The sequence below is a fragment of the Argentina anserina genome, chromosome 7, assembly GCF_933775445.1.
Source record: "Argentina anserina chromosome 7, drPotAnse1.1, whole genome shotgun sequence".
NCBI lineage: Eukaryota > Viridiplantae > Streptophyta > Magnoliopsida > Rosales > Rosaceae > Argentina > Argentina anserina.
The window spans coordinates 23,686,138-23,952,161 of record NC_065878.1 but is presented as its reverse complement, the minus strand read 5'-3'; the positions used below and the strand labels follow the sequence as shown (position 1 = coordinate 23,952,161).

Here is a 266,024-nt window from a genome sequence, read left to right as displayed (position 1 = left end):
TTTTGGCCAGATTGAATTTTTCATTTTTGACATGCATCAATAATGTAGCACTTAGATCTCCTGCCTTTTTCAAGTTTGTGTTGATTTGTCAACTGATGTGAAATTGTCAATACATACAAATATAAGAATAAACAAATATCTCAACTATATATTTGATTTCTTAATTTTGTTCTTACAGTAATAATTTCAAACGTACTCTTCCTTCATCTAGCTAAATTATGATATTATCATTTTCAATAATTCACATGCATCATAACAAAAATATTGTTCTCACTTTGTAAACGTTTATTTTTTTAGTTTTTATCTTTTTATTCTTCTAATTTATTGTGATCCACCCGTTTGAATGTCTTTTGTGTTATTATGAATTGTAGATAATTTTTATTTTACTGTGACTCTATTCAAGTTTGAGAGGTCCGATACAGTTATAATATGTTTGAATCAACTGAATTATAATGGGTTTGAATTAATTGAACTGATTTTTAAAGTAAAACAAAGTTTTATTGATTTTATTGGACTATATATGGGCATTTTGAGAAATTGGGGAGGTCTAAGTAGCATTTGAGTTGTTTGTTGAAGTAAATTGGAGGTCTATTGACCAAGGAAAGCTAAATACCATTTTGAATGTATGAATATAAGCTTCCAATTGAATTTTTCATTTTGGACAAAAACTAGCGTAAATTTCCTGACCAAATTGAATTTTTTATTTTGGATATATATTAACGCGTAATTTTTTGGCCAAATTGAATTTGTCATTTTGGACAAAAACGAACGCGTAACTTTTTGACCAAATTGAATTTTTCATTTTGGTTATATACTAACGTGATAGTTTCTGCACAACTTGAACATGAGTTTTTATATGACTGGTGACTTGAACTATTTATAAAGTCCTACTATAATTAGTAGATCCCTATTTATAAGAAAATAAATGAATTATCACACCCAGTGAGTGTGTGTCGTCTCTACTTCTATAAAGCGAGCAGCCAGAGTTTCACCAAATTTTGAACTTCCAAAGTAGCCCCTCTATAATTTTATCCTCACACATAAACAAAAGTGCAATTATGTAAAAATATAAATATTTCACCAAAACTATCATTCGTAGGAAACAAAATTACATAAAATGATTGTCTTTCAAATAAAATTTTGTAAACCTATGGAATCAGAACACGTGCATCGCACGAGTACGGGGCCAATTACGAGTAGTTACTAAATTGTAAGAACAGTACATGACATTTGGTCCACTAATAATCAAGGTTTCTTTACTTTCAAAACTATCATATAAGTACATAAACTACATAATTCGATCTACTTTTGATACATATTATTATTCACTCGGTTAGTTGATGGTTACTGATATACTTTCAGGGGTAAGTTGATCTTCTTAGTAGTGATGAAGAAGGAAAATCTATTCTTACTCGTTTTACATTGTTTCTCTCTCACTTCTTTGTCTGCGTAATGGAAAGCTTCCTCAAAATTATGTTGTAAGTGTAATCAATGAAATTATTGGTCTTGGGGTTATTAACAATTTTACTATGAATATTTGGGTTATAAATAATTTATTCTCCCCCGTCTCCCTCATCTTGCTCTAAACCACAGTTCTCGTCAAAGCTTGGTCTTTTCATTGCATTTTGCTTCTTTTCTCATCGTCGTCCTCCTCGTCCTCCTCCTCTTACACAACCCCAATTATTAGTTAAATCAACATATTATGAAGGAGGACGAGAAACCCATAAAATTCAAAGAAGGAGGAGAGGGGGGGGATTATTTATAACCTTAAGACCCATATACACAGAGCAAAATTATTAATAATCCCAAGACCAATAATCTCATTAATTATACTTACATCATAATTTTGAGGAAGCTTTCCATTACGCAGACAAAAAAGTGATAGAGAAACAATGTAAAATGAGATAATAGATTTCTCTTCTTCATTACTACTAAGAAGATCAACTTACTTCTGAAAGTATATCGGTAACTATATCAATTAACCGAGTGAATAACAATATGTATCAAAAGTAGATCGAATTATGTAATTTATGTACTTATATGATAATTTTAAAAGTAAAATAACCTTGATTATTAATGACGCAAATGTAATGCATCGTTTTTAAAATTTAGCCATGGAGTAATTATGAAACCTATTAACAGTGGGCTGATGCATATGAAATTTTCCAGGGCCCAAACCGCCCAGTCCAACGAGAAATACAACCTCCTTATAAAAGCATGAAACCCTACGTGAAACCATACTCTGCTGCAGCCGCGAGAGCAAAAGCTTTATTCGTCACCACCATCTTCTCCGTAGCTCATTCAGGTATCACTCTCTCTCTCTCCTCTGCTTGGTTCTGTACAAACTCAACGACTATTCTCATTGTCTCAATTCAGTTTTAGCATTTCGTTAATCCAAAACTCAAATGAATCCCGTAGCTGAACCCTAGGCCCTTAATCACGTTCATATTTCTTGTGTTTCTGTGTGTTCGTAATCGGAGATTTCTGTTATTTAAACTGGATTTAGCTCAGATCTGTAAGAGTTTAGTCTAATAGGGCGTGTTTGTTCTTCGTTGTTGTTAGCTTTTGTACTTAGTATTTGATAATTGCTTGATGAACTTTGTGAATTACATATCAAGATTGTTATATATTTGGGTGCGTGTGTTCGCCGATGACGATTCAATCCGGTTTCTTGAGGTGTAGTGGAGCCGAGACCCTGCAAAGGGAGAACCCCTCAGTGAAGCTGCATTTCACATGACTTCAATGGATTTAACTGAGGCTTTTGACTTATTAGAATTACTCTGTTACTTTAAAATCGTGTAATTTGCAAATCGATTGTAACTGACTAACTGAGAATGTGTGCAGAAGTTCAAGCTGTTATTTTGTTGTGTTGTTGCGGATTGAATTGAACTGCTTATTCTAAAAGTGAATTATATACTCATTTGTTTACGATACAGGTAAGTCATGGTGAAGCATAATAATGTTATCCCTGGGGAGCACTTCAGGAAGAACTGGCAGGAGCGTGTCAGGACATGGTTTAACCAACCAGCAAGGAAGACCAGGAGGAGAAATGGTGAGTGGCTGGCCTCATTATATTGTGCTTCATTCATGTATGCATATAATATTTGGCTGAATTTGATTTGTGATTATTGTGATATTACCAGCTCGCCAGGCAAAGGCTGTGAAAATCTTTCCAAGGCCTACTGCTGGACCTCTTCGTCCAGTTGTTCGTGGACAAACATTGAAGTATAACATGAAAGTCAGGGCTGGTCGGGGCTTCACTCTGGAAGAGTTGAAGGTTAGACTCTATATTTTGTTAAGAATTTTTCGGAGAATGGTATATGTTTTGATTATCTTTGATGGAATGCTGCATTATTTCCTCTTTGGTTTGCTTGCTTATCTTGTGCTTGCAACTTCTAATATTATCAAAGCATTTTCACCAAACTACATAAAATGGTTCTTGTGTTTTGTGATGTGTTGTGCACTTCCATTTCTGGAGATTGTTTTGTTGCATAACTTGTCTTTAGGAGTATTGATAATAAGCCGCCTGAAAATTATGTTCTTCCTATGCCTTTCAATTCCCACTTTGGAAAAACGATGAGTCTGATCTCTCTTTAATTGTGAAAGATTTTGGTTCAATAATTTTTCCCAAAACATTTCCAGTTTGATTGTTGGAACAACTGCATAAACTCTGTTCTTAGGAACTCAACATTATATGGTTTCTGATGGTTGGCAAATGATTCATATTTCAGGCTGCTGGAATTCCAAGGAAACTTGCACCAACCATCGGTATCTCAGTTGACCATCGCAGGAAGAACCGTTCTCTTGAGGGGTTTCAAACCAATGTTCTCCGCTTGAAGACATACAAGCAGAAGTTGGTTGTCTTCCCAAGGCGTGCTGGCAAATTTAAGGTAAACTTAAATTTATTTTGAATGGATTATGAGTAGTGATTGTTTGGAAGTCATCTTAATTGTATTTCCACGCTTTGTTTCAGGCTGGTGATTCTGCAGCTGAGGAGCTAGCAAATGCAACCCAGCTCCAAGGTCCTCTCTTGGCAATTCAACAAGAGAAGCCAGTCACCGAACTCGTTAAGGTCACTGCAGATATGAAGAAAGTCAATGCATATGACAAGCTTCGTATTGAGCGGGTCAATGTCCGTCATGTTGGTGCCAGGGCAAAGAGGGCAGCTGAGGCTGAGAAGGAAGAAAAGAAGTAAAATGCTTGTTCTCCATGAGTCAAATGTTTTACAAGGATTTGTTGAGTCTTGCCAGATTTTGCTAATCAGCTTTGAAGTATTTTCCTGGACATCTTCTGGATCAAGAATATTAGATTTTGTAATTTCACTCGAGTATGCGGAGTTAAGAATTTAATGCCTTTTTGTTAGTCTTTCATATTGATGAGAACTGCACTCCTCATCTGTTGCTCTGCAATATCAGCCTGAGAGGCTTTAATGTTCCTTAAATTAACCTACCATCACGGTTCCCTCTTCCGTTCAACATAAAATTGTAGTACAAAAGGCACTTTCCAAAAACCAAGTTCTAAATCCTCGCCGGAAATATGCAAATTATGATTCCCTGTCCTAAGAGGAACTTCTTCCTGTCTCATTAGCCAGGTAGTCAATATTAATATGACTAAAATTCTCCAGCCTCGGTCTTAAAAATCTTGATCTGTATACAAAAGAGTCATAGCCTAGCCTACTTAAGTTACATACGACCCGATAGCCTATACTACAGTCAATCCTCAGTCTAATGTTTTGCTGTTTCAATAGCTGGTTTGAACCGATAGCCTCCACATGGAATAGAGAACTCTCCGCGATACTTCACTGCTTTAGTGCCTGGCAAAGATCTCTAATAGGTTACGCTGAAATGGAACCTAACCGCTCGAAAGAAACAGATATTCTGAATTGCATTGATAAAGAGGTATTTGGACTTTATACCTGAGAAGCCAGAATCCAAATTCGATCTATCCAAAGTTGGCGTGGCCTTAAATCGGAGTGGTCAAACACCATTGTATCATCAGTACCCTCGAAGTAAACTCTGTACCTTCCCCCTTTTTAGCACCTTCTGTATCCTACCTTCCCACCATCCTTCATTCCAGTAAGCATCAACCTCGTCATTCAGACATTAACAATCGACCATAACAGTTTCAGGCGGACAAGGCCTCAAGTGCCCTGCATCAATTTCTTCTGTCAAGAACATTTTACCATCATCTGTTTTTAAGCTCTTATACTGAACAAGAAATTTGTCCTTCTCCACTACTTGGACAACAGTGGCCGCAAACCATGAGCCTTGAAATCCATCTTCATCATTGGAAACCTCAACTTCTGTCCCTACTCCAATTTCTTCCTTCACCTGTGCCTTTTTGTCCTTGGTATTTGGCACATCCTGCATTTGAAATTAGAAGTTTTTAATTACGCTAACATGAGGGCAAATTCACAAAATATGGGATAAAGCTAAATATTGAAGAAGTCAACAGTCAACACACCAAGAATGTCATGCTTTACTAATAAACAAAACATGAATTACTAACTTCCTTTATTTCACCTACTTCAAACACAAGTTATTGAAACAAATGATAGAAGCTGTCAAGCTGACAAGAAAAGGAAAAAGAAACTCATTTCTTAATTCAGATGATAACCTATCAAGGAAAAATGGAGCACAAACAAAACTCACATACTCCCAGAATCAACCAATCCACTCTCCTCACAGCCAACACATGCAGCAATACAGTTTTAGAGATTCAGTCCTGAACCACCTCTCACTCTTTGTTCTCACTCACTCACTCTCACAAAACACAACCAGATCAACACCCTCCCTAATCAACATTATAGACTTGAGCTTTTCCATATAAAAAAACAAACTCCTACTCAAAACTAGCAGTATAAACAACATACCCACTGTCAATTCCCTCATTGTCCTCACTCTTCCCCCAAAACTCACAATAAAGCTTCAACCTTTAAACCATAAACTCAGCCACAGTAAATTCAAATCAAACCAACGATAAAGGAGCCCCAAAATTTACTGACAGTTACCTTCAGAGGACGAAGCCAAGCCCCTCGGACCCACTCCCTATGAAGCCAAGCCTCAGCTCCTCCGCCTCAAACTCAAACTTCTGCTTCACACTCTGAAAGAACACCTCGAAACGCGCGTCGTCCGACACCTCCATCACCACCCCCTCCCACCAACCGCCGGCCAGGATGGCGTCGACTCTGTCGCCGAGCCTGAATGCGTAGCCCTCCTCCCGCGGCGACCTCGTCGCGCACGGACTTGTGTCCGGTGACCTTGCGGTAGAGCTTGGTCTTGACCCTGTCGTACTCGACGGTGAATTTGGTGCGGCCATGGGTTTGAAACTCTGAACTGTGAGAGATGGAGAGAGAGAGAGAGAGAGAGAGAGAGAGATAGAGAGGTTTAATTGATGTTAAAGAAGGAATGGCGGGAGACGTCACAAAGGGAAAGAGGGGTCTCTCTTATTTATTCCATGGACGAATATAACCTCGCTGCTACAGTAGTTTGATCCAATACGTTTTGGTTGCAGATAGAGTAGGGTTGTTTCGCCTTGTCAGAGCAGGAAAGCTTTGATCTACGATGACAAGAATAAGAGCTTTTTTTTTTCACGCTTACAAAAGCATCACAATATGTCTACTTTTTTTATCATACGTATCTCACAACTGTCTGTCAATGCTACAAGTTTTATCCCGTCATTTAATTAATGGTTTCTTGGCTGAGTGTTTGCTATTTGCTAAGATTTTTTTATCTATAATTTTACACAGGTGAGTGTACACATGCCGGATTGAGCTTTTGTTTATCCTCTTTGTTGGAGATTATCAGACATATGAGGTCGGGTTCTTTTGTCCCACTCTTTTGTTAATTTGATTTCAATAAATTAAAGACAATTTGCTCTATTAAAAAAAACATTTATATAATGTTCTATAAAAAGTTTATAAAGCTAGTACAAAGGATGTCTGCTTACAATCCAACAAACACAAGTCTTAAATCAGCATTTCTAATATAACTGACATAAGATGCTAGGTATCACTTCACATTTTTCACATATGGGTGTAATTCTTTAGGGAAAATGGGGAAAAGAAAAGGCTAGCTAGCTACCCAGCCTCAAGTATGAATTAAATCTCTGAAAGCAATTGCTTAAAGACTAACATATTAGATACCTCAGAATCTTAGATCCAAAGGTATCGTCAGGCACAGGAACAGATAGAAGTTGCAACAAGAAAATGAAACTGTTGATTGAAGTTGAATATGCATGCACAAGCACAAGAATTGAATGTGATACAGGCCCCTCATGGATACCAACAGAACTGGAACTCCTGCAGAACCTGTGTCAATCAAACAAGATCCAGTCACTGAACTCGTGAAGGTCACCGCAGATATGAAGAAAGTTAATGCATATGACAAGCTTCGTCATGTTGGGGCCAGGGCAAAGAGGGCAGCTGAGGCTGAGAAGGAATAAAAGAAGTAGAATATATGCTTGTTCTTGTTCTCCATGGGTGTAAATGTTTTGCAAGGATTTCTCGAGTCTTGCCAGAATTTGAAAATTAGCTTTGAACTATTTTCCTGGACATCTCTAAATCAAAAATATTAGATTATGTAATTTCACTCAGAGTATGTGGAGCTTAAGAATCTACTGCCCTTTTGTTATATTGTCTTTCATATTCGTGAAGAACCGCACTTATTTAATGTGGCTCGTCCATGTTGAACTTCACTCCTTAATATTGGTATGATAGGCTTTAATTTTGCTTTAATTAACATATCAACAAGGGTCCCTTTTGCCTCTTAACATAAGATTGGGTACTAAGAAGTAAGTAATGACCGGAATATGCAGACTGGGAGGAAATTCCTTCAGTCAAATAGTCGTTAATATAACAGTAAAACTTTCCAGTCTCAGATCTTAAAATCATGATCTGTATACACAAAAGGCATAGCCTACGCAAGTTAAATATGACCAGATAGCCTCTACATTACTGTCAATCCTCAGCTGAATGTAATGCTGTTTCAATAGCTGGTTTGGACCGATAACCTTCTCATGCCTAACCTTCGAACAATTAGCATTTACAATTGCACACGATTGAGGAGAGTTCCGGAAGGGCTGAGATATATTACTACCCTCTAAGAATATAAGATCCAACATGTACCTGCCGTTATATTCCCTCCTTTTTCTTATGGCAGGAAGGTCCATCTCCTAATACAGCGTCCCCCGAATTACTTGGTCACATACGTTTGCTTTGCTTACATGGCAAGTCTGATGAGAGTATTGTATCAGTTGCTAATTAAGGGGATTTGCTTCTACGTTTGTATCCTTGCCAAAGTCATAAAACTCCATCAATAATGCAATGGCTTGAGAAGGATATGTTTTAGGTTCTCTTCAATATTCATTTTACAATTCAAGTACATGGCATCGTGTTAGGTTCCTCCATTCATTCGGTTTGGGCACATTTCTGCATTCGAAATTTCGAATTGTGTTCATTTAATGGGAGCATCCTAAACCTGATACACGTCGAACTTGATAAAATACTCTTCTAGCATAGATAGCACATAGCAGCAGCAAAATATACTAAATCAAGAAAAGTCGCAACATCTAGCTTTCACTTTCAAATACAAAACGTTTTGGCTAACCGACACCCACGCTTTACGATCACCAACTCATTTATTTGAGGTAATTATCCCCATTGCAATCACTGGCGCTTCATCATAGACAGAGCAGGGTGCTCAGAAGCTTCATTGAAGTCTTTCGTCATGCACCCTCCTGCCAAGGTAAATGCAATGCAGCCATATACAATCACATCTCAAATTAACACGAGTGACATTTTAATTAGTATTTTACTATTAGCCAATGTAAGTTTACTTACAAATAACTTGTGCTTCTAGTCTGCAAGCCATCTTCATAAAGCCTTCTTCATATGTGGTTAGCAAGACCTTGCACATGGTCAATTCTAAAGCATCCTAAATTAAGAACTATGAGAATGTGCAGTCTCAGACTAACAGTCACTCTTCCGATGACACACTTTCAAGAGCTGGAGCCCTGCGAAAACGTGCAAAGTATCGGGGATATGACACCTCACTTTTATTTGATACTACTGATCTCTTCTGCCTTGCCGAAAAACCTTTTCCACAAAGCGAATCATACAAATCACCCAGCTCCATCTCTTTCCTGACTGCACCACTTTCTTGTAGAAAACTGGAAGTTGGTACAAAAAGAGAAAACAAACAAGAAAGTTAAAAAATAATCGGTATCTGAATGAAAGAAGAAAAAACAATACAAATGTGAACAAATGGAAACCAATAAATGGAGAAAACGTGAGAATGAATTATAATTGAGCAAAAACACATACCGCTGCCGAATAACTTTAAAAGCTTCTTTTGTTGCATATGGTAGCCCTGTCTTTGGATCACGGTACCTACAGCATCAAACAAAATTTTTAAGCAAATATAACATATCTTCCCCAGATAATGTTGCATACTTGATACTAAACGTGACAAGTTGTAATTGCACACAATTATTTTAAAAGCCATACATTCAATGAAAACTACTTACTTAGCAGGTAAGCCGGTAACAGCACAGACAGCTTTCTCAGGATCTGGGATAGAAGAGCAAAAATACATGCATTAAAAGCATTGTTCTGGGAACATCGCTTAATAAAGCCATGGGTAACACCTTAATCTGAACTATTACTTACATGGAGAAGATGTTGTAGAGAGTTGGGACTGGAATGATAACCCTCTACTGAATTCCAGATATGAGTTACCTAATAGAAATCAAATGGTAATATCTTTAGCCGAAAACAATAATGTCACAGTGATCAAAATCCCAGTAAAATTGCAATATTTGAAAGAAAGAAAAAATTATATTGGAAGAAAGCAGTAGCATGAAGGTACCATCTTTTGAGAAATAACTTAGTTGTGGACCAGTATAGACAGCCTTATGCACGATTGCTCTCTTCTTAACTTCTTCCTCCCTGGCTAAAACACGCTCCAAGTTCCTCAAGTTGATAATTTCTGAAGATTCAGGAGGTATACAGTTAAAGTTGTAATTCCAAATAATCACTTTAGGAGCCATAGTCCACATTTAAAAGTAACTATCAAGACTGAGACTTATTAATCAAACCTGTTTGAGCTGCTTCCAAAAGCATATCTTCCTGGCTCATCCTCTTCTCTTCGCCTTCCTTTTTTCTTTTAATCGGCTAATGTAACAGAAAACCGATATTCATTAGTTCATTACAAACACACTCACAACTTGGAGAATAGCCAACACAAAAGACTATCAATACTTACCCTCATCGTTGCTTGCAAAGCAGCACGATTCGCCTCTCTCTCAGCTTGCCTAACAACCACTGCCGTTCTTGTAGATTTCCTCACACTTCTCTCGCCTTCTCCATCCTCAGCAGCATCAAGATGATGCTGTTCATGTTTAGAAGAAGATTTCGGCTTCTCTTTGTTGGAGCTGTCTTCTATCTTCGAAAGCACTTTTATCTTCTTCTTCTTACTCGATTGCTTCCCTGGAAATATCAACCGCTTCTTCGTCCGTCTGCAAATCAAACTCCAGTAAAATTCCAACTTCAAACAACTCCAAAAATCACTTTGAGCAAGTACAAAAACACTAACCTTTCCTCTCCCTCATTGTTCTCTGCACCTTCATCCGGCTCAGGCTCCTACAACCAGTTCAACCAACTCTAATCGATACAGAAATGCTAGAGAACTCGAAAATAAACTAAACAAGCTTAAGCATTGGTATAACAGAACTCACATCTTCATCGAAATCGCTATCAAACACATCAGCAACTTCAGGCTCTGCTTCATAATTATCATCTTGTTCCTCCTACCACAATTTACAACTATCAAAGTAAATCACAAACACTGTTCACCACTATAAATTATTCAAAAATAAAAATTTGCACAAAAAAAGAAAAAAAAACTAACATCTTTAAGCGCCTCTTGATTCCAGAACGTCTCATCCTCTTCGATTTCTTCATCCAGCAACTTCGTCATCCTGAAAATCACCGTAGAAAGTTGCATTCTGCTCCAAAACCAAATTGAGCTCAAACTCTCAGGGTTCGGTTATCACTTACCTCTTCCCTCTGGTGGCGCGTGAGGTACGATCCAGAAACACCGGCGGGTCATCCTTCGGTTCGTCCATGGCTAAAACCAAACCCTAGACTCCTGCAGAGCTTCAATTTCAGCCTCTCAGTGATTTAAACCCAGAAAGCCCCAAGCTTTATGAATTATGAACCTATTTGTCAGTGATAAAACGACACGTCGTGAATGACTTGTAAATAAATATACGACGCGCCGTATAACGCGGACTTATCGTCTTGTATAAGCAGCAAAGAAGCATTTTGATTGATCAAGTTTGCAGCTTTTGCTCAGCTCTGAGCTGAAGAATAAGAATGGCGACCACGAATCTCCGATGCCCGCAACTAGCGGCGCCGATTCCGCTGGGCCGGGCCAGGAGGAGGCCCAGAAGCAGCGGTTTCAGAGTCCCAGTCCCAACCGGGGCGCGCCAGGTGTCGAAAATCCAGGCCTTTCAGCGCAGCGACATCGACGGCTTCGCCAAGCGGATAGCCTCCGGCGAGGCCTGGCAGGACGCGTGGCGGTCGGCCAACGACGGATTCGAAGGGTTCTTGTTTGAGGCCAAGAAAACCGCCGAGCGGCTGGACCGGCAGTACTCGATTTCGCGCCGGGTCGACTCGCTCGCTCAGTCCGCCGTGATTCGCGCGCGCGAAATTGATAGGGAGCTGGATATTGGGACCCGCTGGCGCGCTTTTTCCATGGATTTCTCTAGAAACTTTCCTAGGGTTTGTTCTCTTTGTTCCCTTTACCATTTCTGCTATATTTTGTGAGTCCTACGACGTCGTTTTGTGTACTGAATTGGTTTGGCTTATGTTGCAGTATAGGAAGCAGCTTAGTGATTTCTTGGACACCCCTGTTGGGAGAAGTTTTGCGGTAAGAAAATTTTTAACCTTTGAAATTGTGGTGAAGGTGTTGAGTTTGTACTCAAATGTTTAATCTCTGTGTTGTTTTTGGATGATTTTGAAGACGGTATTCTTCTTGTGGCTTGCATTGTCTGGTTGGCTTTTCCGGGTTCTGATATTCGCTACATGGTTTCTGCCAGTTGCTGCTCCTCTTGTCATTGGAGCTGTTGCCAATAATCTTGTTATTAAGGTAGTAATCGCTAGCTTTATTTGCAAACCTTGTGATTTTGTGTTAGTGTATATTGTGGTTAAAGTTTGTAACTTTATCGATTATATAGTTGTTTGATTTGTTGCTGAGGGTGTATGTTATGCATGGACAGGGTGCTTGTCCTGCTTGCAAGAGGCAATTTGTTGGTTACAAGAACCAAATAATTCGATGTCAAGGCTGCGGAAACACGGTGTGGCAGCCAAAGAAAGGAGGAGGGCCGGACTTCTTTAACAGAGATAGGGGAGGCTCTTCTTCGGCAAAGAAAGAGCCAGAGATTATTGATGTTGAGTTTGAGGAGAAATGAACAGATATTCTAAGTCATGGAGGATCACCTTACGGTAGTTTCTTACATTACATACAGAGATCAATGATAACTAATGCAAGGTTTTTGCTTTTCACATCTTCACTATCAAGTCTTGGTCTTAGTTTTCAACTTGGTGTATATTATGCCTTCTGAATTTTTGAAGTGCTTGTAAGACTTGTTCAACTATCAATTTGTATATCTTTTCTCTAGTTAGATGGTTGAGAAACGAAATGTATGGTCTTTCTTCAGATATAGAACATTTATTATATTAATATGCAGTTGGCCTAGTATAAAGTCAATCAAGTTTCTCTGGTGATCAGTAACATAGTAATTACTCCTGTTTTGAGAAATAAAATATTAATTGCACCTGGTAGAGCTGCAATCAGAGAACTGGTCTGTTCAGTAAGAATCAGATGTATATGTGCAATTTTGCTTAGATCTTTGGTGTGGAGGGTGCTTAGTTACGCCCTCTTGATGAGAACTGGTTGTCCGGTCTAATTTTTATGGAATTCTGATTTCATACACCAGCATATATTACACAAAAGATACAGATATTGAAAGCTGCACATGTTTTCTTAGCCTTAGTAATGCAACTGTAAGAGATTTGAAATGCTTGTCGTCCAGACAGAAGATTGATTTTCATCTTTGAACAAGAGCTTGATGTATCCACTGTGGCTCCTTAGGATTATCGAAAGGTTTCCATGAGCTTCCCTTGTATCTTCCTCTACATGCAAAATCTTGTCTGCAAAGAGTTCAAGTCTTACTGCACAGTTTTACTTAACAACGAATAGTCCAGCTAAAATCCAACAGAAACTTTGAACTTACATTCCTTTGTGGTGGCTAAGAACCCCAAATGCTTCTTCCGGAGGCTCAATATAAGCTGACTATGCTTTGAATATATGGAGGCCCAGCCGTGTGTCTTGCTTCCTGTTTGCACAGATCAGAATCTGGTTTTGATCATTCCTTACAACATCAAAGGTGTTCGTCATATGAATAATGTATCCATGTTTTCTTACCAGAAGGAGTGACAACAGATAGCTCTGCTTTTACTTGAAGAAAATTTTGGGTTCTTGGAAAATACGGATTGGCCATAGCTCTTGCTTTGAGCGCTGCAACTCCTCTTAAACCTGGCAAGTCATTGTGTTAACATTTTTATACATAGGTTCCGTTGAAGGAAGCACTATATGTTTAAGCTTACACGTTGCAGCATCAGCTGTGAGTGTGATCATATCGCCAATTGTTTGGGTTGCCCAGCCTGAGTTAATGGCAGAAAAAATGTCGATTGTCTGTGCCCCCAATGACTCAGCAGCTTCGGCACAAACTGTGCTGATCAGAGCTGCTGCAGAAGGTAAAATGTCGTCTACGTTGTTCCTTGAGTGAACTACCGTGCCTTGATTGCCAAAATCTTCTGCTGATTCTGATTCTGGGTCTATGACACTTTTGGCTGCAGCAACACTGGCGATTGCTGCAGCCAAGCGAGTTACGGAAAGGGCAGCATGAATGCTTGCCGTTTGAAGTCGAGCATCTTCTTTCTTCTTGGCTCTACTTTGTCTTAGTAAGCTACTTAAGGATTTGCCCCCTAACCATCTCTTTGTATTCATCTAATAGCATAAAACCATTTTCCTGAATGATTCTTTGTGAAATGCTCTGTGAAACATGAAAGCTAGCTAGAGATAAGTAGATAAGTTAGTTACCAATATGTTATCCTGTCTGCTAGTGCTGCTGATGAAAGTGCTTCTACTGCTACTTGCCGGTGGCAACTCGTGTATTGCTTGTGTCTGTAGCTTTTCTTCTGGTCCCTCGAAGCTAAATTCATCCAACTTTTGTTCATATGAAGGGAACATATCGACCTGCATGGATAAATCATTACTTTCAGTCCGGCCTTTAGCACGTCGATCAGAAAGCAAGAGTGCTTCAAAGCAGAAGCTAGCGTGACTAGGTCTCTCACACTTGATGGAAACATCTGTTGGAAGTTATAGGCAGAGGGGCTCCATGAGCGACTTAGAAACTCCATGGCACGCATGGGGCTACGTGGAATCCCCAAGGAGCTGCAGCAAGAAGAAGAAGATGGCGATAACGGCTCTCTTCTCTGTAAGGAGCACTGGTCTGCTCGACGCCAAGATTCTAGCTTTCCTTTCTGATCATGGTATCAGAAAGAATAAAGAATAAGTTAGGGCACTAATATATGTGATTCTTTTTCCCAGTCGAAAATTTTCATGAGCTAGCTAAAGTATGTGGTACTCACTTTCATTGTGTGTGACTGATGCGGAGTTTTGATCTGCCTGGTGTTTCCTCTAAAATGATTATGCGTTCAAGTTCGAACTCCCTATGCAAACAAAATAAAAGGATATAGCTATAGAAGCGCTACAATTTCCATTTTTCATTTGTATTATGTGCATGGATTAAAGTGTAATGACAAGAATGAATACAAAGGACATGAAACCTGAGAATGGCTGACATAAGCTTTAGAGGATAGTTGTGAAATCGAAGAAAGCGGACAGTTTCTTAAATAGGAAAGCACTTATTGAAGATCATGATTTCTATCAGTACTATTCAGGGAAGGTGGAAAGTTAAAACTGACCTAACTTGGGTTCTGGGAATGAGGGATTTACTATATGTAGATTAAATCCACAGACAATATTCTCAGATCAGCGTTCGATGTCTATGCAGATTATATAAATCAGTTTCGACGGACGTTGAAGACGACTTGGACCTCTCCAATTTTCTGATCTTGGATAGTCGCATAATGTCTTGGAAAGCTTAAGGAACACTTAAAAACGGCCAAAATGTCGAGATTTCTGGCAATTACTCTTGATATCAACAAGCGCAGATAGCACAGTAGGGCTGAGGAGGGGTCTTTTATCACGTGGAACCGAGAAAGATAGACCAATGGTTCTTCTGAAAATGGAAGTCGCCTCGTGCCATTTGTATTCAAGGCCAATAGTTCTAATGACACATGCAAATATGCACATGCGCATATAGGGATCCATGCACATTGATCCATAATTTGATGCACTTCCCTCCTTAGCACACAGAATCAAAATGTGGTAATCTGGTTTTTGATCAATACCATATTGCTACACCCATCTGTAAACGAGCCAAGTTGCCATGGACCTTTTGGTTTATGGTCACGGCAGAGGAAAAAATATATATATATATATAGCACCTTGGTTCGTAAAATGTCTATCGCTGCGTTGGGGTAGAAGCAGAACTTAAACCCCAAATTAGTTTCCTAAAACACGTTTGGATGGCAAAAATCTAGGCAGTTTCCACACCCTATATCATCTGTTCAACAATACACATGATCCTGCAGTTAAACTAGTGTGCCGCCAGACAGATTCTGTAACTTCAATCCTAACAAAAGAAAATTGAGAGCGGTAGTACTGGTTGAGAGATAATATTGCCAAATGGCCCAAATGATGCTGCAAAGGCAAAAATACTGACCGATTTAAATCTATACAAGAAAACCATAACAGGTCATGCAGCTTTCACTTTCCTACCCTCTTACGCATTGCATTCACAGGCTACACTGCCCTGCCCTCTCTGTTTTTTTTTTGTATGCTACCAATAACTTAAATCAAAGATGAAGAATAATGATACAAATCATTCTCATTAATTGCAGCAGAACACGGACGAGGTTCAAATGGGCCGTCATTCATTTCGGATGGAGCAATACTTGTCCCAGAGTGTAGGAGATTTTGATATTTCATTCGTCAGGTTCTTGAACTTAAGGCTGCAATCTCCCCCACTGCAAAATAGCAAATAATCAAGCATCAGACGACTCATCAATGTCAAATGAAGGAAATCTCACTTTCATTGATTAGGAGTATACACCACGATTTCTGCATCACTTGGAAAATATTTAATGTATACTGACACGTCCTAAAACTGAGCTGAAAAGCAAGGAGCTAACCTGATACGATGCAGGGATGCAATTGTTCTTAGAGCGCTGCGGATCATGTCTTCATTGCGATCAACTTCTTGCTTTACAGCATCTTGCTTTGGCTTAAAGTTGATGGTTTTTTGGAGATGATCCACCAATGAATCCAATACTAAAGGACAGGAAACGGTTACATTACACAACACATATGTATCATGTCTTAATTTTGGAGATAAATATGAATATTATAACTGACCTGCCAGTACAGCTGATGGACACTTGTCTGCAAGCTTTGAGAGGATAAGATGGCAAGGCATCTTAACATCGTAATGATCTGCCGTCATCAGTTGGAAGGTATTGGATTAAATAAGATAAGAAAGAAAAATGACGGGAGAAAAAGAAACAAAACAGTTTTTTCTAAGCTCACCATCTAGACCAGATTTCAGGTAAGGAACAATAAATGATGAAGGATTCACTTGGTCAAGACAACTGTCCAGCAAAGTGTCCACACATTCAAATGCAGCCTTTCTTAACTCAAGCCCATCATCCACAATGTGCTTAAAAGGACCAAGATCAACTGTCCTGATCAATTCTTTCTGCAGCCAGAAAATTAAAGTAAGCGACCCAAGCATCTCTAATACAGTGGAAAAGAAACGGTATTGCATCAAATAGTTTGCATGAGCCTAATGACAGCCGAAAAATGCAACTTACATTGGTAAATTAAAATTGCTTTATTTTATGGATTGTATGTCACATACTCGTATACATTATCCACAACACAGATTAAAATATTTGGCCTACCTTGATAACAGTCTGATCATAAAGAAGTGGCAACAATTCCGGCAGAAGCCCCTTGATGAGGTTCGGCTTATTATGAGCAAATGTGCTTAAAGCCAACACAGCTGCACGCCTGACATGCTACATGAGGCCATAAAGAAATGTCACCAACCAACCAAGATACATTAATACTAAACAAAACAGAAGCAATACAGGTGAAAAGATAAAAAAGACATTCTTAAAAATCAAGCAGAGTCAGTACTTTAATAAACTTACCCGATCATGATCCTTAATAAGCATCAGGAATGATGAGATTTCAGGATATAGGATCTCGTCTATCTTCTCTGGCCTCTCCACAACTGAATACTTAACTGCAATGACAACCGTAGCTCTTGTGAAAGCAGCTGGGCTGGTTGTGCGGACCTAGTAGGAAATATAGATATGAAAACCTTTAGTCATAAGAATATGCACGGTCACAAAGCACTCAACCATATGTGCATTTTTATTCTCAAGTACCTTGAGTGCAGGAACCAGTTTTGCAGGTTCAATAAGTGCAATTTTACCCAAACATTCAGCAACCACATTGCGAACTCCCTCTTCCTCACTTTCACAGTGATTAAAAAGTAAATTGAGTATTTTCTCAACACTAGTGTCCTGAAACTCGGCCTTATCTACAGATTGCCTTACTATGACCTACAAATTAGTAAAAGTGAACTTCAATTCCAGAGGTCAAATATTATCCGAAAAATATAAATCAAGCTTTAGAAGTTCAGAATAACACACCTCCTTCAAAGAATGAAGCAAGAGATACTGTTTTTTCTGCTGATTGTCAATCTGGTCCAAGATAAAAGGCAAATATTTGAATAGGTTACCAACTGCAATATTTCCAAGAGCATAGGAGGCTGCAGACTTAATCTCCTCAAAAGGAGATTGAAATGACTCGATGACTATATTCTCAATACGGGCATGAGAGCTTAGATCTTTCCTTCTCCCAATCTCCCCAAGGCATAGCAATGCAAGATGCTGCTTAGCCTGTAATAGAAAGAAGAAAGCAATTATGCTCGAGTGACATGAAAATTATAGATCCTTTGAAATCAAGTCCTAAAACCAATCTTAGAGAGGGTCTGCATCCAGCAATGACATTCCTTTTTTTTTTAAGTACTTCCACTTTTTTCTGATTTTTTTTTTCAACAGAGGGGAGCCCGAGGATTACCGAGTTTGTACTGCTATCATGTTTGAGAATTTCAGTGAGCATTTGTACAGTAGATGAACATTTCTGATCACCAGCAGCTAGACAAAGCACAGCCACACATTGAGCTATTGAATATAGAGCTTGTTTTGCAACCCCGCCAGACTGAGGAGATGGTTTAGCACTTGATAAAAGAGAGTCTAATAAGGCTTCAAAACTTGTGTTTGCAGAATACACCAAGGAAGCAAAGAAGTTTTGCAACGCCTACATATCCAACAAATAACTTCTTCAAACATGTGAAAAGTTTCTATATCAAGATTAACACAAATAAGAAATAAGAAATTACCAATAGAGCTTGCCCCTGAAGCAGTGAGCTTTTAATTAATGTTAGTGCTTGTGGAAGAACTTTATTTCTAACAGCCAAACCAACAACTGGGCTTGACCTGTCAGCCATCAAGGTGCAGCAAAGTTCCAGGGCAAGTGCCGTCATATGCAAGTCTGAATCACTGGAAATAGGTATTCAATGGAAAATAGGGTTCAGAAAGCCGATTGTACTAGACTTTGAAAAGAACAAAGGACAAAAACATCAAAAATTGAATCAAGTAGAGAGAAAAACCTTATCAATGTTGCAAGTTCTACAATAATAACTTCATAAGCTGATGGACCAATTTTATCGCCGTAGGCAACAATTAGAGAATTCAGTGTCCCCAGTGTTGCCTGCCTTAGAGGCCGATTAGCCTGATCTCCAAGAAGGCAAAGATAGTTACAACATATTTTGGAAAACAATAGTCAGGAACGTATTATCGTTTCAAAATCCAATTGAGCTAATTCCCATACCTTCCTTAAGAATGCAGTCAACTCTACAACCACTTGATCCAAAACACAAGACAGATCTATCCGCAATGGGGAAGAAGCAATGACAGCAAATGCCTGGAAACAGAACATCAGAATCTTCAAAACTAAAGTGTAGATGTAGAATACATACTGCAACATACATGATGTCTAAGGTAGAGAAATCCTAAATAGACATCGGCAAATGATATTCACGTAACCAAAAAAAGCGAGTCAACAATCACCTTCACAGCTGTAAGTCGAGTGATCTCATTTCCCATCCGATCAACAAGTACAGGAAGGCACACAGGTAATTCAGCATTGAGGTTATCACCAAATGTTGACACAAGTAGTCCCATGCAAGATATAGCACATTCTTTCACCTCCTGCACAGGAATAAACATGAGCCACAACGGAGAAACATTTAAGATAAATTAGATATCATTAGCAGAGTCTGAGTAATTTTACACCTGATCTTGATCTTGGTTTGTCAATCGTGACATTATTGCCTTATATATTGGTTGAACATAAGGTTTGAAATCAAAACCAGTCCCCTATAAGGAAACCAAATCAAATGGTTAGAGAGTTGTCTAATAGGACCTCAAGCATTAAAGTCTCCCATATTTACCTCAATATTTGGGCGAACAACACGAACAAGTTCACCACAGACCCTAAGTGCTTCAGCTGTGACTTTGTAGTAACGCTCTGCCACAGCAGATAAAACAGGACTAGAGAGAGCCTGCAACAATCATTTAAAATGTCACCAAACCGACACAAAATGCAATGAAGTAACTGTTGAGACAAGCATGAGAGCGTGTTGAATATCTTTTTCACCTTGATGTAAGGATGAAAAACAGAGGGAGAATGTGAAGCCAACACCAATCTTGTAAATATTAGAGCTTCGATTTTCAAATTTGAGGTAGAGGACTTGTCCTAAAGAAGTTTACAGAAATTCCCAAAAGAATTAATAAACTTGCAAAGATCAGCGTCAGAGACAAATTATAGTGGTAAGAAATTCATTATCAACGTGACAGTTTTGCTTACACTTAAGGCCTTTTCGAGTCCTGGAATGAGTGAGCCAATTTGATCTGCCAGGCAATCTGGCAAGACCACCACAAGTTCTTTCAACACAGAAAATGCACCAACCTGCAAAGAGATACATGTCAAAATTCGTAGTATACATAAATCACAATCAAAAAGAGACATCAGAGATTCTTACCTTCGTCTTGATAGATTTCTCACGTAGTTGCCTATTAATAGATCTAACAATTTTTGGCACTTCTTGCTTCAATAACCATCTTGGACTGCATAATATGCCAGTAATTTAATATAGGAATAAGAGATCAATGATATTACACATAATTTATAGGCAGAAAGTGAGAGCAAGAGTCTTCTTATTAAGATAAAGAGGCCACCAATATAAGCAGAACTATACTCATAACTTAACCAAACACAAAGTTAAAATATCTGAAAGACTGAAACCACTTAACAAATGCTAGACACGAACGTCAGCACCTAAGTTAACACTCGGACTTTGGCACATTTACCTCTGTTCATTAATGTCAATCTGGCCCTTTGTGACATTTCCAGTTTGCTGCAAGAGCTCAGTGAAAGTATTGAAAACATCCATCTGTAGCAGAATAATGTCAAATACTCCCCACAGGATTAGTAATAAGAAGAACCAACATCCATTTCTCTGGCTTACCTTGACATTTTCTTCCCTCTCTTTAAATCTCTCGATTAATTTTGGACAAGCCTGCACAAAAGCAGCAGCCGTTTAATAATTTCAAAGCAACTGGGAACCATGAATGCAACCCCATATGTATGCTATAATTGAACATGAATTGAGGATTAATGAGAACTACACACACCTTGGAATACATATAAGTTTAAATGCCAACACAATTGTTATAATCCTTGCAATACAATAAATGAGAAGTTTAAATAGGAAATGCAAAGATACCTCCTCATACAGCTTGGCAAGCATCTCAGGACGAGATACAATTAATGCCGCCAAGCATTTAGCTGCTGCTCTCCGGACTTTCCAACTGACATCTTCATCATCGGTATATTCATTCGCACTCTCACTACATCATATATAAGAATCAAATTGAATTAAAAGTTCATTTTGTGCAAACAATTGAATTAAGAACTTATTTTGTTCTTTGTTGAAGACATACTCATCTTCCTCTTCCTCGAGAGTTTCATCATCAGTATCCTCATCCATGTTATCAGTGAAGTTTGGGTCGTAACTCAGATACTCCAAGTTAAGATGAAGAATTTCTTCACAATATGGAGAAATATCCCTGGGACACCTAAGCAGAAAACTTTCTAGTGCCTGCCACCAAAATAAAACAAATTCAGATACAATATTACCTTTATACAATCTTAGAGTGAAAAATACAAACACCAAATAATTTACATATATATAGTACCTGCAAGCTGTACTCACGCAGCTCTTCATCATTTTCAGATGCACTTGTGCAGTAATTGATAAGCACTGGGACAGTGTCAGCAAGATGGGGTCCAAAGCGATAGCCAACAGCACGACTGAACATCATAATATCAAATTAGTAACTAAAATCAAATTGAACCTCAAACACAAGGATATTACCACAAAGCTCACCTTAAAGCACCAATCATCTGAATATTAGTACGAGTCATTTCAGACTTTGTGCCTTTATTTCTCAAGTTCTGAACAACTTCAACAGTAGCCTTTGCCAACAAATCGTCTGACAGGCTTGGAGCAAGTGACGCTACAGGAAAATACACATAGTTAAGGTCAGTATTATAGTACTGGTGCACAGCTGAAATGTGAACAGGATGGACTTTAGTGAGTATGAAATTAGGTTCCGACATGTAGAGTAAACCGACATCTAATATATTTTATTAGTCCAAACAAAGAAACAGATAGTAACAAAAGCAGACAATTGTGACTGATGGACAATCCCCCAATCATTGCCGAAGTAAGAATGTAGAAGGCAAAAGAAAATACAAAGATGGAATCAAGCAAATCAGTGAATCTTACCAATGCATGACACAGTTTTCTTCCTCACGCTGGCTTGATTGGAACTCAACTGAGACAATAGAGCACCTAATAGCAGCTCATGTTCGGTTGCCATAAGATTGCCAAACTTATGAAGGACATCACATAAGATATCAAGACATTCACATTTTATCTCTGTGCTCATTCCCTGGGTTACATAGCAGAAACAAAAAAACAATTAGCAAGAAAAACACAACAGGCATGCAGATACAGCAAAAGGAATGTCATTACGATAAAAATGAGTTATTTGACTAATCCTTAAGAAGATTGTAACTCACCGGGGCAGTAATTCCCCTAATCAACTGCGGTAAAATAGAAACAAGTATAGACTGTGCAAGTGATTGAGTAGAAACTTCTGCAACAATAGCCTTCATAGCTATGCTTGCTATGTCACGATGTTGATCCTTCTCCTTTAGCAACTTCTCACAAAGCTTATTTGTCATCTCCACGACTCGAGGCTCACTGACCTTCTTAACTAATGGAGCAAGACTGCAATATAATTTACCAAACAGATACAGATCAGTCACTAGGAAACGCAAACACGGTTACCAGGGATAACAGAATACAACTATCATACCATTTGACAGCCAATCCAGATACATCGCCGGCAACATCATCGAGTTGCTGGATAATAATAATCGACAACTTGATCTCTAGATCAGCATCCGCCTTGAAATTGTCTTTGTTCAACTCGTTTAACAAATCCGATGTTGCCATATATCTATAGTCCTTATCCTTCCCCGTCATCTGTAAAACAAACTCAAAAGTCAATCCACCACTCACACTATAGTAGACATCCATCTCCAAAACTAAAGCTCGTAGCGATCATACCTTCTCCAGTATACCAGTCATCGCCATGTTCGCCATCTCCGCAATTCTTTATGAACAAAATTTGGTGCTCAAACTCAGAAATTCTATCAATGCTCACCTAAATTAAACCAAACCATAAAAAAAATCAAAATCAGGTAATTATAACCTACTAATCGCATAGATGGACAATAGAGCTAAATGAAACCCAGCCAAAAGCATAAAAGAACATCAGAAAAGCCTTGAATCTATGAAAAGCGAAGAACTAACCCTAGCTCCACTATGAGACTATAAATTAAATTAAGCAGAAACAAAACCGTACAGCTATCTATATCGTATGAGGCTCCAAAATCTGGAAAAATTCAATGTATAATAATACAGTACCAAAAGCATTCCGCAGAAAAGCTTGGCGAAGCTTTCGGAGAAGTATGGGAAGACGAAAAGTCCGAATAAGAGATTGGATTGAGCTCGGTGTGATCGGGAGAGGGAATAAAGAGGCACAGAATCTGAATCGGTGAAGGGAATTTAGAGAGTGAGAGAAAATAGAGAGGAAGAGCTTACCGGAAAGTTTATGACGGGACTACGACGGTGGAGGAGCTCGGTGAGAGTCAGTGTGGGTGTGGGTTGGTTTATAGGGCAGGTGGAAGAGAGAGGGGGTTTTATACGTGTAGAATGGACTGGACACACTGGACTTGTTTACCAAGATCCGCAAAATCATCTCTCCACCTGGGAACACTATGGTGTCCAGCCCACGCGCGCAGCTCAACACCTGACCCGCCCCTTGGTTTTGTTTTTCAATCCCTGACCGTTTAAGAATCAATACACAGTTTCGTCAATTTACAAGCATTATGGTTGGGTGACTTTTGTGTTTTGGTTCACTCACTGCACGAGACACATGTTACGAATATATTGCAAATGTGTTGCAACTTACAAGAGAAGCAAGAGTGTGATACCAAAAAAGTGATGACGACCTCATGAGTACTCGAGTAGTTTAAAGCATATGCAAAATTAAAATAGAAAAACCAAATTGAAGTCCATAAGCCAAAAAATCTAGTAATATGTATAAGCCGGAATCATAACATGCATTCACCATCACTCGGACACTAATTATCATGGCTATGGCAATAAAAATAAAAATACAATGGAAATAATTGATCATGATAATCGGTAACTTGTACATAATCATCAATCAACATGACACATTGGTCCAACAACATCTATAAACTTCGGTTGCGTGTTAGTTCGGTAACATGTTTCAAGTGTTGGGTGAATGGGTTTGCATCGAGACTTCAATGGTCTTTTTTGAATAAGAGATTATGACCAAGAGAAAATTAGGGTGAAAGATGAGATGATAACATGGACAGGATGAAAAAGAGACATAATAAGCCACAAAATCGTGACACAAGCTCGAAAAAAACCCATCACACAACGTGGATAAATAACATAAATGTCAATGAGTCGAACAAACAATATTATAAAAGAAAAACATATCTATATATGTCTAAAAGTTTGGTTAGGAAGAAGATTTTGTTTTATTAATCACTCCCTTTTTACACCTTGTGTGGATATAGGGAACAAATTAAACGTAGCTGATCTAAATCTGTCTTTCTAACTTTAGCGTTTAAACATTTCCTATCTACACTCTCATTTATAGTTAGTTTCAACAATCCAATTAACAAATTTTATTTTTTTAAACATCTAATTGGGAGCTTCTATTTATATCTCCAAAAACGGTATTTGGACATCCTCACTTAGTAGATCTCCTATTTACTTTTACAAATACTTAAAATGCTATTTAGATCTCCATACTTTTATGAAAAATGTCTATAATCAATATATCATTAGTAAATATTAGATCTTACGATATATTAATATATTTCCAATTATTTCTAATCTATCTTCTCAAATTTATTTTCTCTATCAATCCTAAATTCATAACTAATAATATTTTTTTTTCATTCATTTATTTGAAACTCACTAGATAGTAAAATCAACAAGAAAAATTATAACATCTATTGAACAATTTTTTTTGTCTCAAATCCTAACTTAAGTTTATCAAAAATTATATGTAACTTTTCAATTGATACATGAACATTAATAATATTATTTATTGTACTTTTTAACAATAAAAAATAAAAGTAAATAAACTATCTTATTTAATTTATTATTCCAAAATTAGGTTTTCATGAAATAAATACATAAAAATAAAGGATTAACAAGAAATGAAAAAAAATCATTTATATTCGCTATTTAAACATAGATAGGTTGATAATTCTCTTATTTTTTTGTTTTCACTCTTATATGTCTATTTAGTAATTTCACATGCGTTAAAAGGTCAAAACGAACTTGAAAAAAAAAAGATCTAAGTATTGTATTAGGAATAGAAGTTCCCAATCTAATTAACAAATTGTATTAGCATTATAATTGTTTTTCAAGGCCCAACTCATGCAGGTCGATCAATTTAGAGAGAGCCCAAAATCAGGGAAAAGTGGAAACTGCCCATAACTCGCATAATCCACGGGGTCTCTGCTCTGGCTCGTGACCGCTGCCGAGTCGTTAAGAGGCTCGAGAAAGCGAAAACGACATTATACGCACTCCCCCAGCAATGATTCCCTGCGTCGCGCTCCCACCGACATGCCGTGCAGTTCCCGCTAAGCCGGCCTTCTATTTTAAATCCAGTCGCTCTCACACCGACACGCCATCATCCTACTTAACCCCCCGGCACCCCAAACGCCGTCGTATTGACGCCCTAAACGAAAATTTAAATTTTTCGCTGAAAAACATAGCGAAAAATTTGGGAACGGCAAAAATTCGCTCCTGCCGTCTAAATAAAGCTAAACAGCAACAACTGCGTCATTTTCTCTCTCTCCTCCACTGGGCGCTCCTCTCTCTCTCTCTCTCTCCAAACACTCATCGTTTCAATTCTCTTTTGAATCCAATTAGGTTTTTTGGTTCAAATTTCCTGTACAAAATCCTGGATCCCGATCTGCCTCTAGGTCCTTGCTCTCTTCCTCTCCTTCTGCATTTGCGTAGATCAGATTGCTGGGGCCAAGGAACCAAGCAGAGATAGCAAGCAAGGCTTTTTTTTTTTTGGGGTGAGAAATGTCGTCGGAGGAAGAGAAGCTTCTGAAGGAGGCGAAGAAATTGCCGTGGGATGATCGGCTTTTTCACAAGAACTGGAAGGTGCGAAATGAAGCCAATATCGACTTGGCTGCCCTATGCGACTCCATCACCGATCCAAAGGACCCTCGCCTTCGCGAATTCGGTAATAGCTTCACCGGAAAAACTGTTTCCGATTGGCGGCGATCTATTTATTTGGTTGCTCACAGTTTTAAATTTTTTATATATTTCTGGCTGTGTTGGATAGGTTCGTTTTTTAGGAAGACTCTGGCGGATGCCAATTCGCCGGTGCAGGAGAAGGCGCTTGATGCATTGATTGCGTTTTTGCGGGCCGCCGATGCTGATGCTGCTAGGTGAATGCTTTTCGAAGCTTTTGTTGGAGTTGATTGGCTGGTGAGGTGGTTGAGTTTTACTTTATGCGGTCTATTTTAAGCTGTGTTTACTTGATACAGGTATGGGAAGGAAGTTTGTGATACAATTGTTGCGAAATGCCTCACTGGCAGGCCGAAGACGGTGGAAAAGGCGCAGGCTTCCTTTATGCTTTGGGTCGAATTGGAGGCGGCGGACGCTTTCTTGGTAAGTTGTTGTTCTTGTTTATGTGGAGAGTGCTTTTTAGTATTAAGACATTGCAATGGCAATGCGGTGTGGTGGAGGATTAGTAAGTTGCGAAGCAGCATTGGATGTGTTATAGTAGCTGAGTAAGAGACTGGTAATGAAATATGAAGTAATGTAGTATTAGTAGTAGCAGGAGTACGATGTGAAGGGCTGGGTTTGTTTCCACGAATTGCATTATACCTGGCAGTTGTTTCTCATTGGTGGTCCATGCAGCTCACAAAGTCATGGAAGAACCTAACCTTTTTTCACGAGGAGACTTTCCTTAACGTCTGATTTGATAGTGTTGAAAGGCTTGGGCTGATTATTTAAAGTTAGACACCAATATGCATTCTATATGCAAGAGAGTGATGAAAATTTTATTTCCCTACTTTTGGTTTAAGAAGAATTCAGAAATTTGTGGTATGTGACATCACTGACATGTATCTAGTTGAGGTCGGACTGTTCTATGTAAAGCAATTCAAGCATCTATATATAGGTTGTTTACTGGTCACTTTGGGTAGTTGAAAACAGGTAAGGAAATGTTGAATAAGGCAAACATATACTTGGATTGAAGTTGTTATCTGTATGGCAGGGGATCTAGTAGTGGGGATATAAGTGGTTTTTATGTTACCTTTACAGTCTGCGTTTGATATGAAGCAGTATGATTATCTTCTGTTAATTTGGGACCTTTACATAGGTTGTGGTTTATTGTAGGATGCCATGGAGAAAGCAATAAAAAACAAAGTTGCCAAAGCTGTTGTGCCTGCAATTGATGTCATGTTTCAGGCCTTAAGGTATTCAGATTGAGATTTATTTTCTTAAAATTGTTTTATTAATGTATTGATTTCTTTTTCTAACTTGTGTCTTTACTATATTGGAATAGTGATTTTGGCTCAAAAATAATTCCTCCAAAAAGGGTCCTTAAAATGCTTCCTGAACTATTTGACCATCAAGATCAAAATGTTCGTGCATCTTCTAAAGGACTTACTCTTGAGCTTTGCCGTTGGATTGGAAAAGACCCTGTGAAATCAATATTGTTTGAGAAAATGAGGGATACGATGGTAGGTTCATATCTCAATGTGTTTACCTTTTTTTTTCTTTTCTTTAATGGTAAAAAAGCTAATAACATTTCTCTCTTTTTTACGAAGAAAAAAGAATTGGAGGCTGAGCTCGTCAATGTTACTGGGATGGCCAGGCCATCTCGCAAAATCAGGTGAAAAATTTGCTGTTAAATGTTTTAATATCTGAATCTAGCACACTCTGCTTGGTGATTTCTTAATCTACATTGTTTTATTATATCTCTTTATTAGATCTGAGCAAGACAAGGAGCCTGAAAAGGAAGTTGTTTCTGAAGTTGTTGGTCCTGGTGTTTCTGAGGAATCCTCAGCGGATGGTATGTGATTGACTCCTGTAATTGGCTCCTCCAAAGAAGTGTTGTTATGTTAGAATTATCTTTTTGCACATTTACTTATATGTCTACTGTGTATGTGGATTTTCAGCTCCTCAGGAAATAGATGAATATGAGCTTGTTGATCCTGTTGATATATTGACTCCTCTGGATAAGTCTGGATTTTGGGACGGAGTGGTTAGTGTCATTATGCCTTTTTTTTTTCCACTATGGATTTAAATTTGGTCTTACATTCATCAGCAAATGTACTTTCTCAGCATATAAGTGATATAACTATTGTTAATTTATTCCTTCGGTTTTAGAAAGCATCCAAATGGTCAGAGAGAAAGGAGGCTGTTGCTGAACTCACCAAGCTTGCTTCAACCAAAAGAATAGCTCCTGGTGACTTCACCGAAATATGTAGGACATTAAAGAAGGTAATTTTTTATCTATTTTTTAGCTGGAGCACATAGTTTCATCTTCCACTTCAACAGTATCCTGTGGTAATATAAGCACACAGTTTCTCTCTCTCTCTCTCTCTCTCTCAAATCTATGTTTTCAGTGGACTATCTTTTCGTGCAGCTTGTAACAGATGTGAACATAGCTGTTGCAGTTGAAGCTATCCAAGCTCTCGGCAATCTTGCTAAAGGCCTTAGGACTCACTTTTCTGGGAGTTCACGTTTTCTATTGCCAGGGTTACTGGTAAGTTTGTTTTATGTGTTTTCATTGGGCAATGAAGAAGCATACTTTAAAAGTTAATTCTGTGTGCAATTTTGCAATTAAACACTACTATACACGATTGTAAAAATCAAACTGAGAAATGAGTCAGGTGTGGCTATTTTAGCTTTATCTGACTGGTGTTTTAATCATATTGTATCCATCCTTTACCAGCCAGATAGTTGTGTACATGTTTAGTCATTTTTATTTCTTAAACTCTCATTTTGGGAAATGTGGCAGGCATGTGCCAAATTTTAACTCCTTGTACCATTACTGGTTTTAACCAAATCAATTTATGTTTTCTTTGAACTTTTCAATGTGTATTTATGATATTGTTAAAAAGGTCTTTCAACTTTGTTTTCAGTGTGTCCTCGCTTATGTAATTCAACTTAGAGTATACTATCTTTCACCGACTAGAAGATCTAGCTCATTAATTGCCCACCTTTTCATTACTGTTTATATAGGAGAAATTGAAAGAGAAGAAGCCAACTATGAGTGAGGCGCTGACCCAGACTCTTCAAGCTATGCATACAGCTGGCTGCTTAAATCTCGTTGACATTGTTGAAGGCAGGTTTCATATTCAGTAACTTACTCATCATTTTTGCATCTAATTTTCTATTTATTTATAATTATTTTCTGTAGCATCTTAATGATGATTATTTTTCGAATTTACTGATTATGTCTTGTCATCATGTAATGCTATTTTCATATCGGATTTGTACTTTACTATGTGTAGTCTGTGGTTGTGGCTAATGTATCATACTTCTGAATTTTGCAGATGTTAAGACAGCAGTTAAAAATAAAGTACCCCTTGTGCGATCATCGACTTTGAACTGGGTGACATTTTGTATTGAAACAAGTAACAAGGCTGTTGTTTTAAAGTTACACAAGGACTATGTTCCTATATTTATGGAGGTCAGTGCACTTTTACATGAGGATCTGATGTTATTTATTTGCTTTTCAGTTTTCACCTGCATTTTTTGCTTGAAAATGTTTTTAAGCTTAATTTTGTTGTTACATAAGTTACATCTAACATTAAAAACTTCGGACTATTTAAAAAAAATCCTGTTTTGGGCTTCACGTGGTTTTGGAATTAGGACTGGTTATGTTCATAACACATCTGATTATTGTTTCAATAACAGATTGAGAAAAGTTCTGAAAATCAAGCTCTTGGCCTTTATTGATTTTGGATTGGATTTGTAAGAAGCTAAATAAGTGTAGTTTAAAACATTCGAGACGAACAAAGCTTATTCTCTTTAGAATCACTTAATTTAACTGATTCGGTTGTGTTTACAATTATGTTATGGTTAAACTTAAAGGTGATCTGTATTTCTCTAGTGCCTCAATGATGGAACCCCAGAAGTGAGGGATGCAGCCTTTTCAGCTTTGACAGCCGTAGCTAAGGTATAATTTTAATGCATTGAACTGGTATATTTTCTTAACTCTAGGCTTGAGGCTTAAATACAGGGATTAATAGTTTTCATTTGCACTATGTTCATTTTCTTTAGTCGGTTGGTATGAGGCCTCTGGAGAGGTCCCTGGAGAAACTTGATGATGTCAGAAGAAAGAAGCTCTCTGAAATGATTATGGGTTCTGAAGGTGGTACATCCACTGCTACAAGCTCAGGTTTGTGTTTCTGTTATGGTACATGTAGTGATCATATAGATTAGTTTTCAAGTTTGTTTGTTTTGATGTTTTCTCTTTGTTTTTTGTACATCTTCATATGCTAACTACAGTTCAAAGCTCAGGTGTTACTGCAGCTTCTGTGGAGGTGGGTTTCTTGCCTTCAATTTAGGGGTTTAAGTTTCATGTCTGTATACTGTCTGCATTTCGGTTGCTATGATCCAGTCTTATTATCGTCCCTTGTCAACAGTTGATTGGACGCAAATGTTTCAATTATTTTATTCCTATATTCTTTCCATATTTTGTTTTCGTGATCCTGAAGGTGTGTTTGTTATCTTTATTGTTTGCAGACATCAGACAGTTTTGTACGAAAGTCGGCTGCCAGCATGCTTAGTGGGAAGAGGCCTGTTCAGGCAGCTGTGAGTTCTATAGCTCTTATCTTTTTGTGTACTTCGTAAGTTTAACAATATCAGTGGTTTTTAATTTGCATGTTGATTGACACGGTGTTTTGATAATAGCCTGCTAAACAAAAAGGGGGAGCTGGAAAATCTGGTGGCAGTAAGAAAGAAGTAACTGTACAGCCTAAAGCTTCCAAGTCAGTTGAACCACCTGAAGACGTTGAGGTATTTGAGTGCTTTTGTGGTTGAAGTGCTCCTTAGTTTTTTTATTACCCTAGTTTTTTACTGTCTTTTGTTTGTAATGTCTTGCAGCCAGCAGAAATGAGTCTGGAAGAAATTGAAAGTAGATTAGGTACGCTTATACAAGCGGATACCATTTCTCAATTAAAGAGCACTGTGTGGAAAGAACGGCTTGAAGGTTGGTGATGGTTTTGATTATGAAGGTCAAAGCATACAGAATTCTTGTTTTGTTTGAAGTGACCATAACCGCTATACAATTTTGTTGCAGCCATATCCTCATTTAAACAACAAGTGGAAGCTTTACAGGACATTAACCAGTCAGTTGAGTTATTAATTCGCTTACTCTGTGCTGTCCCTGGCTGGAGTGAAAAGAATGTTCAGGTATTCTATTTGTTTATTTTTCGTAACAGACCTATTACTATCTTTTTCTCTGCTGAAATGTGATAAAGATTTGTATTTCTGAGTTATGCAGGTTCAACAACAGGTCATTGAAGTTATTACCTACATATCTTCCAGTGCTATGAAATTTCCAAAGAAATGTGTGGTACTTTGTCTGCTGGGTGAGTGTTTTTTCATTTAAATTACTTATCAGTCTCTCTCTCTCTCTCTCTCTCTCTCTCTCTCTCTCTCTCTCTCTCTCCCCCCCCCCCCCCGGCTTCTGTTCTGGAATGTAGATTCAAGCTCTTGCATTTATATTGCAATAGGTATAAGTGAGCGAGTAGCAGATATCAAGACTCGGACTCATGCCATGAAGTGCCTGACTTCATTTTCTGAAGCCATAGGTCCAGGATTCATATTTGAAAGAGTAAGTTCTTATTCTTTTGTTCATTTCGCACTTTGTATTCTTTATTGTCAACCCTCTTTAACTTATTTAGCTCTTTTGTAGCTTTACAAAATTATGAAAGAACATAAGAACCCTAAGGTTCTTAGCGAGGGAATATTGTGGATGGTTTCAGCTGTTGAAGATTTTGGTGTCTCACACTTGAAGCTTAAGGTGTTTAATTTTTTTTTTTACTTTTAAAATCTCTTTTAGTTATAGATGTTAATATGTATTACGTTTACAGGATTTGATTGATTTTTGCAAAGACACTGGACTGCAGTCCAGTGCTGCTGCTACCAGGAATTCTACCATAAAACTTTTGGGTGTTACACATAAGTTTGTTGGTCCAGGTGACTAGCCATTTCAGTTTGAACACCTTGTGTTAATAATCAGTCTCATACTTTCATATAGTTTATGCTAACGGTATATAGTTTGCAGATATTAAAGGATTTCTCACGGATGTCAAACCTGCACTACTTAGTGCACTGGAAGCGGAGTATGAAAAAAATCCATATGAGGTATGCTAAGTTGTTACTCTGGTTTACATAATCATTTGTTTTTCTGTTTATGGGTAACTTATCCCTGTTTCATTTTCTAGGGTGCTGCAGTGGTATTGAAGAGAAATGTTCGAGCAACAGAATCTACATCAGTTTCTGCTGGTGGGTTGGATAGTCTTCCGCGTGAAGATATTAGTGGAAAAATTACTCCTACTCTGCTGAAAAATTTGGAGAGCCCTGATTGGAAGGTTTGTTTGTACATTTTATAATCTCTATGCTGTACATGGCAGTTGTATTTAGAACTAGACCTTTTATCAAGAGCCATATTGATTCTGCCCCTTTTTCATTTTAAGGTTCGCTTGGAGTCAATTGAATCTGTAAATAAAATTTTAGAAGAGGCTAATAAGCGAATCCAGCCAACTGGAACTGGTAAGAGTATCTTCATGGCAGTTGTTTTGGAATCTGACACGAACTTGTTCAAGTGCTTCTACATAATGATCTCTATATAATGAGTTCTTCCCCATTTTTCTTCTTTGCTGCCAGTGGAGTTATTTGGTGCCCTAAAGGGGCGGTTATATGACAGCAATAAGAATCTAGTTGCAGCAACCTTGACTGCCATTGGTAATATTGCATCTGCAATGGGAGCACCAGTTGAAAAGGCGAGCAAGGTTTGTTTATTTGCAAGATCAGAAATGTTAAGACATAAACAGACTTATAGTATTTTCCTTGAGATAGTTGAACAATATCTTGTCTTTGTTATTGGTTACTTGCAGGGCATTCTGTCAGATATTTTGAAATGTATTGGTGACAATAAGAAGCATATGAGAGAATGCACTTTAGCTGCTTTAGACTCATGGGTCTCTGCTGTTAATCTTGATAAAATGGTAACTGACTTATCTTACATGTGTTGTGAAATTTTGGTTTTCTGTCAGGTACCATAACGCACTCTTGTTGTTGATGTAGGTTCCTTACATCACGGCTGCTATAACAGAAACCAAGCTTGGTGCAGAAGGGCGCAAAGATCTTTTTGATTGGTTGACAAGGCAACTTTCTGCGCTAAGTGATTATAATGATGCTGTACAGCTTCTGAAACCAGCTTCCTCTGCTATGACGGTAAATTCTAAATGCGACACTCTTGGCTTAATTGTTTCATGGCTTTAACTATTTATTTACCAGATTACCCACATGGCCACATTGAGAACATTTTGGAATGAATAAAGACTTGGACACACATGCACACACAAATATATTAAGATGAATAAATGCACACAGTAACACACCACTCTTATAATTTCTTTATTGTCTACTTTTTATAGGATAAATCTTCTGATGTTCGTAAAGCAGCAGAGGCATGCATTGCTGAAATTTTGAGAGTTAGTGGACATGACATGGTAAGTTTGCTAGAAGCCTCTAGTACTCTGTTCTTTAGCCTCTACTGCTCTTTTCTTTTCATGTGACAATTGATTTTAAATCTTTTCTTTATTTCTTTGGTTATTACCCAGGTCGAGAAAATTTTAAGAGATATTCAAGGCCCAGCTTTAGCTCTTGTTCTTGAACGGTTGAAGCCTTTCGGGTCTTCACAAGGTGTGTATATTGATTGCCTGGTTCTCTTGTGTTTTGTTCATGATACTTAAGACTAATTTGAACGGTTTCCCCTGAACAACTTTTATATTGGTTAAAGCAATATCAACTGTACCGACATCTAAAAGCATCCCAAAGGTCGGAAAATCTGCTTCCAATGGAGTTGTAAAGCCTGGAATGAAAGCCATATCTTCAGTATGCCCCTCTTTTACTTGCGGTAATTTTTTTTTGGTGTAATTAGATTACTAATTGATTATCCCATGAATTCCAGAGGACTGTTGCAATGAAGGGATCAAGATCAGGTCCGATACTATCTGTCCAAGATATAGCCGTCCAGTCGCAGGCCTTGATAAATGTTAAAGATTCAGTTAAGGTACGTATGGAAATAGCATGGAACTTTTAATTTCTTTACTAGTTAGGTACACTGACTGATTGTAATTTAAACTCCAGGGAGATAGGGAGAGAATTGTGGTTAAGAGGTTCAAGTTTGAGGAGCCACGAATAGAACAGATTCAAGATCTTGAGGTTTGTATTTGTACATTTTCACTAATTAATTTCTTGTTTATTTCATGGTCATTGATTTGATTTACATTTGTGTTTTATGCAGAATGATATGATGAAGTACTTCAGAGAGGATCTGCATAGGCGGCTTTTTAGTACAGATTTTAAGAAGCAAGTTGATGGGCTCGAGATGCTGCAGAAGGTGTTTTCCCCTCACTCTTAATTTCTGTGATTTATTTCAAAGCTTTCATTGCGTAGCTTAAAATTTATTTACTGTCTATGCCAGGCACTTCCAACTATTAGAAAGGAAATGATTGAAGTTCTGGATATAATGCTTAGGTGGTTTGTTTTACAATTTTGTAAGTCAAACACAACATCCCTGTTAAAGGTATGGTATTTTTCTGTGCATTGTGGTTTTCAAACTTTAGAGTTTGTAGGTGTGTTGCATCTATTTAACTGCATATCTTTTATCTCACAGGTGCTGGAATTTCTTCATGACCTTTTTGACATGTTTAGAGATGAGGGATACATGTTGACTGAATCAGAAGCCGCAATTCTCCTTCCATGCCTAATGGAGAAGGTTGTTACCTTTTCTTTTATATGCCCAATTTGAGCAGCAAACCTTTATGTACACTCTTTGATTTGAATCTGATTTTATGTGCAGCTTGGACATAATGGTTCTGGAGTACGAAAAGAAATGAAGGAGCTATCCAGACAAATTGTGGAGGCATATACTGCAACAAAGAGTTTACCTTATATTTTGGAGGGATTGCGTTCTAAGAACTACCGAACACGAATTGAGTGTGCTGAACTTGTTGGATATTTGATCGATCATCATGGAGCTGAGGTAAAAGTAAAGAAAATATTTTCCTTTGTGTCCCTTTTTATTAGTCTTTTATACAGTGGTGAGTGTCTTATGCATTGGTTGTTGAATAAGACATTAACATATTTTTTTTAGCAGATAAGTGGACAATTAAAATCTTTGCAAATTGTTGCAAGCTTGACAGCAGAAAGAGAGAATGAAATTAGGAAGGCTGCTCTAAATACGCTGGCTTCTGGTTATAAGCTTCTTGGTATGTCATGTTGTTATGTAACAATTGTAAGGTTTTGATGACTTAAACTTGCAATTTATTATTTGCAAGTTTCTCATATGTTCTGTTGTAATTGTATTTTAATTATTTACTCTTCTTAGGGGACGACATATGGAGATATGTCGGGAAGCTAACAGGTGCTCAGAAAAGCTTGATAGAAGAGAGATTTAAGTATACGGTCTGTACATAGTTGTGCTTTGAAGTTACATAGTATAGTTGACTGCAATTTGTTTATGTTCCTAACAGCATGAGTTTATGTTTTATATTTTTTAGGTGAAAGACATGGAGAGAAATAAGGAAGGAAAGCCTGGTGAAGCGAGGGCTTCTTTGAGGCGTTCTGTCCGGGAAATTGGGTATGCTCTTGACATGTATTTTTAAAACATAGTTTGTTACTATTTACTGTTTATAATATTCAAATTTCTGTGTTTACGTTTTTGAATGGTCCATTATGTTTTAGCTTGCATGTGATACAGAGTCGGAGAAATTATTACATTTGACTAGTTTCTGTAGCTTTTAATGTTCGGTTAGAAAGAACATGATAGAGCAGAAAGTATATTTGTATATGAAGAAAGATAATTTTGCATAAGCCTCAACTATCATCAATTATATTTTCGGTTTATTGCTTGCCAATAGGTCTGATAGAGCAGAACAGAGTGGGGAGGTTGCACGATCTGTTGCTGCTCCAACACTTGCTAGGTATTTCAACAATTGCAGTACTATTTGATGTTATCCCTTCTTTTTCTTCCGCTGCAATTACTGTTCTCAATATATCTTAATGATGTTGATATCATTTTTAGGGGCGATTATGCTCATTCTGAGATACACAGAGAGAGACAGCTGATGCCTCGTGCATTTTCTGCTGTTAATGGTCCAACAGACTGGAATGAAGCTTTGGAGATAATTTCTTCTGAGGATCCTGATCAGGTGTGCAAATTGTTTTGTTTTTTGTGCCATTTGTGGTTGAGTAACTTTCGGTTCCATTGTCATGATTATTTGTTATTTGTGGACTGTGGTCAACAATGTCTAATGGTATTCTTGGCTGCTTCACCTATGTTTATGCGGTGCTTGGTTTCTGCATGTCCTTTTTTTTTTTATCATATACTTAAACTGAAGATTATGCTCTGAGCATATATGTTTCTGTTCCAGTCGGTTGAAGGAATGAAAGTAGTGTGCCATGAGTTGGCACAGTCATCCAATGATCCAGAAGGCAGTGCCATGGATGACTTAGTCAGGGATGCCGATAAACTTGTGTCGTGCTTAGCAAAGAAGGCAAGTACAATAGCCGTTCCATTTAATTTCTCATGCTTTCCATTATGCTGTTGCCTGCTGCTATTTCATATATGGCCTCAATTGAAATTTACCAGCCTTTTCTGGTTTCTTATTTGGGTCTTGAATAGGTAGCAACGACTTTTGACTTCAGTTTGACAGGAGCTTCATCTAGGTCCTGTAAATATGTCCTGAACACTCTAATGCAGGTAGTTTACTAATTACTGTGGAGATATCATTAATGCATTTATTGTAAACATATTATTCATGCGTGTAGAAAGTTATTACACGGGCAGCCAGAATAAATAAAAGTTAACTAATAAATTGTAGGAAGTTCATTTGTGCTCCAGGAAATTTTTTTTGGCTTAACAATACTATCTTTGACTTCTCTTCAGACGTTTCAAAATAAAAGATTTGCACATGCTGTCAAGGAAAGTACTCTTGATAGTCTAATCACTGAGCTGCTGCTCTGGCTTTTGGATGAGAGGGTTCCCCATATGGATGATGGCAGCCAACTTCTGAAAGCGTTGAATGTCTTGATGCTAAAGATTCTGGTAAGTGATATTGTTTTTGCATTGCTCCCATTCCTCAACATTTTTGGTCTATTACAGCAGTTGTTGTAACTAGCGATTGTATCTGCAGGACAACGCAGACCGAACTTCCTCCTTTGTGGTTCTTATCAACCTCTTACGTCCTTTAGATCCTTCAAGATGGCCTGCGCCTGCAATGAATGAAACATTGGCTGCCAGAAACCAGAAGTTCTCTGATCTGGTTGTCAAATGTTTGATCAAACTTACAAAGGTATTCTGTTGCCTGGCCATATATTTTGGAATAATAATTATTGTCTTTTACTTTGAGTTCTGTTGTCTATATATATATATATATATATATATAAGTATCCCACATGCACCTATACTGGCACATGATTCAAATCTGTTAGCGGATGCCTCAAAATTTGCTTGATCTTATGCTCTGAAGAGTTCTTGAACTTGCTAAATAATACCTTATCTGGATAAACGCTAATACAATAAAGAGAAGATTCCTAGGGTTATTATTCTAAAGAGTCAAAGTCTAGTGAGGGAACTACATCGGGAGGATAATTATACAAAGTACAGGTCAAATCATTAAAATCCGTGTGCTGTTGAGTAAGAGTACAATGAAGCAAGGTTGATTTCTCCAAGGAACTTGAATTGTCTTTATTCATTTGTATTAGCAGAAGAGAGTTTGTTTAAATTTGAAGCTGCTGCAGAGTGAGTGGATCTTTAAATTTGTGGAATCAGCTTGTAATACTATAACCAGGCAAGCAGCTGCAATTGCATTGCCCTTGCTTTAATAAACCTAACAGATGCTTACCTTGTATTAACTGCCCAATTAATACTAGTTTCCTCCTTTTCCTAAATATTTGTGAAGCATCAGTAAGAAACCTTTGATGGCTTGAGAAATTTCATTCTGAAGCATATATCTATCTCTCTGATCCCTAGTTTTCCAACAGATTAAAGATTTATCTGTAAGATAATGATGAGAACTATGCCAATTGGAAGTATACCATGGAACCAGATTTCCAGAAAATATGAAGTTGATGAAATAAATGGTCTTACCATGTTGACGAGGCAGTAATTTGATATTGTTCTGCTTGTTTTTTTTTATTTTTCTAGTGGGTTCTGCTTTGGTTGGTTAGTTCTATGGTTTCACATTAATACATTGCCATTGCGTAAATCATCCTTTCTCCTGTGGTAGGTACTTCAAAGCACCATATATGATGTTGATTTGGACCACATCCTTCAAAGTATCCATTTATACCTTCAAGACTTGGGGATGGAAGAAATCCGGAGAAGGTATGCTACATATGGTGACTATATTTCCGCTCTAACTTGTTTCATGCACTGATTTCTTCTCTCCTGTCTTCTGTATTATTAAACATATTAGAGCCGGTGCGGATGACAAACCATTGCGCATGGTGAAAACTGTTCTACATGAGCTTGTGAAGCTTCGTGGAGCTGCAATTAAGGGTCACCTGTCTATGGTTCCGATAGACATGAAGCCCCAGCCAATTATTCTTGCTTACATTGATCTTAACCTTGAGGTAATTTTATATAATTGTACCTTTCCTTTTATATTGACAAACAAACTTTTAATCACAAACGAAAAATACATACTTATAACTTCTAATTTAACAGTCATCTTTTATTTTTATTTTTTACTTTGCCTTTTTATATTTCATAAATGTTATTGGAATAGGGACACTGATTTATCATTGTTTGCTGCATTTAAAAACTGGGCAGACTCTAGCAGCAGCAAGAATGCTGACTTCAACTGGGTCTGGGGGCCAAACTCATTGGGGTGATTTAGCAGCTAATAATCCTTCATCTGCTACACATTCTGCTGACGCACAATTAAAGGTATTGCAACTTCGTACCTTTATCAAAGTACAGTTATTTATATTTAAATATGTTTATCAATTTTCTTTTCTTTCTAAAAATTGTTCTTTTGGCTTCACTTTTACTTTCAGCAAGAACTTGCTGCCATTTTCAAGAAGATTGGTGACAAGCAGACTTGCTCTATCGGTCTATATGAGCTTTATCGTATAACACAACTCTACCCCAAAGTGAGTTATTGATTACCTCGTAGCATGTTTTTGACTTGGTTTAGTTTCCGCTTTCAGTAGGACTTTTGATTGGTTTCTGAGCATAGATATGCTGTGTATGTTTTATTTTAGGTTGATATATTCTCTCAGCTCCAAAATGCTAGCGAGGCTTTTCGGACATATATTAGAGACGGTCTAACACAGGTGTGCCTCGTTAATAGTCTACCATTATAATGTTTCTGTCTGCGACTAAAGTCATTATTCCTATATAGTAAATTAGGTCTATAATGTTATCAAAATTTAGTTAAAGAATGTTTGGTTGCAGATGGAGAAGAATGCAGCAGCTGGAAGGACACCATCAAGTCTTCCAATGCCTACTCCTCCCCCAGCTTCCCTAAGCGCTTCTTCACCTGAATTTGCACCCCTTTCCCCTGTACACACTAATTCCTTGATGGATACAAAATCATATAATGCAAAATCTGAACCAACTAGCTTTAATCTGCCACCGGCATATGCTGAAGACAATAGGCTTCACAATGCCAATATTCCTAGAGGCATGGTCGAAAACTCGATGATCGACCCAAGGAATGAGAGATATATGGGTGGAGGTAATTCACGTTAGTGCCTTTACTTTTTCTCTTGCATCACTACGTCTGGTTTTTCTTGGTGACCTTAATGACCTTACCCTAGAACTCACCTTGGCAATGCAGTGACTAGTGGGACACTAGATGCAATTAGAGAAAGGATGAAAAGCATGCAACTAGCGGCAGCTTCTGGAAACCTGGATTCAGAAGCTAAACCATTAATGTATGTAAATGACGACCAAAATCAGGGACTCTCTGGCCAGATAAATCGGCAATCAGATAATCCCGTCCAAAGTGGGGTTCTCCCTATGGATGAAAGGGCATTATCTGGGCTTCAAGCTCGGATGGAGAGACTAAAAAGTGGGACAATTGAACCTTTTTAATGAAGAGATGTGAATTCGAACAGAATTCCTCAGATGATTTGTTTCATTTGCCCCATCAGGCCGATTTCTGTAAATGTCAGGGAGGCAATGCTTTCAGTATTGAGTCGCAGCTACAGACAGGCTGGTGTCTCGTGGCATCCTCAAAGGCTGACCGATTCCTTGGGGTATGTTTATTGTATACAGCAGCTGTGTCTAGAAACTTCACATTTGTATATTGTAGAAGCTTTAGCTATTTGCCTTTCCTTTAGTAGCGGGTATAGACCACATTTTTAAGGTCTTGAAATTTTTTGGCAGAGTTTTTGGGATATAGCACTGTCATGTGCTATTGGCTTCTTTGTACTGCCAGCCTTTAGAAATCAGTTTTATTGCTTCGGAAGCATTTAATCCTCGAGTATAATGCCTCCTAATTTAATACAAATGTACGCAACTTGGTCCATTTCAATTGATTGTTTGTGTTTTGTAAGTGCCTCAAACTCCTTATTCTTTGTGATGGTGTTATTATAATTTAGAAAGGAGTTCGGAACAGAAAATTGTTGCCTCATCCCAGAAAAGAACGATACCGAATCAGATTGTTTGACTGCTGGCATCAGGCAGCAAATTGAAGCTGCATTTTCCTCGCTAAAACATAAGAACTAATGGAATGTGTTAAACATTCTTTGCACAAAAGTGCACCTTTACTTTTCCAAGTGCAAAGTGACAATCTAGAACACCATTAGAGCGTCTAAACTGTCGTGCATTTAGATACTTTATTCCATTTTTGAGGTATCGGTCTCAAAATTTCCTCCAAGTTTCTGATGCGTAATACATTAACTTTGGCTACCCAGATTATAACTTTATGGAGTGTTATCAGACTTTCGATGGCTGAGACATGTTTCAATACGACTTACATGAACAATGAAGTGCATAATTCCGATTATTTAAAAAACTTGCGTTTTGGCTCCGCCTCAATTTTGGACTTCAGATAATACAAAAGCACTTTCATTTAAGTCCGAGATCATAATTAGTATAGTTCCTTCTTCTTCTTTTTTTGATAATATCCGTTTAAGATGATTCATGTGGGATCTTGATAATGTATCAGCCATTAAGCCAATGAAAAATTCATATATTTATTTTCATCTTACTAATTTCCAGATTCCAGATCATGGCAAATTGGTAACAAGACAAACCAGTGCAATAGGGATAATCGAATTTCATTTTTCACATATACAACCTTAACTGCAAGTTCTGCACTTTCTCCATCTTGTTGGCAGCGAAGAACTGAAGATACGAATCTTTGAACTCGGTTCATCCGTTACTTGTATCTCTAGAATCATTTGCAGGCAACGCATATTCACTTGTTAAGGAAGACCTAGCCTCTTCAATACCACAGTATATACTAGCATCGTTCTGATCATATGCCGAGATTTAGACACTTTTTAGTTGAGTAAATCTTTAGAAAAAGGAGTTTATCATTAACTAACATATAAAAATTTGTTTAGCATTATGGTCAATTTTCAAATATGAATGACTCTCAAGCAGTGCTTAAGCATATCTTAATTAGTTTGTGATCTTGGACAGTTGTAAATGTAGTTTTGCAGAGTCCAAAACACCGAGAGGCAGCTAACGAGAAGCAGCCATTTTCAGTGCTTCTTTTTCCTCGGTCGTGTCACGCATATTCTCATATATACCTTGATCCATCCCTATTGTTTTCATAAACATTATATTATTGTACATATAAATAAACTGAAATTAGCTTAGCTAGCAACAATTACAGACACCTCTAACAGTTATCTGCATTGTTATTTAATACATATAACACTACATTTGCATATTGCATGCATAATGGTTCAAACTCAACCCCAGGAAGAACTCATGCAGAATATGGAAAAGAAGAAACAAGTAATCGATGAGGATGATGAGACAAAGGAAAGCTCATCCGGAGCGTTAGGATTTGGTAAGCTGCTAAGCTATGCCGACGGATGGGATTGGATTATGATGGTGTTAGGCACATTGGGTTCTGTTGTCCATGGTATGGCTTTTCCAGTTGGATATTTACTGCTTGGCAAAGCACTCAATGCATTTGGGAGCAATATTAACGACACAGCTGCCATGGTTAAAGCGCTGAAAGAGGTAAACTTTTCTGGAGAACTAAACGTTTTTAAAAAGTATAAATTGCTTGTGAGAGGGGTTTACTCATGGGTGTGTTGATTGTTTGTGTCCATTTGTTCAGGTTATTCCATTTGTGTGGTACATGGCCTTTGCCACATTTCCGGCTGGAATACTTGGTACGATTCCTTAACCGATCTGCAACTTCTGTGAAAATCACATACTTATTGGTGACTGTCCTAATCCTCCATGCATGGCGTACATCATGGATCTCGCAGAGGTTGGATGCTGGATGTATTCAAGTGAAAGACAAGTTGCACGTCTAAGGCTAGCATATCTAAGAGCAGTGCTCAGCCAGGAGGTTGGGGCATTCGATACAGACTTAACCAGTGGAAAAGTGATCACCGGAATTAGTAACCACACTAGTATCATACACGATGCAATCGGAGAGAAGGTATATATAGTTATATATACACGTACACACATGTGCGTATCCCAGTCATCCTTGCTTTAGTTACTCAACTTACAAGTTTTTCATGATGCACTTACAGTTGGGGCATTTTCTGTCATGTTTGGCAACTTTCTTTTCGGGAATTTTGATTGCTGCAATATGCTGTTGGGAAGTTGCACTGCTCTCCTTGTTGGTTGTTCCTTTGATTTTGCTAATTGGAGCCACTTACACTAAGAAAATGAACGCCATCTCGGCTGCTAGGATGCTTTACCTGTCCGAAGCTACCTCTATGGTAGAACAGGTAAAGATCATGTTAATTTCCAGTAACAATTTAGTACTCATATCCATCACACTAAGTCACTAACTGATCATATTGCTGCATTCCAGACTATATGCCAAATCAAAACAGTATATGCATTCGTTGGAGAAAACTTGGCAATCAAATCTTTCTCAAACTGCATGGCCAAACAGTATTTGCTAAGCAAAGGGGAGGCTCTAATAAAGGGAGTTGGAACAGGAACGCTTCAAACTGTGACCTTCATTTCTTGGGCCATCATCATTTGGGTTGGTGCTGTTGTGGTCACTGCCAAGAGGGCAAGCGGTGGAGATATTATAGCGGCTGTCATGAGCATTCTCTTTGGAGCCATGTAAGCAAAACATTTCCACTCTGGTGATAAAGATTCAATATAAGCTCACTAGTCATTAGCTTATTTGTATGAATTTCAGATCACTCACTTATGCTGCGCCAGACATGCAAGTCTTTAATCAGGCAAAGGCTGCAGGAACAGAAGTTTTCAAGGTGATTAACAGAAAACCAGCTATAAGTTATGATTCACCAGGGAAGGAACTTGATAAGGTTTACGGCGACATAGACATACATGATGTTTACTTTACCTACCCTTCCCGACCTGACAGAGCCATCCTTCAAGGCTTCTCACTGTCAATCCCAGCAGGAAAAACAGTAGCCTTTGTGGGTAGCAGTGGCTGTGGAAAGAGTACGATCATCTCACTAGTCGCAAGATTCTATGATCCTGCAAAAGGTTTGTACATGCCCTCCTTAATCTTTAACTTGTTAACACAATTAAGTAGGCAAGTTTTTAGTCCCATATGCCTAGATTAATCTTTCTTATTCAGGGGAGATTCTGATTGACAATCACAACATCAAGGATCTTGACTTGAAGTTCCTGAGGAAAAACATTGGAGCTGTTTCACAAGAACCATCACTGTTTGCGGGCACTATTATGGACAACATGAAAGTTGGTAAGATGGATGCAGAAGACGTAGAGATCCAGAAAGCATCAGTGATGGCAAACGCACACACTTTCATATCCCAACTTCCGAATCAGTATTCCACAGAGGTCAGCTACTCAAATTATTCACTCGCCAAGGCAGAGTAACAATATGTTGATACATGTTATATGACACTTATTTTGTACACTTTGTCTGAAATGCGGTACAGGTAGGACAAAGAGGAGTCCAGTTATCTGGAGGACAGAAGCAGAGAATCGCAATAGCGAGGGCCATTCTTAAGAATCCTCCTATTCTTCTCCTTGATGAGGCAACAAGTGCTCTTGACTCCGAGTCGGAGAAGGTGGTTCAAGAAGCCCTTGACAAAGCTATGCAGGGTAGGACAGTCATCTTGATTGCACATAGACTATCCACTATCATTAATGCAGACATGATTGCGGTTGTGGAAAATGGACAAGTTACGGAGACAGGAACTCACCGAAGCTTACTTGAAAGCAGCAAATTCTACAACAACTTATTTAGCATGCAAAACCTCAATTCAGTTCACGAATCAAGGTCTATTCACACTTGCAGTCTTCATTTTCTGTAGCTATATGTGTAGAGACATAGATATCTAACTTTTGTCATCGTTTGCTGAATGACTAACAGAGAAGATGGTCCCTCTGAAAGTTCTGAAAGCATCCACCAAAAGAATTCACCTGAACAGATAAGACAAGCCAAGGAGCCCCACAGCGACCGGTATCCTAATGAGCCTCCCAAGCTAGAAGAGGAAATAAGAAAAAGAGCCATATTCTTCAGAATCTGGTTTGGTTTGAAAAAGAGAGAACTGATAAAGATAGCTCTCGGTTCGTTTGCAGCAGCTTTCTCAGGCATATCAAAGCCTGTCTTTGGGTATTTCATTATAACAATAGGAGTGGCATACTACCACCCAGATGCTAAAAGAGAAGTCTCAAAATATTCAATCACCTTCGCTCTAATCGGATTCATTTCATTGTTTTCTCACACCTTGCAACATTACTTCTTTGGAATGGTTGGAGAGAAGGCCATGACAAACCTGAGACGCGCGCTCTACTCAGGTACATCTATATATTCACTGTTTCATCATTTCAAGTACCCATGATCTATTCCAGTAATGCAATGTTTCGTCTTCAAGAAGGTATTACAAATAAAAATCTAAACATTAAAAACAAAATCTTGCAGGTGTACTAAGCAATGAAATCGGATGGTATGAGAAACCTGAGAATGGCATTGGACAGCTCACCTCAAGGATCATCAATGATACTTCAATGGTTAAAGTGGTAATTGCTGATCGGATGTCTGTCATTGTTCAGTGCATTTCCTCCATTCTGATTGCAACCATTGTGAGCATGGTTGTCAACTGGAGAATGGGATTGGTAGCTTGGGCTGTGATGCCTTGCCACTTCATTGGTGGTCTCATTCAAGCCAAGTCTGCAAAGGGTTTTGCTGGAGACTCAGCTGCTGCACATAATGAGCTTGTCTCTCTTGCTTCTGAGTCTGCACAAAACATAAGAACTGTTGCATCATTTTGCCATGAGGATCATATACTCAAGAAAGCTGAAATATCTCTGGAAACCCCCAAGAGGAGGAGCATGAGACAAAGTATCAAGTTTGGCATAATTCAGGGAGTTTCTCTTTGCTTATGGAACATTGCACATGCTGTGGCATTGTGGTACACTACAGTTTTGGTTCATAAGAATCAGTCCAGCTTCAAAAATGGCATAAGATCATACCAGATTTTCTCTCTTACAGTACCTTCAATCACTGAGTTATGGACATTGATTCCTACTGTCATCTCTGCCATCAATGTGCTTACTCCTGCATTCGACACCCTGGACCGCAAAACTGAAATAGATCCATCTACACCAGAAACTTCAAATCAGAATAGAATCAATGGGAACATTGAATTTGAAAACGTTGAGTTTAATTACCCTTTGAGACCAGAAGTGACTATCCTGCACAACTTCAGTGTACAAATTAAAGTTGGAACAAAGGTGGCTCTTGTCGGTCCAAGTGGAGCAGGAAAATCTTCAGTTCTGGCCCTTCTGCTAAGATTTTATGATCCCTTGAAAGGAAAGATACTCATTGATGGAAAGGAGATAAGGGAATACAACTTGAGATGGCTGAGAACACAAATAGGGTTGGTGCAACAAGAGCCTCTTCTTTTTAGCTCCTCAATAAGAGACAATATCTGCTATGGGAGCGAAAGTGCTTCTGAAACTGAGATTGTGGAGGTATCAAGGGAAGCAAACATTGATGAGTTCATAAGTAATTTACCCGATGGATATGAAACAGTTGTTGGGGAGAAGGGATGCCAACTTTCAGGAGGACAAAAGCAAAGAATAGCCATAGCTAGAACACTGCTAAAGAGGCCTGCAATTTTGCTTCTGGATGAAGCAACAAGTGCCCTTGATGCTGAATCTGAAAAATCTGTGGTGAGTGCATTGGAAGCGATAAATTTGAAAAAGAAAGGAGGCCTGCTGTCGAAAACCACACAGATTACAGTTGCACATAGGCTATCCACAGTAATAAACTCGGATATCATTGTTGTCATGGACAAAGGTGAGATTGTGGAAATGGGTTCCCACTCAACCCTAATAACAGCATCTGAGGGAGTTTATTCAAGATTATATCAGATACAGAGCATGACAGAGGAGTGACATATTACATACTGTTATCTTTAAAGTGTGCAAACACCAAGGAACTTACAACAGCCTTTGGCCTATATGTCTTTCAGAGTTTAATGTAATAGTACGGTAGTAGTTAGTCAGTATAATATTGATAGAGGTGGAACAAAGTCAATAATAGAATAAACTGTAGAACAAAGTTGCAAAATATTTTCCTATATATCAATAAATTAATAAAGGCTGTTCAGGTTACAAAGTCAGTATACATGAGAATAAATTCGCATCAAAGTAGATCATGGTATAGCTCACAGAATTTAACCAAGACACCCGAGATTCAGAGCTGGCAAAAGATCAGAGCTGCATAGGAGTGATTCCCCAACTTTCTGTTCCTCTTGTACACACAAAATTCTTTGAACAGTAAAGCATTTACACAAAACCAACCCTCATTGGTCAACAAGAGCTCAGCACATATAGTGCAACCTTCTAAGCATGCTTCGAAGTCTAAACTTTCTCTTTAAGGGAGGGAAAGAAGCCTCAGAACAGTGAAGTTTCATCCTTCAGATATCCAGATTCTCTTTTACTATGCAATTTCCCAATTTAAAAGTAGCATATCCACTGACAAATAATAATGTTGAACAGGGTCCTCTAGAGTTCATAAAAAACACTATCAACAGTCTTTAGCAACTCCACTTCATCTCCACTTGAAATGCCAGGATCAATATAACACAACTGAAACAGAATCATTGCATCAATCCTAATCTTGAAGATAAATGAAACCAAAGAAATGTGTTGTGTTCCATTAGCCATTACCTGGTACTGTGGCTTTCTCAGCGTGTGAACCCCTCTTTTTATAAATTTCTGCCATCCTCTCTTTGCCTTCAGCGATCTTTCCAGGTCTGCCGTTCTCTGTAATCATGTGGCAGTCAAAAGCAATTGTATTTAGCAATCAACTTTAAGACATAAGATAAAGGTAAGATGCCACACAGCTTTCACAAGGGACAGAAGATTACATGACCAGGATCAAAAATTAAGAGAGTGTACTGCTGCATCCCGTTAGGTTGACTTTTTACTTGAATCCCAACAATGGTTCTTGAATGCCCATCGTGTTGAAAGTACAAGGGTCTGCTCAAAGAACCACTCTACAAATTAGGACAGCATAAAACATAAACTGCTAAATATTACAAAATGTTCAAACAACGAATTACTGGGATAGAGAAACTTACGTTTTGTGACTAACAATGACCCGGTGACCGCCAGTCTTGGTGATGTTACCATCATTAAAATAATTCCAGATCCAATCCATGAGAACCTGATGACCCTTGCTTTTCCCTGGATACTTATTTCCCGAATTATAAGTACTTTGGCTAGTGGAACAACTTGACTTTTCATGGCAGCTGGAACTGGCTTGGTTAATATAGAGACTCCTTTCTGGCAAATATCTATCCATTGGTCCACAAATCTGAAGTGCTTTCCTCTTTCCACCATTATATATTCTCTCTATTTCTTCCGCACTTGAGCCAGGAAGAGAAGGATAATATTGTTCGAGTTCCTTAGGACCAAAATCCACAATCCTTGCTCTCAGCCCAAAAGAACGGAAAAGGGCAGCACATTCAGTTGTTCAAATCCATCTTCTCAAGCCGTAAATTTTATTACCAAACTGATCAGAGCCAACTGCATCAAATCCCTTTTCCCAAGCAATCTCAAGCCACCTTTGTAGTGAAGGGAGATCAGGTACAAATCCTGCACCTCCAAACAAAACATCCCGACTCTCTTGCCTTTGCATAAGCAAATGAGAGCTAAGCATTTGAATGTTACGCCACCCACAACCCCACCCAGAATCCTCAGATTGAATGCTCTGAACATGATCAGTATAACCACACAAAATACTGGTCGTATTTCTAGGTTCTAACTCCAAACACTCTCTCAGCATAGCCATCACACCACCTTTAATCTCATGAAAAGTGGTTCTAGTCTGTAAAGCAACCAGGCAGGAGATACTTTCCTCCATGCTACATTGTCCATCACTTCTCGCGAACGTTTGATTACTCTGCGCATATATCCATACAAAACTTAAAACTTCCTGACTGAGCTTCAAACTCCATTTTCGAAAAACACCAGTAGGACAAAACATGGACTTTCTTCCTTCCCCCTTATAAAGCCGACAAAAAAAGTCCTATCTTTCTCATATCAAAGAACGCAAAACATCTAAGAACCAATTCATGGTGTACATTAACATATCATAATCTAATCTTTCAACACATCAGTACATATTGACATCAGAACCAAAGCACAAAACTTTTTCTTAAGCTTTGAACATAATCAATTAAATGTGTACATCTAAAAATGATAATCCAATCTTTCAACACATAAGTTCATATTAACATAAGAACCAAAGCATAAACTTTTTTCTTAAGCTTTGAACATAGCAACAAAAACATGAGGAAAACTAAAAGGAGAAAGTGGGGATTACCATGGAAGGTGGAGAAGAAGGTGCAAAAGCAAGTTGCTGGGCAAACTCCAAGTCCGTAGCCAGTTGCTCATCTTCATCCTCAAAGTGACTATTGGCATGTCTGCAATTCACAAAACCCACAAAAAAAAAGACTTAAACTTTGAACACAACAAGTTGTGATTCTTGTAGCAAAAGCAGTGAAAAGGTGTCGACTTTGCATTACCGTTCAAGTTGTGAAGATGGAACAGAGAGATTACAGATGGGGCAAGACGACGAAGCCATGGCACTGATGCGACTCAATACCCCAATTCAAAACCCTCGCTCTCGTAATTTGAATTGTGTTTCATCTTGACCCGAACCCGCTTATATTATGGGCTCCAGTAGTAGTAAATCTTCGTAGTTATCTTGGTTATGATTTTCACATATTAACTGACGTCAGGATGACGCTATATTATGGTCACATTTTATTTATTTTTTGCGAGGATATTTAATTGAAATACTCTATGTTAGTTTGGGTTCTTGAAATTTGTCTTCGTTTGCATCTTCTTTTACATAATGCATGCTTGCATGTTTCTTTGGTTATAACGCAATAAAGAAAGCCCAAGTAAAATTGTATTACACTGATGATTGACCAAACCAGCAAAACTTTGAAGATGAAGATTGGGATAATGAGGGTTTTTTTTTTTTGAAATAGAAAATCTAATGAGGTTATGGACTATCATCACATCCTGGAGTTTTGAAGTAAGAGAATTATATGTGTCAAAAACGCATGTTTTTATTTTCTCACCAAAAGATTTTCACATATAAATCTTGATTTTTAAACACTACTGCAACTGACAGAAGTGAAAAATCTCGATCCGATTTTTTTATATAATTTTTCAAAGTCGATAGGAGGAGGCGGCATCACTGCATCACTTTCTACCTGCAAATGCTGTAGCTTTTGAGTTCATAGATGGACAAACTCTCTCTTTACTTTTTACGTCTCTGAATGCAGTACTATAAACATTCTTGAAACGGTAATGGTCAATATATTCTAGTACACTAATTGACATTATAATAATTAGTCTCAACTTCCAGTGATGATATATATACAGTGTTAGTCCTCCAGTCAGAGCATAAAAAGGAATGTGTATGTTCAATTTGAAGTAACCAATCAGGTCCATTATGCTTCTTCTTTGGTGAGCACCCTCATTCCACTCTTTGAGATTAGAAGGTCTTTCATTTCTCTGTAACTTCTAAGCTCCTCTAGGGCATCAGACGTCTTTCGAGGCATAAAGAAACCAGAAGCTGTAGCAACTCCTTCCTCGTGTTCAGGCTTCATCGACTGAGAAGAGTAACAGCTTGAATCTTGACGCAGTGGTGGAGCTGTTCTCAGCATGTGAACAAGAACGCCAACAGCAGCACCTGGTGACTTCCTACCTATCGGCAATGACTGGGAAGTCAACTCTGAAGGTCTTTTGCCGTCATGATTTTGACTGTTCACCCAAAATGTGGATATCAAAACATAAGTGCACAGCTAGTACTGAATGTAATCTGAGATCTAGGGTATACATAGATTAAGATTCAACTAAGTAACAAGTACTGTGAAAAAGTGCCTGACGTATGATTCGAATCTATACAAAGCAAAAGAACCTATCAGATACAATCAATCTTTTTTTTTTCCGTTGCTCCTCTCAAATACAATGAAGCTAGTGCAAACACTAGGATTCTCAGATTAATGTTTTGAGAAAGGATTTTAGCAGCATATAGACCTGAACTTAACCCAACCATATTATGCTTTTTTCTGGTTAGTTGACGATCTTAAGAGTCAGGATTCAGACTATTTTTTCTATTTGCCGAGTATTTAATATCACTCACTAACCCAGCATTTCAAGAACACCGTATCTGAATATCTGATCATGTTTGAGATATACAAAGGATGCAGAGAAGGAGCCAAAACAATTATGTAGGAAATAGATATTACCATTACTGGTATGAAAACAATTCCAAAGCTGAAAGTGGTCTCCTCTAAATATAATTCAATCAAGGTTAATCTCACGTACCTGGCATGAAAGTCGTTTGTGTCTACATCGTCCACATCGAAGGGGCATGAGAACTCACAATCATCTATATCATCTTGAAAAGATAATCTACTGGAGCTTCTGGAAAATCCAACACGTGGTGAGCCACTAGATGACAACAATCCTGAAAACCGGCCTGAATCCTCTTTGCTATCTTTCACCTATAAATTATACAATAAATGGTCTTACTAGCAAGCCATAAAATATGCAACTAACTTCAATACTACATGGAGCAAACTAGTTTCTAAACCAGAATATTCAAGACTACCTTGTGAAAACCAGGTTGCATGTCTCCAGCCCTTGAACTGTCTGGTTTTCTAAATGCTCTTGTTCCAGAAGGAGACTCTTGTGAGGAAGGTTCATTTCTAGCTCTTCCCGGAGATAAAGGAGGAAGGGAATTTCTACTTGGATCAGAAAAATTGGGAGAAAGGTACCTAGAACCCTTAAACCCCATTGGATTAGGGATGCTCACAGGAGCAGTTTCTGAACGGATTCGTCTTTGCATAGGACTAAAGCTACCACTGGACAGGTATGTTGGTGGAGATGGGGACGGAGATGCTGAAAATGGAGGTGAGAGCTGATACTCATCGTAACTAGGAGTCTTTGAATGACTTGGCAGTCTATAGTTTTGAACTCTGTTAGTATATGTATCAATAGGAGGAGATCCAACATCATGGGACATAGGAGATGCACGATATGCAGGTGGAGATCCAACCCCAGGTTTATACTGGCCAACATGAGGTGGTCTATGGAAGCCACTTGTCCAGCTGTGTGGACGCTGAAATGGTCCAGCAGATGGAGGTTGTAATCTCCCCAATGGAAAGGAAGTTGGGCGATCACCCCTCACTGATGAGGGAAAAGACCTCAAGGGATCAGTAGCAGGACTACCAACATAATCTGTAATGATCTTTGCTGGCATAGGTGTTGCAGGCTCAAGATTGAAATCAGACATCGTTTCACGATAAGTCACAGACACAGAAAGACGGCCAGGATTGGCCTCTACAGGAGCAAAACTGAACTCCTGCATCATCTCATCCTCCGCCCTTGAAAAGGGATCTCTTAATGAAGAAACCTTGTAAATTATATCAAAATCATAACTCTGATGAGATGTACTTAGCTGTCTAAATATCCTATAAGCTGGAAGAAGCCTCATATATGAATAAAGAGCACGTAAAAGTACAATCGACTTCTTATATGTCTTCTTGTAGGCTAAACTGTCACTGGTTTGATTAGCCACAACCCTAGGAGTTTCATACTGAACAACCCACCTCTCTATAATTGTTTCAACAGCTGTACCAGCCCGGGAGTTCCCAAAAAAATTGTCAACTGATGAAGAATTAGACCCCTGATGAACAAGTATAATGTCGATTATCATCGGATCCATCACATTTCTGTGCCAAAAGTTCAGATTCTCAAGAGCTGCAGGACGGTCCCCTAACACTAAGTTGAACCATTTGTCACTCTTCCTCACCCGAGAATTGAACGAAAGCTCTCCACTACGATCCTGCTGGTGAAGAGAAGGTACCCTCGAGTCCAAAATAACATGCAAGCTTTTCAGAAGAAATTGGGAAACTATCTGTTCCAATTTCCCCGATTCAGGCTGGTAACTGTTCTGACAATCCATACTCCTCACAACTACTAAACTCCCTCTTAGACAGCATGCACATCAGTCAGAAACCAATCCACAACCACAAAGAATACTCCTTTGCCAAATCAACTAAACACAACAATATCAAATTCTGATAAAGTTCTGCTCTTGCATCAAACAACACTACAATTCGATGCACGTCACCAACACTACAATTCAAGGAAACAGCTTTCTCAACCTATATAAATTCAGGAATTGACCTTGATGATGATGGTGCTAAAAAAACCAACCTGGGCAGCTACAATTCTGTAAATAGAGATAGAGCACTAATCAAACGACCCACAAAAACCAAAATCCAAATCTAATACACAAACCATGCAGTGAATCACCCATCAATATTACGAAGTAACTAAAGATCGTGAAATTAGCAAAAACCCATGTCAATACAATCGGATCTTAATCCAACATGATCTTACAAATTAGAATTCGAACGGAGAAAAACATAACTGAATGGGATTGAGACATACTGAAAGAGAAGAAGGATGAAGATCGATGTGGGTGTTGAGCAATGCGAAGCTAAACAGCAAACCATCGAAGATTGCGTAGAGCAGAAAGAGACCACGTAAGTCTCTCTTGCGCAGTTTTGTTCCAAGTAAACATTTTTCTAAAGTTGTCGTCCAATATTATAAACACTCAATCATTTGGTTTTAAGCTAATGTCATCGCAATGGAGAAGATAATGAGTATGAAATTCATCTATTTAATTCAAAAGCATCACTGCCCTTTATATGGTCCAAATGCATAATGTCTCTTCTTCTTCTTCTTTTTTTCTTTCTCTTTTGTCTTGAACCATATAAATTTTCTAAGAGACTTCACTTTTCATCAAGGAATGGAAGGTTCACTTGGAGTTGAACAAAAACAAGTGGGAAAGGCATCATAGGATGGATTATAACCTCAATGTTATATATTGTCATCGAGCCTTATGTGATTGAACATATATTTACTTGGCTTTCAATGCTCAAGGTTATTTATAATTTCTCAAAATCGAGGTTATAACATACACGAGTGAACATTTTGTGAATCTTACTTGCGATCGGAATTTGTAACGAGTATTGAGTAGTTAGCATTCCATGTTTATTTGCTCGTAGCTAAGTTGGAAGGGAAAAATAGCTATCCATTTCAATTCTGGGCCATTTGGATTATGAATAGCAAGGGTTGATTAACAGAGAAGTGGCGTGATGATTAGTTCTTCACCAGTTCACTTGCTAGTGCACACTTCAGACACTATTTACCAATTTAACTGCAGTAACAATCTGATCGTTTTCAAGCACTTGCTCAATGCCTGGCCCATAAACTATACATTTACCTCAAGCTTTTGTATTTCTCTCAGTTGATAGCTACTTATTTGTCACGAACTCACGATCACTTAAAAAAAAATAAAGTAATCAACAGGAGTATTAGTCGACCTCTCAAAAAGGATCTTGAAATTGACACAAAGCCTCCACGGCCAAGTACGTATATAATTACTAATTAGGGAAGACATCCACTTGATTCAAGATAAGATTAGGCTGATTGAAAGGTTTTGTTAAAAATTAAATTATCGGAGGAGATAGAGTAATAATGGAACACATATGTTTTTTTATTCTAGATGGATTTTCCATAATTCCAAAGACATCTTTTGTTGTCACATTATTAATTGTGTGAATGAGACTATAAGAGTGACACCACCCACTTCAGCAAAGTGATGACCATATATACTAGTGTGGTGCATGCCTACTGGGACCTCAATGAGCCACCATCTTTCACCTATTATCACAAACGATTTTTCACATATTTTCAGGGCAAATAGCCAAGTAGAACCCAAGAATCATGCACCACATCCACATACACGACCCTTTGTGGGGATTTGCTTTAATTGCCCATTGCTATACCAAATTTGCAAACTCGTATAAAAGTTAGGTTCTCATAGCAAACGATCTTCAAGTGAACAATCATTTCGTTAAACTCGGGGTATTCTAGATTAGACACATAATATTACTTTTAAGCCCGTACAATTTTAAATTTCTTAAATCTTATTAGTAAGTTGTACATCGGGCGTAGTTGTCTAAACTCTAAACAGTGACAAATGTATAAATTTCTTGACTTGTTCCATACCATTGTATGATTAAATGTGTACGTAGCCGGCCAGCAAAATAACATTCATGCAAGTCTTAAAATGAGATCCATTTTTGTTGTTGTTATCTGGGAAGAAGAAAATAGTAGCTGAATATGATAATTAATGAATACGCCAAACCAGAAATTTGATATGGAAAGGGAAATTAATATGTGAAAATTGAGTTTCAATGACAGAAGCAAAGACGTAACCAGAATCACAAAATGTCAAATCATAACAATCCCTAGATTCATTGAACCGGGACACCCGCCTTTTTGGGTCTTTATAAACAAACCCTTCTCCTATCTAATAAATTAACCTACACAACAAGCTCTCTTGTTTCGGCTCTATGCTCTTATACTTCAACCTTCTTCTTCTTCTTCTTTCTTTGTTTCGTAGAATTAGTACCTTAAACACTAGGCTAGTTTCAATGGCGGTGACGAAGCAGGTTCCTCAGGTGGAGGACGAGAAGTCACTGCAGAAGAGGAACGAGGAGCTGGAGAGGGAGCTGAGGAAGAGCCAGGAGAGAGAGGAGAGTATGAAGGCTGAGCTGCAGAAGATGTTTGAGAGGCTGAGAGTGGCGGAAGAGGCTGAGGAGAGACTGTGCTCACAGCTCGGTGAGCTAGAGGCCGAGGCCATCGATCAGGCGCGTTCAGATCACGCGAGGATTGTATCCCTCCTGAACCAGCTCCCTCAGGCGCAGCGTCTCCTCCAATCCGCTGCGGTTTCTCTTCCGTTAGAACTCGCCGCCAAATGAGGGATTGCGTTTGTTTGGTGTTTCAGTTCCCAATGATCGATATCTCCGGCCGGCCATGTAATATTATTGTGACTGGTCATCAAGGTCATCGTTGTTGTTGTTGTTGTTGTTGTAGAAATGAGAATTATAGGAAGCGGTTTTGATGTTTGTTTGATCCATCGATCCATCGTCTGTTTCATTTGAAAAGGAAGAGATGATGATGTCGATATATATGATGGAACTTAATAAATTGCGGTGTGTTATATTGTTATGTTGTTTCTTTCTCCCCCAAGTCTCTGTTAGGTTTTGGATCGATCTGAATATATTTGCTGCTGTATGCTGGTGTACGTGTTAATTTGGCCGGACTTTGGCCGTCCTGAGAAGATGAATGACTCTGTGGACTGATTGTGAAAGGAGGAAAAATTAAGCATAAGGAATATGAGCTTCTTCTTGACCTTTATTCCTAATATGTACAGGTGAGAAAAAACCCTAATATTTAAACAAATCATGTCACGACTCACGAGAGTATAGAAAGTAAAAACCATTGATGGATTGAACCCAAGTAAAAAAAATAACAGCAGTAAAATCTATAATATATATATATATAGAGAAATTCTCAGTTGCGAACGTCCGCACTGTCAGTACGGTGCAGATTCGGCGATTCCGGCCACTAGCGACATGCAACGACGGCGCCGACCAGCACAGTCGCACTCCCATCCTCCCGGCGCTCTTGTCTGTGCCGGTCAGAGCTGCAACGCCAGCCAGAATCTCGAAATCTCCTCACGGTGCCCAGAAATTTGAAATATCGAGATTCCGGACGCCCCACGGAGGCACTGCAGCTCTGGCTGATACAGACTGAAACGCTGGGAGGAGGAGAGTGCGGCTGTGCTGGTTGGCGCCGTCGTTGCGCGTCGCTGGTGGCCGGAATTGCCGAATCCACACCATGCAGACGTCTGTAGTCGAGAAACCATATATATATATATTTATATATATCTCATTTGACGTCGATCTTATGTAACTGGATCTGACACTTTAACTGAAAATGAAATGGAAGGTGAGAAACATCCTCAAACTTCGGTAAGGGGTCCATATCAATAGTGGTACTTGCTTTGAACTTTTATCTTTCATCGATCTTTAGCGATTTCCAGATCTGGATTCCATCATGTGAAATTAACTCCATTATTATTATTATTATTATTAGGAAACACGATAGAGATGGAGACCTTGGAGAACATGTGAAGAGGAAGCTGTATCTCTCATTTACCAATACTAGACAACAGAGGCCATACAGCCCATGTGTAACCTTATGCCGCAAAAGATTTTACACATGCAATGTAACATCGTATACAATATTTGCCTAGAAAGGCTTCCTGGCCTAAATCAATAGAGATTGTAAACGCCAATTTTACCGATACGGACCACAGAAGAGTGTGTAGTGTATAGACCACGCCAGGTTTACTAGCTAGGATATTTGTCCACAACTCTACGATCAATTCAAAAGAGAAGTGCCGACACAATTACTAAGTACAGCACAGCTGTTCTATATGTGTGCAATAAAATGAAAACGAACGAACACTGATGCAGCATTGCAGCAAATAGTTTTTTCATCATCATCAACAGCAATCACTATGGCAATCTGTTAATCAAATTCCAAACTACGCGGCGGTAAGCAACTCATGAACTCTTGAGAGCACCACCACAACCAAAATTATGCAAATAATTACTTAATAGCAAAATGTAAATGACAAGGCTGGTAATAGAATAACATTATCTCAACTCCAGAACATATCTCCCTTACTCTAAGATTTTTTTTAACTAGATAAAAACGTTCTTCTGTAAAAGACATGGCAACCATGATCGACCAACAGGCTGTTCAACTACTTTTGTTTCCGCCTCTCCTGAAATGCCGGATCCCTGAAACAAGATATTTGTCAAATGTGAGATAGGTACAAGTCCCAAGAGGCAACACTATTATATATGGAGCATGAGTCAGACCTCTTAATGTGATCAAGAATGAGAAGCCTTGGTCCGGGAGGGATTTTCACCTCCTTAAGAGCACTGAAAAAAGAGAGCACATAGGAAACTAAGTACAAGCATATACAAGTGACATGGTTTATCGATAAACGGCATAAGTGAATGACTTATGAGCGATAAAGAAGTTGAAAATCCTGCTACTTACCTATCATTCAGCAGAGGCAAAGTGTAGTCTGTTAGCAAGCCTTTCTTGAAATTCTTCTCATAATGATTGAGGCCAAGGTTACTCAACATGCTTCTTGTTTTAGAATAGTAGATATCTTTATCTACAGATTGTCCTTTGGAAAACTTTTGCCCCAACTGTATAACAATATCAAAAGGTATTATAAAGCTAGCTCACAATACAATACATTTCAAACTTAGAGCCCCTAATACCTCATGCATATAAGTACTACCTAGTACAGTAGTACCTACGACATGTCTCATTACTACTATTACACTAACATCACAAAACCACTTATGATTCAGTGATATCTGATGTTATGTAGTTCTATACTACAGCAGTCTCGTCTAAAGAATAACATGTTTGCATTTTTTGTGTCCACAAGCTTAAGTTCAAACATCAGTTATGTCACTTATGTGTGGCCAAGGACACTAAATAAGCACACATTAATTTTTAGCAAAGATTAAAACGATAAAGATACGTAATGCTCACCTTGAAAAGTCCGCCTTGGACAAGTGCAAAGAAAAGTCCAGATGTAAGTGCATTCTGTGCTTGATTGGGGCCACCAAAACCACTCACCAATGAAAATAGGGCTCCTGAACCAAAAGCAGCCACCATGCTGCAGCATACGAGGGTGAAACATGTAGCCAAAAATCAAGACCAACAATTTAAGATAAAATTGTAACACATACATTGCAGTAACAATCAAAAGAAGAAATGATAATTGAATAGATCAACGAAGACACATTTTTTCAAGGGAAGAGAAAGGGGAAGAAGGCAAAAATATCGAACACCTCCTAATAGCATAGAAAAAACAAGCTGTGGAGGGAAGAATGAAATCCTTGGGACTGATGGCACACTAAGACTAGGCGAAAAGCCCATAAATCAGAACTAGCCCACACCATATTAACCAGATCACTACTCGCTAAATAATTCTATCTGAGAATTCATTCATTAGGATCGAATCTTGTAGTCTGTTTCTTTCCCCAAAGATCTGGAGAACATGTGGATTGTGAAAATGAGGAGAATGTTATAACAAAAACGGTACGGAGATAATGTCCACATTTCAACATTCAGACAATAATGAAAAGCTCTTTAGCATCAAGCTACAACGGAAAAAAATTTGTCGCCCACCCCTATCATACTCTATAGTTATAAATTTGTGAGAAAAAGGGCACTTGGCATTTATTTAGGGTGGTGGGCATGATAGGAGTGGGCGACAAATTTGCTTTCCATCTACACATGCACAGAAAACCAGAGAACCAGAGGCAGAGACTGCTTCAACCGAAACACTCCAAATATCTTACTGAATATCTGACAGAGTCACAAGGACTCCCAAAACACACACACCTAAGTCTTGCTAGAAACAGTTTCCACCAACAAACAGATAACCATTGTACTCAACCATTCAGCTTGCATCATTAGCAACAACACCTCATCCAAACTACCTCACCAAACACAATCAGACAATGAAAACCACAGTAACATTCACAAAACCCTAAACCGAATTCATCCGCCATGTCATAAAAGTAACAACCAAAGAAAAACAACAAAGAGCTCACCTCCCCTCGACATCCTCCTTCCCTCTCAGTCTCTTCATAACACAAGATATCCCAGCATTGGCACCAGTCATCACAGCAAAGTTCCGAGCTTGCGCCCATGGACCTCCAGCCAGAGCCTACAAATGCAAACCACCATTTTACATCTCAACACAATTCCAACTATCCAACCAACTCATAAACATACCCCCAACACAAAATTCCAACCAACTAGGTCACCAAATTAACAACCTTTACCTCCCCAAATCCCTAATTTCCAATCACAGTTCCCAAATTGAACTTCAAATATGACAAAACAGAGATCAGAAAGAGACAAAAGACCTGAGCTTGCTTGAAGGAGGCCATGGCCTGGGGGTTGAGCCCACCGGCCTGAGGCGGAGGAGTTGGGATAGAGGCGGAGATATCGCCGGTGAGAGTACCCATGAGGCCGCCGACGGCAGCGCCCTGAGCGCCGCTGGTGAGGGTGACGATGGCGGCTTCGACAGGGGCGGACTGCTTGGAGAGCCAGGCGCGGAAGCCGGTCTCGAGGTGCTTGAAGCGAGCCTGCAACTGCTCTAATGGGTTTTGGGTCTGACTGGGGAGCATGGTCACCATGGTGCCTCGATTTCCTTGCTCCATTGTTTCTTGACCTCTGATCAAATTTTGGGGCTTTGGTTTTGTAGTAGAGACTAGAGAGTGTATATAAATAGTAGGGCGGGTATGGATAACGAGGGCTGTTCTTGTTTTATTTCATATATGTAAGGAGCTGTAAATTCAGCCCTCGAGTTCTCTACAGTGACTTGCGGGCAACCCCTCCGGAGGGTTAGTATGCTCTTACATATTTAGTTGCCACTTGCAGTATCTAAAATTAGATTTTTTTTTTCATTACCAAAAAAAAAATCTAAATTTAATTTCATTTATATTCATTTCCAAATTAAGGGAGATTTTTTTTTATGATTTCCAAAAAGGGATTTAAGTGATGGTTTTGTGTGTATTGTGTGTTTTGATCGAATTTAGATGGGAGGTGCGACTTCAATCACTTATAGATAGGGAAACAAGCGGAGAATTTATGTCCACTATCGAAATACCATAATTTGTGATCTAAAATGATACTATACACAAATTTATTACTCTACAAAGTAAAAAGAATGGAATGTGCAATGAAAATTTAACTATATGGCGGTTGTGATTTCGCACTAATCCTTTTAGTGAATAAGGCTATAAATTAGCTTAAATAACCTAATATGATTTTTTACGAAATTGTGGAACATTCAACGTGAAGTTCTTGTCACTCATTAAGTTGTCTGATCGCTTAGATTGAACTTAAAGGTTGGAGATAATAAAACCACTAAATACCCCGTAACCTTTACCATCGCAAATGTGAAATCACATCAATTAAATGAATCAAGAAGGTTTAGGAAATAGTGACAAATAGAGCAAAGCCAAAAATACCAGAAAAGTGTAAACCTTATAACAAAGTCCCGCGTTTTTTAGATTTATTTCGCGGGCGAAATAGTCAGTCAATTCTTGGTTGGGCGCAAAACCCACATTTTGAGTGCCAGAAAATCAAGCAAAGCAGGAGCCTTTCGCATCGTTCCGGTAACTTTCCCTACTTAAATTCACTGCATTTCAATTTCAGATCCGTTTTTTTATCTCTAATTTGCACTCGGCATTTTCACAAACACCTTCTGGGCATAGCCAAATTTCACCTGCATGATGATATTGTTGTGAATTGCATTGAAAGATTGAGACTTTATTATGATTGAAGGTGCGGGAAGGACAAAGACGATTCTGGGTTTTGGTTTTGGAATCAAAGTTTAGTACTTGAAGCAGCTGGGATGAGCAGGGAGGGTTCTCCAGATTGGCTGCGCACTTTTCAGGTACTCATTCATTTGTCTATTTTGGGTTCAAAGTTGCATACTTTGATTGATGGAGTATATCACTGGTTTCTGATTAGGCATTTTTATCGGGTTGTAATATATATGTAGTTTGGTACTTTGGTTAAATGTCTGTAGAGTTATTTTGGATGCCAAGTGTGTAAGGGTTTGCTTACTTTGTGTTTTTTTAGGTACCAACAACCGAGTCAGTACTGTCCATATCCTCAGCTTCTGAGAGTTCACTTAAGGAAGAACATTCAGTGAAGGATAACAGTGATGGCCGAGAATTATCTCCGGCTAAATCAATGGAAGTTGATGATGATGATGATGATGAAGTTATAGGGAAATTTATTGGGAAAAGTGTTGGGTCTCCATCTGATAAGAAACTGAAAGGCAAGTCGCCGAAGAAAGGGGAAAATGTAGAAGAACATGTACCCCAGAAGAAGAAGAAGTCAGATGGATCCAAGAAAAGAGAAGGTAAAACAAGGGCCGTTATTGAGAAGCCTTCAGAGCCTCAGGTAAGCATTATCAGACTCCTTTTGTTTGTACCTTCTGGTTGATTATGCGTTGTATTCCTTATAGTTGACAATTTGGATCATCATTTCAATATCATGCTATCATTTTTAGTGTCTATAACCATATGATTTAGCAATAAAACTGATCATCATTTGTTTAAAAAGTACTGGCAGTATGGAATTTGTCAGTATTTTATACTTCATTACTGATGTTAATGACAATAACTATTATATTTGACAGGAACTGAATGAAACAGTTTTGGCGTTGTCATCAGATTCTGATCCTGGTAACAGTCCTCCCAGAGAGGATGGTATCCATGGTGGAGAATCATCTGACCTTAAAATGTCTCAACTGCAATCTGGAGATAACAGTGAGGATGCTCTCATGGGCAGCAGTGAAGAGTCTCCATCTAAACAGGCTACAAAAGGAAAACCTTCAAAGAAAAGTCCCAAAAGTAAAGGCCAAACACTGAAGAAAGATAAGAAAAAGATTGACAACGAAGAAGGTATAGTTAAGGAATGAAAACTTATAAAGTGTAGATACACAAGTTTTGTAGGAATGAAACCAGTAATAAAGTTCAAGAGAACTTAAACAAATACCTTCACACAACAGATAAGAGATCCCCATTATCTGAAAGTTCACTTCTTTTACATTGTTTTTTCTTTCATAATTTTTTACAGTTTATAATCTGATAGTGCTGCAGGAATTAGTGGCGATGCGGATGTGCCAGAGAAAGAAGCTTCAGACAAGCAGATTGAACCACGTGTAAGAATACTTTATAGAAGCATTAAAATTTGCCTACATAATCTAGTGCAAATGAGTTGATTAACTTATATGTAAATTACAGGTATCCTCCTCAACATTGCCGTTGGTGCTCTCTGAGAAAGTCCAGCGTACAAAGGTGGAGCAATGAATATATTGATTATAGGCTGTTGTTACTGTGTTCCTTCACTTGAAACTTATCCAAAGTCTCTCTGAATGAGTAATAGCCACTGTTAATATGTTGCCGGGTACTCAATAGTTGGCAAGTTATTGTTCCTTCTATAAGTTTATGATAAAGTTAAACAAACAAGTGAGCTATGAGATGTTAAGATTATTACCTAAAATAACCTGACATCTGCTGTTTGCTGCCTCATAGTCTAAGTACTTTACAAAAATAGAATATAATTATTTCATGTCTCATTACTGTGTAAATCTGGTGCAGTGTGTTTTCTTTTCTCTCTGATAGAACAAAAGGGGGAGCTGTGATTAGCTAAATGCTCCTTGTCTTTGCAGGCACTTGTTGAGTGTGAAAAGGACTCCATAGATTTGAGTGGTGATATGGGTGCTGTAGGACGGGTAATAGTTTCAGAATCCAGATCTGGGAATAGTGAGATGTGCTTAGATTTAAAAGGTATGCTACTTTCTGACTCACCTGCTTCTTGCATTAATATTAACTTTTGATGATCCATCATATGCCTATAATTTACTATTCGATCGTCTCTTTATATTAGAGGCGATGTTTCCTTAAGGTTTCACAAGTGTGCAATGTTGCCTTAAACCAAGAACTGATGATGGAATTGTTAATTGATGAGAAAAGAAATAGTTTGACTTTCGAATATTGGTGTCCTTTTCTACTTCTTTCATATCTCTCCTCTATTTTTGGTCTTACAGAGCTGGTTGTTATTAGCTTTGTTTGTATAACTTATTGATCAACATATTTCTGTATAAGCTTTTTCCATCTGACTGGTTTACTTTTTGTTGACCTTACAGGAACTGTTTACAAAACAACGATTGTTCCTTCCAGGACATTTTGTGTTGTAAGTTGTTTGTCTCCATTTAGTTTTAACATTGTGTATCAGTCCTTTATTTATTTATTCGCGCTTTGTGGAGGTTAAAGTTCTTGCTCATCATTTACTCCATGAAGTCATTCTAACTTCAGGCAAAACATTATATGATTTATATCACTGTGACATGACACGACCTAACTCTTTTTCAGGTTAGCTTTGGTCCGTCCGAGGCAAAGGTTGGTTAACCATTATGTTATTTTTATGATAGTAGTCATGATGGGAACTTTATCAAGCATCTAAATTGTACTCTAAATTGTTTATTACTGAACAGATAGAAGCTATCATGAATGATTTCATTCAGCTGAAACCAGAAACATATGAAGCTGAAACAATGGTTGAAGGTTGGGACTTGTATATTCTACTTTTAATGTGGTTAATTTTATTGATGATTTTTGAGACTGAACATATATCCTGAACGTTATTATTTGGAATGAGTAGGAACCTTAGAGGGTTTCTTATTTGATTCGGAAGATGAGGCCGACAAAGTTCCTAAAACAGCTCCTCCACATCAAGCTGATAAGAATGATGATACGGAAGAACAAACCAATGGGACAACCCAAGGGAAAGCTCAAAAAGCATCAGTATGTTCCTCAACCATGAGATTTATTTATTTCAGTATTGTTTTCTCTCTCTTTTTCTATGATGAATTCATGAGGCCTGCTTCCTTCTGTATACAGAAGATTGTAAAGAAGAGAGATAAACCTGCAGGAGGGAAGCCACAGCCACCAAAGAAAGCAAGGAAGAAAACTCAAGTTTCCAAGAAGCCCAAGAGCAAAAACTGATACAGCTTTTGTTTATCTTGTACGGCAGTAGGATTAGTTGTTCGAGTATTTAGTGAAAGTCTTGACATATCGAGGCAATTGTTCCTGGTTAGATACAAGTTTGTATTGTAGGTTGGCTAATACGACCGAGTAAATAACATTCATCTGCATTGCCTGGAATCACTTTACATTTTAGTAGAGTCCAGAAATCGGCCACTTTACAGTGAACCATAGTGTTCCTGCTTTCATCAAATATTTGTATCACTATTTTTCTTCTAAAATAAAATTCAGTTCTTTGTCAATTGATGTTTATGTTCCCTTGCACTTGATTCAATCACGCAAGTATTTTCCTGTCAGAGGAACATGTGGGGGTTCTTGTTGACAAATAGCAGTATTGCTTCTCAAGACTCAAAACAGTATGTTCAGGATGAGAAGAAAGATTAGCGGCGGAATTGGTAAAAGCATGTCTGAGGAGGAAGCCACCTGCACAACCTTCCCAGTACCAGGCACTTGAAATCTTGGAGGTGCCAACGTGCTATTCGGTTCACTTGGCCTACATCCAAAATTGTTTTCATTTCAAAGACAAAATTTGAGTCCATGGTGATCATCAGCTACACGAAGTGGGGAAAATAAAAGTGTACCCGTTGCTGTTAGGACAGAAAACAATGGCATATTCAAAGGCCTTGCATGTAAAAGTGCTTGTGCCATCATCAAAAGCATAACTGTAAGCACTTGGACAAGCTCGCTTGAAAATGGTTGAATAAGTGGAGGGCCGGCATGTAGTTGGATTAGCAAACTGCCCGCTGCAGCAATACTGATCCAAACCGAACACATCGCAGGCACTCTTGCATCCAATCACATTCCCTTCACTTTCACCTCCCACCACCTGAAGCTCTTTCGGACAACCTGTTTCATTTCAAAAACTTAAGCAGTTAGTTTGCCGACCAAGTAAACTAGCTATCTTGTATGTAGAACTCAGGTAAAGGCACATCAATGTTAGTTACCTGTGTTGATATCAGAGACGCATCCGGTGGCGTTACAAGCACCATAGACGCCGCGAGGGGTGGCAACAAGAGGCAGATTGTATCCATCAACGATGCTGACATCATAGAAATCTTTGTCATTGCCCTTGCCGAGGGTTATTTCAAAGAGTGAAGCAGGTGGTTTGGCACCATTGCCATCACATTGTAGCCTTCCTCCACAGTCACCTGTTTGACATGTTCCAACTCCCAACTCATTGAATGTGCACCCTGTTCTAGCCCATATACGTCCTGACCATCCCGGAACAGAATCAATTCTTGCACTCTGTCCTGAGTACAACTGAAACCCGGTTGTCGGAAGCGGAGGCGTGCCGGAACCGGATAATGTGCCAGGCCAGATGGTGTAGGGGCAGTTGTTTGTTATGGAGAATATGGATGAGTAAGCTGAAGAGAAGGAAATGGAAAAGAGGAGGAAAAAGAGGCCCGGGGAAGTTTGAGATGCCATTATAAAGTTTCAGGTGGGAGTTGGATTTGAAGTAAAGGAGTTAATGATAACATGAAATGAAATATTTATAAGTGGGCATAATTTGCATCTTGAAGAATCTATGAGGGAAGGAGTTGTGTGCATACAAATCCAAGGCGGTTACGTTGGTGTGCCGAAAGTCCAAAGCGGCAAGGTGATCTTTTTGGGTTTAGTATTCTTGTTTCCCTTGGAAGGCCTATTTTTAGAAGCAATTCCTTTCTTTCACAAATGCAACATGGAAATTTAATACTATGTTTCTGTATCTCAATAGAATCACGATTGGGTTACCTATATTTTGTAACCTTAGAATCACAGCTACATAAGGATCACAGTCGCATAAATAAACTTAAAGGACGTTAAAGAAAAGAACTGTCGGATGATTTTGTCGTCGACTTGTAGGAAAAAGTGTTCTACAATTCTTCTATAAAAAACTTCTCGTTCCATTTTTGGCCTCCAACTAGTTTTCTATGAATTTGTAAGTGATGCTAATTTAGTGGTTTAGGTAAGAAAGAAGGTATTCAAGGACATCATTTGATATATGACTTGAATTATTAGGGAGTTGATCACCAACCCCCAGCACTTGAAATCAACAGTGACTGATTTAGGAGTTGCAATCCACTGTCAATATCAGTGTTTATACATATATTCTGCAACAAGTTATGATATCTGATTAGAGACTAATAACACACTCAAACGTAAACGAAAAGCAACCTGGAAACAAAAATTTCTGACTGATATCTATTGATGAAAAATGAACAGCATATTAGTGCTGAAAGATTTCTGTCAATTACATTGAACACAGAATGGATCAAGACAAAGTAACAGAAGAATCATGGTCCCCTGAACAAAGCTTCCTGCCATGTGGTTCACACAACACGGCTTTCCGCCACGTTTAGACATTCAGTTTTGTCTAGAATAAGCTTTTACGCTTGTCCTTTCATTCTGTCTGGCTTCAACTTTTGCTGCATTTCTGTGCCACTTAAGACTTGGACAAGCCAAATTGAAGTCATCGTCCTAGAGCCAGTCATGGAGAGGAACAACAGACAGAGGTAGATGGCATTGATTAGTTACCATGTTGGGTCATATGCTCTCCATGTAACTAGCCTTCTAATTTAACCAGCATGACTGACCTAACTACATCTTCATGAATCGAAATGCAATCCTACAATCATTCCTTCAATGTATGCTTAGAAGAGTCAGGTAGGTTCATCAGCATCACTAATAAAAGCGTTGTTCTCCAAGCAATGATACATTACCTGCATGAGAGAAGGAAAAGATATCCATCAGAAGCCAGATTATAAACTTTTCACACATAATACAATGTTCATTATAAACAAGCATAGTTTATCACTCCTTCACAGCACATGATTCAAGCCCTGCACAAGCGACAGTGAATTCAGACCGTATATATCAAAATAAACAATTAAAAGAAAATATAAGATGAATGAAACAAATAACAGAATGAAAACAGAAAACCTGGTCATATCTGTAACCTGTAATAAACTAGACAGGAAAAAGAAACAGAGCATAACATCGCACCAGATAACAATGCAAAATCCATGAAAATACTCATCCAAATGTAGAAAATTAGTTACATATCACGAATGATCTTTTGTAACATGATCGTCACAAAGAGAACCAAATGTAATAAGATATTGGGAGTAGGGTAGGCAGAATTAATGGGATTATTACAAGTCAAAGTCCAATCATGAAACAAGTAATACAAACAACAACCAAATATAAACTCAGAATCCAGACCAGTAACTTAAGAAGATGAGACATTAAATACTGAATGCAGTTAAACACCCCCCACCCACCACCACCACCACCACCATTCACATGCCCTCTTGCAATGTCAAGCTAGTGGAAGAGTTAAATTGCAGTAAACAGGACTACAAATATAGATAGTTCCTACAGGCGGGTGGGACGCATAAGGTCCACCACTTAAAGAGTACTCATCAAGTTCATCATCAATATTTGTTCCATAAAAGGTAAATAAGAAAAGATATTAAAGGAACAAGATTACGGTAAGCATAAGAGTCATTTATTTATCTTATATTTCTCTAGCTCAAGTCCATGCCATCTCCAACTTTGCTGCAGATCAGACTGGCGGTAGTGAAAGATCTCTCGAAAGGGGAAGGATGGAACTGTGCATCACGCCTGCGCTTAAAAGAACAATTGTCTGCAGCAGGGGCCTCTGACTCAAGCTTCCTCCGGACCCCTCTCACCGCCTGTTCCTCCACTGGTGTGAGGGGGAAAACCTTCCCACTTGCGCGGCAAAGGGAGCTGTGGTTATCATAAAGAATCCTCTGGTTGCAATTCTTGTCGCAAATGTGAGTGAGCCCAGTCACCTTGCAGCGATACATGTTCCCAAAGACATGCTCATTCTGACACTTCCAGTCACACTTATGAACAGACATTGGCCCATCCCGGCCCAAAATCGTCGACAGAAAGATAACATTAGCAGGTCCTGCTACCACAGATTTCCCATTGACCTCCATTGCAACTGCGAAATCGATCAGCTCAAAAAGTCAATTTCCACAGTCTGGAGGTCTTTGCCTCTAAGACTACAGATCCCACACTATTCTCTGCACTACATATCGTAATTCTCTATATAATTAACTACATTCTCGCATATTATTACCACAAAGCCCCAATCTCTTCCGTTTCGACAACCTAACAAACCTTTTTCTGTTCATTTATCTCCGGATCGTTAATCAAAACACCTATTCTCCTACCTCACACAACAAAACTCTAATTCTAAACGAAAACACGAAGCTCCTACATAAACACGTAGCTGAAAAATTCGGTTTCCTTCAGAAACCAAACGGTTCGGCCTAACATGCTCCGGCGAATCGCCGGAAAGAGCGAACTAGCTCTATACCTAGCTATTCTTACATCAAGAATCACCATCCGAAGCAACAACGAGTTTTCTTAATCAGATCTGATACATGCATGAACGTAGAACAACAATACTGCACTTTTTTGCGTAATATATATTCCTAAAAATATACACAAAGCTATTGCACTAACCAAAATTCAAAGAAAAAACCGCGCAAAATTATAGAAAAAAGAAAATGAAGAAGAACGAGAGCGACTTACTTGTGCTTCAACGCAACCGAGCTCACCACCACCAAACTCCGCCTTCTCTCTCTCTCTCTCTCTCTCTCTCTCTCTCTCAGAAAACTAACTCTCAAAATCCCAAAAAGCCTAACAAACTAACAACGAAAACGTGAGGGGTGGGGGTAGGTATTTATAGATATTTCAGAGAGTGAGAGAGAGAGAGAGTGGGGTGGATAAAGAGGGGTAGTTGACGTTCTCTAAGTTCATACACTAGAGTACTGGGATACCAACAAATCCAAAGAGAGCCCAACTAACCCAATCCCAAAGGCTCACTACACGCCAACTTGCCAAATGAAATACCTGTGAAATTGCGACTAAATTGCCCTGAAATTCCTCATCTCCCTCTATTTTATAAAATTACCCGATTACCATGTGGGACTTTGACTTTTTTAAGGGACTTCACCTACAATAATGGATTATCCAAGTATTATTCCTCCTTTTTCCTTCATTCGATTCTCTCTTACCTTGTTTCTACTGCATCCGTGCAGCCACGTGTACGACAGATCCGTCAATTAAGTGGAATAACATCATGGGTATAAGAAGTATTTAACTATAAGCATAGTAAAATAATATCGTATGTGAGCGGGCGTGTATTTTCGTAGATTAGAGAAAATTATATCTTTTATTAATAAAATAAAAATGAGAGTTGATATGTGAACTGGTTAAATTTTTAAACTGTCCAAAATTGTTCCGGGTTTATTAAACTCTAAAATCTATCTAACTATTGTTAGAATAATATGATTATAATTTAGAAAATATAAAAGTAAAAAAAAATAAAGATGGTGAAACATAACTATCAACTACTACTGTATCAGTTTTGTTTTTTTTTTCCTTACGATTTTTATTAGAAGAAAAATAACTAAATACATCACACAAGTGTGTTATGAGACTAGTAAATAATTAATTACACAGTGAGTCTCCTAATATAAAATATTTTCAGTAATTAAGATTATCATACAGACCGTACATAAAAAAATATTTACCATAAAAATTTCAGTTTTCTATTAGACAGCTACACTATCCACGTGACACGGCTGCTCCACGAAACTTTTTCCGGACTTTCAAATCCTTGCAAACCGTGTGGAGTGAGTCTGACAAGGACAGGTCACGTGCTCCCCTGTCCCCAGGCATAACGGGTTTCTCTCGCTTTTTTGAACGATTCAAACGCTCTCCCTCCCTTCCCGTTCTGACTTTTCAACGCGGTACCTTATCTGCCACGTCTAGCTCTCACCGTTATTTACGTCGGGCCTGGCATTCCCGGCCCAAAATCATATGGATATTTCAATCCCACTCTGTGGGCTTGGATTGTTCCAGTAACCCACTTTACCGACCCGAAGCTTTGCTATCTTCCCTCTTTTTAGCTCAATTAGGGTTTGAAATCTCAGGTTAAGCTCATAGCTGCTGTCACTCTCAGGCTCAATTTCAGTTGTCAGGTATGGATTCCTCTATTTCCTGCTTCAAATTTTAGTTTTTTTTAGCTGCAAGTTATTACCTTTATAAAATCTTCTTAATGATTGTGTTCTGTGGTTGATTGGTTAATCTCTTGTACTTAAATTGAGAAACTTTATGCTCTAACTGATGGAGATTGTGCTTCATAGATATCAAACCTTCAATGTTAAGTACCTATTGATATTATTGTTGGGTGTTTGCTGTATTTGTAATTTCGGGGTTCTTGATCAGTGTTAATTTGATAGTCATAATTGTTTCTCGAATTGTTTTGGCATGCTTATTATTATTGAATTACACTGAAGCGTTTCGGCTTTGTAACTACATGTCTTATGCATTTGGGATTAGAAAACCCAGTTCAGAGTAGCTTCTTATGATACTTTTGCTCCTGATTCCTGAAGAATCATTCTTATATTTGAAAAAACCAGTTGATATGTTTTTAACAGGTAAAGAATCATGGTGGGATTTAAGAATAGGTATATGACATTGGAGGTTATCTTGGATCCAAACAAAGAAATTGCAAAGAAAGATCCTGTTATCATTACCACATATAATGTCACGAAAGCCATCAAAGATAGCATTCTTGTGAACTTTGGGGAGTGTGGTCTGGCTTCTTCACTTGGATCGTTACAAGGTGAGTGATATTTCAATATGATACTCATGTTCTTATTTGTTGTATAGAAACTTTCTTTTCAATTTCAGGGGGAAATTGAATCTCACCTTGTATTCCATTATGTAATTTGCAGTCAAGTATGTCAATAAAATTACGAGGCTTTGTATCATAAGATCTTCAAGGGAGGACCATCAAAAAGTATGGTCTGCAATTACCATGGTCAGGAGTATCGCTGATTGCCCGGTGATTTTTACTATGTTGGACTTAAGTGGTGAGTTCAAGAAGCTCAGTATTTCTTGCTATGATCTGTTATGACTCTTTGGTTATATTCCTTCTATTATAGTGCTTAGTTTGTAAAAAAAATTGTTATGCTTAGCTTTAGAGGCAGATCAGTGAGAAAAAAAAATGTATTCTTATTACCATAATAAATAGAGAAGCTAATTCAATAGTGTCTTCCTTCCGCATTTTTCATCCATTAAAGAAAACTTTATATGATTTCCCTCTTTTTTCTTTTTTATCAGGAAGTATCAGAGCTTGTAAAACAGCTGCCTTAAAGTGCGATGAATTAAAATTTGAGCAGCACAAGCTTGTGGTTGGATCCAATCTTTCAGCTCAAGATACTCAAGAAATGCAGTCCAATCTTGAATTGATCAAACGCTTGGAGCACTGAAAGGTTTACTGTATATTTGGTGACATACAGTATCAGATGGCAAGTATTCTGGCCTTCTTTTTCTTTTGCCTTTTTGCCCTTGGGTAAATTGTCTGCTGGAAAAAGAATTCACTCGTTGTAAACATCTTGTAGGAAATTGGTTACCTCACTAGCTCCTGGTTGTGGCACCATTGGATGGTTAAAAAAGCTTAGGCTCAGCGGTTAGAGTATCGCTTTCATACGGCGAGAAATTTTTGGAATTTACTTCCAAATAGTTATTTAATCTTTGAAGAACAGATGAGGAGGTAAATTGCGTAGAGAAGATATTTGACCCGACTCTCTTCCAGAATCCGGATAGTAATTTCGGAATATTTTCTTTCTGGGTTGTGTTATTACCAAGTGGGGGATAGTCGTGTACAAAGTGTATTCCATATAAACTCAGTGGTTGACATGCCAAGTATCAACATTCAATTTGGCTAGCAACTATTGACAAAGTCACATAGAAATCTTATTTCTTGTTAATCAAGCCAGGCTACTTGTTAATATCAGCTTTGTCCAACCTATTGAAGGCTGACAGATTGTTCTGTTTTTTTCGTTCTTCCAATTAAAATTACAATCATAGCCTAACTGATTCTTCTGCACGTTCTTTCGAATCCGGACGGTGTACTAATTATTTTTGCTAATAGTGATCGATAAGAATCTAATCCTTCCCAGAAAACTATCCATGTGCATTTGCCATTATGACTACGTGCCTTAGTTATGAATGACATTAACAAAAGTCGGTGCTTAAGCATATTAAGAGGTTCGATATCACTTGCTGAAGCACCTGCGCCTACCTGAATATCGAAAATGTGCTTGAAAATGGCTCTGTAGCTTTCTTCATCCTCACGTCATTCGTTCCGAGATGTGTTCACATATTCGTACGGCCCAAGTGGGTTGGTCCTTGGCATGCTTAGCAGTCGTGAAAGTCGTACGAAAGTTCTTCATAATCTTTATGCGCAGAACACTGCCGTTCTTAGTTTCCTTACAATAATGATGCTGATATCACCAGCAAAACTAAAAGGGGCTGTTTCTAGTTATGTTCAGTCATCATGTCCAAGGTGTGCGCACATAGTTTACGATTTCCCTGCAATTTTATTAAGCAAAAGCAAGTAATGTGGGGCTATTTGGTGAGCTTAGTGGCGGGCTGGCTAAGCTTCCAATTCCACGTATGAATCGCATCTTAAGCTCCATGTATAGTTTGTCAACGTTAAAATACCTAATGTAAAGGTGTTTTTGTTTCTTTCCTACGCTCACTTTTCATTTTTTCTCGAGCTCATGCGTAATCAGTATATGTACCGATCATGGTGCTTTAAATATGATGACTATAGATAATTGAACGTGATTTCTGGCCGTTGTTTGAGCAACATATTTATGAGTTTCATGAAAACATTACAATACACGTATATGTGGTTATAAAGTGACAGTGAATATTAATATATGGCTCAAGGCACACCCAACATACACGGCATTAGATAATTAAATAGGATCAAATTTTTTGTTTTTGTTTTTTCCTTCTTGTTTCAAATCAGATTTGTATGGTGAATCTGAGTTTCTGTTTTATAATAAGAGGTTGTGTGACACAATGTTCTCTCATTTAGGTCAAAAAAATAAGAAGCTCACCAAACTCCATACGTTTCCTATAAATACTGCACAGCTCACTCTAACAAACTAAACATAAAACCCGTATTACACTTGGTCTCCCTCTTTGTCTCTCTCATTTCGCCTCCTTCGGAGAAGAACAAGAAATCTAAAAGGCCCCTTTTTGAGTTTTGAGATTTGCAAAAGCATGGAGAGAAAAGATCTTGATTACGTTTTGGTCCCAGCAGGGCTCCTAGTCATGGTGGGATACCATATCTGGCTCCTCTACCGTATCAAGTCCCAACCAAGCAGCACCATCATCGGCATCAATTGCATCAATCGCCGTTTCTGGGTCCACGCCATGATGGAGGTACATCAACTCTTCCATATCATATCGATCCATGATATCCCAATATATGTGACTGTGTCTTTATTTTCGGGGAAATATATGACTAGTGTGTATATATTGCAATGCAGGACACATCGAAAAATGGCGTTCTGGCGGTGCAGACGCTCCGAAACAACATAATGGCGTCGACCCTTTTGGCCTCGACGGCGATCATGCTCAGCTCCCTCATTGCTGTGCTGATGAGCAGTGCAAACAAGGATCGAACGGCGTCGGCTTTCGTCTTCGGGGACACAAGCCAGTTGGGATTCTCGATCAAGTACTTTGCCATTTTGGTGTGTTTCTTGTTGGCCTTCTTGTTCAACGTGCAGTCCATAAGGTACTACAGCCATGCCAGTATTCTGATCAACGCGCCCTTCAGGCAGATGTCACCCCATCTCAAGCATCACAATTTGACTACAGACTATGTGGCCAACACTGTGAACAGAGGCAGCTATTTCTGGTCTTTGGGTCTCCGAGCTTGCTACTTCTCCTTCCCTCTGTTCTTGTGGATCTTTGGCCCCATTCCTATGTTCTTGTCCTGCTTTGTTTTGGTTGTCATGCTCTATTTCCTTGACGTCACTTTCCAATTTGGGTGGGTTGCTGGGGTTGATGATGAGGAACAAAGCATCATCACTACCAGGGATGAAGAACAAGCGGCGGTGTAAAGCTCTAGCTAGCTAGCTTGTTAATATTTCCATTACAATATAGTATGTGATGTTATTAGCCTTATAGCGTCAAGAATTAGCTACTAGTGAAGAAGTAAAGAGGTGGCTAGCTGTTCAGGTTCAATACACAGTTGAATTGAATTGCAAAGACCTTCTATGAAAATAAAAGCTACTTGCTACTTCGTATGCAATAGGATCTTGAGTCTTTGTAGTGAATCCTTCTTGCCTTATTTATTCGTCTTATTCAGGGGAGGGAATCTTCAGGACCATTTTTAATAGAAATCTTCAAGACCATAGTGTAATCGTTTTCGTTTAACAAAGAAGGCATATTCTCATCAAAATAAGGAATCAAAGAAGGCATATTACCCATACATTCTAGAGCCAAATAGAGAGTTTAGCATCCTCCTACTCCAATCGGTACCATGCTTAAAACATCGTGGTCACCTGAGAAAGCACCAAGCGCATGTAAGCATGGACGGAATCAGGAATCGAAAATAGGTTGGGCTAATTTTCACACATCACACTAATAAAATATTTTTTGAGATTTGGAATTCAGTGGGAGGCTCTTTTATATTAAAACATATGAGGGGGACATAAAACCAAAACCTAATAAATTGAAAACTACAATGAAAATGATTGTAAGAAAATAACAAACAATAACCTATAACTATCTAAATCATACCCACCTGTTTCACTAACTTCAAACTCCTAAATCACATAATTATTATCAATACTATATTTGTCATGTGAAAGTGCCGCTCATCGAAACCAAAGATAGTACTGTGTTTGCACATCGTTTATCATCATCCTCTCTATATATATCCATTAATGAATTTGTAAGAATGTCAGAATGTGATTAGGCGAGAAAGATGAGCAATTGAGGAACTGCTCATCAGAATCGTTTATCCATTTTTTTTTCATTGGGTTGGGCAGTGATATATACTTAGGGATTTTTCGGCCTATTTTTCGGTTGGGCTGTAGGCCATACAGCCTTTGTACTGCTTCCGTCCCCGATGTAAGTGCTCAATAGTTCAGTCCAAAAGAGTCGGAACTTGGGAAATGATACAAGTTGCAGGAGAAAAAAAAAATCCCCACGGAAATGAGTGAATAAGAAGAAGGTAACAGAATGAATTAACGACAAGGGTTGCAGGTAAACAGAAATGAATGAATCACACGAGCTACAAAGCACCAAAGTCAACTACAGGCTACGATAAACAAGGCAAATGCCATTTTCCAAACTAAATTAACAAATTGTTGAAAATGCAGGTCTTTCGGTGTCATGTCCCATCCATCTGCTGATTTTTTTTCATGACATTAACTTTTGGCTCATTTTCCGAAGAAATTTATTGAGTACACGTAGGTTTTAACCACGCAATCTTCTTGCTGAGATTCACCACTAAGCCATCACATCGACAACGAATTTCCTAATTTTCTGTGTCTGCCTTGAGGCTATGTACATATTTTTCCGACTCTTTTGAGTGTTTTAGCCTCTTCTGTCTCCCGCAGTTGCTCATGGTTAGTTTCCTTTCGCCAAACTGCACCACAAGTATGATGGTATTCCAACATACGGCTACACTTCACAAGATTCCTGCACGAAGGTGTTGAAAATGTCTATAAATCCTGATATCATATTTGTCCTTGCAACAAAAGTAAGAGCCGTCTGTAAAATGAGTTTGTGGCCACAGCTGAAATGCTCACCCATATATGTGTGTATGAATGCAGTAATCCTTTTCATTTTTAGTTTTACATCATCGATGACATGTACATGTATTAACTATTCCTGCAGGTCACGTCTTGATGTCGCCTACTTTCAGTTTCATCTTCATGTTACCAGCTTGAACCAATATTTCTTCCTTGGACGGATCCACTCTCAAGACTGTGGCCTTCATTCCAAGGGAAGAAACAAACACCATATTGCCAACTTTGGGAAGCTCAAACTTACCTGAAACATACAAGGTGGGTCTACTTACTAATAGTAGAAAAACTTAATTTGGTAGAAACTCAGTCAGATTCTCAAAGAGATGACAAAATTAATCTAATTACTCTGAAAAGGTCATTAGTAAGTTGGTACATTTACCTGATGCCGGTTTTGTAGCATCTTCAGAAGAGGATGCCCACCTTTTTGTGTCACCAACATCAGTTGTTTTCATTGCTAATGCATGCTGTCTTTTACGCTCCAAAGTAGGCTGCAGAGATCGAATTGCAGATTCGCGTTGCTTTCGTGCTTTTTTGTGAAGAATAGATCGTGCCATTGCAGCAGCCTCAGATATTTCTCGCATTTTCCTAAATCTTTGATCATTACCATGTTCAATAATCTTCCTTCTGGCAATCAATAATTTCTCATGCAAGTCTCTTGAGATCCTGTACATACAAATATAGCAGATATAAACAAAATAATTGTAAGCTACATCTCATCTTTGGGAAAATGAATACCTTTGGTACGAGAGCATAATAGATATTGCAATATTGTATCATTAATTAATCTACTTGGATGCTGTCAAATGAAATCTGTTTTCTTGTCTATATGTTTTTTCTTCTATTTAATAGATTGCTTTTTTCTTCCCACAGAGCATAAGAATACTATTTACACAAGCACTATCAGAATGGGGAACAGACTCTCACATCAGATGATTCTGTGCTTCATATAAAAGCTCTTGATACTCCTGCTTTAACCGTTCCATATCAACTATAACCTGCATTGAATATAAGAAATGTTAATATGTTGCATCTGTCAATTCAAGAAACTAAATTTGAGAAAAAGATCAGTGTATCACTTCTGTTAGCGGCCACCAGAATGTGTGAACATTATTCTAGTTTCTTCCACTGTTTCATACATACAGGTGATACAGCGCCTTTTTATATTACTCCTTTTATTTTTGTCTAATTATTCAGAATAAGATAACAGAGGTGTATTACCTCATCTATCCCTGCACTAGCTGCACCGTATAATTCTCTGGCGTTATCAACTACTTTGCCAGGTAGTCCTAACCTTTCAGCTATATTGATTGCATTAGAACGCCCTGCAGAATACATTGCATACTTGACTCACTATTAAGCAGCATAATCATATGATGTAGAGGGTAGTATAGGATTAAGGGTATACCAGTGACTACTGGCTTCCTAATGAATGAAACTGAATTGAAGAGATTTGCAGTATTCAGAATAAAGACCTGGTACTCCCCAGAGAATTCTGTAAGTTGGCTTTAAGTTAACTTCATCAAACTCCATACATGCATTTTCAAAGGCGTCATTGCTGTCAAACCGAAAATGTCATCGACACAAACCCAGACTTGTAGAAGGGGGGGATATTATATAGGGTACGTAGGTTTCAGGTACACAGAAAAAATGACTCCATAGGAGAGCAACTGTATTCAGGAAAGCCTGATAACAGCTATGGTCTAAATTAACCCGACACATTAGAAAGGGGACTACACTTTTATTACTAATTCAATTCTTACCTGTATTTTAGGGTTTTCAGTTCACCATGATGTGTTGTGGCAATTGTCAGCAAAGCACCAGTTTCAGCGAAAGATTCCAATAGTGACATCCCCAGTGCTGCTCCTTCAAGGGGATTTGTTCCTGCACCAACCTGATAATGGAAGGAGTTGTGTAATTGCTGTAAATATAAGTTCAGCTTTCTTTCTCTTTTGCTTCCTGGTGACATATTGCTAAATCATTGTATTTCAAAAGAGTTAAAGTGTAACAGCACCTCATCTAGTAGCACGAGTGAACAACTTGTTGACTGCGATTGTATGTCCTACAAGATGTAAGAAAAGTACCGCTTGAAAAGTATTCATATCACATAAATATATAGGATTTCACCCATCAGAAATAATGTATTTAACTATAATTATATATTTTATGAAACTTTACAATATTGCTGGAAATAATTTTCTTACACTTATATGTTTTAGGTGTCCCGAGAAGGTGGACAGAGATTGAGACAGAGATTGTTCATCACCAATGTCAGCAAACACTGAATCAAACCAAGGGATTTGTACCGACTCAGAACATAAAACATAAAGACCTGCAATATAATAGAAAAAAGGGTCATAAGCCAGGAAACTTGAAGATGGTGTTGAATGTTGCATTTGTCACTAAAATTCTATCCTAAATGACTGAATTATCTTTTTTTTTTTTAAAAACACAATTTTCATGTGCTTGTGAGACTGAGACTTAATAGAATATTCCACAGGCACACAAAAAAAAAGATGAATACTTAGGATATGCAACCTGATTTTGCCATCATAGCTGCCAATCCTACAGTCTTCAAGCCAATTGTTTTACCCCCCGTATTAGGGCCAGTGATAACCAAAACTCGAGTTTTCTGTGAGACAAAAAAATCTACTGGAACCGGTGGAGCCTGCCACAAATGGAAATACTATCTTTTAGAAATATGTGAATGTCCTTTCTACGATGCATTCTGAGAGATAAACCAGGTGATAAGTACAAATATTCAACCAATAGAGTTCAAATATGTCATCCGGAAAGATATCAAACAATCTTCTAAACACTCTAAGTCTAAGATGATATAGGCTATAGGTTCTACTCCTTTCTTCTAAACGCTCTACTTTCAGTGTTCTTTCATTATGACATCATCTACAGTACCAAACTCCTAATTAAAAAAAATGAATAATTGCTTTCAGAAAGTAACATTCACCTAAATGCAATTCCATGAAGTTTAAGAAGTAAATGAGCATATTATCAAGCAATAGAATTTCAATTCAAAATTATACATCTCCGGAATCAATCTTCAGAAAAAGTTTTCAACAGAAAAGTACCAACAAAAAGGGACATGAAATCATAAATATTGCATAATTACCAGAGTAACATCCTTGGAATCCTTCCTAGCCTTCTTCAAATTTTGTCTATGCTGTTGCAATAATAAAGGATGATGAGCTTTTGGGAGATACAACACCCATTCACTCTTGGGATAGGATGCCTGTAGAAGTTTGTTCTCTGAAAAGTAGGCGTCAGAAGCAGAAGAGCCACACCCTCCTGGTAGAAATACATTGGGACTTGTTCCTCCATATGCTAGGCCATAAGTTGCTCGGGCATTTACCTACAAGTTAAAAACACAATATAAGCCACCAAGGAGTTTATCAATTTAGACAATCAGACAAGTAAAAGTCACAAGGGCACTCAGAAAATGATCCATTCATACATGATGATAGTGGAAATGTGCTTCAAACTAAAGTTGCGATTCTAAATTAAGTAAAGACTACTCTTTTTTAGACATTTAAGTTTGAAATTAAGACAGAGATAACTAAAAAAGAAGAAATTTTTTAGCAACCTACCACATCCAGTTCGATTATACTTTTCAATAGCCGTTCAATATTCTCAAGATCCATTTGCATCTGTTGATAAACCACATATGAAAATAAGGGCAAACACATGATAGTTTTAAAGCCAGAAAAAAGTTATAACCACAATAGTCCAGAACCTTTTCTGTTAACATAGAGAGAACCTCTGCCTCAGCCTCTGATACTAGTGCTCTTGTTCGTTGTAACTCATCATTCAGAGGAACAGCAGATAATGGCTCAACAATGCTTCCTTTGCCTGAACCACTATAACATTATATCACTCTCAGGATTGAAAATTTTCGAAACTGAGATTCATTAAGAGAAGGGAAGATCAAGACCAACAAATATTCAAATGATATCACTTAGGATGGTTAAAGCCTTATAGGTGATCCAGGTTATAACTTTACAGACCTGGGCAACAGCAGACCCTTAAAAGTTGTCATTTCATTAGCGCTGGATTTTATGCACCACCTTCCATCAACAGTACTGACTTCCTGAACCAGTGTAGATAGTATAAACTAAAATGCGGTGAAGATTTTATGGGAATAAATCTTTTAATTTGTGATTCTTACCATAAGTGGTGTTTCACTCTTGTCATTCCGGACTAGGCTTTCCATCAACTGATATATCTGAAAAGAGAACATCAGAATTAGAACTAAGTTGCAAATAAGAATGTTTACAAATGATAATTCCAGACTCATAGAGTAAATGCTTCTGTACCGTGTGATGATGTGCCTACTTACAATCACATGTTCTGTTCAACAATGTATGTGAGATCATCACAGCACAAATGTGGTGGTTAGGAAAAGTAAGATATGCAGATTTGTTACTTCCAATCGAAAAGATAAATGGGATAAAGAACCATTCATTTAGGTTATGCCTTAAGTGTTGATTGATGCCATACAGCTGATGGCTACAAAAATATGGCCTTTCTCTCGTCTATACGCTCAATAATCATCATCAGATTAAAGTAATGAACTCCCCAAAACAAGAACTTACCTTTTTCTCAAGCGTCCGAACTTGACTGCGCAGACGTTTCAGGTTTGGACTCTAAAAAGAGAAATTACAGTTAGAAGGACATAAAACTTGCCAACTAAGGACTTAAATTGCAGTAAAAAGAACAATGCCAGTATGTTAATAACGAACCGCAGAGTCTTTAACACGGCCGTCTTCATATATAACTTGCTGTATCAGCTTAGCCAGTGATCGGTTCACAAAAAATTCCATTATCTGCACCAAAAAATTCAAAGCACATTTGAATCCACTAAAAGCATAAAATGTCAACAAGCAATTACCATCAGCTGATAACTTAACTCTCAAGCTTACACTCACCACTTCCGAAAGAGGCATAAATCGCCTGTACCACTCGGCATCTTCCTTGATTGCACCTTTCATATTACTCTGCAAGTGCTCCGCGTATTGCAGCAGCTCCATCACAGCTACTGCTTCCATTCCTTCCACATGTGAGCTCCTCCGAGCTCGTTGTATAGCAGATTGCACCTTCATACACACACACACACAAAATCAACGGTCATGAACATCCAACAGTTTCAGCAAAAATCAACAACGGCCACACAATTTACATGATTACCAGAACAACTTTGACGCCGCCGAAGTCCAAATTGCACGCGCCGTGCTTGAGCATTTCCACCGCCGCGTTGGTTTCCTCCAGAAGCCTCAGGCTCTCTTCGTAGGTCTGGCTCAAACACCATAGCTGAGCCTATTTCACCGATTCAGTAACAGAATCAGAGAAGACGAAGAAGATTAGAAGACGAGTCAGTGTTGAGAGCAGTGTGACTTACCTTAGTGGCTTCGCGGCCTAAAGGAGTACGAGCGAAGGCGGCGACGGAGTCGCAGAGCTTATCCCATTCCAAAACCCTAAGGCTGTCGTAGTGGACCTGCGACTTGGTTGAGTGGTTTGCTTGGATTGAGAAGCGAGTGAGGAAAGCGCGGGTCTTGAACTGAAGAGAGAGAGTGAAGGAGAAGATGGAGCTGCCGCCGAATAGGGCGGCGGAGGAGGAGAGCATTTCTCGGTTGGGGTGCTGATCGGCGTCGGTTAGAAACGGTTACAATTTTGCCGGGATAACTCGCTCCATGAATTTTCAGTCATCAAAGTCACCACGATAATGATAAACCAGGCAACGTGTGGTGGATATTGGGCCGGGTAGGGCGAACCCGCTTGAGTTTTGTATTTATGTGAACACGTCGGTTTTATTTTTTATATTTTTTTTATGGAGGTAACATTTGAAAATTACACTCGATCTGTCTAATCCTCATGAAAATTGGTAAAAGTAAAACTAGGTAGCCCTCAAGATCAAAATAGATTGATATAATATCTTAATAATCTACCAAAACCACCTCCTAAATTAAATCTAACTATTGTTGCTAACGTCATCCATAGCTAAGAGGTCATAAAAAGTGTCAATTGAAAAGAACAATGACGTCTGGTCTACTTTTTGTGACATGTTTGTTTGCATGAATGATGGATAATATACGACAATTTAAATGTTAAAGAATAAGTAAATCGAGGAAATGAATATAAGTATGAGAAAGTTGTTTAGCTATCGTAACTTTGTATAATCGCATGTAATTTTGCAAATCCATGTAATGTTAGTAAACATATTATTCAAAATTTCAAATATTAGGTTAGAAATCATACTACGTTTGTTTGTTGTTGAGAGATTTCATGCAATGTCACTCATCACCTTCTATTGTTTCCTTGCCTTGTTGACACACAAATTCGAACTTTCTGGTTTCTAAGGAACTTTTGAATTCAAGCCTCGTAATAAAGTAACATGCATGTATATACAAGAAATGTACCTAAAATGAAGAATGGTTCCTCCCTACTTCAACCGAAAACAACCTTTTAGATATCTTTCTTGCATAAGTTATTACAATGATCAGCAAGAAAGGGTCGTATAACCCAAAAAGTGAAGAAAAAATGGGAAAATTACAGAGCTGTGATTCGTCCTGCTTCATGCAAAAGATAGATGGACAAAACCTGTGATCGATCTGAACCAACAAAACCAAATGAATGAATCCAAACATGGAATTCAAGCAAGTTAGAAAAGTCCGAACAAAACCGAAAACCCGAGGACAATAAGCCACACAATGTGAACCAAAAGCAAGGCCTGCGCTGATAGAGGAGCCGCACCCCCATTCCCCACCTCGCAGAAACCCAACTTGGCCACTTTAACCCCGGCGCATTGAGCCTCCTGGCAGCCACACCAATATGTCACACCGTTCACGCCACATACCGGGTCCGGTCGAAAGCAATTGACCGGACACGAGAGAGCGTGAACGGGTGACTTGGGCAGAACAGGACATACATCGGCTGGTTGAGACTCAGAGGGCAGTTTGATGAAAGTGGATTCCTGCTCAGATCGGACGGTGGTGGGGAAGCAACCGAGGATGAAGGCGGTGAAGAGAATCGGTAAAATGAGAGAGATTGGGGATTTAAGGAAGTTGATGAGCTCCATGGAAGGCGAGTTATTTTGCATCAAGCTTGCACCTCTTCGATGGAGTTGCACCAAATCCTTATCTCTCTCGAAAGAGCTTTAAATCTGAGCTCCAGTGTATATCATGAAACCCTTGTTCTTCTTCCCCCGAACCTTCCCCAAATTTGAGAGAAATTCTCCAAATCAGGTCAGGTCAGGTGAATTGTCTCAGGTTCTGAATAATATCGATCTTTTCACCCCGGCCCGGGTTAAAGATGCTCGGTTAAAATAGGTAAGAGTGAAGAATCCCTAATGTGTAGGGGGAAGAAGGATCAGACACTTGGTTGACGCGCAATGCATTAAGTGAATTGGTTGTCACCGGACGCCGTCGCTTAAGCATTTTGAGCAGTGAACGATGGCCCATCGTTCCCGCCTTTGGTGTTATGATTTCTTACTTATTAGGTACTAACTTTTCAGTAATATATTATGATTTATATCTCGTGGATTATGATTATGTCCACAAAATCATTTCGTATATTGCTCCATTTGACTTTACTAATCAAGTGAAAACGCGTTGCAGAAAAATTATGAGGAATTTACTGCATTAATTGTATATATATTAGCATCCTTTAAATTGAAAATCAGCATTAATTCATTTACCAAAAAAGAATTCTATTACCACAAAATCTTTATATTGTGTCTGAAAATGTATTTGACAGATCTGTAGCTCTCTATTAGCTATATATGATCGATGGGACATGATATTCAATGATGGGAGATGATCTTTTTAAATAGTGATATATACTCCTTCACTGCATGTGTCAAAATAGACTCAGAGAGTTGTTAGATTATTTCAGCAACACTATTGAGATTCTGTAAGGTATTAATGATTTACATAGAGTTCTATGTATGTTAAAGTATTATCAACTGAATGACACGACTAGGAGCAAATTAGCATAGAATTTTATGTATAATATAGATTTAGATGAACTAAACAAAGGGCTTTTGTATTAACGATCTTTGATACAAATTGTAATTTATCAAGAGAATAACAAAATACGTTGTTGGTTTAAATGATCTTGTGGTATGAGAAGAATAGTGCCATTGGTGATTTCCCGGCATTGAAGCTAACTGTCATAACGAACATGTGTGTTTCCAGGTAAATGTAAGGCGCGGCAAAGTTGTGGCTGTCCATTTGGAAAGGAATGCCAGGAAAATGGCCCTGGAATTTCTCCTAAACTAGGGGATAGATCTCCCCTATATATCAACCCCATGCTACATCGCCATAATCCCTACAGCCTCCACAAACCCCCCCTGCTTCTGTTCATACCAAAGACCCTCGCGCATTCTTCCCATACTCTAATCAATAACCATGGGAGGCTGTGCGAGCAAACCTAAGGAGTTTAGCGAGAACACCAAGGAGACTGCTCCGGCAGAGCAGCCTGCCAAGGTTGAGGAGACCGCCGTTGCCGCTGCCGCCGAGGAGACTACTGCTGCTGATGATAAGAAGGACGGCAGCGCAGCAGAGGTTAAGAGTCAGGATGAAGCACCTTTGGTGGATCTCTCGAAGCCTGAGGAGGAGGAAACAAAAGCCACTGAGACCGTGCCGGTGCTCGTACTCCCCGGAGAAGCTCTAGTGGTAGAGAACCCGAAAGGGGAGACAGTTGAGGTCGAGGTTGCTGCCAAGGAAGGTGAGATCATCTACGTTGAAGCTGTCAAGGAGGCAAAAGTAGAGAAAAAGGAAGAAGAGAAGCCCAAAAAGGAGGAGAAGAAGGAAGAAGTAGAAGAAGAAAAACCCAAGACAGCTCCGGTCGCCACATCAGAGGACAAGAACGCAGAGCCCCTTGTCAAAGTATGATCTACAACCTCCAATCTGATTCAATTGTACCCCGTTAATGAACAGAAAAGTGCAGGAGGCAAATGATGATTTTTTGTATGCACTTTGTATTCAAACTTTTGGGACTCAATCAATAAGGAAAAAAATTATTTTAGATGCATGCGTAATCTTTGTTATTCAGTAATCAGTATAGTCTCGTTAGTTAAGGTTTAAGAATAAGATTTGTCATGGATTGATATGCTGCTCACACTCCTTATATTTAGGTCCTCAAATACAAGACGATTCCTTAATCCTCTAGTTTTGAATTAGCTAGAAAATGAAAAAGAGTTGGATAATGAGTTGATGAAGTCTTCATTTTTCACCGAGAAGTTAATGTCCTAAACCTATAGTCGTGGCTCATATAAGGCCATGTCCTAAAACGAATAGGAAACAGAGATTAGCGAGGAACACAGCCTGATCAAGCTTATGAATACATGAGTAAATGCCTCATCTGTGGTTTATTGTTGAATAGAGTCCCAGAGATGGAGACCAATTCGGATATGAAAACCTTGAAATCTTTTTTGGAAGTAAAGCACAGATTGGTGATCATTTATACAAAGCATGAAGTATTGAACTTCTATTCATGTGTATAACAGTGGAAAACCTCAATTCAATGCTTGTAAACTTGATAACAAACACCCCTTAGAGGTGGGGGCAAATACAAAACAGTTTCAAAAAATCTATTGCAATCGGTAATTAAGCTAAGCAACCTCCTTGTTCGAACCAGGTGCAACTTCCTTGCTCTTGGTGATTTCCTCATCTTCATCCTCATTCTTCACAGCAAACAAGACCAGAACGAGTAATAACGGATAGCTCACAGTCGTGAAAACCCAATTCATAATCAATTGGCCAAGGAAAGAGACATGGCGAGTATCAACTTGCCAAGCAACAGCTCCTCCAGCACTCTGCACTCCTTTGTAGAATCCAACATACCTGTAACACATGCATAAATGTGGTTCACAATTCACATCATATTCACAATGCTATATACCTGAAAATACTCTACCCTATCATTATGTGCAGTTATGTCATACCTGCTTAGAGTTTCAGAATCATCAGCCAAGGCACCGATGACCCAGTAGACAAGGCTTTGGAACATAGCATCCAACAACCCGAAACTAAAGTACAACGCAAACGGTCCAGCGAAATCAGCACCAGGGCCCTTGAAATCCAGCTTCTCCGGCTTATTTCCGCGACTGTAACCTAGCTGGTTGGCAAGTCCACCAGCCCAAATGGCAGTGCTAAGAACAGCCACCACTACAATGCCGAAAAACCCCCTCGTCCTCCTACTCTTGAAGCTGAAATCCATTATGTACCCGATCCCAATCGACCCAATCATCTGCGCACCCCAGTAGAACACATTGTTCAAACCCCTAGTCCTCAAATTGAACATCACCCCATTCACATTATTAAACTGATACGTATAAAAAAAGTTGCTAGACCAAGCAGCAGGGACAATAAGCAGCATCTTCCAATTCAAAAACAGCTTCCCTATCTCAATCGCCTCAGTAGTAACATTGGAGTACTGAATCTTAGTACACTTGGTCCCATCGTCACGCACCACCTTACTCGCCGGCAATATAGCCAGGGTCAAAATCGTGCCGATACTCATGAACACCATGAAACCAATGTAAGTTGCATCATTGACAGAAGCGGCTTCAGTTCTGTGGTAGTTAAGAACAAAAGGGATCAACCCACCAATGACACCACCCATGTTGAAGACACTCCAGAAGAACGAGATGTAAGTCCCTTTCCGGTTCGGGGGCGGGTACGACGTCATGATGGCGCCCTGTCCGGCCCATAGGAGGCCGGCGCCGACGCCGAGAATGGCGCCGGCGGTGATGGCGAAGGCCTGGTGCTTGTAGTGGTTGTAGTAGAGGAAGGAGCCGGCATAGAGAACATAGGTGGAGCAAGCGGAGAGGAGAGTGAGACGAGGGCCGAGGATGTTGTAGATGCCGCCGCCGAGGATGCCGAAGACGGCGAAGGTGGTGTAGAGAGCGGTGGAGGCGTTGTTGGAGGCGGTGGGGTCGACCTGGCCTCCGCCGCCCATGCCGGAGAGGGCGTTGAACATTCCCGGGCAGCAGAAGCAGACCAAGCCGATGAGACCCACTTGCACCAGCGGCGAGTTGTACCGGAGTAACGACTTGGGAGGAAGCTCCTGTCCTTCTTTGGCCATATCGTCACCTCCTTCGAGACCCATCACCGCCAAAGATCAGTACTTGAAGTGCAAAACGCTATTGGGTAGTGAAGGAGAGACTCAAACTAATCCAAACTTGTTGGTTGGGTGAGTGAGAGAGGCCAAAGATTGGAGCTTTCGAAGTATGGACCAGACTGGAAAATGATGAGCGGAATGGTAGGCAAAAGTTGACTGTTTTAAAAGAGAGAAATGAGAGAGGGACAAGATCACATAGGTAAGACACACAAGTTTTGGATTACAGGGGTTTACAAGAACACAACACAGCTGGGTGAGTGAGTTAATGTTTATGGAGGAAAGCCGGAGTATAAATCGATGATGGCCGTGGGGATCAATCCGATTATGGAATATAAAAATAAACAAGGAAGAAGGAATCAGTCGATGAGTTTATTATAGGTGGAATGGAATCTTGGAAGTTAGAGGAAAATTCTATTGATGTGGAGCTGGATCTTGTGCCCAAAACAAAATAACAATGCCAGACCATACCAGACGCACCAAATCCAAAAGCCAAAATTTCTACAGCATAAATTATTAAATTATGTGCGTAAATGAGTAATGAACGGTAAGGGAATAAAGACAGGAGAGAATAGAAAGGGCAAGTGTGACTTGTTATGCAAGGCAGAGAGGCAGACGCATCCTGTCCTTGACTTTAAGTGAATTGGATTAAGTTTTCACTGCAGGCCAAAACATAGAAATTATAGAATAGAAACAATGGCAGGCCCAGTGAAGAGCTTGACTAATCAGCAATTAACAATGGATAATTAGGTCACCATACCATGATGAAAATTGTGTTCTTGCTCTCATCATAACATGCAAATCACAAGTTCGAATGCTTTTCTTTTGCAAGGACTGCAGGCCTGCCGGCTGCAATGCATCATATTATCTTTGTCCAAGTGACTAGGTTTGTCGAAATTATTTGGCAATCCGAAACCTAATGCCAGAGTGGGAGTAAACACAGAAAGCGAACATAATTCATGGAAGGCTAGAAGGCCGGAGACTTGGTATATTGATCAGACATGAAAGTTGTTTCCAATTATGTAATAGTATATATAGTAATTTTCTAAGTATGCATAACATTAGATTGAAACATGTACTGAGAAAATCAAGTAAAACCAGCCCTTCACCTAATTGATGATCAAAGAGTTAATATCATTGTTGAATCAGTTCCAAGTTCCAACCCAAACACAAGTTTCAATCTCAGGATTAGTCCCTATTTCTGATAGCACGGATGTTAATACCTTGTAGTGAATTACAGCTCATATTAAAATGGACAAGTCTGCTGTCAAGATCAAAAATTGCTCTGATAGTGATATTGAGAAAAATCACCTATATTTTAATTGCGGTTTTGAAGCGAAAACCCAGGTGCATCAGTCACCTTCTTTGAAGCCTTATCTTCATCAACTGTTTCATCAGTCAACTTAGTTGCATGCTGAGATTCTTCAGAGGGTGTAACAGCCTTAAAGCCTCCAGTTGATCCATTTGTCGGATCCCCACCCAACCTTTTGTAAAGAGTAAGGGCTTGAGAAATCATGGAGGAGACACCGGTAGGATCATTGGGAAGCAAGATTGTGGTGCCCTGGAAAAACAAAGTAAAAGAGACACAGATTAGAAGCCTGGCTAGTTTAGTAATCAGTTGAGCATATGTAATAACAGCATACACAAAAAGTTATATGTTTATCTTGTTCACCTGTTTCGCAATATTTCCAAAGGCCATAACATACTGCTCAGCGACTTTCAAAGCAGCAGCCTGCAAATCAAATCAGAGATCATTAGTTCCTTGTTCCAACCACACAAATATGATTTCCATAAGTCTATACACCATAAACCGTCAGACTAGATACGATTTCCGCTGCAATGGCTGATGCATAAAGGAACTAGTATGAAGGTGCAAAGCAAAGTAGTATGAGACTGAAGGTTGACAGTAAAGAGAAAAGAATGTTCAAATAACATACCATCCGTCATCATTAATGCTAATACAGTCAAAGGTATAAAAAAGGATATAAAAAAAAAAGAAAAAAAAAAGGAGTTGAACACACATAATTACTATTCCCATGGTTGAGCCTATGAAAAAAAATTGCTTTCAAAGCACTAAAACGACAGTCTTTGCGGTCTAAAATTAAGCACCAACACTATGTTCATATGCCAAAATAAACAATTAAGGAGGAACACTTTAGAAACAATTTTGCAATCACAATACAACGAAGTGAAGAACCTCACCTCTCCACCCCCATGTTCCATAAGACTCTTTGAAACAAGTGAGATCCCTTTAGAAGCAGCATCTGCTTTGGCTAGTTCTCCTATAAAAGAATATTTAAAATAATGGATGATCAGCGGAAGAAGTTACAAGAGCCAAAAGTTATCAATTAGAGGAACATCAACATTAAACCTATCTTTATTTCACACTACTGGAACTCGATAAAATGTAGCTACCTTCTGCAGCCAAAAATGCAGCACGCCTCTCCCCTTCAGCTTGGTTAATGGCGGCATCCCTTTCACCTGAGAAAGATTAGTGAATTTCAGTGAATTTGACTTGATGAACCATGTACCTATAAGGCTATAACTAGAATATCAAACAACATATGGTTTCTTACCTTCAGACACGAGAATTTTAACTCTCTTTTTCCGTTCTGCATCAGCTTGCATTTCCATCGATTGCCTCACCGTAAGAGGAGGAGTTATGTCCTCTAAGAAAGTAACAAGTGGTTACACAAACATTTCTCACTGACAATAACAAAAGTATGGCTGAATGAAATACTTGCAAAAAAAGATGTCTTACTTAGCACATATCGGATGCACTTCAAGCCGTATGCTGTTGCAGCTTCGTTAACAACCCTCTACAAGATAAAAAGGTGAGCTTATGATATATAATAATTCATTGAACCTATGAAACAATCTTAAAAAACCAATATACAGCAACAAGCTGGAATAATGTAGATAAACACCCTGCTTTCTTGTCCAGCAGATTATCAAAATACAGGACAAACAAGGGAAATAAACAAAACAAAATTGACCAATATATTCAAAAGTAGCAAAGCTAATGAGTTGCAAAAGAAGCAGATACATCTACACTATCTTATTGTTAAGTGATAACTTTTCCCAATGGGTTGTCAAGAGTGATTGACAAAACTTACTACTACAATCTTCAACGGACAATTTCTTATTACCAGCAGGAGATCAGATAATTTTCATGAGATAAAGAAGAAAATGATACCACTATCTCATCATTTAGGTTTTCCCTTTCCTTGAATGCATTGTCAAGAGTAAGCTTCCCAATTGCAGAACGCATAATCCCCTGAGCAACTTGAATAGCTGCATCGAAAGGACGTGCAGCTCCATATGAGGCTAGGTGGGGGTCCTCAATCTGCATTATTAAAACGAAAATGTTAAAAGAAAACAAACTCTCAGTGACCCAGCAAAATAACAAATCCAAGACCCCCAAAGTGATATACCTTAAGGTAAATGACACCATCAACCTGAATCCTGACATTGTCCAGAGTGACAGCTGTCTGGTCTGGCACATTGAAGACCTCCTCCCTCAACGAATGCACGAAAGCGATCCTGTCGACAAATGGAATCAAGAAATGGATTCCAGACCGCAACGTGGTGTGATACTTCCCCAAGCGCTCAATCACAAAAGCCATACGCTCCGGCACAATCCGAATCCCCCAGTTAATTGGTGGAGCAATCTCATGGTTCCTACATATAAACAACCCCAAACAATTCAGTCAATATCTCACTCATAACACAAGAACCATAAACAATCCGTCAACACAGTACTAGTAAAACCGAGTAATAATAACCGAAACTCTAACAATAACCGAGTACTTCTAAAACCCTAACAATCCATGACTAACCTAACCAACCGAAACTCTAAAACTCTAAAATCCAAGTCTCTAAAATCCACAGAACCTTGTATTGACTACCTCCAAAACTCTTAAATCCACAGATACTTAGTAAGGAGTGAAAATTACCGAGAATCGCTGTTGCCGCTGCCGCGGAAGTGACGAACGCCGCCGAGCAAGCTGCGCGCCGGAACGATTGAAGAAGATGGAGAGGAGGAGCCGATGGAGCGGTTGCGGAGGAGCGAAGAGCAGGTTGTGAGTGTCCGGACCGTCGTCACCGCCGCCGGGGACTGACAATGGCGGAGGGATCTCACGGCCGAGCTGAGCTTGATCAAGTTGTTCATCTTTTGGATTTGGAAAATTGGGGAGTGGGGTTTTGGTAGAGGAGTCTCTAACAGGGTTTTAGATTTGCAGAGAGTAGGGGCATTTTTCTACTCTCTTGCTCATGGAAATGTCGTGTTGCTCACACATTGAGATTTCTTAAGCATTTGTATTAGGCATATTAATCGGTTTATATGATCTTGCAAAATAATAGTTGAACCAAAATTATGATCCACTAATATAATCCTCGAAGATTACATATAGAATATACTAGCCAAAATATAAGAGATGTAATATTATAATATATGTGTCTGACCACATAAATACTCATTAACTATGTATTTTGATGTAAATCCTACCTATATAAAAAGGCTAATGAGAATGAATTAGTAGATTAATCACTTCCTCCTAACTTTTCTCCCTTCATAATTTCTATATTTTACAACAAGAGAATGGTTTCACAAAATCTCTAAACTAAAAATGAAGAAAACCTTACTTTCTTGCACATACACCAATTAATTGCAACAAACTAGTCATAAACAATCCAATCGATTACTCGAAAAAACAAATTTAAGAAACTAAGATTATTACCGGCTGAAATGTGGAACGTTGTTGAGAGCTTTGGTGTGGGGGGGCATAAGGTGGTTTGGCTGCGAAGAGCCGCCAGCGACTGAGAATGGCGGAGAGCGAGGGAGGTGGACTTGATGAGTTTGCCCATCTTGTGCGAAGTGGAGAGCATCTTCTAACAATAATTTGAGATAAACTGAAGTAGATGAAGAAGTTTTAATTGAAGTCTTACTGATCTCACATCGAGTGCACATCATCCCATAATGGCAAATTGCCTGATTGATAAGATCCTACAAAAAAAATAGTGGAACAAAAATCATGATCCACTAACGTAATCTCTAAACTATTATAATTAGAAATTGAAGAAACCCTTACTTTTCTTTCAGTAGCAAGTTATGCTGAATAAGTATACTTAAAGTTACCGATGAAACTTCATTTAAGCCTCCTAGTATATAGATAGATATTTAGTCTCTCTCAGCTATCATATTAGCTAGAGCCCTAGCCGAAAGAAATAGCGAAATGAACCATTCGTTTGGGAAAGGAAAGATGCCACTTGAAGAAGATCCAAATCCAGCAGGCAAGGAAGCCAAAATCGGTGTGTGTTTTGTTATACTCTGAACTATCTATAAGTTTAGGGGGATTTCTTTGTCTTTTGTTCTTCGGTTTTTAATAAACTAGCGTGACAACATGTCTTGAAGAAGAAGATGAAGCATGTCTGTATTATGAAGAGAACGCTGATTCAAAAGAATCAGCCGGGAAAGACTTATTTGGCTATACAACACTCAATAGCGAGCGCTCGGATTCTGATAGTGACACTGTTGGTGACAAAAGCAAGTATGAGTTTGAGGAAGGGGAACCCGAGGACCCAGATGAGAAACAAGCCTACTTAGCTGATATTTGGATTGGAAGAAAGATGGTCTCAAGCCTAACCCACGTAAGTCGGAAACAAATTCGCCGAACACCCAAACTTACCCACCAAAATTACCACCTCTCATTCCATTGACACATGTCATTTTCTTTACTATAGTTAAAAAATTATGATAGTTTTTTTTTATATACAATTAGGATAAATTTCATGTATATAACAAAAATGGGTATATTACACACATTATCTCATAACCAGTATCTCATCCATGACAAGAGAATTCTCTTCTCATATCAAATCAGGTGTGCTATTACTATATATGAAAAAAATCAACTAATACTTTTTTTTTCAATCATATATTTTCTCACATCTCTCCAGCCACTAGCTTTAATTCTATCTCCAGTGAGAACAATGAACTACACTAGAACTTTGTCATTATATGATTAAAACCCATAAAAAGTAAAACAATAAAGTTGAATATTGATGTCTCTTGCTATGAACCGGGCATTTGAATCATATGGGCATTATTCCATCTTGATTTTGGAGATGATGAAAATACCACGTGATTGGTGTTTTGAATTTGCAAAGAAAGAAGAGGAATGAATGTTTATTCATTATGTGGATATATTGATTAAAGGAAATAGCATAGAGTAGTTTGATTAGTTGAATGGATGAAAATGAAATCAAAGAAACCAAAAGAGTTATTTCTTCATCTTTCTCATATATATACTTTTTAATTTATTTATTTTATCTTTAATGGTAAACTTTATTAAATTTAATTGATCAACTATAGTTTAAACAACACCATGAAGCCATGGTTTAAAAAAAAGGGACACATGTCAATGAAATGAGGGGTGGTCATTTTGGTAGGTAAATATGGGTGGTTGGCAAATTTGTTTCCCACGTAAGTCTACTTAGAACTGTTTTCTAATACTCTATGTTTTAATTGCTTTTAATTAGTACGAGATTAAGTGTGGGTGCATGGCAGATCTTGTGAAGGAGATGAAGAACATCCAAATCCGGCCAGCAACGTCGGTGACTGTTAACGTGTCTGAACTATATATAAAACGTTTCCCCCACATCACAACGCGAACAATGTTCTCTAAGACAAGAATGAATCTCTTATGGAACCTTAAAAAAACAAACCAACCCACTCATAAAAAAACCCAATCGATTAATCAAAATGTGGAACACCGAGATTATTAATGGCTGAAACGTGGAACACACTCATGAAAAACCCAATCGGTTAACCAACCCACTCATAAAACAAACCAACCGAGGTTATTACCGGCTGAAATGTGCATCACTGCCGGGAGCTTTGGTCCGATCTTGCGAAGGCGAAGAGTGGAGAGTGGTTGTAGAAGTGCGAGGTGGCTTGGGTGCGGAGAGTCACTGCCAACGATTGAGAACGGGGGAGAGCGATGGAGGCGAGCTTGCTCTTCTTGTGCCGAGAGCACAAACCCCTTCAGAGGGTTTTAGATTTGTAGAGTGAGAGCTGGGTTTACAATAAAAAATGAGTTGGGTTTTAACTTTTTAACTTTTAAATGTGACATCTTCTCAATAAACGTACACATTATAATTATTTTTAAAAATTTTTATTTATATTTTTGTTCTTAGGTTAATTACGGCCATATCACATGGTCTGTGTGATTCTAATACCACTCGGAACTATTCGTTGAAATTTTGTATCCCAAATTCTAAACGTCACTTATTTCGGTTATCCAAATTTCCATACGGAAAGCGTTCATTTTCACAATTCTAAGACACTGCATTATTGTCTATAGTTTCGTTGTTTTACAACTTGAGTAAAAAAAAGGTTTTAAAATGAGATAGATCACACTTTTGAACTATATTGATGAAAGTTTTGTTCAAAGATTTGGTCTCAACGGAATTTTAAAAGGGTTTTTTTTTTTGGAATATATTGATTCTCAAACCAATAACGGATGAAAGTTTTGCAATTCTGAATCTGATATGCATCATATATAGAGGCCTAGGTTAGTAGGATTTCAGCACAACAATATAGAGAAACTGAATGAGAACCTTTTATCATGTGAAGTACAAAATATCTGCAATCCATATACACATGCATATATCCTCACTAAGTTGTTTAGAAAGGCTAAAAAAAAGTTCAAAACCATCCTTCATTTGAAAGGAGCACAAGAATAACCTGTACAAAGAGCATTGGTGCTGTTGTAAGGGAACAAAGCAACAGGTCGAGTCTGTGGCAACTCAGGTATAGGTCTCTCCATGCAAAGAAACTCCACAACTTGCTCCATACTAGGTCTCCCTTTGCTCACATTCAGTGTGCAAAGCAATCCAATCTCCAAAACCCTAATTGCTTGCTCCAAATTGATCACTGCACCCATTCTCTTATCCACTACCTTCCTCATTTCCCCAATTTCATGCATTCTCCATGTGAAGTCCAGCAAGTCCCTCATCTCCAATTCACTCAACTCTGCCTCCAATCTCTTCCTCCCTCCCACCACTTCCAACACAAAGAGGCCGAACTCAAACACATCAGAGCTCTGACTCACCGTCGATTCAAACTTTCTCGACTCGGCTCCACATAGCACAAACCCAAAGTCTCCTAGAACTGCCCGGAAACTAACATCAAGAAAGACGTTGGTGGTCTTCAAGTTCTTGTGCGCCAATTGTTTGGAGTGCAAGTAACTGAGAGCTTCAGCCACATCTCTCACAACCTTGAATCGCCGGGTCCATGGAAGAACACCAACACCGAACAGCCACTTATCAAGGCTTCCATTAGAGAAAAACTCATAGACAACCATCATCTCCTTCTTGTCCTGACACCATCCTCTAATCGAAACCAAATTCGGATGTCTAACTCGGCTAATCCCCTTGATTTCCTTCAGTAATCTCCTCCTATCCTGCCCTTGCGAGTTCAGAAACTGAAGGGAGAACCGCTTCACAGCCACTTGACAACCATTTGGAAGCTTCCCTCGGTAGCACACACCACTCGATCCACCTCCCAGAATCTCCAACTCCCCGAAAGACCTAGTGGCCAAGGAAATCTCCGAGACAGTGAAGCTTCTAGGCTTGTGTGGAGGCCTCGGTCTCTGATTCTTCTCCGGCAACACAACACTAGCAGTATCCGAATTTGCACTTCTACGCCTGCTGTTATAATAAAGACCAACCATAACAGCTATAGCAAGTACCAGCACGGCTGTGAAGATCAAGAAAGTTCCGGGAGGCTCAGCACGAGTGTCTGCATTGACAACAATCTTGCTCTCACATGTCTCCATTGAAGGTACACGAAGAAATGCTTGACTAACCGAAGTGAAGTTCCAGGATAGCACGCTGTGGATTTGGGTGTGATTGCCTGTGGAAGCTGAAAATCCAACGAACATGTACTCATTCAGAAACGGCGAAAGGTCAAGAGAACCAGAGAAGACTGGCTTTGAAGGGTAGCTTCCGTCGTCTGAACCCAAACGAATCTCCATCCAACGGCGTGAGCCATTGTAGCTGATCCAAGCTCGGTGGACTGAACCATCATTGAGAAACACACCAACATCAGAAGCGTTGATGGTTTCAGTTGAGATAATAGTCCCCAAGTTAATCCCTACATGGTTATCATTAGGGTCTCCAAACTCTGGATTAAAACGTGTATCGAACTCGATTGCTATGACCTTGTAGTCATCTTCGCAAGCATCGTTGAGCACGGCAAGCCAAGCACCAGGTCTGCCAACTGTGAACTCATCCGGGACGATGACGAAGGCTAGCCCACTGCCACCATTACCGTAGCCACCGCTTTGAGTCATTTCTATTCGCTCAGCAGAAGATGAAGAAGCATTATGGAATTGGAAGGAGAAGGTTGTTTCGAAAGAGGCAGGGGTTTCAGTGCGAGGGTCCAGAAGTCTGATTGAAGAAGAGTAGATAGCTCGGCCAGCCTGGTACCTGAGATCAGTGACATGAGACTCATCGGGGATTTGTATGGCACTGGTTTTCGATGCTAGCTTGGCACTGCCTAAGAGCTTCACATCGTTCAAGATACTGGGATTGTAGGTGAGGTTGAAATCTGGGAAGATTAGATGCTTGTTCACAGTAACAACTGGTCCTCTGGGGTGCTTCTTGTCACTAGCTGAATGGACTAGAAGCCCGTCTTGTATTACGGCGAAAGCAGAAGCTACACAGAGCAAGCAGATGAAGCTGTAGTTGAAGCAACTCATTATGGCAAGACTTTAGATTTGATTGCAGAAGTGATAAGAACGTCTATCTCTTCTTATAGGAAGCAAAATACAAAAGCACATAAGTTAAGAAAATTGATTGGAACAAGTTACGAAATGAAGAGGAATGATTTCTTATCTACACAAATGCATATCATCGACATAGTCGTGTTACGATTGATCATGAATACATGATGACATGGGTCCGAGCACGTGACGTGCCTGGAATTTGGCACCACAAATGTCATTTTGGATCTTTGTACCTTTTGTTATAGACCACCAGCACCAGGCACCTTATTACCAAATAACACTCTTATCAGGGGAAGAGAATTTGACATGTCAATTCTGACCCCTATTACTATCACTCTTCTACAATCATTTCAAAGTATGGGACTAAGACAAATCAATGACCTTAATGACACAAAAATAAGGCAGGCTCAAGCAATGCCAACTTTAAAAATGTGCCGCCCACACAAGTAACTACATGAACAAAATAAACATACAACCACATATTCGATATGATGACTGTTAATCACATAAACGCTTGGACATAACAAGCAAGAAGCAAAATTCATCGGGAGAATCAGCAAGCTTCACATTACAGTCCAGTGCAATTGGCTTTCTTTGGAAACAGGTATGCAAAGCATTTCTATTCGAATCAAAAGATTCGGTACCAAATTAAACACTTATCATAGATATAAGACGGCACAATTAAGCACAGCAGAAAATAGTTGTCCCGATAAATTGGCATTCACGACCATACAAAACATTAGGTATAAAATAACCAAAAATCTAGCAAAATATAACTTTCAAAGCACAACAAAATCGATCCAAGGCAAGACAAGATTTTGTGGTTGTCCATAACATTTGCAACATTAGGAAAACTACCGAAGTCCATAGGAGTAAAGTAAACTACTTCAACTGAATGACATAAGAAAAATACAGCCTTCATTCCTCAGTTTGGATGGTTCCCCTCTCACTAACGTAGATACCATCAAGAAACTTCCTGATATCCTTGTTCTTGACATGGCATTTCTGTCAAAAGAAACATGAGAAAACACTCAGAAAAGGCCAGCCGCATATACACATAAAAAGGAACTGACATGTTACAGGACCTGTTGAGGAAACAGAAAGATAGATAGAACAAAAGGAGAGAAATATGCCTGGTTGATCAGAGCACATGACCGAGAAACAAGTTCAATATCATTGCCGTCCAAGATTAGCTCATCCTTCACCTTCTCAGATCTGGTGATAGAAACACCATCAAGCATATCCACCTTTCTCACCTGAAAGAGCAACAAAACTCATCAAGAACAGCACATACTAGAAAACCTAACATATAACAGAAATATGTAAACATGTTATTCAGGTTGAAGAACCAACAGAGAAGTATCAAGGAAAGTTCATAGTGACATAAAGGTCAAACAACCAGAATTGCACCCTTTCACAAAATTGCAACTCTCTTAACCAAATAATTTATGTTCAGGAACTCACAAACAACACCTTGCGTCTACTACCCTATACATTTCCATACAAATCCATCACAGAATCCAATTTTCACTACAACAAATAGGCACACAAATCACAGCCGCGGAATGCCAATTCACCCTTCCTGAACTTGAAAAGCGGCACCATCAATTAGTAATGCAAAGAGCACACCACTATCCTACTAACCCACATCCCACAACACAAGTTGAAAAGCGCAAACATTTTACTTTTTTCTTAGTGTTAACCTTACATTTCAGCCTATAATTTGAAATTGACACATAGAAAAATGTCATTTATGTGTCTTCCACTTTTTCAGCCAACCAAACTCCACACACCTAAACCCCAAAACACATCGACAAACAAAACTCCAACACTGACTACCTAAACCTCAACAACAAAATCGTATCCACAACCTACAACATTGCCATTATCACCGAGCAACAAGCACACTCAACACATCACAACAGTTTAAAAAAAAACGCAATTATCCCAGATCAAACCCAGCAACCAATTCCACAAATCCAAGTAACATCTAAAGTAACAACTAAAAACCCAATCGAAAAGAGTGACGGCAACAACTTCAAAAACCCAATAACAACAACAAAACAGAGAGTTAGGGTTTAAGAAGATATATACCTTCTTCTCACCGAGAAAGTTTCTGATCTCAATACCCTTGGCCTCATTGGTGATCGAAGCGTTGATCGGAAAATGAGCATAGACGAACCTCATCTTGTACCTGTACCCCTTGGTGACTCCGGTGATGAGATTCTCGACGTGCGAGAGAGCAGTCCTGATGGCGGCGCTGGTCTTGCGGGTACCGAACCAGGCCTCGATCTTGAGCTTGCGCTGCCCGGTCTCCTCGTCCTTGATGAGCTGGAAGTCGAGGTTGAGGTGCTTGAAGTTGCGGACGAGCTTGCCACGCGGGCCTTCGACCTCGATGATCTTGGCGTGGACCTTGATCTTCACCCCGTCGGGGATGTCCATGGTCTCCGACGACAGAATGGTCTTCATCTCTGGCGGCTGCGGAGGAGTCTCTCTCTCTCTCACTCTCTGCGGCGGAAGTGTGGGGAGATTTGGGAGGAGGCAGGAAACCTATGCGAGTTTTTATAGTTATATAAAGATGTTAAACCCTAAGGGCGCTTAGTCACCTTGGGCTGGGGTCGGAAAAGTTTTTATACGAACCAGCCCAATAGTTTTTTTTAAAGGACCCAATTTTATTTTTTTTAGTTTGGAAAAAAGACTCGTCATTGGGAAATCACCTTGATTAGGGTTTGATATGAGTTTTGTTAGGATAAACACGTGTCCTTATAAGTTGCACTATGCCAAATTACCAACAAAGGCCTTACGCAGTAGTTAATTTTTCTATTATCTCTCGTCTTTGAAGCATATACGTGAAGACTTTTTAGGTTCAGTTTGGGATAGTTGTGTTGTGAGTAAAATGGTTTTTGAGTATGGTGTGAGTAAAATGGCTTTTAGATTTGCTGTGAGAGAAAACAGTTAAGATATTTGGTAAAATATTTTCAAAAATGCTGTGAGAATAAAAAGTTATTTTTGGTGTTTGGTAAATTGTAAGTAAACAGTGCTCTTGAGTTGATAAATTACACATCTAATAAAAAAATCTTAAGATTATTACCATAATTATAATGAATATTAATTAACTAAATCATATAGACTATGGGTTTTTCATTATTTTGGTAAAATATTTTGTAATTATACTAAATACAAAAAGCTATCTAAAAATGTTACAACAACTACAAATGGATGTTGTGATTTCAATTAACTATGTTGAGAAGATTGATATATATATATATATATATATAGATCTAAATTTATGTTTAACATTTTTTGAAGGAAATATTTTTAACATTTAAATCTACCTTAAATCTAATATAATATATAATCATTATTATTTACCTTAAAGTTAAAGAATTATTATCTATGTATTAAACACTCTCTTCTTTATTTTCTCCCGTGTTTTCCAAAAGCTCAGTGTTTTTTGTCAAAAGCACCATAAACCTAACTTTTGAATTTTCAGCTGTTGTGATAATCTATTCTGGCCAAAAGAAGCTTTTAAAAACTTTACCAAACACCATTTATTTTTCTCAAAAACTAAAGTAGCATCAAAAACATTCTTAAAATCTGTCACAAACTGGTCTTAGACAACAAGTTTTCGTTACATAGCTATAACCACACGTCATATCAGTTATTGTCGCCTGACCTCTGAACCATTCAAAGTTGTCACAAAATTGAAAGATATGGCATATCATTGTCGTATCAAAGACCTACGAGATAAATGTGTGAAGTTATTGTAGGTGGATCATCTTCTTGGTTTGCTCTTTTAGTTTTGAAGTTATGTAAGCGTTGGGTTTGGATAAGTACTAAATCTCTATATAATTTGCAACGAATAGATACAAATGAACTTGGACTATATTGTGGATGTGTAGAAGAAATTTGCGTTGAGTATAACATGTCAAGTGATTGGAGTTTGATTCTTTCTAGGTTTTTTCCTTTCTCAAAATTAGGTAGCCACTTTAATTCTTACAAGGGTGTGTTAAATGTTAGATTTGATACGTACCTGTTTAAATGAATCTCTATCCCCCAATGGATGGATGCAGTGAATTTGGAATATATAACACAAACGCAACACACTGTGCTAACATGTCTGGGAAAGTATTCAAGTAACACGATGAAGCTTTTAGCGAAATTTCAAATCATGTAATTCATGCATGTTGCAAAATTATCCTTCATCCATACATGTGTCATAAAAGAGAAATGCCTTTCAATAAAATCCTTCCGGCAATTTAGTTACACTTAATATCAACATATCATGCAATGCCGGTGATGGAATTTTGTTTGCTTCTTTCTGCAACACAACACCAAGAAATGAAGAAAATGAAGATCGGTCTGAACAAAACGACCCCAAAAACAGTGAGGCCTTTAAGGAATCAGTCGCGCATGCATCAACATCCTCCTAATGCAGAAAGAAGTATATATTTGATATTTCACTCATTTGATATGAGGCACGAGTCTGTTTTCTTGTTATAGATATATGCTTACCATCCTGGCATCCTGGCACAATAATGCCCTCCATTTCTTGGAACCTTTTGCTTTCTTTCTTCTGATTTCCCGAACCTTTTTCACTCATATTAGCTCACCGGCATTAGCTTTCCTCCACTGAATTATATGCTCCGTTGTTAAATCCAATTAACAAAGCTGGAACAAAGCTGGTGGTTTGCTCTTTTTCTGGGCCAGGTCAAAGATATTGATTAGATAGATTGATTAGATAGATTCCTAATGAGTCATTAACAAAGATTGACGAAATGCAAGAGTTTGATTCATGTATAAGTGCACAGATTACTACTAGTAGCTACTACTAGTAGTACAAGTAATACTATTTCCGATAGAAGAAATGGAGGACTACCGTGGCACAGACAAAGAGAGATGCAGCTTCCTAACCACGTCACTCATCTGTTTCGTTTTGGATTTTTCCAATGCATTTCTGTCTCTCGGTCTTAATTTCTGTCTTTGACCTAGCCTCTTTCTGTTGGAAAGCAGGAATCATATCAGATATAGATGGCTCAGATAATATCTCACTCTCAATTGCTTGTTCATTAACTGGTAGTTCTGTGTGCACGTATATATATAACCTCTCAGAGTCACAGAAGACAGAGAGTTTTAGCTTTGGTTTGCATAGGCATATCTAAAAGCTGTCGTACATAGATTTGGAGATATATATGGAGATGGGGTTTGTGAGGAATTGGTTCAAATGGTCGCAGCTGGTTTTAGCTATGGTGATGGTGCAGATGTTTGTAGCGGGGATGAACTTGCTTTCCAAAGTGATTCTGAGTGAGGGAAGCTTCATTTTTGCACTCATGGCATACCGGCATGTGGTTGCGGCTGTTTGTGTTGCTCCGTTTGCCTTGTGTTTTGAAAGGTTCAATTCCTTTGATGTAATGATGTATATTTCCTTGCTATGATTTTCTCTTGCTGTTCTTCTTCCAACGGTTTTTTCGGCATTGCCATTGTTGCAGAATTAAGGAACAGAAGTTAGGCTGGCGTGTTTGGTTCTGGCTATTTGTCAATGCCTTAACTGGGTAAGCCGTGTTTGGTATGGTTTGTTTGGTTTCACATCAAGTTTGTTATGTGTTAATTTATGCCACTTGAAAATGGCAATTCATATTGCATATCATTCAATCACAAGCATGGAAAGAAAATTATTGATTCTATGCCATTCATTTCATTTGTTGCTATATACTATAATGACTAGAAACTAAACTTGATTCAATCATATGGTCTAGTGTGGAAGGCTGCTAATGGCCACAGAAAAGCAATTATGATATGCAGATATCGATCATATATAGCTACTTCTGTTCTTATCATTTTTATAGAAGTCTTGGATTTTCTTATGTATCCTACAATGTGACACTGTGTTGGGTTGGGAGGTTTAGAGAATAATGTCATTTATGGTTGTAGACAAATCTATGATTTGATTAGCTACGACTATGTTTACAAAAGGAAATTTCATCCTTCTTGGCTTCTTGCATAGCTTCCCATTGGATTTGGCACAATTATTCGAGGTCTCCAATGTTGTATGAAATGAATGCAGGATAACAGCAGCAATGGCGTTGTTTTACTATGGCCTCCGAGACACCACAGCTACATATGCTGTCAACTTCCTCAACTTAATTCCCATAGCCACCTTTGTCCTCTCCACCATCACAGGGTACATGTGTTCCTGAAACTTTATAACTGTCTCCTTGTTCTTGCATCATAAAGCAAAGTTCATATAAATGATCTTTTTTTTTTGCATATTTTGAACAACTGTAGAACGGCGAAACTGAATCTGAAAACAAGAGCAGGGAAGATTAAGAGTCTGGGGGTGATAGTATGCGTTGGGGGAGCCATAACTACTAGTATTTACAAGGGAAAAGCATTTTATATGGTTCATCACAGAAATAATCACCATCACATCACTTTTGATACATCTTACGCTCATTGGACTCGCGGCACTATCATGCTAGTTCTTAGCTGCCTCTCCTATTCTACGTGGTTCATTGCACAAGTATGTATGCATTCCGTATCCTAAATTCATTTTCGCCATGGAGATTTAAGCATCTCGTGAGGTTTTCTTAATTATATGCCAACAGGTTAAATTGCTCAAAATATTTCCACTGAAATATTGGTCAACAATGTTAATCTGCATCATGGCAACCCTGCAATCAACGATCGTAGGCTTATGTTTAGACACAAGTACAACTTCATGGAGAATAGGGTGGAATCTGCAACTAGTCACTATACTTTATTCGGTAAGTCACCCATCATCGACGTCGAACACAGAATCATGGGAACTAAATGTTTTCTATGCAAAGCTGACTAAATGAAATGAACTAATTGCCGTATAATGTGTATGAAGGGAGCACTGGCAACCGCTGCAACATTCTGCTTGCTTTCATGGGCAATCTCAGTCCAAGGACCTCTCTATCCTCCTATGTTTAATCCATTGTCTCTCATTTTTGTGGCGATATCAGGAGCTCTCATACTCGGAGAAGATATTAGAATGGGAACGTATGTATGCAAACGATTTGTTTATATCCACATTCTACATATCATGTTGCATATTAATTGAGCTTGACTTGAACTACTAAAATGTCTCACAGCTTGCTGGGCATGGTTATGATCATAGTTGGGTTGTATTCGTTTTTATTGGGTAAACAGAAGGAGACGAAAAACATGTCTTTGCCCGAGCAAGCAAAAACAAATGCAGAGCTCGCCGGGGGTCAGTTGAAAGCTGCAGTTATGCCAACTACGTCACCGGATAACTGTCTCCTCTGCAATGATAGCATTTCTGTTCATGTTGATCATGAAGATGAGTCGAAACAAAAAGTGCCACAGTAAATTCTAGAGGGCTTGAGGCTAAGCAAAGAACTATGCTTTGATTTTTAACAAAGGCAAAGGTCACTTTCTATAGCTTAATTTCTTGATGTAATTTTTTCATTAAGATAATGACAGAAATTACAGAGACATTTTAAGCAATGTAACACATACCCCTTGAGAACATTGAAGCATCTATCTCCAGACTCCAGTATTGACTCTCTCTCTCTCTCTCTCTCTCTCTCATATGACATATCAACAAGTACTGGGTCGTGTAATATAATATTCCTCAATCGGCGGTGACAAAATGCCCGGATCTTGCTATCGGCGTTTGTGTTAGTCGATGGGCAATTTGGCAGCACATGTTATATGTATACGTACATCAAAAAAGGAGGATTTGTCTATAGTACAGCGTTGCATACCATGCACCACATAATTATCACCATTTAAATCTAAAATTTTAAAATTTTGTGGTTCTCATGACATTTTGTGGTCAATTCTTTTATTGATATTTTTTTACACATCCACACAAAACAGTCTGCATAGTATGCAACATTGCATACTAGAATTTTCCCTACTTTGTATGCAAAAGAAAATTTCATTTATTCATGAAGGAACTTGATGAAAATTATATATGGCCACAATGACAGATGATTTAAATAGAACATAAACTGAGAAAAGCCTGTCTAACAATTTCATGGACCTCTGAAGGGTTAAGAGCAATGTAACAGTAAATTAACTCCTCAACATCATTCCAATCACAAACCCCTTGAGAATATTGAAGCATTTCCAGTATTGACTCTTTCATATCAGAAAGTGGGTCTGTTGTGTGCTTCACCAAACACATACTACCTGCAAAAACACCATGAACATCATCAGGCAACTTGGCCGAAAGGCTAAATCTTTCGCTCCGCCTATGCGCGATCTGTTTCTTCTTTCTCCTCCCATTATGTTCCTCAGTGATGTCCATGGCTCCTGGAAAACAATGCTAGACAAGAATATGGAGGTGGACCGATTGATTAATAGATTAACTATGTCGTATTCTTCTGCAGCTAGCAGATGGAACTTTATATATGAAAAGCCACTGTAGGACATGAATGCAATCTAGCATGCTTCTTGTGAATACAGGCGGGTGCAAATGAAATGCATGTGAGAGCTTTTAAAATTAAGGAGCCTAAATTAATGATCAAGTCACATATGAATTCATAGAGAGCTATTTGTCTTGAATCTTTAATTTCACTGTCAATGTGCCAGTAACAACAGAGGTACGTAGAAGTTACCCCGGCCCCCAGTAATTCCGCATCCATGGATAATAATATGTGATTAAAAATTCCCAGAAATAACATGCATGATAAATTAAAGGGCCAACTTTGCCAAATTAAATCTCATTTCAAAATTTTGGGAGGACCCAGAGATGAGGAGACATAGATGGATCAGCAGGAAGGTCTGTTGGTCTGTTGGTATGTTGGACACCCACTAACATATTGTATATTGCAATCCTCCCTTTAAATATATTCTATAGAGATGGACTATACGTGACATCATGACCAACTTGCTAGCTAGCTATTATTCATCTGGTAATTTCATTAGATGAAACTAGGGTTAACTGACTGATCTGCTTATCTTCTATAAGAAGTAATCAACAGTATGGATACCATGGCATATGCAAGATTGAAATTAGATTGACTTAATTATCCATTATCCACATAAATAGTTGTAGAACTTAATTATTGATCTGTGCCGCCTTTCTAGAAGAGCCATGACATTATGCCATTATTAAAGCCTGCTAGCTGCTTCTGTGGATAATTTAACAACAGCCAAAGAGTAAGTGAACATATTTATTATAAAATCTCAACCAATGATATATAATAATATTTATTTTTTAATAATAAAAATGTATACAAATCTAATCGCTAATTTAAGTTAATACAAGTATGCATCGATGTTCTAAATAAGTTCCCGTTTAATTATGGGTTGAAATACTTGATCATGAAAGATTTTGAGCGCTTCTTTATCTCAAAGTATCTAGTTTAAAATGATAAGTCTTTCTTCGGAGGTCAGTCAACTTAGTTACATATTCAAATTTCAAACAAGCTTCATTGGTCGTGAATTGTAGAAATTAGATCTTAACATTGTTCTGAATCAATCAACAAACATGTAAAAAGGTCTCCATCACTGACGTAGCTATGTCTCCTGTTTAGATTCAATCATTGACGTTTAACAACAACAAATCTTAGGCTTTCCTTTGAGGGACGAGTCGAGTCCCGCCACCTTGAGGGCCGAAAAAAATAGAGAATTGTATTTGGCAATTGTCATCTATTACCATGTCGGCTATCAATAATGTGATCGTTCAAAAATAAAAGAACGAAATAGCAATGAAAAGACAAAACGATTTTGTTTCATAAGTGGAATCATCTCCTAACAACAAAAGAGAAGGAAAAGAAGATCAGAAATGAATAATAAGCCACATGAATACACTACAAAAAGAAATGTGGCAAAATGTTAACATTATGCTCTATATGATTCGTGGATTATATTGCAAAGACATGCAAATTCTTTATTTTCATTAATCAATGGTCCCTAATCAATTGCCGATGGCAGTATCAAACGTTCGAGACCGACGCTTAAGAACTTAGGAAACTAGCCTACTCTAAAAATAAAAATAATGGAGAAAATCAGAAGAATAAAATGGTACAGAAGTGACCGAGACCGATAAGATCACAGCAAGGAGATATCATAAATCAAAACCTTTTCAAATGATTCCGTAGTTATTTATCATTGAAAGATGAAATTGGAAGCGAGAGGCTAGAGCTTCCAAGACCAGAAAATCAAGGTAATTTCTCATATCTATTCCAAATTCTCAATCATCATCATCCGACAAAGATGTTAAGAACTTGAGCCTTTTCATCAAACTTTCGGCAAATAGTAATTGAAGGATCATATTCTATGCGTCCCGTGATTGTCAATGTGCTGAACAGTCCTGAACTGCTAATAGCTACTTTATACTCTATAATTTACACCATCACTTGTATAAACCATTTGGAATACAAATATTCCTCTTGGTCCACGACCTCATCTTTTCCTTTTAATAATGACAATGAGTATACATTTATACCTATAAAATTGACACATATATAAAGCTAAATATATAAGAAGAAATAAAATCTTCATAATATCTAATACAAACCAGTGATCAGTCTAGTAACTTTGTTAGATAACCAATAATGTCATTCATTTCACCATGTTTGGAAACTTTGTTACGTTATATCTTTATATGGTATGTTTATATATGAAGTTGATCTATTACTATGTATAGAAAGTTAAAAACCGTGTTGAGTACAAACATAGAAGGAAAAATACTAAAATTTATAGTCAAAAGACAGTCAAATAATCAAAATGAATGACGATAATAATGCGCGCATGATGGGTTTTCCCAATTTGCCAATTACCAAAATCCTTATTCCTATTCATAGCCAGAAACCGGTGCACGTAAAATTTTATAGTTATATTCGCGTGCATCGGTGCAAGTACCACATCAACAACTGGCGAGTTTTGATTAAGACAACGTAAATGGTTGGCCTTTCATAATCTCAAAACAACAACAACAACAACAAGAAGGACAAGTTGAACAAGGTGGTGGTGGTGGTGCTCTCGTCTCTTCTTCTTCTTCGTAATTCCGTTAGTTTTATCTCTTATTCTTTGTTCTCGTTTCTCATTTCCCTTCACATCAAAATCAGAATCAGAAATTCATAATCGTATTCAGTTTCCGTTTAACTTTCTGTTGCATTCAAGGGCCATCCTCATCAGTTAGTACAGCCCATTGTTTATGGCTTTTGGTTTTTGAAAGCAATGCTGCAATTGTATTGGTACCTTTGGCGTTTTTAATATTATTGTGGGCGGGTTGTAATAGTTTTTGTCTATATAAGTGGGAAGGTGGTTGAGTTCTGAGGTGAAAGAAGAAGAAGAATAATCCAAGATGACGAAGATGATGAAGAGTAGGGTTTCTAGAAATGGAAGCTATGCTATTGCTTCTTCCATGAAAGATGGCCATGATCAACAGCCTTCCATTACCTGCACCACATTCAACATACTCGCTCCAATCTACAAGCGCCTAAGCCACGAGGTATTGTACACTATTCATTCCCGTTTCATCAGTATAAGTTCATATATTTTTTAATTTCGTTGCAGAAAAAGCTTTAATCTTTCATGCTACTTTCAATCATATTCTTAATGGGTACTGAAAGCTTGTCTCTTTTTTTCATTGATGATCAATAATTTGGTAATGGGTGATGTTCGTTTTGCCTGGTATTTGTTTTGTATACATTTATGGGATTAACTTTATAATGGGGCAGTCTGAATTCGAATCCTTTTGAATGACTTGTTGCTAATATGGGTTCTAATTGTTGTTGCGTTTCGATAGGACCCAGATTGCAGAGAAAGCGATCACAGAGCTTATTGGCTTTCTAGGAATCACATGATTCTGGATTGTTTATTGGCTGAGAGATCTTCCATTATTTGTCTTCAGGTTTGTGTTTCTCAAGCCTTGGATGGATTGTTGGAATAGGATCAGAGCATCATACCCTTTTGATGGCCTACTACTAACATGGTGAATATGTCTCTCTTTCTCTTTGGTGTTGACAGGAGTTCTGGGTTGGGAATGAAGAGCTTGTGGACATTTATGAGAAGAGACTTGGTGATGCTGGTTATATCAATTTTAAGCTGGGAAGAACCAACAACCGCGGTGATGGTATATCTTCTGTCATTGTAATATACTTAGCATTGCACATCCCATTTTATATGATTTGTAGATTTTTTTGAAACTTATTTAGTGCTTGTTTTGTTGGAAAGTTCTAACGATGACTATCATCTGTTATTGATTAGAGAAATTTAGAAAAAACATAGCTGAGATGGATAAAATTATTGAATGAAGTTAATTAATTTTAAGACTTGAAGAAAAATTGGTTTTTGTTGGATTATGAAGAAACTGTTTGCTTCAATGATGTTGACCAACTGACCCAAAAATGAGAGAGGAAGAAAGCGTTTGAAAGTAATATCTTTTCTTTGGTTAGACATAGAACTGATTACACTTGTTAACATTGGCGCCTTAAACTTAGCTGATTCAGTATGTTCTTATTTAAGAGTAATCTATTGCCACAGCGGTTTAATCTTTGTGGGAATGTCATACTATAATCATCACTGAATCTGAAATACAGACACCCCGTTAGGCCATTATACATTAGCTTAAGTTGTTTCCTCCGCTCTGTGCAGGTTTGCTGACTGCAGTGCATAAGGACTACTTTAGAGTTCTAAATTATCAAGAAGTGCACTTCAACGATTGTGGAGATCGTGTTGCTCAGTTGTTACATGTTGAATTAGCTTCCCCAGTTTCACAGTTTCGATACAACGATATTCGGCAGGAAATGCTTATTGTGAATACCCATTTGTTATTTCCTCATGATTCAAGTTTGTGTATTGTACGATTGCATCAGGTAACTTTTTCATCCATTTCATACTCTTCTATTTAATGACAAGCAATGTCATTATAGACTTATAGTTATTACTCGTACCTCAGGGTGCAATCCTCTGACTACAATTTTTTTCCCCTCATTATAGGTGTACAAAATCCTAAAATATGTGGAATCTTATCAAAAAGAGAACAACCTTAACCCCATGCCCATCATTCTCTGTGGTGACTGGAATGGAAGCAAACGTGGACATGTTTACAAGTTTCTTAGGTCCCAGGGGTTTGTTTCTTCTTATGATACTGCTCATCATTACACCGATGCAGATGCACACAAGGTCAGTGTCCAATTTTAACCCAAATAATCTGATTAGTCTTGTTTTGCCTGTAATTAACGTTTTTCATTCTTCCTGCAGTGGGTTAGCCACCGAAACCATCGGGGAAACATATGTGGGGTTGACTTTATATGGCTTCTGAACCCAAATAGTTATCGGAAGCTACTAAAAACAAGTTGGAGCGAAGCGGTATTTGGCATGTTCAAGGTCAGCAACTTAATATTTTGATCATATACACTCTTCTCAGTTGTATTGTGTATATCTTTTAAAGATTGAATTTATTACTTCCAGTCGTTATTGAAAGTTTGAAACTTAGTATCCTTTTTTTCAGTCTCTTATGTTCAATTTTTGACATTTTCAGTATCTACTACGACGAGCTTCACTGACAGAAAGTGATGCCTTTGCCTTTTTGAAGGCTGACAACCCTGGTGATTACATTACCTATTCTGGCTTCTGTGAAGCCCTCCGACAGGTGTGATGTCGATTATAACTGAGTTTCTTATCTCTACTTTTCTGTTGCTCTCAAAGTAATTTCCGCCTGTTTGTTAATGTACCTGGGATGATTCATATTATGCAGCTTAATTTGACTGGTCATTGCCATGGACTTAGCCTTGAAGAGACCAAGGACTTGTGGGTTCAAGCAGACATAGATGGCAATGGTATTCTTGATTACAAAGGGTTTCAGGTAAAACTATGTTGAATGAATGTATCTCGGCTTTATGTCTTCTATGCATCTCCACATTCCATTCTACTTCCTGGAGTCAGTTGGCTTAGGCTTTTAAGTAATCAATATATTTCAAATTTTAATATTGACTGAGATTATTGGCCTTGCAGCAGCGAATTTGGAATCTAACTGATGGTGATAATGAGATCTGGGATGTTGGCTCCAATGGTATTCAGGAGCAAGCAATTGGTTTCAGTGTAAAAAATGCAGTTCTTTTTCCTCCTGAAGTGGAGAAGGGAACGTGGCCTGAAGACTACTCTCTTTCTGATCATGCACGACTCACCGTAGTTTTCTCACCGATAAGAATGCCATGCCCTCAGATGATCCCTTGAGTCCTAACTGAAAAGTGGAGCAGAACTTTGACATCAAGACCAGTCTGTCTATAAACGATCTAATTGATTTGAGTCGACCTTGCAGCCAGCTTGTTGGAGTGGAGCATAAGTCTGATCAACTTGCATGTTGATGCTGCGTCGGCCTGTACCATTTTAAGAACCTTTTTGACTGCCATCAGTGCCAACAAACACATTATCACAGGAATCCCCGATCTGCAGCCTGCTAAATAGAACTAGCAGTCCAAAAATGCAGGATTCCATTCTGCCTCAATGTGAGAAAAGGAAGCTAGCAAAGAATAACATTAAGATAGTGTGTAGCTGTACATATATGTATAGTCTAATGCAGAGTTGTAGCTGTACATATATGTATAGTCAAATGCAGAGTTGTAGCTGTGCATATATGTAGGCTTCTCTTGTTGCATGATGATTTTTAACACATCAGGTTTCCTTGTATATCCACACAATCACATTGTAAACGATTTTGCTTACTAATTTAAAAGGAGCAAGAGTTTACATATTGGTTTAGTTTGAATTTGCAGGGCTGATCAAATCAGAAGACATTAGTCACAATCTTAAAGAATAGGAAGCCATCTTCATCGTGACGTTATCATTTATTGATTAAGAGGTAGCTGACTCTTTCAGCAGAGCTTTAAGCCTACATGTAAGTAAAATTCATCACAGAGTCGAATTCTCTCTGACCTCAAAACACAAGCTAAACCTAAAGACATGGCTTGCTAAAATAGGATCAAAGTTGAATAGGTATCTAGGGTCACTGCGTGTTATATATTTCTGTACCATATTTGCGAGTCTGTTTTCTATTACACGGTAATACTAATCCCCATGGCTGCCGGGATGGCGATTTTCGGGCCTAACTTGACAGATTTTGTCTATGATGGTGACTTCTCCAATGAGTACTACTTGTGCGATGCAAACTCGCTTCAAAAGGCTTGCATATATTAGGCAAACATTAATTTGTGAAACGCCGCGATCGCTTATTTCGCTCTCTTCCGTATCTCTCCGGTGTGAAAGACCTAAAACTCGATCTTGATGATTATTTGGTATGCTCATGTTGCTAGAATTTGTTTATTCGTATCCAAAATTGCAGCATTGTACTAAATTTTCTTTTAACATGCTAACTGATCTTTAATTTCAGTCTCCAAAAGGTGCAGAGGGGCTCTCTGATCGATGATATGCCCGGCCATGTTCAAAGAATACCCATTTGGGTATACATAGTCCTGGTAATTTAAATCCGGTGCTCAATTCTAAGATTGGACTGATCATGAAGCTACTGAAGAACTCTCCTCGTCTAGAAGTGTTTGAAACTTCAATGGCCATGTTTTGGGAAGCACCCGCTCGTAAACCTTGCCTAATTATCAAACGATTGCAAAGTGATTGTGTATTGTTGAAATACAATAAAATTCTGATATGAAAATAGTACGTAATCCTCCATGCATGTATACAAATTTTCAAAGTATCGAAAGATTGCAAAGCTAATTTTGAGGACTCGATCAGTTAACGGGCAAAGTTAATTTTGCCGAATTTTCCTTGCCAGAGCTTAATGTCAATCAGCTTCCCTTTTTGTTTTTTGTTGCATGATGCACAAATTAAATAGCTTAAAGATAGTTTAAAGTGGAGGATGAACAGGGCCGGCCTTGAGGGAGGGCAGGCTGTGCACCCGCACTGGGCCCAGAAAAATCAGCTAAAATGCTTAGTATAAAAAGGCCCATTTTTTATAAGAATTTGGTGTAAAATGACTTATTTTTTTTTTCAAAATCTGTGAAATTTATGTAAATTGTCGCCCATTTTTTTTCCTGCACCGGGCCTTGAATCTCTCAGGGCCGGCCCTGAGGATGAATAATACGTGATAAGGGTGAAGTCTAGTGTATGATTAGTTTTCACTCCTTTTTTTTTTTTTTCCTTTCTGGCTTTTGCATGTGGAATGTTAGCAACAAGGACGATTTGATTACCAAATTAGCTTTACCAGAAAGTAACGTATACCCACTAACTGTCTAATTCCCGTCCCCTTCAGAATTTTAAAATTACTTTCCACACCTAATTAGGTATTAATATGCACATTACCAAAGCTTTATTCACCTCTTTTTTCATTATGTTCACACTAATCGGTATTAAAATGAACGAGACGCACATCGTACCACAAGAGAAAATACGAGGCAAAAGGCCAAAAGGTGGGGAATATTTTGGAACCCTAATGGGAAAAACAAAGCATTCAAAAGCTTAAATCCTAACTAGATTGATGAATATACTAAGCAGATAAGGTGGAGGGTAATCAGAAATTATAAAGTACGTGGATTCCTAATTCAAAGCTCAATCATCTATCTGATACTATACTAAGCATCAACATTTCTTGAGGCATTATGTGAATATCAAAAGATTTAGTTAGCAACATTAAGCCGACTTGAGAAAGTTGAGGAACTCTTATTTCTATTTCATTTCATCTATCTATCGGTCATAGTTTTATAAGTCGTACTGACTAAAAAATCTTTTCAAACGATCTCATGAGGTATTACACAAACATTCTCAAGCAAAATACTTTATCAATTTTATTTATTCTCGAATAATTACTTGGAGTGTGGAATATGACCGAAAATCGCAATGGGGCTATCAGTTACCATCTCCTTTTTCTTGTCTTCGGGTCACCTCACGTTCAAAATATCTAATCACACCACTAAAATAGAAACGAAAACAAAAAGAGTGTATCTATTGTCACGTTTTCTACGTATATTTTTTCTATTTTTCAATTACTTTATTCACTTAATTATAATACCTAAATTTCTTATTTTTCAATAATATTTTGTTCACCCAACATAATTTTTTTTTCAATTTTAAGCTTGCTTTATTCATCCTACATTCTATTCTTACATTGCACAATTCTTTTCAATTCTAAACTTACTTTGTTCAGATTAATTTTGACAATCTCTATTAAGAAAAAAAAACTTACAATTACTACTACATGTAACTATGTTTTGTAAAAATAAAATAAGATCACATAACGTAGTTTTATCCTTTGTACGTATATTAATAGTATAATATAGTAAAGTTAAAAATATCAGCTAAGAAAACAATTTCAATTATATTGAAGTCTAAATCCCAACAAAAAAACAAAAACACGTTATTCAATTTAACAATATTATATAAGTATAAGGGTTTTAATATTTTCATTAGTTTTAATTTTAACTATTTAATATGTATATATAGATATGTTAATGATGTGTTTTGTGAAATAAATAAAATAAATTACAAATTTAAGCAACTTATTATCTATCATAGTAATTTCATTCAGGATATTACAGTATTTCAATAAAACAAAACTGAATAAAATAGATTGTGAGTTGACCTCACATAAACAAAAATAGAAAAATGAAACTCCATGTAAAGCCAGAGCCCGACACCTGGAATAATTTAATAAAAAAAGACACCTGGAATCAACGCGGCGACCCCACCTACCAGGTAAGCGCACTATTCCCTACGTGTCCGTACATCATTGGCTTACTTCCTTTTAACCTTCCGCCCCGCGTTGCCTTCGTTACGACGCTTCGTCAATTGTCTATTCCACCCTTCCTCCCCATCCAAAACCACATCTACACCACACCACAGCACCACACCCTATCCTCTAAACCATTACCCCCACAGTGGCAGTATCGAAATTGTAACCACAACTCGGGGTGTTACGCCCGCCCCTAGATTTACTCGGGAAATTTAAACGCGGCTTTGGGCGAGTATAAAAGCAAAGCCCACTAAAACTCCAGAGCTGAGTTTTCCAGTTCTCTTTTCATCACTGAACCAAAAAATAACAAACAAAAAAAAAGTTGAACGGGCCAGACCTGAATCCCTAAATCCCCAATCTGAGCAATCTCTTTTGACATAGTGATTTGGCTTTTCATTTTTATTGATATGGTGATGGACATGGGAGTGGAGTCGCTGTCGTCGCTGCCGCTGGGGTTCAGATTCCGGCCGACGGATGAGGAGCTTATCGATTTTTATCTGAGGTCCAAGATTAATGGGCATGATAAGCAAGTCAGCGTTATCCGGGAGATTGATGTTTGCAAATGGGAGCCTTGGGATTTACCTGGTGAGTTTTTTCGATATCAAAATGTAATTGTTTTTATTAGGATGAAAGAGATTAATTACTGAGGTTACAGCCGCTGGTGTGTTTAGGTAGTAATTTCTTATTGCAATTATTTGAATTATCATTTTAGTTTCGGGCTTAATGTTGAGAGATTTGTGTTTTTTTGTTTGTTTGTTTATGCAGATTTATCGGTGATACAAACTCAGGATCCGGAGTGGTTCTTCTTCTGCCCGCAGGACAAGAAGTACCCGAATGGGTTCAGGTTGAACAGGGCTACAAGTGCAGGGTACTGGAAGGCTACTGGTAAGGATCGTAGAATCAAGTCTGGAGTGAACTTGGTTGGAATGAAGAAGACACTGGTCTTCCATACCGGGCGTGCTCCCAAGGGTAAGAGGACTAATTGGGTTATGCACGAGTACCGTGCTACGCAGCAGGAGCTTGATGGCAGTAATCCTGGCCAGGTTGGTTTTTTCTTCACCTTGTATAAGAGCTGTCTGATTGGTTATCATCCGAGCATTTTACTTGTTTTGAGCATAGTTAAATTCCACTGTCTTAGATTAAAGGTCACAGTTTGAGTAAACCGGTGACATGTCAAATGGTATAATTTAGCAGGAATCTAATTAAGCCTGTATCTAGTGAAATCGTGTATGTCTATGGTGTAGAGATGGCTTCGTGTCCAGTTGGTGATATGGTTCATTGAATGAGGAATTGTTGGTAGGGATGTAAGGATTGTATGAACCTTTTTTTTATTTTTATGAATGGAGGAAATGCGGCCTCAAGAGACGATAAAGAAAAAAAATAGTCTTCATGATCTCCAGTGGAGTTCAGAGTTGATGTCAGTGAAACATAAAGTATGTTAAGTTTGTTGGTATGAATTTGGATGGGTTCTAAGTAGTAAGAAAGTTGACAAGTCTAAACCTTTACTTGTGTATATTTGAAGAGAAATTACTCAAATTAGGCAACTTTCTCTCTGGAAATTCTTTAGATAGTTCAAGAGTGCAGATCTATGTGGCATTGTATTTTATCACATATCGACCACACACATGCACAGATCACTGACCTGCAATGCATGATAACTTGATGTTCAATAGTACTAATGAGATGTTGTTCTACTGTGCAGAGTCCATTTGTCCTTTGTCGCCTGTTTAAAAAACATGATGAGAGTATTGAAATTTCAAACTGTGATGAAACTGAACCAGCTGTGTCCTCACCTAGTGTTGCAAAATCTCCTCTTGAAGACACGCAGTCTGCTCAATCACTGGTTCCACCATCACCATCGCCATCACCATCATGCCAAATGCAACCTGAAAGGCTTCCTACTAGAGTAGAATGTACTATTACCGATAATTGTTATGGGATGGCATCAGACCCTCTACCAATTAGTGAGTGCCCCAGCAACAGCTGCAATGATTATGATGGACCTGGTCAACTGGATCTGCCACTCGAGGAATATTTAAACAGATTTTATGAACCCCAGGATGAGCCACTATTTTCCCCCTTGCACTCACAGATGGATCTGGAGCATTGTTACACTGACAGCAATGGCTTAAGCAATGATCATAAAGGGTTGCAGTTTCCAAATGACAGCAATGAGCAAGATGCAGAAATATCTGAGTTCCTGAGCACAATATTCAACAGTTCGGAGGAGTGCTCATTTGAAGATTTGGATCAGATAAGTTCTGCAATTGAAAGTGAGACTAAGAATGTTGTCCCCATTAAGAACTACGGATCATGCAATAATACAGGCGCAAAACTGAATGAATTACTGGTAAGTAGAAGCTTTTCAACCTAATTTTTTTTTTCATTTATGGCCTTTAAAAGCCTTTGACCTGACATTTTTTAGGGTATGGAATATACCACAAAGATTTTATTTCTGTGCAATGTTCTTGTAAATAACTATCTCGAAAATTAATTTTCATTGTTCTCATCTTATATAGTACATGGCTGAGGTTCAAACCCCTGTTTGGTCGGAGGGTGATATCGACAGAAAGGGTCGCATGCAGATTGCAACTGCCCCACAAAATTATGGTATATTTTCTGATATTGGCATCAATGATTCTGGAAGATGTACTAGTTTTCTACTCAATGAATGTTATGAAGTTGATGCTTGCCTCTTTTTTTTCATTGCAGAAGTATCCTCAAAGGTCGAGGTATCAAGTAATCATCCAAATGTACTTAGTTCTGATTCTGGCACTGGAATTAGGTTTATGACTCGCCAAACACCCCCTACTAGCACCTTGAGACAGAGTATTATGACACAGGGTGAAGCACCAAGAAGAATAATGTATCAAAGTAAACTTCAAATAGGATCAATTCAGTGCAGGAATATGTCTAAAGACATGCATTATACACCAGAAGACTATGAAAGAAAACTAATTACTGTGGAGGTGAGAAGCGCAAACAATGTCAAAATCTGTTGAGCTTTGTTCAGGGGTTGATAATCCTTTTAATGCTGCTTGCAGGAGACAAGAGATTCAGAAAAAAAAACTAGTTATGATGCTGCTTGCGTTGCTGGTAATGCTTTGGATGAACCCCTGGAGACGCTCATAGTTGAGTCAAGTAGCCAGACTATTTCCGCAACACCAAATATCACATCAATGGGCAGCATTTTGATAGGCAAAACGGTCCCTTCTGTTGTCTTGAAGGCCTCTCCTGCTGGCCACTCTATTTGGTCATTTGCCTTAATGTTTAGACTTGTTGTTGGTGCATTTTTGTTCATAGTATTTGCTAGCATGTGGGGATTTCATAAGTTTTGAAGCTGGTGGAAGACCTTCGTGCATATGGCCGAAGACCCCTAAATTTTTGAGAGCGGTGTTTTGCTAGGCTTATAGGGTTAGTATCTTTACTTACAGACCGAGTTTATGTTCAGCAGCTAATTATTTTGAGTTCTTTTGTTCCATAAATAAATTCATGAACTTCAGTACTTGCTGCACGTTTCTTATATGAAATTGTCAACTTTTTCTGAAGGTTTGTAATAAGAAGCAACAATGTAGCAAATTTTACACTAATTAATATGTAGTATTGGAATTTCAGGACGCAACACAACCACCTTATTGGCAAACATCATTACTCTATTTTAGTCAACAAGCCTTATCTATCAATATTTGTTTGCTACCGCTATCATCTATCTCGGAATTTCCGAGCACTACAAGCAGTTTCATGATATGAATCCTGGTACGATTTTCAGTTCACTTCTAGTTTTACATCTCTCTCTTTCTTCCTTTTGTGTCATCCATGGCACTCAGGAACAAAACAACGCACAAAAAATTCTAAGCGCAGCCCAGAAAGATAAGAACTGGTTGGTCTCAATAAGAAGGCAAATCCATGAGAACCCTGAACTCAGATTCCAAGAGCACAACACCAGTGCTCTTCTGCGCAGAGAGCTAGACAGACTCGGCGTCTCTTACTCATACCCAATTGCTAAAACTGGTATTGTGGCAGAAATTGGGTCCGGTTCTGGCCCAGTTGTGGCTCTTCGGGCTGACATGGACGCCCTCCCTATGCAAGTAATTGAAACCTTTCCTTTTGCTATCAGGAAATCTAGTTTTTGTTGTGATCTGATACGATTTTGGATGTGTATTGATGTTTACAGGAGCTTGTTGATTGGGAACACAAGAGTAAGATTGATGGAAAAATGCATGGTTGTGGTCATGATGCTCATACCACTATGCTTTTGGGCGCTGCTAAGTTGCTTAGTGAACGAAAAGAGAAACTTCAGGTCTGTGAGTTCTATACTTTCATGTGATTCTGACAAAATGAATCTTAATATGATCAGAAGGTCCAATCTTTTTTTTTTTCAGTTGGTAATCATAATATAATTGACAAATATATGCAATATTGTGTTGAAGTGTATTAGACATGTTGTGCAGCAATGAATGCCAATACTCACACAAGTTTCAATATGTGTGTATTGAACTTGTAAAAGTTTATCAGTGAAATATGCAGTCTTTCCGAGTTTCTGTTAAAATCTTTCATAATATTGTGTCGTGCAACCAAAATGAATGTCTGCCTTAGCACAAAGTTTCATTCTTTCTTTGGAAATTGAGCAATGAATGCGATATGTGATCAATGAAGTCTTTAAATTGATTAAATTCAGACGTTTTTTCTTGATATGGTGTTTAAGGGTACGGTTAGACTTATTTTTCAACCTGCTGAGGAGGGAGGTAGAGGAGCTGCCAAGATGATAAAAGAAGGAGCCCTTGGTGAAGCGGAAGCAATATTTGGGATGCATGTCGATTTTGAGACACCTACAGGAAGCATAGCATCCATTGCAGGGCCACACTTGGCTGCTGTAAGCCACTTTGAAGCAAAGATAGTCGGTGAAGGGGGGCATGCTGCAGCTCCCCATCTCGCTTCTGATCCAACACTTGCTGCCTCTTTTGCAATTTTGGCATTGCAGCAACTCATCTCAAGAGAATCTGATCCCCTCCAAAGTCAAGTTAGTCCCTTTCTCCAAAATATAAAACACCATATAGAATTCATATAATAGCTTTAATGTTGATGAAATTTTCATTATTTGTCAATGGGGGAAGTCGAGCTACAGCACTGTTGCTTGACATGTTTTAGCAGCACTTGTATATTCTTGATCTACATAATCTCAGACAAAGCCATCGTCCTTTTCAGTTTCTCAGATTTAAATCCAGTTGCTCCATTACTGGCCCAAGACTCTGCGCAACATTAACTTGTACCAACGATCAGTTAAAAAGTTTTAGCTGATTGAATATGCATATGAGCAATATAACAGTAACAATAACACAAGAACCTCCATTGCAATAAAATCGTAATAGCTAGTTTTCTTGTGAAGGTTCTATCTGTCACTTATGTTCGAGGAGGGACTGCATCTGATGTAATTCCAGATTATGTGGAATTTGGGGGCACATTGAGGAGTCTCACGACAGAAGGCTTGTACCAACTCATGAAGCGATTAAAGGAGGTTCGCGGCATTAACCTTTCCCATTAGACTTGGTAGAAAGAATATGTTGCATACTATAATCACCATATTACTATTACATAATTTTTTGCTGGATGTAGGGGATCAACTAGCTTGTTTCAAAAGTTTCAGAGAAAGAATCAAGTTATTTAGGCTATTTGCATGACTTTAAGTTGGTGATGCCTAAATATATAGAAATTTTTGTAGGTTATTGAAGGGCAGGCAGCTGTGCATAGATGCATTGCATACTTTGGTGTGAAAAGTGAAGAATTCCCTCCTATCCCTGCTGTTTTTAATGACGAAAGCTTGAATTCACATGTAAATAGGGTCGCAGAACTTCTGCTTGGTCCTGAGAATGTAAAGGTTGGTAAAAAAGTGATGGCAAGCGAAGACTTTGCTTTCTATCAAGAATTGATTCCTGGAATCATGATCAGTATTGGAATAAGAAATGAGGAACTGGGTTCAGTTCACTCACCGCACTCCCCTTACTTTTTTCTTGATGAGGGCGTCCTTCCCGTGGGGGCAGCATTACATACTGCCTTGGCTGAGGCTTACTTGAACGAGCACCGAAATTCCGTTATACAGTGAAACTTTCAAAGCATTGTCCGGCAGAAGTCTTGATGATTCCTACTCCTTTATTTGTGTGCTAGCTTATGTAGTGCTCTGAAACCAGAAAAGGAAATGTAAATTTTGTTTGTTAAACAAATTGTATATATAGAGATACTTGGTTCTTCACTAAACTTGTATGTAAAGAGGAATATAACAGCAAAATTATATTATTCAGGTTGGAAGTACAGTAAAGGAGTAATGTAATGTGAATGTTTATATGGAAACTACAATAGGATAATGAGAAATCAACTGTATACATTCAACTATCTCATTAAGCAAAACTGAGCGAGTGTTAATAGAATGGATCCCATATCTGCTAAAAAAGTACAGTAAAGCATGGGCAACTTGATCAGCAAAATCTTAAAAGCATACAATGTATGTATCCCAAATCATTCCCATAAACAGCCCATGTTGTTCAACGGACTTCAAACTACGAAACAAAAGAAAAGAAAAGAGAGGCATTGCATGAAAGATGTTGATGTCTTATGAAGCGTTAACCTACAACTTGCTTGCCCCAACAATGCCATCAGTTTGAAGAGCGGGCTTAACTAGTTAAGGTAGAACACCCCATTTGTCTCTGTCCACCGGCAAAAATACATATGTAACTGGACATCCATACATATACATACATATATACATGCTTTGGCTTTGTTTTTGTTCAAATATGAGGTGAACGTTCCATAACTTCTCTCATATAATGGTTAGCAACTTAGCATGATTGGCATTATTTGAATGATTGGGTCAGCAAATCAAGCTAATGTGCTACTGCATATAACTCTCAAGCGGAAATGCTCAAAAATGCTATAACTGTGTACTCAATGATTTCCACATGCAAAGGTCCACAACTACAGGAGACCATGTTGGAGCTCGAAGATGACATTCGAGCTATGCAGCACCATACATGCACTGCATCTGAACTGCTGATAAAAGTGGTTTTGTGGTAAGAAGTATTAGGGTCGAATCTATCCAACACCGGCGAGGAAGCCAGGTGGCCTAATAATTCTATGAGTTTTACTTGTAAAAGATGTGAAATGAGATTGAGGGGACTACAGATAGACGCATGCAGAAGAGGACTCCAGACATTTAAGTTCATCCGAGATAAGATTGTAATGATGTTTATCCAAGCTATGCATCATTATCAAAGTCTTGCCAATCAATTTAAAGATATGAGAAGTGATGATCTATATACTCATGTCCAGATCGACCACAAGGCTAGGATCAGTTTGCAAGCCTAGCTTGTAATTATTAATGTTGTCTGAATATTGAGATCGACAACGTACTCGATCTATCCAACACCAGCAAGCCAGGCGGCCTAATTATACTGTCTTTTCAGGAGTGTTTAACAACATTGTTAATGCAATTGAGTACTTGGAATAATAAGAGAATGCTTGGTGGTTGATAAATGATAATTATGATTACTTTACTAACTAATCAAATCCTGATCATGCATCTAGATTCTTCAAACCATAACCCGCCCAGGCCCCCATGCATCTAGCTATCTTAATCAAGTGCAAATCATTCTCACCCAGTACGTAGTAACCTAATAAACCTCATCATTCATATATTCTCCTTTAGCATTTGAAAATGGAGAAAGATAATCAAGCTGGTCAACCTAAATTCTATTTGGTCTGCTTAGCTTCTTTATGAGAATCTGAGCATGATACGAGCTAACTGGAAAGATCGACCTGTTGGTTGTTGAAACTTGGTGGTTGTGTTGAACCACCAAACTCTCTTTTGAGCTTAATTGAGGCTTTCTCTGTTGTTAGTGTCCCAGGCTGAGTCATTACCACGTGTGACCACCTTGGTAAGAAAGTCGCTCAGTCTTTTTGCTCAAAGTTCTGCATCAAATTTTCCTTGAAAAACTAAATCTTGCAAAGCAGAAGCATTACCTTTATTACACTCTCATCCTCAAAAGGATATATAGCTAGCTGAGATCGAGGTTTGATTTGATAGAAGAAGCTACATGCACCAAACTAATTATAAACTTGATTAGTTAGGAAAACTATATGCCTGCAGGGAAGTGGAAACTAATTGAGCAGCTAGTCACCATTGGAGAGCTTTGTGAATAACATGAAGGGAAAAATGCCAAAGGAGTAACAGAATTGACAAAGATGAACCAAGAGACTAAAATAAGCATTGTGATTTGTATGGAGGTAGCAACCCATGTGATTCAGATAAACTTTAGTGGCGCACGTAGGGTTTCTGCATAGTTAACTAATTAACTACACATATAACTTAGAATGCAAATTTCGTATATCCCCACGCAATTCATCCATCCCAACTATAAACTCAGAGTTGATTCATGCAAATTATGTTGGAAGTAAAAGTACTAGATTGCTTAATCAAACAGCTTCCTTGTATGTTTAAGATGCTAATTAGCCCAGTACGTCGAATGTAACTTTTGTTAGAGTCCATGGACGGCAAAAGAACAATGGCTAATTTTAGCATTGAGAAATTGATCGGGCTAGTCTGAATTAGGGGTCTGAATACACTCGATACAGAATTAATTGATCCATAAAATAGACTAAACTTGTTTGACTAACTCAAGTAATTAGCTCAATTGAGACATGATTACGATTTGTATGATTTAGAATTCTAGATAGATCACGTAATTAGTTGCTTTGGGGCCAAGGTATCCAGGTTGGCCACACAAGAATCTTACAGATGTCTGACACATAACCACCTCATGATATTGTATTATCCTTTTCATCAGTTTGTTGTTTTCTTTTGCTTTAATATTTCTTTTCAGAAACTTAAAATTTCACCTCCTCACTCTTTCTTTTCGATCTGTGAAGCAATAAAATCTGCAAACTCTGCTCCACTGAAACCTCTCCCTCCCTCTTTTCTAGCTCTTTGATTCTTGGAGATTGAGGAAACAAATAAAAAAGAAGCACTATAAATTGAGCTTCCTAGCTTTGTGTATTTTAGTGGAACCATGTGCTCTAGCTAGAATAACACAAAATATACTCACTTTAGTTATATGATAATAATCCCACCGTCCTTCCATTATAATCTGGTACTCTCATTCCTTCACATATATAATCACTCTCCCTCTTCATTTGTTAAACCCTCTCCCCTTTCTTCGATCCCTTTCTCTTGAATTCAATCTCTATTCAATTTGAGAACATATACTACTTAATTTGAAGCTCATTAGTCAGTTACATAAAAATGGGTGAAGAAACTAAGCCGGTAAGTAATTCGTACTCTATCTCGATCATTTGCTACGCATTTCCCTAAATTATAATGCTTATAACTGATTCATGTTTGTTTCATAGGAAGAAGCTAAGGTACAGGAAGTTAAGCCAGAAGAGAAGGTAGGGGAGAAAGCAGAAGATAAGAAAGAAGAGAAGGCAGAGGAGGAGAAGAAAGAAAAGCCAAAACCACCAGCTCCTTTTGTTCTGTACGTGGACTTGCATTGTGTTGGCTGTGCAAAGAAAATTGAGAGGTCTATCATGAAAATTAGAGGTATGCATTTTCTGGAAACTAGAGGTTGATCCATTAATTATGTTCCTCATATATATACTTGGCATGCGCGCATTTCATCAATCACTTGGTTTAGTTTGCTAATATGGATTGATTTGCAGGAGTGGAAGGGGTTGCGATAGACATGGCTAAAAATGAAGTGACTATAAAGGGAATAGTGGAGCCTCAAGCAGTGTGCAACAAAATCATGAAAAGAACCAAGAGAAAGGCTAAAGTCTTGTCCCCATTACCAGCTGCTGAGGGTGAACCTATTCCAGAAGTTGTTGCTTCTCAGGTCCAAAGCCACTACTAATCCCAAATTATAATCCAAAAACATTAATTCACAACTAAAGAAAATCCTAAAATTCAAATTGTTTATGATTAATTAGGTCACTGGACTAACAACTGTGGAACTCGAAGTTAACATGCATTGTGAAGCCTGTGCAGAACAACTTAAGAAAAAGATACTCAAAATGAGAGGTAAACATGCACTACACAACCTTAACGTTCTGATTCATATATGTTTCATCTTCATTCATTCATGGAATTGCCTTGAAAATTAACTGTTCAATTAATCGAAACTGCAGGGGTTCAAAATGCTGTGACTGATCATAATAGCGGGAAGGTGACCGTGACGGGGACAATGGACGGCGACAAGCTAGTAGACTACGTTTACAGAAGAACCAGAAAACAAGCCAAAATCGTACCACAACCGGAGCCTGAACCCGAGAAGAAAGAAGAACCTGCAGCGGAGAAGCCAACCGAAGAAGCAACGCCAGAAGAGATGAAGGAAGAGAATAAGGAGAAGAAAGAGGATGAAAAGCCGGCAGAAGAGGGGAAGAAAGAAGAAGAAGGTGGCGGTGGAGAAAGTAATAAGGAAGGTGAGGAAAAGAAAGAGGAGGAGGCCAAGAAGGAAGAGCATAACGACGTCGTTAATGGCATACCGGAGGAGGAATTGAAGAGGATGATGCAGCACTATTATCAGCCACTTTACGTGTTCGAGAGAATCCCGCCGCCGCAGCTCTTCAGTGATGAGAATCCAAATGCATGTTGCATTTCATAACTTCCATGCAAAACATTCATTTCATGATGGGAATCGTTTCAATACAAATTAAAAGCTGTTATGTTAGTTAACTAAAATCATATACATGTACGTCTAAAATGCATGTAAGTTATATATAGTCAGTGCCACCACTCGTGACGAGAATTTTAGACATGTCAGGTGGGGAAAGGTACTTTCATGTCAATCTTGGATTAATATTCCATCCAAATTGATGTTTTCATAATACTATTTATATAAAGAAATGAGATTATATATATATTCTGCTCTCTGTATTATGTTATATCTCCTCTTCGGGTCTCTTTTTTTTTTTGTCCAAATGGTAATTCAATAAAAAGGCACAAGGCCACCGAAGAAACAATCAAAGCTACCGCCGAAAAAAAAAACACAACAAGTAACAACAAAAGAAGAAAACTACTAACAAAAGAAAAAATCAAGGCTTAAGGAGGTCCAGGAAGACCATCCACCAGAATGTTCATGAGATAAGTTGGGGGAGAAACATCTCAATCTAAAGAGCATAACTTCGAATATGCAAGCTTAGCAGCTGCATCTGCCAAGCTGTTTACACCACGAGGAACCCAATTCCAAGTGACATAAGTAAACAAGGGGAATAAGGTGTCAGGTTTTCTAACCAATGTAGAGATTTTCCACCTTGAGCACATGGAGGGATTAGCAAAGGCACTGATGACCTCCTTACAGTCTCCCTCTATGATTATGTTTCTGAAATTTTTACCCACTGCAAGATTCAAACCTTTAAGCACGGCACCCGCGTTCGCTTCCACAACATAATTAAAAAAAAACCCAGAGAATAGGAGCCAACTATAGAACGACCAAGACAATCCCTAGCGCAAACACCGAGACCTGCCAAAGAACTTCCGTTCTTCCAAGAAGCATCAATATTAACCTTCAAAAAAATTGTAGGGGGAGGGGACAAGCTCTTGGTAAGCATCGGGGTAGTAATAAGACCTTCAATGAGGTCCTCGGAGGAGGAAACAACCTCAAGCCACTTAGAAAAACTCAAATGGATACTCTGAGTTGCTGCGAGAGGATTAGGGGAGACACCTTTCATCACAGCTTTACATCTCTCCTTCCAAATTCTCAAAAGATGAAAACCAATCAAGTATAAAAAAATATCATGGCCTTTAGAGAGATCAACTTCATTCCTCTTCAGCGACATAAGCCAACAATCCAGCGTGTAAATGTTTTCCTTCGCAATGGCATAGCCTAGGGAACCAAACTATATAGAAGAATTTTTGTTGTGTGTGTGTGTTGCTGGCGACAATCCTCTATTCCCACGTGAATAATCGTTTATTTGTAGTTTCATCGCGTATAATCTATGACAGTACCAAACTACATAGAAGATTTTTGAATGATTGCAAATCAGGGAGCACTAATCCTACAAACGAAATACTTGAAGATCGACATTGTCGCAAAACTCTTAGCGTTGGAGGAGATACGGTAATGTTTTCTACAACATTGGAGAATCAATCAAAGCATTCCTCTTGTAACCGACCACGTACACAAAAGTCTTGTTCATACTAGGATTACTAGCCATGAAAATTGACAGTATAACCGATTTGCTACTACAAAAATCAACATATCTACATTATAGTAGTCGGCTCTAGCATTTTATCTGTTCAATTAAACCTTAACAACTGTGGCATACGAATGCGCTTAATTATTAAATTGTTTAGATCAGTGATCGAAAAACAACTCGGTTATTTAACAGCACAGCTATAGCTAGTATAGATGCATCTAGTTTTTCGACCAGGAAAGGACAACTATTTCAAACAAGTTTTTACGTACCCAAATATCTTTCACATATCAAGTGATTGTTGATAATACATATCATGCATGCAAAAATTGTAACAATTACTAGGTCAATCATATCCCAAACTTTCTAAGAGCAGGATTGACGACATTTGTGTGACTGAAATAAATCGGTCGCATTTACGTGGCATTATATATATGCACGAAACTGACTATGTGTATTGTTTGCTTAGGGTCTATTGACCCCAGTACATATAATTATTAGATCGAAAAAATAAAATTAGGCGATATTTTATGAATGGTTAATTTACTATACATCAATGTATGTTATACATTCAACATCTAACGATACACAACAGTTATTATTTTTTTGATTCCACTCATAAAATAATCGACCGTCGGAATGTGAGATGTATATTATAATTTTCAATATTTTATGTGGTGATTGTGTTTGTGCATGTCACATGCGTTATAGAAATATGATTAAACGAACTGGGGTCGATGGAGATTCTTCACCTGATTAGAAATCAGTGGCGTGGATTTCACATGGTGGGGATCGAATGTATTTGAAATCTGAGTCATCTTGGATGATGAGGACCCATTCCTCTTGTGATCACATACACATGTCTGTTTGTCCATTTGTCTTGTTCACTAAACAAGAACACAGTAGAGCCTTCATGGCCAATCTCATACTTGGGAAACCAAAGTGGGAGAGAATGTGAGGCTGCTTAGCTAAGTTGAAGATTGTATGGCAAAACATTGCGTGATATGTAACGCTGCCGTGAGCGGTAGGAATGCCACTAATGTGCACGTGAGTGAGATCACAGACGTAAAATCAATTGTCAACTACAAAATTCGTGTTATATATAGTATGTAGCATCGCACCATATTCATAAGCTATTAAGAAAAAAAAAACAGAGCGCGCTATATCGAACTGTCCCTGATTTGAAAAATCAAAGGGCTGCTGGCCTGGAAAGGGAAGGCTAATTAATCAAGTTAAAGTAGCATGCATGCATGCATTCAAGTTTCCAATTATCAAAAGCCAAACTTGGTCGATAAGGAAAACAAACTCACATTTTTTTTGGTTAAGAAAACAAACCCACATGGGAGTCATAAATATATGATCCATTGAAACTATATGTCTAATCAAGTTACAAATAGCGCTGCTGCTTCTGATCCATTGCATGCATGAAAAGGGAATCAGCTGAGAGATAGAATAAATGGCACTTTGGGGTTTCTATATCCGAACGGTTGTGTATAAAGCCAGCAGCTGCATATGCATTCCACTTCATCGACCACGTACCGATCGAACCAGTCACAACTCCACAGCCCACATCGTCGACTAAGATTTCTCATATGCTAAAGACCTAAAGTATATCTTAAATCAAAGTGATTACGTACTGAAGCGACGTCCTCTATTGTATAAATGCCAAAGCTAGCTAGCTTAGCTTGTATGTTTTAAAAAAGCAACACACAGCGTCGGAGAAAAATGCCCTTCTGCCTCATCAGCCTATACCTTTTCTTCGATCTTTTGTAAAAAGCATTAAGCAATTGGAATATTGATTAATTTAGCTGGATCAACCAGAGACTTTAAACTCTTGTGAATTGACCATGGCCTCTATATGAAGCCTCATAGAAGATGCAAAGGATAAAGTTAAAGACCAACTCGTGGCTTTGTATGGTCGCTCTGTATATATACCAAGGTAGTTTTTTCTAGAACAAGGGGAGTCAGTACTCTTACTTAGCTTTCATGCATGCACACATGAAATTTGGAGTTTGTTAAATCTCGGTAGGTTTACTAGTACGTACTGGTTAGATTAATCATGGCTGATATGCAAATCGTTCTGGCTTCGAAAACTAGTGTGGAGGCGCAGTATGTGGAAATGATGGTTCCTCTCTATTCTCCTGGGTGTGAGAAGAAAGTCAAGAAGGCCCTATCCCACCTCAAAGGTATGAACCTGCATTAGTCTACGTAGTACTTCTGTACTAGTACAGCTCTTATTCTTTTACATCTTCAGCATCTTTAATCTTAACTAATGTTGGCCTAGCTACCAAATTGGCCCGATCAATCATACAATGAGACAAGTTTAATTTTGTGGGCCTTAATTAAGCTTAACTCTGGCTTCTGGTCCCGTTGGGAGTAATTAGCCAGCAATTAAACCGTAGTAAGAGCATCTCTAATAGTTCTTGTATAATTATAATAATCTCTATTTCAGAAGAAAAACACTATATTTTTTGTCAAACATCTCATGTAAAGCATAATCTATTATAAAGAAAATGGGAAGAAAGAGAATGAAAAATTCTAGATTTATAGAATTTTAAAAACTTGTATAATTTATTAAAAAATCTCTAAACTTTGTTACTTATCCTTAAAAAGTTAAAATTCACTCTCTCTTTCGTATAAAAGGAAAAAGTTAATGAAATCATTTTTTTTATTTTGAACAAATATATAATAATTTTATAAATTTATTAAATTATGCATGAATGCATTTAATTTTGTCAAATATTATAAAAGAGCTGTGGAAATTAGTGACTTTTTTATAGAGATTTTGTGATTTCCTCGTTTATAATAGATTATTTATATAAGAGTTGTTGGAGATGCTCTCACTAGCTAGCTATACAAGATCTCTCAAATGGCCAGAGTTTGAACTTTAACAATTTGGCCTGATTGTCAGTCTCACACAGGGATTATACATCTATATATATGGTGGTGTTTTTAGTAGATGATATAGAGATTATGGAGAGAATAATTTCAATAATGCTTGTAATAACTAAGAAATTTTACGTTTCTGCGCAGGAATATATTCGGTAAATGTAGATTACAGCCAACAGAAGGTGACAGTTTGGGGAATATGCAACAAATATGACGTGCTAGGTACAGTAAGGACCAAGAGAAAGCACGCTTGCTTTTGGAATCCTGAAGACAACGATATCGAAGAGGACGGAGAAGGAGAAGAAGCAGAGCAACCGCAGAAGGTGACGACGGAGTCGGACGAGTCCACACCACCGATTGCAAAAAGAAAGTACTTATTAAGACAGCCATCTTTAAGGGCTCTCACTAGGGTTCGCTCTTTGAGCTTAAAAGCATGGAATTGGAAAAACGTATTCACCAGGTCCTATTCATTCTCATGATCCGGTTAACATATGGTAGAGTACTTAATATGTCAAATCAGTGTTGTAATTTGTAAACCAAGATCGATGAGAAGTAATGCTGGGGAATGCTAGTCCCGCCGCTTCCTCTCTTATATATAATCTTATATTGGTTTCTAATTCAGAGTTTCTGAGTTCTGACTATCTTCGATGGAAGTTTACCTAACTAATCGGCCAAGATTGACAAGTTTGAATAAATATATCTATTGGTAGATAGGATTTGACATTCAATTAAGTTTCATTCATTCCTTGACTACTATTATCATAATCTTCAGGGGTCAGCATGACTGCATGAACATGTGCTCAACTGCTCATACTATTAGCAACAACTATTTCTATGACCCAGACTTATGTCGCTAATATCAGATTTGGCCAAAATTTCTGTACATTATCAATAGAAAGACCAAGTAAGTAACATGCATATGGATACTGCATTTTAAATAATCCAAACATGAGATAGATACTCTTCACCAAACCACATTATAATTTTTTTTCCTCTCACCCAATCACATTATGCTAGATTTATAGGCACAAAAATACCACATGGCATCATATTAATTTGTCATAATCATATATATGCCTGAATGATAGACTGAGACTTCTAAAAGATTACTCCAATCCACATTGGGTTCATCCCATCCAAAATCATGCAAGGGCTCCGGCCACATCAGCCAACAGAACGGTTTTCAAGCTAGCCAACAAAAAGAGAAAATGTGATCAAAGAAATTAAAACAAAAGTGTAGCTTATGACCAGCCGAACAAAACGCGATTAGTAAACTTTTAATGATCACCATCACGCGTCTAGCTGACCAAAGTCGATTGAAAACATGATCATCTAGCTAGTTTGGTCAAGTTTCAATTGTAATCTTACTAATGCTTATCAACCCTAGCCTGTAATGCATCGATAAACAAAACGGTGTTTGTTTTGCTTACATATTCTTAATCATATAGTTTGCTACAGGTAATATAACTTAGCTATTTATATTCAAAGCTAGCTATCTCACCTTCAAAGTTCAAAAAACCAAACTAGCTAAAGTCCACACGTTTACAACACCTAAAAGCCACGAATAGACACTCATTCTGGATTTCTTGTTGAAGACTTTGCAGGGTTTAAGCTACCTATCTTCTATCTACCATATAATTAACAACACAAGCTCTGAAGCTCATCTCTCTCTCTCTCTCTCTCTCTCTCTCTCTCTCTCATATCATCGGGTGATACAATTATGATAACGGTAGCCATTGCTGCGGAGCTTTTAGAGGTATATACAGCAGCGGTTGCGAGGATGACGGAACGCTTCTTACCTGCGCAAACGCGCAGCGTACCATTCTACGGTCTCACCAATCTTCGTTTATTGCCTTCTCCTTCTTCTCCGGTCGACCAACATGACGACGGCTCTGCTTCTACTTCCTTTTATCTCTATTTTTGAAGTAGCTGGCTGGTACTCTACTACTCTTCGTCCTCGGTTGAAAGATCGAATTGCAGATCGAGGCCGGCTTGTTGGACTAGTGTTCCATTCATTAATTTGTTGGCAAATGCATGCCCAATTCTTTTTTTTTTATCTAGTTAAGCAATTGTAATAGATTTGTGTAATTGTTACAGTATATACATATTCTAATAATACAATTCATAGCTAGCCTTCAGCGATATTACAATCAACAATGGCACAATGCATAATCATATGAGACAATGTTTTATTATACAGACAATCCAATCCAAAGAGATATCATTTCTGTTTAATTAGATTATATAATTTAACAAAAATAATATTCCACCTAGCTAGTTATTAATTTCTGGCCCCATTGGCTGTTGCTTGTTTGAGCCACCTTAGTTTGTATCATGAAATTCTCTCATCACAACATGCGGGGTTGAACCTTGGTACGTAATACATCGAATTGACTCGTTTAGTCTGTGTACATTAATTTTTGCAATGATCTTAATGTTTTGGTTGTTTACTTATACTTATCAACTTATGCACGTAATTGGATCTCAAATTAACAATCTGCATGTAGTTGGCCAACTAGCTAGGTTCATGCATCATCAACTGCCTGCATTTTTGTTTGATGAAGAGAAATGTGGAAAATTATAATATACATCAATATATGTTATATATCCGGTCGATATTGTTTTGTAAGTGGAGTCAGAAAAATAATATATGTTGTCAACTGTCGAATGTGAGATGTATAACATACATTGATTTATAGTATATTAACTTGAAAACTGTCAACTGTCTTTAATAATTCACAAAGGTGTGCCCTCTCCTCCGGCCGCTTTCGCGCATTATCAAAACATGTTTCTGATTGACATGCGTTGCTGCACCCTCTTCATTCAGACTTCAAAGATACCCCATCGATAGATACTATACATGCAAAAGTTACAAATGGAAGAACTCACCATCGATCTCTTGCATAGTTGCATTGAGATACAAACGATTTCTAGCTACATTAATTGATGTTACCACCTATTTCACTATTTGATATATCCATCTATTAATAGGAACATACTAATAGAAAACATGAGGACAGTCTTGATCGATTTCCATGTGCTTTCACTTCCTTGGATTTAATTTAACTTGTATTTAAGATGTAAAACTCTTAAATGTAAGAGTACAGTATTAACTGTGCCGACAATTATTACGACACTGGCGTAACATGGTAGATACAAGTGGCAAAAAAACAAATCAAGAATGTGCTTGGTGACACTAAATAATATACTAATTCAGATTTTTTTACCGGTGTTGATGAACAAACATGATCGCGAATCTTGACAATCGTGTTGATTTACAATGTTCCCGGGTCAAGATGTACATATACACGGTCTTATAACTGAATTAATAAAATCGTTCAATGTTCAATGATGTATTAGTCAATTAGTCGCCCTTCAAATTAGAAGTTGTTTATTAATTATGATTGTACTATTAACACACCAAACATTTTTATTCACACACATTTTTCATTATTTTATCACTAGAATATAATTGAATTCACTCATTCACTCAAGTAGCTTTGTGATTGACTCTCATCATAAAAAGAGTGTGTGAATAGTAATTTAACGTGTATTAATAGCACAAACCTTAATTATAAGGTAATTTATCTCGAGTTAAGTAATATGGTAATAATAAAGAAGGAATAACGAAATACCAAAAAGTATGGGGAGGTAAATCATTTACTCCAAACAACAGGCACTTTTGTTGTAAATAATCACAAACTGAAGACCAAAAAGCTAAAAAGAGAAGAGTGACTTCTACCAAATTTCTGTTCCTTGTTTTGGACGGTGTAGACCCAGACGACACTGCCACCACGGACTCTCTCTCTCTCTCTCTTCGTCTCCCCTCACTGTTTTGGTATGATTTTATATGCAATTCATATAAAAATCTCAGCTTTTTGATAAGATATGTATATTGTTAATAGAATAGAAGCAAATTAGTTTTTGGATTATCTTTTTCTGTTATGTTTAATAGAAATGAGCCTGGTTTGGATTGGTTCTCTGATTGCTGTGGTAGAAATAGATTCGTATTTTATGTCACTGGTTCAGAAATTTCACAGCGGCTGTTCTTCGTATGAAAGATTTAATCTTTTGTTTACAATTTTTGAAAAAGATTCAATCTTTATGTTCACTGGTACGATTTCTATGTTATTCTACGATCCTTATGATGTTGGATGAATTTGCTGTTGATCATTGGTTGACATTTGATTTGAGGTTTTTAGCTTCTGATTGTCATTTGGAAAGCTTTTTACTTGATGTAAAATCTGGTGGGTTTTGATCAGTTTTAAGAATGATGGGATTTGGGACTTATGGATGTGGAGGACCCTATTTGTCATCATCATCATCCTCGAGTTTATCAGCTCTGGCACCACCTTTTACTGTTGAGCGACCTGTTCATGATCCCTGTATGAGCCAAATGGTGGATTCCTTTACACCACTTGTGGAGGTAACTGAGCCACCGTATGCCACCCCTCCGAATGCATCTTTGCACAACTGGTTGCCTCCTCACTCTCCTAGTTCAGGGTCCGATTTGTTTGCCAATCCTCCCCCAGCATTCGGTCCAGTGCCTTCATCCAATGCGTATAGATATGCAGGCTTGCCAACTGCTGACTCATTCAGTACGAATTTGCCTCCTATGAACACCGTAAGCACGCCTTTGTCCAATGCATGTACTTATGATCAAGGCTTGGATGTTGTGGCGACTAGCTTGGTGGAAGCTAAACCGTATTATCCATCTTATTTATCACCCGCACTTCGTGGTGATAGTCCCATGGTGGCTCCTGATCAACCTAGTTATGACTGGCTATCTACTACTCAGTTTGCTCCCTCGGATGGGTCATCTCAAAAAGAGTACACTCAAAGGCCCTCTTCAAAGTATACAGCTCATTGGGGTGGCTCATGGAATGGACCAGCAGAGTGGGAACAGGGTAAGCAGGGACAATTTGATGGAAGTTTTGGCCCAAAGGAGACTGATGCATCTAGTTTGCCTTATAAGAATTACCTGAACCAAGGTATGTGTTCCCTAAATGTTAAGACTCGGTATCTAATTGGCTTATTTATGTCTGTTATGTTATTTGTTCAGATTGAAACTGTGTTGATGATTTGTTATTTTCTTGTTTGGTTTTTATACTGCATTTGTAACAGTATTTATTAAAGAATAGGATGACGATGTGATTATCTTTTCCAATATGCAGAACCTCATTCCTCCAATAGCTTGAAAAAATATGAAATAGCTTCCCACAATATCCCAGAATGGAATGGATCTATGAACGCAGAGCATGTAGGTGATAAATCCTATGTAGGGAGAAATTCCAAATTCAGCCCCATTGACTTTACAAAACCGATGATGGGATCCTTTTCAGTGGTGCCAGAAACCCATTCTAAGGCACCATCCTCACCTTTTGTCATGAAGTCTACTTATGGTGGTTCATGTGAGAAAAGACAGCACGATACTACGTGCAGTGATATCACATCCATTTCAAAGCCCTCCCCTGGCTTTATCATCAGACCATCAGCTATTGGCACTAAATCTTCAGAACCAGAGATGGGTCTATTCAAAAGATTGAATTCAGGAAGAGATGCAGCAAATGCCGATCATGTTGGTTATTATCCCTCACAGGAGTCTCATCTGCGTCAAAGTTTTGTAGGCAAAGTTACTCCTTTTGATTCAAGCCAACTCGCCATTCACCTAGGAAGGATTGATCCCTTCTCTGTGGAATCATCATCAACAAAGGACAAAGCACTGTCAAATAATGGAAGTATCAACAATGATTCCTTGGACCATTTTTTTAAAGTTAAATCTGGACTCCCAAATTGTCATGTTAATCAGGAAGGTTTTGATGCCGCAGCTAATATCAATGATTCGATCAGCTCTTTTCTGAATTCCTCTGAGAATGTGGATCCTAACAATCCATCTGTGGATTCACCATGCTGGAAAGGAGTTCCTGGTAGTTGTTTTTCTCCATTTAAAGCATCTGAAGGAGTTCCAGAAAAGATGAAGAAACAAGATGGCTGCAATGGCTTGAATCTTAATATGCCAATGATCTTCTCACTAAACACAGGTGAAGATATCTCCTCCCAAAAGCCGGTTGAGTACCATGAATTTGGATGGCTGGGAAATGGTTTGCCACCTCCATTAAAGAAATATTCTGTGGGGAATTCTGCTTTTGGAGAACATAGAGTAGATGATACCATGAAGACTACCTATTACCCAGAATCAAGCCATGATATTAAAACCCCTAATTCAGAGAGTGGAGACAAGTTCTCAAGTCTCTTTGAGCATTCTCATATTGTGCAACAAGATTCTGGAGAAGGTAGACTACCAACTGAAACAAAGAACACAACAGGGAGTGTTGGTGCCGATGTTAACTTGAATATTAATGACACCTTGGAATGTGGTTCATCTCATACCTCTCCTGTCAAAAGTACTGTTTGTGCTCACTCTTTAGTGGATGCTACTACAAAGCTTACCAAAGCAGATGGGGAAGAATCAATTATGAATATGGATGTCCAGATGCTGATTAATACCATGAATAGCTTGTCGGAATTGCTGCTTACTAATTGTTCAAGCAGTTCACGTCAATTGAAGAACAAAGATCTTGATGCCCTAAAAACTGTGATTAGTAACTTGAATAGCTGCATATTGAAGCATGAGGAGAATCTTTCATCCATACCAGAATCACCCTCTGTCCAGCAAAGTACTCTCAAGTATATCGAAGAGTTAAGCAAGCATGATGAAAATGTGTTGTCAATGCCAGATTCACCCCCTATCCAGCAAAGTACTCTCCAGTATGTTGAAGAGTTATGCAAGCCAAATAAGGTAATTTCAATAATATGTGATTTTATATCAAGACTTCATTCTCTGACAAGTAATGGCTTTTGTCATGAAGTTGCTTACTAAATACTTGACACTCCATGATAATTGTGTTAACTTGGCTGAACAAACTCTCCAGGCTTTGAGCCCAGACATGCCGCAGTTGTCCAAGATATTTGCTCCTAGCATTCAGGATCCACTTGATCTTCAGGGTGTTCAGAGACTAACGAATTATGGTAGTTTTGTTAAGAATGATGACGAGGTTATAGCTTCTGTTTCTGCGAAAAGTGACATTGATTTGCTGAAACAAGATGAGATGACTCAGGTACGCACCTCTCTTGGTCTTTTGTACTTTACTATGATAAAAGATATGATTGTCAATTGAGATTGTAGGATGACAAAATACAAAAGATTTACTCTATTTATTTTCGTGGACCATGATTTATAGGCTATAAAGAAGATTCTCAGTGAGAATTTCCACACTAAGGATACACACCCTCAGACTCTTTTGTACAAGAATCTTTGGCTTGAAGCTGAAGCTTCATTATGTTCCACCAATTACAAAGCCCGTTTTAATCGTTTGAAAATTGAAATGGAAAAGTGTAAGGCTGACCTATCCAAAGGTAAATATTATAACATTCACCCATCATTGTTCTTTACCTATAAACAATAAAAAGATAAAATTTTGGCTTTCTCATCATCTTTCTTATCTTTTATTAATCTTTTCAGATGTTTTTGAACACGATATGATGACACAATTGAGGTCTGACGTTCCTGCTAACTCAAACCCAGTTGAGAAATTGACACCTGAAGTTCAGGATTGTCCATTGCCAAAGTTTAACCCCCAGGAGTTACCTTCTCTAAATCATGAAGATGACGATGTTATGGCAAGATTTCATGTTTTGAGGAGCCGCATTGAGAACTCAAGTTCCATGAATGCTACTAATGGGGATGGATCCAGCTCAAGTCTATCTCTTTTCCCTGACGAGGTTGACAAGGTTGCACCTGAAACAGATGCTAGGCCCTCACCTAGGATCTCCCTCCAGGACTCTCCCACATCTAGCATAACTGGCCTGACGAATGATTATGAGGCTTCTGTTATGGCCAGATTTCATATTATAAGAGATCGGGTTGAGAACTCAAAATTCATTAGTGATGCCAATGTGGAAAATCCAGTGAGCTTTAAGGTCTCTTGTGAACATGAGGCTGACGAAGTTGCACCAGAAACAACTGATGATGGCTCAATTCAGGATTACCCTGTTTCGACCACAACTAGCCATGCAAATCAGTATGAGCATTCCGTTTTAGCCAGATTTAATATCCTCAAATCTCGGGTTGACAACTCTGGTGACAAACCTGCGGTAGGGGAACCTCAGGAACATGGTGATCTTGGGTATGCGGGTAAGAGAAACCTTGGGCCTATTATTTGCAACAGATCACAGGATGGAAGTTCAGATGTAAAAGAACAACCTGTTTTGCAGAGTCACATAGCTGACAATAACGAAGGCAACTATATGGCCGCAAGGGAGTTCCGTCTGTTCTTTGAAGATGATCCCGGTCACATGATCAACAGGCCTGCGAATCAGCTTCCTGCCGTTTGTCCAGATCGGAGCTCTTCATCAGATTGGGAACATGTCATGAAGGAGGAGGCTTGGGGACACAGTTGTTGAACCTGATGCCGGATGTACTATGATTAATTACATTGCTTTGCTGGTTGCTTGAAAAAATTTATAACTCTTCAACTTTCCAAGTTTGTAAAATGATAAATCGTCGCCTACAACGACGAGGGTGTAAATGACTTTGGTATGGTATGTACAAAGTGGAACTTGTGCAGATGTCATGAACATGTGTTCTGTACTACTCATGAGTTCATAATCATTGTCAGGAGTCAGGACACTCGCATTGCTTACTGTATGTTGCCGCTATACACAACTTGATGCCGTCATCCTTTTGGTTTTGCACTTTTGCCGGAAATGAAAAATCAGAGTTTACCGACCTAGTGAGCAGCAAACAGTGCAATTCAGGGACTCCATGGATAACAGCTATCAACCTGGTTCTCTGCAACATATTCTCTCGGATGGATCACGGACGTCATATACATATACATTTACCAGAGAATTTTTCAAAAGCAGAATCCACATTGTTTATTTCCGGACCCAGCATTTGGGACAAGATATTCACTTGCTATCAAATCCCTGATATGAAGGCAACATCAGGGGAAGGGTTGAAGAAGCAAGAACCACAGTAATGCTTTAAAACTACCTTGGGGTTCAAGCTTTTTCCCCAAAAGACCAAAACAGTGAAACTGATGTAGACGCAAATCAAATTAATCTAATTCTCTAACTACTACCACTTGGAGTTTCTTGCTCTCCATTCAAGCTTGATCCATAGTTTTTGATCCAGGTACGCGTTAAATCTTTCTGGTTTCGTTTTATAATGATATCTGCATCAGGGTTATATACTTATATGTCATATATATTAATCCCATTTTACTTGTCTTGTTCTTCTACTTGCTTAAACTACATGCAAGCTTTGACGAATTAGCAACAACGACATTGTAGCTTAGCTGGCCTTCTCACTTGCCTCTGAAGCTGGGATGCTTAATTTCCTGATTAGTTAGCTCCTTATTAATAAACTAATTTGTGATTAACGACTTCACGTACTTTTTCTCAGCTATTAGCCTATAAATGTGAGCCATAATGTGTTAATAGATTCACTTGAATACTGTGATAAACTGATAATCAAACAGTATAGAAGAATGAGTTCAGAGAATCTCAGTAGTGTGTTTATAGTTTTATTTGCTCTTCTGTTATGTCAAACAGGTGTTGATTCACAACTCCAAGTTGGGTTTTATGGAAGTTCATGTAATGTAGCGGAGTTCATTGTGAAGGAGGAAGTTCGAAAAGGGTTCATTGGAAATCGAGGAGTGGCAGCTGGTCTTGTGAGACTGCACTTTCATGACTGCTTTGTTAGGGTGAGATTATGTTTCTTGTGAAAGAAATGATGTGAACTAATTGTTATACACTAGCTTTTGTCGTAACGTTTTCTTTGCTGCTTGCATCTTTATTCAGGGTTGTGATGCATCAGTGCTGATTGATTCAACTTCCTCAAACACAGCAGAGAAAGATGCACCAGCAAACAACCCGAGTCTACGGGGGTTTGAAGTCATCGACAAAGCCAAGGCCAGACTTGAATCAATATGCAAAGGTGTTGTATCATGTGCTGATATAGTTGCTTTTGCAGCAAGGGATAGCGTTGAACTTGTAAGACACATACAAACACCTCCCAGCTCCTTCAATTTTCTTAGGCCGGCCTCGATTCTGATATGACTTGATTTGCTACCACAATGCAGAGTGGAGGGCTTGGCTATGACGTTCCGGCTGGAAGAAGAGATGGCAGAGTTTCAGTAGCTTCAGACACATTCACAAACTTGCCTCCTCCAACGGCCAATGTCAACCAACTCACTCAACTTTTTGCAAACAAGGGTTTCACACAAGATGAAATGGTCACTCTCTCTGGTACTTGATCAACCACTTTGAATTCATGGTTCCTTGCGAAACAATCATGATCGCTTATGATAATAATGTGGCATTTTACAGGAGGACACACAATTGGGCGCTCTCATTGCGGCTCTTTCACTAATAGGTTGTACAACTTCAATGCAACAACAAGCCAGGACCCTAGTTTAGATCCGAGCTACGCCGCGCAGTTGAAGCGGCAATGTCCACAAGGCAACACAAATCCAAACTTGGTGGTTGCCATGAACCCTTCCAGCCCTTTCACAAATGATGTAGCATATTACGCTGACATTCTGGCAAACCGAGGGTTGTTTACATCAGACCAAACTCTCATCACAACCTCCGCAACCGCAAACCAAGTTAGTCAGAATGCCAGGAATCCCTTCCTGTGGAATAACAAATTTGCTGCTGCAATGGTGAAGATGGGTCGACTCGGTGCGCTCACTGGCAGTGCCGGTGAGATTCGGGCAAATTGCAGGGTATTTAACTAGCACAGAGCGAGGATGCCCACCCTTAAACTTGAAGATGAAAAGGTTACTTGATTTTCGCTATTAGCTTCATAATTTCGTGATATATCAGACATTTTGCTCTCAAGTATTTTGATTTTCGATGTAGAAATCAATTGAGTGCCTTCACGACTCACATACAAAAGAATTTCCCAATTATGAAGCGGACAACACCCTTGAGTAACGAAGAATAATAAAACCTTCATGAATCATGAGAAAGATGAGCAAAACAAAAGCCGCACTATGTCTCGAGTTTAAAACTAAGTAGAAAGCTCAATTCAGCATAACTAGATAATTACTGACACTGATGACATCAATCAAAAATCTCATGATCAAGTAAATACTAAATACTGAAAATTATTAATCCTCAACCACATCTAGTGAGCTATCAAGTAGTGAGCTCCATTATGGCACTGACAATGTCCCCGCTGTGAGTCTTGAGAGCCTTGACTGCCTTGCTCCTTGAAACCCCAGCCTGTGTCATGACCAAATCAATGTCCCGTGGTTCAACACCGGTTTCATCAATCTCTTCTTCCTCCTCATCCGCGGGGGCTGCAGCACCAGCTCCAGAAATCTCTGGTTTGGCCATCACAGAACTCATGTCTGGCATTCTGAACTGCTGGGCAGCCTGTGTCTGCAGCTGAGAGCTCAAATCCTCAATCTTGGCCTCACCGAATATGACATAGGTCTCCGAGTTTGGGCTCTTGAACACATCCGGTTTCGAAATGAAAAACAGAATCTGTAAATAAATAAATGGTCAGCATTTAGCGCTAAATAACCGCACCAAGTTACAGATAAAGTGAATCAAACACACTGCACAGAAACAAAACAGCAGCTCACGTTTTTGGTTCTCTTGATGGTAACCCTGCTAACACCAGTAACTTGCTTCATCCCCAGCTTCAACATTGCCTTGCGACTCTTCTTCTCACTCCTGCTTTGCTTCGAAGACTCATTTCCACCTGCAACACCCTCCCTAAAATTAAGTCGACAACATACGTAAAACCACAAACCTCAAAGTAAACAAATGAACCTAGTGAAATGCCGAAAATTCCAAAGCTTTTAGTTCATAACAACAGAACCACACTCGAGTTCCAACTTTCCAAACTCCAAATCCAGCTCAATTCGAAAGAAGCTTCCATTATTTCAACCAATTGCATTACTTATTCCATCCAATTTAGCAGCCCCTAAACTCAAGCTCATCAATCATGTAGTTCAACCAACCATCACAAATTACAAAAACTACCCTTAACAAATTCATCAATGACAAATTACAGAAACCAAAACCCTAACAAAAACAAAAAATGAGAAAAGGAAGCCCACCTTGAGCGCTGTCTTCATTGTCATCGTCGTCGTCGTCGTCGTCATCCTCATCGTCCTCGTCCTTGTCGTCCTTCACGTCCTCCACGACGACCTCATCTTCTTCCTTGTTCTGCAACACATTCAGACTATTACTACAAAAAAAACAAAATCCAACACAGAATTCAGGGGGAGAAGCTAGCCACGGACGGACCTGAAGGCCGGTCTTGAGGGACTGCTCCTCTCCGACGAGCTCCTCCTCGACGAGCGCCGGCGACATCTTGCGGTGTTGGTCGGAAGTCTGAAGATAAAAGAGTGCAGAGGATTAGGGATATGGTGCGTCTTCTGTTGTGGTGATATATGGTGTTTCTGTGGTTTATTGGGCCTCAATTTGGGCCATTCACATTAATTCGTTACGAAAGCCCAATCATTTTTTATTAGAGCCAAAAAAACGCAGCCATTTTACAGCATTGCGATTTGAGACCGAGTTTTTCATAGTTTATTGTGAAGAGAAAACAGAACCCTTTATCAACTTCAGTTACTTCCACTTATGTTGTACAGAGTACAGACAACATCTGAAAAACGTTCACAGTTCCAAAAGAAGCCATCTGAAAGATATACCGTGGAGAGTTAGTACTCGGTGAACTGAATATGAGTATAAGAGGATGACTTCAATCGACAGGCTTGTAGATCAAAGGAACATTATAATAGAAAACTGCAGTGAAATAGTTTATAATTACTATTCAGAAGAACAGATCAGATATGTAAATGCTAAGATCTTAGATTTTAGAAGCAATGATAGCATCAAACGATCTCAACTTCATACTAATCAGAAGCAGAATGTGTTTAATTCAGCACCCTCACTCATCAGTCATCAATCAGTAACTCTCCTTATAGACAAAACTGTGCACATGAATTTCAGCCCCCTAAACACTATTACTTACAATTTCTCCTACCCCATTTGCAACATAGTTTCAAGCATGAGTTTCTTCACTGCTTGAACACAGGTGCTAGTGACTTTTTCAATATCCTTTCCCGCTTCCATACACCATTGCTGTCATAAGCATCACAATGTGATGACAGTGCATTGTTACTAGAAGATGTCCACAATTTGCAGGGAGCTGCTGTATCGCACACGTAGCAGTAACACTGCATACAAATCACAATTCACGAATTAACCACATGTTAAACAGAGAAAAGGGCACACACTTCTTAACAGAACTGCGGATTGTAAACTCCATTACCAGCTCACAGTATTTCTCATGCGATGTTGTCTGAAACGGAAACTTAATGCACAGATGCCTCGAATGTGGGTAATCTCTGCATGCCACCTACACCATTATCAACTCAAATCAATACTATGTACTTCATAGTTCAAACAGCTAGTGAAACCAACCCTTCAGAGCATAAACAATAAGCAGATTGATAGCTCTCAAACAAGTCTCTAAACACTTAATCAATATCCAATGCTGATTACAGATTCCATTCAAGCCAAACAAACACATTATATATCATAATAGTCTCATAATTCAAAGCAATACCAACAATAAATACTAAAGTTGTACTCTTTTCACATTTCAGAAAAAAAACTTCTAGGGCTCAAATCAAAACAGAACAAACAAACCAAACTTCAAAATTGGGACAACAAAAAATCAATTAAACACGAAAACCAAGATGGGTCATGGCCAAAATCCAAACCTGGCCTTTCTCGGCAACAATGGCGATCTCCGGCGACCCACCAACCCTATCCGCCGGAGAAAACATCTTCGCTTCCTGCGGCTTAATCGGGTCGAATCCCAGAATGAAGCAATCATCGAGCTCCTCGAACCGCTTCACGTCCTCCACTTTGGTGACAATGAGGTGGTGCCTGATCGGAGTCTCGTCGTCTTTTGGTTGTTCTGGGCCAGACGGAGTGTGCTTCTTGATCTTAACCTTCTTCTCCGTGGATAAATCGATCGGAGAAATGGGAGATTTGTCGGTGGTGGGGTTCATTTTGAGATTCAATCTCTCGCTGCGTCGCTGTGGGGCTTGGTTTTTCGGGGCGAGGGTTTTGCGTTTTGGGGGCATTTGAATCAGTTTTTGAATCTCTCTACTTCAAAAGTTCAAACGGCTCTTAATTTTGTGCAGGTAGGAGGAGCCCATTCATTCGTAAACCACATGATATTGGGCCGAATAGAAGAAAATTTCTTCACCCGTGTTTCCAAACGACAAAACATATTTCGAGTCTTCGGAAACCTATCGGAGATGGTTAAAATGTATGGCTTTCGTGAAAATGTATGGTGGTCAAAACATATAAACGGCTTAAACTGTATCGTGTATATATAAGTCGTGGATAAAAGTATTTCTACAATTCATACTCAAACGGTTTACTCTTCGAAATCATTTTCTCAACATATTTGAAGTTTTGAACTTCTTAGCAATCGAAAGAGAGAAAAACAAATTCAGCATATGAGATTATTTGGTTAATTACACTCTTGTGCTATAGACTAAACAACACATATGGCTGTTACTCATTAGATATGAGTAATTAGGACACACTCGTACGTACGTGCTCTAGACTAAACGACGCTTACGGATGTTTCTCGTGTTAGGGATGAGTAATTAGGGACACTCTCTTCCTCTTGTTAATGATAAGTAATTGGACTTGGGTGATGCCCTATACGACTCTCTTGGGATAATCCCAGGCCACTTCTTCTTGAGGAGGAAGGGTACACAAATGATTGCATGCTTATCTGAAGAAGAGTCGATCATCGGAGTGCATCATGATGTGATGTTAGCGATATATAGCATGGTCGAGTAGAGTGGCGTGAGCTATTGATTGTATCATTTGTTTTGGACTCCATGATCCATTTGGGCTCACGCACTATATATATATATATATATATATATATATACACACACACACACATATATATATATATATATATATATATATATATATATATATATATGTGTGTGTGTGTGTGTGTGTGTTTATAATCTTAAGCTTTGATGGATAATTGCATTATCTGCATCTTCATTGTGCGAATTGTTCAAAATCAGATGAAGCTAATCTTGCAGCAGGGTAGTGACTATTTGTCAATCTTTTTATGGAAGCTTCCTTGAAAGAGTCTTCTTTCTTGAGTATTGACTTCCTTATACACTTACAAAATTATATTCAAATATGAAAGGGGTTGGTGAGGAATAAGTTGGTAAAGAAATATATACCTATTGGTTGTGCAATATGCTGGGGCTCAATTATTTATATCTTTCCGGGCAACCAAGCTCAATTGCTTCCAGAAAAGCAGTGGGGTTATGTGCATGGCACTTTTATCTGGTCACCAAAAGCTGCAAATATATCTATGCAATATTAGGTGAGATGTTATCCCATTTGCATGATTTGGCAATTGCCACCCAAACTAATCAATTGATCTATGTCCGATTGTCCGCCACATAATTGTTCGATCTAATGAGACTATATTGAAGTAAATGATAGTAGTAGGGTGATTAATTTTGATCAAGAAAGCAAATTATTCGTATAGTTCAAAACTACACGTTAAGTATATATAATATAATTAGGAATTTAGGATTTAGGCATAGTTACTGACTTACTGTACGTGTAAATGAAGGAGATAGAACAAAAGATTGCCATTATAGAAAGCACTACCATGATAGAATGTAAGATTGAACAACTTTGCAGTAAATAAGAATGCAATAGTGAAAATGAAAATAAAAACCATCACTTTCATGTTAGGTCGATGAAAACTTTTTCAAATTGAAATCTCATATTTTCGGAAATAAATTTGTCGTTCACTTCTATCATGTCACCTCATATTTAATATCTTAAATGAATGTGAAGTGTCTTTTATAATACTATATTTATAATTTTATTAAGAAAAATGCACTTAACATTTATTTAAAGTAGTGGAGATGAGGTGACGCATAATAAGAGTAAATGACATATTTGCTTTCCATGTTTTCATAAGCAGATGAACCACGACATTTGTTTTATATTCATGTCCCAACCAATACGTCCTTTAAGTCAAATTTCATGAGGAATCGTATCACTTTTCCTTTCACACGTAGCCAACGTAGGAATGCATGGGATAACAATCTTAAGAAACAATGCCTTGATTCATACTCTACTCATATTTAAGTAATCCCAAGAAGGGATGTTAAGAGCAAAACTTCTTCAGGATTTAGGTGAAGTGAAATAGAAAAATCGGCGACCATACTAGAACTAATAATAAGCCAAACTAAAATATTATTGTTTACTTTTGAAGTAAACCATATCAATTTGTTAGTTGTACATGCTCTAATGTGTGGTATGAAGAATAATTGGGTGTTCGATCACCAACTGATGTGATCTCCGATCTCAACTTAGGTGGTGATGATTCCATCAAAAAAAAAACTTAGGTGGTGATTATTTATGTCAAAGTAACAACCAAATACGACAGCATCAATTGAACTTCAATCATAAATTTATATATATATAGATCAGACGGTGACTAATGTACAGTATTGTTACAATTTACATATCAATAATTTATGTATTGCATCTATACGTGGATAGCTATGCATGACCATAGAGGAGGGAACGAGCTATTATCTTGTTTTACGGGTTACATTAGTTTTATATTTTGTGTTTTAGTTTTTGTACGTGTGTTTGGGAATCTAGATGGAAAAGTCATTCACATAAAATGAATATAGATTTCATAAATCGATGAATTAAGTACGTGAAGACATTAGCAATTTTGAAAAGTATGGTGTTTTTTTTTTTGCAATTTTTTTATCAGTAGTTTTGAAATTTTGATAAGTTATAACCGTATAACTACAACCCTCGATGAACTTCAAGTATTTGGCAATGGGGTCAATATCATGGACCTGTGGTCGATCGATACTTTTGGTGCCTGGAATGCTGCAAGCACATCAAAGATGGTAGGTGAGCTAAAACCACTGTATATATAACCCTCACTTGGTTTTATCATTTCTACAATCAACCCTACTTCTCTGTCTTCTTCCTTCTTCTTCTTCGTCAACTTCACACTCCACCAACCGAAAAATGGGTTCCACAGGCGAGACTCAGATGACTCCAACCCAAGTCTCCGATGAGGAAGCCAACCTCTTCGCCATGCAACTCGCCAGCGCCTCCGTCCTCCCTATGGTCCTTAAAGCCGCCATTGAGCTCGACCTCTTGGAGATCATGGCCAAGGCCGGGCCCGGCGCGTTCCTCTCTACTAATGACCTAGCCTCACAGCTTCCGACCAAGAACCCTGAGGCTCCAGTCATGCTCGACCGCATGCTTCGCCTTCTGGCCAGCTACTCTATTCTAACCTACTCCCTGCGTACACTTCCGGACGGCAAAGTTGAGAGGCTCTACGGTTTGGGGCCTGTGTGTAAGTTCTTGACCAAGAATGAAGATGGCGTCTCTATTGCTGCTCTCTGCCTCATGAACCAGGACAAGGTCCTCATCGAGAGCTGGTAATTAATTCATTAGCCGTATTAAATTAATTATTCTCTTCGTTCTTCGTTCTTCCCTCTTCTTAATATTAGGTTCTGGTTGAATTTCCTTGTTGAGTTTAAACGTGTTTTATTAGACTATGAGGTTTTGGTGATCGACTATTGATGATGAGAAATTGAGTAGACGTACGCGACTAGAACTCTAGATGACTCAAGTTCACACAAAAATACAAGGTTATATGAGTGGTAGTGGTCTGGGGATTCATCATTCACCTTCCACGATGGGACCTGGGGACAACCATTCACCTACCGTAGTTAAGTGCTTGATAGCTCATCTAAATTCAATATTCCAATTTCTGTTCCACTTAATCCCTGTTTCATACTAAGGTTTTTTTTTTGAATAAAAAATTTAAGGGATCAGTTTGTTGGTAATTTTATTTTTTATCGTATAATTATTTTTCAAATGTGGCCAATAGTACCTATTTTAGGATTCGAGCTCTATAAGATTAGAAAGACAATTGGTTATTATGATAATGATAATTTTTCTATTGCTCATATCATATATTCATTATAATGAGTTGGTGGCATTCGCTCAGCATGAGTGAGACATTTGCCGTTAAGTGTCTTCTTCTGCTATTGAGATTATTTAAAGGGAATGGCACGACGAGTTGGTGTGAACTGGAAGTGTGAACCTTTGAAATATGGGTAAAAGACCTTAAAGACCCATGCGGCAATAGGCCCAAGAAAAGTGAGGTCGTTTCATCATGTTATGGTTTTGGTCCTTTTTGATGACTTGTGATGACATGAGAATTGAGATTATCTTGTGCTTGTGAAGGTATCATTTGAAGGATGCAGTACTTGACGGTGGGATTCCATTTAACAAGGCATATGGAATGACTGCCTTTGATTACCATGGAACTGATCCTAGATTCAACAAGGTCTTCAATAAGGGAATGGCTGACCACTCCACCATTACCATGAAGAAAATCCTCGAGACTTACAAAGGCTTCGAGGGCCTCACATCCATCGTTGATGTCGGTGGTGGCACTGGAGCCGTCGTTAGCATGATCGTCTCTAAGTACCCTTCAATCAAGGGCATCAACTTCGACTTGCCTCATGTTATCGAAGATGCTCCTCATTATCCTGGTACATATACCTTTTCTGTATCATCACACTTGCTTAGCTAAAGAACATTATTCTTTTCGGAATTTGAAATCATGGGATATAAATTAATTCAGGTGTGCATCATGTTGGAGGGGACATGTTTGAAAGTGTACCAAAAGGAGATGCAATTTTCATGAAGGTGAACTGGCCACATAAGACTAGCTAGTTTGCTATTTGAGCCTGATTCAGGGCACTAATGTATGTCTATTTGTGATCTTACAGTGGATATGTCACGACTGGAGTGACGAGCATTGCTTGAAATTTTTGAAGAACTGCTACGCTGCGCTTCCGGACAATGGGAAAGTGATTCTCGGTGAGTGCATTCTGCCTGTTGCACCGGACACTAGCCTTGCCACCAAGGGAGTTGTCCATATCGATGTGATCATGTTGGCGCACAACCCCGGCGGCAAAGAGAGGACGGAGCAGGAGTTTGAAGCCCTGGCTAAGGGCTCTGGATTCCAAGGCATTCGCGTCCAGTGTAATGCTTTCAACACTTATGTCATCGAGTTTCTTAAGAAGATGTGAGCACTAGCTACTCGGTTTAGTTGGATACTGTATGCTGTCACTACCTGTCATTTGCATACTTCAAAGTTGTTTTTTGAGATGGTTGTTGATCTATCTTCCAGCATGTGGAATTTGCACCATATGTACATTTTGGTTGCACAAAAAATAAATAAGAAACTGGTTTTGGCTTTGCTTGTTTTTTTTTTTTTTAAGAAAATCATAGTTACCATAACCAACACCCTGAATGCTATATACATCATGAATTGTATTATCATACGACAACAAGTAGTGATCTAAGATCACCCGGAACAATACAATCTACGACAAGTAACACTTATTATAGAATGAGCACAAAATAAACCTACAACTATCCGAGGATAAAACAAGCATTCTAAATAACTCATATTGCAGATATTACACATCACCTAGAGATCTCAATTGGTGTATGACGCATAATACCCAGAATAAGTATATTGCAGATATTACATATCACCTAGAGATCTCAATTGGTGTATGACGCATAATACCCAGAGTAAATAGAATGATCTACTTGTCAGAATAGTTTAGGTGACCTACAAAAGTGTCTAAAGGATCCCCTTGCCCTTACATGGGCTGAAACATTATTTTTGGAAAACAAGCCAAAAGACCCAGTTCCCGGTCAAGACCAACCTGAGTTTGAGTCTAGTTCCAGGCCCGGAAACCCAAGTCCACACCCAAACCCTAACAGGTTGATGCCACCTCCAAGTCACCATCGTCACCTTTCCTGATAACAGCAAAATCCGGCCAATTGCCTTCATCCATGCTAGCGAAGCACCTGCGTCCCGCGGCCACACCTTCCTCGGCGGTACCCACCTCAAATCTAGCGCAATCGGTATCATGGTCACCATCCCCAACAATCTCAACCTCTCCGATAAGAAAAGCAAACCCCGGCAAATCCATATCACAATCACGAATTGCATCATGATGAATCGAAGAGAATGCAATTGATGTAGTTTTGATAGAAGAGATCTGGTGATGCGAAAACCATAGGGTTTGTGATTGAGAGGCAGCTCTCGTATATGGATGGCAATGAGGAGAGTAGGGTTAGGGGATTAAAAAACCATACACATACCCAAGTCCATTTGCATCTCCGTACCCGCCTCATTCCCCGTAATAAGATACTAGGTATTCCCCGTACCCATACCCTTAGGGGATGAAGTTTCCATATCCGTCCCAATACCCGTTAATAGTAATTTTTGTTAATATATATATAAATTCCAATAAAGTACAAAAAAAATCAATATCATAATAAAATTATCTCCTTATGTCAAAAATTATTGTATGTGCAAATAATCATAAAATATATTTTAATATTTTTCTATTTATTTAATTTGTCTATTAATTTATTTGAGTGAATATATATTAGTTAATTATATTTAATATATTATTTGGTGGGTATGGGGATGAAGATTGAAATATTATCCCCAGCTCTTACCCATTTCCGCTATCTGAATAGCGGGGATTCCCGTACCCGTTACTATATTATACCCGAAACACTCCTCCATTAGGGTTGAATACCCGTGGGTACCCTGCCCGCCGGATATTTTTGTCATCCTACTCTCGTAGGGACTCCAGAAAATACGGAGTGTGAGTTTCTGTGTGTATTTGGCGCCTGCGATTGCAATTGCAAAGGAATTGTATTGTTTTACTCTTACGGTCTTACCTGATGTCGCTAATTCTCTATTTTAGTTGTTTCATCGTTCCTAATCAAGCAGAGAAGGTTGGTTCCTACTTCCTAGTCTCCTTCTCTACTACTTTTGGCTTTGCTTGTTAATTAGCAATAACAACTTTCAAATTTCAATTCCTGCATGTAACTACATTTCTTGTGTCTAGAAACATGGTGGAAGAAATTAAAAGAAGGGAAGACTTAATGGAGGATTAGTAGTTTGATTCATGTAAACAAAAGTCACCAAACATCCACATTTTTATTCAGAACCTTAAAGATCAGAGGGTTTATTCCATTCTTCTAGTTGCATACAAAAACAGTTTAACCCCACCGGATGGAACAGCAATGGAGGTAATTTCGAGTTCGACCAAGAAAAACAGATGCAGGAAATTATTGAACTTATAGACACAACACAAGGGACTAGGGTACTTGTAGACAGTAGGGTAAGCCTTGTGGCTAAACACGGCACTCTACAAGAAAAAAACATGAAGCAGTGCCATCATTGATCGGTTGATCCATAATTCTACCAAATCACACTAAACACCTCCATGCCATGCCGATCCCTGTTTCAGATTCGCTACTAGTTGTCTAGTTCTTGAAGAGTTCCAAACAATGCTCTTGGTCCAGGTTCCTAGTCCAAAATTTTTTGTAATACTCGGTGTAAGTGTAGCCCCGATAAATGGCTGGAGTTCCATCCTCCGTGAGAGTCTTTGCCGGGCTAATCAGCGCATCATCCTGTGGACACAGGAAGGAAGCTACAGAAAGCCTTGCCCTCTCACTGTTCGTAACGGCACGGTGCCACACGCTCTTATAAATCCCATTACTTAGAGCCTGCAGAATAATAATGTGACCTAGCATCCTAAGTAACAGATCAAAGTAAACCAAACTAGCTTTCATCACAAGTAATAACAATGTTACCTGTAACTGGTCGCCGATGTTAATAACAAAGGCGTTCGGGTGAGGATTGACGGCAACCCATTTGCCGTCTTTGAGCACTTGTAACCCGCAAACGCCGAGGTCTTGGAGGAGAATGGTTAGCGCATTGGGATCAGTGTGTCCCGGCAAGCCATAAGTGAGCTCTGGTTCTGGACATGGTGGGTAAAAGTTCACAGCCATATGCTGTCCTTGCTCACCCAATGTGTTCTTTATGTAATTCTTCTCTAGGCCCAAACTTTCTGATATTAACTCTTCTATTCTGTGCCCAAGTTCTCGAACTTCTTTGCAGTAGTTGCTCACAATGTCCCTGCAATAATCGAAATATAGTTTATGAGTGAGTAATTTTTCCATAAATAGTAGTACTCTTATCCATAAAACAGTATATGCAATACCAATAGTTCAATATTTTGTATCAATACTCCAAAAAATCTTGTTTTATTAAAATGGTTTTATGTTGTGTTCGTCAAATAAATTACACGTGGATCATGCATTTACCATCAATAGTGACAAATATCAAGGTTATTTAAATTTAAAAATACAAACAAAACAAAATTATTAACAATTCATATATCTCAATTATTGACGATAAATTATTTTTAAAACAAATATAATAGAATATACTAAAGTGATCCCACCGATTCATTCGGTGACGTCAACACGGACACCATCTGCCTACGTCAGCGGAGTAAACATATTTCTCTAAGATTAGTAACCCCGAAATTCACGGCTGGGATCACCGTCCATTACGATTATGATATTTTTTATGTGGTGGGTCCAGCATCCGGCGTATGTCATGCCTATAATAGAGGAACACCGCCGTACAATAAGAGCCATTGATTGGACCCTAGAACGTGATTACACATGTAGGATGAACCTAACTTTCTCTTTTTTTACCCGATCAAAAACCCTACCATTTGACATATTCTATTAGTGATTTGCCAGTTTGATACTTATTACAACTCTACAATCGATTCTCTTACAGAATGGCGCTTTTGAAGAAAAGTTAACGGTGGAAATTTGTTCTACTCTTTTACCTAAACAAGATGCCCTAATATCAAAGGCGCTAATATCAAAGGCGAGATAAGCACAAGCTCATGACCAGTGGCTCTGGTCAGGCGTGCATGGGGTTCTTCTGTCGTCTGCACGAACACCAGAACCAACAATTCATTCATAGCGAGCATCTCTACGAAGTTCGAAAGGGTGCGGATTACGTTCTTTACTGAAATCTAAGCAATGCTATCAATGCTTCATTTGTATTATGGTAAAAACGTACATAAAAATTGAAATAAATTTATCGTCTATAACAAATTTATAATTATAATATTATAAAAAATATTTAATATTTAATTACGAGTGAGCGACAAATTTATTTTATATAAAAAAAATTCATACATATATGAAAAAGTCTACCAGAGTCTCAAATGATTAAATATGACTCAACTTTTAACTTGCATGACACTAGATGATGAATTAGTGTCATTCTATAATATTTCACTTTCAGAGTTTAGTCGAGTTGAGATCTCAGAATGTCTCTCAGATACTATTATAATATAGAAGTACATTGTCCGAGAAAACCTAAAAAAATCTTTTTGAATAGTTTAAAAGAACACTTTTAAAAGATTCTATAAATGGGCACAGATCAAAGTAGGGCACAGATGACACATCAGATTTATCGTATCAGATTTTATCTTATTTCAGAATATCAGTCATCAGATGATTCAGATCATTTGACACTCGTTAAGTATTATCAAGACTATCAGAAATGCAGGTCGTATCATAAAACGATTGATTTTGACTATGTAGAAACACTCATAGAATAACTTGAGGGAGGTACCCGAGTTGTTAGTGATATCATTTAAAAAAAATCTATTGAAATCAAACAATATGTGTAAGTTATAATGGAAATCAACGTGGCAGACAGTAGCAGTACCACGACGTTGATTATGAAGACATGAACCACCAGAAAACCGCCGTGGAGGGACGGCTTTAGAAAGAGAGGTATGGAGAGAGGGAGAGAGCTAGGTTTAGGCCGAGGGTGGAGGAGAAAAAGGAACGTACTTGAAGGTAGGAGGATTGGAGGGCCACTCAGGCACGTACTTATCAAGAGGATGACAGTGGAGCCGGAGATAGTCTCTCCAATTATGAACGGTCTCCTTTTTTACATTAAAACTAGTCGAAAGTCTCATCGTTTTCGACGGGTCATCTGAGTACAGCTTCATCTTCTCCTCTACAGAGAGCTCGAAAAATTCGTTGGCAACCCGTAACATTTTTTCCACGGCTTCCATAGAAACTCCATGATTGATCACCTGTAAACAAACCACAAAACGTCAAGCTACATGCCTACATCTGTGTAATATAACCACAAAGACTTGCTATATGGTAAAAGACAACAGGGCCGGGTTTCCATACCTGGAAAAAGCCATAGTACTTGCACGCATCGCTAATTTGCTGAACCGTTTGAGCTCTGTCCGGAAAATCCAAATCAATAACCGGAATGTTTTCGCAGATTGAGACTTCAGACAAGCGGGGCCTTTCCGATTCCGGCCTGACATAACTTTCCGGAAGATTGGTGTATCGGATTCCGGAGGACAAGACTTTTGTATCCATCTCTTATACGTTTTGGGGTAGAAAAAGGGATTTGGGGTGTGATAGAGATTGAAACGGCAAACGAAAATGTTGAAGTGTTAATTGGCAAAGCAAGTTCCGGGAAGATGTAATATGTGATAGCACATGTATTTATAATATGGGATTAATGGGGGTGGGGGGTGACAAGTCAGAGATTTTTATTTGACTTCTATTTTCTGTAGCTAGTATTAAGGGCTTTGCACCCCCATTCTTAATTGACACTTAATTAAGCATGTTCTACATGTAACTTCATTTTTTGTTCTGATGGTTAGTTAGACCTTCATTAATTGTTTCCTAAGGTAGTTACGTACTGCCCTTGATTATAGTAGAAAGTCTTTCTCATTTGCTTGATTCTAACCAAGTCTTTTCTTATAATTTTGAGAGCGAGATCCGTAGATGATCACGTTTAGTAGTAATTGCATGTAGTTATTACTCTCTCTTTTTTGGTACAATGCTTGTAGTTATTACTTAGTGCATGTGGCTATTATACTAGTGGGGCAAATTAACACTAAACATGCTGTGTGTGGGTGTGTGGTAACTTGACACGTAGATTCTAGTTTTGTAAATATTCCGAAGATCTATGCTAGGTCGGTGATTGGTCCACCACCGGAGCGATGGAAGCATTCGAATTCGTTACCTTTTCCGTAGAGCCAGGGTCATTGAGATTGGTCTCGCTCTCAAATCGTTTTCACTCTCACTCTACCAGTGTTGCAATGTTTATACCTGCATTCAGATGAAAGCGGCATTATAGCCCTACAGTGAAGAAAACGCAACGCTTATATGGTTAAGAACACGAGTAATTATTTTGTGTATTGAGTTAATCATATTATTTCATAAATATGCATGTGGTGTAATAAAAAAATATTATTTAAAAATAAATAATTAATCATAAAAAAACACGGTAAAATAGAATAATAATATTAAATGCGTAAAATGTAAATTATGTACCGGGTACATAAAATATTTTTTTCCGAATATGATAGAAAGATGTGTATCATTCACTGTACATTAATATCAACCATTTAACACGTTAGGTGATCGCTTTTGCGATTAATTGGTATTTGTACGCAGCGATCGAGCTTTCCCCTCCATTCATGTAGTTGAGAATACTATTTGCATGTGTTTACATCGATCAACTAGCAGCCGTGGACATTGGTTTTAAACATAGACCCACATTTTGATTTTAAGTGGAGGAAAACTGCAATATCCTTATCAAGTTTGGAATTCAAAGGTTCAAATTCTATATAGACGATCAGATCATCACAGCCATTCACAATTTTGATATGAAAGCTAGTTAAATTTTCTATTTGGACCGGTATGGAGATAGGATATATGAAACATTTTATGGACAGGAGTCACAGGACGACTCCAAGTAAGCATAGGGCTTCCCTACCATGTTGCAAGTAGCTACAAGATTTATCCAGACACAAAAAAAAAAGTGACCGTTTGACTGTCTGTTAGTATTTGTAATTTCCTTTCCAAACGAGCAGGTCGATCAGTTGGACCAAAAAATAAAGAGCAGGTCGATCAGAATGGCCAGCTATGAGAGCGCACCGACTAATTACTGGTGTGGTTCCTATTAAAATGGCCGCATAAAAGATAAACGTGCTGGAATTATACCCACCTTATAATTCAGGTTTCATCCAAGTACCTATTCACTTGGTTTGTCGTATTACTCGTATATCTGTCCTATACATTTCCATTTTTTACATGCATGTACGAAATTGCTACGTGTAAATTTATAGTTAGAACTACGCGTACGAGTGATGTACAAAGATCATATTGCCTTAACGTCATCTGATTTGGATCACATGCGCTATGTAACGACATAACATTGGCCGGAATACAAAGAACTGACACACGCACTTGTCGACTAGGAAAATAGAAAATCTCCTCGATCAAGTTTTGAATTTCAGATTTGAAAATTTAACTAAACGACGTCGTCTTGCACGTTTATGCATGTGAGGAGCTGGGGTCTTGCCCTGGATCTATAGCCAGTACGTCCTCTTTGTCAGGAAAGTCGATCCCTATTCCCAGAAACCCAGTTTCCCAATACATGAACGAATATTTCTTAGCTCCCAACTCCCAAGCATTATATGCACCCATGCAACCCCCATTTCGGCTTTTATATCATGCGGCGCGCGTCACCGCAAAACGACGTGATGACGTCATATAGGAGTCTATTACGTTGCCCATTTGACCGGTGTCTCGATGAGGTCCATGAATGATTATCATCTTCCTCGATCAAATCCCCGTCTTCCCGTAGCTCTTGAAGGCACCAAACAGCCGTACACAGGCGGGCAGTCTTATCCCTATCGGCGTTTTCAAAAGACCGTCGCCCCCTCAGAGTCTCCAAACGAGTTACGCTTTCTTTAAAAAAATTTAAGGTCGAAGACTCGATCCAATATCCATATTAGGTGAGATCGATCTGTAAGGACTGTAACCTTCCACGGTGTTTAATATCGTTTTCTTCTGATACAATAAACCAACTACGTCACCGACAACTATGCCCATCGTCGTCATCAACATTGCAGAATTTGGACACTTGCGAACGTTACGCGCAAACCTCTGTAATCTATACTAAATTATGCTCAAAGTTCCTTGAAAAAAAAAAAACAAAGAAATAAATAATCATATACCGGCTTCCAAGTATTGACCGATTGGTGTTTGATGCAATCATCCTACTAAACTATAAAGCATTTTCTAGATGAATAGGTGAGTATTATATATTCATTCAACAGCTAACTCGATACTACCTTTTAATAATTGTCGTATCTCACGTAAACAAGGTTGTCTAGTTATCGTGTTGGTAACTAGGTAGCTTATTGACTTGTTATAATTAAGCTATTATCTGCATATACTTAAGTAGAGTTTGAAAAACTCTGTTTCTCAATATGTGCTATATATCCATGTGTTAAATGACAGAAGAAAACACAGTTATCTAATTTAAATCTTTCAATGAGACTGTAACTTATCCGAATCAAATAGTATGTTCAAGATCGATCTTCTAAATGTACGAGCGAAACAAAACGATTGAGTCTTATAGTATTACATCTAAATGATTTAATCACGCAAACACTTGTGTTTTTATAAAATAAAGTTGTACTTTGTTGTAATTAAAACCGATACAGCATTGACACCAATTAATTAAAATCAAGCACGGATTTTCAATTGCAGAATTAGAGTCTATTTTTTGTTTCTTTATGTTAATCAAGCTTTGTTTGCTTTCACTTCGTCTTTCTCTATAATTCTTCGTCTTGGTCTCTAAATGCTCCAAAGCCTCTTATGCATAATGTGACCTCTTCAAATGTTGACGAAAACTAATGGAATAAAAAACTAGTGGGAATGTGATCGATAATCTTGCAGTAATGCGCGGGCGCATTACCTAGTTGTATTACAATAAGACTAGCTCTGCCTGCCACGATATTTGGACTGTTTCATACAATCCACATTTCCGTCGTCCCGTCGGTCCTCTTTTTTTCTTGCTCATGTAATGGAAAATTAAGAGTGAGGGGAAGAGAGTGAAATTTAGACCAATTTCAGTGAACCTCTCTGAAACTCTTATGACCCAACTCAAGTTGGGCCTACGCAACAGACTATCGAGCTTGGAATTTAATGAAAGAATGAAGTCGCCCACTCGGCCCAGTCAAACCATGTGTATTTCGACCTTGACTAGCTGACTCAACTAACTTTAGTACTTTACAGCCACCAGAAAAAGAAAACTTCATTTCAGAAAGAAAAAGAAAAAGAAAACTGTGTCGTTTTTTCTGCAGCACTAAACCAACCCCCAACTTCTCTCCCGCCTCCAAAACTCTCCGACCTCCGCCAAAATCTCTACCCGACCCGATGGAGAATTCGACCCACGACTCCCACCTCGGCCCGGAAAACTCCGTCACCTACGAATCCCCCTACCCTCTCTACGCCATGGCCTTCTCCCCGGCGGCCCGAACCCGCCACGGCCACCCCCGCATCGCCGTCGGCAGCTTCAACGAGGAGTTCTCCAACCGGGTCGACATCCTCTCCTTCGACCCGGACTCCCTAACCCTCAAGCCCAACCCTTCTCTCTCCTTTGACCACCCCTACCCTCCCACCAAGCTGATGTTCCACCCGAACCCCAACGCCCTCCACAAGTCCAACGACATCTTAGCCTCCTCCGGCGACTACCTCCGCCTCTGGGAGGTCAAGGACTCCTCCGTCGACCGCCTCGAGCCCATCTCCGTCCTCAACAACTCCAAGACGTCCGAGTTCTGCGCGCCGCTGACGTCGTTCGACTGGAACGAGATCGAGCCGCGGCGGATCGGGACCTCCAGCATCGACACCACGTGTACGATCTGGGACATCGAGAAGGGCGTGGTTGAGACGCAGCTGATCGCTCACGACAAGGAGGTTTACGACATTGCGTGGGGCGAGGCCAGGGTTTTTGCGTCGGTGTCGGCTGACGGGTCGGTGAGGATATTCGATTTGAGAGACAAGGAGCACTCGACGATCATCTACGAGAGCCCCCAGCCGGACACGCCGCTGCTCCGATTGGCGTGGAACAAGCAGGACTTGAGGTACATGGCGACGATATTGATGGACAGTAATAAGGTCGTGATTTTGGATATAAGGTCGCCGACGCTGCCGGTGGCGGAGCTGGAGAGGCACAAGGGGAGTGTGAATGCGATTGGATGGGCGCCGCAGAGTGCAAGGCATATCTGTTCTGCTGGGGATGACTCGCAGGCGCTGATTTGGGAGCTGCCCACGGTGGCGGGGCCGAATGGGATTGATCCTATGTCAATGTACTCCGCCGGCGCCGAGATTAATCAGCTGCAGTGGTCTGCCGCGCAGCCGGATTGGATTGCCATTGCGTTTTCGAACAAGATGCAGCTCTTGAAGGTCTGAGGAATCGGCGACAGGATGTGGATTGTAAGTGTTTTGCTTAATTTGTATTAGAATACTGTGTTTTGTCCACGTTTGATGATGTTGTTTAACTAGTTTTATGAACTGCTTTCTTTGTAGTTAGGTTAGTACTAAGAATGAAGTGATGTGTTTAACTTTACAGGATAACTAATGCAAAGCCTTATCAGAGTATATGAAACCATTTGCACTTGCTTTCGATAATTTCCTTCTGGTGGGAGAGGTGGTAGACAAAATGTTTAGTATAGATGATGTTTTACCGGACATTTCTTTTTGAGCTGTGCTTTTGTGGTTCTAATACTTGACATGGTTTCATTAAGTGAAGATGATGTTTTGTGGATATCATACGGTAGGTCACCTAGTGCGGGATTCAACTTGTTCCTTTTGGCCTAATTACGTATGATTTCTCTGGGCGTAATTGTTCTATAGCTTACGCCTGATTCTTCACTCGAGTCTTTAACTTCACTCCTTGACTCTGTTGGACTCTGTCAGCAAATGTTTTGAGTTACCAATATGAACTGGTTTGCTAGTGATTGTCTCCTGAAGCTAGCATAGTTCTCTCCAATGTAATATTGAAACTAGCTACTGATATTTCATCTGCATAGGAAATTGCTTACCTACTATAAGATTTCTCGGTAAAATTATTAAATCAGTTCTCTATGAAATGATGATTGCTTTGAAATGAATACAAGTAGGGAGAATTATTAATTGGTGGAACTGTGTACTAGTAATTATGCAACTGATAGAGTTGACAGTTGTGGCTCTCATAACTAACTTTAAAGGGCATGGATGATTCTAAACTTCAGTTGTGTATGAAAATAAGTCATATCAATAAGAAATGAACTATTGAATCTCCTTATGCTCTCAAATAGTTGAATTGGGTTACATTTGACTTAATAACTAACAAAGTTGATTATTCTCTGTTGATGCAGGGGCTACTGATATTGCTTCATGGTGTTAATCTGACCTGCACTTTTAGTTTAGCTGGAAGTAGTTTGATCTTCAGTTACTGGTGAGGGACGTTCAAACTTTTGTAATCCTAATTGTTGATTATCTTGGTGTCAGAACCCCATTGTAAATATTGCATTCTCCTTCCTTCCTTACCTTTTATCTTCTCTACAGATCCCCTGTTAGTTGTACTTGTTACTATAGCTTCGTGAGAGTCTCCCTCTATCACACACTCTACGTCTTCCGTATTCGAGTACATTGAGATAAGTACAGAAAAAACCAAGTTTGCAGAAAATTTGGTTGGTTCTGTAGGTGTAGAGAATCAAGTTGTGGATTAGAAGTTTTGTGTAGTTGTGCATGACACTTCGTATTAGTGTTTTTTCGTGAATGATGACCGCATATTGTTATAATTCCTAGTGCAATATGAGATGGAATTTGAATGTTTGGATATTGATTCCGGACTCAGTTCTGATATCCTTGACTCAGATGATGTTTTTGGTTTTATGCAAATTGAAAGCACGGATTCTGTAATCGAATATGCGCTCTTCAATCTATTATATAGGCAGTGTTTTCAGCAAATCACTTAACCTGACCAATCTCGCGCAATCACTCTGGGTAAACAACAAAGAGAACTCAGAATTTAGCTTGAACGATCTTCTTCTTCTTCTTCTTTTCGAGTGGTACGTTTTTGTACTTCCCATCCTAGCCAAGTGTTTAGGTTGAATGAAATGATGAGCCAATTAATCTTGATCATCTATATTATTAATAACTCAAATACAATTTGTCAACTAAGACGGACATGAAATTACACAACGACTCTTATACCATATATTAATTTCAAACAACTCTTATACCATATATTAATCAAATTGTCTCAAATATTAAAGGGGTATTATAGTAAATGAAAATATAAAAATAAAATAGTAAATACAGAAGAAGTTAGTAACTATCCGCTACTATTAACTTTTTATCAATCTCTAACTTGACTGTTATTGCTAGAGCCGTAGACTAGTATTTGTTAAAGAAAAGTCATTTTCAGCCTATTTAATATTTAAAAAAATAAAACCACGAGGGTCTCACTCTAACGTACGGTTGCATATATAATTGACGTAAATGCTGGGTTAATCTAACACTTTAGATATGTATACATTGATGGAAAAAGACTTGAGAGATAAGACAGATGAGCTGGTGTGGTTCAGCCCCGCCGGGCATTATATTGGACAGCAATACATCTAAATCAGGGCTGCGACTATAGAGCTGAATCAAATTAGCATCCAAAAGCAATATGCGACTTTCCTGACCGACCTAACCAAATTTTCCTCCTATGGTAGCCTGGAGTATACATTCATATTATACACGTACACAAGTACCCTTCATCCATAATTTCACGTCGTATATATAGTTTCAAAGCTAGCTAGCAACTTCAAGCAGATGATATCAAGGCTTTAGCTAGCTGTTAATTTCTTGGATCAGCAGTATGGGTGGTTATTTCCGCAGTTACGATATACGCTGGCAAGCAAGGTGCATGCTGAAGATCAAGTCGTTAGTACTGTTACTATGTGGCCTCCTCGAATTTCTTCTCAAGAAGATCGACTACTGTCCAGAATTATTCTTTAACCAAACTGTAGGTGATCAACAAAATGAGGAGGATTGTGATCATCAGCTTGAGGTCCTCAACTTTGAAGCTGCAACAATTCCAGATACTACTTGGTTGCGCTTTCTGCAAGTACCAGCAGTTCCGGTGGTGATTGACACAGAATCGATTAAGAAGCAACTACCGGTTGTGCAATTCCAGGAGCTATATCTGAAGCAACGCCAACTGCAAGCTACATCATCATCTTCCTCAGAGGAGAAAACGCACATATCATCATGTATTATGTGTATGAACAGCATAGAGGGCAGGGACGAGATCAGAGAGCTATGCAATTGCCAGCATGTTTTCCACAAAGAATGCCTGGATGCTTGGATCGATCAGGCACAGTTAACTTGTCCTCTGTGTAGATCTGAGCTCTTAGTACCAGTTACTACTTCAGCTATTAGTTTGAAGCATGATAAAGATGGAGGAAGTGATCCATGGAGGGCCGAGAGGATGATTTACTTATTTGGTGAAGATATTTGCTTCACGAGCTAGAATGTATTTCTTGTATATAATCTGCGAAACACACAGCTCAATATGTCTAAAAAAAATTGCATTTTCTTCCAGCTTAATTATTTCGAGGTCTAGACATCGTCTATGATACTCAAAGTTCGTAATATCTTGTACGTTTCACCTTGGCAGCTGGAAGTAACCTTAGCTAACTAGCTATACGTGTTTTTTTGTTACAAACTAGCTATTTAATTCTAAGCGATTCAATTAATCGATGATATTGCTCTATACATTCATACACGGATTATCTCTATATATAACCTAACTAGCATAAATTACTCTTGTGATTCACGCTAACAATCCCCTTCAAGTTGGTGCATACATATCAATTATGCCCAAGTTGCTAAGTTAGTCATAAAAGACCTTTTTAGATACTCATTTTGTAAGCATATATCGGCAAGTTCTGTAGCAAATTTCTAAGCCATAACAATTTGTACACTCCCTGAGCCATACCATTGTATTATGCTTCAACACTAAATCGAGCTACCACTTTTTGTTTTTTACTCTTCCATATAATAAGATTGCCCCCAACAAAAATAAAGTACCCTGATGTGGATCTCTGATCTGTAATATTTTCAGCCCAGTCTGCATCTGTGAAGCCACAAACTTCAAGGATATTATTGTGATTAGAGAACATTACTCATCTCCCTGGAGCTGACTTCAAGTACCTCAAAATCCTTACAACAGTTTCCATGTGGTCCACACTGGCATTATCCATGAACTGACTCACTACACTTACTGCATACGTAACATATGGTCTGATATGTGATAAATAAATTAGACGTCCAACTAGCCTCTGATAATGAGATTTTTCAGTAGGGACTTGATCTGGATACTCTGCTAACCGATGGTTCTGCTCAATAGAAGTATCAATAGGAGTGCAGTCTAACATACATGTATCTGTTAGTAGATCAAGGACGTACTTCCTCTAACACGGATAGATACCATCACTTCTTCGGGGTACTTCAATGCCTAAGAAGTACTTGAGTGTACCTAGGTCATTCATCTCAAACTCTGTGGCAAACTGTTTCTGTAATCTATCCACCTCAACAATATCATTCCCAGTAACTATCATATCATCAACATATATAATTAGGGTTGTTACATTCCCTTGTTGATGTTGAAGAAATAACGTGTGGTCTGAATTACTCTGTCTGTAGGCAATTTTCCTTATGAATTGTGAGAATCTTCCAAACCAAGCACGAGGTGACTGTTTAAGACCATACAAAGACTTTCTCAATCTGCATACAAAGTTACTTGGAGAAGCAGCCACATATCTAGGCGAGATCCATGTATACTTCATCTGTTAGTTCTCCATGAAGGAATGCATTCTTAACATCAAACTGCCTAAGTGGCCCATTTAAGCTAGCAGCAAAAGAGATCAATACCCGAATAGTTTATCTTTGCAACATGTGCAAATGTCTCATCATAGTCTATGTCATATGTCTGGGTAAACCATTTCGCTACTACGCGTGCTTTATACCGGCTCACTGATATATCTAGATTATGTTTCACTGTAAACACCCAACGACATCCCACAGCCTTATTGCCATGTGGTGGAGATACAAGCTCTCAACTATTGTTCTTTTGTAATGCTTTCATCTATTCCTACATTGCTTTCCTCCATTTTAAATATCACAATACATCATGCACTTTATTAGGTACTGATACAATAGATATTTGATTTACAAATGACTCATACGACTTAGATAATCTTTTGGTAGATATAAAATTTGCCACATGACACTTAGCTTTAGCTTGAATGGTAGGTTCATATTTTTTTGTTGGTTGACCCCGAGTAGACCTATTTGGCAAGACATATTGTCTACTATTAGCCCCAATAGAATGACTAACCTCAGATGAGTGATCTTCTGTACCACGAGAGCATTGGTCAGGTGTATAAACAACAGTACGAGAGACATGAGGGGCAATTGTGTTGTCATCTTCTGGTACATGAATCTTCGGAGTGACGACACCGAAATCATTCGGTGGTGCCTGTGTAGCTGACACATGGTAATCTCAACGGAACCTGTCACCATATCTACTGGCTCACTTGTCTCCACCTCTCCATGATACAACTCTTCAAAATAAGAATTCTCCCCCTGAATAGCAGTATCAGAATAGGTAAAATAGCTCATGTCCTCAAAAAATGTAACATTCATAGTGACATAGTACTTTTCTGATGTCTTCCGTACCCAACAAACACACATTTAACTTCCCGGACATCCAACTTAGACTGCTAATGTTGTGGAAGATGAACGAAAGAAACACAACAAAAAACACGGGCATGAAGATTATGAAAAAAGTGTAATGAGACATGAGATGCAAGCACCTTATAAGGAACTTTCCCTTGAAGTACACGAGATTAAAGACGATTAATGAGGTAGGTGGAAGTTATGACAACATCACCCCAAAAGTATTTATGCATATGGGCACTAAAAATAATACACCGAGCCATACCAAGTAAATGACGATTTTTCCGTTCAGAAACCCCATTTTGCTCAAGTGTGTAAGGACACGTTGTTTGATGAACAATTTTGTGTGTGTTAAAGAACTCCTGAAATACATGATTCACATATTCCCCCCACCCATTATCAGAACGAAGAACTCTAATGGTGGCATTATATTATGTTTGAACAGAGGTATAGAATGCGCGAAAAGCTGAAAAAACCTCATCTTTAGTTTTAAGAAGAACAATCTATGAAAGACTTGTGTAATCATCAATAAATGGCACATAATACGCATTCCTGACACAGTTGACTCTTTGGAGGGTCCCCAAACATCAGAATTAATTAATTCAAAAAAGAATAATACTTTTAGTAGAAGTACTAGGGGAATAAGTAGATCGATGACTCTTACCAAAAACACATATCTCACAATGTAAAAAAGACTCGTCCACACTAATAAATAAAGTAGGCATGAATTTTTTCATGACATTAAAATATGGATGCCCTAAGCGACGATGTCATAACCAAACTTCACTTAGCTTGTCAGAAGTGGAGAGTAAAGCGATCTGAGACTGTCCCCCTGGTTTTTCCCCCGCATATGTCAGATCCAGATGAAACAACCGGCCCCTCAGATACCCTCGACCAATTAACCATCCGGTGAGAAGATCCTGAAATATCACATACATAGGAAAAAAATGTCACAGAACACTTAGCGTCAGTGTTCAATTGGGGAACATATATCAAATGATGAGATAAAGCAGGTGCATAAAGCACATTGTGAAGCTCTATTCTGGAAGTAATACGAACGGACATGTCCCTAACACAGGAAATGCCTCACCATTAGCATTAGTAACATATGGTACTGATGGAGGGGACAATACGGTAAAATAAGATTTGTCATAAGCCATATGATCAGACGCACCAGAATCAATAATCCATGTATCAAAACTAACAAAATTAGAAATATTGAAAGCCATACCAATTTTACTACGACCAGCTATGGAGGCTGTAGGTGGTGCTCTTGCTGCTGTATGATGATTATGTCCAACCACACCATAGATATATGGTTCATGAACTAATTGAATAGCTGCTTTTGCCTGACGACGATAATTAGGCCTCTTGGGCCTAAGGTGTGGATACAATTTCCAACAGGTCGCACGAGCATGGTTAGTATCATGACAATAAGAGCAATGAGGGCATGACTGATTCCCGAAGCCTGGTGGTGGTCTTTGTCGATGAAGTGGAGCTGAAGTTGCTTGCGGAAAGGGCGATGCTGGAGATATAGCATGAACAGTAAGACTGGAAACGACAGCCGGTACCTGAAGAAGACTCTTCTGCTGAGACTCATCCTTTCAGATATAGGTGAAAGCGGTGATTAGGCTAGGGGGTTTAGTCGTTCTTAGCAATTCGTCTTTCGCACTGTTATGCTTTGCATCAAGACCTTTCAGGAAATGGTGAACTCGTTCAAGCTCCTTCTCCTTTTGATACCAAACAATATCCTCCAGATTTTTGATCAGGCAAAGACATTTCACATCAATCTTAGCCCAAATATTCTTCAGTTTGGTGAAATAGTGCGCCACCGGTTGCCCATCCTGGTATATTGCCAAAGCGATGCACATTAACTCATAAACCTGTTTGAAATCAGAGTCATTAGTATATAAGCATTCCAGTGTCTCCCATATTGCCTGCGCAGTGACACATGTCTCCACCAGATCAACTATCTCGTCATTCATAACCTTCCACAAGACGGACATGACAAGACCATCGTCGTCGTCCCATTTTTTGTAGGCAAAAATATCATCAGGACTAGGAGTCTTAGTGACGTTGGTGACATGCCCTATCTTGTGCATGCCTCGAAGATGAGCGGCTATAATTCGCTTCTATTTACGAAAATTGGTCCCGTTGAGTTTGACACCCCCAAATGAACCATTGTCAGAACCCTTGACATATACTTCGAATGTTGGAACATCAGGGATCTGGGAACCCTTCTCTTCGTGTCCAGAACCCATTGAAAAAGAAACAATTTAAAAAATCATGAATTATGGAGCAAAAAATCACAAAAAACTTATAAGAATTTGTCTGCGGTGCACTTGCACTGTCGGTGAATATACACTGACATTCAAGGCTGCTGAATCTGGGCCGGGTCGAGATGTCCAGGTTGGGTCGTGTCGATCCTGGGCTGGGCCAGGCCGGGTAGATTGAATCCGGGCCGGTCGGGGCGAAATAGAGTTGGGTCGGGCGGTGCGGAGAGTGGCCGAAAGAGCTGAAAAATCAGGCGGAGAGGGGCGGTGGCGTCGGAGAGTTGTAGAGCGCCGAAGGAGCGACAACGACGTCAGAGGAGTGCTACGACGACTTCGGAGGGCTGCGGCAGTGCGGAGGAGTGACGACGACATCAAGACTGACGGAGTCCGAGAGCAGCAGCGCCGGTGGAGCGGACGCCGACTTCAGAGGGCAGCGGCAGTGCGGAGGAGTGACGGCGACGTCAGAGACCGTCGAAGGGAAGCAGTGATGAAGCGGGAAGGGAGGAGGCAGAGGGCAGCGGTGACCGGCCGAAAAAAAAAATAAAAAAAACCCAGAAAAAAACAGAGTAAGACGAAAAAAGAGAAGAAAAAATGGATCTGATGTCAAGTTAAATTATATTACTCTATATATTTATAGACGGATTAGTTCTATATATAACCTAACTAGCATAAATTATTCTCGTGATTCACGCTCAGAGTTGATTGGATCACAATCATTACATACATGTCAAAGATAGAGGATATGTGATAAGTGGCATTCCCGTCATCCCTTGTGAGGCAGGCAACCCGCAACCCCCATCTATCAAAGTCAGTTTGTATATATTATATATCGTCAACGCGTACGATCTTTAATTCTGTTCAATCACATGATTATATCCTACGAATCTTACACGCTTAAAATTTGCTCCATTTCCACAACTACATATATTTAAGCCAACTGGGGTACGTAATTAACTAATTATGTGATCTTCGATCACAATAACACAACGATGAAGTCACCATATATCAAACGAAATTACATTATGTATTTTTATTATTATTGCCATTCCAATCTTACTTGGCAAGCGATTGCTACAGAAATCTAAACACTATGGTAGCTTGAGCTTTATCTATAATATAATCGGTACATGCATTACCCTAGGGATTCTGGCTGGTAATCAAGAAGCAGCAAATTAAGCTATTGATCGAGGAACCTGCTAGCTAGAACAAGTTTATATATACTTACGTACTGATTGTTTGAGAGTATACATCCAACATGGAAAAATAAGACATAATATATGAGTTTATAAGAGTTTGAGTCATTTTATTCATTGTCTATTGGTTTTGAATGTGAATCTCATATTACTTTATCATAGTATCATAGCGGGTTACTTACGTCTACGTGTGAAGCCCAAATGACCACACAGATTCCACGCCACCAAAAATATTGTTCATGTGTATGACTTGAAAATTCGACACATGTGCGGGGGTGTGTTGAGAGTATACATCCCACATGAGAAAATGAAACATAGCATGTGGGTTTATAAGAGTTTGTGTCACTCAATTAATTGCTAATTAGTATCAAATGGCCACACGAACTCTGCGTCACTCAAAATGTTGCCCACGTGTATGATTTGAAAATTCGCCACATGTGCGGGGCGTGTTGAAAATATACATATCACAAAGGAAAATGAGACCTAGTATGTGGGTTTATAAGAGTTTGGGCAACTACATCTATTGTCAATTAGTTTTGGATGTGAACCTCATATCACTTTATCATGGTATCAGAGCAGATTACCTATGTCTACGTGTGACAAATGACCACACGAACTTCACATCACCAAAAATGTTTTCTACGTATATGGCTTGAAAATTCGCCACACGTGAGGGGGCGTGTTAAGAGTATACATCTCACATTGGAAAATGAGACTTATCATGTGAGTTTATAAGGGTTTGGATCACTCTATCAATTGATAATTGGTTTTCGATATGAACTTTAAATCACTTTATCACTAATAACTTCCATGAGAGTTACGGATAACCTCTTCCGTATTGTTGGTTGCACACTTGCACGTACAGTGGACTTGGCATGTAAACGTTAATGGCATGTAATAAGGATCACCTAGTTAGGAAGCTGTAGACTCTAAATCAAAGCGAACATCAACGTTCATAATGTGTATGCGTATACTTAAGTATATTCATAATATCATATCATTCAGAAATCACAGAGTGCGTATATGATAATCACCATCAACATCGAGTCGATGAAATGTTGAAGTTTGCAGCAGAATTAATAACATCTACAAATTAATTACTGTTTACAATTACTGTTACCATTCGAACTCATTTAATCGATCGGTAATTGGTACAATGCCGGAACTTGATGCCGGACGTCCTTGGGATCTCCAAATGATCATCAGGATTCCCATTTGAAACCCGGAGGGGTTCCAAATGGTGGCCAGAAAGTCAGAAACCCAGAGAGGCTAGGTTTATTGTGTTCTTAATTGTCAATTCCTAGCCTGCATGTAGTAATTACATAGTACGTACATACGCATAGTTGGCTAATTATATGTACGAGAGTTTACTTACTTGATCATGGATTGTGATATGATGTTGCACATTTATGCACAGTAAGCTTGGTCAAAATACAATCGGGTTCAATCACTTTTCTCAGTGTGGACTAGTGCTTTTCTTCCTTGAGTAATAGCTTAGTTTTTCTGGGTTTAGGTAGATAAATTATATATCTAGTTGTTACCATGATGGTGGCTTTTATAATGGTTTTCCATTTGCTCTTTCATCTAAATATATATAATGTTCTGTTGACAATTATATCATTGATTACATCATTTACATATTCTAATTTTAAAAATTGATATAATCAGCACATTAATCCTTGATTTAGTCCCATGCAATACACACAACTACAATAAAAAATATACAACTCCACATAAGAAAACAATTCAAAATTTAAAAAAAATTTCATCTTTGTTCTATTGATTTGTTACGTAAATAAATCTACAGTCAACTGCAACTACTTACATAATAGATCACTGTGATTTATCAAACCAATTTGGTTACATGCAGTAGTACAGCCTCATAATACTTGTTTAGCATATATATAGATCATTTCAGCTTGATTCTGATCTTTATTTTTTTTTCATTTACTCAATAACTGAATAACATACGAATTAAAATCTTGACTAAAACAAAATATAAGAATAATAATTTTGACCCAACCCAATGAAACGACCCAAGGAGAACTCAAATATGTGATCCACGGTCCACCAGACAATAGCAACAAACCCGCCCTTAAGAGAGGGCCCTCTCATCTTTTTCCCTCCTCCGTCTTCTTCTCCTAAATCACCTTCCTATGGCCACCACTACACCGCCGCCACCACCCAGCTGTTGACATGCCACCGCCCCCACATCCCCCAATCAGAAACAGCCACGTCAACCTCCCCATCGATCTCCTCTTCACCGCCCTCTCCGTCTTCTACCTCTTCTCCTCCTCCTCCGCCAAAATCTCTCTCCTCCCGAAACCCCCGCTCCTCAATTTCCCATCCTACCCTCGCCGAACCCTCAAAATCCCCACAATGTCCCTCCACCAAAACCGGAGCTTCTCCACGCCGCAATCCCTCTCCGACTGGCTCAAGCCGCGCCTCCGCGCCGACTCGCTCGCCTCCTGGGGCGTGAAACCCGGCACCAAAAACGTACACAACCTCTGGCTCGAGCTCGCCGAAGGCGAAAGCTCCCTAGCCGACTCCACCCCTCCAATCCGGACCGTCCACGTCGTCACGGTTCGGGTCACCGACCCGCGAAACCGGGTCCTGATCGAATCCGAGCAGGAACTATCCGACGGCAGCGTCAGGAGCCGCGGGAGGCCTCTATCGGAGAAGATGAAGCCCGGCGAGGATCCGATAGCGGCGGCGAACCGGGCCGTGATGGAGGAGCTCGGGTCGATATTGAACGGGTCGGGTCAAGTGAGGATTGTGCCCGGTTCGTATAGGAGGAAGGTGGAGGAGCGGAGCTCGGCGTCGTACCCGGGGCTGCCGGCGTGTTACGAGCTGCATTCGGTGGATGCCACGGTGGAGGGGTTGCCGGAGGTGGATTTCGTGACGGAGGAGGAGCATGAGTATGCCGATTCCGGCGAGAGGAGGGTTGCTGATGAAGCTGTGTCTGTGAAGAAGCATTTCTGGAAATGGGTGAGTCCTGATTCGATAAAGCCTGAGCTCAATTCATAAGACATTTTTCGAAATGTAAATTTAGTAGTAGATTTCTTTTGAGCTTTGATTGATAATTTGATATCATTTTGAAAGTTGAGTTTTTTGTTGTTGTTGTTAATGGATCCAATTCGTACAGAATGTACCACTTACTTTTGGTTTTGATCATAATAAATTGAATTTTTGAACCTCATCAATGTGCTTGTGGTTGTTTGTTTCTCTAATAAGTCGAAAACCTGTAAGAACTTATATGCTTCTTGTAATTAGTTTTGTCATTGATGATGTATACAACAGGGTTACTTCAGTAGTTGTGTACTTGTGTTTAAGTGAAGCTGAGGAGATTTCTGTGCAGAGGCACATATTCAATTAGAGATTAGAGAGAAAATGGTTAGGACTTAGGAGTACGATAGAGTTTAGGCACATAGTTGCTGGTTACAGCTTCACTTCCTTATTTGAAACGGGGATTCATATGACACCTTTTAAGGTTTTTTTTGGATTATTTGGTTTGATATACAATATTTTCAGTTTTCGTGATGATTGTTTACTTTCATATGCCATAGCCATTTGGCCTTTCTCATTTGAGAGTTATGAAAATTTTGAAGCTCCTAGATTAAGTGTTTGTTTTATTTTCATCGAAATTGCTATGCCACTTGCTTAAAAAATCTGACTTTAGAACTGCCTCTCGCCTTCTTCATATTAGTATGGCAATTCGTCTGTTATCTCACCCTTAAATGTGGATTTTCTGTTGCCTGTTCGAAGGTTTACCATTGATTCAATTGGTTTATGCTACATGAGATTGGTCACCTCATTTTCTAACCTGTCTGTCATCTAACAACTGCTGTAGATTTTTCTGAACAATGTTTGACATGTCATATACGTAATTATTAGTGTTTGATCTTAGATATTTTAGGGCTTTCCTGTAAAGTTAATGTTGCCAAACTCAGTTATCAGTTTCTTGATGAACTAGTGTTTCTCCAAGAAAAGGTGCTAGGTTACCTGTAGATTACTCCCAAGTATATTGACACGCAATTACAAAAGCCGCATTTTTCCTGAAGTTTGTATGGTTCATAAGACTATTCAGAGCCATTTTGTGGGGACATATCACTAGGTCTCCTTTGGATCCTCAGAAAGTAGTTTTACTTTTAAATTTCTGTTGTGGGACTTGGATTTTCCTCAAATCTTATTTTCTTCTTTTGATTTATAAGAGGTAGGGAAAGTATTTGTTGTCACCATTATATAATGTTGAAGTTCTCGAGTCTGGACCGTTTAGTTGTTGCAAGATGTTAGCGTCAGTGGTGAACCCACTTTTCTCTAATAGATAATTAGTTGCTATCACTTCCCATTTATGTGAAGGATTTTGCATTTTTGCTTATTTAGGAGTCTATAAGGTTACCCTAAAGTTTCAAACTGTAGGCCTATTAATAATTTTAGCGTAACCAGTGTTGTTCGATTATTCTCTTATAAACTCTATCATCTATACCTCTCAAATTTCAATAGAAATGCCCCAACTTTTAAGCAGCAATTCTTAATAGTGTTCTGGGTTTACTGAGACACTCACATCCGTCGTGTTCTGGGTTTACTGAGACTGTTGTATCTATATTCTTCCCAGAATTGGTGACATTCCTCAGTATATTCATGTGTTGGGTTGGTGTGTATATATGGTGTAGATATAAGAAAGATTCATTTTGTAGTCGCATCTTTCTTTGCTTGGCGCCAAAAGGCAAGAGTCCAGGCACTAATAAGTCAGTATGTAGTGAGGGATTGAACTGTAAATTAGGAGATTCCTTAGTGTAGAAAATAATGGATTTTCCCTCCTTTTTCTTTTCCTTCCTTTTATTTCTGGTTGGCATCTCACCTATCATTACTTCTTTTATGTCTTTATCCGTCAATCTTTTTTTTTTCCTTCTTTCTCCTTCTGCCCACAACACAACAACAACCTTACTAGGAAAAGGTGATGAACACCCACAACGCTCATCTTTCAATCTTCATCCTTGTCTTCTCCATTACTGGAAAATAATCTACAAGAACATGAACAACACCAAGCTTTTCTTCACCCGCTTTCTATTGCTAGAAATGAAGATAATTAAGATCACAATACAAGCTACAAACACGGTTTTCATTCTCACCTATGTACAGATCATTCCATTAAGTCCTATTATTTTCAATCTGCATAACACACCTCAATACCAAGCAATGAAATTCAGACAAGTACAAGCAAAATTAACGACTCAATCTAGGCAGCAAAGTAAGCTAGTCAATCACTGTGTTTTATGTTAGTAATAGCAGTTCAGACAGTGGTAGAACACCGAGTCCCCTGCCTAGTACTGAGTGGCCCTGATGGGAGAGAAGGGCCGAAAGCCATAACAGCAACGCAATCCACGTTCACTCTGTATCTCCCGGACACCCAAGTTCCTACCTTCCACCTTAGTCGTCCGAGCACTTTGATATTCAAAATCAATCTCCCAGCCGTCTGATCACGACCAACTTCATAACCGAAAGAGGGAGCCACAGGCAGACCATTGCCGATCAAAGAAACTGTCAAAAGATTGCTGTCTTCATGCCCTTGGTAGAAAGGAGGCAGAGATGTGTACACTGTGATCTGTTGGCCTTTGTACTGAGCATAGACTTGTAGCTCGTCGTAGTAAATGCCAACTTTTTGATTGGGGTTCTTGGAAAGCAGGGTGAGTTGGACGGATGAGTTGAGGAGGTTATTGCTTCCAGAGAGGTTGAGCAGGTAGATATCAGCTTCTTTGAGAGAGAACTGAGGCTTTGTGGGGTGTAGAATAAGCCAGACGACAAATATTAAACAGATGATTGCTGTGGAAAGTGTGGAGAATACTGCATATATCTTCTTGTAGTGCTTCTTAATTCTCAGTCCTTGTTTATCTCCGCAGTGTTTAGGAGATTTCGAGAGGGCTTGAGACATTTGCTCAAGGAAGAGAGGTGAGAGAATTCGAAAGTGAGAGAGAGATGAGAAGAGGCTGAGAGGGCTAAGCAATAAGGGGAGGGGGAGGTGATGGGGCTATATATATGTAAAGGAAGCAGAAGCTGCTGAAAGCTGCAATGTTTTTTTGCTCCTTGCTACTTTTGACTGGCAGCTTCTTCTTGATGTTTGCTTGTGCTGTGTGAACTACTGGAAAATGCCTTTAATTTCGAATGGTTGATTGAACTTGTTAGGTACTTGATGCACATATATCCACCAGTGGATGATTATACTACCTGTTACTATTGACCATGTTCCATGATTCATCTTGGGGGTAGGACGAGGTTAGCCTTTTCCTTAAAGCAAATTGAAATGTTATTGTAGTTTACTAACTTGGAATAGCAAAAGTCGCATTGCATTGCATGCATGATTGAATAGTTTAAAGTTAGCAAGACATGCAAACAGATTAGACAATTGTGCTAGTGTGCTACTTCAGGAAAGCCCCTCCTTATATTATTTACTTTTCAAAACTTATAATTCACATTACACATTTACTGCTGTAATCACAGCCATACTGCTCTTTTTTTTTTGGGGTCATCATGAGAACATATATATCGTATATATGGATATAAAGTCTGTACGCAAGAAGAATACAAACGGTTTACATGTTATGTGTATTTTTCTGTATGTTTTGGACTCTAGAATTATTCTCAGAAATCTATTTCCTATATTTCGAGTATATATGAATATATCCTTGGATATGTTTATGTGGTATAAAGTTGAGCAATCTTAAGACAAATAAAGTATCTGCATTCTGCATCATGATCCATAAATATACATGTTCTGTTCTAATAGTTTTTTGTTTGTCTACAATTCTAACATCTTTGCAAGAAACATAGTTTAAAGTTACAGATACCTCCATGTCAAAAGCACTGGACACGGGATATCTATCTTAGCATGAATCAGAGATTGGATACACTTTTTAGGATAATTGAGAGGAAAGTGAAGGCTTTTAAAAGAGCAATAAGAGATAGTGTAGCTAATAGCTTGGCCTTTTCTTGTTGATTGAAGCTGAGTAAGAAATGGTCCTAACTAGCCTAGTGGCAGCCCCCATAATCTCTCTCTTTTTTCTAATGTTATTCACTTATATTCTAGTATATGCAATTAGAAATGTGGGATCAGGAATTAAATTACAATTAGTTAACGCTGTGACCTTGGCACCTTGCTTAGTATGATACTGCTGAAATTGGGAGCTTTGAAGTTCTGGTCTTTCTTTTGTTCGAATTGAGCAAGTGCAGTTGTGGAAAGAGTTCAAAAGTAGAGAAGACATGGAGAATCTATAAAACAGGCTTTTGAAAACCACTGGGAAAACATTACCAATCATTCATTTCTTGGTTTTATTATGCATGCAGGTGCTGTTACTTTTAAGTTAAAGACTGGTAGCTGATGAACATTCATCAACCATCAGATGTAAATACTCGGAAAAGTGTCATCGCCATCCGATGTGAATACCTATGTTTGGTTTTGTAATTTGGTCTTGGTAATGGTTGTCATTAGGGACCCTCATGCTAGAAAATCTTGAAGGGAATATTATACATGGCTTACAGCAGTTAATCCATCCAGTCTTTGAAATTGAAGACAGGTGTTTGTTTATTGCTTTCTTGAAAACTTTTTTTTAGATATTGAGCCCTTCAATCAAGACTCAAAGAGAAAGGAGGACCCAAAACCACCGTAATGATTTCTCACATGTTCTTCTTTCTCTGAAGTCTGAACTTTGCTTGCTTATTTCCTCGTCTACTTCTGATACCAGAAAAAGAGCCACCTTTATGACTTTGATTATAACAGGCATAAGGAAAAGTGTTTAGAGTGTTTCATTTCATTGATTGTTTTAGAGATAAGCATGCACATATGTACCAAAGGGTCACCTTCATCAATCCTTAGTTGCTGAGTCTGTTGAGGCCTCTTCATCTATTCTCAAGTAGTTTTGTAGACATAAAGTTCTACGTTAGATTCAAATGCAATTAAATGACTTTACGTTAGATAATGAGATTTATAGAAAGTATATGATTGCCTGAATGCAATACTTCATCTTCAACCTTACAACTTCTACACAATTTGAGCACGGCATTACCTGCTCTGCAGATTTATTGGCAAAGCCATTTTGTGGTGGAAGAAAAGGTTGAATCATACCTTGAGTAGTTGCTGTAAACAAACACAAGCTAGTTTGAATTGGGAAGCCTTTTATGGGAAATGACCTATCACAATTAGTGGAGAAAAGCCATTATCATTTTGGTGACCTTGACAAATGTTTGTTGGGACAATAGTGCAGCAAGATAGGTCGTAGCCAAGTAAGACGTATCTGTGTGCTACGAGAAAACGATGTTCTTCCACTAGAAAAGTCAAAAACTGGTCACCGCAATCTCTAATTTGCTTAAATAAATCATGATTGGGAGACACGTACGACTACACAAGCATGTGTTTTTCCCAAGGTTCTAAAAACCACAGCCGCGGAACAACCACCTCTTAACGCCTATACGGTTAGACGGCCTCCTAGGCGGCGCTTAGATGATTTCGAATTATTAAATATTTATTTATCTTTATACATATATTTAAACTATTTTAATGATTAAAAATATATAATGATGTTTAATATTAATTTTAAAAATACTTAAAATAGTTTAAATTCACAATACTTAAGTATAAAGTTCATAAAAAATATTTAAAGAAAAGATAAATAATGAAACAAATGCAATGATACTAAATCTCAAGTTCTTTCTCTCTAAATTATTCCCTAACTCATTCAGTATCTGACTCAAACTTAATATTCATATTTCTCTTTCCTCTTCTTCTATGTAGGGCTGGACTCGGTGCCGACGGTTTGGTTTATGAGCACTAATTGAAAACCGACACCGAATTCTCAGTTTCATATTTTTCAAAACCGAAACCGAAAAATATATATAGAAACCGCGGTTTCGGTTAACCTATAATTCGGTTCGGTTTCATTTCAGTTACAAAACCTAATATCCTTATTGATCATTCATAGTTAACTAATGAAAATAAAAAGATTAAAAGTGAAGGAATAAGCTACAAGTTCAATACTTCAATTAAATTACATTTACTAAATGAATAATCCAAAACTCAAATATTAACTAAATAAAAATATTGTACTTCGCTGAAACACAAGTTAACCAAAATACACATTAAACCTACTGAGTTTTATCATTAGACGTTTAGACTTGTCTTAACATGAGGACTAGTTGACAAAACCCCCAAGCATTACATTAGATCTCTGCATGCATGATTGTACACACAAAAATCAAAATCACATATCTCTGCATCTATATATTTATTACTAAATATATTCTTTGCATAAGCACCCGATTATATATGTTCACCAAATACAAGCTATAATCTTAGCTCCAAATTCTCGGTTCGGTTCGGTTTTCATCAGTTTTTTAAAAGCATATAACCGATAACCGACATCAATTGCTCGGTTCAGTTCGGTTTCCGGCACCGACGCAATGGTACCGTCCGGTTCCGGTTTCTTGGTTTCGGTGCGGTTCAGTTATGACCGGTTTCAGTTTTTTCGGTGTCATAAAGTCCAGCCATACTTCTATAAGATTCAGTTTTCAGAAAAAGAGACCGAGTGAGAGCTGCGGTCTCTCTTTTGGGTTTTTTTAATGTCAAATGATGATTGATCGCTTATGACTGAATAAAGACGGCTAGGGGCGGTTTAATTCGCAAAACACCACATATGGCCGCCAAGGCAAAAAGCGCGGCAGTGAGTGATCTCTTAGCACCTAGGCGCTAGCCTAGACGGCCGCTTTTTAGAACACTGATTTTTCCTATACTTGGCTTAAAAAGTAAAAAATTCTTGAACTCGAGCTCAAAATAATTAGTTTAGACTGTTTAGTACCTCTCTATGTGGTAAAAATGATATTACATTGAATTGAAAACAAGTTCACCTTGTCTCTCAGAAACTACAAAACCCTCTAGTTAGTAAGAGGAAGGTGATCATAATGAGTACATATGTAGTTTGTATACCAACTGACAGGAAAGTCAGAATGAACAAACCTATGTATATAGGGAAAGAATGACTAAGCCAGTCCTAATTCGATAAAAAAAAAGACTAAGCCAGTCCTAAGAAGATTACAAAAGAAGATACAAAAAACTACAGCCCTGTATTGTAAGGGGATATACATGGTGTAACTTAAACTCTGGACATCAAGAAATGAAAATGGTGCAACGTAAACTCTACAAGAACCTGCTGCTAGTTAATCATCATATGCATTTCCATCAGCTTCTGTAGGTGAAGGATCAGTAACTTGACGAACAAATTGTCCTTTTATTCTAGGACGCTGCTCTGCGAGCTTCTTTCTGCTCTCATAACGAACCTGTGTAAGAAGTTTCTGGTTAGAACTATAGCCAAATTTGCAGAAAAGGTGGTAAAATTGAAGCTACATAGGAAGTAGGATAAAGATAAGAACATACCTTCTTCTCATAGCATCTATCTTTCCTCTTCAACCTGAACTTGTTTAGAGCTGCTTCTCTTTGGATGGATCGATTATTTCCACTTTGATTAAAGCTGTCCTCATTCTTGCTCTCTGTAGCAGGCCTAAATATGGCCGCCTGATTAGCCTGATCAACGTTGTTACTGCCACAAGCACTTCCATACCCCACGCTATTATTCCTATTGAGATGACTAGCATTGCCATTGCAAAAACTACTAGTTGCACTCTGATCATTGTTTGGAGAGATATGCCCTCGATCCTCATCAAATCTTTGTTCCAGTTGCTGCATCGTCTGTTCCATCGCAGCCTTGGAATTATGATAAGCTGGGTCGTACACATGCTCTGGTTTATGGTTTTGAGGATTAGTTGGATAATATGCACTTAATAGAAATGAGGGTTCCTGCTGGGCAGCTGTACTTGGCATTGGTGATGGACTTGACTGTGTGCAAAACGTTGGAGGCATTGCAGTACCATATCCGTTGCATATATTGTTAAACCTTACACCTTTAACGGGAACAGGAAGAGGAAACAATCTCAGTTGAGGGCCTGATGTTCCAATTTCAGACTGCTTAGACTGACCAGTGGCTAAAGTGATGACACTCCTTGGAATACTTGAAGTGGCAGCAGGAGTATCACAATCCATATCTACAGGGGATGCAGGCTTCTCAGAAGTAGTTTCATATGCCTTTTGTCGCTCGTTTATGCCAGTCAATAAATTCTGGGGCTGCAATGGTCTGGTTATGTATCTGCAGGAGGGATGATGATAAGTGCAGTGAACAGAAATTTTAAATAAGCTAGTGAAGAAATTAATGATTAAATCCAACTTCATCAGACTATAAATCCAGAGATTGATGATATGCATATATCCCAAATTTCACTGCAGAAAACACAAACTCACCTTGAAAAGGCTGAGGCGTTAGAGTGGCCCAGGCTATGCCTCTTCTCAGTAACTTGAGTCTCAAAGCCACTGGAATCAGATCTTCTCAAGGAAAGGTCCAACTGCGGAGCAGAATCATATGTACTAGGTCTATTACTTGATGAAGAATTTCTCTGGTTGCTAATTGGATAACCGCTGGATACTCCAAAGAAGTCGGTGACATTTCTTGAAGAGTCACCAAGGAGATCGTTATCATCGCAAGCCTCACTGTCCATATTAGCATCTCTCCTAGGACCTGCTGCACCTAATCAGTCACGGATGGACAAATGTTAACAGGCCTTCCTACCAAACTGAACATAAAAGAAGCTGCTAAATTGAAATATAAAGATATATCACCTCCGGCTTCATTTTCATGCATAAGCAACTTTTCGCCAGAATTGGTGTTCCCTTCATCTTTCTGCACTCTCAAGTCATCCAGAAAATTCTTAGCCTGTATCTTCTGCGAAAATTCTTGCATATCCACACTCTCAGCCTCAAAATCTGGCTTTGTACAAGAGCTCTGCAAGAGAGATAGCACATTCAATAAGTACAAACTCAGAAATGCCAATTAAGGTTTCTATACTGCTTCATTTTCATAATATAAAGGACTTCCAAAATAATTTGAAACGAACCTGAGAATCAGTCTCTTTTTCAATGTTTTCCTTATTCCTCTGAGCACATGCCACATAGCCACTGGATTCATTGATTGCAACATCGTTATCAGATGTGCCTTCAATCTTTTGTTGTCCGACACTCTCATCCTGGGGGTTATTTCTGGCCAACTGATAGACAAAAGATTTGAATTAGGCATATGCACATGTAAACATAACAATTCAAAACTGAAGTAGATGAAGATATAAAAAAATCAAGGAGATTGAGTAGGCATACAGATTGTCTCCTCCAAACATGCTGCCACAGGTTTCTCAGTTCATTTTTCCTAATTGGCTTAACAAGATAGTCAGAAACACCTCTTGTCATGCATTTGTAAACTGTGTTAATCGAATCCTGGGAGGACATCACTGCAACATCGCAAGACAAGTTCATGAGTATATAGGTAAAAACCACCATGATGAAATCAAATATCACATTTGTTGTGCTTCATATCATACTTATAACAGGAATGTTTTTGCAGATTTCATGTTCCATGATTAGCGTATGCAGAGCAAATCCAGATATTGATGGCAGATCTACTTCCATCAGTATAAGGTCTATCTTATGGGATCTGGTTTTCAGTATTTCCCAAGCCTTTAAGCCATCAGCTACGGCAGCAACTGCTCAAACAAAAACAAAAGCCAAGTTATATTCAGTGAGTTATGTCTCAGCCAAAAAATTGATACTTGCACTCATGTAGATCTCGCCACATAACTGTGTGAGCCTTATGATTCACGTGTAATAAGCACAACCTAATCTTACCTAATCTTATGATTTGCGTATAATCAAAACCACCTTAATCTTAGCTAATTAGTCTTAGCTTTGTACTGATGAACCTTCTCTATAATCAAAGCACATCTAGCTATCTGAAATATTGAGTATTTATGTTTATTCCGCGAATAAAGATACTGATTAGAGCTGAATATGCACTATCTTACTGTCATTAGAACTAGGCCTCTAGCTGAACCTAGTTTGACTTTGATAATATTTACCATCTTCTAACATCAATTTGTATGAAATGGTAGTTCACAAGATTTATAGGTAAAACAATATTTAGCTGATCTTACAGAGATTAGATCAATATCTGTACTTGGCCTATATTTCTTATCATTAAGATAAACCAATACAAAACCACAGAGCACTTCAAGTACTTGATGTGAACTCAACAACATCCTTCCATTCTTGCTCAGCACAGAATTAGAAAACCAAGATCTTAACCCTTTTCTTCTCTTCAACCCAAAAACAGGCAAGAAAGAACAAAAGAGAAAAGAAATACAGGGATCTAACTCATTCAATTCCCCTATAAACCCTACAGATTCACCATAATAAACAGATTGCCAAAAAAAACACAAAGTCCAGTTGATTACTTCACCAAAAGATCAAAACTTTATACAAACCCAAACAAAAAACCCAAACTCACCTCTGTAGCTACATTTCCTGAGCAAAGCAGCTATAATATGCCTAGTAGAGTCATCTGCCTCAACCAACAAGACCCTCATGTTCATTCCAGGCAGAAGCTTCTCCCACCTCATCACAACCCCACTTGATGAGTCATCACCACCATTGTTCCTCATCTCTCTACTTCTCTGCTTCTCACTCTCTGTCTTCATCTCCTCACTACTCACCACAACCTCACCCATTTCCCAACACAAAACCAAAACCAAAACTAAACCAAACCAAACCAAACCAAACTAAACCAGAACAGGAGAAGAGAAAGCTTTTGTGTTTCAGAAAAATCTCATATCCTTTTACTCCTAAAAAAGTAGAACACAGTCCTTCACTTTTTGTCAAAGCTGGGGGGAGATAAATATCTGAAAAAATCTTTAGCTGCGAATCGGACGGCGGAGAGATCTAGGGCGGGTGATCCGACGGTAAGAAATATCTAAAATCTGGTTTTGAGAGAGAAGGAAAATATCTAGCGACGCCACGTCATCAACCAATCTAGAGGGAGGGATGCAATCAAAAGGCGCGGCGTCATTGGGGTTCTCTGTTTTGAGTGGCCTAGATTTTTTCAGCCAAGTTTTTTTTTATTTTCGATAGGATTATTTGGCGGAGACAGGTGGCATGGAGGTGGGCCCCATATGGTGGGTTTTAAAACCATATAGGGAGAGAAGATATTTAGAGATATTTAGGAATCTAGTCAGCAGTTGAGTATTATGTGACGCTCAACTACGGTTTAATCTGATCGGTCGGCTAAATCAGACGGCAGTTAAGCGTCACCTGGTACTGAACGGCTGATCGAGGAACGGGGCTGGAGATATTTATGAGTGCTATGAGGGAGGCAAGTGGAGATCACGGCTACCATCATGCCACGTGGATGGTAGGAAAGGAAAGGGAGGCTGCTTTTGGGGAGATTAAGGGCCTTCCAAGTGGGCGATGGCCATCTTCAGATTCGTTTTAAAAATGTGTTGCTTAATATGTGCTTGGATTAGCGGGTGAGGAAATGTGTGGTGTTGTTTGGGTTTGATTGGGTAAAAAGGGGGAGCCTTTGGATGCTATTGGATACTATAATACCCCAACAACCAGCACAAGTGGGATATAATATCCTTCATTATGGTGACATTCACCTTTGTTTAATAGCCTCTAGTACTCTTCTTCTCTTGATCACGGCATCTTTGAGTTGGGAGTGCTCCCACTTATTCACACACATTACATCAAAATCTCATCATAGCTTTGAGGCAGGTTAGTGTTTTGGATGTTTAGAGGCGTTTGTACATGAGTTTAGCGGAAAATGATACACTAATTGAAGTTTTTCAGCATCAATGTATTGTCACTTTATAAGAAAGAAAGTTAAGCACGAAAGCATAACTGAACTTGGCGGGCGCTATGAACTACTTGCAAATGCTTGTAATTTAGATAAACTTGAACGCATCGTTTTGACACTTTCATATATTGTAGCACTTTAGCAAATGAGAATACACATTGCTCGTAGTTGTTTATCAACCATTCCTGGGCTTGCTTACGTCCAATCCTTCTTTCTAACTATCTGAAATCCGATTTATGCCGCTCTGAACTTTTACTGGGTACTAAGTCAAGTAATAATCGAAAAATCGCCTAAAATGATAGTCATTCGATCCTCTCATCTACTGGGCCCAACAGAAAGTGCACAAGACAGCTATAAAAACACCAAAAGACTAGAGCTCCAACAACATATTGAGAGGCACAAAAACAAACCCAAGTACCCAACCATGAACCATCAATGATTCTATTTTTCTTATTCAGCTCCTTAAGCTTATAATCTATGTAGCACGGACACGGACACGAGTGTCCGTATTGGACACAATTCGATACGTAGACATGGCATATAGAATTTTTTTTGGACACGGACACGTGGTGGAAACGGCAATTAAAATTATTTTAATATATATATATATATTTATTAAAAAATTAATTTAAAAATTTGAAAGTATTTAGATGTATATATATTAAAGTGTGCATAAATATAACAAAAACTGAATCTGTTAGAATGGTTGAGGATTTGTTGGATCATTTGGATGACCAAGGTTCGAATCCCACTACAAGCATTTTTATTTTTATCATGAGTTTATCTCCTTATATATATTAAAGTGTGCATAAATATAACAAAAATTGAATCTGTTGGAATGGTTGAGGAGTTGTTGGGTGCCTTGGATGACCAAGATTCGATTCTCACCATAAGCACTTTCACTTTTATTATGAGTTGTTGCGTGTCCGGTTGCGTGTCCGAGCCGTGTCCAAATGGAATTCGCGTGTCCGAGCGTGTCCGTGTCCGTGTCGGACACGCAATACGGACCCTTGTCTGCGTGTCCGTGCTTCATAGCTTATAATCTTATATTCTTATGAACAAAATATTAGGAATGAAAATATTAAATATCTGCACACCAAATCCTATCCTTATTTCCAAATTGGACAAACGTCATAAATAAAAAAGGCAGCCAATGTCTCCAAATTGGACTAGGAATACACAAGTGTTGGCGGGTCCAAAATGTCGAAAAACCAAAGGCCCCATTTCTCCTTGCCCTATATATGAAATGAATCTAGAGTCAAACCCATCAAACCATCTTCACCGTCGATCCTCATTGCTCTCCCATATCAACGCCTCACATTCCCACACTATCCTATACTTAACCGCAGAGAATAAAATTGGGAAGTGGATAACGTCTGAAATTTGCCGCGTAGTGATAACCAAAGCTTGTCACTTTGCTCACTTCTCCCAGTACAAAGAACCCATCTTTCTCTCTTCTAATTCTCTCTCACGTTCCAAACCCTAATCCTGCAACTATCAATCACCCAATGGCTACTCACTTTACAACTTCTTCTTCTTTGTTTCAATCAATGGCTACTTTGCAATCCACCTTTTTGGCCAAGCCCCAAATCTCCAAGCTCTCATCTGACTCCTCTAGTTTCATGAACCCATGCAAGAATCTGAGACCCATTTCGATTGAGATTATTAGACCCAGAAGCAAGGACCATGGTGTGAAGATGTCATGGGACGGTCCACTCTCTTCAGTCAAGCTGATCATACAGGGGAAGCATTTGGAGGTACTTGAATTTCAGCTGAGCTTTCTATTGGGTTGCCATGAAATGCTAGGAAATTGAAGAAAGATGCTAGCTTTTGTTTAGGGGTTTAGAGTATGGTATTGGGTTTTGATTGATTTGTTTGATGTACTGTTGTGTGTGCTTGAAAGTTGGAACTTAAACTTGGGCTGAATCTATGATCACATTTGGAAGTAATTAAAACTGTTGTCTCTTGTTCTATGTAAGAACAGTTTTGTGTTTTCAAGATGAATAGTTTGAAGCAAGTTAGTAGGTTTAGCTTACATTTGTAGACAATCGTTCTGTCTTGATTTGTTATGAAATGCAGGAAATGGGCGCGGGTGGTCAAAGCCTCATGTTGGTTTAAGCTTTAATTTTAATGCACTGTTGTGGGTATTTGGACTCAAACTTAGATCTCAGAGCAAATCTATGATTTGGGATAGTACATTATGCCACTGATATAGTTGTTTGGTTTTCTACAGAGATAACATAGAGATAGTTTGAAGAATACTTGACATTGCTCTTAAAAAATAAAAAATAAACAACGCGGAGTTATCGATGTAGATCCTACTGTGAACCAGTTATTTAAGAAGAATTTGGAAGTGTGCAATGGCTTGTGAAACTTTTATTTAGACCTTAAGTTGCTTTTTTATTTGAACTGTTCAATACCATATGTCCGTGAGTATTTAACCATGCAAATGAGTGCAATTTGATTGAGAAACTTGAATCTGTGAACTTAGTTGACAGAACCAGTCAAGAAGTATGTTGAAGACAAAGTTGGAAAGGCAATTCTAAAGCATAGCCACCTGGTGAGGGAAGCTGACATTCGCTTGTCTGTTCGTGGTGGAGACCTAGGAAAAGGCCCAAAAATTAGGAGATGTGAGGTATTTCCATATGGCATTTGGTGATTTGAATGAATGTTTTGGAATATCTGCATTTCAGTAATTGGTGCATTGTCATGAGTAATTGTTTTTTTTGTGTTCGTTTAGGTCACTTTGTTCACAAAAAAGCATGGAGTGTTCCGGGCCGAGGAAGAAGGTGAGACACTTATTGCTAGCATAGATATGGCATCGTCTATCATCCAGAGGAAATTGAGGAAAATCAAGGAGAAGGAATCTGACCACGGTCGTCACATGAAAGGCTTTAACAGATTGAAAGTGAGGGAGGCTCAATTACCTATGGAAGTGGAAGAAGAGCCCCAGGATGAGGAGGACGACCTGCTGGATGAGGTTGTTCGTACAAAATACTTCGACATGCCACCTTTGACAGTTGCTGAAGCAGTTGATCAACTGGAAAACCTTGATCACGACTTCTATGCTTTCAGAAATGAAGAAACTAGTATGAACTACAAACTTCCCTGGTTCTTCATTGCGCTTATTTATTTCTGTCATCTAATGGTTAAATCTTTCATTGTTATTGCTCAGGTGAGATTAACATCCTATACAGAAGAAAGGAAGGAGGTTATGGGGTTATTATACCCAAAAGAAGTGGGAAAGCTAACAAAGTGGAGAATGTGGTGGTAGAGCTAGCTAGAGAACATTCCGTGGCAGAATAAGTAGGTCTAGCAAAGCTTGTGTATAGTTAAGTTTCCCAATGATCTGTAGGATTTCTAAAAGCAACAGTGATTTGAATGCTGAGGCCTCCTGAAGAGGCATAGTTTTGTGCTGTAATGTACGAACCAAAATTTCTGATATACAAATCACAAGCATCATTTAACACATTAGGACTAGCCAATAATACATGTTTTAATTTCCTTCTTTTTCTTGTTCTTGGTATCCTAATGCTAACTAACATAACATCAATAGAAAACAAAGAATGGCCGTGGGAGAAATTGAAATAACAACATCGTAAAGAATCAAAGACACATTGATTGGTGCTTCGTGAAGCAAAAGGTACAAGTCATAGTGAGGCAGCTAAATGAACTGAACTTTCATTCCACGTTCAGATCAATTACATATGCCGGAGTTTTCGGAGTAAAACTCTCGGATGAAACAGTTAAGAGCTTATTCAGTGACATTCCTTCCCCCAAAATCTTCCTCTTCACTTCATACCTGGCCTTAATTCTGTCATCAAGTTTGTAACCAAGGAATGCGGGGAAGGCTAATAACTCTTCGATTTCACGACCCATATCATTAATCAAGTACTGCATCTTCTTCTCCAAAGCACTATGACTGTACTGTAGTATCTGAGGATGCCTCCTGCTCATGACAACAATGTCGGCACAAGAAAAACCATAACCCAAGAACAACTCAATCACCCTTTGCAAATTATCAGAGCTTGTTCTGGTGGCAGATCCCATTGCGGCTGCCATGTCCCTTGTTCTATATCTGTACCCAATCTTCACCAAAAACACAAGCTTATATGCAATGTTGTCTTCAAACGACAAGCCTAAAAACAATGGAGCCTTGATCAAAAACTTGTAGATATCATTCGAACTCAACCCACATTCCTTCAGAAACTTAATCCTCGGACGCATTTTCCTCTCCCTGCTGGCACTAACCACATTGGGGAAAACAAGCAATATCTTGAAAATCGGCTCATCACTTAAACCAGCAAACGACCTCAACAACTCTACATGGCCTTTAGTGTGATCCACAGTGTAGCTCAAAATCGCAGGGAGCTTACCTAACAAAACCCCGGTGGCATTCTCATCTCCACCACTAACCTCAGTCAGAAACTCAACTCTCGGAGCCAGCTGAGTCTCCAAGTCATAGTTCAGTAACGATGGCCGCCTCATAATCAAATCAATCCCACCAAAGCGGCTCACGAATGTGATAGTCCTGTCGATCTCCTCAACTGACTTGAGACACAATGCCTTGTACAAATTCACCTTATTGAGAACATCAACAATCTTCTCATCCGAAACTCCGCGGCGAAGAAGCAATCCAACCTTGTCATCAAATCCCGCCAAGAATCTAACATCTGCTGCCCGGAAAAGCCTCTTCAGCTGCCCCGGCTCAATGTTGCCCTCCAAATCATGACGGACAAAGCTCAAAAAAGGATCAATCTCCTCAGCAGTTAACAAGTTTGGACATTTGGTGATCAAATTGGAAAGCACAAGCCCATCAAGCCCAACTGAATTGAAACACTCAATCCGAGCTCGTAACGAATCCAATGATGCAAAAACCAAAGCCGGGTTCTTCTCCAACAGCTGTTTTGTCTCTTTGTCATCGATTCCAACTGCTTGTAACAGCGAGAACACCGTCCCTGAAATCATGCGAGTTTTAGGTAAACTGTTTTGTTTGATAAAAATGAGTTAGATAGAGTTTACTTGGCTTTGCTTACCTATGTCGGCGGTGACTGGATTGGAACTGCATTGGAGGAGAAACTGTGAACTGGGGAGGAGGAGACCCAGCTGGGTCAGTAACGAGTTTGGTCGGGGTCTTGGGGTTTTAGCGAGTTTTAGTAGAGAAGAAGACCATTCATGGTTGCGGAAGGTTGCAAAGGATGGTGGAGTTAGTGAGTACGATAATGGAGAATCAATGGAGGAGGAAGAAGAAGAAGAAGAAGAAGAGGGGATAGGGTGTGTGAAAAGAGCGTAGGCAGAGACCATGTTTGTGATTGAAGAAATGGGATTTCGGCTGAGGAAGATGAAGATCGGTCTCTTATATCAACAGCAGCTAACGACGCGTCGTTTTTGACGGCGCTCGGGGTTAGAACTATGGAGGGGTATAACTGTCTTTTTGAACGTATTCATAGCGTTTTAAAACATTTCCGACACGAATTCGGCTATCTCCTTTAGTTCAAAGTATCAAACTCTTCAATTACTTGTTGGACCTACTTTCAAATGCTCAGATAAGTATTAAGTATGACCATATGTGAAAAGACAATGTTACCGTTGTCTTGAAATTATCTCAATGGGAAACTCGAGTAGCGCGGTTAGAACTAAGGAGGGGTGTAACTGTCTTTTTGAACATATTCATAGCGCTTTCAAACATTTCGGACGCAAATTCGGCTATATCTGGCGCGTTTCCAAGCGTTTCCTTTGGTACATAGTATCAAACTCTCCGATTATTTGTTGGACCTGCTTTTAAATGCTCTGATAAATATTAAGTATGATCGGACCATACGTGGAAAGACAATGTTACCCCTGTCTTGAAATTATCGGGAGGAGAGCTTGAAGACGATGGTAAACGTCCGTGTTTGGATGGGATACTATGGGCCACAAGCAAGCCCAATCCATACAAATTGCACCGGGATAATTTTCCTTGTCAATCACAACTCTTGTTGATATAAACTCTAATGCATTCCAATCGACATAATATCTAACTTTCAAGGTAAATCTAACTCAGAGTAATCAACGAGATTGAATGGAGGTTTGCCAAATTCGCAACAAGTTATACAGAGGGAATCATTGTTATATTTTTGGTAAAACTGCTGTTGTCATGAATCATGATACACTAAATTCACTATTTTACAACATTATGAATTCTAATGACACGGCAGTATAGTCTGTGATCACATCCATCTTCAACTCCCGAGTGTGACCCAACCTCAGTCCTGGTATACTCCTATCTAGACAGATATTGAAAGGCCTCTTGATCAAAAAGGACACTGGTGCCGGCTTTAGGGTCTTTGCATAGCAGACAGCTATATCTTTCCAGTAGCTGATGAATATCAATCATTCCCTGCATTTCCTTTGACTGTCCTTGAAACACTTACTAGGACGCTTTCCTTCATTTTTCTCATCTGTGCGTATGCCTTTAATAAAGACAACAGACGAGCCGTTCTTTATTGTTGTTCTTGGTTTTGAGGGAAACCTGTAAGACGACCGATGGAGAAGTATAAACCTTTGAAGCAACAGAAAATTGAAATCAGATACTACTCACACAAGTGCACTTACCCCTTGTCTAAATCTTTTCTGGAATCTGGCACATTGTCTTTGCTATATTCTTTCCCTCTGTCATTAAGATTATCCGTGGTGTGACTGACTTCCTTTCTCACGTCAAAGGGAACAAACATCAGTGTCTTATGTTCACATGAACATGTAAATAGAAGGGCTACAAGTATGGCATGCTACATTTAAGAAAGCACAGTAGTCTAAACACATTGTCTCCAAAGTATTATTGGCTGCAACCAGTTGCATACTAACTACAAACTTGAAACACAAAATCTAACAACCTAAACTCGTTGTTCTGAATCAGAAGGTAGAACCTGGCCATATCCAAAGCACACTGTCAGCAGAACTAGCAGCAGTTACCCTTACGTAGCTTCTAAACTAACTCAATTACTTGTTCACCTTGTTAATTGGATCAATGAGATCGAGTTTTATCCTTTCATCTTATAAACTGATTGTTCTACATCATGATATTAACATAGAAATGAACTCATAATAAGCCCAATTACATGTTGTGTTAAAAGAAACGAGGCTGATGGCATAAGCTGAACTAGAAGAGTTGACTCTTGAATCGAAGTCCCAATAAAAATTCGGCAACTAGAGTAAATAAAATTTAGTCACTTACTCCACTATACCTTCTACTTAGCTGAAGCGTGGAGTGTTGCTCCTGTTCTCATTGTAAACATCAAATCTCAAACACATAAAATCACAAGCTAAGTAGGAATTAAACTAAACAAACTACAGACAAGATCTCACACAGGCTGCACCTAGTAAACCGAAACTATAACATACCAAATCAGCATCAAACATTCTAAGAAGCATTACCACAATGCTACCACCTAATATAGGCTGAGTTTTGCAAACAATTTCTCTGAACTATCATAAAATCTAAAGCAGAAGTAAGCTAATAAATGAAACAAATGAATTCTTACTTCAATGGGGTTGAGAGATATACATTGATCCCCACCGCAATCAGAAACCTTTGCCTCCTTCTTCTTCTCCTCAATGCCATCATCACCTTCCTCACCACTCACCACTTTCCTCTTATTCCTCCCAAAGCTCCTCACCTTACTCTTCTTCTCCCTCACTTTCCATACACTCTTCCTCCTAAACACCACCTTCTCTGTCTTCCAAACCTCGCAACTCGTGTCGATCACAGTCACTTCGCTCTTCGAATACCCCTTCAACTCTCTCTCCCCTCTCTCTTCCAACTCTTCCCCCTCATTCACCTCCTTATTCTTCTCCAAGTTCAACGAAGTGATAATCATAAGGTCATTTACGTCATTTACAGTGCCGCCTGAGCTCTTGTGTCTCCTGGTGTCTTTGTTGTCGGAGACATTGGCGGCGGAGGTGACGCAAACTCTGGGGTGGGTTTGTTTCCTGGGGACTTTTTTCCCGGAAAGTCTGGAACATTCTTCGGAGCCATCGATGAAGAACAGCTCGGAGATGGCGGTGCTCATCAGGCCCAGCAATGCCTCTCCTTTTCCGGCGTCCCGCGTCGGATTGGAACATTCGGGTCGGTTCGAGACATGTGGGACTGACTCTGCATTGGGGCTCGAAGATTCCGAGGAGGAGTTGGGTTTGAGGCTGAGGAAGTGGTCGAGGTCGAGGTTGTCGCCGGCCGGGAAGCCCTTGTTGGACCGGAGGCGGTCCAGCCAGTTGGGATTGGACTTGGTGGCGGAGACCGGGCAGAGCATTGGTAAGCTGGACGGATCTGATTGGATGCAAAGATAGAGATTTGGTTTGGGATTGAACAGGTGATGATTGGGGTCGGAGTTTGTGGTTTTGTTCGGTTTTGTCGACGATTTTTGCGTTCGGAGCTCAAAGGTTGAAAGTTGAGATTTTTGAAGTTGCAACGAAGACGGAAGACTGGTCCGTGGTACGTGGCAAATAGCTGAGTGTTTGCTCCCTTTTTACTTTTACTTCACCGAGCTCGATTGTTTTTCTTTTACCAAGCTCGATTGTCGTTTAGTGAAAAACTAATGAGCTGTTGTTTTCTGATCTCTGTAGCTTGTGTACTACACACTCCTACATCAGTACATTGTTAGGGGTTAATCTACTATATATACATCAATGTATGTTATACATTCCACATTCGACGGTTGATAACATATATATTTTTTCTGACCTCACTCACAAAACAATATCGACTGTCGGATGTGAGATGTATAACATATATTGATGTATATTAGAATTTTCCCATTATTAGGCCACAGAGTACAAACTAAGATTTTCAAGGGAAAACGTCACTCGGCAACCACGTTGTTAGTTTAATTGGGTTACTAGCATTCATACCCGTGCTATGCACGTGCATAAGGGCCGCGCACACGGGTGAATTATATTATACGACATATAAAAAAACTTTTAGAAATTAAAGAACCATAAGAAAAATGAGAGTATGCATGCATAAAGAGAACTAATTAATAAAAACAAAGGTGTGCAATTGCAAACCCTAATTAGTTGAAAGGAGGAGACGAATCAGAAGATAGAACCTTGCACTCCAAAGAAAACGAAAGGAAAGAAAACTTATGAGGTTGGGTCCGTTGGGAACTCCAAACCCTACCAATTGACTTCCAATAACATCTAATAATTCATATCCATCCAAACCACAAAGCATAAACCGGCAAATCCAAAACAATTATAAGACTGAACGAAATAAGAGAAAATCAATATATCAGATGCTTCTCTTAGAAGTTTGGTGCTATATGTACACTCCGACAACTGAGTTGGAGATAACCTTCCATGTTGTCATTAGTCTCCGAGTTTTGTGTTGAAATGGGAGAAGAAAGCCGAGCGGTAAAATAAACACAACCAGAAAGACGTCCACTAATGAAAATGAATACAGCTGGAGTAATGTGAGCAAAACTAAGCTAAAATCTCCTAAAAGAAGCATTGAGATGACTAAACCAACAAGATTCTCCAGATCACAGAGAAAACATGTTCATGACGTCTTTGGAAATCAGAGTCAAATTGAATTTTGAGTTTTTTGTTAACAAATGATTTAGTTCATGCATTTAGACAATAATCACTGTGAAAATAATAAAGCATAAATGTTTCGGTTAATAGTCTGAGTTTGTGTGGTTTGCCGGCTGTAATTTTGTTCCTTTTACTTTCTTATTTCTTGGTCACTCCCGTTTTAATATTTCTTTACATTTTGTTTGCTGTAGTACTCTTGTTTTATGTCAAATTTATCTCTCAAGAGTAATACGGGGGAGTTCGAAAAATTTGTGAAGTTGTTGACATCAAACTGCTTCTCATTGTATATCTCCACTATTATCTCGGTTATAAACTTATAAACAATGAATTTATAGTCAATGCAATTCTCGATATGTTCATATTCGGTTCTTAGAATCAACAAAGAAATATATCAAGTTAAATAGAGGATTAGACGATATAAATTTATTTTTAAGTCTTTTCCAATACAAATTTTATGCTCATCGTATTTAGAAATAATAAATTATGTTACGATTTATTTATGAAGACATCGCAAATTTTATAATTAAGGAACGCAAAGAACTTGCTAGAACATACAAGAAGCAACACAAATTGGTTAGTGGTTAAGATAGGGAGTCGATTAAGCCTAGAAAAGAAGCCCACCGAAACCACAAAATCAAAACCTAAAGGCTTTAGGCGATCGACGTCAGAAACAAGAGAGCTTGAGCCACCGGGAAGCAAGCACTTGGAAGTTAGAAACCTTAGAACGACAAACGTACAATTCCAGAGCTTTTGTCGTTTCGCCTCCCTTCTCTGAATCTCTCTCTCTCTCTCTCTCTCTCTCTCTCTCTCTCTCTCTCTCTCTCTCTCTCTCTGCGCTTGGAAATCTGTGGACGTATCAAAATATCTAAACTTTGTCGTCCACCAATCCCATATCCTATTTTTGCTTTGAGGCCTCCCCTGGTTTTCCTGACGCAAATTCCCAGCCTACGCCACTGCAACGGCGCCGTTCTATCAACCCCATATTACCTCCTGTGTTTGATGCTAGAAATCCCCAAAATCCAAAGAATACGAAGGTGCAAAGTTAATTTGTGTCAAAGTTTCGAGCTTAATTAATTTATATATGACAGTAAGCAGCATGGGTGTGATTGATGCCCTGCATGAGATTTTGGAGATGGTGAAAATAGAGTACACGGACATTGTGATGTTTCTCGGTCCTTTGTGGACGGCTTTTCTTATTGGTATTGTGATTGGTTGGGCATGGAAGCCAAAGTGGGCAACATTTGGTCAGGAAAAACTGTGCTCCTCTGTTTCGAAAGCCTCGGATTTGTCCATGCCTACTTCGCCGGCTAGGTCGACTGTGATGTCACCACCATTGAAAGGGTTCTCATCAGCACCGTGCTTGTTCCAGGGGTATGAAGCTTGGATTATTAATAATGCAGTTCACAATGCAGTGCAGAAGAGGCTTTCCCCCTCACCTATCGAATTTGATGACCAAAGGTACAGACTTTGTTAGTTAACTATCTTAATATGAGAAGTTGTTAATCCGTTGTGTTTGATCCTATGCGTGGCTGAAGAGCTTCAAGAACTGGAATTCTCAGTGGTTTTTTGTACATTTTGTGCAGTACAACACAGATGAATGAGAAGAAGTCTGATGTTGTGGCTCAGGAGGATGTAGAACATCTGTGTCGGCTTGTTGATATGAGAGATGGAGGTCCAACTTGGATACATATGATGGATCGTTCAACTCCAACCATGACCTACCAAGCTTGGCGCAGGGATCCCAAGGTAAAATTGGTTTCTTAATCTCTCACTACTAGGTACTCAGATAGTTCTACAAGGTAGAATTCAATATGAGCAAGCAATGAGGCAATGTACAGCCATGTTGCCATGTTGGTTTTTGTAGAAAGTTGCAATTCTTTGAAAATACTTGAAACACAATCCATGTTACATTGTTTCCTATTCTTCTGTTAGATTGGTCCTCCTCAATATCGTAGCAGGACTGTGTATGAGGATGCAACGCTGGAGCTGTTGAGGGACTTTTTCTGGGATGATGAGTTCCGGTTAAGGTGGGACAACATGCTTAGTGAGGCCACAACCTTAGATGAGTGCCCAACCACAGGAACCATGGTTGTTCAGTGGATAAAGAAGGTGAGATTTATTTTGTATATGTTCTCACTTGTATTCAGTTTTTATGATTTATAAAGATTCTTACTTGCATATGCTTAAGTTGTTTATATCTCCAATACTTGCATCCTGCAGTTCCCTTTCTTCTGTAAAGACAGAGAATACATCATAGGACGCCGAATTTGGGAATCAGGAAGGTTATATTATTGCGTCACAAAGGTATGGGGAATGAATTTTTTGTTTGAAATATATGATCTATTCTCTTTGAATCTTTTCACTTCACTTTCTTTATTGATTGCTGGCGCCACTGCCTTGCAATGCCATATTGAGTTGTGAAATGGGGAGAAACTGAGGACTTAAATTCTTGAAGCAAAAACAGTGCTGTTTTCATTTCTTGTTTGGTAAGATACTTCAATGTTTTGTCTTTTCTCTTGTAGGGAGTACCCTATCCTTCTATTCCAAGGCAAGACAAACTAAGACGCGTGGATGCCTACTACTCTAGTTGGTGCATTCAAGCAGGTAAGCTTATGCTACTGTTCTTTGATTTCATCAAATTAACATTGTAAATGTTCAGAGCTTTGGTTTCATCAGCTCAATATTCAAGTGGCCTTCTTATAATTGTACATAACCTGCAGCCGAATCAAGACACGGCCACGGCCAGCTGACAGCATGTGAAGTTCAACTGTTTCATCAAGAGGATATGGGGATCCCATGGGAAATCTCAAAACTTGCTGTACGAAAAGGAATGTGGGATACTGTGAAGAACATAGAGTCTGGTTTACGTGCTTACCAAAAAGAAAGAGCGTTAGGGGGGATTATTTCTCGGCCTGCATTTATGGCTCAGATCAATACCAAAATAAATCTTGAGTACCTGAAAGCCTCTGCCGGCACTGAGGTTCCATGCCAAACTGCAGAGGTAACTACATCTAATGACAAACCTTTCAGTGGGAACATCCGAAATCTCATCATTGTTGGTGGGAGTATTCTCCTTGCATGCACTCTTGACCGGGGGTTTTTGTTGAAGACAATAGTATTTGGTGTGGCCGGGAAGTTTGGAAATGCGGGGAGGAAATCAAAAGAATCAAGACCAAAGTGAGACTAGATCTAGTCCGAGAAGTTTGATAGGTATTCATTTATCTGCATCCTGAATAATTCCCTTTTCCATGTCTTTATAGGAGAAAAAGAGAACACTATAGTACTATAAACCCTCGTCTTACTCTTATGAGAAAGAGGAGAGGTTTCTCTTTTAGTCGAATAATCAATAAGGTATATGAACCCCTAGAGCTGTTGTATCCAGACAGAATATGGAGACATTTTGTAGCTGGTATATAGAGTATTTACATGAACAGATATTCTTCAGGTTTCCACACTGCTGATTTAGGCAGTCCAGCACTTGTAACTTATTGTAAACTGTTAGCAACAGAGTTTACAGAGTTTCCATTGCCTATGTTAGTCTTATTGTCACTCTGGCTTAACTTCTTTAGTGAGATTTAAGCAATACGTACTGAACTAGACAGATGGGAGTTATTGGCTTTTTGCTCATACCAAGTGAATTCATTGTTTTAACCAAAAAAAAATGTGAATTCATTGTGGTTTTTGTGTTTGTAGTGGGAACTTTCAATCATGATAGACAAGAATTGTAATCCAACAACAGTTGCATTGAGAAAAACAATGTTAGTTGATAGATGAATGGCAACAAAGAAACATAACAGATATTCCTCGTGATTTCTGTTCCTTAATTGAAACTTGGTGGCAGGAAACAGAAAATGCTGAAAAGAGAGTTAACTTCATGAACTATATACAGACTGGAAATAAGGCATGTATTCCTCGGGAATTAACGGCCAACTAAGGTTTCAAAAGAGTCCAAGCCATCAAATTGAGGTGCCAACTTTGGCATTTGTGTGCTACTCACCTCCACCTTGTCTTGTCTCAAAAAAATTTCAATAGATGCTCGAATCCCACCGATTTCCTGATAAAAGAAGTTTATTCATATATAACTCAGAAGATTAGACATATAATTGCACTCTAAGTTCTAACCTTCTGTTTAAAATGGTCTTTGTCAAAGAGGTAAATCCCAGCTCCAGCAGCGACGACGACGAAAGGCAGTGACATATTGATTGAACTCATGGCCATTGCAACTCCGGAAGTTAATTAAGCTATAGTTATCGAGGTAATTGCCTTCTGATTATGATAATGTGTGAATATATAGATAGATTTGAGTTAAGAGAAAACAAAAGGTGAGTAAAGCAAAGGAATCTGAGACGCCTTGGAGGTGAAGACAAGTAAAGAATGGCACCATTCTCCAATAGAAGACGGAACATTAGAAAAGCAGAAACTAAAAGCTGGTTTGGAAGAGAATTGCATGCTGTGACGAATTTTCGAAGGCAAATCCTTAGCTGGAAAGTTGAGGCGAGTGATGTTGATGTTTCTCTTATGTAGGAACTTGGCTAGTAGGAAAAGTGGGGTGAAAGACAACACCCTTAAGTTTTGATCTATACGATTATGAGCTTGCTCCAATATGATCACCACTGATCTGATTAATGGTGTTAAACGGACCGGACCGGCCCTTTTTAAGCGGACTAAAACTGTGTTCCTACTGTATTCGGATCAACCTATTTATTTATTATACCGAGCTCAGGCCGGCTTATTTGCTTAAATATTAAGCTCGGCTTAGCCCATAGTCCAAGTCCATGTCAGGCCGGATCCGTACTGGGCTAAGAAGTGGGTTGGCCCGGCCCATTAACATTATATAACACAATTAAAATAAAAAATATTATGTAATTAGAATATTTGTTTTATATAACTATTTAGAATAATAAAATACTACAACATATTTCATAATTTTATTTCTAAAACAATGACGTTTTCTTCACTACTTGATAATATTTATGAAATATTGTAGTTAAAATAATGAAATAATCAAGAGATTTTAATTTAAAAAGTCTAATATTCAAGTCTAATAATAATAATTGTTTAAATATTAATATAAAATTATGTATTTAAATGACCGACTTATGAATTTATCGTATCCTAACCGTACTGGGCCGAGCTCATGTGCTAATATATCTCGGCTCAACCTATTATAATAATGAGCCCGGCCATATCACTAACGAGTTCGGACTTTTTGACCTATTTGCCACCTCTAGATTGATCATATGCCAAATAAAACATGAACACAAGCCAAGTAGATTATCTTGATCCGAGTATTTAAATTTCACAAACATGACAAGAACAATCATTTGATCATAAAGTATACAGTATACACGCACTTTTTTTTTGGAACAAGTACAAACACATATGTAGGTGCATATACGAGAGCGTTGAATTTGATCATCAGTGAAGAACAATGGTTTCGAAACAGTGCACCCCATCGAGCTCCTGCGCAAACCTTGGCAATGGTGTCCTTGTGTTGCCCTCTTGCTTGTGCTTCTGTCCTTGTTCAGTATCGGCCACCAGGGCCAGAGATGAAGAAGCTTTTACATTTTCACCAGCCAGCTTCGGTTTCTCCTGGTCGTTTTCGATGAAACTCAAGCTTAGATTCTGGATTGTTTCTGACGAGAGCATTGTTTCTAAAACTGGGGTAGGCTCCTTGCATCTAAGATTAATGATTGAGTTGGGCATCGATAGGGGCATTTGAAGAACAAGATAAATATATTTGGACTGATATCAACGCAATAGAAAAGTTCGGTCTATCTAACACGAAATACGTGGATGGCTTAAATTAGTCTCCTGGCCTATATTTCACCAAAAGGGATCGTGATGGTTCTTATCCTATCGAAACTTCCAATCATCTTGGAGATTCTAGACACGCTGAGGAACTCTACAAAGACTTGGGTGGTGTGGGATGCTAGTCACCATCAGAATTGATTATATGAAAGCAAGAGATGAAATACGATCAAATTAAGGCATATAATCCAGTCCATGGCACTAATCAACACCAAAAATGGACAAGTACAAGTCAAATATATGTTCAAGAAATATACAAGATAAAGGAGGCTTAATGATGAGACAACAAAAACAAAGCACAATGCTAACAAGCGACAATGCAATGAAATAGGTTGATAAAACATATGATCGAACTACTTGCTCATCCCAAACCTCACATATTGAACCAAATCAGAGATGGCCTTTTAACCAGTCAAGGTTGTGGTAGTCCACAAGTTCTAAATGGATGCAACAAACAACACAATTCTAACTTTCGATAATTGTCTACTAAACCTCTTGAGCACTTACTTCTAGTCATCAAAATCCATGTACAGAGCCACAATCACATGTCATTAAACAAGCTGATACCAAGCAAAGATGCAGTCAGATATGTTGATTCAGCATATAAACTACTTGCACATCAAAAACCACAAGTATCTCAGAAAATTAAAGATAGACAATTTAATCAGAAAGATCACTTGCCAGTCAACAAGTTATATATAGATATGGATACGCAATAGGCAAAATTATAAACTTTCTAGAATAGGTCTACTAAACTTCTTGAGCACTTTCTTCTAGTCATCGAACAAGCTGATACCCATGTCATCATCACTTTCTTCCTCTGGTTCCTCCTGCATAAGCAGCAAACAATAGTTCAAATAACAATTTGAACAAACAATAACGGTGACCAATCAATGCTACAGGGTATTAAACTATTCACTACGATAATATCGAAATTCAAAGTCAATAATAATCGAAACTCATTCACAACCAATTATAGCAACATATGCCAATCAATACACATAAAACTCGCAATCAAAATCAAATCAGAGAGATACAAACAAATTCTCACCTTCTTCTCCTCAGCCTTGGGAGCAGCGGCAGCAGCAGAAGCCAGGGCATCCATACCTACCGGAGCTGCAGCACCGCCGCCACATCCAACATTCATGGTGAGATCACCGAGATCCTTCTTCTCCGCAAGCTTGGCAAAGAGGTTGGGCCAGAACGCCTCCACGTTCACATTTGCAGGCTTCAGCAGAGTACCAATCTTCTCAGCCTATATACACAATCCACATCGGAATTCAAATTCATACGAATACATGTTATACAAAACTGAAATTGCGATCAGAACTGAACCGAAATTTAGCCGCATTAGGGTTGATAAAAAATTAGGGTTTACAAAAATGAATTAGGGTTTACGAGAATTTCATACAGTGATTGGGATGCCATCATCGTGAAGAATCATGGCGGCGTAGGAGCAGGCAATTTCACCGGTCGACATTGTACCGCAAATGCTTAGGGTTTCAATCTGAGACAAATCAAAATCGAAATTCAATGTTATAAAACAGAAGAAAAAAAATGATAAAGAAGAAGAGAAGGCTAGAGAGAAGAAGAGAGGGACGAACCTAAATGAGAGAGAGAGAGAGAGAGAGAGAGAGAGAGTGAGTTGTATCCTTTTCGTAAAATGGGGTATTATATAGAGGTTGAGAGCGCTGGGGTTTTTTTATTAGGGATATATGCCACGACATTTTGTCGGTTTGTGGATTGGGCTGGCCCTAATCGTTGTGGATCAACTCCTTACTTAGGCTGAGATTTGTTCAGTCCATTTCGTAAGCACTAACTACTTATATATCATCGTAATAAGATTAGTTTGTCTTTAGTAACGTATGTTTTATCTCTGTATAAGTTTTAACCAAAAAATGAAATGAGGAGTGCATGTTGTAAAAATAGGAGTGCAAATTTCAGTTTTCTCTTTTAGTAAAATACACGCTAAATTAACCGATCTGAAAGAGCTGAACAGTTCAAGAGGGAAATTGTGCCAGACTGCCGGGGCATCAGATCGAGGTATTGTTATGTATGCGAATTAGGATCTTTTGAATATCAGAACTTGGTTACAAACTTACAATCTTGTCTTTGTTCGGCTAAAAACCTATGGCTGTTCAACATAATCTGTTTTGTGGCAAGCCATGCATTATTACATTTTTTAATAGGTGTAGAGTATATTTGACATCGCCAGAGTTCTATAGCCTCTCAAACAGCAAACCATACATGTTTGATGTCACACACAATGTCACTTCAAAACTGAAATGAAATGGTTCTCAATTATTCAGAAGGAAAAAACCTTGGACCTCTAACAAATTATGTCTGACAATAGCTCTTATTTATTCAAATAAATATTTAGCCACATCCACGCAGAAGCAATACCAAAATACACGGCGTCTTTCATTCAAGGTAAAATTAAAATCACTAACATTGTCTTTCTTCTGTGGACTAATAAAAACACACACAGCCAGCCATAATCCAAACAAATGAATGTTTGAAGCAAAAGTAACATTAAAAACTAGTCCGCTGAGATATTAGACTCGCTGCACCCAACACCCATACATCACGATGGCTTCCCAAGAGGATCAAGCACTACCTGAAAGCGCCTGCAATTTACCAATCTCAAGTTAGCACTTTGAAACTTCCAACAATGCCAAGGTTTTTTAACATCAAAACCAGCAAAACATTCAGCTTATACGTCTCTAATTAACTATCTATAGAGTCAAGTTTAAACTCAATCCCAGGTAGGCATATCAGAATATATTTTTGAATATAGAGTACGAATGCTGTAGGTCCTTGGTTAATTCAAGGCATAACTACAAAATAACGTTCCAACATGAAGGTGTATATATATAGCAACAATACACTTACCGGGTGGGGGGATCCTGACCTCGATCTCGATCTTGGCCTGCACATGGAAAAATTATAAAAACAACGTACTAGACATTATAAACATAAACAGAATATTAAGAGTATGAGATCCTTATATAACCAAATACCTGGAAGGTTTCACCGGAGATGCAGACCTAGATCTTGATACTGATCTAGAAACAGATCGCTCCAACGAATTGCTGCGTAATATAGAGTGAATCACAAGACGCAAAACAAGAAAAAAATATTTAAAAAATTCAGTAATAGTAAATAGGTTTGCAGACTTGAGCTCAATACCTCCTATTCCTCCTTACACTTCGGCTTCTGCTACGGCTTCTGCTCCGACTCCTAGAGGGACTTCTGTCTAACACTTTAACCTGCCAGATGTTACAAAAACAGTAGCCAGAACTTTGTGAGATAAACCCAAGTCCACTTGTCCAATTTGTCCTTACAAAACCTAAGTCAATTTTTCCAATCCCAATCTTTTAAATTGTCAATTCGTTTCAACCTATAGCTCATTGAGAAGTATAATTCAACAGGTTACAATCAGGCATAAGAAACTCAGAATACCCACACCATCAAGCTTAAAGGCAACATATCATGATATTACACATCATTTAGGCAACGTGCAAACATATAAATAAAATCAAATAAAACACACCCTAGCAAACTTTGACAAAGATAAAGGTTTACCCGAATATAGGATCTTGCCCAAGGATTTTTAAATTCCGTATCATCAAGTTCCCGAACCTGAAAAAGGAAACAGAAAAGTTATTAATCTAAGCGAGTCAGTGTGGAGCTTATACGAGAGCATAAGGTCTTGTAGTTGAACTTACAGCATATTTCATGTCATCATAATTGTTATAATCAACCAAGCCATAAGTCCCTGAACACAAAACAGGAAATCCATGTGTTAAGGAGAGAAACATTTCATAGCATATAAAATTAGGACGTGCTAGTGTTTTTTTTTTTTTTCAAAAGCTCTCAAGTACACAGACGATTCTAAAGTTTTTCTAGACTGTGATGGTATGAAGAGGGAGGACATTTATCTAGTACTAATTATAAATTATTGTTGACCTACATAACCAGTTATCTTTAAAGAAAATTAGAATCAAATTTACATAGAACCTGATAAAAAACAGAAACGAATAATTGCAGAGTCAGTATTAGGCACAAACACTTGTGCTTACCCAATAAGAGGATATTGAACCACCAATAAATTTAAGCAACTAAAACTCAGTATGCATATCTGACTCTAACACTCGAGTGAGATGATTATCAGTTGCCAAAAATATAAAGTAAAAGCTATACCTTCACTGTCACGACAAACCTCAGCAAAACACACATCACCAGCTTTCCGCATATGATCCTGAATTCAATATTTAGTAAGATTAAAAGTATAATACTCAACAAATGGGGTGTACAAGTTTGGGAGTAGACATAGCCAGACCTTCAAATCTTGCCATGAAGCAGAAGAAGGGAGGCCACGAACAATAACTGGACCAAATGCAAACATACAACAATCAGTAAAATATTAAACATAGAGAATTTCTAATGGAGAGCATTTGTTACACGTATCTCATTTATATTCAACTAAGGCATCCTAGAAGTAAGACACACCTCGAAACTCAGAATGACGGGAGACACCATATCGACCCCCACCGCCACCTCCTCTGCTACTACCACCACCACTATATCCACCACGACGATCACTAGATGGTGGGCCTCTACTACCACCATGGGCAAGCTCAACCTGTATTGAAGACAAACAAAGAAATAAATAAACCATGAGAGACCACAATCCAACATAGAAAAATAACGAAAGTTTATACAAAAGGAACTTTTTAGTACCCTTAAACGACAACCATCAAAGTTGTACCCATCACGACCCCTTACTGCATCTTCTGCATCGCGAGAACTCTCAAACTGAAATCCAAATATACAATCCATTTATGAACTAACAGGATTCTTTTAAATATATTTAAGAGGACAAAGAACTATAGCTACCTCAACAAAGCTATAGCATGGGGGGCGTGGTGGAATCTTCAACTCAATATCCAAAATCCGGCCATACTGCAGAGGAAAATCAAGTTTAGAATGCCAACCACAGAGAAATAAGACAATTCATATCAAATAAGTCTCAAGTGTTCTATACACGGAAAGAAAAAATAGGTTTTAATAAATAAGTGCTAAAGAACTCTCTCATATGTGATATCAAAAGATACTATCATGGACCGATAAACATTTTGCATCAAGGACTGACACGTCCTGTTATAATGTTCTATATAAAATTAAGCTTGTTCTCTCTCCGTAAGTCAATCATGGAAATGAACTTGTGCGCTTGCTCCAAGAATAATGTGCAACATATAGAATCAGATTCAATTCCAAATATAAATTGTCAGTTATGCTTCTGCTGACATAGCAAAACACAGGGTGTAACAAAAACCAATACATATAAATGAAGCTAATATACAAGCAACCAATATTTAGTAATTCAGTGACAACCTTGTAGAATATATCTTCAACCTCCCGTTCTCTTATATCTGAGGGCAGGTTGCCGACATAGATTGTGCGAGAAAACCGTCCACTCATACTTGAGACCAAAAAACTGGCCGCTGCAAATTTTCTGCAATAAAAAAAATACTTTGTGTGAATGTTACAACCAACAATTAGTAAAAATAACGTGCTAGGTTGGTAATGTCAGCTTCATATACTCTGTCAACAATAAAGAAAAAAGAAAACCAAAACCAAACAATGAAGCAAACCAAGAGAGCAATCCTCGAGGTGAGCCGTGCTCCACAAGCTCCATTGCTCATTTGCTCCAAGATGCTCCAAAGCAAAACATATATATTGAATTAAAATTTGAACTCCTCATCCTCTCCAGAATTCACTAGCAGATGTATAGCTCTTCTGAGAGTGAGCAAGAATCTCCAATAACAAAAAACTATACTCATAACTCCAAAATGATTCTCCCACTCCCTCTCTAAATCCCTATGTATGATTGCAAAGCTCATAATTGTCCAAGCGCTTGGCATCTATCATAAACAAAGCATCCGTGTCATGAGATCAGGCAAGATTGGCATGCATTTATGTACTTTACCTTATTCAGCTCTCTAAAGAGCATTGGGAAACAAGAACAAAAACGACAAAAACCCTAGAAAACAAGTTCAATTGCTCTCAAGTCTCCCATTACTCGTTGAATTTACGCACCAATTACCAGTTTTATAATGACTATGTTTCCGATAATGATGTGTTTTCCTACTTCCCCCACTCAACTGCTAATCAGCTTCTCAACAAATTTTAAACACAGCTAAAACGTTGTCTTGGCTTCTCGAACAATAGCTCATCTTTTAATCAATATTAAGTTGAAAATAAACCTAATTCGCTGCCATAATGTAGAGCAAGAACTAAGCCATAAGAACACAAATGCAGAATTCAATGAAGAACCACCAACATAATCAAGGCCGATATCATCACCAATCAAACCTACAATCCCCTAACGCAAAGCGTAATGAAATCTCGGCTACCTAGCTCAAATACCGTCTAGAAATTCACCTGCTTCGTATGAAAACCCTAACCAATAGTACAGAGAATCGCAGAACCGAAGCAAAATCAAAACCCTAAATTAGGTTAATGAGTAGAAATTGAAGAGGGGAAGAGGACGAATATCACACCGGAAACAAATTGGAGAATCTCCGGAGCTGAAGAACGCGGTGCTGAGCAGTACCGGCGCCTGAGAGCCGTTCGCGCTTGAAAACTTCGAACTGCCGAGAAGAGAGAGAGAGCTAGGGCAAAAGGGCAAGTAGGCGATACTGATATATGCAAATGCTAAAGTGGGCCTAATTTCTCTAGTCCCCATTTTGGGCCCAAAAGTGAGTTCTAATATAGTTTTTTTTTTTAAAAAAAAATTTGATAAAAGTCATCATTTGGCCCGTTGATAATCTGGCTCAGCCCGGTCAAAGCCCAGTCATATGGGTATAAAGCCGGGTAGAGGCCGAAGGTTCAAAGTCTCGACCCGACCCTAAGCCCGGCATGTTGGAGCCCATAAGGCCAAAATTCGGCCCGGTCTTAAAAACCCCGTCCAAAGCCCGTTCATTTTTAAAATTAATAATTTTATATGTATTTATTTGTTATATATGTTAATTAGTTAAATTATTTTGTTATATTTCTTATCTTTTGTACTATATTTAGTTAAATAATCATCATATCTCATTTTTTTTTTAATTTTTAATAAAAAATATATATTATACATAAAAATAATGGACCCGGCCCGACCTGTTAAAAAGCCCAACCCGGCCCAGCTCCACCTGAAAAAAAAAAAATTAAAAAATTCGTCAAATCCCAACCCGGCCCATTGCCGACCCTTAGGGTGAGCTACCACTACGGAACTAGTAGCAATTGAGGTATGACCGTATGACCCCTTCCCAAGAGATATTTTAAGCTGGGTTCGAACCAATGACCTTTTATTGCCCGGAGAAATTTTACAGCGTCCTCTAATAGACCATTCTCATTAGGCGTTTCAGGCCACCACATAAGTCGAAAAATAGTTGCGTAAACATTAATTAGACCCTCGTGGAAACGAACAAATATAAGTTCTTCCCATTTGGGTAGGAGCGTAGGCTACTGTGGTGGAGACCATTGAGATATGACCTGATTGGCTAATCCGTCAAAGTATTATGTTAAAAAAGTTGTGGGTTAGATACCCTAAATGCAAAGGTAATATTAGATCACGAATTATACAACATTTTAAACCCTTGTATATACATATGTATGTCTTCTTTGTCTCTTACGAATCGTGATTGTTAGATCGAAGTTTATAACAACCTTCATAATTAAGTTTGCGAGAGTTTAAGAAGGCACGCAATAATACATACGCACGTCCAAGATAAAGATTCGAGTATTGACGCCTCCTTGATTATTGCCTAGTCTCGTCAATTCAAAGTTGCAATTGGCTTCTCGTTCTTCTTCAACCTACTCCACTGGGGAGGAGGTTTTCAACGTTTCTGACTTGAAAACATATTCCCCTGTGTTGACAATTTGAACAGAAATGCACCCCTTTCGATATTGGAATATCGATCAAGTTGTGTGTCGCTCACATTCAAGACCATCCACGTCGTCGTGTTTTTGTTTCTTTAATCCATGCACGCGTTTGCTAATTGAGTCGTGATAGGAAAAAGCTTAATTACCTTTCACTGCATTCAGCTATTGCTTGCTGATATTAGGAAATAGGAATCGAAATGGGAATAGCTGTGACCCGGCAGTGTTTGAACAAGTCTGATCATCCACCAATCCACCCTTACCCGAATAGAGTTTCCAAGCAGATGTGTGCGTACGTAATACATGTATAAATGCATATTTTAACATGAATCATTTACCATTCACCGCGTTTTATATCGTACTAATTTATTTGAGCAAATTGTATTGAACAAATTTAGGAAATGAGACTGAAGTTAATTAAAGCCCCACGTTACCCGTCCACAACAAAAATGAATGGTTGTCAATTTAGCTGACTAGGGGTGGTCCTCGCATGAATCAATCTAGCTAGATCAAATATGAGAAATGCCAAACTATTTACAAGAAAAATATGATGGACTTCACTCCAACTTATGTTGCTTGAGAAGGCAATAATAAATTGAAAACCTACGTACTATTGGTATGGATATATGGAGTATAATTAGAAACTTAAACAATGCGTGCATAGATCACCGATTGTAGTAGTACGTTAACGGTTTTCATTTGTCATATAGGGAAAAATCTATTGTGCGCGGCCGTATGCAGCAAATTCCTGCAAAAACCTTTATTCTACACCCATCGTGCATTTCACGTGCTCCTTCTTTTTGCCTACAAAATTCTGTTGTATGTTATACATGTATGTACAACAAATGAACCGTCATATGGGAATAGGAATATGTTTTGGTTTTCATTATCCCTCTATCCATGTCAGTCAAGGCCATTCCCATACAAGAATATTGATTGGAAGAATTGATTCTAATAGACCAATATCCTTTTGCCCTCTTGTAGAGGAATCGATAACAAGGCCAGTTCTTAATTTCTCCAACAATTGGTAGCCGACCATATATAATATGTATGCAAACACAAAGAGTATAATCACTCGATGGTTAAGAAGATCATTGTTTCACCAATAAGTAATGAGTTTAGTGATCAAATGATTGATCGGAGTAGTTAAATATGAACTAATTAAATAAGTTTCTCTTACGAGTTATTTTCATATTGTATAGAGATACTGTAGATTAATGATGTGCCACATGAACACGGATACAGAAATGTACAGGGTTTATACACTTGTATGGTTTTGAACATGATATTGATGTGATGCCTTCTCAAAGATGTGACAACACTGCCTCAGTAAACTATCAATAACAATCTACAACATAAGACTGTTCCTCGATGACATGATTATTTGCTTATCTTTACATTCTGTACATAATGCAAACACAACAAGATCGATTACTTTCTAGCCTTAAGTGTAAAACCTTAATATTCAATTGTTACATACAACGTGGAATGCGATATAATCTAGACTCAAAAAGAGTACGGACGAAATGAAATGAGACGAATAAGAGCTCTAATTAACTAATTACTGCAGGAAAGCAAGAGTGTATGTGATTAAGAAAGATATCACTTAACTACAATAAGAGAGTACGTATGACATTGTTATTATAATTCGATCATGTTCCTACATATAATGACTTGTTTAAGTAACTGAATATATACATGTTAGAAAACAATGAAATATATATATATATATATATATTGTAGATATATATATATATATATATATATTGTAGATATCATTGAATTTGCATTAGGGGACGTCTAACACAACGAGAATTATATAAGGGTCCATTTTCGAATAGTGAAAATTGTTACCTAGGTTTTTGAAGTCTCTACCATAGACAAACGAGCCGAACTTCTTCAAGCACATTAGATTCAAAGTTTGTTTTTTTTGGTCGAAATTCAAAGTTTGTTTTAATGAACGAGAAAACTACGAAACAAGTTAAACTTGATTAAACCAACCAAAAAGCTATTAAGTATTGCTTCCAAATCTCCTTCCATTGTCAACGTCTAACTGCCAAGCATACTTTGATATAACAACCTTTGAGTAATCCTGTATAAAAATTGGCCAACAAATTTCATCCCAAAATGTCTGTATTGAAATCACTCTATTTTTCGATTAAGTTAAAAATTATATCTTCAACGCTGATAAAAATGAATCTTTATCATTAACAATTTACAAGAGAATAAAAATGAAACAAATTAAGAGAATATCTCATCCTTCAAACGAAAGTTGATACTCTATTTATTTCATTAAATATCAAAGCAAATATGGTAGTCAATTTGGAGATAACTCATTTTGGTAGGAAAGAAAAATAGCACCAAGTATATCCAAATACTTGAAGTTTATTTCCATCGTGCATTTATGTAGGTCACACATCCATCACGTATGTCAACACATAAATAAAAATCAAGATCATCATAAAACACATGTTGTATTTGCTAAACCAAAACAACAAAAGATAAAAAAATATAAAAAGGTCTCAAGGGTTGGTGGGTATTCTTCCCATTTCATCAAAGCAACAAATCCAACAATATATATCATCATCAACATTTTGGTACGTTGTGAAAGAAGAGAAGGTCCAAAAAGGCAGTGCCTGCGTAATCGGACGATCCCAAGCGCCAAAAAACACAGACCCTTTTCCTCTCTCTATCTATCTATCTCAAACTCTCATCATCAGTGAGTGTGTGTATATATATTTATTCCTTGGAATAATTTTTTTTATATATAAGCGAGAAATAAAGAGAATAAAGATCTGTTCTTTTTTTTGGTTACAAGAATAAAGATCTGTTCTCTGTGCTTTGTTTTACCAAATTTCACCTTTATCAAAATTGCAGTCTTTGCAGACCCTTTTTTTTCTGCTTTGCCTTTCTCTCAATCTGTTATACTAAAAGAGATCTTGAGGTGGGCTTTTGTTCATTTCAATGGAGTTTGTGCTCTGAAGTCTAAACCAGCCTCTCTATCGCTTTCTCTATATCTGTTTCTGGTAAACCCAATATAAAACTGATCCCTTTATTATGTGTCTGAATTTAAAACCAAGATCATCATCAAGTTTTTTTTTGGTTTGTAAGTTTCAAAATTCTGATCAAAGATTGTATTTTTCAGGTGATTTTGATCATAAAGTTTCGAGCTTTACAGTGTTTCGGATCAAATAAAGGGCTAGAAGCACCATGGCTGTTGCTGAGAATGCACCCAGTTTTGATAACTCATCGGAGTCCAATGCCCAGAACGATCTTGAAAACCCAAAACCCAAAATGGACTCGTCGGCTGTTGTGAGTGTTGAGCCCAATTTACAGTCCAACGGTGGTGACGATGATCAGAGTTGTGAGCTGGACAAGAGCCAGGAGGAGGGTTTGTCAGACCCCAACAGCAACCACAAGGCTCAAATGGGGCAGATGCAAAATGGGAGAGAGTCCAATGGGGTGGCTGATGATGATCATCAGGTGGTGAAGTCTGGTGGGTATGGGACTGATCAGAGCTCTAATGGGGATGAGAATTACAAGAGGGATATGAGGGATTTGGAGGAGTTGTTGTCCAAGTTGAATCCTATGGCTCAGGAATTCATACCTCTAAGCCTTGCCAACAACAACAACAACCAGGGGTATGCTCTTCCTGGTGGATTTGGCTATACTAACAATCTGGTGCTGCACACCAATGGAATTGGATTCATGGGCAAAAGGGTACGTGTGGATTTATCGAATTCGTCCATAAAGTTTTGTTTTTTAGAATATTTGGTGATCGTAAATTTCTGCTATATTTTTTTTTGAGATGGTTTGGTTGTTTTACGATGGAAATGCATATGAGGTTTTATTTGAGTATAGTTTCATCAGGTAGTGGATAGCTAATTGGGTTTTTTTTTTTAAATTTTATTTCAGCAGAAGAAGAATGGCTATAGTAATCAAGCAAGGAGAAGGAACTATTACAAACTGAGTTTGGCGCAGAGAGAGGAGATGATTAGGAGGACTGTGTATGTTTCTGACATTGACCAACAGGTAAGTGTAGTTTGGTGGTTTGTTTTAATTTCTAGGGCTGCTATCTGCCATTGCAGTTAACATGTGCTTTTGTACAATTGTCACTCTCTTTCCTGCATCATCAGGTTACTGAAGAGAACCTAGCTGCTCTGTTCATTAATTGCGGACAAGTAAGCAGTGTTTATATTTTCCTCATACGTTATTGTTCATAATAGATGGTGCCATGATCTGATGAGATTTTCTGTCTGCTTTTGAAGGTTGTAGACTGTCGTGTATGCGGTGATCCTAATTCTGTTCTTCGATTTGCCTTTATTGAGTTTACAGATGAAGGTATTATCAAAAGCTATTAACTTCAACTAGTTATTGATGGTTCTTTGTTGTGTAATAATAAGTTATTAAGTCAACCAATTTATGATGCTCGCAGAAGGTGCAATGGCTGCTTTGAGTCTGTCAGGAACCATGCTTGGCTATTATCCTGTAAGAGTGCTGCCTTCCAAAACTGCAATTGCACCTGTCAACCCAACATTTTTGCCCAGGGTGAGCCCTATATGAGACTTCTTCCTATTTGTGATTGGCACACACGAAGACACACACACATCTATCTAGAACCTGTTTATTATGTGTGATTCATTTTTTCATATGCTGATTTATATTTGTTTATGTGTTGCTTGACTCTTATTGGTGTTAATCTATTCAGTCAGACGATGAACGTGAGATGTGCTCAAGAACTATATATTGTACTAATGTTGACAAGAAGGTAGCTTTTCAACTTTAAATCCGGGTTAGGTGGTTTCAGACCAGAACTGGTCCAGCTCACTGAAAGTTTTTCACTCAATGCAGGTTACTCAAGCAGATGTCAAACTGTTTTTTGAATCACTGTGTGGAGAGGTTGGTATATCTATCGCTGATTATGTCTGCTAGAATTGTAACACTGTCTTATGAACTTCATATAATCTCTATTTCTTTGGATTGCATAAGATTTCTGCTAAAATTGTAAACTAAGACAATATTCTTCTTCCTGGATTGATAGGTTCAACGCCTGAGGCTCCTTGGAGACTATCATCATTCCACTCGCATTTGTTTTGTTGAGTTTACAGTGGTAATGACACAGTGACTTTAATTCATGCTGAAGTTTTTGTTACTCGTACCTTACTGTATTGTGCTCTCTTTGTGCATGTTTCCCCGCCTTCCTCTATATCAGTAGATCTAGTACACAATTTATGATGACAAATTTAGGTGATTTTGTCCAATTACTGTTTTGCCCCTTTCTCTAGGTCTATTTTAAATACAATAGTTGCTTGACCTACTATTCTAGAGTGAACCATCTTGGTCATACATGCCAGTGATCACAAAGTTTCAAACTTCAAAGATGTTAGTTTTGGATCCACAAATGGGGATTGTAGAGATAGTGGAAGGTCTATGATAGTGTCGAACTTGGTACATTAATGAGTTAGCAGTGTCTAACTTGGTGCACAAAAGACTTAGCTATCTTGGTTATATGTATCAATTATGTAACACCATTGAGAGTACTGTTGATGAACAAAAAACTTAACCATTATTGATTGTTCCATTAACCCTGCTGTTGACTGAAGGTCATTCTTGTCAGGTTGTAGTTCATTTTAAAAAATTGTATAGGCTGAATTAACTGTATTTTGTTAGCCCATGTCTTACCTAAGAATTGACTAGGGAAAGGTAAGAAGACTGCCGCTTGAACAAACTTTATAGGGTACTCTAGTTTGCAGTGGACCTCAATATTCAATGTGGGCAGATCTCATTCAATGTATACTTACCTGTATCATCTTGTATTTGCAAGCACACTGTAGGTTTTGTTTGGTAAATATGAGAAAGCACAATGATTTTCATTAATTCTTCGTTAAGACTGATCCTATCATCAATATCTCTTTAAATTGCTTCAAAAAGTACTGTTTTTTCCTTTTACTATATATCTTGTTATATTCTATGTCAGCAATTATATTAATAGTAATCTGCTGTTTGCCTCCTGTTCCTTACTCTTTCCTTTCACATTTGTAGGCTGAAAGTGCAATTGCAGCTCTTAATTGTAGTGGTGTAGTTCTGGGATCACTGCCCATAAGGTTAGCAATGCGTAGCTTAACTTAATTTATTCTCCACATGCTCCCTCCTTGTAGGAACAACATAATTTGGAACTCTCGTTCAATTTTTATGTCATGTGTGCAGGGTCAGCCCGTCAAAGACACCTGTGCGCCCTCGTGCTCCTCCTCGCTCTCCATCACAGTAGACCTGCCTATCGTTGCTGGACTAATTTCCCGCTGATAGATATATTTATATATGCAGACATAGATACAGATATGTCCACGTATTTGTATTTATCTATGCTTCTGTTCGTCTGGTTGCTGTTGGGTACCTTTGTTACCTACAACTACTATAGGTTACTTGTGGATTATTTTGGTTTTGTAGAGTTGGATGGAATTCTGAGGCGCTGAATGATTTTATTTATCTTGCACATTATGAGGAAATCTGGAGGAATGGTGCCCGAAATCTTTTGCCTTTTGATGTTTCTCATGACCAAAAACTGAAAATATTTATGATTATCTTAGGTGCTTTACTGAATCTCATTCTAGTATTATTCTTCTTGCACTGGCTGGTTCTGTATTTCAGCACAGTTTAGGAAATTCTGCAGATGTTAAAAATTTATCGAATAATTTAATAAAAAGGTAAATCTTGACATAATCTTCAAGACGAAACAGTGGCCTGCTTTCCTAATTAGGGATCACTGCTTTCTTAATTAGTGATCTTGGTTTTCTAATTTACGTAGTTATGTCCCCTAAAGATTCAATGTAATATTAATATGCTTTCCTAGGTCATCCCCTAAATCACTATATGTAACTCTGAATTGAGTTCTTTCCTCATCTTTACTTACGAAGTCTTTTCCAAGCCTAGGTAGTTCCTACTCGTTTCCTCATCTAGATGGGGTGTTTTCTTGATCTGTTATTGGATTGCTTTGGGGGCTGCTTTGGTATCCAACCTCATGACCGGAGACGGAGCCCTAAAGTCTCTATGAATGCTTTGGAGCCACTGAAGGAGAAGGAAGGAAATTGCAAATCTCCTTGGTCGTCCTGATCTTGCCCACACCGAGACCAGTCATTACGAAGATGTAATATTAGACTGTGAAGTTGTTAGGAACCCGGGTGACATTCAAGTAGAATGTGACTCTCACATTGATATTGTGAAGAAGCAATCTTTGTTTGATCAGGTTATTCTTCCACTACGGAGGCCTGAGCTGTTTCCTCACGACAGTAAGCTCCTCTGTGATCCACAGAAAGGAGTATTTCTCCACGGACCACCGAGCAATACTGGCAAAGCATCTTTGCTTGCTACTGCCAAATTCATAGCAAAAGAGTCCGAAGCCGTCTTCATCGATGCAAGGAAGATGGCAAATCTGCTCATGACTAGTTTCAGAGATTATGATGCTGCACAGAAGCGGCAACTTCTCGGTGCTGTGTTTAGCTTGGCTTCTAAACTACAGCCTGCTGTCATATTTATCAATGACATGGATGGTTAATTTCTTGGGGCAACTCTCCCAAACTAATATGAAAGATGAGTTCATGGAATTATTGGATGGCTTTAATACTGACCAGAAGCACGAGCATGCTCAAGTAATGGTCCTAGCTGCTACTAGCAAATGTAATGGCGCATCACCGGAGCTTGACGAAGCAATAAAACGGCATCTTACTCGGAATTTGGAGATTTGGATGCCACGGAAAAAGGAGAGAGCAAAGATACTGAATTTGATTTTGAAAGGTGAGAGAGTTGAAGACAATATTGATTATGACCACATAGCTGCATTGACCGAGGGCTACGCAGGTTTAGATATTCTCCAACTTTGCAAGAAAGCAGCGTACATTCCTATCAGAGATCATCTACAATATGAAGAAAAGAGTGGAAGTAAACAATCGCTTCATTGTCACAGTCGGATTTAGAGAATGTGGTGATTGTACAAGAACAAGTTGTTACAGCAAGCGAAACGAATATCAGCGTTACTGGATCAGACTCACAATGAGAAACACCATCACCAGCTGAAAATATTAATGAGCTCTCTAGCCCTTTCTGACAGAGGTAAAGATGACAGTAATGTAATGGAACAGACAAACGGAGAGCCGCCAAATGACGAAAGCAGGGAGTGGCCGGATTCGAAGAGACACATAACCTAATGTATCATGTATGGACGTATGGCCGTTGGCCTAAACCATGTATAGCCAAGAAAATTATAGTTAGTTATAATGACTTAGAGACGCATTGCATATGACTTGAGCCTGTGATAGTATATTTGTGAATGCTCATCATTAGTTATATGTGAAGGTATATTGTGTTGTTTCACTATCTTATTAATTCTGGCAACGTGTAAATAGCTAATTATTAACTGTGTTCTAGCGACGCATTACTTTCTCCTATGATCTGCATATCTTTTTGCTGCGATTTCACTTCTATTTTCCTCTATGTTCTTCCTAACAATGTGATCATGAGTAATTCATGACTGACATGACAATAAGTTAACTAGCTAGTGTTATCGAGGACTGGATGTCCCAAGATTAGGGGTGGGCGGTTCGGGCCCAAAAGACCGAGAACCAAACCGATCGGACCGATCAAACCCAAATTGGGCCGGGTTTGGAGCAAGCAGAAACCGAACCGAGAGAGAGACTGAACTGATTTTTAAGTAACGGGTCGGTCTCGGTTTTTAATTTTTTACGGTCCGAAAGCCCGAACCGAACCGATTTTTACTAACACTGTCATATGTCACAATGTTATTGGTTCATGTACATGTATAAAAAAAACCTAAACCCTACCCAATCCCCGATTCCTTCTCTTTTTCATTATGCGCCTCCCTCTTTCATTTTTCACTCCCTTTCTCTTCTCCACTTCTCTAGTTCTCCCTTATTCATTTCATTTCACTCTCTCATACTCAATCTTCAGTCATTAAGTATTACTTAGTAATCCACAAAGTCGCAAACTCATATTCTAGACTTATTTGGTAATTTCAATCTCTACCTTATTGTTCATCAGTTCGTCAATTCATCTCACTTCATCTTATCATCACTTCTTCTCTCCCTTATTCGATCTCCCCCTTAATTTTGATCGTTCAACACTTCGTGTCTTCAGCAGCTCATCTCAATTCATTAAATCAAAACCTAGAAAAGATTGATTTTTACCAGAGAAGAATTTTTTTTGCCAAGACAATTTTGGGCCCGAAAAAACCGAAAATCGGCAAGAACTGAATTAATCGGATTTGGGTCAGTCTGGATTGTTGGAAGACCCGAACCGACCCGAATCAAAAGTTTCGGGCTTTGGGTCGGTTTCACCAAAATTTCAGCCCCGAGCCCAGCCCTACCCAAGACCTACGTATCCTCTCTTTGACATCACCATAATCATAAGAATGATGTTAGCTTATAGAGCAAGGTGAACAGAAAAATCAACCAACCTAAACTCTAATGAGGTGGTTTCTACTTCGAATCTGTTGAAGATCTTCATCGCCCCATACCTCATCTTATGAACACCACTCATAGTCAAAACAAGTGACCATCCTACAAAAGCTATATGAAAGATTACAGGGCAATGCCGTTAGGCTTCTACAACATCTCAGTAACTCTGATACAATTTCATGACAGATGAAAGCGACCATGTGCATGCGTGTTGACAATTGCTGTATCTTTTCCACTAGGTTTCATATAAATAGTCATTCCCTCTTGTTTTGGTTCCCAATCCATACGGCCCTTCTCAACAGAACACAAAACAAAAACCTCATTCCTTTTGCCTGTCGATTCCTTAATTATTCTCACATCTGCTCCTTATTCACACACACACACACACACACACACACACACTATATATGCCACCCTCATTCCTTCACACTCCCAATAGCTAAAGCCAACACTAAGTTATAGATTCTACCTCCTTTGTCGCTTGGACAAAATCTTCCTACTTTCCTAGTTTCTTGGACAAAAATGGGCAACTGTTTTGTTCTTTGCAGAGTCAGTACTGCTTCTCGCATAGTTGCAGCTGATGTTCCGCAGAAGCAAGGAAAGGTTGTGAAGGTTGTGAAGATGGACGGGAAGGTTTTAGAATTAAGGGCACCTGCTCTTGTTAAGGATGTCTTGTTGAACTTTTCCGATGCTGCAGGTATTGGTGTATCAAAGCAGTTAGCTTCAGGACATTTCCCTGCAAATTATGAGCTGAAATTAGGGAAGATGTACTATATAGTTCCTCATTTTGGTTTTGTTACAGAAAAGAACAGTATTACTGCTGCTACAACAAGAAGGATTAAAATAGTAATAACAAAGAAACAGCTTCAGGAGCTTATGACAAACCAAGTATCAGTCCAGAATTTACTTGCGGTTTCAAAACCGAAAATTCAACCGTCTAATGCGGTTGATCCCTCCACAATTTGGAAGACTAAGCTTCAGGTCATCCCTGAAGGGATCAAGCACTGAAAGTCACATCTATTTGGATAAGAAAAAGAAACATAAGGCGCACAACTGACACAAGGTTGGTTAGATTGTAATGTATAATGTAACTACTTATGGGATTGAATTGTACTCATCTTTGCAATTAACATGTTTCATTTCACCAGGTTAATATTTTCTCCACTTGTTAGGTAGGTTCTCAGTGATCAGGAAGACATAAATCTCTGATCACCATTAATTATTAGGAAGTATACAAAATCTAGGTAGAGTAAAAACTCACGCCATTCGACTCTTACAAGTTCAAAGTACTAGTTATGCTTTCCTATTTTACATGCTAAACGTACAAGCCTATACAAACAAACCGAGAAAGACGCACTTTTTATCCTCACTTGATTTCTACATCAACGACATTGCGCTCCACTTTGGTCTTAGGTATGGCAATGTAGAGAACACCATTCTTGAGCTCTGCATTCACTTTGCTCTTGTCACAGTTATCCGGAAGCTGAAGACGTGTATTGTAGGAACTGAAGCTCCTACTAGACCATGCATTATCATCCTTGTTCTCTTCTTTGTTTTGCTCACCCTTTATGACAAGCACATCATCCTCAATAGACACCTTGACATCCTCTTTAGAGAGTCCTGGCATGTCGAACCGCATTTTGATCTCATTCTCATCGTCCTTGATGTCCCAAGGTGCGCGGACCTCGACTCCCGATCGGTTTCTGGCGCCCGGAAGTGTTATAGTGTCTTCGAAAAGACGGTCCATTGTGTCCAGCATCTGGCGCATAGTCCTCATTGGTGACATGGGATCTAATAGACCTGCAATCGGCAGCAATGAGTGATTATTACAAAGATCTCCAAGACATAATGAGGCTAGTTACCTAATAGGCTAATACTACGCACGTACAAATATAACTTGTGTTTCAAGTTTTGTCACTTACCAAAAGGTGAAACATCGACATCCAACCTTCTAGCGCTAGGCCTCTTCTCCATTTGAGTCCCTTGGTTATTACCACCCTGATGAACTGCTACGTCAACACTGCCATCTCCACCGGCCTGAGCTCTCAGTGCCGGCAGCCTACGCGGCGGTGAAGGAAAGCTGGCTGAGCGTGAAATAGCATTTGTCTTAGCTGAACCCAATCCTTTGCTTGCTAGAAACGGTGATGGTGATGCCAAGGCCACTGTTGAAGCCATGGTACTTGTAACAGACCAAGTGTGAATTCTTTTGAAGAGGAGAAAGCTTCTGCTTACTTGCCAACTAGAGCTTGATGATTACCACTATCGCTTGGTGGAAATGGGAAAGGATCGTTGTGAATATATAGGTATGGGAGGGAAGCTTGGAGAAGGGCCTTGAACATTTTGGGAGTGTGATATGATAATGTGATGTAGCGTGAAGGTTCTGGACCTAATACTTGTAGTATTTACATTTTCTCGGGCATTCGGGAAAGCTCGATGTCACATGTCATGTCATGGCTCATGACTCATGATATATATCGTTTTTTCTAGCAAGTTTAAGAATGTGATTTTGTAATTAGACCCTTGTACTCTGAGATATTTTCAGACCACCCCCTAATATGTGCTGTGGCATTATTCAAGTACCAGCTTTGCATGTATACAAATCCATCTCCGTCTTTCTCCGTCTTTTATCTCTCAAATTGAAGACAATAAATCTGAATAAAATGCCAAAACTCTCGTGTTGTCAATTATTCCTCTAGCCAAATTCAGTGCCAAAATTTGTATGGTGCCTTCTTAAGTAATTAAAAGAAAAAAGACGCTTGTGTACTCATACTTAAGTAGTGAATTAAAGACCTCGTTGTTCAAAACTTGAGCATGTAGGCAAGTTTACCCCAAATTTTCATCGGGCCGGCACGATATAGATACTTTCTAGCCACAATGAAGTAACAATATTGAAGTAACCCTTGTGCTTCAGCCAGGCAAGGCCTAAGTTTATGAAATGCATTCCCTAAGTTGAGGCAAATATATGAAATAATCACCTTAGAACAATGTAGGAGGTCTTATGAGTCATTTTGCTACCTGGGGACAACAAATTAGGAGCTCAAATAGAAATTAGTAGCTAGTGACTTACAGTTTTGAGTCTCCCAAAGTCCCAAACTGGGCTCTGAGTGCTACTGCCCAATTTTTATTTTATTTTTTAAAGTACTGCCCAATTCTATGTTCTTTCCTCTTGTTACTGCATAAGGAGGACTCTTCTGCAGCAACTAGTTTCAAATATCCACCCACTCTTTAAACATTCATAAAGAAAGTAGCAGAGAATTCAGAGAATCCAAGAAAGTTTGACTGTTTCTTACTGAATGGGACTACTGCTTCCTTTCCACATAAATACAACAACCCCCCATCTTACACTGCATTGTATTCCAAAAGTGACCCAAAATCTCATGTGTTCCATAACAAAATGAATGAAAGATTCCATGACCTTAATCAATAGCCTCTTACCTATAAATCCTAGGAAAATTATACGGTGCGCTTGTTGTATGTCATACAACAGAAACATCCACGGTACATTTACATCACCACTCCACGTGTATTAATATATTCTTCCTCTATCTACCGTCTGATCCTGCTGCATGACATACAACGACGAAGCATCCAGTTGTCCTTAAAAGATAACCAGTTCTTTTATTGTGCTACATTAGCTGAATATTTAAGCAAAAATGTTTGTTTAAACTTCAAATAATTTTCTAACATCTATTAAAAATTAACGAGTCTTCCCTTCATGAGTGTTATAGCTATTGAAACCGCTAAATTCTTCTTGAACTTCAACGGAGTTGAGACTCACAATAGTGTTAATTTGGCAAAATTAGTTCCAATATTGATAAAACATCGAGACTTTTGTACGAGCGCTAAATAAATGACTACACAGTCACACGATAGAAAACTAGTCGAATATTCGTGTAGATAGATTACTGCCTAGACTCTAGCCCTTCTCAACATATCATGTTGTCCAGAAAAGAGAAAAAACACCAACAAATTAACAATTTCATAATCATAGTATTTTCCAGAAAACATGTAAAAAGCAAAAGTGAAAGCTAACCTTCCCTCCTCTCTTTGTTTCAGCCTTCATCACTCTCGAGAGGTATTCTCCAGTTCACTGTTTCATATTGGTCTCAACTCCCTGACACAGTGCCCCCCATATATAAATTCCCCCATGCCACAAGAAAACACAGCAATATTTCCTTTTCATCTTCACCATTCTACACTGCCCTGTTTATGCTAATGTTTAAACAGTCATCACAGTGAAAAAAAGACCTGCTCTGCCTCCTATATGCATGGACTCAACAGTAACATTTTGCAGAAGAGACCCACTGGCTGCAGAGACCTCATGACACTTTGTTCTCTTCCTTCCCCCTCATTCAAGTCTCTGTGCCTTAAGCATTGATATATACTACCTACTCAAACCAGCACGCCTCCTTAAGAAAGGGTTCCCTACAGTTACTCCAAGCAGTTTGGTTCTACCGTTAACGTATAGCTTTTAGTATTATGGGGAAGACTGGAGGAGGAGGAAGTTCATGGTTGACTGCAGTCAAAAGGGCCTTCAGATCTCCCACCAAGAATGAGAAAAGCAACACCAGGAGGAGAGAAGAGCTTCAAGAACATGAGGAAGAAGAAAAGGTACGCCCATATTTCAGTTCTAGCTACTCTACTCTACTTGTTAAATTATGTGGCTAGTAACTATGAGATCTGTAAATCACTGACTTGGTGTTGGGGTTGTGTTTTGTAGAAGAGAGGAAAGCGCAGATGGATTTTCAGGAAGCCTGTGAACCAGGAAACAGTCATTCATGTGCAGCATAGAGAAGAGAAAACCTTAACAGGCTCTTCTAAAAATGCTGCAGAAACTGTTCAGACTTCAGTAGCGGCTTTAACCAAGGCTGTTTGTCGTGATCATGAGAATGTAAGTAATGGAGGGGGTGAAGAGCAAAGAAATGCTCTTGCAATGGCCGTGGCGACAACAGCAGCTGCTCAGGCAGCGGTTGCAACTGTCCAAGCAGCGGTGGAAGCTTTTCGTCTCAGTACTAATTCTAGTTCTAGTAACTCCAGTACTTATAGGCCGCGGCCTTCTATTTTCGTTAGAGATTACGCTGCCATTGCTATTCAGACTGCCTTCAGAGGATATCTGGTAACTAGTTATTGACATTAGTCTTGTTTGTTGAATTGTGGCATACTAATTTACTAATAATGTGGTTTGAGTTTAAATTTAGGCGAGAAGAGCTCTTCGGGCGCTGAAGGCTCTGGTGAAGCTTCAAGCTTTGGTGAGAGGTCACAATGTTCGAAAGCGAGCGAAGATGACTCTACAATGCATGCAAGCACTCGTTCGAGTCCAAGGTCGGGTTCTTGAACAAAGGACTACGAGGCTTTCGCACCAAGGAAGCCTAGATTCCATGTTCAGTAGCGATCATCCCAATTCTAGCTTTTGGGGGTCACATTTCTCAGACAGGAAGTCCATTGTAAGCAATCTGTGGAAGTTCTTTAATTTCAGCTAGTACCAAAATTTTAGCTATTATCTCATTTAGTTTTTTTTTTCCCGGTCAACCTAGATGTAATTGTCTCTGTTTGTAAATAATTGTAGCCAAGAGAAGAAGAGGGTAGTACCTTGGATGATGAAGATGATTTGGTCCATTGGGATGATCTCCAGCCAAAAACACTAGAGCATATTCAAGCCATGTTGAAGAAAGTAAAAGAAGCTGCAGCTTCAAATCGCGAAAGGACTACTCTTGCTTATGCCATGTCCAACACAAACCAGGTCTTAGATCTAACTAGTTACCACACACCCTTTAATTTTGTTATGATGTCTTCATAAAACCTGTGTATAAAACTATAAATATACAGAAGTAGTTCATAAAATTGTTAAAATTGTCTGCAGGAGGAGCTAGAGGAGAATTTTAATATGCTTGATGGGTGGACAAGAAGAAAACAATGGGAGAGTGGCAGAGTTTCATACGATCAAAGAGCAGAACCTATTGTGAAAACAGTTGAAATGGACACCTCTAGACCTTACTCTTATAGTTCAACCCCCAATTTGAAACGAGCAGAATATCAATACCAGTGCCATCAGTACCAACATCAACAACAAAGATCTCATCAGTACTCATATCCGGTTGCCTCGCTACAATCACCAACCACACCATTTGCATCCCTTACAAGAATTGCACAAGTTCAGACGGCTAGCCCTCGTTGCTACATTAGAGAAACCAGTCATGGTAATGGTATGGGGGAGAGTGAAGTGCCGAACTACATGGCTGCAACAGCTTCAGCCAAGGCTAGGATTCGGTCACAAAGCGCGCCAAGGCACAGGCCTGCAACACAAGACAGAGAGAAACAGTGCTCAGCAAGGAAGCGTCTCTCGTTCCCGGTTCCACCTGAGCCATACGGTACAAATTGCACTTCAGACATTGAGTTAAAGAGTCCGAGTCATACGGGCATTAACAGAGGCCAAGCAATTCGAAGAGAGCACAAAGCAAGCAACAGATCTTACTGTGTAACAGACAGTGAGACATCTCCAACTTCCAGAGGTGAACTGAGAAGGTGGTTGAGGTAATAACAGCCTAGCAATGGCAGTGTAAGGTAGTATTGGTGTAGTTTTCTCAACATGAAATGGACTTTGTGTATGATGATCATTAGAGAGCATCATGTATTCAACTTTTATGGTTAATAAACTTCAAGAAAGAACAATATGCTCAGTTTCAACTTTCAACTGTCACATTTCAATTCCTGACTTCTAACCAGATCACATATTCATAGATGATCAATAAACTGAAAACAGAAGGCATACAGATTAACCAAATCACAACACTATCTTTACCTTTCACAAAGCTAAAGTATTGGATGTTTTATCTTTTTCGTGCCAAAGCTTCTATCATGTGAGCCTGTAGTGAAGGCTTGATAACCAAGAAAGCAACAAATCGGAAGGGGCAAAGGAACAACCTTAGCAACATGATTGACAAGAGTGAAAACGAAAAGATGTAGACTCCCAAGCAAATATCAATCAAGAAAAAGTTGAACAGAACCATTATATAACCCAAAATGTAAGCTTCATTCCTCTTGAAGTATATACAGTTACATCTTAGATGGAAGTGAATCGAAATTCTTCAGTTTTTCCATTCCGCGATCATTTGTGGCAGTAAAATTGTACATGTATAGGCAGGTAGTAAGATATGTTCATCGTTTTTTGACCTAAAAGGAACTTCTAAGTTGACAGCGTTTGTAGTCCAATTAAGGTAGTTCACTGAGTTCTGTCTGGTTCTCTTCATCTAATGCACAAAACAAGGCCACATTGGGGAGCTAATGAGAATGGTGAGGCAGCGGTCATGATTATAGAGGCGAAGAATAGGGTGGCGCCGGATATTGAACGGAACATATTGCATCAGCATCGGCACTACCGTATATGATCACACAGAACACTTCAAATGGCACATAAGTTTCATACTTTAGGCCACTTGTGAGCCCACAATTGCTCCCACATCCATGAATTGGTTATGACTAATCATCAATGGCGTCATTGTGTATAACAATCCAAGAGTTTTGTACGTTTGCTTGTGCAACCATTGGAACTCTCATATAGCTCTACAAGTTGAAGCTAAAGGAACTTCTAGTTTGTTCTTAGTTTAAACAAAACAATTAGATAGGATTAATCAGCTAATCATTAGTAGAAGCATCTAACACAGACCTCAAAAGTCGGAGATGATTGTCCCCTACATAGATTAAGACATATAAGTGATGGAACTAAGGTTCTGATCATTAACCAAGAAAGCTCGAAACACGAATGATCAAATCCTTTTTTTTATTTTATCAAAAAACAAAATCCAAAATCCTGTGTGTAGTGAAAGAACTACACCAAACTAAGCCGAAACAACATGCATGATCATCTGAATAAAACTATGCTTTGCTCTGATTCAGCCACAGAGAAACAATCTCTGTCTTGGCCTTCGAACTTGTAAGATTTGGGCTACTATTTCCACTGCTATCCGAGAATGAAGCAAGCGTTTTCTGAAGAACCCCGGACGGTGACGACACTGTATTCCCCAAAGGGCTACTAAACTCGCCGTGGTTACCATTAGTGGTAATCGGAGACGACGGATTAGAGGCGGTGCTGGTGGTTGGCTTCAACACCTCGGCTAAAGGCCCACCAGGCGGAGAAGAAACCCAAGACGAAGGAGTGAGCCAGGTCGAGATTTGAGGCTTAATCCCATTCCCACTCCCATCGTTACACCCCAAGCTCATCTGAGTCTGACACATTTCGTCACTGATGGAGTTGTAGCCTCCCATTGACAGTGTCAACGAAGCAGGCGAGAGCTGCCCGCTTGAAGGAAGAGAGCTCTTGCTGTCTCCATTGTCGTTTTTGGGCCAAGCATCAATGAAACTCCTCGGGGTTTCTTCAAGCAGAGGATTTTCCAAAGCGTCCACATCAGGATTCAGAAACATATTACAATCACTACCGTCTTGTTGATGATGACCATCTCCGGCCGTGAAGTTTGCATAAGAATTCAGATTCAAGAAACATTCTTGCTCAGAACGTTGCCCGAAAACAGAAGCATTCGCATCAAAGTAAGGGATTCTAGAGCAGCGGCTCAGCTCTGTTCTGTTGCTCTGCATCAAATCTTGCCATTGCGAATCCGAGCTACTCATCGGAACCGCTTCACTTTTCATCATCCACTCCACTCCTCTGAACATACACAAAGAATGACCTCAATTTTCTATCTTTATTAACCGAGAGTGTCCAATGTAAAGAGAAATAGCTACCTGACTGCTCTGTCTGATGAAACAGAGTTTACACCACCACCACCACCACTAAAGGGTCCAGACTTTACACTAGTTTGATGAAATGGTTGGAGTGAAGATCCGAAAAACTGAGCCGGGTGGCAATTCTTGCTGATCTCGTGGCTTGGAATCGAGAGAGTCGGAGCACATAGTGGTGAAATAGTGTTGTCACAGCGAACTCTCTTAGCGGCGGCGGTGGTAGCAGTGGTGGTTGTATTGCTGGCATGAATTTCCACACGCTTTCTTGAACGGGGACGGCCTCGGTGCATGTGGCGCTCACAGTACTTATGGTCCGGCGCAACATCTCTCGAGCACCTCCATTTCTTCCCGTCAGTCCTTTTGCACCGACCCGGCTCGGGATCCGAACTATTCGACAGCCTCAAATTGAACCCACCTCCGCTCACTGCAAACCCCAAAAACAAGTAAACACTCTGTCCAAAGTGACAACAGTTATATCAGTTTGCGAAGATAGACAGAGGTAGGTACATGGAGATTGAGAAACAGAGGTGGCTGAGGCGGTGGCGGCGGGAAAGAGGAGTTCACGAGGAACAGGGAGAGACGCCATCATGTACTTGTAAATCATGGCTTGTCTCTCAAGCTCCTTCCACTGTTGGTTTGTGAAAGGAAAACCCAAAGCTGCTGTTGCTGTCGTCATCCCTCCTGCAACAACAGAAAAAACATAACAGCTTCTTCTTCAGTCTTTAATTAAAGATTGAAGCATTGAGATAAGAACAGGACAGAAAAGACTGGTATGAATTAAACTTAAGCATTGACCTGAAACAAAAAAAAAAGGGGGTTGTGAAATTCACACAAACACAAACCTGGGGATCTGAGAGAGGTTGAGGTGTGATGATGAGGAGAATTTGTATTCGATAAGTACTGAAAAGGCTGCAGGCTTCTTAAAACTGAACCTCCACTACTGGTACTAGAAGAATTACCAGCTCCTGGTTCTGCAACACCAGGGGGTCTGTTACACGTGGGACCGTCTTCACCGTCACATCTTTGATCTGGATGGCCACGGTTGTCATGATGGACCATCATCATCATCTTCTTCCTTCCTTAGTTACTACTACTGTCGCAGGTTTCACTCCAACTCAACTCTAAAAAAGAAAGAAACACCAGCTCGATCTCTTCTACTTCCTTGAATTGGAAGCCTAATAATTAAATGGAAACCCACTTTGGCCTATTTTCGGGAAACAACTAACCTTTCCAATCGAACAAAGAATAAAAATTTCACAGATGGGAACACTCAACTTTTTGGTTGTTGTTGTTCTTCTTCTGAGAAAAGCTTTGTGCTCTGGCTCATGGGCGTTGCAGAGTAAAGATATAGACCCATATCCTATTATCTCAGCCCTTTTTAAAATAAAAAAGAAAAAAACGAAATCTCTGTTTTCTTTTTCGTTTTTGTTAATGGGAATTTGATTATAATGGAATTGCCGCCATTCCCAGCCTGTGATTTGCTTCCATGCTTCCAACATTCGCACACCATATCATTATACTAGTAGCGTAGCCTAGTTGACAAAGCTTTAGTGAGGAACCACCACAACCCACCACCACCACCACCACTACTACTACTCTCTCTCTCATGACTCATCATATAAATGGCTGTATCTATCGTTTTCTGCATGTCGGGTTAAAACAACCGTACTCATCTCTTTCGTATTTTCTTTCCTTAGGAACAAGGAAACCCCTTCGTCTGTGTAACACTCGTTTTACACTAACGTCCTTCATCTTAGGACAAAATTAGTTAGAGGTTTACCGTAAATTCTCTTACTTTGCGATTGAATCCAACCACACAATAGTGGCACTAGTGGACAACTACGGCAAAGCTTTAAGCGGTAGTTTTTTTTTCTATATAAAAAAATTTAACATATCGGAGTCGTATTCCTTTATAAGTCATCTACAAAATTTCAAACTCGAACACAGCAGCTTGTTACCACTGCAGCATGCTTTAAGCGGTAGTTGGGATATTGTTTCTCATAATCACTCTAATTTGTTATTGAAATGGCAATAAAGAACATTTGAGTTTTAAAGTGAATGTATTATTTTATCTGCAGTAAGCTTCTTACTAACTACATGACTATTATTATTTATAATTAATCGTCTGTATCACGCGATAGATGATACGAATAATAAATCATCTCTTAGGAAATTAAACATAAGTTGCATCAAATTGAACGTAAATTACATGTTGGAAGTTTTTTGAGATGCAAAATGTGACAAATTAAACCATATTGTAAAATCATTTTCCAAGACATGCACTAGTTAAAAAAAATAAACAAACGGCGTCACGTTTGTCGTTATACGCACCCGTGGGCCCCTTGCGGTTCATCGGGAGGTGCAATGGACCCAAATATATAGACCCAAAGACGTGGTGCATTAACTAAAACACGTATAGCAAACGTCTCCACTCGCATCACCAAGCGCGTAGCTTTATGCCAAACGCAAAACTTCAATTCTGATTGGACCGTGGAACCAAGCGCTCAAGCGGTTAGGTGTGGCGGAGATTGGGAATTATTGCAGGATAGGGACGAGACATGACAAAAGGATAGAATTCTGGGCCACATGATCTGCATCAAGATTTTTTTTATTTTGTTGGGCTTATTCTATTTTGTTACTTTAATTCACTTGGGCCCCCTTCAGAAATATCCATCTTGGTAATAAGACCAAACATGTTTAATTGCCACAACTAACTCAATGTTTATTGGGTGACAAAACGGTTGATTATTGGCATTTAATCCATATTAACTCCCTTACCAAACCCTAAATCTTACTTGGAATGGTAGTGTGTCAATTAGGGCATCCTAGTTCCATCAATGGAAGTTATGAGTATGACACGCGTGTTCGGTAAATTATTTATCTTCTGAAAAGATTAATAATGCTGTCTTTTATTATCGTGAAGACACTCGTTAAGGTTCATTTCAGAGTACTTATAATTTTTGATCCTTAAGGAAAATGTAATGGAAGCCACATATAATGTGCTAGTGTTGTGTACACTTGTGCTGACATGACTTAATAGACAATCCAAAGGTGGATTGCTTATCATTGCACTGTGGTCGGTGATTAGTGATTACTAATAAGAAAAAGGATAATGGTTGAAAGTGTAGTAGCACATGATTCAACATTTGATGTATAATCTAAGACCAAGATAATACCTTTCTCATAATGTTGCGGCAAAAAAAGGTAGGAAAGGGAGGCATGGCTAAGAATTTTAGGTGGGTTTCCAAGGGACAATTCAATAATGTTTCCTTGAGGGTGATGAGGTGGCAGCTTGGGGTCATGGGCTGGGCTGGGCCAGAAATACAGCTGGGGAGGGTCCTCTCTTCACATTCAGATTTTGCATTATGCAAAGACAAATCTCTCTCTCTCTCTCTCTCTCTCTCTCTCTCTCTCTCTCTCTCTCAAACCCTGCCTTTCCTTTCCTCTTTGTCATCAGTCTATTTCTGAGTACACTTTCACATTATACTGATTATAGTCAGACATCAATTGGTACAATAGCAGCTTTCACTGTGAAAGAATTTACACATCAGCTGAATTATTTCGAGAGTTAAGTACATGAATCTCACACTAAATCAGCAAGCAAAAATCCAATTGTGGCTTTCTCGTTGAATAATATGGGGTTTTCTACGTCGGTCCGTCGGTGGGTTTGAACATAGGAGTACCATGTCCCTATTGTGTTACATAGATCGTGTAAGTATCCCAAGTCTAGGCATTATTCATTATTGTGTTTGGAAGGGGAAACAAATTACCGAACACCCTCTATTTGTTCATTTTTTTAAAATCATGTGTCCAATTGCTCAATTATTATTTAATTGTGAGTTGAGAAAAAATATATGACATTAATTTAAAATAATGGTCATAAAATATTCAAATAAAAAGTACCGAACACCCTCTATTTGTTTATTTTTTAAAAGTCATGTGTCCAATTGCTCAATTATTATTTAATTGTGAGTTGAGAAAAAATACATGACATTAATTTAAAATAATGGTCATAAAATATTCAAATAAAAAGTAGTCGGTAAATTTACTTCCGCTTAAAATAGTGAGTCTTTTGAGAATGGAGGAATGGAATAACAAGAGGTCAAGAGCATGGACCGTTAGGTTGAATAATGATTTAGTGTTCAATGTTCCCAATGATATTGATGAAAAGGAAGAAAGGAAAGCTACCACCGCCAAGGAAACAGCTATTCTTTTATTTCCTGAGGTCAGAAATAGCTCACTGAACCACAACAAGTGCTTTAATTTCAATTTATAATGTTTGATTAGGATGTTGGTGGAAAACTTCTGTAGTGCTCCATGCTTCAACGATGTAAAGAACAGTTAGGGTGCGAATAGTTTAGAGACGCGAAACTTATTTAATGTATGCATTTATATATTTTTCAATACTCTATGTAAAATTTATAGTTTCAATACTCCGTAACATTATCAAACACTTTGAATGTGCTCTAAAGAAAATGGGCGCATTGTTCTCATGTAGATGTAGAGGTGAAGGGACCACATAAGTGTAGGGGCTGCTCTAGCCCAAATCGTTTTCATGTCGAGAAGAGAACCCTCCAACCTTACAACTTTCAGTGGGAAGTTTTCTTTCTCCTCTATCTTCTCGTTATTTTCTTTATTATGACCATACCGATGGTGATGGAGAAGGGTTCAAGGAACCAATGAGTTCATGAATCATGATACGCACCTTGTAAGATCCACTATCTCAGGATTATCAGCAGGCGAGGCTAGAAAGACAGAGGATTTCTTTTGGTTGCTCTTGGCCATTTTCAAATTGTGAAGCTCTCACTTTATTGTAATCTGACAAATACTTGTATGACATTAATAGCCGATAAGATATTGGAAAACTAACTAATGGAAACAGCATTTGAATCTGAAAGATTTAGCATCAACATCTAATTGCAATAGTTTTCGTCTGATATGAGATACAAAACTCAAGCCTTCAAGTAATTGGCGTTACATGATTGGGTATACCCCATACAATACCAACCAATTACGTCAAAGTTATTCTTTGAGAGGGAGGACAAACTACAGAGAAACTACTTGCATAATAGGAAAAATTCTTTTGGGGGGCACAGTCCCAAAATGCAGTAGCATATTCCTAAGGCATCTACTCAGCTGCTTCAGCAGGTTGTGGAGCTTCAGTTTGTTTTATACTCTCAAGAGCTGCAATTCGTCTGTCCAGTGACTCATGCAGGCCTTTCACCTGGAGAAACAAACAAAAAAAAGGTATCACGATTCACATTTCCTTGTCTTGCAGTCTCACTTAAAAGGCCAAAATGTCATAGTACACTGACGGTTATGAGAAACCAATGAATCTTAGAGACCAGAGAACCAAAAAAAATACAACCAAGATAAGGGCATACAACAAACCGGAATAGAAATAGAGAAACAGGAACCATAGGTCATATACAGGGAAGACAACACGGTTAAATGTTCCCTAAGTTCTCTAAAGGACACCACACTGACAGCATTGCATGAAACTTGATTTTTTGTAACTTGAAAAGGTTGGTTATCCTGTGCATATGTCAACAAATTTGAAGCCTGGATACGATCATGCTTTGATGACTAACTAGAAAGTGCTTTTACTTGGCAGAACGATCTAATAAGAAAGTTTCTTTAGTGCGGCTAGTATCACCCGGTGGGGTAGAAATCCTACATAAATTGTTAATGAAGTGCATTATCATAGACATTAAGCGTATATATATCTAACACTGAAAACCTATCAGAATGGTGAGAAGTACAAGAAAGGAGCAACCACACAAGAGTTTGGTTATTTAACCAAGAGTAAACTCCTTGCCTGTAATTAATCAAACCCTCTATTAACAAGTAAACTGAATCAGAATAACCACTTGGGAGCCAGCCACTAACTATAATCATTTGCCCTTACCAATGTTGTGAAACCCTTATGATAACAAATGATGTTCAAAAGATGGTAGACAATAAAAAAAAACCCGTAAGGCCTACAATAAGAAACAGATACCAAAGAGAAATAACCAACTCGGGACTAACTAATGCAGATACTGGCTGTAGACCAGACACAAATATATTGTTCTGCTCGAAATGTACAAGGAAATACCCTCAAATTAAAAAATCATAAAAAGTATCTCAGGACGCAAAGAGATAAACTGTGGAACTGAAATTAGACATATTAAAGTCAGGAAAACACCGGAGCATTTCTGTTTTCACGTCCTTCGCACCCGATAAGCGGAAGCATAACCCCGGCAACAGCCACATCCTCCACAGCATCCTAATCATTTCATTTCTAACGCACCAGTCATTTTGTTCCCAATTTCCATTTCTTAAACCAAAATGTGCAAACTAGAAAATGTCATCAATACCCTAAATTCAATCCCACCTAGAATCAATTTTCTCAAACACAATCTCTCCCCCAATTACCAAACCCTAATTCCTCAATCGAATCACAAAATCACTATCTGCAACTTCATCCCACACAATCAATCACAATTTCAACATCCAAAACTGACAAAAATCAACCATACTGGAAATTTCAATCTCAATTGAGAAATTCTCAGACGAAGAAAACCTAGATATGAGAAATTACAACAGAGCACATAAGAAAAAGCGAAGAAGAAGAAGAAGGAGAAAAGACCTGATGAGAGATGGCCTCATGAGCGACCTTGTAGTCATTGTGAAGGATGTAAAGACCCATAAACGACGCCACCGCAGCTCCGCCGAAGAACGAAGCCAGCCTCACTCGCAGAACGTAACCCATCTTCTTCTTCTTCCCCTTCACGATATGTAATTCCCTTCTCCAAATACTCGAGCCTTTTCAAACGCACCGTCGTTTTTTTTCCTTTGTCCAGATTCCACATTCATACGACGCCGTTTTAGGTTTGAGGCCCAAATGCAACACGTCTTTGTTCTTATCGTATTTTATTGTAGTAAATTTGTAATTGCGACAAGCCTACAACTCCTACCAGTACGTTATGATCGATTTGTGGAGGTTTTACTTAATTCATGGTTGGTAAAAATTTCCTTGTGTTTAGTGATTGTTTAACGGAGTTTTGATTGAGACATACATAATTTAAGAATAATTAAAGTATTAATTAACCTGATTAGTTGTGAAATGTATATATCAAATGATATACTACATCAATTTGAGAAATTATTATATATACCTGACATATATCTCACATGGTGTACTCCTTAAAATCTAGAGTTTAGCGTAAACGATAAACCCTAGACCCCCTAAACGCTAAACATTATTATGCGCCGATTTTTTCATACTCATGTGATGTGATACATAGTGTGACAATGTTTAACACTTCAATCCTAAACTTTTCTAAACTCTAAACCCTTGAAAAAATCTAAAATTTAGGGTGCGTTTAGGGTCTAGGGTATAGCGTTGCTAAACATTGTTTATTAATGTTTATTGGTTGTCAGTAATTTGTTATTAGGGGGTTACTATGTGTCAATAATTTGTTATTAATGAGTTACTAGGTGTCGGTAATTTGTTATTGGGGATTACTATGTGTCAATAAGTTTTTCCGACAACCAGTGGTTGGAGTCTGGTGACGGTGACCAGAGTCCGGTGATGCTGATTGGAGCTCGTAGTCCGGCAAGGTTCCAACAAATTGATCTATATCATCAACTTTCTCTCTATATAAGTGTTTAGATAAATGATGGTAAAATAGTCTAAAAAATACACAAGATCATAATTTTTGTAGATTAAATAGTTGTAGATACTTATAGAGTGAATTGTCACATTTTGAATTTTGTCATTCAAATGGTCAATAAATGACCCGAATTTGTATGAATTGGTCATTTTTCATAGTTTTTTTTATCTTGTATTTCAAATGAGGGTAAAATTGGAAAATTATAGACAAAATAGTATACTAATTAATGGGTATACTAAGAACTTTGCTTGGTACATTTAGCAACACTTTATATATAAAGGTGTTCGGGCGGGATTCGAGAAATTTTTCAGTGCTCTAAAAAAACCACGTGGCAATGTCCAGTAGTTATCCCTTATAATCACCATTTGACACTCAGGATTTAATAAAAAAAATCAAACAATTTTATCAAAGACCATTTTGGGTTTCTTTCTAAAATTCTACACCCTACACTCTAATACCCTAAAGTCTAAAACCCTATACCCTAAACCTACACTATAAAACCCTAAACCATAAACTCTAAACTATAAATTCGAAATCTTAGTTCAAAATCATCAATACCCATAAAAGTCATTTCATAAATAATAAAAATATGTAAAATTATAATTTTGATGTAATAAATCCACGTATCAAAATATAATAGATGAGAATAACCACTGTACATTACCATGTGATTTTCCGGAATGATTGAAAAAATAAATTAGCGGAAATCTTATAACTTATAAGTGGTTAGTATTGACATGCCATAAGGCTGTCCACCGTATACATAAAATAATCACAATGTATAACGTATACGCAGGCCCGGACCTGAGTGAAGCCAATGAGGCAACATACTCAGGCACCAACCACCTTAGGGGCTCGAACTACATGGCATCCGATCATATCTTCACTTCTTTTGGAAATTTTCTCATGCATGGTTGCATATTATGACGTATATGTGTCATATTCATGTGAAACTATACTGATGTATTACCTTATTTAGCACATTATACCATCTATATTAATGCAGCATAACTTTAAAACAATACGTGTTATTTCTATATCATCTAGACATGATAGGGGAGATTTCTATATAAACTCTCTCTCTCACTCTCTCTCATACATGGGATTAACTAATTAACAAGCTATATGTGGCACAATATATATATTCGTCGGGGCACCATTACCATTCTTCGAACTCGCCTCAAGTCTTCAAATCTCAAGAACTCGCATCAGGTCTTCAAATCTCAAGTCCGGCCCTGCGTATACGAAAGCATGGATTTGTAATATACACAAAAGGGTTACAAGTGTAGCATGCTTTTAACCATAACGACACGTAAACTCAAAACTTAAAACGCTTGTTTATGACACAGCTTGTTTAGTCCCTCTTGATCCCTTTCCTCGGATCTGATCTCTTTTGCGTCTGCTCACCTCTCCTTGCTCGATGATATGCTGAGACACGGAAATCGGGATTTCCTCTCAAAAATGTTTTTCATTCTTCACACCAAGAAGCACAAATGCATGGAGGGAATATGCGCAATAATTCAAGCATCCTAGATTTGAAAGGAAGTCGATCGGTGCGAGCACTGAAAATTTGAAACAGAACATCAATAAAAATTCATAAATTAATAATAAAGATGCTTACAGTACTAATGTAGAAAGTATAAAGATCTCAGCTGTATGTAGAGTTCAGCAAAAGAAGATATTAGCTCTCTTCACTTCTGATAGTACAAAAACTCCAATATCATCAAGTTGAACATCAGTAGATATAACTTCTCCACTTTTTTTTAATCCTAAAATGGTACGCAACCAAGTATACATTAGGCCTAAAATTACTTCAGCCATCAGATAAAATTTCTCTATTTTATTTTTCCTGAAATAATAAACAAAGAAGAATACATGAAGTCTTGTATAAAGATCACATTATGTAGAGAAAAAGCATAAATGCACAAATTACATGTGCGAGTTGTCAATTTAAATCTGCTAAATCTAATTTTGGCTTAGAATTCCTGCAGCAAATTGAATAACGTCATATAAATAAATTCACCTATATAGTCTTTAAAAGCATTTCAACTTATGCCTTTCCCTCAAAGTTGGTACTGTCCACTTTATAAAGTTGAGATTTTTGTCAAAACCAAGCTCGCAATGAGTATTCCACCATGACCATTCAGCAAAGCTACATCATTTCTCCAGAATAATCTGATCTAAAAAAAGAAGGAAAGTCAACTCAGCAAGCCTGTGAAAATCTGGAAACAGAACCCAACAATGGCCACACGGCCACACCACAGACATGTTCTACAGAAATGGGTTCCATGAAATTTTTAAAACCTAAGTCAGGTTCATAATAAGGTACTATGAAACTCACTCAGCAGAATTACAGAAACACAAACACTCAGATGTAGGGAGTCAAATTCAAAATAAGCTAAAGCTAATTATTCCAGATGAGACATTAGATTACTTGCGAACTGGAAATTGACCTGTAGTTCATTACCCAGCTGACGAAGTTGATGTTGGAGTTCATATACCTGCACGACAACCGGCCAGCTAGTCAAGTTAGAATTGAAATCTACACAAAGACAGTTCACTATAACATGAGCTTGTAGTTGGCAGCTGCCTTGGTGAGAAGAAACTGACAGGGTTTCTCACTGTGGCAATGGATATGTATGTCAATCACTCCCTAACCTTCTCCACACTCAAAGATTGCAAAATTTACATGGTTTAGGGTTCAAATATTACAGTGCTTTCCTCAAGAACGACCACAAAGCGCATACCATTTATGCGACACCTCTCAAAAAGTCATTTTTATCATTGTAGGTTTCTATAGCATGTAAAGTGGTATAGGAATCTAAAGTCATTTTATTTAGGGTTCAAGCCGTTGACTAATATTTCTGAACCACAACCCTTGCAGTCAGCACTCAGAATGTTTAGATTGTTTAGAAAGAAAACGATTTAAGATTCCATTTAGTACAAAAGACACCAAATCTTTAAGGTTTTATTTCTTTCAAATATGTGGGCATAAAATTGAACAAAGAGGACATAAAATTGAGAACACTCACCAAACTAATTTAACTGCAGCGATTAGCCTCCCAAGGAGATCAGAACAGAATCAAGGAGAAGGATGAAGAGTGAATATACCCCTATAGTAAACAAAAAGAAAGAATCAAATGTTAGGAACTTTAAAATAGTTTGTAAGGTAGATATTTTATAGAACAAACTCTCTAAAAACATTACTAACTTAGATGTTTTGCACATCGACAATCAAATTATGTACTAAGACAGCATGTGAAATGGAACAACGTGTTTATCCATCACTTGAAATGAAAGTTCAATCACCATTGATCAGAAAAAGGAAAGGCTATGGGTTTGATGAAAGATGTCTTTTAGGTGCAGGCCCTTGGTGCAGGCCCTTGTTCAACACAGACTACACAGACAAAAAAAACAGATTTTATCAACGAAATCAATCAAAAGGATTCAGCTTCATTAATTAATAGAAACCTATGTAAACCATAATCCACCAGTTCCAATCTGAGCCGAAGGACAGCGAGAAGAGATGCCGATTACTCTCTCTGAGGTAAGATTATCAAAACGACAGCCATCCACTTCCACTCACTATCACCCTCTCCTGACCCCTGTAAATCCAACTACATTTTGTAGACTCAATAATAATGAAGACCAGTTTATTTAGGATCAGAAAAAAGTTTCAATTTTTAGGATCAGTTGACAATTACCTTTACAATTTCATGGAAATGAGAACCCCACATATTTCAATGTCCCTATACAAATTCACATGAGAAAAACGCAGTGGACAAATGCAAGGAAACATAAGAAAGCAAGATTAACAGAAGTGCATTACGGTAAACATACCACTTTGCTGAAGGCTATTCATTCCACCATGCAAGTGTTGCCATCTTCGCATGCCTAAAGTATTAGAAACTGATGATTTTCCCTCACTTTCTAAACCATGAAACAATCTTTTTATCTACGACATTTGATTTCTTCACCACACATAACTGTTAAAAAAATCATTATTACATGGAGCCAACAAAGATGAAACAAAAGATACAAAAAACAACAGAGTAAGGTCAGAAATCGCAATGTGAACTAGTTTTCATGATTCAGGGAACATAGTTATGACTTACAACATTAGAATTAAAGTCAATATGAGCACTAAACAAACACTCAACTGAGATGCTAACTTGCTAAGTTAACATGAGTAATCACAGATAAGACAGCAATACAATCACAGAAATGCAACTATTTCCCCAAACTCCATCAAAAACAATAATATACATGACAGAAGCATCAAGAGTGACATATGACAGCATTAACCATACCTTGATAAACAACCAAAACCCAGAATCACACAGTCTACACCGCAGCCATCAGATAATTCAACCAGAGAAAAGAGCAACAGATCAAAATTCAAATTCACCAAGAAAAAGACCTTCTTTCCCTGGTGAAGCTTCAATTGCTAGAAAATAAAATTTACCCTCTTATAAACGCAACACCTGGCATTCCGACCCACCATTCCTTCATTCTCTCCTCCCTCAAATCAAAACTGAAGCAGATCGAGTCATCGGAGTCTAAGCCTAAGCGGGTCAGGCAAGACGAGAACCCGAAGCCCGATCCCTCACCACCTGTGGCTATCCCGAAGAATGACCCGGCCTTTTCATCAGCACCAGCAGACCCGGACCCAGTCGAGTCGCCCGAGTTACCAACTGCTGAGTATTTACGTTTGGAGAATGAGCGATTGCACGCAATGGGGGGTATGCTCTTCGTTTTAATTTTGTTTTCATCCTGCAAATTAATTCTTTGCATCATAGCATTGCATATGAATAGATGAATGAATTGCATTATTTTGGTGTCGTTGAAAGAGTAAACGAACGAGAATAATAACAACATAATAAAACGTAACTGTTTTTTGATTGATAATGAAGCTTATATATATAAGTATTAAATAACCACAATATCGTAGAATTCGAAATTTTAATCTAATACAGATATGCGAATCTATCTCTAATAGGAAACCTAATAAGGCTAAGACACATATAAGGGTAGAATATTAATTATCTCGGAACAAGTGTATGATTATTCAGAGATCTTGTGTATTAAGTTTCTGACTTTACTTGGGTTAACTTTGAATTCATTTGATTGAGTTTATATGGTCTTTATAAAACATACATTTCATCATCAATAGTTTTTTTTTCTTTGGTTACTTTACAAATTCCATCCGATCCTGTTTTGACCCCCCTTTTTTTTCCTTTTGTTTTGGTGCAAAGTTTTTACCCGGGATTCTGAGCAAGTTGAAGATAATTATGGTGTAAGATGGCCTGTAATGTGCATGCGATGTGGCCGTTTTGAAGATCACTTTACAAATTACCCTATGGGGTGCCCTTTCTTGGAGACAGAAGAGGCTATAGAGTGGCGGAGGAAGACTGGCATATGATCCAGAGTATTCTAGTGTATGTTATGACCTTATTAGAATTTATCCTTCATTTTTATGTTCCTTACCATACAGTTTCCTCCAAAGTTTGGGCAGTATGTTCATTTTTGGTTTTGGGGAATCTTATGGTTCAAGGAGTCTGTAATTTCTTGAAAACTGAAGCCAAGTAAGTATCAATTTAATCGTCAACTTGTTATTCCATGTGAATGTGAATTTATTCAATTGCAGTTACATGAAGCTGCTGAATTATACGACGACACTACTAGTTAGACTCTTGGAATAATTATTTTAAGTTTCTATATGGGTCAACTTATGAGATAGCCATATGTACCCAAATGTGCTGTTAAAAAATTTTCACATTGTCTCTTGAGAAATATGTAGGGCACAAATGGTGTTGGTACAGTGTCTGAATTTCACTTCTTGGTATCAAGGTCTGTTATGCAGATTGAAAATAATAGGACTTGATAGAATGATCTGTACATAGGTGAGAATGAACACCGTGTTTATAGCTTGTATTGTGATCTTATCTTCATTTCTGGCAATAGAAAGCAGGTGAAGAAAAGCTTGGTGTTGTTCATGTTCTTGTAGATTCTTTTCCAGCAATGGAGAAGACAAGGATGAAGATTGAAAGATGAGCATTGTGTGTTCATCACCAAATTCTTGTTGTTTTGTGGGCAGGAGGAGAAAGAAGAAAAAAAAATAGATCGACGGATAAAACATCATTACCTCTTTGATAGCCTGATAGGTGAAATAAAAGGGAGGAAAAGAAAAAGGAGGGAAAATCCATTATTTTCTTCACTAAGGAGTCTCCTAATATACAGTTCAATCCCTCACTACCCATACTGACTTATTAGTTCCTGGACTCATGCCTTTTGGCGCCAAGCAAAGAAAGATGCGACTACAAAATGAATCTTGTGTAGATATACACCATATATACACACCAAGTCACCAACCCAACTCATGAATACTGAGAATTCTAGGATATAGATACAAGAGTCAGTAAACCGGATTTGGCTGGTACCATATGATGATAGAAAACTAGAAAAAGGCATTGCAATGCTATGAGCAGAATTTTACCAATTTCTTGTAGGGTGCTTTAGAGTTCATAGCAGCTTTAATGTTTCTAGAGTTTAAGGTCTGATTTCAATGTTCTCGATGGTGTTAAAGTTGGCGTAGAGGAAAGGTATGTGGATATGGTTTCGGAAAACGATTATGTGCATGAATATCACTTCAGACAGTTGGCTGTGGAGTCCTGACTATATAATGATTATAATCAGACACAGCAAAAACTAAAGCTTTTTCACCAAAAGAATATGAGAAGCAAATAAATCCACAATCTGAGAACTCAATGCAATGCAAATATTGATAACACAGATTCAAAAGTGTCGACAACATAATGTCCCCACACCCAGTATAGTTTTTCAAAAATGAGCGACTAATTCGCAAGCTGGGACACATTTGGGGAAAATGATGGTGTGGCTGCTCCTGAAGTCCTGCCAACACCAAAATACTCGTGAGATGAAATCGAAGTAGCAATCAATGGAATAAAGGATTACATCTCAGAGTACAACTTTAAGTGCCTTTACTTACTATCTTCTGTTGGAGGTAAATGCAGAATTGGTCATCCTGTCAAAGTAACAACACAATATACTCAGTAAGCAATACAGGATATATCTCCACCACAATCTAAACTACAGTATGTTTGAAGGTTGAGAAGCACACCTGCCATGCTGTTTCCCAACAAAACTTGAGCTAAGCCGACCATTGGCCATCGATCTATCCAGAGCTCCATTTCCACCATTCAGAGGTACAGATGACTGGCCGGGAGTAGATTCAGAACCGTTCAATTCCTTAAATTTGCTCAAAATCTTTACGTTCGAGAGACCTCCCGAAACCCCAAAAGATACACCATTTAATTGCTGATTCTGCTTCACAGACTGCAAGTGAGTATTACTTGCATTTGGAGTAGCAGCAACCTCATTTTTGGAATCGATAGACAACATCTTCTTTAAGAAGTACGTCTGTGCCACTGGAGTGACAGCCACAGAAGGCAAAATGAAGGGGGATGATGCTGCTCTAGCAGCAGCAACTCTGGCAGCAGCAGCTGTAGCTGCTATCATCTCTTGAGCTCCTTCACGCAGCTGAATATAGTCCCCCTCAATCACAAATAGCTGAAAAAGGCATTAGGGTTCTCATGAGATGATAAACAACCAAAAACATGTATACATTTTGGAATTATCTACAGAACTCACTTCAGTATGAGCAGCAACGAAGTCATTTAGCTTTCCATACTTTTTCTTGTAATCATGCCAGTGTAAAGGTGCAAGCATCCTTCCAAGCCTATTTGGCAGCTGGATTTAGAGAGAAGTAACAATTATTAACTAAACAGTTGGTACTAGAAACATAAAACGGTACACTCGCTACAGATATTCTGGTAGGTAATAGGTAAGCTCACCGTTGAACTGATTCGAATTCTACCACCAGCTGGTATTGTCCGAACCATGCAAGCCAACAATGACCTTTCATCTAGGAGAGCAGCCTCTGAAGTCCTTCCCACTGATGGTGCACTAATGTGCCCCGTTGAGGCAAAGGATTCGGGCAAACCTGTATTAGGAGTATTATTCCTTGCATTTTCATTGAGACTGACATGGACCGCAGTGTCAGGCCTTGAAGAATTGATAGGGGAATTTGGTTTCTCTGCCGTTAAAACCTGTTCGTCCAAGCCATGATCAGTCAAGGTCTGAACATTCTGCTCATGTGCCTGTTCACATGTATATGAAGCTGAGTATTTAATACTTACAGCTGAAAAGCTGATACTCTGACCAGCTCCAGCCAGGTGAAAGAAAAAAGAAGCAAAAGAAAATATTTTCTTACATCGGTTTCACTGGTCTTCTCAAGAGAATCCAATGTTAAAGAATCAGTAAATTGGGAAGAAATTTGTGGCAGGCTCTGATCAGTTTCGGGTGAGATCAAGTAACTGCTGTTAATTGACTCAAGAACCTGAAACAAAATACATACTGTAAATCCTGCCCTTTTAAATTACTTTTAAGGCACATAATCATTGACAGAGCAGTACCTGTACTTCCACGGGAGAAGATGATATTACAGGTTCAGGCTCTGCCCCTTGGCGAATTTGAACATCCAGATAGTCTTGATGAAATGGTTGCCCATTAACAGAAGTTTCATAGTTATACTTTGCATCTGATCTCATCAGGTTTTGTTCATTATGGGAAGATGGAGGTTCAGTTTGTGTAGCTATCTGCAAACTCTCAGGCGGAGCCTAAATAGAGAGAATAAATAATGTGAGTAGTTCATTAAGGCTAACAGATAATGATTATAATGATATTAGAAAAGAGATATTTGATTGTCAGCACCTGTTGGTTCTGCCACTGTTGGAGAGATGACATTGCAGGTATTGATTGAAAATTCCCCACATGTGATTGAGGTACCTGTGGTGGCATGGAATGGGGAACCCCAGGTTGATGCAGAACAAATGGATGCATACCAGTCACCTGTCCAGGTGAAAGAAAGGGAGGCATCCCAAGTAGTGATGAAGGACCAATTGGAACACTAGAAGCATGGTCAACCTGATAAACCATAACATTCAATGTTATGGACGAATAAAGAAAAACTAATTTAAATGAATCAATAGGACCAGGTCAAAATCAAGTTTGATGTGGTTAAAATACCTGACTTGATGCATTGACAGTTGAAGAAAATGATGAAACGTCTTCTGGATTTCCATTTGGGAGTGCCCCTGTATTTCCATTCGATGTATTCATACCAATCTGGTTTCCATTGTTGCGACCAAACTGAGATGCCTCCTTTGATGTTGAATTTGCCACACGTGATTCATCAGTGTAAGTTCCACTTCTTTGTCTGGCATCAGCTAATTCAAGTTGAAGCTGTTGGACGGTATGCATATGATGTCTCTCCATTTCTGCGAACTACAAATTTTCCGAAAAGAGATATTAGATTTGTAACTTATCAAAAAGCAATACCACATTCTATTTAGGTATAGCACACCCACACTTGAGTATTGGTGCTTGAAAAAAGTAATACAATTATATTCACATATGCAAAAGGATCAGCACTTCGGCATGAAGAGAATAACTTATGATTTTTTTGTGAGCACTAAAGACATTTGCAAAGTTGTAGTGAAAGAAAATTTAAAATACAATAAAGAAAATAAAAGTAACCAACCTGTCTTTGACAACCAAGCCAGAACTGGTTATAGTGTTCTGTATGTTCCCGCAACTGATTTTGGAGTGTAGATGACTGCAAACCATCCATTTCTTGAACACGAGCGATCCAAGCTTGGGCTTCGTTCAGTTGTTCATCCTTATATAGAATGGCTTCTTCAGCAAGCCTATGCTGAATTTATGATGGCTATCAGGCATTGCTTCGCTATAACTAAATGACGCATGCAACTCCAAGTAAAAAACATCTTATTTGTTCCATCTCTGTCACTTATTATTTAGTCTGGCTTTTTGTTGACAATATCTTTAGAAGATAGATTCAATTATTACCCAAGTAGATATCATCAATCAGAAGCTTTTGTGAATTCCTACATCAGTAAGACCATAAAGAAATATGATACAGATGCAAATGAACAAACCTGTTCCTGCAACTCAATAAGTTGCCTCTCTTTTTCCTGAATATGATCTTGAAGATCATGTAACTGCTGTATATGCTGGGCCCTTTCAGCTTCAGTATGGTCACGCTCTCTTCTGCAATAAACACCAAACTTTTATACTTGTTCTTATAATCGATCAGCATTTATTCATACAAATGAACTACAAAGGTCTTATATTGTGCAATAAAAAACATATAAGTAAGTCTCCACACTCATTGTAAGTAGCATAGCTGCACACATATAAGCTTGAACAACAAATGTACATATGCTCTTCAATAAGACCTTAAAATTGCAGAAGATAGGCCTTAAACACATGGACCATTACCTGAAATTTGCTAACTCTTTATTCTGTTCTCTAAGAAGACCCTCTTTAGCCCAGGCCTGAAACAAAGATGAAAGTGGCTAAAAACTACAGATTACTCAGCCAAACCAACCAAGAGATATTTCATAAGCATTTGACTTTACCGCTTCATTATCTAACTTGGTAGCATGTAGTTCTCTATCTTTTTCTTCTAATTTTCTCTCCAAATCAAGTATGGCCTGCTCCTTTTCATGGAATTGCTCCTTCAAAGATTTGAGAACTGCTGTTAGTTGCTCATGGAAGGTGGGAAATAGTACACGAAAAAATCAAATCAAGCAAGCTAACAGAGCTTATGTACAGCTACACGTTATGAGATGCTACAACAGCTCTACCAAAATATCAATACAATCTAAGAACAAGATGATCTATTATCAAGCGAACCTGAAGCTTGGAAGCAGCATTAGCATGCTCCTTTAGTTGAACATCGAAGTTATTTTGTATCTCCATTATCTCAGACCTTGCAATCATTTGAGCTCTAAGCTCAGTCTCCATATGCTGAAGTTCCTCTCTTTGTCTGGCAATATCATGAAGCCGCTGCTGCAAGAGGTCATGGTCCAAAGTTCCATCAATGGAGATCGAACAAAAATCTACATCAACTGGCTCTCTTCCCTGCTCCACCACGAAAAACAACAAATTATTTCCGCTTCATTGAATCTTTGGAAACTTTTACTACTAACACCAAAATCCATACCTCATATATTGTTCTCTCATGAGAGTGGCCTAACTTTGATCGTTCCAGATCCTGCGTATGAAAATATTCTCGGTTCAAGAACAATAACTACAAATGCACAACCAGAATCACACAGAAAGATCCCAAACTGGCACCTAACCCAATGTTACATACAAATTTCTACATTCTTAACTAAAACTCAACTCAACGGAGCCCAAGAAGCTACAAGGTGCATCTGTATCAACTTTATAGATCACCATAATCTCTCGTTCAAAAATTGACCAAACATGTTAAACAGTTGGATTATGTGAATGTACCAAACACATTACCCACTGATCACAATGTGATTTGCACACCAATAGTTCACGCAATCTCAATTACAACACAAAACAAATAAACCCTAAAACCTAATCAAACCCAGTTCTAAAAAGACCTGCATTTTCAAATTTCATTTAGTTAAATCTAATTACAATGACAGTAAATAATAGTTAAAAACTAGAGCTTTAAAAATAATGGTGTGATTTTCTCACCTATACTTCCTCACATTCTCAATTGCAATACAAAATCTCACCAAAAAAAAAAAACACATAACAGATAAACCCTAATCTCCAATCCAACTGAAGCCCAACCCAATTCAAACCAATTTCAATTCGCTTCAGCTCAATTCACATTGCTCAATCCCAAATAAAATCCAATGCCATATTCAACTAAGAAATTCCAACTACCTCATCGCGATGCTCCGACACGGCGCGCCACTGCTTGCGCGACTGAGCTGCTTGCGTCATCGCCGGCATCGAACCACCGCGCGCGGCGGCCGCAGCCTCCATCAAACAGTCCAAACCTCCCAACTAGCTCTCACTGGACAGTTTTGCTTCCGGAAACCCTAGGTTTCGTTTGAGCTCGGACAAAGACGACGCGGATACAAGGCCCTCAGGAATTTCAGGAATTAAAGAGGCGAGTGAAGCCGGAGAGGTGAACGGAGATGAGGGGTTGAGGGAATCGGAGACGATTTGGGTGGTGAGTTTTCGGATTCAGGGGTTTTGGAGGGGTTGAATTGTAATTAACGAATAGCTGACGAGAGAGAGAGAGAGAGAGAGTTTACAAGAAAGCGATGCTCCCGCCATTTATAGGGCAATTTCCCAGCATCATTGATTTTCACGGCTCCCGGTGGCGCGTGTAATATGAACAGTATTTCTTATTTCCTTTTCATTTATTTTTTTTAAGTAATAAAACATAACTCAGTTACGTTACACTAAAAATTCAAACATTAAAGAGTTACATTAAGAATTCAAACATCAAAGAGCATCTAACGTTTTCATAAAATCCGTCACGGACGGTTCCATTTTAAATCAACCCTCTTAAAAACAACATACCAGCGTCGTAATCATCGATGAACCTATTTAAACAACTTTTATTAATATATAACGTTACATTTGTGATATCGTCAAAGTCTCAATACTTGTTTAACGCAACTTGTTGGACTGTGTAATCTCTACTCCATTGGCCAAAAGTAGCTAGATGAAGTATGATCTCTAAAGAATTATACAATCTATATTACAGTAGAGTTCATTATCTAATGTGCAACAATGTATGACATACACAATTGTGTGAAGTGATAGAGGGGTGTCATAACATGCACTTTTGGGTGTGGGGTTAGTTTGTAGAGGAAAATATTGCTGCATGGCGTGTGATAGAATTTTTGCTAATATAATGCATACCCAAAATTGTTAGTCGAAGTTCCTCAACTCACAAATCCACAATAAATACAAGTAAACAACATTGTCAGCATTGGCCCTAAGTTAGAATTTTCGCTAATATAATGCATACCCAAAATTGTTAGTCGAAGATCCTCAACTCACAAATCCACAGTAATACAAGTAAACAACATTGTCAGCATTGGCCCTAAGTGACCGATATATTGCAATATGAGCAACACAACCATCAATGTGATTGATTAACCATTCCAAATCTTCTACTATTAGTCTATTACACTTGTTTTACAATGTAGCATTCCTGACGAATTCCATAGTAGAGCTAGAGCACTGAAGGCCTGAAGCCTCAACCAGTTTCCAGCAAACCCAACAAACTACATTGTTCTCAGACTAAAGAAAACAAACTACATTGTTCAATAGCAGTACATCATCTCTAGTTCTTTGTGAACTCCACAGATGGATCTAACTTCACCAGTTGTTCATAAGATCTTCAATAGTCAACGAACTGCAGTAACCTGATCACAGTACTCACTTGCATTTCCTGCAGCAGCTTCTCCCTCCAACTTCCTTGCACAGCAATAGACTCCAATGAAGGGCATCCAAGCGCTAGGCGCTCCAAGGTAGATCCACTAAAATCATCAGACAAACAACCAATTAGATTAAGCGACCGCAAGCATTTGTGACCGATAAATGCATCAATCCTTGCAGACGTGAGAGAACAATTTCCGATCTTTGGGGTCCCTCACCCGCCTCAGGATTTGGCCTAGCTCGTCATCTCCGAGCACTTCCATGGATGACGGCCGACAGAGCAGTTGGGATACTCTAAACTCTACTCTCTGTTCTGTTTGTTATTATATTTATAAATTATAAGTCGTGTGACTTTTTATAGACGAGTGTATGCACCAAGTCTTGTCTCTCCTTCTTCTTCTTCTTCGTGTAGTCGTCGTCTTCTTAATCTAAGCCGAACACCAAGTAGCAATGGCCCAGTTCTGACTACAACATCTAAGCCCATCACGGCTACTTCCGGTGAGTTTATTAACACTAGTGAAGATTCATGAGATTTGTGCGAAATTATAGCATCGATGTTTTATGAATTCAGCAATTTCCGCTAGCGAAGCAGATCTTCATCTGAACCCAGTAACATTCTTCTGAGAAATTAACTTGTTTGGTTGGCTATTTGAGTTTGAGTCACTTTTGGCCTTCTGGATGTTTGGATTTGAAATGTTGAAACTTTTGATGTACATGACATCACTACTTTGCTGGTTGGTTAAACTTGGATGAAACATAAACCCTGAAACAAAATTTAATGACAAACTGTGTTGTTGCTTATGAAAGTAAGTTGTGCAGTGTAGGTATGTGTTTATGTAGAGATTGATAAGACTGTAGAGTTGCAAAGAACTAGTATAACTGTAGAAGTGAGGGAGGGATGTATTCGTCGAATAGAGTTAGGTAAACAAGTTGTGTTTTTGGTAAGAGAACTTCAATCTGCCTCGTCATACATGATTCAGAAATTGAGAATGAATGAGATACTGCATGAAGGATTAGCATTTCTATGTTTCTTGTCTTGGGATGAATTCACTGATAGAGTTTCATTCATTGTTCACATGTCTTGTCGTTCGATTCTCCTTGCATACATGTAGTTCTTTCGCTGCAGTAAACCTCTATATTGGTGTTTGTTTGATTATTTATTTACTGTCGTTATTTCGACTTTTGATTTCAGAAGTGGATTCTAATTCTAAGGCTCGAGTAATAATGGTTGAAGAAGGGGAAGATAGGATCAGCACTCTACCAGATGAACTTGTCTGTCACATACTTTCCTCACTTCCAACAATAGATGCTGTCAGAACCACCGTTTTGTCTACAAGATGGAAGGACAAGTGGACTTCTGTTCGCAGTCTTGAGTTCAGCGACGAACATTTCATTGACCACCCTGAACGCTTTCTGAGTTTTGTTAATCGTGTGCTTCTGTTTTGCGACTCATCATCAGAAATCTGCAAGTTCTCTATTCTGGTACTGGGGATTTGTATCACATTATAGGTCAAACTACTGCATCTTATCTTGATGATTGGATTTGCACTGCTGTGAGGTGTAAGCTTGTTGAACTAGAAGTTTGTGGTTTTAATGGGCTTCAACCATTTAAGATGCCTGGGAGCCTTCTGATGAGGAAAACAATCAGGGTTTTGAATTTGTCCAAGCTTAATACTTATCTTTCTTTTGACCCTCCTACATCAGGATGTTGTTTCCCAAGTCTGAAGTCTCTACACGTTGAACTTACTCGTGGAGACAACGAGTTGAACAAGCTTATCTGTTCCTGCCCTGTGCTTGAAGAGTTGACTGTATATGGAGTGCTTGGATCTTTAATTGACTCTTGCCATCATGTCAAGGTCTATGCGCCTGAACTAAAGACCTTGATTCTAAGATGTGAGGGTGAGGGTAAGGGTTTTCCTATGTTCCATGCAATGCTCAATTTGTATATTGATGCCCCAAAGCTTGAAAACCTTCATATTGAGAAGCCTCTTCTCCCAATTTTGTATTTGATGAATGCAAAGCCATCCCTTGCCCCTATTACTTTACCAGACCTGGAACAGTTTGAAGTAAGTATATCTGAGTTTACTGAATGTGGAGTTAAACTTGGACATATTCCGCTCATTCACAATCTCACAATCAGGCTTCTGGCTCAGATATCTGAGGTTAAATGTGTGTCTCTCTCAGCTCATGTTTTGGAGGTAAGTTGCCTACTTAACCTGTTTTTTGTTTTTGTTCTCACTTGATTAGTCTTAGACTCTTAGTTGTTTTTGTTCTCAAATCTGCTTTTTGTTTGATCAATACTGTTCTTTCTGTCACCAAAGGCTCGTTGCCTCCCTGCTTTTGTCAATTTGACCCGATTGAAGCTTGTTCTTCTTGATTGCATTTACTGGGAATTGATAGCAGATTTGCTCCACAAGACATTGTCTTAGAAGATGAAACTGAAGGTGACAAAAAACAATCAGAGCTTCAATGGAATCCACCAGATGTCGTGCCTGCTTGCTTGTCGTCACATCTCAAGACCATCTCCATTCATGGATTCAAGGGGCGCCAGGCTGAGATGGAAGTCGCAAAGTACTTGTTGAAGAATGGTAATCTCTTTAATAAGTTGACAAATTTTTCGTGTTTCAGAGGGCAGAGACTTGTGAATTGAAATTTATGCAGATGCAATCACTGAAGGTGTGCTTCAAGAGATTAATGAAGGCCTGTTATTGATAACTTCCCCAGTATAACACACTTCCTGGTGTCTATTTCAAGGGCTGCTAATTCAAACTGTGCAAAGTTTGATTTGGTCACCTACTATTTGATTGGTTGCTACCTCTCAAGTTTGGTTCACAATGACCTGTGGATGTGACTTTAGTGAACGAGCTACCTGTAGTGATGGGTTTTGTGATTGAAATCATAGAATACTTAATTAATTAGTTGTTAATTTTTTAATTAGAAACAAAATCAGCAGCGTTGTATTCAAGAGATGGTTTTAGAAACCAAGTGATGAAGATCTCGAAGCTGCAACAACAGAATATGTTTGCAGAATACAAAATGGTTTGTGGTAATATTCTATGAAAAACGCGTTTTACATTGGGACAACTTTGATTAATTCTCCTTAATCCCCATGTTTGAATTCTTAATTAGCAGCCACATTCTGGTAAACTCTAATTAAGTCTGGTACACCCGGCCCTAATACTGACACAGTATTCCTTTTCACCCTTAGAAACTAATTAACGAAATCGAGTTTGATTTTCTTGATTGGTTAATTCGGGTTGTTAATATACGTAACATGTTTAGAAGTTCATGACTTGAATATGATGTCACAAGTGTTTCTTTGTCCATGATCTTGAAAGTGTACTTGGAAAAAAGAAAGTTGATACATAATCATTCTGAAAATATCGGGATAGCTTAAGGATTTGGCAAAGTTATTTTTATGGTGAAACGTATTCTGAGAGTCCATATTCCTAAAATGTGGGTTGATAATATTTGAACATGATCATCATTTCAAATTTGAAGCATGTCATGTCAACTATAATAAAATTAGAATGTGTGGAGAAACAATAGTTGATTTTCCAATATGGTTACGTACACATGTGGTTTTGTAAAACAAAGAATCAAAGTTTTCAACATCTAACTATTATGAATTCTATTGCATGAGCTTTCATTTAATAACGTGTAGTTGGAAAAGGTCTATCTGTTCTTAAATGCATAAGAGTGAAGAATAAGTGATTCAAATGGAGTAAAGTCTTACGATGAAACTTCATTATCTGTTCTTATATATGTTATTTCTAGCTAGTATCCTCTAAAAAAAAATTGCTAGTACATTTACATCCAAACCCTCAAAATGTGATCATAGACGACTTATGTCGTGTTACGTAGTGATTCATCATAGTTCACAAGTGTGATTTTTATTTAAAGTGTTATTTAACACATGGGTTTCACATCTCCAAAAGAATGTTCTCAAATTCACAACTCAATTATTTATATCGCAAGAGATGAAAATCTGGCAAGTCAACTAATCGAGATAACAATACACTTGTTAGGTGCACATAACGATATGTTACAATATACTATTATTTCATTGTGTAATCGCATGTCAATCTGATAGTAACTGTTTATTGAGAATTAGAAGTAAATTTACCGACCACATTTTATTTGCCCATTTTATTAAACTCATGTCATGTGTTTTTTCTCAACTAAAAGTTAAATAACAATTGAGCAGTTGGACACATGTCATGAGTTTATAAGGGTGAACACAAGGTGAACAAATAGAAAGTGATCGACAAATTTATTTATTTGAGATCATCCCGTAACACAATAAAAAACACATTAATCAAAATATTTTTGATCAAATTCCGTTTTAATCGATATACAAGAATCATTAACTCTACTCAGAATCGTAAGTAACTCATTAATCTCTTCCTTATACTTTCTTAATCGCATCAAACGATTCACTAAAATGTAGGAACTCACCTAAATGTGATCCCAATATCAAATGTAGTCCTTATATTATAGACCTACACTCGAGCCTAAAACGATTAAAGCCAACGACCCCCCATGGTTAGCTGTCCACATTAAGCATTACATTACATTTACATGTACAGTATAATAGTAACTCCAATATTTATTCAAAAATAACTTTACAAACCCAAAAATTAAATAAACGCACCAAAACATTTCTAACACGTTCTCTCTCTTCTCCACCATTTTCTCACTCTCTCTCTCTCTCTCTCTCTCTCCTCTTCGCGCCTCCCTAAGTCGTCACCGTCCGATGCTCCGACTTTGACCGCCGTCCAAATCCGAATCCTTCAACTCCGATGGGGCATTGCTGCAGCAAAAGCTCCGCCGTTGCGGTGGCCAACAACAACAACTCCAACAACAACCACGACCCCTCCACCTCCACCGCCGCCGTCCACCACTCCAAACACGCGCCGAGCCCGGCCGCCGGCGATGCGAGGAACACTCCCTCCCACTCATTCACCGCCAGCCCCTTCCCGAGCCCGCTCCCGGCCGGAGTCGCGCCGTCGCCGGCCAGGACTCCCGGGAGGAAGTTCCGTTGGCCTCTGCCACCTCCGTCCCCGGCGAAGCCGATCATGGCGGCGTTACGGCGGCGGATGGAGCCGAAGAAGCCGCCGATACCGGAGGAGAATCATCAGGCGGTGGAGGAGGAGGAGGAGGAGGGAGGAGAGAGAGGGCTGGATAAGAGCTTTGGGTATGGGAAGAACTTCGGGGCTAAATTTGAGCTGGGGAAGGAGGTTGGGCGAGGGCATTTTGGTCATACTTGCTCGGCGAAAGGAAAGAAGGGAGAGCTTAAAGGTCAGCCTGTGGCTGTCAAGATCATCTCCAAAGCTAAGGTTTGGATTATACTCGCAGTATATACGATGTTTTCGGAGCTTAGTAAATTGGTTTATGCTAGTGGGAAAATGTGTTATTAGCTATATAAGCATTACCGTTTTAATGTGTGGCATTGTATTGGTTTACTGAATAAGTGATTCGTTTCAGATGACAACGGCGATAGCTATTGAAGATGTCCGCAGAGAGGTGAAGATACTGAAAGCATTATCTGGACATAAGAATCTGGTCAAATTTTATGATGCATTTGAGGATGCCAATAATGTCTACATTGTCATGGAGTACGTATATTTTTTCTGTTAGTCTTTTGTGTGTGTGTTTGTGTGAGTGTCAGCCTAGTCCTTAAAACGGAGAAGAATGAACATATTTGTTGGCAGATAAACCTGTTTTCAAATTTGATATGGATCTCGCTCATGCTCACTTTCAGGTTGTGTGAAGGTGGAGAATTACTGGATAAAATTTTGTCCAGGTAGAATAATATATTTATAAGTTGATTATTGAAACATCTAGTTGGGCACTTTCAGATTTATGATTTCAGGTTGGTTTATTCTCAATTACTCATTGTGGCAGGGGTGGAAGATACACTGAAGAAGATGCTAAAGTTATTATTGTGCAAATTCTAAGTGTTGTTGCCTATTGTCATCTTCAAGGTGTTGTGCATCGTGATCTAAAGCCAGAGGTACAACTTAATTCAGAGTGTGCACTTCTACTACTTTCTTGCATTTGGATGGAATACACGTTTTGCTTTTCATCTTCGATTCTCATCCAAACAATTTATTAATTACCTGTCATTTGACTGCTTGGCAGAATTTTCTTTTTGCCACAAGAGAAGATGATGCTCCAATGAGGGTTATTGATTTTGGTCTCTCCGATTTTATTAGGCCCGGTAATGCACTCACATACTATTTTTTTTTTCTGGCTTCAACATATAATGTCTCACAACTTTGATTCATGCCTTGGACTTATTTTGTATTAGCTTCTTGCTTTTATCCACAATTATGTAGTGTTTTGTCATTTTATTTTCCTCTGAAGCTCTTCTGCATCATCGATTGTTCTGTTTGTTGACAACACCCCTTCTTTGTTTTTTTAATGGCATGTTGGCAATACTATGGCTATATTGTTTAGAAAGTAATTACACAATTTTTGTTTCTCTGAATATTACTTAGTTTTCACTTTTCAGACAACAATTAGTTTCACTTGTGCAGATCAGCGGCTCAATGATATTGTTGGCAGTGCATACTATGTTGCACCTGAAGTGCTACATAGATCCTATAGTGTTGAAGCAGATATGTGGAGCATAGGTGTGATAACATATATATTGCTATGTGGAAGTAGACCTTTCTGGGCACGAACTGAATCAGGAATTTTCCGATCGGTACTAAGAGCTGATCCTAACTTTGATGGTGCACCGTGGCCCACAGTGTCCCCCGAAGCCAAAGATTTTGTCAAGAGGCTTCTGAACAAGGATCACAGAAAAAGAATGACTGCTGTTCAAGCTTTAAGTATGTCAATTTATAATGTTCCATACGATCTTTAGTAAATTTAAAATTTATTGATGTCTTTTTTCCTAGTCCCTTATTGATTTGGCACACTAGTTTCTCCTGCTAGTTGCATGATGTGTAGCTATTTATTGGACTCTATATGTTGTCTTCACAGCTCACCCATGGCTAAGGGATGAAAGACGAGCTGTGCCTTTAGATTTTGTAATCTATAAGCTGGTCAAGTCCTATGTTCGTGCCACCCCTTTCAGGCGTGCAGCAATGAAGGTAACATGTATTCACAATAAGATTTGCTATCCCAGTTTCCCAATTCCCCAGGAAGGTGGGAAAAGAAAAGAGGTTACAATTACGAGCTTAGCCTGCATAGTTGTAGAAGTTGCACATGTTTTAATGATACAAGGCATGTATGAGCCGTGTCTCTGTGTTTGTTTGTTGTTTAGGCCGGTATTTTTTCTAAGCACTTTCTTGCTGTGCCAGGCTCTTTCCAAGGCTATAACAGAAGATGAGCTTTACTATCTGAGAGCTCAGTTTACACTCTTGGAACCCAAACACGGATATGTGTCCCTCGATAATTTCAGAACGGTTAGTCATGATTATAACATTCTCTTTTGTGGTCCTCTTTTGTCTATATTTGAGCTTTTCTTATTATTTACTCTATATATTTAACATATTTCAGTAGACACTTTAAGATTATTTATTGTTCATGTTCTCTTTATGACCTTTCCACATTCTGGTGAACTAACATGCAGGCTCTCATGAAATATTCAACTGATGCCATGAAGGAATCGAGGGTTCATGACATCATAAATATGGTATGAGATCTTTCACTTTGGTTTCATTGATGCGCATATCCCATATATGTTTCTCACTTTCGTCAGCTCCTATAGCAACATATCTGTATAACATGTGAAGTTGAGTGTGGATCTTTAATCATCATTATGAAATCGTTGTATTTTCTGTTTGTGGTTTCCGCATAATGATCATAATTTCTTATTTTCTTGGCCATAACTCATAGATGGAGCCACTCTCACACAAGAAATTGGACTTTGAAGAGTTCTGCGTTGCTGCAATAAGTACATATCACCTAGAAGCTCTTGAAGGGTGGGAGAAGATTGCAAGTACAGCCTTTGAGTATTTTGAAAGGGAAGGAAACCGGGTCATCTCTGTTGAGGAGTTGGCACAGGTACGTGCATCACTTTTGCATAACTTACATTGATTCAGTTTCAAACATGTAAACTCAAGGAAAAGTTTAAACATTATGCAGGAAATGAATTTGGGCCCTACATCTTACTCTTTACTGAAAGATTGGATCAGAACCTCTGACCGGAAACTTAGCTTCCTTGGATACACCAAATTTTTGCATGGTGTAACAATACGTACTTCCAATACTAGACACCGATGAAAAGAACAGAGGATATATAATTTTTTACATATCTTTTTTCTCAGAGCTTTATCCCTTTGGACGATAAGGTGAAAGCTGTGTGTCTTTAGAAGTTGAGATTGAAGTAATAGGGGTCTATTCCATTAATGTGTGATTGTATGTAAAAAAATTGTAAAAGATAATGTGTATATTGTTGTACACTTGTACAAGTGTTTAGACTGTTGAGATCCTTCAAGGCAATACAAATCAAGAAAAGCCTTTGCATTTACCATGTGGAATTTAGAACAATCGTATTTTAATGTCAACTCTCGGACTTTGATTTCAGTGACCAGAGATGAAGACAGGTTGTACTTCTAAGATGGCTACATTCTTGTTGTGTTTGAGTTGAGAGCTGACTTGAATTGGCGTCTGATTTTGTGTATCCAAAACCAAATGATAAACTATAACCAATTGGTGCTGGATCGAGCCACTTTCATATTCATGAAAGCTTACTTACCAAGACTTTGCCAATACAAATATGCTAATTGCTTGCGGTTTCAGTCGACCTCTGTAAACCAGTTCATGATTCAAACCTGTTTGAAATAAGAGCACGTTCCATGCCCCATTGACTCGTTCATTCTTTTTTACCTCTTCAAAAGTTGAGAATCCAGAATAAACAAACCACTCTACTACTATTAGCATCCGAAACTATGGTATTGGTTGGTATACGAAAGCAAAACAATAACAAGTTGAACTCAATACTCAAAATACATTCTAACATGTTGTTTTAACTAGTACGCGCGCGCAACTCTTCCTAGTTAATTTCCTCAATTCCTCTTAAGCTTAATTTTAGTTTTAATTGATTTGCTCATAGGCTTGATTCTAGTTTTGATTGAATTCCATTTAAGCTTGATTACTTTGATTTTGATTACGTATTTAAAAAGATACGGTCATTCATAAACTCGAATATAACCATATATGGTTGTCAAGACCTTTCACCATCAAAATTAAACAAATCAGAACAACTTGATCTATCAAAACTCTATCGATCGATCATTAAATTTGAAAGCTAGAAAAAGCCGAGAATATTTCTTGATAGACTCCGGGATAACCATTACGATATGCATTAGCCAATTCAACAAGATACAAAACCAATCATATATTCCTATCTTAAGAGCCAAGATGCCATATATGCACCACATAAAACCTTGACCCTCTTACAAGATTTCCACATTGTTAAGAAAAGGAGCTGCCAGCTGATGGCTATTAATACTTTTATGGTTTTTACATCAAGAATATTAGAAAGAAAAAGAAACAATGATGAAATCAAAAGCAAAGCAAAATCAAGAACCTTTCTTTTATTGATGAATAAATCTTCAAGCAATAAAACCAAAAATAAAAACCCCTACTTCAATGATCATAATTTTTCGTCATCATCCTCAAATTTCTAAACGAAATATCGTCCTGAAGATATATATAAAAAGTAACCGCAGGACGTAGTATTAACAGATCAAACTATGTATGAAATCACACATATATATTAAGCCTTAAAACACCACACATGGTGATGATGGTGGTGGTGCTGGTCGTCGTTGATCGCCGACTTCTCCTTAACAATCACCACTTCAACGGCGAGGAACTCCTCCACATGGCAGGGGATGGTGATCGGACCGTCGTGATCGAAACCGTACTCCTTCTCGGCTTCATTGAGCAGCTGAATGAAGAGCGGGTGGTTGATGTGAACCACCGGAATCACAAACCTTCGCTGCTCCTCGCCTTGGCCCACCATCACCGCCATACACCCTTTTGGGATGTCCGTCGCTTCCTTCTTCAGAAACTGAAAACTCAGCTGGTTGTGGTGGTGGTGGTGAATCTTGTCACCACCGCCGCCGCCGATGAGCCCCATTTTGGCAAGAAAGTATGAAACCGCCCTCGTCTTGACAATCGTGGTTGAAACACGAAAAGAAAAGTCGAACCGGTCTGAGTTCGCCGGGTTTGCTTCTCCTAAAACTAAACTAATCTAAGTTGTCGAGGTCTGTTATAAGAACACAGAAAAAGGCCAAGGATCGGAGGCAGAGATTGCGAGCTTGAAGATGGTTAAAGCAGAGTCGGTGAGGGATTTGGGAATGTTGCTCATGATAAACTATCACCAACAACCCACATATATGTCGAAAGAAGAAGAGAGAAAGATGGAATTCGAGGTTTTTGGAGAAGCAGAGGCGTAGGGTATTTATACAGTTGGTGAGCTACGCAGGTTGATTCTAGGGTTTGCTTACCTTATACAAAAAGGTAACTATTGGCTTCTAGATAAGAGATGAGAGTTTACGCGCAATTGGTTCTGTTTTTATACAGCTGGATAATTAATTATTAATTACTCATTACCATGATCTCTGGCTTATGATTTGGATTTTGATTTATTTGGACGCTAACTAAATGGTCATTAACAAAAATACCAGTTTTAATCAGCAATAATACGTTTTCTTCAAGAAGAATTCAAATAGAATGAAATTATAAGAGAAAACTCAAATCGCGAGCAGCTCAGCCATGTGGCAACTAGTGGCACACGCCTCGCAACGTCAGCAAATATTGGGTGACAAGAATGTGACCCACAATGAGGTGTCATGTGCAAGTCACCTCTCAAAGATTAAAGAACAATTAATTGGCCACTAGAGCACACCATTGGGCGTTTGAATGACTAGATTTATCCGACCCTCAAATTGTGCCTCACTTTATATTAAATCTTGAATGAGTGTTAGACCATTACATTAATTTCTTTTTATGTTCACGCTTCTTAATTATGTCTTTAGCGATCAAAAGTAGATTTTGATATGATTTAACTCCAATCAACGTCTAAAGTAAGTAAATTTGTGTATAGTGTTCCAAATCTTATGAACTCATACTCAATATGTTACCCGCTCTGTTCGAAATATCGGCGATATGGCCGATATATCGCTGATATTTCGAATCCGATACGATAAGAGCATATCGGTCAAAATTTAGCGGTCAACGCAAAAATGATGGTCAACGGTCAAATATTGGTCAAACTTTAATTTTTTATTATTTTTTTCAATTTTTGTTTAATTTTTTAATATTTATTTCCTCTTTTTTTTTGAAAAAATTATATTTTTTTCATTTTTTCATATATATTTTTAATTTATATAAATTTTAAATATATATGATGAATTTCAAGTCTAAATAATCATTCTTAAATACCTAATTTTATTATTAGATGTCGTTCATGTACTTTAATTGTCATTAAATCAAGTATTTATTTTCTTTAGTTTACTTAGTACCGTTTTTTTAGTTTATTTGGTACATATTAAAGTATAATTTTATAAATTTTATTGAAAATAAGTAAATCCGATAAAACTGATATATCCCCCGATATATCGTTTTACCTCTCAACCGATACGATGCCGAAAATAATATTTAGACCATTGGTTACCGGAGAAGACTGCGACTGTAAAACCTCTCCCCTACTTATAAATTTATCGTGAACTCATGAATGAATGAACATGTCCAAATATCCATGTAGACATCCATCACCCCAACGTCATATATGATTATTTTTTTCTGAAAGTTATATTAGACAAACTTTTTATATTATACTAACACAGCACACCCACCTACGTATTTCATGAAGGGCAAATTTTTTTGATAACCACCACCTTTTTTAAAATTTAATTTAAATAAATATATTTAATTACTATATTAGCCCCTTTTATTAATTCTATCCTTAAGTATTTTAATATATACGGGTTATTTTGGTTAACAAAACATGTTTTGACCAGCAAGCTATATTATATAGGGTTCCGACCTAGCTCAAATTTAGGACCGGATTATGTGCCAGATATGAATGCATAATTGTAGTAAAGAAAGGTAATTGGGAGCAATTTTCTATTGTGCTTATCCGTAGAGATCAATGTGCTCCATATATGTTGGACCTTCAATGTAGATATTAAGTTTAATCATTAGTGTTTTGCTTAGTACTAATTAGCCCCACAAGATAGGAATGGTTTAGCTGTAGTTCCACATTTGTTCAAGTCAAAGACTCAAAGGCAATTAAAAAGTTATTCTGGCTACCTAGAGAGGGCATCCAACGGTCAAGAACATTTCAGTAAGATGCTCTTTCGCTTTCGTTTCCTTTCTTTCTTTTCCTTTCTCCCAACTTCTTTTGAACTACGACGTACAAGTTTTACTTTCAAAAACGAGAATTAGAAAAGCATTATTATTAAGTTGAGAAATGTATCATGAAGCAAACGCCGTAAACAAGCATGCACAAGTTTCCTAGCCTGTTGTGTTTAGAGTATTGCACATATGTATTACACAACTGCATACGTACGTGATTGATCTAGAAAAGATTGAAACGAAACATAAGAACATTTTGAGGATTGCAAGTTTTAAGTTTTTCCTATCTAACTAGTGTATATAGAATGTAGAGAAGGGAAGGAAAGGCAAAAGATAGAGCTGTAAATTAATCTAAGGGTGGAAGTGTGTGCAAGCAAGTACGTAATTGAAACAATTCCGATTAGAAGCAAAAGGAAAATATCAAACATATCAATAGTATGCTTCACATTTTCCTCTATTTCTTTTAGTCTCTCCCAATCTATACTTGCTACCAAACAAAAAATAGAAAGAAAATAAAATCTTCCGCCGAGGAGTGACCAGAAAGGCTCTCATGATTCTAACTAGAACACGATCAACATCGAAGTATTCATGTTGATAATTCGAGAACTTCACTTAATTAATCAGACGAAATTTTTATAATGAATCAGACGACGCTTTCATTTTCATCTTTCCCTTCATTGTTTCTCCCCTTCACTACCTCTACCTGTGGGTTCCAACGGCAACTTTCACCTCCGGCTGCCAGGGAGTCGGCAATGGGTTTAAGGACCAAAATGCCCTGCCCCACGGCGAAGGAAACAAAGGTGATCAAAAACACCACGAATGAAATTGCCGCAAATGCGGGCTTGTCCGGGTTCCACATGACTGACAAACCTAGCAGAATAACCTGCACCGGCAATGGCACCAATACCGTCACCGCAAGCGCGTAAATCCTCATCCTCAATCCCTTGTTTATCACCAACGACAGCACCTTCCATAATGAGAACAAGAACCACATGAAATATGTAGCCGCAAAGACACCAAATATCACGGTGCTCAACAAAGGGTACTCACAAAACGCCACCATTTTACCAGACTCCACTGCTTTTACCATGGAGCTCCGGGTGAAAACCGCCGGCAACGGTAAAAACATCTTGTCTATTGGCGAGAACAAGAAGAATATCTGCACAATTAGCAATGGAACACATGTTGACAGAACGAAAATGATCGCCCACGAAACATTTGGAGTCTTCTTTTTGATCGAAACATCAACAAGGAAGAGCAAAGTTCCCAAGAAAGCTGGCTGGAAGAACCCTAGCGAGACCACCACGTGTACCTTGCAAAATTTGTCTTCTTCTTCGAACCCCTCGACTTTGAAGAAGGTTGAGAGGAAGGGATAGCGGCCGTAGAGATAGGTCCGGCGGAAGGAGGGGAGACGGAGCAGCTCATTGAAGGACCAGAAGATGACGAATATGACGAGGAGGAGTCTGACGGTCCAGAGAGAGTTGAAGTGCTGGAGGTGGTGGGCGGTCCGGGATTTGAAGCAGAGGTGGAAGATGAATCCAAGAGAGAGAATGGAGAGGAGGAGGAGGGTAACAATGAAGAGTAAGGTGATAAGGTCGAGGGCGGAGTCAATAGGGTATGGATACTTTACCATGGATCGAGTAGTTTGAGTTTTATATAAACTCGAATGGGTGTATATGTCGATATCGATAGATAGAAATGGTGAGAAATTCAGATGTAGCTATCGATATCGATACACAGCCTGGGACAATGAGTACTATTTGACCACGTCTACGAAGACAATGTGGTCGATGAGGATGACAATTTTGATGAAGAATAATGGCGGCAATAGCGGCGGAGGAACTGGTTGCTGCAGAGGAGGTGAAAGCGGGGGTAGGAGGTGGAGATTATGCATGGAAGATGAGGAGAATCAAGCAGACTATCGATGTTAGGGTTTGTGTAGTGTTTGGGGTGATATTGCATCAGTTTTTTTTGTTTGCAAGGTCGGAATTTCGGGGATGGGGGAGAGAATAAGATAATGCGTTACAACTCCTCTCTCTCTCTCCCCTATTCCGGCCTGCCGGCGGGAGACAGGCTGTGGGAAAGGGCAACAGAGAAAGAGAGATGGAGGTTTTGATTATTTTGGGTGTTAGAGAGAGAGAGAGAGAGAGAGAGAGAGAGAGAGAGAGAGAGAGAGAGAGAGAGAGAGAGAGAGAGGAGAGGAGAGGAGGAGATCAAATGAGACGTCTCCTTTCATTTCGGGATTATACGTTAGAAAAATTAGAAATTATGGATTAATTAAGACAATCTAATTTCAATTTCACACCTTGTAATGCTCGCTAGCTAATCCTTAATTATTCTATGTGAACAATATATATATATATATATATATATATATATATATATATATATGTGCCACTATGATCTGGACTCTGGAGTACTGAATTTGGATATGAGTTGGTAACTTGGTATAGATATTGAATAAGGAGCAACTAGCTAGGGGCACGAGCGGAACCAGGATTTGAGTCTAGAGGGGTCGAGATTTACACATGTACGTAACAAAAACATTGGTACATCGTCGTTTTGATTTGGAAGATTATTAAAATCTTTAATTGAACGTAATAATATCATAAAAAGTCTTAATAACAAAATAATTATGATTTTTATATGCTTTTTTCATTAAACTTCTGTTTCAAACCCCATGCAATATTAAGAAAACCTACACTACTTGGAAGCTTCATATATGCATATTGATTTTATCATGCAATTAACTGAATTCAATAAAGTTCTTTCTTTCTATCTATATATGTTAATAAACTTACGTAAGATTACATGTACTGTGAGATTACAAGCTGACAATGTGGGCAGGCGGGGGGGGGGGGGGGTCCAAGAATTGACTAGTTTTCCTTGTATATATGGCATATTAGCTATACAAATATGGGATATGCAATTATGCAGGGGCGTCCGGACCCTGCCAGACTTGCACATAGTTCCGCCGCTGGCTAGGGGCTAATTACAGTAAGATTTGAAGTTCTGAAACCTACGTAACATTTTTATTATTTCTTTAATAATATTTTTTTTTTTGAAAGGGGGAAACCCCATTAAGAATTATTCAACTACAAGATTATATCGAGAGGTACATAGAGCCTATACATAATACATCGAGTAAACATACACGACTCCTTGTATAAAACATCTTGGATAATCACAGGTGTCTCCTCAATCCAAATATTATAGCAAGGCGAACTAACCTATTAACATTTCTATTAATTTGAAAGGTGTAAAGTTTGCCTGGCCGATTTGGTATTCTATAGGTCATAATTTGTTTGCATTTAGGGTTGGTATGATCGATAAGATTCAGTTTTATTTGAACTATGGCCCCAGAAATTCCAAAATTGCCGTTAATAATTAGATATATAGCTGATAATGAAGTTGGATTGATTGTCCTACAGTCCTAGGACGGATTTGCCTGGCATATTCGACGCGACTCGTTTAAGAATACCAATCAAATATTTGACATCGGTTTCATCTGAAAGCATTTTGAAACTAATCAAGAAACCACGTAGCTTGGAACCAGCTAGCTGATAATGCTAGAGGAATGGAGTTGTAACATGTATGGAGTCTCAAATTCTTGCATAGATATGTCAATAATCGAATTTTTTTAACTATATAGATAGAGAGATTTTCTCAGATGCGGACGTCTGCACCGTGTGGATTCGGCGATTCCGGCAACCGGCAACGCACAATGACGGTGCAAATGTTTATAGCACTGGTCCACAGCGGTCGAAATCTCAAAATTTTCGCACGGTGCCCAGAAACTTGAAAATGTAAGATTCGGGCCGGCGTGGGCCAGCGCTGCAGCTCTGGCCGACACACATAAAAGCGCCGGGATGGAAGGAGTGCGGCCGACACCGTCCACGTTGTCATCATTTGCCGCTGGTTTCTGGAATCGTAGAATCCACATGGTGTGGACCGTGCAGACGTCCGCAACTGAAAAGCTCTATATATATATTTATTAGTTTCATAGAGCGTTTTTTTACTTCTAAAACTTGTCACACGCTTTCTTATCTAGATAAAGTTCTCTGTTTTTTTTTTTTTGGTTAAACAGATGCAATTCTCTTCCTATAGCACCAAGAACCGAATTTTGAACCATGTACATATGTAGGTATTGGCACTTAATTTATGGATCCAAGTCTATGATATATAGTGAATTGTGATCAACCTTAGTAGGCCAGACTCCAGAGGACTGCAAGTGATATGTGTAATAACCCACGTTTTCAAACAATATTTGAATTTAATTAAATTCTATTGAGTTGTGAAGTTTGTTTTTAAATCGAATTTGAGTTGTTAGCAATCGTTACGAAACGGAAACGGAAGCGTTCCGAGAACGTTTAATAAGAAAACGTTACGTTTCCGAACGAATTTATCAACTTTCATTTCGTCGCTCGGTTGTGAAAACTTTCTTCACGGAAGTTGTAGAGCTCGTCGATACGAGTTCGTGTATATGTGACGCGTTCGAATCGGACGTCGGAAGTAAAAGTTATTAACGTCGGAAGTTAGTTTCCGATTTGGAAACTAGTATAAATAGATAATTATGGGATTAGGGTTTCCATAATCAGAAACCCTTTCTCTCCCTTCTCTCTCATTCCGCCGCTCTCCCTTTCTCTCTTCTCTCTCACTCTCCCGACCTTCTCTCTCTCTCCCTCACTCGGATCCCTCTCGCCCTCACCGATCGCTCCCCCTCTCCCCCTCACCGATCGCTCCCCCTCTCCCCCTCACCGATCGCTCTTTTCCATCTCCCTCTCACTGTCACCTCATCCTCTCCCTCTCACCGAAACCGCGCGATTCACAGTCGCCCAAAACACTCCACCGGTGAGACCAAGACTTGAGCTGCATCACCATCATCTCTCCTCACCCCTAGTGCCTCCGGTGACACAATCGGCTATTGGAAACCGCGACAAGCACCGCCGCTTCTCAACTGCAAGGCCGCCGGCACCTCAAGCTCATCAACGTCGATTTGACAATCCAAAGGTTCGAATCAAGGTGAGGTTTAGCTAGGATTGGTCATTGTGATGTTGTTGTTGTAATTGTGGATCGATTTGTGGTGTTTTGGTGGGGGATTGGAGGAGGAAGAGGAGAGGAGATACCGCCGCCTAGAGGCGGCGCGTGGGGAGGCGTGGGGTGGTGTAAGGGCTGCTTAGGAGCGGAGGGAGGAAGAGGGGAGGAAGGAGGACGGTTTTGGGGTGGTGGTGGCGCCACACGCGCCGGTTTTGGGCTCGGCGCGTGGGCCCCACGCGCTGCCGGCCGGAGGTGGCGCGTGTGCCACACGCGCCGCCATACGAGGCGGTGTAATTAGTTTTGAATGAAGGGGTATTTTGGTAATTTACTGTGTACGGTAAACGTAAATGTAATTTTTATTTACTGCGGTAAATGTAATTAAGTTTTACCTACGGTAAATGTAATTATAATTTACTTTCAGTAAATGTAAAAAGTAAATTGTAAAAAGGGTAATTTAGTAAATTTTATTTACTGAATTTGTATTTACATTAAATCGTACGTATACGTACAGAAATACGTATTAATATTTATACGTACAGAAATACGTATTAATATTTATACGTACAGAAATACGTATTAATATTTATACGTATAGAAATACGTATTAATATTTATACGTACAGAAAATACGTATTTAATATTTATACGTACAGAAATACGTATTTAATATTTATACGTACAGAAATACGTATTAAATATTTATACGTACAGAAATACGTATTAATGGAGTATTGTACAGTAACCGTGAATAGTGAACAGTGAACAGTAACTTCGTATAACCAAATTGCTGAACAGTACCGTATATTACTGTTTTGGCATTTAAAGGTTTACGAAACGATTCTAAATTCTTGTTTTATCTTTTTAAGGTGATCGCTAAATCGAGGAAAGGGATTATTATCGGAAATTGAGGAATTACGCTCAAGTCAATAAGGTGAGTAAAATCTCACTGAATTACGAATCTACCCTCGTGGTGATTCAACATTTTACAAGTGTGTTTATTTAATGAATTACAACATGTATATAACTTAGTGGACTACGTATATATATAGTATAATGGTAATAAATACATATATATATATATATAGTTCATTAAATTACATACTGTTATTAATTCATTAAAAATAGTCATTTCGGTGACAGAAAAATTGTGCATGTGTGATTTTAATGGTACGATATGATGTGAGATTATCGTACGTAATTTTTCAGGTGTTTATGAAATATGACATGTATAGGATATAGTGGACTATGTATATATTGTATAAATGGTAAATAAATACGAATATATATATAGTTTGCTATGTAATATACTGTTATGATTTTTATTGTGGATATATCGTGAAAGTTTTAAAACGTACAATATGATGTGTGATTATTGTACGTGATTTTATCACGGAAAATGTGAAATATTGTGATTTGTCTTCGGACGTGATGTGTGGTACAATATGATGTGAGATTATTGTACATGTGAGGCAAGTCGGAACCTAGCCTTTGGCCGGGCGAAAGTTACGATACAGTTAGAGCTCTAGTCTGTCTGCCATAGTACTGCATGAGGTAACGGGTGGTTATCTGATCATGGGTACTCAGCTTGTTTTGGATGTTGGGTGGCGGGTGGTTACCCAACATCAGCGGTATACTAAGTGAGGGGTAACAGATGTGTACCAGCGCTCATTAGTTACCATTTTGTGAAAGTATTAGAGTAACCAGATGGGTTGCTCGTTTTCTCATGATTTTCATTATACTGTGTTGATGTGGAGTTGTGCCTTTTATGAGACGAGAGTTATTTTCATATTTTACTCATACGAGCTGTAAAGCTTACCGGGTTTGTGTTGCAATCCCGGTGCACCAATTTCAATGGTGTAGGTGATACTTCCGCAGGTGCTGAGTAGTGGTGATTGAGTGACGACTCCGAAGACTCGAAGTCGATCGCATCCAGTCGTGGTGATGTTCCAGCGTGGATTTTGTGTGAGATTTGGTGTGATTTTATTTGTGAGGTTGTTGTGAGGATTATACAATTCCATTTGTTATATGTTGAATTATCATTTGGGTTTGTAATAATCGGCTTGACTGAGTTATATTTTAAACTCAGATGTGATCCGCTGCGACATTAAAATGATTTCGATTTCATTGAGATTATTTTGTGTTTAACGATTTTAAGATTTTGAGTTTTGAAGCTCGGAATTTTAGGGTCGTTACAGTTGGTATCAGAGCCTAAGTGCGTATTTGGCGATTATCAATATCATCCGGGAGCGATGATCCGACTGCAGGCGGGCCCCCATCACATGCTCCTCGGTATTGATATGTCGTCGGGTACGCGAGAGTGTTTTAGGAGCCATACCTAATGGTTTGGTCCTCCGAGATGTATCGTGATGATACTTCGATGATTCATCATATGCTGAAATTTCATGTTAATACCTATTGAATCTGTTTTAGTTGAATTCGAGATTTCACAAGTGTTGACTAAGTGTTTCGTTGTTTGAAGGTGATGAACGCTGATAAGGGCCGAGGACAGGGCCGAGGACGGGCGAGAGGACGTGGTCGAGGTAGGACCGCGGGCCGAGTCCGCAACGTGGAGAACCTTTATGAGGAGGCTGCTCCACAGGTAGAGCGGGTAGGCCGAGGTCGAGGTAGGGCCACAGGTCGAGTCCGCAACGTGGAGAACCTCTATGAGGAGGCTGCTCCGCAGGAGGAGCAGGATGAGCCAGCTCCTGCGGTTAGAGATGACGGTCGAGTGTTGAAGCTGATCAAGGATATTAGTGCACTGTCAGCTCCGACATTTCATGGGGGACTAGATCACATGGTAGCTGACCATTGGATCGAGGGTATGGAGACTTATTTTGAGATGATAGAGTGCACAGAGATTGAGAAGAGAAAGATAGCTACATTCTTTCTCAAGGGTGATGCTCTAGATTGGTGGAAGAGCATGAGACAGATTGTGGATGTGTCTACATTCACATGGGGAGATTTCACCACCATATTCCAAGAGAAGTATTTCCCAGCCTCAGTACAGGAGGACTTAGAGTTGGAGTTTCTGGCATTGGTACAGGGAGACATGACCATTAGAGAGTATGATGCTCGATTCTCGCAACTGTATCGGTATGTCAGGCCTATGGGTGCGACTGCTTTAGCTCAGAAGTATCTACGTGGGCTGAAGCAAGAGTACAAGACCATGATATCAGTCCTTTGCCTGACTTCACGGGAGCAGATATTTGAGAGTGCTATGAGTTTGGAGCAAGCAGAGAAGACTCGAGCAGGTGACGTGGGGAACAGAGATGCGAAGGGGAAAGGCAAGGCAGTCTATACAGGCAGCGAGCACTCAGGGCCGAAGGATAGGTCATGGAAGAGGCCAAGACCCCACTATCAGGCCCCGACAAGGG

At 38.6% G+C, this 266,024-nt stretch overlaps 53 protein-coding genes, 2 long non-coding RNA genes and 2 pseudogenes across 77 annotated transcripts; 27 read left to right on the top strand and 30 right to left on the bottom strand.

Moving 5' to 3' along the window:
- The first annotated feature begins 2,220 nt into the window (after nucleotides 1-2,220).
- On the top strand, nucleotides 2,221-4,327 carry LOC126801523 (60S ribosomal protein L13-2-like). The gene is made up of 5 exons (XM_050528901.1): nucleotides 2,221-2,305; nucleotides 2,937-3,052; nucleotides 3,144-3,277; nucleotides 3,732-3,890; nucleotides 3,974-4,327. The coding sequence occupies exons 2-5, from the start codon at nucleotides 2,944-2,946 to the stop codon at nucleotides 4,193-4,195; spliced, it is 624 nt and encodes a 207-aa protein (XP_050384858.1). The 5' UTR covers nucleotides 2,221-2,305; nucleotides 2,937-2,943; the 3' UTR covers nucleotides 4,196-4,327.
- Nucleotides 4,328-4,676: 349 nt separating this feature from the next.
- LOC126801526 (uncharacterized) lies at nucleotides 4,677-6,311 on the bottom strand. The gene is made up of 3 exons (XR_007672857.1): nucleotides 6,011-6,311; nucleotides 4,916-5,363; nucleotides 4,677-4,813 (listed from the first exon to the last, which is right to left on the bottom strand). It is a non-coding gene; the product is annotated as an uncharacterized LOC126801526 (long non-coding RNA).
- A 2,144-nt stretch (nucleotides 6,312-8,455) lies between these two features.
- On the bottom strand, nucleotides 8,456-11,218 carry LOC126801521 (SWR1 complex subunit 2). The gene is made up of 12 exons (XM_050528899.1): nucleotides 11,057-11,218; nucleotides 10,908-10,977; nucleotides 10,735-10,806; nucleotides 10,593-10,639; nucleotides 10,263-10,515; nucleotides 10,096-10,171; nucleotides 9,867-9,986; nucleotides 9,668-9,736; nucleotides 9,526-9,568; nucleotides 9,323-9,388; nucleotides 8,840-9,168; nucleotides 8,456-8,736 (listed from the first exon to the last, which is right to left on the bottom strand). Exons 1-11 carry the CDS (start codon nucleotides 11,122-11,124, stop codon nucleotides 8,976-8,978), a joined length of 1,077 nt encoding a protein of 358 aa, XP_050384856.1. The 5' UTR covers nucleotides 11,125-11,218; the 3' UTR covers nucleotides 8,456-8,736; nucleotides 8,840-8,975.
- Nucleotides 11,219-11,313: 95 nt separating this feature from the next.
- LOC126801522 (uncharacterized) lies at nucleotides 11,314-12,745 on the top strand. The gene is made up of 4 exons (XM_050528900.1): nucleotides 11,314-11,782; nucleotides 11,877-11,930; nucleotides 12,024-12,149; nucleotides 12,280-12,745. The coding sequence occupies exons 1-4, from the start codon at nucleotides 11,375-11,377 to the stop codon at nucleotides 12,469-12,471; spliced, it is 780 nt and encodes a 259-aa protein (XP_050384857.1). The 5' UTR covers nucleotides 11,314-11,374; the 3' UTR covers nucleotides 12,472-12,745.
- Nucleotides 12,746-12,933: 188 nt separating this feature from the next.
- Nucleotides 12,934-13,730, bottom strand: LOC126801524 (uncharacterized). The gene is made up of 4 exons (XM_050528903.1): nucleotides 13,670-13,730; nucleotides 13,488-13,598; nucleotides 13,297-13,398; nucleotides 12,934-13,213 (listed from the first exon to the last, which is right to left on the bottom strand). Exons 1-4 carry the CDS (start codon nucleotides 13,698-13,700, stop codon nucleotides 13,053-13,055), a joined length of 405 nt encoding a protein of 134 aa, XP_050384860.1. The 5' UTR covers nucleotides 13,701-13,730; the 3' UTR covers nucleotides 12,934-13,052.
- Nucleotides 13,731-15,843: 2,113 nt separating this feature from the next.
- On the bottom strand, nucleotides 15,844-23,722 carry LOC126802235 (cullin-associated NEDD8-dissociated protein 1). 2 transcript variants are annotated; one of them, XM_050529834.1, is made up of 29 exons: nucleotides 23,563-23,722; nucleotides 23,026-23,122; nucleotides 22,772-22,941; nucleotides 22,473-22,683; nucleotides 22,177-22,342; nucleotides 21,775-21,904; nucleotides 21,584-21,698; nucleotides 21,329-21,486; nucleotides 21,112-21,235; nucleotides 20,854-20,904; nucleotides 20,696-20,778; nucleotides 20,368-20,452; nucleotides 20,193-20,294; nucleotides 19,983-20,081; nucleotides 19,777-19,887; nucleotides 19,619-19,702; nucleotides 19,394-19,534; nucleotides 19,155-19,247; nucleotides 18,934-19,055; nucleotides 18,664-18,823; nucleotides 18,342-18,581; nucleotides 17,912-18,160; nucleotides 17,645-17,821; nucleotides 17,405-17,551; nucleotides 17,153-17,269; nucleotides 16,779-16,947; nucleotides 16,608-16,685; nucleotides 16,385-16,523; nucleotides 15,844-16,219 (listed from the first exon to the last, which is right to left on the bottom strand). In XM_050529834.1, the coding sequence occupies exons 2-29, from the start codon at nucleotides 23,059-23,061 to the stop codon at nucleotides 16,123-16,125; spliced, it is 3,654 nt and encodes a 1,217-aa protein (XP_050385791.1). In that variant the 5' UTR covers nucleotides 23,062-23,122; nucleotides 23,563-23,722; the 3' UTR covers nucleotides 15,844-16,122. The 2 variants fall into 2 exon arrangements, with proteins under 2 accessions (XP_050385791.1, XP_050385790.1); XM_050529833.1 differs by having other exon boundaries at nucleotides 23,386-23,654.
- A 2,128-nt stretch (nucleotides 23,723-25,850) lies between these two features.
- On the top strand, nucleotides 25,851-40,848 carry LOC126804100 (protein MOR1). Of its 2 annotated transcripts, none has more exons than XM_050531874.1 (54): nucleotides 25,851-26,266; nucleotides 26,369-26,474; nucleotides 26,574-26,697; nucleotides 27,430-27,509; nucleotides 27,599-27,776; nucleotides 27,864-27,928; nucleotides 28,026-28,108; nucleotides 28,215-28,300; nucleotides 28,426-28,539; nucleotides 28,685-28,804; nucleotides 29,284-29,386; nucleotides 29,598-29,734; nucleotides 30,158-30,223; nucleotides 30,328-30,445; nucleotides 30,556-30,590; nucleotides 30,793-30,861; nucleotides 30,961-31,065; nucleotides 31,153-31,258; nucleotides 31,349-31,461; nucleotides 31,553-31,640; nucleotides 31,785-31,885; nucleotides 31,967-32,074; nucleotides 32,145-32,250; nucleotides 32,339-32,418; nucleotides 32,499-32,645; nucleotides 32,751-32,826; nucleotides 32,941-33,065; nucleotides 33,171-33,281; nucleotides 33,361-33,510; nucleotides 33,714-33,788; nucleotides 33,900-33,981; nucleotides 34,079-34,173; nucleotides 34,250-34,351; nucleotides 34,429-34,503; nucleotides 34,586-34,681; nucleotides 34,766-34,867; nucleotides 34,958-35,059; nucleotides 35,144-35,326; nucleotides 35,441-35,552; nucleotides 35,672-35,748; nucleotides 35,844-35,923; nucleotides 36,204-36,266; nucleotides 36,368-36,494; nucleotides 36,717-36,839; nucleotides 36,968-37,045; nucleotides 37,232-37,390; nucleotides 37,479-37,637; nucleotides 38,574-38,671; nucleotides 38,763-38,919; nucleotides 39,119-39,235; nucleotides 39,346-39,441; nucleotides 39,553-39,624; nucleotides 39,746-40,028; nucleotides 40,131-40,848. In XM_050531874.1, the coding sequence occupies exons 1-54, from the start codon at nucleotides 26,104-26,106 to the stop codon at nucleotides 40,385-40,387; spliced, it is 6,033 nt and encodes a 2,010-aa protein (XP_050387831.1). In that variant the 5' UTR covers nucleotides 25,851-26,103; the 3' UTR covers nucleotides 40,388-40,848. The 2 variants fall into 2 exon arrangements, with proteins under 2 accessions (XP_050387831.1, XP_050387830.1); XM_050531873.1 differs by having other exon boundaries at nucleotides 39,746-40,037.
- A 1,376-nt stretch (nucleotides 40,849-42,224) lies between these two features.
- LOC126801857 (ABC transporter B family member 19-like) lies at nucleotides 42,225-46,911 on the top strand. The gene is made up of 10 exons (XM_050529331.1): nucleotides 42,225-42,496; nucleotides 42,597-42,651; nucleotides 42,751-42,926; nucleotides 43,024-43,224; nucleotides 43,311-43,570; nucleotides 43,650-43,963; nucleotides 44,058-44,281; nucleotides 44,383-44,726; nucleotides 44,820-45,247; nucleotides 45,372-46,911. The coding sequence occupies exons 1-10, from the start codon at nucleotides 42,239-42,241 to the stop codon at nucleotides 46,847-46,849; spliced, it is 3,738 nt and encodes a 1,245-aa protein (XP_050385288.1). The 5' UTR covers nucleotides 42,225-42,238; the 3' UTR covers nucleotides 46,850-46,911.
- A 27-nt stretch (nucleotides 46,912-46,938) lies between these two features.
- On the bottom strand, nucleotides 46,939-49,618 carry LOC126801858 (uncharacterized). Its single transcript, XM_050529332.1, is given in 6 exon segments — nucleotides 46,939-47,545; nucleotides 47,627-47,722; nucleotides 47,827-47,938; nucleotides 48,040-48,863; nucleotides 49,287-49,386; nucleotides 49,489-49,618. Coding segments are annotated over 6 exon segments (1,275 nt in total). The 5' UTR covers nucleotides 49,548-49,618; the 3' UTR covers nucleotides 46,939-47,461.
- Nucleotides 49,619-50,271: 653 nt separating this feature from the next.
- On the bottom strand, nucleotides 50,272-53,140 carry LOC126801786 (autophagy-related protein 13a). Its single transcript, XM_050529246.1, has 3 exons — nucleotides 51,594-53,140; nucleotides 51,308-51,486; nucleotides 50,272-50,740 (listed from the first exon to the last, which is right to left on the bottom strand). Exons 1-3 carry the CDS (start codon nucleotides 52,947-52,949, stop codon nucleotides 50,428-50,430), a joined length of 1,848 nt encoding a protein of 615 aa, XP_050385203.1. The 5' UTR covers nucleotides 52,950-53,140; the 3' UTR covers nucleotides 50,272-50,427.
- A 2,257-nt stretch (nucleotides 53,141-55,397) lies between these two features.
- On the top strand, nucleotides 55,398-56,078 carry LOC126801554 (protein RESPONSE TO LOW SULFUR 3-like). The gene has a single exon (XM_050528938.1). It carries the CDS (start codon nucleotides 55,414-55,416, stop codon nucleotides 55,819-55,821), a length of 408 nt encoding a protein of 135 aa, XP_050384895.1. The 5' UTR covers nucleotides 55,398-55,413; the 3' UTR covers nucleotides 55,822-56,078.
- A 1,345-nt stretch (nucleotides 56,079-57,423) lies between these two features.
- On the bottom strand, nucleotides 57,424-60,174 carry LOC126801553 (chloroplastic import inner membrane translocase subunit HP30-2). The gene is made up of 6 exons (XM_050528937.1): nucleotides 59,878-60,174; nucleotides 59,560-59,675; nucleotides 58,490-58,616; nucleotides 57,980-58,134; nucleotides 57,796-57,858; nucleotides 57,424-57,714 (listed from the first exon to the last, which is right to left on the bottom strand). Exons 1-6 carry the CDS (start codon nucleotides 60,172-60,174, stop codon nucleotides 57,678-57,680), a joined length of 795 nt encoding a protein of 264 aa, XP_050384894.1. The 3' UTR covers nucleotides 57,424-57,677.
- An 836-nt stretch (nucleotides 60,175-61,010) lies between these two features.
- LOC126801550 (DNA-binding protein BIN4) lies at nucleotides 61,011-64,737 on the top strand. The gene is made up of 12 exons (XM_050528935.1): nucleotides 61,011-61,134; nucleotides 61,304-61,415; nucleotides 61,604-61,930; nucleotides 62,169-62,433; nucleotides 62,632-62,693; nucleotides 62,776-62,829; nucleotides 63,204-63,321; nucleotides 63,681-63,727; nucleotides 63,907-63,933; nucleotides 64,029-64,098; nucleotides 64,196-64,338; nucleotides 64,435-64,737. Exons 2-12 carry the CDS (start codon nucleotides 61,374-61,376, stop codon nucleotides 64,537-64,539), a joined length of 1,260 nt encoding a protein of 419 aa, XP_050384892.1. The 5' UTR covers nucleotides 61,011-61,134; nucleotides 61,304-61,373; the 3' UTR covers nucleotides 64,540-64,737.
- A 189-nt stretch (nucleotides 64,738-64,926) lies between these two features.
- LOC126801551 (pathogenesis-related thaumatin-like protein 3.5) lies at nucleotides 64,927-66,020 on the bottom strand. The gene is made up of 3 exons (XM_050528936.1): nucleotides 65,523-66,020; nucleotides 65,160-65,424; nucleotides 64,927-65,071 (listed from the first exon to the last, which is right to left on the bottom strand). The coding sequence occupies exons 1-3, from the start codon at nucleotides 66,001-66,003 to the stop codon at nucleotides 64,927-64,929; spliced, it is 891 nt and encodes a 296-aa protein (XP_050384893.1). The 5' UTR covers nucleotides 66,004-66,020.
- A 713-nt stretch (nucleotides 66,021-66,733) lies between these two features.
- LOC126802816 (uncharacterized) lies at nucleotides 66,734-69,275 on the bottom strand. Its single transcript, XM_050530523.1, has 2 exons — nucleotides 69,124-69,275; nucleotides 66,734-68,527 (listed from the first exon to the last, which is right to left on the bottom strand). The coding sequence occupies exon 2, from the start codon at nucleotides 68,520-68,522 to the stop codon at nucleotides 68,085-68,087; it is 438 nt and encodes a 145-aa protein (XP_050386480.1). The 5' UTR covers nucleotides 68,523-68,527; nucleotides 69,124-69,275; the 3' UTR covers nucleotides 66,734-68,084.
- A 1,184-nt stretch (nucleotides 69,276-70,459) lies between these two features.
- LOC126802754 (probable ribonuclease P/MRP protein subunit POP5) lies at nucleotides 70,460-72,413 on the top strand. Of its 3 annotated transcripts, XM_050530448.1 has the most exons (5): nucleotides 70,460-70,577; nucleotides 71,037-71,224; nucleotides 71,337-71,474; nucleotides 71,725-71,912; nucleotides 72,006-72,413. In XM_050530448.1, exons 2-4 carry the CDS (start codon nucleotides 71,047-71,049, stop codon nucleotides 71,871-71,873), a joined length of 465 nt encoding a protein of 154 aa, XP_050386405.1. In that variant the 5' UTR covers nucleotides 70,460-70,577; nucleotides 71,037-71,046; the 3' UTR covers nucleotides 71,874-71,912; nucleotides 72,006-72,413. The 3 variants fall into 3 exon arrangements, with proteins under 3 accessions (XP_050386405.1, XP_050386403.1, XP_050386404.1); XM_050530446.1 differs by having other exon boundaries at nucleotides 71,725-72,413; XM_050530447.1 differs by having other exon boundaries at nucleotides 70,514-70,577; nucleotides 71,019-71,224; nucleotides 71,725-72,413.
- A 1,168-nt stretch (nucleotides 72,414-73,581) lies between these two features.
- On the top strand, nucleotides 73,582-74,758 carry LOC126803056 (uncharacterized). Its single transcript, XM_050530806.1, has 2 exons — nucleotides 73,582-73,842; nucleotides 73,950-74,758. Exons 1-2 carry the CDS (start codon nucleotides 73,681-73,683, stop codon nucleotides 74,523-74,525), a joined length of 738 nt encoding a protein of 245 aa, XP_050386763.1. The 5' UTR covers nucleotides 73,582-73,680; the 3' UTR covers nucleotides 74,526-74,758.
- An 899-nt stretch (nucleotides 74,759-75,657) lies between these two features.
- On the bottom strand, nucleotides 75,658-81,959 carry LOC126801623 (uncharacterized). 3 transcript variants are annotated; one of them, XR_007672861.1, is made up of 20 exons: nucleotides 81,631-81,958; nucleotides 81,420-81,548; nucleotides 81,161-81,328; nucleotides 80,975-81,058; nucleotides 80,828-80,878; nucleotides 80,401-80,457; nucleotides 80,240-80,322; nucleotides 79,969-80,092; nucleotides 79,823-79,882; nucleotides 79,348-79,587; nucleotides 78,759-78,888; nucleotides 78,425-78,552; nucleotides 78,235-78,282; nucleotides 77,984-78,114; nucleotides 77,696-77,778; nucleotides 77,442-77,545; nucleotides 77,148-77,218; nucleotides 76,603-76,886; nucleotides 76,224-76,467; nucleotides 75,658-76,113 (listed from the first exon to the last, which is right to left on the bottom strand). XR_007672861.1 is itself a non-coding variant. In XM_050529041.1 (19 exons), the coding sequence occupies exons 1-19, from the start codon at nucleotides 81,853-81,855 to the stop codon at nucleotides 76,313-76,315; spliced, it is 2,292 nt and encodes a 763-aa protein (XP_050384998.1). In that variant the 5' UTR covers nucleotides 81,856-81,959; the 3' UTR covers nucleotides 76,164-76,312. The 3 variants fall into 3 exon arrangements, 2 of the variants coding, with proteins under 2 accessions (XP_050384998.1, XP_050384997.1); XM_050529041.1 differs by lacking the exon at nucleotides 75,658-76,113 and having other exon boundaries at nucleotides 76,164-76,467; nucleotides 77,696-77,715; nucleotides 81,631-81,959; XM_050529040.1 differs by lacking the exon at nucleotides 75,658-76,113 and having other exon boundaries at nucleotides 76,164-76,467.
- Nucleotides 81,960-85,721: 3,762 nt separating this feature from the next.
- Nucleotides 85,722-87,355, bottom strand: LOC126802210 (UNC93-like protein 1). Its single transcript, XM_050529799.1, has 2 exons — nucleotides 86,176-87,355; nucleotides 85,722-86,074 (listed from the first exon to the last, which is right to left on the bottom strand). Exons 1-2 carry the CDS (start codon nucleotides 87,339-87,341, stop codon nucleotides 85,843-85,845), a joined length of 1,398 nt encoding a protein of 465 aa, XP_050385756.1. The 5' UTR covers nucleotides 87,342-87,355; the 3' UTR covers nucleotides 85,722-85,842.
- LOC126802211 (uncharacterized) lies at nucleotides 85,942-91,630 on the bottom strand. 3 transcript variants are annotated; one of them, XM_050529802.1, is made up of 10 exons: nucleotides 91,307-91,630; nucleotides 90,785-91,031; nucleotides 90,547-90,696; nucleotides 90,112-90,169; nucleotides 89,927-90,019; nucleotides 89,766-89,831; nucleotides 89,553-89,632; nucleotides 89,023-89,082; nucleotides 88,662-88,911; nucleotides 85,942-86,074 (listed from the first exon to the last, which is right to left on the bottom strand). In XM_050529802.1, the coding sequence occupies exons 1-9, from the start codon at nucleotides 91,519-91,521 to the stop codon at nucleotides 88,669-88,671; spliced, it is 1,212 nt and encodes a 403-aa protein (XP_050385759.1). In that variant the 5' UTR covers nucleotides 91,522-91,630; the 3' UTR covers nucleotides 85,942-86,074; nucleotides 88,662-88,668. The 3 variants fall into 3 exon arrangements, with proteins under 3 accessions (XP_050385759.1, XP_050385758.1, XP_050385757.1); XM_050529801.1 differs by lacking the exon at nucleotides 85,942-86,074 and adding an exon at nucleotides 88,126-88,266; XM_050529800.1 differs by lacking the exon at nucleotides 85,942-86,074 and having other exon boundaries at nucleotides 88,455-88,911.
- A 3,425-nt stretch (nucleotides 91,631-95,055) lies between these two features.
- LOC126801934 (probable L-type lectin-domain containing receptor kinase S.7) lies at nucleotides 95,056-97,759 on the bottom strand. Its single transcript, XM_050529432.1, has one exon. It carries the CDS (start codon nucleotides 97,112-97,114, stop codon nucleotides 95,072-95,074), a length of 2,043 nt encoding a protein of 680 aa, XP_050385389.1. The 5' UTR covers nucleotides 97,115-97,759; the 3' UTR covers nucleotides 95,056-95,071.
- Nucleotides 97,760-97,902: 143 nt separating this feature from the next.
- LOC126801935 (60S ribosomal protein L9-1) lies at nucleotides 97,903-99,678 on the bottom strand. The gene is made up of 3 exons (XM_050529433.1): nucleotides 99,236-99,678; nucleotides 98,275-98,397; nucleotides 97,903-98,146 (listed from the first exon to the last, which is right to left on the bottom strand). Exons 1-3 carry the CDS (start codon nucleotides 99,608-99,610, stop codon nucleotides 98,060-98,062), a joined length of 585 nt encoding a protein of 194 aa, XP_050385390.1. The 5' UTR covers nucleotides 99,611-99,678; the 3' UTR covers nucleotides 97,903-98,059.
- Nucleotides 99,679-102,048: 2,370 nt separating this feature from the next.
- On the top strand, nucleotides 102,049-104,668 carry LOC126802838 (WAT1-related protein At5g64700-like). Its single transcript, XM_050530549.1, has 7 exons — nucleotides 102,049-102,533; nucleotides 102,631-102,693; nucleotides 103,206-103,322; nucleotides 103,427-103,661; nucleotides 103,747-103,905; nucleotides 104,013-104,164; nucleotides 104,257-104,668. The coding sequence occupies exons 1-7, from the start codon at nucleotides 102,334-102,336 to the stop codon at nucleotides 104,492-104,494; spliced, it is 1,164 nt and encodes a 387-aa protein (XP_050386506.1). The 5' UTR covers nucleotides 102,049-102,333; the 3' UTR covers nucleotides 104,495-104,668.
- Nucleotides 104,669-108,329: 3,661 nt separating this feature from the next.
- On the top strand, nucleotides 108,330-111,839 carry LOC126802036 (uncharacterized calcium-binding protein At1g02270). Its single transcript, XM_050529564.1, has 9 exons — nucleotides 108,330-108,593; nucleotides 108,891-108,995; nucleotides 109,112-109,217; nucleotides 109,739-109,959; nucleotides 110,084-110,269; nucleotides 110,348-110,473; nucleotides 110,628-110,738; nucleotides 110,844-110,951; nucleotides 111,101-111,839. The coding sequence occupies exons 1-9, from the start codon at nucleotides 108,447-108,449 to the stop codon at nucleotides 111,320-111,322; spliced, it is 1,332 nt and encodes a 443-aa protein (XP_050385521.1). The 5' UTR covers nucleotides 108,330-108,446; the 3' UTR covers nucleotides 111,323-111,839.
- A 3,270-nt stretch (nucleotides 111,840-115,109) lies between these two features.
- LOC126801449 (NAC domain-containing protein 91) lies at nucleotides 115,110-118,332 on the top strand. Its single transcript, XM_050528801.1, has 6 exons — nucleotides 115,110-115,412; nucleotides 115,593-115,870; nucleotides 116,530-117,177; nucleotides 117,347-117,437; nucleotides 117,540-117,796; nucleotides 117,872-118,332. The coding sequence occupies exons 1-6, from the start codon at nucleotides 115,235-115,237 to the stop codon at nucleotides 118,163-118,165; spliced, it is 1,746 nt and encodes a 581-aa protein (XP_050384758.1). The 5' UTR covers nucleotides 115,110-115,234; the 3' UTR covers nucleotides 118,166-118,332.
- Nucleotides 118,092-121,118, top strand: LOC126801450 (IAA-amino acid hydrolase ILR1-like 5). The gene is made up of 6 exons (XM_050528802.1): nucleotides 118,092-118,241; nucleotides 118,443-118,915; nucleotides 119,002-119,127; nucleotides 119,533-119,847; nucleotides 120,214-120,342; nucleotides 120,547-121,118. The coding sequence occupies exons 2-6, from the start codon at nucleotides 118,574-118,576 to the stop codon at nucleotides 120,925-120,927; spliced, it is 1,293 nt and encodes a 430-aa protein (XP_050384759.1). The 5' UTR covers nucleotides 118,092-118,241; nucleotides 118,443-118,573; the 3' UTR covers nucleotides 120,928-121,118.
- A 2,998-nt stretch (nucleotides 121,119-124,116) lies between these two features.
- LOC126803871 (heavy metal-associated isoprenylated plant protein 9) lies at nucleotides 124,117-125,585 on the top strand. The gene is made up of 5 exons (XM_050531588.1): nucleotides 124,117-124,137; nucleotides 124,224-124,413; nucleotides 124,533-124,705; nucleotides 124,800-124,890; nucleotides 124,998-125,585. Exons 1-5 carry the CDS (start codon nucleotides 124,117-124,119, stop codon nucleotides 125,471-125,473), a joined length of 951 nt encoding a protein of 316 aa, XP_050387545.1. The 3' UTR covers nucleotides 125,474-125,585.
- A 3,439-nt stretch (nucleotides 125,586-129,024) lies between these two features.
- LOC126803182 (heavy metal-associated isoprenylated plant protein 36) lies at nucleotides 129,025-130,392 on the top strand. The gene is made up of 2 exons (XM_050530949.1): nucleotides 129,025-129,190; nucleotides 130,038-130,392. Exons 1-2 carry the CDS (start codon nucleotides 129,064-129,066, stop codon nucleotides 130,370-130,372), a joined length of 462 nt encoding a protein of 153 aa, XP_050386906.1. The 5' UTR covers nucleotides 129,025-129,063; the 3' UTR covers nucleotides 130,373-130,392.
- Nucleotides 130,393-133,681: 3,289 nt separating this feature from the next.
- LOC126804090 (uncharacterized) lies at nucleotides 133,682-138,603 on the top strand. Of its 2 annotated transcripts, XM_050531861.1 has the most exons (6): nucleotides 133,682-134,884; nucleotides 135,068-136,692; nucleotides 136,826-137,011; nucleotides 137,135-137,309; nucleotides 137,416-138,087; nucleotides 138,168-138,317. In XM_050531861.1, the coding sequence occupies exons 1-6, from the start codon at nucleotides 134,164-134,166 to the stop codon at nucleotides 138,179-138,181; spliced, it is 3,393 nt and encodes a 1,130-aa protein (XP_050387818.1). In that variant the 5' UTR covers nucleotides 133,682-134,163; the 3' UTR covers nucleotides 138,182-138,317. The 2 variants fall into 2 exon arrangements, with proteins under 2 accessions (XP_050387818.1, XP_050387817.1); XM_050531860.1 differs by having other exon boundaries at nucleotides 133,683-134,884; nucleotides 137,416-138,603.
- Nucleotides 138,604-139,435: 832 nt separating this feature from the next.
- LOC126804092 (peroxidase 5-like) lies at nucleotides 139,436-140,890 on the top strand. Its single transcript, XM_050531862.1, has 4 exons — nucleotides 139,436-139,660; nucleotides 139,758-139,949; nucleotides 140,039-140,204; nucleotides 140,286-140,890. The coding sequence occupies exons 1-4, from the start codon at nucleotides 139,445-139,447 to the stop codon at nucleotides 140,693-140,695; spliced, it is 984 nt and encodes a 327-aa protein (XP_050387819.1). The 5' UTR covers nucleotides 139,436-139,444; the 3' UTR covers nucleotides 140,696-140,890.
- A 41-nt stretch (nucleotides 140,891-140,931) lies between these two features.
- LOC126804093 (nascent polypeptide-associated complex subunit alpha-like protein 2) lies at nucleotides 140,932-142,359 on the bottom strand. The gene is made up of 4 exons (XM_050531863.1): nucleotides 142,221-142,359; nucleotides 142,031-142,139; nucleotides 141,551-141,669; nucleotides 140,932-141,449 (listed from the first exon to the last, which is right to left on the bottom strand). The coding sequence occupies exons 1-4, from the start codon at nucleotides 142,284-142,286 to the stop codon at nucleotides 141,099-141,101; spliced, it is 645 nt and encodes a 214-aa protein (XP_050387820.1). The 5' UTR covers nucleotides 142,287-142,359; the 3' UTR covers nucleotides 140,932-141,098.
- A 589-nt stretch (nucleotides 142,360-142,948) lies between these two features.
- On the bottom strand, nucleotides 142,949-143,998 carry LOC126803870 (RPM1 interacting protein 13-like). The gene is made up of 3 exons (XM_050531587.1): nucleotides 143,705-143,998; nucleotides 143,251-143,337; nucleotides 142,949-143,155 (listed from the first exon to the last, which is right to left on the bottom strand). The coding sequence occupies exons 1-3, from the start codon at nucleotides 143,996-143,998 to the stop codon at nucleotides 142,997-142,999; spliced, it is 540 nt and encodes a 179-aa protein (XP_050387544.1). The 3' UTR covers nucleotides 142,949-142,996.
- A 2,976-nt stretch (nucleotides 143,999-146,974) lies between these two features.
- Nucleotides 146,975-149,304, top strand: LOC126804089 (caffeic acid 3-O-methyltransferase). Its single transcript, XM_050531859.1, has 4 exons — nucleotides 146,975-147,466; nucleotides 148,281-148,591; nucleotides 148,684-148,748; nucleotides 148,832-149,304. The coding sequence occupies exons 1-4, from the start codon at nucleotides 147,048-147,050 to the stop codon at nucleotides 149,132-149,134; spliced, it is 1,098 nt and encodes a 365-aa protein (XP_050387816.1). The 5' UTR covers nucleotides 146,975-147,047; the 3' UTR covers nucleotides 149,135-149,304.
- A 1,754-nt stretch (nucleotides 149,305-151,058) lies between these two features.
- On the bottom strand, nucleotides 151,059-154,449 carry LOC126802278 (protein DOWNY MILDEW RESISTANCE 6). Its single transcript, XM_050529886.1, has 4 exons — nucleotides 154,164-154,449; nucleotides 153,813-154,060; nucleotides 151,737-152,061; nucleotides 151,059-151,649 (listed from the first exon to the last, which is right to left on the bottom strand). Exons 1-4 carry the CDS (start codon nucleotides 154,359-154,361, stop codon nucleotides 151,407-151,409), a joined length of 1,014 nt encoding a protein of 337 aa, XP_050385843.1. The 5' UTR covers nucleotides 154,362-154,449; the 3' UTR covers nucleotides 151,059-151,406.
- A 3,680-nt stretch (nucleotides 154,450-158,129) lies between these two features.
- Nucleotides 158,130-160,378, top strand: LOC126801649 (protein TRANSPARENT TESTA GLABRA 1). Its single transcript, XM_050529070.1, has 2 exons — nucleotides 158,130-159,284; nucleotides 160,208-160,378. The coding sequence occupies exon 1, from the start codon at nucleotides 158,226-158,228 to the stop codon at nucleotides 159,258-159,260; it is 1,035 nt and encodes a 344-aa protein (XP_050385027.1). The 5' UTR covers nucleotides 158,130-158,225; the 3' UTR covers nucleotides 159,261-159,284; nucleotides 160,208-160,378.
- A 1,138-nt stretch (nucleotides 160,379-161,516) lies between these two features.
- On the top strand, nucleotides 161,517-162,404 carry LOC126803129 (probable E3 ubiquitin-protein ligase RHA4A). Its single transcript, XM_050530887.1, has one exon. It carries the CDS (start codon nucleotides 161,701-161,703, stop codon nucleotides 162,352-162,354), a length of 654 nt encoding a protein of 217 aa, XP_050386844.1. The 5' UTR covers nucleotides 161,517-161,700; the 3' UTR covers nucleotides 162,355-162,404.
- A 7,760-nt stretch (nucleotides 162,405-170,164) lies between these two features.
- LOC126802882 (uncharacterized) lies at nucleotides 170,165-171,229 on the top strand. The gene has a single exon (XM_050530590.1). It carries the CDS (start codon nucleotides 170,227-170,229, stop codon nucleotides 171,055-171,057), a length of 831 nt encoding a protein of 276 aa, XP_050386547.1. The 5' UTR covers nucleotides 170,165-170,226; the 3' UTR covers nucleotides 171,058-171,229.
- A 1,739-nt stretch (nucleotides 171,230-172,968) lies between these two features.
- Nucleotides 172,969-174,158, bottom strand: LOC126802821 (NDR1/HIN1-like protein 26). The gene has a single exon (XM_050530530.1). The coding sequence runs from the start codon at nucleotides 173,960-173,962 to the stop codon at nucleotides 173,324-173,326; it is 639 nt and encodes a 212-aa protein (XP_050386487.1). The 5' UTR covers nucleotides 173,963-174,158; the 3' UTR covers nucleotides 172,969-173,323.
- Nucleotides 174,159-177,955: 3,797 nt separating this feature from the next.
- On the bottom strand, nucleotides 177,956-181,780 carry LOC126801484 (two-component response regulator-like APRR5). The gene is made up of 8 exons (XM_050528848.1): nucleotides 181,458-181,780; nucleotides 180,496-180,657; nucleotides 180,275-180,405; nucleotides 180,019-180,168; nucleotides 179,744-179,906; nucleotides 179,369-179,651; nucleotides 178,451-179,216; nucleotides 177,956-178,353 (listed from the first exon to the last, which is right to left on the bottom strand). Exons 1-8 carry the CDS (start codon nucleotides 181,675-181,677, stop codon nucleotides 178,234-178,236), a joined length of 1,995 nt encoding a protein of 664 aa, XP_050384805.1. The 5' UTR covers nucleotides 181,678-181,780; the 3' UTR covers nucleotides 177,956-178,233.
- Nucleotides 181,781-184,215: 2,435 nt separating this feature from the next.
- Nucleotides 184,216-186,218, top strand: LOC126801487 (ribosome-binding factor PSRP1, chloroplastic). The gene is made up of 4 exons (XM_050528850.1): nucleotides 184,216-184,558; nucleotides 185,293-185,436; nucleotides 185,542-185,890; nucleotides 185,977-186,218. The coding sequence occupies exons 1-4, from the start codon at nucleotides 184,310-184,312 to the stop codon at nucleotides 186,105-186,107; spliced, it is 873 nt and encodes a 290-aa protein (XP_050384807.1). The 5' UTR covers nucleotides 184,216-184,309; the 3' UTR covers nucleotides 186,108-186,218.
- An 84-nt stretch (nucleotides 186,219-186,302) lies between these two features.
- On the bottom strand, nucleotides 186,303-188,105 carry LOC126801486 (transcription termination factor MTERF8, chloroplastic). The gene is made up of 2 exons (XM_050528849.1): nucleotides 187,838-188,105; nucleotides 186,303-187,759 (listed from the first exon to the last, which is right to left on the bottom strand). Exons 1-2 carry the CDS (start codon nucleotides 188,103-188,105, stop codon nucleotides 186,483-186,485), a joined length of 1,545 nt encoding a protein of 514 aa, XP_050384806.1. The 3' UTR covers nucleotides 186,303-186,482.
- Nucleotides 188,106-188,844: 739 nt separating this feature from the next.
- LOC126802293 (uncharacterized) lies at nucleotides 188,845-191,244 on the bottom strand. The gene is made up of 3 exons (XM_050529903.1): nucleotides 190,322-191,244; nucleotides 189,396-189,487; nucleotides 188,845-189,312 (listed from the first exon to the last, which is right to left on the bottom strand). Exons 1-3 carry the CDS (start codon nucleotides 191,084-191,086, stop codon nucleotides 189,174-189,176), a joined length of 996 nt encoding a protein of 331 aa, XP_050385860.1. The 5' UTR covers nucleotides 191,087-191,244; the 3' UTR covers nucleotides 188,845-189,173.
- A 1,756-nt stretch (nucleotides 191,245-193,000) lies between these two features.
- On the top strand, nucleotides 193,001-195,881 carry LOC126802682 (uncharacterized). Its single transcript, XM_050530349.1, has 6 exons — nucleotides 193,001-193,823; nucleotides 193,949-194,111; nucleotides 194,298-194,474; nucleotides 194,586-194,669; nucleotides 194,888-194,969; nucleotides 195,086-195,881. The coding sequence occupies exons 1-6, from the start codon at nucleotides 193,447-193,449 to the stop codon at nucleotides 195,544-195,546; spliced, it is 1,344 nt and encodes a 447-aa protein (XP_050386306.1). The 5' UTR covers nucleotides 193,001-193,446; the 3' UTR covers nucleotides 195,547-195,881.
- Nucleotides 195,882-198,870: 2,989 nt separating this feature from the next.
- Nucleotides 198,871-199,800, bottom strand: LOC126802873 (60S acidic ribosomal protein P1). The gene is made up of 4 exons (XM_050530579.1): nucleotides 199,781-199,800; nucleotides 199,588-199,683; nucleotides 199,228-199,431; nucleotides 198,871-199,006 (listed from the first exon to the last, which is right to left on the bottom strand). The coding sequence occupies exons 2-4, from the start codon at nucleotides 199,654-199,656 to the stop codon at nucleotides 198,950-198,952; spliced, it is 330 nt and encodes a 109-aa protein (XP_050386536.1). The 5' UTR covers nucleotides 199,657-199,683; nucleotides 199,781-199,800; the 3' UTR covers nucleotides 198,871-198,949.
- A 657-nt stretch (nucleotides 199,801-200,457) lies between these two features.
- Nucleotides 200,458-204,853, bottom strand: LOC126804103 (serine/arginine-rich splicing factor SR34A). 2 transcript variants are annotated; one of them, XM_050531878.1, is made up of 14 exons: nucleotides 204,743-204,853; nucleotides 203,834-204,103; nucleotides 203,574-203,694; nucleotides 203,076-203,141; nucleotides 202,920-202,994; nucleotides 202,689-202,821; nucleotides 202,519-202,565; nucleotides 202,380-202,437; nucleotides 201,905-201,954; nucleotides 201,762-201,818; nucleotides 201,366-201,445; nucleotides 201,197-201,268; nucleotides 201,069-201,105; nucleotides 200,458-200,803 (listed from the first exon to the last, which is right to left on the bottom strand). In XM_050531878.1, exons 3-14 carry the CDS (start codon nucleotides 203,658-203,660, stop codon nucleotides 200,783-200,785), a joined length of 783 nt encoding a protein of 260 aa, XP_050387835.1. In that variant the 5' UTR covers nucleotides 203,661-203,694; nucleotides 203,834-204,103; nucleotides 204,743-204,853; the 3' UTR covers nucleotides 200,458-200,782. The 2 variants fall into 2 exon arrangements, with proteins under 2 accessions (XP_050387835.1, XP_050387834.1); XM_050531877.1 differs by lacking the exon at nucleotides 203,834-204,103 and having other exon boundaries at nucleotides 204,743-204,847.
- Nucleotides 204,854-208,673: 3,820 nt separating this feature from the next.
- On the top strand, nucleotides 208,674-212,636 carry LOC126804045 (polyadenylate-binding protein-interacting protein 12). Of its 3 annotated transcripts, none has more exons than XM_050531802.1 (11): nucleotides 208,674-208,824; nucleotides 209,251-209,825; nucleotides 210,021-210,137; nucleotides 210,242-210,286; nucleotides 210,374-210,446; nucleotides 210,541-210,653; nucleotides 210,814-210,873; nucleotides 210,957-211,004; nucleotides 211,147-211,215; nucleotides 212,148-212,209; nucleotides 212,313-212,636. In XM_050531802.1, the coding sequence occupies exons 2-11, from the start codon at nucleotides 209,316-209,318 to the stop codon at nucleotides 212,371-212,373; spliced, it is 1,158 nt and encodes a 385-aa protein (XP_050387759.1). In that variant the 5' UTR covers nucleotides 208,674-208,824; nucleotides 209,251-209,315; the 3' UTR covers nucleotides 212,374-212,636. The 3 variants fall into 3 exon arrangements, with proteins under 3 accessions (XP_050387759.1, XP_050387758.1, XP_050387760.1); XM_050531801.1 differs by lacking the exon at nucleotides 208,674-208,824 and adding an exon at nucleotides 208,845-209,131; XM_050531803.1 differs by lacking the exon at nucleotides 208,674-208,824 and adding an exon at nucleotides 208,848-209,131 and having other exon boundaries at nucleotides 210,024-210,137.
- Nucleotides 212,444-214,155, top strand: LOC126803869 (uncharacterized; annotated as a pseudogene).
- Nucleotides 214,156-216,938: 2,783 nt separating this feature from the next.
- On the bottom strand, nucleotides 216,939-217,747 carry LOC126803211 (small heat shock protein, chloroplastic). Its single transcript, XM_050530973.1, has 2 exons — nucleotides 217,495-217,747; nucleotides 216,939-217,372 (listed from the first exon to the last, which is right to left on the bottom strand). Exons 1-2 carry the CDS (start codon nucleotides 217,745-217,747, stop codon nucleotides 216,939-216,941), a joined length of 687 nt encoding a protein of 228 aa, XP_050386930.1.
- A 2,019-nt stretch (nucleotides 217,748-219,766) lies between these two features.
- On the top strand, nucleotides 219,767-222,226 carry LOC126802798 (protein IQ-DOMAIN 17-like). The gene is made up of 5 exons (XM_050530507.1): nucleotides 219,767-220,183; nucleotides 220,293-220,688; nucleotides 220,771-221,016; nucleotides 221,139-221,312; nucleotides 221,433-222,226. Exons 1-5 carry the CDS (start codon nucleotides 220,052-220,054, stop codon nucleotides 222,105-222,107), a joined length of 1,623 nt encoding a protein of 540 aa, XP_050386464.1. The 5' UTR covers nucleotides 219,767-220,051; the 3' UTR covers nucleotides 222,108-222,226.
- A 1,027-nt stretch (nucleotides 222,227-223,253) lies between these two features.
- Nucleotides 223,254-225,602, bottom strand: LOC126802647 (growth-regulating factor 4). Its single transcript, XM_050530299.1, has 4 exons — nucleotides 225,148-225,602; nucleotides 224,813-224,986; nucleotides 224,309-224,729; nucleotides 223,254-224,231 (listed from the first exon to the last, which is right to left on the bottom strand). Exons 1-4 carry the CDS (start codon nucleotides 225,371-225,373, stop codon nucleotides 223,445-223,447), a joined length of 1,608 nt encoding a protein of 535 aa, XP_050386256.1. The 5' UTR covers nucleotides 225,374-225,602; the 3' UTR covers nucleotides 223,254-223,444.
- A 3,602-nt stretch (nucleotides 225,603-229,204) lies between these two features.
- Nucleotides 229,205-231,097, bottom strand: LOC126802961 (uncharacterized). Its single transcript, XM_050530683.1, has 2 exons — nucleotides 230,937-231,097; nucleotides 229,205-229,529 (listed from the first exon to the last, which is right to left on the bottom strand). The coding sequence occupies exons 1-2, from the start codon at nucleotides 231,057-231,059 to the stop codon at nucleotides 229,434-229,436; spliced, it is 219 nt and encodes a 72-aa protein (XP_050386640.1). The 5' UTR covers nucleotides 231,060-231,097; the 3' UTR covers nucleotides 229,205-229,433.
- A 1,966-nt stretch (nucleotides 231,098-233,063) lies between these two features.
- On the bottom strand, nucleotides 233,064-236,732 carry LOC126802236 (uncharacterized). Of its 9 annotated transcripts, none has more exons than XR_007672921.1 (9): nucleotides 236,274-236,732; nucleotides 235,804-235,949; nucleotides 235,668-235,712; nucleotides 235,273-235,580; nucleotides 234,996-235,076; nucleotides 234,417-234,464; nucleotides 233,987-234,143; nucleotides 233,371-233,812; nucleotides 233,064-233,198 (listed from the first exon to the last, which is right to left on the bottom strand). It is a non-coding gene; the product is annotated as an uncharacterized LOC126802236 (long non-coding RNA). The 9 variants fall into 9 exon arrangements; XR_007672918.1 differs by lacking the exon at nucleotides 233,064-233,198 and having other exon boundaries at nucleotides 233,533-233,812; nucleotides 235,273-235,360; nucleotides 235,455-235,580; XR_007672922.1 differs by lacking the exon at nucleotides 233,064-233,198 and having other exon boundaries at nucleotides 233,533-233,812; nucleotides 235,273-235,360; nucleotides 235,455-235,568.
- A 1,940-nt stretch (nucleotides 236,733-238,672) lies between these two features.
- On the bottom strand, nucleotides 238,673-244,135 carry LOC126801826 (uncharacterized). 3 transcript variants are annotated; one of them, XM_050529290.1, is made up of 16 exons: nucleotides 243,775-244,135; nucleotides 243,071-243,121; nucleotides 242,761-242,988; nucleotides 242,484-242,582; nucleotides 242,344-242,399; nucleotides 242,001-242,112; nucleotides 241,586-241,756; nucleotides 241,072-241,329; nucleotides 240,757-240,969; nucleotides 240,459-240,662; nucleotides 240,257-240,382; nucleotides 239,838-240,092; nucleotides 239,635-239,733; nucleotides 239,105-239,553; nucleotides 238,973-239,008; nucleotides 238,673-238,875 (listed from the first exon to the last, which is right to left on the bottom strand). In XM_050529290.1, coding segments are annotated over exons 1-16 (2,460 nt in total). In that variant the 5' UTR covers nucleotides 243,877-244,135; the 3' UTR covers nucleotides 238,673-238,874. The 3 variants fall into 3 exon arrangements, 2 of the variants coding, with proteins under 2 accessions (XP_050385247.1, XP_050385245.1); XM_050529288.1 differs by having other exon boundaries at nucleotides 238,675-238,875; nucleotides 239,838-240,143; XR_007672884.1 differs by having other exon boundaries at nucleotides 238,677-238,827; nucleotides 238,865-239,008; nucleotides 239,838-240,143.
- A 2,378-nt stretch (nucleotides 244,136-246,513) lies between these two features.
- On the top strand, nucleotides 246,514-247,939 carry LOC126803867 (putative F-box/FBD/LRR-repeat protein At5g22670; annotated as a pseudogene).
- Nucleotides 247,940-249,973: 2,034 nt separating this feature from the next.
- On the top strand, nucleotides 249,974-253,770 carry LOC126802111 (CDPK-related kinase 4-like). The gene is made up of 11 exons (XM_050529662.1): nucleotides 249,974-250,628; nucleotides 250,777-250,907; nucleotides 251,054-251,095; nucleotides 251,197-251,305; nucleotides 251,434-251,512; nucleotides 251,832-252,128; nucleotides 252,283-252,392; nucleotides 252,603-252,707; nucleotides 252,875-252,937; nucleotides 253,141-253,308; nucleotides 253,390-253,770. Exons 1-11 carry the CDS (start codon nucleotides 250,092-250,094, stop codon nucleotides 253,525-253,527), a joined length of 1,779 nt encoding a protein of 592 aa, XP_050385619.1. The 5' UTR covers nucleotides 249,974-250,091; the 3' UTR covers nucleotides 253,528-253,770.
- Nucleotides 253,771-254,817: 1,047 nt separating this feature from the next.
- Nucleotides 254,818-255,732, bottom strand: LOC126802127 (auxin-responsive protein SAUR32). The gene has a single exon (XM_050529682.1). It carries the CDS (start codon nucleotides 255,389-255,391, stop codon nucleotides 255,026-255,028), a length of 366 nt encoding a protein of 121 aa, XP_050385639.1. The 5' UTR covers nucleotides 255,392-255,732; the 3' UTR covers nucleotides 254,818-255,025.
- Nucleotides 255,733-258,031: 2,299 nt separating this feature from the next.
- On the bottom strand, nucleotides 258,032-259,716 carry LOC126802122 (uncharacterized). Its single transcript, XM_050529676.1, has 2 exons — nucleotides 258,926-259,716; nucleotides 258,032-258,772 (listed from the first exon to the last, which is right to left on the bottom strand). The coding sequence occupies exons 1-2, from the start codon at nucleotides 259,244-259,246 to the stop codon at nucleotides 258,257-258,259; spliced, it is 837 nt and encodes a 278-aa protein (XP_050385633.1). The 5' UTR covers nucleotides 259,247-259,716; the 3' UTR covers nucleotides 258,032-258,256.
- Between the last annotated feature and the right edge of the window lie 6,308 nt (nucleotides 259,717-266,024).

Coding starts and splice junctions, on each gene's coding strand:
- LOC126801523 (XM_050528901.1), top strand. CDS start 2,944: ATGGTGAAGCATAATAATGTTATCCCTGGGGAGCACTTCAGGAAGAAC. Junction 3,278..3,731: donor TCACTCTGGAAGAGTTGAAG/GTTAGACTCTAT, acceptor TTCATATTTCAG/GCTGCTGGAATTCCAAGGAA. Junction 3,891..3,973: donor GGCGTGCTGGCAAATTTAAG/GTAAACTTAAAT, acceptor GCTTTGTTTCAG/GCTGGTGATTCTGCAGCTGA.
- LOC126801521 (XM_050528899.1), bottom strand. CDS start 11,124: ATGGACGAACCGAAGGATGACCCGCCGGTGTTTCTGGATCGTACCTCA. Junction 10,807..10,907: donor ATCAAGAGGCGCTTAAAGAT/GTTAGTTTTTTT, acceptor AAATTGTGGTAG/GAGGAACAAGATGATAATTA. Junction 9,389..9,525: donor GTTACCGGCTTACCTGCTAA/GTAAGTAGTTTT, acceptor TTGATGCTGTAG/GTACCGTGATCCAAAGACAG.
- LOC126801522 (XM_050528900.1), top strand. CDS start 11,375: ATGGCGACCACGAATCTCCGATGCCCGCAACTAGCGGCGCCGATTCCG. Junction 11,783..11,876: donor TCTCTAGAAACTTTCCTAGG/GTTTGTTCTCTT, acceptor CTTATGTTGCAG/TATAGGAAGCAGCTTAGTGA. Junction 12,150..12,279: donor CCAATAATCTTGTTATTAAG/GTAGTAATCGCT, acceptor ATGCATGGACAG/GGTGCTTGTCCTGCTTGCAA.
- LOC126801524 (XM_050528903.1), bottom strand. CDS start 13,700: ATGATCACACTCACAGCTGATGCTGCAACGT. Junction 13,599..13,669: donor CACAGCTGATGCTGCAACGT/GTAAGCTTAAAC, acceptor ATGACTTGCCAG/GTTTAAGAGGAGTTGCAGCG. Junction 13,214..13,296: donor CTTAGCCACCACAAAGGAAT/GTAAGTTCAAAG, acceptor AACTCTTTGCAG/ACAAGATTTTGCATGTAGAG.
- LOC126802235 (XM_050529834.1), bottom strand. CDS start 23,061: ATGGCGAACATGGCGATGACTGGTATACTGGAGAAG. Junction 21,699..21,774: donor CAGATGATTGGTGCTTTAAG/GTGAGCTTTGTG, acceptor TATGATGTTCAG/TCGTGCTGTTGGCTATCGCT. Junction 20,905..21,111: donor TTGCCAAGCTGTATGAGGAG/GTATCTTTGCAT, acceptor GCTTTTGTGCAG/GCTTGTCCAAAATTAATCGA.
- LOC126804100 (XM_050531873.1), top strand. CDS start 26,104: ATGTCGTCGGAGGAAGAGAAGCTTCTGAAGGAGGCGAAGAAATTGCCG. Junction 26,698..27,429: donor AGGCGGCGGACGCTTTCTTG/GTAAGTTGTTGT, acceptor GGTTTATTGTAG/GATGCCATGGAGAAAGCAAT. Junction 32,075..32,144: donor TCTCACACTTGAAGCTTAAG/GTGTTTAATTTT, acceptor TTACGTTTACAG/GATTTGATTGATTTTTGCAA.
- LOC126801857 (XM_050529331.1), top strand. CDS start 42,239: ATGCAGAATATGGAAAAGAAGAAACAAGTAATCGATGAGGATGATGAG. Junction 43,964..44,057: donor ATTCTATGATCCTGCAAAAG/GTTTGTACATGC, acceptor TTTCTTATTCAG/GGGAGATTCTGATTGACAAT. Junction 44,727..44,819: donor AATTCAGTTCACGAATCAAG/GTCTATTCACAC, acceptor AATGACTAACAG/AGAAGATGGTCCCTCTGAAA.
- LOC126801786 (XM_050529246.1), bottom strand. CDS start 52,949: ATGGATTGTCAGAACAGTTACCAGCCTGAATCGGGGAAATTGGAACAG. Junction 51,487..51,593: donor TGCAACCTGGTTTTCACAAG/GTAGTCTTGAAT, acceptor TATAATTTATAG/GTGAAAGATAGCAAAGAGGA. Junction 50,741..51,307: donor ACAAACGACTTTCATGCCAG/GTACGTGAGATT, acceptor TTGGGTGAACAG/TCAAAATCATGACGGCAAAA.
- LOC126801554 (XM_050528938.1), top strand. CDS start 55,414: ATGCTCTTATACTTCAACCTTCTTCTTCTTCTTCTTTCTTTGTTTCGT.
- LOC126801553 (XM_050528937.1), bottom strand. CDS start 60,174: ATGGAGCAAGGAAATCGAGGCACCATGGTGACCATGCTCCCCAGTCAG. Junction 59,676..59,877: donor CCTCCTTCAAGCAAGCTCAG/GTCTTTTGTCTC, acceptor TTGCATTTGTAG/GCTCTGGCTGGAGGTCCATG. Junction 58,135..58,489: donor TCCAAGGCGGACTTTTCAAG/GTGAGCATTACG, acceptor ATTGTTATACAG/TTGGGGCAAAAGTTTTCCAA.
- LOC126801550 (XM_050528935.1), top strand. CDS start 61,374: ATGAGCAGGGAGGGTTCTCCAGATTGGCTGCGCACTTTTCAG. Junction 63,322..63,680: donor GATGTGCTTAGATTTAAAAG/GTATGCTACTTT, acceptor TTGACCTTACAG/GAACTGTTTACAAAACAACG. Junction 63,934..64,028: donor TTGGTCCGTCCGAGGCAAAG/GTTGGTTAACCA, acceptor ATTACTGAACAG/ATAGAAGCTATCATGAATGA.
- LOC126801551 (XM_050528936.1), bottom strand. CDS start 66,003: ATGGCATCTCAAACTTCCCCGGGCCTCTTTTTCCTCCTCTTTTCCATT. Junction 65,425..65,522: donor CGTCTCTGATATCAACACAG/GTAACTAACATT, acceptor GAAATGAAACAG/GTTGTCCGAAAGAGCTTCAG. Junction 65,072..65,159: donor TTCTGTCCTAACAGCAACGG/GTACACTTTTAT, acceptor TTTTGGATGTAG/GCCAAGTGAACCGAATAGCA.
- LOC126802816 (XM_050530523.1), bottom strand. CDS start 68,522: ATGGAGGTCAATGGGAAATCTGTGGTAGCAGGACCTGCTAATGTTATC.
- LOC126802754 (XM_050530448.1), top strand. CDS start 71,047: ATGGTGGGATTTAAGAATAGGTATATGACATTGGAGGTTATCTTGGAT. Junction 71,225..71,336: donor TTCACTTGGATCGTTACAAG/GTGAGTGATATT, acceptor TGTAATTTGCAG/TCAAGTATGTCAATAAAATT. Junction 71,475..71,724: donor TACTATGTTGGACTTAAGTG/GTGAGTTCAAGA, acceptor CTTTTTTATCAG/GAAGTATCAGAGCTTGTAAA.
- LOC126803056 (XM_050530806.1), top strand. CDS start 73,681: ATGGAGAGAAAAGATCTTGATTACGTTTTGGTCCCAGCAGGGCTCCTA. Junction 73,843..73,949: donor GGGTCCACGCCATGATGGAG/GTACATCAACTC, acceptor ATTGCAATGCAG/GACACATCGAAAAATGGCGT.
- LOC126801623 (XM_050529040.1), bottom strand. CDS start 81,855: ATGCTCTCCTCCTCCGCCGCCCTATTCGGCGGCAGCTCCATCTTCTCC. Junction 78,553..78,758: donor AGCTATGATGGCAAAATCAG/GTTGCATATCCT, acceptor ATTATATTGCAG/GTCTTTATGTTTTATGTTCT. Junction 78,283..78,424: donor GACACCTAAAACATATAAGT/GTAAGAAAATTA, acceptor TACATCTTGTAG/GACATACAATCGCAGTCAAC.
- LOC126802210 (XM_050529799.1), bottom strand. CDS start 87,341: ATGGGTCTCGAAGGAGGTGACGATATGGCCAAAGAAGGACAGGAGCTT. Junction 86,075..86,175: donor GATTCTGAAACTCTAAGCAG/GTATGACATAAC, acceptor CATGTGTTACAG/GTATGTTGGATTCTACAAAG.
- LOC126802211 (XM_050529802.1), bottom strand. CDS start 91,521: ATGAACAACTTGATCAAGCTCAGCTCGGCCGTGAGATCCCTCCGCCAT. Junction 91,032..91,306: donor AGCGGCAACAGCGATTCTCG/GTAATTTTCACT, acceptor GTTTATATGTAG/GAACCATGAGATTGCTCCAC. Junction 89,083..89,552: donor TGGAACATGGGGGTGGAGAG/GTGAGGTTCTTC, acceptor TTTGATTTGCAG/GCTGCTGCTTTGAAAGTCGC.
- LOC126801934 (XM_050529432.1), bottom strand. CDS start 97,114: ATGAGTTGCTTCAACTACAGCTTCATCTGCTTGCTCTGTGTAGCTTCT.
- LOC126801935 (XM_050529433.1), bottom strand. CDS start 99,610: ATGAAGACCATTCTGTCGTCGGAGACCATGGACATCCCCGACGGGGTG. Junction 98,398..99,235: donor ACTTTCTCGGTGAGAAGAAG/GTATATATCTTC, acceptor TTGCTCTTTCAG/GTGAGAAAGGTGGATATGCT. Junction 98,147..98,274: donor CATGTGCTCTGATCAACCAG/GCATATTTCTCT, acceptor TTCTTTTGACAG/AAATGCCATGTCAAGAACAA.
- LOC126802838 (XM_050530549.1), top strand. CDS start 102,334: ATGGAGATGGGGTTTGTGAGGAATTGGTTCAAATGGTCGCAGCTGGTT. Junction 103,323..103,426: donor GTCCTCTCCACCATCACAGG/GTACATGTGTTC, acceptor GAACAACTGTAG/AACGGCGAAACTGAATCTGA. Junction 103,662..103,746: donor CTACGTGGTTCATTGCACAA/GTATGTATGCAT, acceptor ATATGCCAACAG/GTTAAATTGCTCAAAATATT.
- LOC126802036 (XM_050529564.1), top strand. CDS start 108,447: ATGACGAAGATGATGAAGAGTAGGGTTTCTAGAAATGGAAGCTATGCT. Junction 109,960..110,083: donor GTATTGTACGATTGCATCAG/GTAACTTTTTCA, acceptor CCCTCATTATAG/GTGTACAAAATCCTAAAATA. Junction 110,739..110,843: donor TCTGTGAAGCCCTCCGACAG/GTGTGATGTCGA, acceptor CATATTATGCAG/CTTAATTTGACTGGTCATTG.
- LOC126801449 (XM_050528801.1), top strand. CDS start 115,235: ATGGTGATGGACATGGGAGTGGAGTCGCTGTCGTCGCTGCCGCTGGGG. Junction 117,438..117,539: donor AACTGCCCCACAAAATTATG/GTATATTTTCTG, acceptor TTTTCATTGCAG/AAGTATCCTCAAAGGTCGAG. Junction 117,797..117,871: donor GAAAACTAATTACTGTGGAG/GTGAGAAGCGCA, acceptor TGCTGCTTGCAG/GAGACAAGAGATTCAGAAAA.
- LOC126801450 (XM_050528802.1), top strand. CDS start 118,574: ATGAATCCTGGTACGATTTTCAGTTCACTTCTAGTTTTACATCTCTCT. Junction 119,848..120,213: donor CTGATCCCCTCCAAAGTCAA/GTTAGTCCCTTT, acceptor TTTCTTGTGAAG/GTTCTATCTGTCACTTATGT. Junction 120,343..120,546: donor TCATGAAGCGATTAAAGGAG/GTTCGCGGCATT, acceptor AAATTTTTGTAG/GTTATTGAAGGGCAGGCAGC.
- LOC126803871 (XM_050531588.1), top strand. CDS start 124,117: ATGGGTGAAGAAACTAAGCCG. Junction 124,414..124,532: donor GTCTATCATGAAAATTAGAG/GTATGCATTTTC, acceptor ATTGATTTGCAG/GAGTGGAAGGGGTTGCGATA. Junction 124,706..124,799: donor CAGAAGTTGTTGCTTCTCAG/GTCCAAAGCCAC, acceptor ATGATTAATTAG/GTCACTGGACTAACAACTGT.
- LOC126803182 (XM_050530949.1), top strand. CDS start 129,064: ATGGCTGATATGCAAATCGTTCTGGCTTCGAAAACTAGTGTGGAGGCG. Junction 129,191..130,037: donor GGCCCTATCCCACCTCAAAG/GTATGAACCTGC, acceptor GTTTCTGCGCAG/GAATATATTCGGTAAATGTA.
- LOC126804090 (XM_050531860.1), top strand. CDS start 134,164: ATGATGGGATTTGGGACTTATGGATGTGGAGGACCCTATTTGTCATCA. Junction 134,885..135,067: donor TAAGAATTACCTGAACCAAG/GTATGTGTTCCC, acceptor TCCAATATGCAG/AACCTCATTCCTCCAATAGC. Junction 137,310..137,415: donor TAAGGCTGACCTATCCAAAG/GTAAATATTATA, acceptor TAATCTTTTCAG/ATGTTTTTGAACACGATATG.
- LOC126804092 (XM_050531862.1), top strand. CDS start 139,445: ATGAGTTCAGAGAATCTCAGTAGTGTGTTTATAGTTTTATTTGCTCTT. Junction 139,661..139,757: donor TTCATGACTGCTTTGTTAGG/GTGAGATTATGT, acceptor ATCTTTATTCAG/GGTTGTGATGCATCAGTGCT. Junction 139,950..140,038: donor CAAGGGATAGCGTTGAACTT/GTAAGACACATA, acceptor ACCACAATGCAG/AGTGGAGGGCTTGGCTATGA.
- LOC126804093 (XM_050531863.1), bottom strand. CDS start 142,286: ATGTCGCCGGCGCTCGTCGAGGAGGAGCTCGTCGGAGAGGAGCAGTCC. Junction 142,140..142,220: donor CCCTCAAGACCGGCCTTCAG/GTCCGTCCGTGG, acceptor AATGTGTTGCAG/AACAAGGAAGAAGATGAGGT. Junction 141,450..141,550: donor CCATCAAGAGAACCAAAAAC/GTGAGCTGCTGT, acceptor ATTTATTTACAG/ATTCTGTTTTTCATTTCGAA.
- LOC126803870 (XM_050531587.1), bottom strand. CDS start 143,998: ATGAACCCCACCACCGACAAATCTCCCATTTCTCCGATCGATTTATCC. Junction 143,338..143,704: donor TTGTTGCCGAGAAAGGCCAG/GTTTGGATTTTG, acceptor ATAATGGTGTAG/GTGGCATGCAGAGATTACCC. Junction 143,156..143,250: donor ATGAGAAATACTGTGAGCTG/GTAATGGAGTTT, acceptor ATTTGTATGCAG/TGTTACTGCTACGTGTGCGA.
- LOC126804089 (XM_050531859.1), top strand. CDS start 147,048: ATGGGTTCCACAGGCGAGACTCAGATGACTCCAACCCAAGTCTCCGAT. Junction 148,592..148,683: donor AGATGCTCCTCATTATCCTG/GTACATATACCT, acceptor AAATTAATTCAG/GTGTGCATCATGTTGGAGGG. Junction 148,749..148,831: donor GAGATGCAATTTTCATGAAG/GTGAACTGGCCA, acceptor GTGATCTTACAG/TGGATATGTCACGACTGGAG.
- LOC126802278 (XM_050529886.1), bottom strand. CDS start 154,361: ATGGATACAAAAGTCTTGTCCTCCGGAATCCGATACACCAATCTTCCG. Junction 154,061..154,163: donor AGTACTATGGCTTTTTCCAG/GTATGGAAACCC, acceptor GTTTGTTTACAG/GTGATCAATCATGGAGTTTC. Junction 152,062..153,812: donor TCCAATCCTCCTACCTTCAA/GTACGTTCCTTT, acceptor CGATTATTGCAG/GGACATTGTGAGCAACTACT.
- LOC126801649 (XM_050529070.1), top strand. CDS start 158,226: ATGGAGAATTCGACCCACGACTCCCACCTCGGCCCGGAAAACTCCGTC.
- LOC126803129 (XM_050530887.1), top strand. CDS start 161,701: ATGGGTGGTTATTTCCGCAGTTACGATATACGCTGGCAAGCAAGGTGC.
- LOC126802882 (XM_050530590.1), top strand. CDS start 170,227: ATGCCACCGCCCCCACATCCCCCAATCAGAAACAGCCACGTCAACCTC.
- LOC126802821 (XM_050530530.1), bottom strand. CDS start 173,962: ATGTCTCAAGCCCTCTCGAAATCTCCTAAACACTGCGGAGATAAACAA.
- LOC126801484 (XM_050528848.1), bottom strand. CDS start 181,677: ATGGGTGAGGTTGTGGTGAGTAGTGAGGAGATGAAGACAGAGAGTGAG. Junction 180,406..180,495: donor CAAAAACATTCCTGTTATAA/GTATGATATGAA, acceptor GCGATGTTGCAG/TGATGTCCTCCCAGGATTCG. Junction 179,652..179,743: donor GCATGAAAATGAAGCCGGAG/GTGATATATCTT, acceptor GTGACTGATTAG/GTGCAGCAGGTCCTAGGAGA.
- LOC126801487 (XM_050528850.1), top strand. CDS start 184,310: ATGGCTACTCACTTTACAACTTCTTCTTCTTTGTTTCAATCAATGGCT. Junction 184,559..185,292: donor TACAGGGGAAGCATTTGGAG/GTACTTGAATTT, acceptor CTGTGAACTTAG/TTGACAGAACCAGTCAAGAA. Junction 185,437..185,541: donor CAAAAATTAGGAGATGTGAG/GTATTTCCATAT, acceptor GTGTTCGTTTAG/GTCACTTTGTTCACAAAAAA.
- LOC126801486 (XM_050528849.1), bottom strand. CDS start 188,105: ATGGTCTCTGCCTACGCTCTTTTCACACACCCTATCCCCTCTTCTTCT. Junction 187,760..187,837: donor TCCAGTCACCGCCGACATAG/GTAAGCAAAGCC, acceptor GCATGATTTCAG/GGACGGTGTTCTCGCTGTTA.
- LOC126802293 (XM_050529903.1), bottom strand. CDS start 191,086: ATGCTCTGCCCGGTCTCCGCCACCAAGTCCAATCCCAACTGGCTGGAC. Junction 189,488..190,321: donor TATCTCTCAACCCCATTGAA/GTAAGAATTCAT, acceptor GACGTGAGAAAG/GAAGTCAGTCACACCACGGA. Junction 189,313..189,395: donor AGAAAAGATTTAGACAAGGG/GTAAGTGCACTT, acceptor GTCGTCTTACAG/GTTTCCCTCAAAACCAAGAA.
- LOC126802682 (XM_050530349.1), top strand. CDS start 193,447: ATGACAGTAAGCAGCATGGGTGTGATTGATGCCCTGCATGAGATTTTG. Junction 194,475..194,585: donor TTGTTCAGTGGATAAAGAAG/GTGAGATTTATT, acceptor TGCATCCTGCAG/TTCCCTTTCTTCTGTAAAGA. Junction 194,970..195,085: donor TAGTTGGTGCATTCAAGCAG/GTAAGCTTATGC, acceptor CATAACCTGCAG/CCGAATCAAGACACGGCCAC.
- LOC126802873 (XM_050530579.1), bottom strand. CDS start 199,656: ATGTCGACCGGTGAAATTGCCTGCTCCTACGCCGCCATGATTCTTCAC. Junction 199,432..199,587: donor ATGATGGCATCCCAATCACT/GTATGAAATTCT, acceptor TTGTGTATATAG/GCTGAGAAGATTGGTACTCT. Junction 199,007..199,227: donor CCAAGGCTGAGGAGAAGAAG/GTGAGAATTTGT, acceptor CTGCTTATGCAG/GAGGAACCAGAGGAAGAAAG.
- LOC126804103 (XM_050531878.1), bottom strand. CDS start 203,660: ATGAGTGGACGGTTTTCTCGCACAATCTATGTCGGCAACCTGCCCTCA. Junction 202,995..203,075: donor CATGCTATAGCTTTGTTGAG/GTAGCTATAGTT, acceptor TTTGGATTTCAG/TTTGAGAGTTCTCGCGATGC. Junction 201,269..201,365: donor AGTGTAAGGAGGAATAGGAG/GTATTGAGCTCA, acceptor TATATTACGCAG/CAATTCGTTGGAGCGATCTG.
- LOC126804045 (XM_050531802.1), top strand. CDS start 209,316: ATGGCTGTTGCTGAGAATGCACCCAGTTTTGATAACTCATCGGAGTCC. Junction 210,287..210,373: donor TGTTCATTAATTGCGGACAA/GTAAGCAGTGTT, acceptor CTGCTTTTGAAG/GTTGTAGACTGTCGTGTATG. Junction 212,210..212,312: donor CTGGGATCACTGCCCATAAG/GTTAGCAATGCG, acceptor TCATGTGTGCAG/GGTCAGCCCGTCAAAGACAC.
- LOC126803211 (XM_050530973.1), bottom strand. CDS start 217,747: ATGGCTTCAACAGTGGCCTTGGCATCACCATCACCGTTTCTAGCAAGC. Junction 217,373..217,494: donor TGTCGATGTTTCACCTTTTG/GTAAGTGACAAA, acceptor TGCCGATTGCAG/GTCTATTAGATCCCATGTCA.
- LOC126802798 (XM_050530507.1), top strand. CDS start 220,052: ATGGGGAAGACTGGAGGAGGAGGAAGTTCATGGTTGACTGCAGTCAAA. Junction 220,184..220,292: donor AACATGAGGAAGAAGAAAAG/GTACGCCCATAT, acceptor TGTGTTTTGTAG/AAGAGAGGAAAGCGCAGATG. Junction 220,689..220,770: donor CTGCCTTCAGAGGATATCTG/GTAACTAGTTAT, acceptor GTTTAAATTTAG/GCGAGAAGAGCTCTTCGGGC.
- LOC126802647 (XM_050530299.1), bottom strand. CDS start 225,373: ATGATGATGATGGTCCATCATGACAACCGTGGCCATCCAGATCAAAGA. Junction 224,987..225,147: donor AACCTCTCTCAGATCCCCAG/GTTTGTGTTTGT, acceptor CTGTTGTTGCAG/GAGGGATGACGACAGCAACA. Junction 224,232..224,308: donor TCATCAGACAGAGCAGTCAG/GTAGCTATTTCT, acceptor GTGTATGTTCAG/AGGAGTGGAGTGGATGATGA.
- LOC126802961 (XM_050530683.1), bottom strand. CDS start 231,059: ATGGGTTACGTTCTGCGAGTGAGGCTGGCTTCGTTCTTCGGCGGAGCT. Junction 229,530..230,936: donor ATGAGGCCATCTCTCATCAG/GTCTTTTCTCCT, acceptor TTGTTTCTCCAG/GTGAAAGGCCTGCATGAGTC.
- LOC126801826 (XM_050529288.1), bottom strand. CDS start 243,876: ATGGAGGCTGCGGCCGCCGCGCGCGGTGGTTCGATGCCGGCGATGACG. Junction 240,663..240,756: donor AACAGTGGCAGAACCAACAG/GTGCTGACAATC, acceptor CTCTCTATTTAG/GCTCCGCCTGAGAGTTTGCA. Junction 239,554..239,634: donor TCGTTGCTGCTCATACTGAA/GTGAGTTCTGTA, acceptor TGCCTTTTTCAG/CTATTTGTGATTGAGGGGGA.
- LOC126802111 (XM_050529662.1), top strand. CDS start 250,092: ATGGGGCATTGCTGCAGCAAAAGCTCCGCCGTTGCGGTGGCCAACAAC. Junction 251,306..251,433: donor ATCGTGATCTAAAGCCAGAG/GTACAACTTAAT, acceptor ACTGCTTGGCAG/AATTTTCTTTTTGCCACAAG. Junction 253,309..253,389: donor CTGTTGAGGAGTTGGCACAG/GTACGTGCATCA, acceptor AACATTATGCAG/GAAATGAATTTGGGCCCTAC.
- LOC126802127 (XM_050529682.1), bottom strand. CDS start 255,391: ATGGGGCTCATCGGCGGCGGCGGTGGTGACAAGATTCACCACCACCAC.
- LOC126802122 (XM_050529676.1), bottom strand. CDS start 259,246: ATGGTAAAGTATCCATACCCTATTGACTCCGCCCTCGACCTTATCACC. Junction 258,773..258,925: donor AAGAAGACAAATTTTGCAAG/GTACACGTGGTG, acceptor CTAATTGTGCAG/ATATTCTTCTTGTTCTCGCC.